Source organism: Tachyglossus aculeatus, chromosome 21 (genome assembly GCF_015852505.1).
Source record: "Tachyglossus aculeatus isolate mTacAcu1 chromosome 21, mTacAcu1.pri, whole genome shotgun sequence".
In the NCBI taxonomy this organism is placed as follows: domain Eukaryota; kingdom Metazoa; phylum Chordata; class Mammalia; order Monotremata; family Tachyglossidae; genus Tachyglossus; species Tachyglossus aculeatus.
The window spans coordinates 2,688,824-2,931,045 of record NC_052086.1 but is presented as its reverse complement, the minus strand read 5'-3'; the positions used below and the strand labels follow the sequence as shown (position 1 = coordinate 2,931,045).

Below are 242,222 nucleotides of genomic sequence, written 5' to 3'. Positions count from 1 at the left end.
AATAACTGTGGTACTTGCATGAGAAGCACTGTGGCTCAGTGGAAAGAGCCGGGCTTTGGAGTCAGAGGTCATGGGTTCAAATTCCAGCTCTGCCACTTGTCAGCTGTGCGACTTTGGGCAAGTCACTTAACTCCTCTGTGCCTCAGTTCCCTCACCTGTAAAATGGGGATGAAGACTGTGAGCCCCCCGTGGGACAACCTGATCACCTTGTAACCTGCCCAGTGCTTAGAACAGTGTTTTGCACATAGTAAGCACTTAATAAATGCTATGAATATTATTATTATTTGTTTGCTAGGCACTTACCAAATGCCAGGCACCATTCTAAGAGCTGGGGTGGAAACCAGCAAATTGGGTTGGACCCGCTCCCTATCGCCCACGGGGCTCACAGTCTCCATCCCCATTTTACAGATGAGGGAACTGAGGCACAGAGGAGTTAAGTGACATGCCCAAGGTCATGCAGCAGACAAATGGCAGCAAATCTTGTGACTCCCAGGCCCATGTCCTATCCCTATGCAGCAGACAAATGGCAGCAAATCTTCTGACATCTCTGCCCCTGCTCTCTCCCCCTCCCTCCAGGCTCGCATCTCCTCCTGCCTTCGGGACATCTCCATCTGGATGTCCGCCCGCCACCTAAAGCTCAACATGTTGAAGACTGAGCTCCTTGTCTTCCCTCCCAAACCTTGTCCTCTCCCTGACTTTCCCATCTCTGTTGACGGCACTACCATCCTTCCCGTCTCACAAGCCCGCAACCTTGGTGTCATCCTCGACTCCGCTCTCTCATTCACCCCTCACATCCAAGCCGTCACCAAAACCTGCCGGTCTCAGCTCCGCAACATTGCCAAGATCCGCCCTTTCCTCTCCATCCAAACCGCTACCCTGCTAATTCAAGCTCTCATCCTATCCCGTCTGGACTACTGCACTAGCCTTCTCTCTGATCTCCCGTCCTCGTGTCTCTCTCCACTTCAATCCATACTTCATGCTGCTGCCCGGATTATCTTTGTCCAGAAACGCTCTGGACATATTACTCCCCTCCTCAAAAACCTCCAATGGCTACCAATCAATCTGCGCATCAGGCAGAAACTCCTCACCCTGGGCTTCAAGGCTCTCCATCACCTCGCCCCCTCCTACCTCACCTCCCTTCTCTCCTTCTACTGCCCAGCCCGCACCCTCCGCTCCTCCACCACTAATCTCCTCACTGTACCTCGCTCTCGCCTGTCCCGCCATCGACCCCCGGCCCACGTCATCCCCCGGGCCTGGAATGCCCTCCCTCTGCCCATCCGCCAAGCTAGCTCTCTTCCTCCCTTCAAGGCCCTGCTGAGAGCTCACCTCCTCCAGGAGGCCTTCCCAGACTGAGCCCCTTCTTTCCTCTCCCCCCTCGTCCCCCTCTCCATCCCCCCGTCTTACCTCCTTCCCTTCCCCACAGCACCTGTATATATGTATATATGGTTGTACATATTTATTACTCTATTTATTTATTTATTTTACTTGTACATTTCTATCCTACTTATTTTATTTTGTTGGTATGTTTGGTTCTGTTCTCTGTCTCCCCCTTTTAGACTGTGAGCCCACTGTTGGGTAGGGACTGTCTCTATGTGATGCCAATTTGTACTTCCCAAGCGCTTAGTACAGTGCTCTGCACATAGTAAGCGCTCAATAAATACGATTGATTTATTGATTGATTGATTCTGACTCCCAGGCCCGTGGCCTATCCCTATGCAGCAGACAAATGGCAGCGCTAACCTTGTGACTCCCAGTCCCGTGCTCTATCCCTATGCAGCAGACAAATGGAAGCAAACCTTCTGACTCCCAGGCCCGTGCCCTTTCCCTATGCAGCAGACAAATGGTAGCAAACCACGTAACTCCCAGGCCCGTACCCTATCCCTATGCAGCAGACAAATGGAAGCAAACCTTCTGACTCCCAGGCCTGTGCCCTATCCCTATGCAGCAGACAAATGGCAGCAAATCTTCTGACTCCCAGGCCCGTGGCCTATCCCTATGCAGCAGGCAAATGGCAGCAAACCTTGTGACTCCCAGGCCCGTGCCCTAACCCTATGCAGCAGACAAATGGCAGCAAACCTTGTGACTCCCAGGCCCGTGCCTTATCCCTATACAGCAGACAAATGGCAGCAAACCTTGTGACTCCCAGGCCCGTGCCCTATCCCTATGCAGCAGACAAATGGCAGCAAACCTTCTGACTCCCAGTCCTGTGCCCTATCCGCATGCAGCAGACAAATGGCAGCAAACCTTGTGACTCCCAGGCCCATGCTCTATCCCTATGCAGCAGACAAATGGCAGCAAACCTTGTGACTCCCAGGCCCATGCCCTATCATCATCAATCGTATTTATTGAGCGCTTACTATGTGCAGAGCACTGTACTAAGCGCTTGGGAAGTACAAATTGGCAACATATAGAGACAGTCCCTACCCAACAGTGGGCTCACAGTCTAAAAGGGGGAGACAGAGAGCAAAACCAAACATACTAACAAAATAAAATAGAATAGATATGTACAAGTAAAATAAATAAATAAATAGAGTAATAAATATGTACAAACATATATACAGGTGCTGTGGGGAAGGGAAGGAGGTAAGGTGGGGGATGAAGAGGGGGACGAGGGGGAGAGGAAGGAAGGGGCTCAGCCTGGGAAGGCCTCCTGGAGGAGGTGAGCTCTCAGCAGGGCCTTGAAGGGAGGAAGAGAGCTAGCTTGGCGGATGGGCAGAGGGAGGGCATTCCAGGCCCGGGGGATGACGTGGGCCGGGGGATGACGTGGGCCGGGGGTTGATGGTGGGACAGGCGAGAACGAGGTACGGTGAGGAGATTAGCAGCGGAGGAGAGGAGGGTGCGGGCTGGGCTGTAGAAGGAGAGAAGGGAGGTGAGGTAGGAGGGGGCGAGGTGTTGGAGAGCCTTGAAGCCCAGGGTGAGGAGTTTCTGCCTGATGCGCAGACTGATTGGTAGCCACTGGAGATTTTTGAGGAGGGGAGTAATATGCCCAGAGCGTTTCTGGACAAAGATAATCCAGGCAGCAGCATGAAGTATGGATGCAGCAGACAAATGGCAGCAAACCTTGTGACTCCCAGGCCCGTGCCCTATCCCTATGCAGCAGACAAATGGCAGCAAACCTTCTGACTCCGAGGCTCGTGCTCTATCCCTATGCAGCAGACAAATGGCAGCAAACCTCGTGACTCCCAGGCCCGTGCTCTATGCCCATGCAGCAGACAAATGGCAGCAAACCTTCTGACTCCCAGGCCCGTGCCCTATACCTATGCAGCAGACAAATGGCAGCAAATCTTCTGACTCCCAGGCTTGTGCCCTATACCTATGCAGCAGACAAATGGCAGCAAACCTTGTAACTCCCAGGACAGTGCCCTATCCCTAGCTAGCAGACAAATGGCATCAAACCTTCTGACTCCCAGGCCCGTGCCCTATCCCTATGCAACAGACAAATGGCAGCAAACCTTGTGACTCCCAGGCCCGTGCCCTATCCCCATGCAGCAGACAAATGGGAGCAAACCTTGTGACTCCCAGGCCCGTGCCCTATCCCTATGCAGCAGACAAATGGCAGCAAACTTTCTGACTCCCAGGCCCGTGCCCTATCCCTATGCAGCAGACAAATGGCAGCAAACCATGTGACTCCCAGGCCCTTACCCTATCCCTATGCAGCAGACAAATGGCAGCAAACCTTGTGACTCCCAGGCCCATGCCCTATCCCTATTGTGTGGGATAGCGGCTCCCTCTACCCACTAAATCAGAGTCCGGGTCAGGATCAGAAAGAGTCTTTATTCTTTCTCATGAGAAAGGGCACTACCCCCGTCGCTCAAACAGCATCAGCCGGGGAGTGCGCTTGTTGATTGTACAAAGCCGATTTTTATAGCCCTAATGCATCCTCTTCCTCCCACCGACTATCCCCTTTCTCCATTGTCTGGATACTTAGGGCGTACAATTTAATCGCGGCAGCTAGCACCCAACACGGGCTCACGTACAAGGCTGACAGTGGCCTTGCAGTTTAACCTGCATCCTGTTTTTCGGTTAGCTGTGTCCTGTTTTTTTGTAAACAGGTCCTGCAATGTGGCTGTTTTATTTTCCCATTATCTCCTTCCGGTTTGTCGTATCTGGTGTAACCCTGCCTGGCCCTGGGAGATAACTTCTGCCTTCCCTCCTGGGGTCTCATGAGGAAACTTCACTGGGTTCCATCCCTCACACTATGCAGCAGACAAATGGCAGCAAACCTTGTGACTCCCAGGCCCGTGCCCTATCCCTATGCAGCAGACAAATGGCAGCAAATCTTCTGACTCCCAGGCCCGTGCCCTATCCCTATGCAGCAGACAAATGGCAGAAAACCTCGTGACTCCCAGGCCCGTGCCCTATCCCTATGCAGCAGACAAATGGCAGAAAACCTCGTGACTCCCAGGCCCGTGCCCTATCCCTATGCAGCAGACAATTGGCAGCAAACCTTGTAACTCCCAGGCCCATGCCCTAACCCTATGCAGCTGACAAATGGCAGCAAACACTGTGACTCCCCGGCCCGTACCCTATCCCTATGCAGCAGACAAATGGCAGCAAACCTTGTGACTTCCAGTCCTGTGCTCTATCCCTATGCAGCAGACAAATGGCAGCAAACCTTCTGACTCCCAGGCCCGTGCCCTATCCCAATTCACAGACAAATGGCAGCAAACCTTGTGACTCCCAGGCCTGTGTACTATCCCTATGCAGCAAACAAATGGCAGCAAACCTTGTGACTCCCAGGCCCATGCTCTATCCCTATGCAGCAGACAAATGGCAGCAAACCTTCTGACTCCGAGGCCCATGCCCTATACCTATGCTGCAAACAAATGGCAGCAAACCTTCTGACTCCCAGGCCCGTGCCCTATCCCTATGCAGCAGACAAATGGCAGCAAACCTTCTGACTCCCTGGCCCGTGCCCTAACCCCATGCAGCAGACAAATGGCAGCAAACCTTGTGACTCCCAGGCCTGTACACTATCCCAATGCAGCAGACTAATGGAAGCAAACCTTGTGACTTCCAGGCCGGTGCTCTATCCCTATGCAGCAGACAAATGGCAGCAAACCTTCTGAATACCAGGACCGTGCCCAATCCCCATGCAGCAGACAAATGGCAGCAAACCACCTGACTCCCAGGCCCGTGCCCAATCCCCATGCAGCAGACAAATGGCAGCAAACCACCTGACTCCCAGTCCCGTGCTCTATCCCTATTCGGCAGACCAATGGCAGCAAACCTTGTGACTCCCAGGCCCATGCCCTATCCCTATGCGGCAGACAAATGGCAGTAAACCTTGTGACTCCCAGACCCGTACCCTATCCCTATGCAGCAGACAAATGGCAGCAAACCTTGTGACTCCCAGACCCATGCCCTAGCCCCATGCCATACTGCTTATCTATCCATGGTTATCTATTGATCTCTGGTATGTACTGAGCGCTCGCTTGCTTTGTGGAGAGCCCCGTACAAAACGCTCGGGAGGGTACACTACAACAGAGTCGGTAGATGGGACCCCTGCCCACAAGGAGTTTAGAGGAGGAGTGGGGCGTTAAAAACAGATTATTGGATTGGTTTTATCACACCCCACAGACAAACGTTTTAAGTAAATGCCTGCTGATGACAAAGGAAGAAATCATCTTTAGGAGGTGTGAAGATGGAGCCATCTAGTCTCAGCTTGCTACCGCTTCAGCAGAACCCTTTAATTTTTGCCTCATGATGGCTTCTGCTTAGTTACTCGGTTTTATGAAGAAAAATTGGATCGCGCACCTGCAGTATTGGGGAACATCCAGCTCCTCAATTTTCCTCGCTTTTGGCCCGCTACACATCCGCCATACACCCCCTGGCCTGGAATGACCCCCACTCCCCACATCCGCCAAGCTAGCTCTCTTCCTCCCTTCAAGGCCCTACTGAGAGCTCACCTCCTCCAGGAGGCCTTCCCAGACTGAGTCCCCTCCTTCCTCTCCCCCTCCTCCCCCTCTCCATCCCTCCCGCCTTACCTCCTTCCCTTCCCCACAGCACCTGTATATATGTATATATGTTTGTACATATTTATTACTCTATTTATTCATTTTACTTGTACATATCTATTCTATTTATTTTATTTTGTTAATATGTTTGGTTCTGTTCTCTGTCACCCCCCTTCTAGACTGTGAGCCCACTGTTGGGTAGGGACCGTCTCTATGTGTTGCCAACTTGTACTTCCCAAGCGCTTAGTACAGTGCTCTGCACACAGTAAGTGCTCAATAAATACGACTGATTGATTGATTGATATATGTTTGTACATATTTATTACTCCATTTTACTTGTCCATATTTATTCTATTTATTTTATTTTGTTAACATGTTTTGTTTTGTTGTCTGTCTCTCCCTTCTAGACTGTGAGCCCGCTGTTGGGTAGGGACCGTCTCTATATGCTCCCAACTTGTACTTCCCAAGCGCTTAGTACAATGCTCTGCACACAGTAAGCGCTCAATAAATACGACTGAATGAATGAATGAATCAGGGCAGCCCCAGAGAAGGATCGGTGGACAGTCGTGTCCTGAAGTGCTCCTGGGGGTGACCCCAACCCCTAGGGAAGATTTCACACACACACACACACACACACACACACACACACACACACACACACGTGTATCAGGGCAGGCCACAGAAAGGGGGTGAGGGACAGTAGGGTCCTGAAGTTATGCTAGGGGTGACTCCCTCTCCTAGGGAAGATCCCCCCAGATATCAGGACAGCTCCAGAAGGGGGTGGGGGGGACTGTAGTGTCCTGAAATGCTCCTGGGGGTGATCCCAACCCTTAAGATTCCCCACACACACACACCAAACACACACACGAATCAGGGCAGGCCACAGAAAGGGGGTGAGGGGACAGTCGGGTCCTGAAGTGCTGTTGGGGGTGACCCCCTTCCCTAGGGAAGATCCCCCCATGTATCAGGGCAGCCCCGAGAAGGGGAGGGGGAGAAATGGGGGGACAGTCCTGTATTAAAGTGCACCTAGGTGTGATCCCAAACCCTAGGGAAGATTCCCCCGCCCCCCAACACACAGGTATCAGGGCAGGCCACAGAAAGGGGATGGGGGGACAGTCCTGTATTGAAGTGCTGATTGGGGATGACCCCCACCCCTAGAGAAGATCCCCACGGGTATCAGGACACCCCCTAGAAGGGAGGGTGGGGGACAGCTCGTAGGGGAGACTGCAGGGTCTCAGGAGCCCCTAACCCTTCGTCCCAGCAGCAGACCCCCTCCCCCGACCCACCAGGGAGGATGGGGGGGCGGGGAAGGGGGATGGGAGGCGGTGGTCGGAGCCCCCTAGAGCCCCCTAGATGGTCCTAGAGCCATGTCTTTGTGAAAGGTTATCAAACAATCAGTGGTATTTATTGAACCCTTATTGTATGCAGAATGCTATACTAAGCACTTGGGAGGATGCAATACAATAGAGTTGGTAGAAACATTCCCTGGTCCTAGAGCCATGTCTTTGTGAAAGGTTATCAAACAATCAGTGGTATTTATTGAACCCTTATGGTATGCAGAATGCTATACTAAGCACTTGGGAGTATGCAATACAATAGAGTTGGTAGAAACATTCCCTGCCTATTACGAATTTACAGTCTTGGTTTATGACAAAAACCAACTGACAGGAAGACCTTAAATTAAAACATCAGTTCAAAATAAAAAAAAAAATCAATGGCATTTATTGTGCAGTCTATGGACAGAGCACTGTACTAGGCCCTTGGGAGAGTACAATACAACAGAATTAGCACAAATGTTCCCTTCCCATAACGAGCTTACAGTCCGGAGGGAAAGTCAGACATTAATATGAAAAAATAAGTAATTTAATATAATTTAAAGATAAGTGCATAAGTGCTGAGGGGTTGGGGCAAATATCAAATGTCCAAGGGTCACAGATCCAAGCCCCAAAAGTTCCCAGACTGGGGCAAGATTGGAGAAGTCATTTAATAAAGAGAGCTCGCAAAGAGATTCCCTCAGGATATTTTGCCCTTGGCTGAAATGCCTCTAGACCCATATTTCCACAACTTGAAAAATACTGTACAGATTTCAGTCAAAACAGAACGATCCTCCCCTTCATTCTAAGGAAAGATAGTAAAGTGTGATAGACAAGGTTGCCCGAGAAAAACAAGCCAAATTTTCAGGTTCCTGTCCGTTGGTTCCTAAGGCCCCATCTTTCTGGGGGTCACCTGCCTTGGGGGTTTAGGGATGGAATGGGGGTTTGGATACAACAAACTGTGTGACAGGCTTAGACAGACAGACAGACAGAAGGTAGGTCTGCTGGCTTACCTTAATGCCTGGTTGGGGGCTTTCAGAAAAAGCAGTGAATTCCACTTGCTGGGCACACAGTCGGCCAGCTGAGAGCAATGCAAGTCACCTAGTCGGCGGAGCCTCAGAATGAGGCACCTGTGAGACACGCCATCCACTTAACCCTTGCCTGGAAGCCACAGGTCTGCCCTTGAAGGCCCTCTCTACACCCTGGCATGGGCTTAACACCTCAATCCCCCTTCTGAGTACTCTGAGTTTATCTTAGAAGGAAGGTCTTCCTCAATCAATTGTATTTATTGAGTGCTTACTTTCATTCAAGCATTTATTCACTGTCACATTTATCGTGCACTCACTGTGTGCAAAACACTGTACTAAGCACTTGGGAGAGTACAATATCAATAAAGAGACACGTTCCCCACCCAAAACGATTTTACAGTCTAGCTTCTAGCCAGAAACCCCAAGCTGGAGAGATTCTTTGCATTTTTGCTGCCGCCTGGTTTCCCCGATCAGACTGGTGACTGGGAAGGGGCACTGGGGGAAATGGGACAGCAGGCTCCATCCACCTTGGGGACCACTAGGATAAATAATAGTCATGATGATGGTGTTTGTTAAGTGCTTATTATATGCCAGGCACTGTACTAAGTGCTGGGGTGGTTACAAAGCAAATTGGGTTGGACGCAGTCCCTTTGCTACGTGGGGCTCACAGTGTCAGTCCCCATTTTACAGATGAGGTAACTGAGGCTCAGAGAAGTGAGGTGATTTGCCCAAGTTCACACAGCAGGCAAGTGGTAGAGTTAGGATTAGAACCCATGATCTTCTGATTCCCAGGTCCGTGCTCTAGCCACTCCAGATCCTCTCCAGAAATGAAGCCTGCTAGGAAAAGAAGGTCTGAAGCCTGGTTCGGTGGCCCCAGGGCTCTTTGCCCAAGGTCACACTACAGACAAGTCAGGGACTGTGGCCGACCTGATTATTCCGTCTCTTCCCCGGAGCTCAGGTCAGTGCTTGGCTCATAATAAGTACTTCAGTAGTGCAGTGATTGATTATGATTCAAGGTAGGAAATGTCACCACACTGTCATACAGGAGACACGAAGGACTCAACAAGAGGAGGCACTGAAGGAAGTAGCAAGTAATGGCCAGTGAGTAAATGAGCAGTACAAGTAGACTTTCATAGTCTGCCAATTATTATATCAGTATATAACTAGGTGCAGGAGTTAGGGCAACAGACTTAAATGCTAATAGAGCTACTGGGAATGCTACAATTTAGGGTGCTGGGAATTAATCAAACAAGAGGGGGTTTCTGGAGGCACTGAGGATGGGAGAAGATGTGGTAATGTGTTTGTTGTGTGGCAAGCAATGTAACAATAATTAATAATAATAATGGTATTTGTTAATAATAATGACATTTATTAAGTGCTTACTATGTGCAAAGCACTGTTCTAAGTGCTGGAAAGCACTTACTATGTGCCAGGCTCTGTATTAAGCACTGCTGGGGTAGATACAAGATACGTTCCACACGAGGGATACAAGTTAGGTCCCCATTTTACAGTTGAAGAGACTGAGACCCAAAGAAGTGATTTGCCCATGGTCACATAGCAGAAAGGTGGAGGAGCAGGGATTAGAAATAACTGTGCTATTAGTCAAGCACCTATTTCTATTCATATCCGTCTCCCCCTCTAGACTGTGAGCTCGTTATGGGCAGGGAATGTGTCCGTTGTTCTCTTGTCCTCTCCCAAGTACTTAGCACAGTGCTCTGCACACAGTAAGTGCTTAATAAACACGATTGAATAAATGAATTAGATCCCATGTCCTCTGAATCCCAGGCCAGGGCACTTTCCACTAGGCAACTCTGCTTCTAGATCCTCTTTAGATGGGAGGTCACAATAGAAGGCAATGGGAAGCAGCTTGCATTATTGGAAAGAGTACATGCCTAGGAGTCAGAGAACCTGGGTTCTAATCCCAGATCTGCTACTTGCCTGCTGTATGACTTCAGGCAATTCACTTAACTTCTCTGGGCCTCATTTTCCTCATCTACAAAAAAGGGATTCAATCCCTGTTCTCCTTTCCCCTTAGACTGTGAGCCCCCGTGTGGGACAGGGACTGGCTCTGAACTGGTGATCTTCTATCTAGCCCAGCGCTTACTACAGTACTGGGCACATAATAAGTGCTTAACAAATAGCACAGTTACTATCAATGAATAGAAGACAAAACATTTGTGAGCATTTCTAGACTTGTAAGCTCCTTGAGAAGCAGTGTGGATCAGTGGAAAGAGCACGGGCAGGGGAGTCAGAGGTCATGGGTTCAAATTCCAGCTCCACCCACTGTCAGCTGTGTGACTTTGGGCAAGTCACTTAACTTCTCTGTGCCTCAGTTACCTCATCTGTAAAATGGGGGTTAAGACTGTGAGCTCCACGTGGGACAACCTGATCAGCTTGTATCTACCCCAGCGCTTAGAACAGTGCTTTGCACATAGCACTTAGCAAATGCCATCATCATTATTATCATTATTATTATTATTGTGGTCAGGGAACGTGACTCCCAAACGCTTAGTACAGTGCTCTGCACACAGTAATCCCCATTTCAGAGAAGAGGTAACTGGCACAGAAGAGTGAAGTGACCTGTTTCTTTAAAAAAAAAACTAAAAAAACAGGTGGCAAGAGAAGTGAGAAAAGCACCTGCACTGATCAATCTCCCACAGAATGGCCAAATCAGACTTCCCAGATAATAATAATTGTTAGAATTGAGAGATAGGATCCCTGCCCTCTTTGAGCTTACAGTTTTCTTCCTCCCCTACTCTCCTTCTCCTCTCCTCCTTCAAAGCCTCTCTTTTCCCCCTCCCACTTTCCCCATCCTTCGCCCCCCTCCCTCCCTTTCCCCTGCTTCTCTTGGCAAGGAAAAAGGTAAGAAGCAGACATTTGGAGATAACTTAAGGCCAGAGAATACATCAATCAATCAGTGGTATTTATTCAGTACACACTACCTGTACTAAGTGCTTGGGGAGCACAAAATGATAGAGTTACTACCCTGCTCCCTATCTAGTAAATGCTTAACAAACCCCCGGAGACAACTGAGAGGAAATGCTGGTGGGTTTTTCAGGCTCATTCCAAGCAATGAGGGTCCACAGTGACTCTTGTTTTATGGTTTCAGTGTAAACAGGCTGGAAGCGCCATTGCTTCCTTCAAACAGCTGGACCCTTATGATGTGTATGTGACATTATCTGCTGGGGAAAATAAAGGGCCACACATGACTTCTGGGATAAAGTTCATGCTGTCTTCTTAACCTTAATCGTTTTTTTTTTTCAGCAACAGAATGTTTTCAAGGTCTTCGAGCCTTAATTTGGGGGTGGAGGGGGGCAAGTGTGCTTGCAACAAGTCAAGTGAGCTAAAAGGGAAACAGAAAAGCGGCAAAAGCAGAATAATTGGTTTCTGGTCATATACATGGAGACTGATCAGAAAATGGGGCAGGGAGACCCCACAACTTTTTTTTTATAGTATTTGTTAAGCACTTACTATGTGCCAGGCACTGTACTAAGCACTGGGGTAGATAAAAGCTAATAGGATTAGATATAGGCCCTGTCCCATATGGGGCTCACAGTCTTAATCTCCATTTCATGAAAGAGGTAACAGGCACAGAGAAGTGAAGTGACTTGCCCAGGGTCATACAGCAGACAAGTTGCAAAGCTGGGATTAGAACCCAGACCCTCTGACTTCCAGGGCCAAGCTCCTTCCCCAAGCCATGCTGCTTCTCTGCATCTTTTATCCACCCCAGAGCTTAATAGACTGCTTAGCACATAGTAAGTTATTAAATACTATAGTTAATACAGTGCTCTGCACAGATACTCAATAAAAAGCACTGATCAATTGATTGAGTAATCTAGCAATCTGGCTGGGATCTGTTTTCGCTAGCGACCGCACTGCTTGAAGGCAATTAATATATAAACAGCGTGCCCTACCACAAAGAGCCAAGACCTAATACAATTAAAATAGTTAAAATAAAATAAAAAAAACAGGTGGCAAGAGAAATGAAAACAGCACCTATGCTGACCAATCTCCCACAGATGACTAAATCGGACTTCCAAGATAGAAATAATAATAATTGTGGTATTTGTTAAGCACTAATTATTACGTGCAAGGCACTATACTAACTGCAGGGGTAGATACAAGATAAACAGGTTGGACACAGTCCCTGTCCCATATTGAGCTCATTTTACAAATGAGGAAACTGAGGCACAGATATTGATGGAGAAGGGAGAGTCAGGGGTGTTGGATGGTCCATGCTGGGTCACTAGTGGAGAGTCAGGGATGGAGAGGGAAGAGTCAGGGGAGTTGGGTGGTTACACAGTAGACAAGTTGTGGGGCCGGGAGGAGAACGCCCCAAGGTCCTCTGACTCCCAGGCCATGCTGCTCCTCAGAAACTCCGAATGGTTTGGGGTTACTGGTCAAGATTTTGCCTGGACCTCTACCAGTCTCCCCCAACCCCACCAACAGGGCAAAGCCCCTGGCCGAGCATAGTCAGTCAGTCCTATTCATTGAGATTTTACTGTGTGCAGAGCTCTATACTAAACACTCAGGAGAGTACGATCTAACAAACGCACTCCCTGACCCAAGTGAGTTTACAGTCTAAAGGGGGAAACAGACATGAATAAACATAAATACATTACAGATGCGGACGTAAGTGTTGTGGGGCTGGGAGTGGGGATGAATACAGACAGCAAGCCAGGGAGATGCAGAAGGAAAGTGAAGAAAAGGAAAAGAGGGCTTAGTCAGGGAGCCTCTTGGAAATGTACCTTCAATAAGACTTTGAAGAGGGGGAGAATAATTGTCTGTCAGATATGAGATGGTAGGGTGTTCTGGGCCAGAGGCAGGATGTGGGCAAGAGGTCAGTGGCGAGATAGACAAGAATCAAGGTAGTGTGAGAAGGTTAGCATTAGAGGAGCAAAGTGTGCAGGCTGGGTTGGGGAGTGAGAGCAGTGAGGTGAGGTAGGAGGAGGCAAGGGGATTGAAGGCTCTCAAGCCAATGTTAGTTTGGCCCTGGGAGGGTCAGTCTCCTTCAGCTTTCCCCACCAGGCCAAACGGCCAACAGACCATCCTCCCCGCTCCCTGCCATCTCTGACACACGGCACCTCCTTCCCCTCTCTCTCCTCCTCCTCTCTGGATCACCCCTCCAATCCCCACGGAACAGTTCAGCTTGAGGAAAAGTGACTCTACAGGGTTCTGAAAACCCCCCAAATTTTCTAGTAATTCCCAAAACCCCAAATCTCTTGGAAACAGGGCAAGCAGCAGCTGGGTGCAATCACTCCTAAGAGAAACTGAGAGATGGTTATTGACAGATCACCAACCACCCAGCTAATGAATTATGCCACCTAATTTCCCACTGAACTGAACAGGTCCCTGGGTAATTCGATTTTGCTGCTTCAGATGCTCCTGCTGACAGCAGGGGTGAAGAAACCTCAGACTTATAAAGCCATACAGGCCCCAACTGTGCAGAGAACAAGTCGTGACCATCAGGAAAAGCCCGTCGGCATCAGGTTCACAGGGCAGGCTATCGGGTGATGATGCCTAGGCTCTTCACGTGAATTAATCAGGGCTATAAGTGATGAGCTCCATGTCGGGACTCCCATGTCTCACCATTTCCTCAGGCTTTAACCAATTAATCAATTTGATGGTTTTTATTGAGCTCTTACTGTGTGCAAAGCACTGGACTAAGCGCTGGGGAGAGCACAATAGAACGGAGTTTGTAGACCTGTTCCCTGCCCACAACAAGCTTACAGTCCAGAGGGAGAGTCTAGAGTCAATGATATTTATTGAGTGCTTACTGGGTGCAGAGCACTGTACTGAGTGCTTGGGAAAGGACAACACAACAGAGTTGGTAGACACGTTCCTGCTCACAACGAGCTTACCCAGATGTTTGTAGTGGAAAACAGATGAGCTGGAAGTTCTCTTCACTGAGAAGTAATACTCTCGTACTACCTTTCTGAATGCTCCTTTTTTAAAAAATGGTATTTGTTAAGCCCTTTCCAATGTGCCAGGCACTGTGCTAAGCGCCAGGGCCGATGCCAGCTGATCAGGTTGGACACAGTCCATGTCCCAAATGGGACTCACAGTCTTAATCCCCATTTTAAACTCACTGTGGGCAGGGAATATGCATCTGGATTAACTTGTGTCTACCGCAGCACTTAGTACTGTGGTTGTAATGGTATTTGTTAAGCGCTTACCATGTGCCTGGAACTGTTCTAAGCGCTGAAGTAGATAGGAGCTAATCAGGTTGCACACAGTCCTTATCACACATGGGGATCACAGTCTTTATGTTCATTTTACAGATGAGGTTACTGAGGTATAGAGAAGTGAAGTGACTACCCAAGGTCACACAGCACACAAATGGCATAGACGGAACTAAAACCCAGGTCCTTCTGACTTGAAGGCCCGGGCTCTATTCACCACACCACACTGCTCAACATATACCATGATAATACTAATAATAATAACAATGATAATGATATGGCTTAAACTATCACATCAATATAAATGACTCCCAAATTCAACTCTCCAACAGCCTGCCATGCAAGAATGAGAAAATATTTTTCTTTCTGGACAGTATCATCAAGTCATCCATTATGCTTCTCCTCTACTGTTTCCCTTCTCTGTAACTTATATTAATGTCTGTCTCCCCTACTAGACTGTAAGCTGATTGTGGGCAGGGAATGTGTCTCCCAACTTGGTAGCATTGGACTCTCTGAAGCGCTTTATACAGCGCTCTGAATACAGTAAGTGTTCAAAAAATACCTCTGATTGACTAATGAACTTATCATTATTATATAATTATCACAATTCCACAAAGATTTGGCTAGACTCACCATAGCATCCACAAATACCTGCATCCAAAAAAGTGATTATAATAGGAAGATTATACCATTCAGACTTGTTAAAAAAAAAAAAATCGAACTCATGTAATTAGCCCCACGTGGGACAGGGACTGTGTCCAACTCGATTTACTTGTGTCCACTGCAGCTCTTAGAACCGTATACTTACGCATACTAAGTGCTTAACAAACGATGTTATTATTACTATTATTAATAAGATGAAGATGATAGGAATTCATTACCTGTTCCACCTCCTCCTCATCCGCAAGTTCCACATGGGACAGGGACTGAGTCTGACTTGATAATCTTGAATCTACCCAGTGCTTTGTACAGTGCTTGACACATAATGGACATTTAACAAATGCCACTATTGATTATTATTATTATGCAGGACAGCATGGGAGTCAGCTGGTTTCTCATCATATTTCTGTTCTCTCCTTCTGCTGACTTATTAACTAGAGGAGGGTGGTTTGGCTCAGGAGGCTGGGCACTGCTGGAGAGGCTACATGGGAGATTAATCAATGGGGCTTATTTTACATAGAGCACTTTACCAAGCACTTAGGAGAGTTCAAACAAGCTGGTAAAAACAATCCCTGCCTTCAAGCATCTTACATTGTACTGGGAGAGATGGACACTGTGTGCGTGTACCTGCCCAAAACTACCTGTACATGGGGGTGTACAATACAAGCAGTGTGGCTTAGTGGAATGAGCCACCAAGAAGTGGTTTGGGATTCAGAGGTCATGGGTTCTAATCCCAGCTCCGCCCCTTGTCCACTGTATGACTTTGGGCAAGTCACTTCACTTCTCTGTGACTTAGTTAACTCATCTGTAAAATGGGAATTAAGACAGTGAGCCCCACCTGAGAATCTGAACATCTTGTTTCTACCTCACCGCTTACCTAAGCTCTTACTATGGGCCAAGCACTGAACAAATATTATTAGTAGTATTTTGAGTTGTGAGTTTGGGTGTGCTTGGACATGCCCACCTATGGTCTTTGTGCTGTGCTTGTGTGTGATTCTGCCACCTTGCCCCCTCCTACCTCACCCATCCACTCCTCTCGTGTTCACTGTGCCTCCATCTCACCCTTGAGCTCTAGCATCTGTCCTGCCTCTGGCCTGGCACACCCTCCCTCCTCACATCCAACACCCAACTACTCTACCCCCTTCAAACCCTTATGGATAGCACATCTCCTCTAAGAGGCCTTCCCAGAGTAAGCCCTTCCTTTTCTCATCCACCACTGGCACAGGCCTCGGAGTGAGGTGGTCACGGGCTCTAATCCTAGCTCCACCATTTATCTGCTGTGTGAACTCAACCAAGTCATTTGTCTTTTTGTGCTTTAGTTACCTTAATCTGTAAAAGACTCCAACCCCCTTACCCTGCCTGAGAGTGAAGGAATGAGACCTGGGAGTTGGGAGGGAAGAGAGAGGGTGCTACGTACTCTATCCCCTGCAAACCCTTAATGATAGTACATCTCCTCCAAGAGGCCTTCCCAGACTAAGCCCTTCCTTTCCTCATCCACCACTGGCAGGGGCCTGGGAGGGAGGTGGTCATGGGTTCTAATCCTGACTCCACCACTTATTTGCTGTGTGAGCTCAAGTCATTTGTTTTCTTGTGCTTCAGTTACCTCAGCTGCAAAAGACTCCCGGCCTCCTTACCCTGCCTGGCTGACTGTGAAGGAATGAGAGCGGGGGGCTGGGGGGAGAAGAGTGAGAGAGAGTGCTAGGTTGTCAACCTACAACTTAAAGGCTGATGACATCACTCCTGCTTTGATTACAGAGCTGGTATCCCAACATTATAACCCTTCTGGGGAGCAGGGCCAGCTGCCAAGGGCTCAAGAGACTCAGGAGTGACCATGAACATATACATTTTATTACATACAGATGCATTTGGGCTTACAGAGCCGAGGCAGCCAAGGGGACAGAGCAGGGAGGAGAAGAGGAGGGGGCCAGACCATGCCACTTCTGTTGGTAGGGTGGGGGGAAAGCCACTTTGCATCTTCCCACTCTAGGATTTGCTGTTAATCCTCTCCACCCCTCATTCTGCTCATCCAGGAGTGATATAGGGTAGTCTCACACACACATACATGCACACCCCTGACTCCTGTCCCTGTACCCCACTCCCCCAGGAGCACCCCCCTTGGGCAGGAAAAGGGAGTCTGTACTCTTGAAGCCAGAGCTGGCCCCGTAACTCCCAATGGACCGGGGCAGGAGGAAGTCACACTGTCTATAGAATTAAGGGCCCCAGGGTGACTTCACACCTGCCCAAGGTCCACGGAGCACCTGTCCAGAACTCTAGACCCCTGTTTCCAGAACCCTTTCCCCGTCCAAAGAGGGGCAGCTCCTCTCACCCTGCTCTGGGCCCGGCCCTTACTCTATCACATGAGACACACCCCTCCATCGGCTCCTGGAGTCGCAAGAGACTGGTTTGGCACCCATGATGCGGTGGTTGACCCTTGAACCCCCAAAGCAAATGGCATTGTCTGGAAGGAGGGAATACAGTTGCAGGCTGGGGGGAAGGAGGGAAGGTGGCCAGGGGGCAGCAAGCTGGTGCAAACCAATTTCCTCACGCTGGGGCTGGCGCAATCAATCTATGAGTGTCCATGGCATCTGGTGAGTAGCTGGTCAGTCTTCCACTGTCCACGGGGGCCGTTGGTCCAGTCTGGGGCTTTACTACAGCTTCCTGGCAACAGATGTGACCATTGGTTGGCTGAGGAGGTGTACCATGGCCCACCCCTGGGGAGAGTGCCAGCCCATCACAGTTGGGGGTGGAGGGTGCAGAAGGTTGGGATGGGTCTCCAGTGGGGAGCCCACAGCTCCAGCCAGGGAGCAGGAAGTTAGATGTTGAAAGGAGCCTGCTTAGGGGGCACTACTGGGTCAGGTTGAAGTCAGTCACTGCTCTGGTTTGTGGACTATAAGGATGCAGTGGATTGTGTTTATGTCTAATGGAAAAAAAGGTCTCTTCCCTATACTTTCAAGAGTATAGCCTAGTCCCCTAGACCTAAGTGCTCAATAAATGTCATTCTTTGATTCCTCCCACTTTCTCGGAACAAAGCTCCAACAGGCCCAAGGTTAGGGAGTGACACTAACCGTCCTGTCCCCACCAACATGTCCTTCGGGAGGCGGGGATGGACCAGGGGGCCGGGTCTCCCAGGCTGCATCCGGGGCTCAGGCTCCTTCCTTGGCCCTAAGGAAACACTTGGTGAGGGGTCAGGGCAACCTCCCACTGCCCCCCTGCTGGGGCCCGGGGGTGCTGGCACCTGTGCCCAGACCCACCCCACAGCTGGACTGTCTCCTGCAGACTCACACCAGGAGAGAGAGAGAGCACAAGACAGAGATAGACAGAGACAAGACAGAGCAGCTGCCACTCACACACCCTGCAGGAGAGGCCCTGGCTGGCTTTATCACCCCAAGCAGTCGGGGTAGCCCCTGCCGACCCCCTCCCCAACACACCCCCAATTCCCCAGCATCTTACCTCGCAGAAGGATTGTCTGGGAGACTTCTCCAGGGGCCAGAAAGAAGCTGGGCTTCTGTCTTCTCTCCTCACACAGCAGAGGCCCCGACTACTTACCCAGTGCCAGGCTGGTCCTCCACCCCTGCTCCTCCTCCCACAACAGAGCCTGATGGAGGCATCTGACCCCTAGTTTGGTCTGACTTGGGTCAGATCCAACCTCATTAAGCACCCTCTTTGCCAAGTGGGTGTAGGAGACACAGCTCCTGCCCCCTGGGAGTGTACAATCTAAGACAGTCAGTCCATCATATTTGAGCTCTTATGATGTGCAGAGAACAGTACTAAACCTTCGAGTATAATAGAACAATACCATCAAAGCACGCCCTGCCCCCAGTAAGCTGACCATCTAGAGGGGGAGACATGGACTTGCAAAGAGTTAAACACTGTATAGCACACATGGCCCCTGCTCTCATGAAGTTTCCAGTCTACATGACAAACATTAAAATTGAGGCGCACACAGGTGGAATGGTACATACAAGGTCGGTACAGGAAGTTGCACACACTGAAGCCAAGGTAAGCTTGAATCGGCAGTACGAGTAGAAATAAACAGTAAATCAGTAAATACAGTGAAGGGTGGCAGTATTGCATTAAGACAGCAGTAATGTTTATCAAATGCTATTTGTCAGAGCACTGTACTAAGAGCAGGATGGAGGTGAGACGCCTCAGTTGCCAAAGACACCCATTTCAATCCGTCAATTGTATTTCTTCAGCCCGTATCAGACAGATTCCCTGCTTACTCGGAGCTTACAGTCTCAAGGGGGAGACAGACATTTAACATAAATAAATGTCATCCATTTAAATAGGAGCCACGATGAGTCAGGAAGGAAATCAACTGAAAATATTTTTCAGGCTAGGTTCCAACTCAAGAAGACATTTGCACTTTGTAACTCATGTTCCCCCGAGCTCAGTAGGGTACTCCGCATCCCAGTACTGAATGAGTACTGTTGGTGACAGCTTCTGTTGCTACAACCTCGGTTGTGTTTGTGGTGTTCTGGGTCAGTCTGGCATATTTATTGAGCACAGAGTACGGTATTAAGTACGTGGGAGAGTATAACAGAACAGACACATTCCCCACCCATAACCAGCTTACAGTCTACTCCACACAGGTTCAGCCACTGAACCCCAAGTCACTACTGGGCTTTTGGAGGGCTGTAATGGAGTCCCACGGGGGAGAAGGAACAACATGTATCTTGGGGTACAGGGAAGCCCAAAAAGAAAGTCAGACAGCGAGCTGCAGTTGGCGCAATCCTGCCCGCGAGGGGGACAGTACCATCACCCCCCCTTCCCCATCGGCGCGTCTCGGTTCCTGCCCATGGAGGCTCACAGTCTGACGCTCCGATACGGATGCTTCCGCAACCTGCCCACGGCGCTGAATCCACTGAGGACGGTGGAAGTTTCCTGGGGCTGGATGTGCATCGCCCTTGTGGATGATGGGGGGTTGGTGGGGAGGCGGTCCGAGCCTTGAAAAAGCAGCCCCTCACCTCCTACCAAAGTCCTGGTGCAGGGTCCCATGTTGAGTTAGTGCAAGGTCACTGGCCTTAGTGACCTTTTGGTTGAGTGAGAAATGCTCGCTGACTTGGGTTTGGCAAGAGCACAGGACGAGGACACAATGACTGACACACAAAAACAGGCACACAGAAACAATGAGCATGCACCCCATGCACCCCATGGTTTTTGCCCCATCCTCTTTCCCCCACACTAAAACCTTCATCACTGAATCCAAAGCACCAGTTACCTCCCCTGAAGACAGACTGCATAGCATCATAACCCCTCAACTTGCTCTGCTCCAGAGACATTTTCTTGTCCCAAGTGGAACACTTCTCTTCCTGAATCCCAGACTCATCTCCAAGTCAGCAAAAACCAAAACCTGTGCAGCCCTTAGCTTTCCCTGGCCCTCTAGGACATGAATACTGGAATCAAATCAGAGGCTGGGCCACAAACACTGTCAACCACACACAGTGTCCAGCTTTCTACCTGCCCATCACTTCAAACAATGCTTGACATAGTAAGAACTTAGCCAAAACCACCATCATCATCACCACGTCAGCCTTAAGGACAAGTCATTGGTATCAAACATTCCCCATACCACCCTCAGCCCTCTCCATAGCCAGCACATTAATAATGCAGTTGACATTGACTAGTGAGCCCCGGCAATTCCCCCCACACATCCCCATCACAGATGTGTGTGCAAACACACACACACACACACACACACACACACACACACCCTCCAGCTTTATCCACCACCTCCTGGATAAATTAGTACAGTAGATATCAGTTATCCAAATATTAGATTATCAACCCAAATCATTGATATGAATAAACACCCCCCCAAAAAAACCACAATCATATTTATGGAGTACTTACTGTGGACTGATCACTGGACAAGAGAAGCAGCATGGTATAGTGGGCAGAGTACAGGCCTGAGTGGCATAAGGTTATGCCACTTATCTGCTGTGAGACCTTGGGTAAGTCACATGACCAGGCCTCAGTTCATTCATCTGTAAAATAGGGATTGAGTGTGAGCCCCGTGTGGGATAGAGACTGTATCCAATCCAATTTGCTTCTATCCTTTCCAGTGCTTAGTACAGTGCCTAGCACATAAATACCACAATTCTTAAGAGTCTTAAGCATTTGTGTGAAGATGCTATAACCAGCACTTAGAACAGTGCTTTGTACACAGTAAGCACTTAAATACTATCATTATTATTAACTCCCAGTTGCAGCCCCCTCCCCCACCTCCAAGGTGTCACTTTTACCCTTTCAGTCAGTTAACCCAGATTTAGGTCTCCCCTCCCCATCACTAAACTTCAAATCCTAGATCCCAGCCCATTCCTCGACCCCCCTCAAACACCCTAATCAATAAAGTCTCAAAGTAGCCTTACCTTAAGCACCCAAGTCATGTCTGAGTCATCCATATAAAGCCAACTCTGCCCACAAGCCACCCCAATCTAGTCAATTAGTCCAGTCTTAAGTTGTCCCCTAAAAGCATCAACCCAAATCCCTCCTGAGCCATCAGAAACTAACCCATCTCCCCCACACATCAGCACCGCCAATTCAATAGGTACCAACTATCAAAGGTAAACAAAAAAGACAACCAAGGGGACATCCCAGGCTTTGCTTACCAAAACTTCCATTTCTTCTCCACAGCCTAAAAGTAGTGGTGCCCACGGACCTTACATGGGGTAGGGAGAGTTCCAGAAGCTTCTGGGACTTTAAAGGGGCTGTGCCACTTGTGCCACTGAAGCACATCTAGTGAAAAGATTGGGTTTCCGGGGATTGGGGGTGTAGGATCAGGGAAAAAGGCAGAAGGTTAAGGAGAAGGATTGCGACTGCCCATTGTTAAAAGGATCTGGAAAAACATCCTTAATTATAGACCCCTGCAACCCAATCACAGACTCCTTAAGGATTGGGTCTAGTTCTCAACCAGTACTTTCCCAGCACTTAATATAGTGCTTTGCACCCAGGAAAGTATTGAATAAATAAGAATTGAGCAGCATGATATAGTTGATAGAACATGGGCTTGGGGAACAGGGACCGTGTCAACCCAATTTGCACAGGCACTAGAAATTAGTACAGTGCCTGGTGCATAGTAAGCACTTAAATACCACAACTATTATTACTACTAAGCACTTTGGGGGAGTACACAAGCTTTGGAGTCAGAGGTCAGGGGTTCAAATCTCAGCTCCACCAATTGTCACCTGTGTGACTTTGGACAAGTCACTTAACTTCTCTGGGCCTCTGTTACCTCATCTGTAAAATGGGGATTAGGACTGAACCCCCCGTGGGACAACCTGATCATCTTGTAACCTCCCCAGCACTTAGAAGAGTGCTTTGCACATAGTAAGTGCTTAATAAATGCCATTATTATTATTACAGTATCCCCCACCCCCAAGGAGTCACCACCACTGAGTCAATTAACCCAGACTTGGGTCTCCCCACCACACTCAACTTCAAACCCTTGAACCCACCCCATTTCTCAACCCCTTCACTCCCACCCCCCCCCAAAAAAAGTCAATAAAATCAGCAAGTCACAGCTGAACAGAAGGTAAACTAATCAAGGGGGCATCCACAGACCCTGGGCACCAAACCCCCAGAGAGGCCTACTCTATCTTCTCTCCACAACCTACAGGAAGTAGCACCCATGGAAGAGACCCAGACACCTCTAAGGTTTTATAGGAGCAATGCCACTTGTCCCTTTGAAGGGCACCTAGGACAAAAACTCGGTTTCTGAGACTGGGGCTGTAGGATCAAGGAAGGAAAAGGCAGAAGATCATTAAGTAGCAGGATTTGCAGCTGCCTCTCCAGCACTTAAAACAGTGTTTGGCACATAGTAAGAACATAATACTATAATTATTCTTATCAAAAGGATCTGGAAAAAACATCCTTAACTATAGGCACCTACAACCCCTTCACATATTCCTTGAAGATTAGGTCTAATTCTAATCTAATGATAGATAAATGATGGCATTTGTTAAGCACTTCCTATGTACTAAGCACCATTCTAAGTGCTGGGCGGGGGGGATAACAGTGTCATCAGGTTGTCCCACATGGGGCTCACAATCTTCATCCCCCTTTTACAGATGAGGTAACTGAGGCAGAGAAGTTAAGTGACTTGTCCAAAGTCACACAGCTAACAAGTGGCAGAGCCAGGATTCAAACCCATGCCCTCTGACTCCCAAGCCCATGTTCTTTCCACAAGCCCATGTTCTTTCCACTGAGCCAAGTACTTAGTACTGTGCTTTGCACCTAAGAGAATATTCAATAAATAAAAATTGAGTAGCATGATGCAGTGGATAGAACATGGGCCTGGGATTTCAAAGATCATGGATTTTAACCCCTGATCCAACCCTTCTCTGCTGTTTGACCTTGGGCAAGGTATTTCAGTGGGCCTCAGTTACCTCACTTATAAAATGGGAATTAACCCCAATTTACTTATACCCTCTCCAGCACTTAATACAGTGCCTGGCACATACTAAGCACTTAAATACCACAATTATTATTATTTCTAAGCACTTGAGTGAGTACAATCTAACTCCAACCTACAGTCCACTCCCCAGCCACCAAGGTGTCACTACCACTATTTCAGTCAATTATCCCCAACTTAGGGCTCCCTTCCTCAACACTAAACCCTTGAGCCCAGTCTATTCCTTCACCCACTCAGTCACTATATCACAGCTAAACAGAAAAAAAGCTAATCAAGAGAGCATCCACAAACCCTACTCACCAAACCCCCAAAGAAACACAGCCTCTCTCCACTCCATGGGCCCTACAGAGAACAGAAAAAGACCCACCAGCCTCTGGGATTTTAAAGGAATAGTGCTACTTGCCCCATTGAAAGCACCTATTGGAGAGACTTTATTTGTGAGGGTGGGGCTGTAGGATCAGGGAAGGAAGGGGCAGAAGGCTATTAAGGAGAAGGGGTTTTGCAGCTGCCCATCATTAAAAGGATCTGGAAAAACCATCCTTAATTATAGACACCTGCAAACCATTTATTTACTCCTTGAGAATGGGGTCTAATCCTCATCCAGTGTTTTCCCAAAGCTTAGGACAATACTTTGCACCCAGGATGATAGTCACTAAATAAGAATTGAGGAACATGACATTGTGGATAGCACACAGGAGTCAGAAGGTCATGGGTTCTAACCCCTGCTCCACCACGGGTCTGCTGTTTGATCTTGGGAAAGTCACTTCACCTCTCTGGGCCTTCTGTAAAGGGGGATCGGGATTGTGAGCCCCATGTGGAACAGGGACTGTGTCCAACCCGATTCGCTTGTAACCACCGCAGCGCTTAGTACAGTGCCTGCCATTATTAAGAATGAATGAATCAATCAATCAGTGAGTGAACTCAAGCTCTTCCCTGGGGCCTCTCCAGTCCCCATGACCCACTGTCCCCTCCACTCTGTCTCTCTTTTTTTGTTTTTTGTTTCCTTTTTAATGGTATTTGTTGAGCGCTTACTATTTGCTGTGGGGAATACCAGGCCCGGGCCCTTTCCACTAGACCGTGCTGCTTCTCTCCTTCCTGCTTCTGTCCCATTCAGCTTTCCGGGGAAGGACTGTTGGCGTACCAAGTAGGTAGAGGAGGACAAGTTTGGGAGTGAGAGGACCTGCATTCTGCCCACCTTGAGCGGCTCTCTGCCAGCTAAGGAATTTAAACTGAATGGGCCCAGAGTGATGGATCAGAGGAGAAATTCAGCCTCACAATGGGGTGGGCGGGGGTCTTTCATTTCCACACTGCCAAGGGTATCAATCCCTAAGTCCTATTTATTGAGTGCTTACTGAGTGCAGAGCACTGTATTAAATGCTTGGGAGAGGACAATATAACATTATTAACAAGAACATTCCCTGTTCACAGCCAGCTTACCTTCTAAAGGGGGAGACACACGATTATATGAATAAATAAATTACAGATAAGGACATAAGTGCTGTGGGGCTGGGCGGGAAGATGAATAAACAGAGCAAGTCAGAAGGGAGTGGAAGAAGAGAAAAGGAGGATTTAGGGAAGGCCTCTTGGAGGAGGTGTGCCTTTACTAAGGCTTTAAAGTAGGGGTGAGTAACTGTCTGTCGATATGAAGTGGGAGGGGATTCCAGGCCAGTTCAGGACATGGGCAAGAAGTCATCGGCAAGATAGATGAGCTCGAGGTACAGTGCGATGGTTGGCTTGGCGTTAGAGGAGCGAAGGGTGTATATTGGGTTGGAGTAGGAAAGTAGAGAGGTGAGGTAGGAGCGGAGAGGGGATTAAGTGATTTGAAACTGAAGATGAGGAGCTTTTGTTTGATGTGGAGGTGGACAGGCAGCCACTGGAGGTTCTGAAGAGCTGGGTGACATGTCCAGAATGGTTTTAATAATGATAATAATAATAATAATGGTATTTGGTTAAGTGCTTACTATGTGCCAAGCACTGTTCTAAGCGCTGGGGGGGATACAAGGTCATCGAGGTTGTCCCACGTGGGGCTCACAGTCTTCATCCCCATTTTACAGATGAGGGAACTGGGGCCCAGAGAATTGAAGTGACTTGCCCAAAGTCACACAGCTGACAAGTGGCAGAGTCGGTACTAGAACCCATGACCTCTGACTCCCAAGCCCGTGCTCTTTCCGCTGAGCCACCCTGCTTCTTGTGGTTTTGTAGAAAAATGATCAGGGCAGCAGAGTTTAGTGTGGACTGGAGTGGGGGAGAGAGAGGAGGCAGGGAGGTCAGCAAGGAGGCTGATGCTACAATCAAGGTGGGAGAGGATGAGTGCTTGGATTAATATGGTAGCACAGATGATGCAGAGTGGAGGGCATATAGGGAAAAAGGGTTTCCTTCAGTCTTTCAAAACTGTAAGATCAATAGGGGCAGGGAACATGTCTGTTAATTCTGTTACATTGTCCTCTTCCAAGTGCTTAGTACAGTGCTCTTCACAGAGCAAGCGCTCCATAAATACTATTGATTGATTTCAAGCCACTAAAACAATTTCATCAAAGTGTTCCCTGAGAAGAGGTTGGAGAAACACACAACGTACCAGTAGTTTCTTGGTTGGGGAGGTGGTGGCCTCTGAATAATAATAAAAATAATTGTGGGATTTATTAAGCACTTATTATGTGCCAGGCACTGTAGTAAGCACAGGGGTGGGTACGAGCAAATTGTGTTGGGTACAGTTAAATTGTGTTGGGTACAGTTCCTGTGCCACGTGGGGCTCACAGTCTTCATCCCTATTTTATAGATGAGGGAACTGAAGGCCAGAGAAGTGAAGTGACTTGCCCCACACAGCAGACAAGTGGCAGAGCCAAGATTAGAACTTAAATTCCTTCTAATTACCAGGTCCAGGCTCTAGCCACTAGGCCATGCAGCTTCTCAACACCTCACTGGCTCCTGGATCCACTCTTACTCACAGCCCTAATGAAGATCCCAGGGTTGGCAAAACATGGAAGATTGACTTTTTTGAACCTCACAATGTAGATCCTTTTCTTTCCACTCATTCTTCAGTGTGCCGTTACTTTATCCAAATTTGCCCTTCACCTGTGCTCCTCATTTTAGGGAAGTGGAATTGAGGGGAAATGGGGGGATTTTATGGCTCTTTAAAGGCACATCTCCTCCAAAAGGACTTCTCTGATTAAGCTCTCATTGAACCTGGGGAAATGGGGGAATTTTATGGCTCTTTTAAGGCACATCTCCTCCAAGAGGCCTTCCCTGACTAAATCCTCATTTCCTCTTCTTCCAATCCCTTCTCTGTAGCCCTGCCTTGCTCCCTTTATTCACCCGCTCCCTCAGCCCCACAGCACTTTTGTCCATATCTGTAATTTATTTATTTATATTAATATTGGCCTCCCCCTCTAGACCGTAACTCAATGTGGGAAGGGAATGTGTCAACCAATCCTGTGGTTTTGTACTCTCCCAAGCAGTTAATATAGTGCTCTGCACACAGTAGGCACTAAATAAATATCATTGATTGATTGACTGGCTCTTAGATGGAAAGTCCGGGGACTGTACAAGGTCCTGTGATGCTTTCTCATGCTGCCAACAAACAGCCCAGTGGTGGGGAATAGATTCTGGAGCCCCAGGTGGGGACAGAAACTTTGTCTGAGGTGATTGTCTTTAATCAATCGATCCATAATATTTACTGTGCGCTTCCTGAGTGCAGAATCCTGCACTGAGCACTTGGGAGAGAACAATAGTACAGAATTGGTAGACACAGTTCAATCAATGGTATTTATTGAGTGCTTACAGTGAGCATAGCACCGTACTAAGCATTGGGAGAGGACAATAGAACAGAGTTGCTAGACACGTTCCCTGGCCACAAGGAGTTTACAGTGGTGGGCGGGGGGGACAGATATTAATATAAATTAAAGTATTACGGATCTGTGCATAAGTGCTGTGGGACTGAGAGAGGAGTGAATAAAAGGTCTACTTGTTTAGTTTTGTTGGCTGTCTTCCCCCCTTCAAGACTGTGAGCCCGTTGTTGGGTAGGGATTGTCTCTACCTATTGCCAAACTGCACTTTCCAAGCACTTAGTAGAGTGCCCTGCACACAGTAATCGCTCAATAAACACGATTGGATGAATAAATGAAAAGGTGCAAACTGAAGTGTGAATTCAAGGCAGAAGAAAATCTATCTTATCCAGTGCTTGGTGCGGTTTTTAGGCACAAAGAAAGTGCTGAATAATTACTATCACTCTTGGTGCGGTTTTTTGGCACAAAGAAAGTGCTGAATAATTACTATCATTATTGCACACAACTTGCTTCTGCTGCAAGCACACAGGACAGTTGTGGAGAGTGGGAAAACACACACACACCCTCCCCCCACTCCCACCCCTTTCCAAGAAGCACTTCATTCATTCATTCAATTGTATTTACTGAGCACTTACTGTGTGCAGAGCACTGTACTAAGCGCTTGGGAAGTACAATTCAGCAATAAAGAGAGACAATCCCTGCCCACATCGGGCTCACAGTCTTTAAATCCCATTTCTTCCTTCTGCTCATAAGGTATTTTAGTGTCTAAATTTCCAACTAGATTGTGTGCTCCATATAGGCAGGGATTGTGTCTGCTAATTTTATTGTTCTCTCTCAATCAGTCAGTGGTATTTATTGAGCACTTCCTATGTGCAGAGCATCATACTAAGCACTTAAAAGAGAACAATACAACAGAATTAGGAGGCACATACCCTGCCCATAACAAACTCCCAAGCACTTGGTATTGTGTTGGGTATGTCCTATTCTAGAATGCAATTCTACTGTTCTCTCCCAAGTGCCTAGTACAGCACTCTGCACACAGAAAGTGCTCCATAAACACCATTGACTGATAGACTGATTAGTGACAGGCCAGGCATATTCATGGGCTTGAGCTGAGACCGATATCCCAGTGATTCATTATCAGTTTGGAAATTCCTGGATTGGTTTCAGTTTAGTGCCAAGAGCACTTAGGTCTTTCAGCTGGCTCCCTGATGTTTTCAAACCTTCCCAGCTGAACCAAAGCTACTTTCTACGGAATGAATTAAGTCGCTTATAGAGGTAGCGACTTAACCACAAATTGCAGATCCTAAGGCCCATAGTGAGGTAGAAGATAAATGGGGACTGTGGGGTGGTCTCTAATAATATGAGGATTTTAGATCAAGTTTACACTAGCAAATTCTACACACTGTTATGTGCCAAGCACTGTTCTAAGTGCTGGGGTAGATACAGTGTAATCAGATTGTCCCATGTGGGGCTCACAGTCTTAACCCCCGTTTTACAGATGAGGTAACTGAGGCACAGAAGTTTAGTGACTTACCCAAAGTCACACAGCTGACACGTGGTGGAGTCAGAATTAGAACTCACGACCTCTGACTCCCAAGCCGGGGTTCTTGCCACTAAGCCACGCTGCTTCTGGCACTGTACTTCCCAAGCGCTTAGTACAGTGCTCTGCACACAGTAGCGCTCAATAAATACAATTGAATGAATGGACTGAGCAGAGCACTGTACTATGCCCTTGGGAGAGGAAAATATACCAGAGTGGCAGGCATGTTCCCTGCCCATCGGGCTCACGGTCTAAGTAGGAGGGTGTTGTCCACTAGCGGACTTGACATGACTGACTCCATTTTGTGTATGCTGACAGTAACCCTCCATTTTGTGCAGGCCGAGAGAACAACTCCTTTTTTTGTATTTTATGCAAGGCTCAGCAACAGATGTCTTCAAGGCCAGCATCAAGTATCTATGCGAGGCCATAGGGCAGATAACAACAACCTGCACAGGGCAGTGAGAACAGAGAATAACGAGAATTTAGAACATCCTGTTGGTCCTAATTGGCTTTCTGAAATTCCCAATTGCTCCACTCCCATGTTGCTGTAACTCAATAAAAGAAACAGTGAGAATGGGTTCGGGGCTGCTTGCCACTCGTACCTCTCCCGGGAGGTGAACGGGCAGGTGGCCACTTTTCTTCTTTACTGCTCTATCTGAACTCATGTCTCAGAGTCGTTCTTCCTACACGAACCCTGCGGCCGATTTACACCGATTAACCTGTTTTGCACCCTACTTGTCGGTAACAGAGGGAGCACTGTTAATTCCCATTTAACAGAAAAGGAAACTGAGGCCCAGAGGTGCAACGACTTGGTCCAAGGCCAAGCAGCACAGCCAGAATCAAAACCCAGCCCTTCTGACCCCTCAGCCCGCCCTCAATTAGGCCCCACTGCCTAGGAAAGATGGTCCTGTTATCGACAAGTAGGGTGCAAAATAGGTTAATCGGTGTAAATCGGCCGCAGGGTTCGTGTACCCAAGGTGGTGACACAGATAGGAAAAATGATGCGGAGAAGAGAAGCAGCATGGCTCAGTGGAAAGAGCCCGGGCTTTGGAGTCAGAGGTCATGGGTTCGAATCCCGGCTCTGCCACTTGTCAGCTGTGTGCCTTTGGGCAAGTCACTTCACTTCTCTGGGCCTCAGTTCCCTCATCTGGAAAATGGGGATTAAGTCTGTGAGCCCCACGTGGGACAACTTGATTACCTTGTATCTACCCCAGCGCTTAGAACAGTGCTTTGCACATAGTAAGTGCTTAATAAATGCCATTATTATTATTATTATTATAGAGCAGTAAAGAAGGAAAGTGGCTACCTACCCGTTCACCTCCCGGGAGCGGTAGCAGCCCCGATCCCAGCCGCTTCTTCCTCTTTTATTGGGTTTCAAATCCAAGCTACACAAAGGATTCCCGAGAGTAGTGCCCAGCGTGAGGCCTTGGCATTCCTAGATCCCAAGTTAAAGTACAACCGTTTGTTTGTCATGGTTTGGTGAGTGTTAAAATCCCTGTTTACAAGATGTTAGCAGGAGATAAAGGTCAACACAGGACGGGGACATTCCAGATGGAGAGGGGCCACTCTGGTTAATGTTACTTTACAAACGCTGGAGTGCTTTCGGTCTGCACAAAATAAAGGGTTACTGTTGGTATGCACAAGATGGAGTCAGTCATGCCAAGTTTGCTGGTAGACAACAGTCCAAGTCCTCCCATCCTGGATCCACAGGTGGGATGAAGAGCCTTCCTTGAGAGACCCTCGCCCCCCAACTCCAAGCCTGCCAGGCTCACTTTCTCAGGATGCTCGTGGCCTAGGAAGCGGAGGGACAGGCCAAGAGGGGAGCCTGGGATCACCTCTTCCTCTTTTCTATTGTCATATTGTACTCTCCCAAGCCCTCAGTAAAGTGCTCTGCGCACAGTAATCGTTCAATAAACACGACCGCCTGACTCTTTCCAGATGCCACCTGGGTGACGGACGCGTAAAGAGGGCACTACTGGTGGTAGGGCTTTATGGAAGATGGGTGCTGCCCCCACCTTCGGGAGAGCAGGGGTCGAAGGAGAGCCTGGATGGTCATCGTGGAAAGAGCCCGGGCTTTGGAGTCAGAGGTCATGGGTTCGAATCCCGGCTCCGCCGACTGTCAGCTGGGTGACTTTGGGCGAGTCGCTTCACTTCTCTGGGCCTCAGTGACCTCATCTGGAAAATGGGGATGAAGACTGTGAGCCCCCCGTGGGACAACCTCATCACCATGTATCCTCCCCAGAGATTAGAACAGTGCTTGGCACATAGTAAGCGCTTAATAAATGCCATTATTATTATTATTATTATTATTATTATTATTATTATTATTATTCTCTGGGCCTCAGTGACCTCATCTGGAAAATGGGGATTAAGACTGAGCCCCACGTGGGACAACCTGATATCCTTGTTACCTCCCCAGCGCTTAGAACAGTGCATAGCACATAGTAAGTGCTTAATAAATGCCATTTTTATTATTATTATTATCAGGGTGGGCCTTCGGTTGAGGTGGCTGAGCCTTGTACATATTTATTCTATTTATTTTATTCTGTTAATTCATTCATTCATTCACTCGTATTTATTGAGCACTTACTGTGTGCAGAGCACTGTACTAAGCGCTTGAGAAGTACAAGCTGGCAACATATAGAGACAATCCCTACCCAATGGGCTCACATGTATTTATTTTACTTGTACATATTTATTCTATTTATTTTATTTTGTTAATATGTTTTGTTTTGTTCTCCGTCTCCCCCTTCTAGACTGTGAGCCCACTGTTGGGTAGGGACCGTCTCTATATGTTGCCAACTTGTACTTCCCAAGCGCTTAGTACAGTGCTCTGCAACACAGTAAGTGCTCAATAAATACGATTGAATGAATGAATGAATGAGCCTCCTTCTCCCTCTTCTGGGTGGATTCTGGCTGAGTCAGGCCTGCTGGAAATACTGGAGGGATTTCTCCCTCTCCCGCCCCAGTATCTCCAGGCCTGCATCCCTTTCCAGAGTGAATTCCTGGGAAATGCTGCTCTGCCCTCAAACAACTATCAGCCTTCATCTGCCTCAGTTTCTGAAGGAGCCACTTTATATTCCTTCATTCATTCAATCGTATTTATTGAGCGCTTACTGTGTGCAGAGCACTGTACTAAGCGCTTGGGAAGTACAAGTTGGCAACATCTAGAGACGGTCCCTACCCAACAGTGGGCTCACAGCCTAGAAGGGGGAGACGGAGAACAAAACAAAACATATTAACAAAATAAAATAAATAGAATAAATATGTACAAGTAAAATAAATACATGTGAGCCCATTGGGTAGGGACCGTCTCTATATGTTGCCAGCTTGTACTTCTCAAGCGCTTAGTACAGTACTCTACCCAACAGCGGGCTCAACATATTTAAATATAGTGATTTTAAAATATTTAAACATTATGATATCTGTTAAGCCCTTACTGCGTGTCAAGCACTGTTCTAAGGATTGGGGTAGATACAAAACAGAAAAACAGTGTAGCTTAGGGATACACAGTCTTCTAGACTGTGAGCCCACTGTTGGGCAGGGACCGTCTCTATATGTTGCCAGCTTGTACTTCCCAAGCGCTTAGTACAGTGCTCTGCACACAGTAAGTGCTCAATAAATACAATTGAATGAATGAATGAATAGAAAGGATGATAATAATAATAGATAGATTCCAGGGCCAGAGAGTCAGAAGGACCTGGGTTCCAATCCCAATTTCGCCACTCCTCTACAGTGACTATGGGCCTGGACCGTCTCTATGTGTTGCCAACTTGTACTTCCCAAGCGCTTAGTACAGTGCTCTGCACATAGTAAGCGCTCAATAAATACGATTGAATGAATGAATGACTGGAGGAGCAAAGTGCCACCAGGTGGCGGTAGAGAGGCGCGGTCGCCCAGAATCACGATTTGGGAGAGAAGCAGCGCCACCTGGTGGATAGAGCACGGGCCTGCGGGACAGAAAGCCGGGGCTTCTAACCCACTCTCGGCCACAATAGTAATAATAATAATAATAATAATAATAATAATAATAATAATAATAAAGGCACTTATTAAGCGCTTACTATGTGCAAAGCACTGTTCTAAGCGCTGGGGAGATTACAAGGTGATCAGGTTGTCCCACGGGGGGCTCACACCCCCGTCTTACCTCCTTCCCTTCCCCACAGCACCTGTATAATAATAATAATAATAATGATAATAATAATAATATTGGTATTTGTTAAGCGCTTACTATGTGCAAAGCACTGTTCTAAGCGCTGGGGGGAATACAAGGAGATGAGGTTGTCCCATGTGGGGCTCACAGTCTTAATCTCCATTTTACAGATGAGGGAACTGAGGCACAGAGAAGTGAAGTGACTTGCCCAAGGTCACACAGCAGACATGTGGGGGAGGCGGAACTCGAACACACATATATATATATATATATATATATATACATATATATGTATATATGTTTGTACATATTTATTACTCTATTTATTTTACTTGTACATATCTATTCTATTTATTTTATTTTGTTAGTATGTTTTGTTTTGTTCTCTGTCTCCCCCTTCTAGACTGTGAGCCTGCTGTTGGGTAGGGACTGTCTCTATGTGTTGCCAACTTGTACTTCCCAAGCGCTTAGTCCAGTGCTCTGCACACAGTAAGTGCTCAATAAATATGATTGATTGATTGATTGATTAATCCCCATTTTACAGATGAGGGAACTGAGGCCTAGAGAAGTGAAGTGACTCGCCCAAGGTCACCCAGCTGACAACTGGCGGAGCCAGGATTTGAACCCATGACCTCTGACTCCAAAGCCCGGGCTCTTTCCACTGAGCCATGCTGCTTCTCTGCTGCGTGACCTTGGGCAAATCACTTCACTTCTCTGAGCCTCAGTTATCTCACCTCGAAAATGGGGATTCAGACTGTGAGCCCCATGCGGGACATGGACTGTGACCAACCTGATGAGTTTAGTACAGTGCCTGGCACATAGTGTCCCCCTTTTATCATCATCAATCGTATTTATTGAGCGCTTACTATGTGCACAGCACTGTACTAAGAGCTTAGACTGTGAGCCCGTTGTTGGGTAGGGACCGTCTCTATGTGTTGCCGACTTGTACTTCCCAAGCGCTTACTACAGTGCTCTGCACTCAGTAAGCACTCAATAAATACAATAGAATGAATGGATTGTAACTATCCCGGTGCTTGCAACAGTGCTTGGCGCATAGTAAGCGCTTAACAAATACCCAAATCATTATTCTTCCATCTCTGTACATTGCCAACCTGTACTTCCCGAGCGCTTAGTACAGTGCCCTGCACACAGTAAGCGCTCAATAAATACGATTGAATGAATGAATGAATTGTATCTATCCCAGCGCTTGGAACAGTACTTGGCGCATAGTAAGCGCTTAACAAATACCCAAATTATTATTCTTCCTTCTCTATATTTTGCCGACTTGTACTTCCCAAGCGCTTAGTACAGTGCTCTGCACACAGTAAGCGCTCAATAAATACGATTGAATGAATGAATTCTATCTATCCCCGCGCTTGGCGCGTAGTTAGCGCTTAACAAATATCCAAATTATTATTCTTCCGTCTCTATATGTTGCCGACTTGTACTATCCGAGCGCTTAGTACAGTGCTCTGCACACAGTAAGCGCTCAATAAATACGATTGAATGAATTGTATCTATGCCAGCGCCTGGAACAGCCTTGGCGCTTAGTAGGCGCTTAACAAATACCCAAATCATTATTCTTCCGTCTTTGTTGCTGACTGGTACTTCCCAAGCGCTTAGTACAGTGCTCTGCACACAGTAAGCGCCCAATAAATACGATTGAATGAATGAATTGTATGTATCCCAGCGCTTGGAACAGCCTTGGCGCTTAGTAGGTGCTTAACAAATACCCAAATCATTATTCTTCCGTCTTTGTTGCCAACTGGTACTTCGCAAGCGCTTAGTACAGTGCTCTGCGCACAGTAAGGGCCCAATAAATACGATTGAATGAATGAATTGTATCCATGCCAGCGCCTGGAACAGCCTTGGTGCTTAGTAGGCGCTTAACAAATCCCCAAATCATTATTCTTCCGTCTTTGTTGCCGACTTGTACTACGCAAGCGCTTAGTACAGTGCTCTGCACACAGTAAGCACTCAATAAATACGATTGAATGAATTGTATCCATCCCAGCGCTTGGAACAGTCTTGGCACATAGTAGGCGCTTAACAAATACCCAAATGATCATTCTTCAGTCTTTGTTGCCGACTTGTGCTTCGCAAGCGCTTAGTACAGTGCTCTGCACACAGTAAGCGCTCAATAAATACGATTGAATGAATGAATTGTATGTATCCCAGCGCTTGGAACAGTGCTTGGTGCATAGTAGGCGCTTAACAAATCCCCAAATCATTATTCTTCCGTCTTTGTTGTCGACTGGTACTTCGCAAGCGCTTAGTACAGTGCTCTGCACACAGTAAGCGCTCAATAAATACGATTGAATGAATTGTATCTATCCCAGGGCTTGGAACAGTCTTGGCACATAGTAGGCGCTTAACAAATACCCAAATGATCATTCTTCAGTCTTTGTTGCCGACTTGTGCTTCGCAAGCGCTTAGTACAGTGCTCTGCACACAGTAAGCGCTCAATAAATACGATTGAATGAATGAATTGTATGTATCCCAGCGCTTGGAACAGTGCTTGGTGCATAGTAGGCGCTTAACAAATCCCCAAATCATTATTCTTCCGTCTTTGTGGCCTACTGGTACTTCGCAAGCGCTTAGTACAGTGCTCTGCACACAGTAAGCGCTCAATAAATACGATTGAATGAATTGTATCTATCCCAGCGCTTGGAACAGTCTTGGCACATAGTAGGCGCTTAACAAATACCCCAATGATCATTCTTCAGTCTTTGTTGCCGACTTGTGCTTCGCAATCGCTTAGTACAGTGCTCTGCACACAGTAAGCGCTCAATAAATACGATTGAATGAATTGTATGTATCTCAGCGCTTGGAACAGCCTTGGCGCATAGTAAGCGCTTAACAAATACCCAAATCATTATTCTTCCGTCTTTGTGGCCGACCTCTACTTCGCAAGCGCTTAGTACAGTGCTCTACACACAGTAAGCGCTCAATAAATATGATTGAATGAACTGTATGCATCCCAGCGCTTGGAACAGTCTTGGAGCATAGTAAGCGCTTAACAAATACCCAAATGACTATTCTTCCGTCTTTGTGGCCGACTGGTACTTCGCAAGCGCTTAGTACAGTGCTCTGCACACAGTAAGCGCTCAATAAATACGATTGAATGAACTGTATGTATCCCAGCGCTTGGAACAGTCTTGGCACATAGTAGGCGCTTAACAAATACCCCAAAGATCATTCTTCAGTCTTTGTTGACGACTTGCGCTTCTCAAGCGCTTAGTACAGTGCTCTGCACACGGTAAGCGCCCAATAAATAGGATTGAATGAATAAATTCAAGAGAAGCAGCGTGGCTCAGTGGGAAGAGCCCGGGCTTTGGAGTCAGAGGTCATGGGTTCGAATCCCGACTCCGCCACAAGTCTGCTGTGTGACCTTGGTTAAATCACTTAACTTCTCTGAGCCTCAGTTACCTCATCTGTAAAAATGGGGATTAAGACTGTGAGCCCCACGTGGGACAACTTGATCACATTGTATCCCCCCGAGCGCTTAGAACAGTGCTTTGCACATAGTAAGCGCTTAACAAATGCCATCATTATTACTATTATTATTATTATTATAAATTGCATGTATCCCAGCGCTTGGAACAGTGCTTGGCGCATAGTAAGCGCTTAACAAATCCCCAAATGATTAGTCTTCCGTCTTTGTGGCCGACTGGTGCTTCGCAAGCGCTTAGTACAGTGCTCTGCGCACAGTAAGCGCCCAATAAATAGGACTGAATGAATGAATGAAGCTCTGAGGGGAGGCCCACGAGGCGGTGAGGGGAGGACTACGAGTCCCAGCAGGCAGTGCGGGAGGGGGAGGCACGTGACCCCCGAGGGGAGCGGCGCGTGACGTCTGAGGGCAGAGGCACGTGACTGAGGAGCGCGGCACGTGACTAAGGAGAGCGGCACGTGACTGAGGAGTGCGGCACGTGTCTGAGGGGAGCGGCACGTGACTGAGGGGAGCGGCACGTGACCCCCGAGGAGAGCGGCACGTGACGTGTGAGGCCCAGGAGCAGCGCGAGGCTCACAAAAGGGCGACCACTGTAAGTGTCCCAACAAACCGCCTCCTAATTTGCATAAAAACAATAATAATAACAATAGTAATGGCATTTATTAAGCGCTTACTAGGTGCAAAGCACTGTTCTAAGCGCTGGGCTTTCAGTCCAGAGAGGGGGATCTAATAGTAGTAATACTAATGATGACATTTATTAAGGACTTACTATGTGCAAAGCACTGTTGTAAGCGCTGGGGAGGTTACAAGGGGATCAGGTTGGCCCACGGGGGGCTCACAGTCTTCATCCCCATTTTAATAATAATGATGGCATTTGTTAAGCGCTTAAGAGCGCTTAGAACAGTGCACATAGTAAGCGCTTAACAAATACCATCATTACTACTATGCGCAAAGCACTGTTGTAAGCGCTGGGTAGGTTACAAGTTACAAGGTGATCAGGCTGTGCCTCAGGGGGCTCACGGTCTGCATCCCCATTTTAATAATTATAATAATGAGGGCATTTGTTAAGCGCTTACTAGGTGCAAAGCACTGTTCTAAGCGCTGGGGAGGTTATAAGGGGATCAGGTTGTCCCACGGGGGGGCTCACAGTCTTCATCCCCATTTTAATAATAATGATGGTATTTGTTAAGCGTTTATTAGCGCTTAGAACAGTCCTTTGCACATAGTAAGTGCTTAACAAATACCATCATTATTATTATTACTAAGGGCAAAGCACTGTTGTAGGCGCTGGGGAGGTTACAAGGTGATCGGGTTGTCCCACGCTGGGGCTCACAGTCTTCATCCCCATTTTAATAATAATGATGACATTTATTAAGCGCCTAGAACAGTGCTTTGCACATAGTAAGCGCTTAACAAATACCATCATCATTATTATTATTACTAAGTGGAAAGCACTGTTGTAGGCGCTGGGGAGGTTACAAGGGGATCAGGTTGTCCCCCTGGGGGTTCACAGTCTTCATTTCCATGTGAATAATAATAATGATGAAGGCATTCATTAAGCGCTTGTTATGTGCAAAGCACTGTTGTAAGCGTTTGGGAGGTTACAAGGTGATCAGGTTGTGCCACGGGGGGGCTCACAGTCTTAATCCCCATGTTAATAATAATGATGGCATTTATAAAGCGCTTAGAACAGTGCTTTGCACATAGTAAGCGCTTAACAAATACCATCATTATTATTATTACTATGTGCAAAGCACTGTTGTAGGCGCTGGGGAAGTTACAAGGGGATCAGGTTGTCCCACAGGGGGCTCACAGTCTTCATCCCCATTTTAATAATAATAATGGCATTTATTAAGCGCTTACTATGTGCAAAGCACTGTTCTAAGCACTGGGGAGGTTACAAGGTGATCAGGTTGTCCCACGGGGGGCTCACAGTCTTCATCCCCATTTTACAGATGAGGGAACTGAGGCCCAGAGAAGTTAAGTGACTTGCCCAAAGTCACACAGCTGACAAGTGGTGGGGTCGGGATTTGAACCCACGACCTCTGACTCCAAAAGCCTGTGCTCTTTCCACTAAACCGTGCTACTTAATGATGTGCATATAGTTATAATTCTATTTATTTTGATGGTATTGACACCTGTCCACTTGTTCTGTTTTGTTGTCTGCCTCCCCCTTCTAGATCGTGAGCCCGCTGTTGGGTAGGGCCCGTCTCTATCTGTTGCCGAATTGTACTTTCCAAGTGCTTAGCCCAGTGCTCTGCACGCAGTAAGCGCTCAATAAACAGGCTTAATCCCCATTTTACAGGTGAGGTAACTGAGGCACAGGGAAGTTAAGTCACTTGCCCCAAATCGCACAGCGGACAAGTGGCAGAGCCGGGATTAGAACCCAGGACCTCTGACTCCCAAGCCCCTGCTCTTTCCACTGAGCCACACCCAGAGAGTGTGAAATTTCCCTTGTTCACACTGACTTTATCAGTGAATTCTCACCTGGAGCATGGGAGGGGATCAAATTGGGTCAGGCTATAAAAGGGAAGAGGAAACCACCCCTCAAAACGCAGGATTACTCAGCCAGGAGGGTAAATCCCTTTTCTTTTCTCCTCCAGGGAGCCTTCCCTGATTATCGTAGTCCCTCAAGCCCTTAGTTCAATGCTCTGCACGTAGTAAGTGCTCAATAAATAATAATAATGGTGGGATTTGTTAAGTGCTAACTAGGTGTCAGGCACTCCATTCAGTGGTGGGATTGATACAGCTTGGCCTCATGGATAGATCCCGGGTTTAGGAGTCAGAAGGACCTGGGTTCTAATCCCTGCTTCACTATTTGTCTGCTGTGTGACCTGTGGCAAGTCACTTCACTTCTCTGGGCCTCAATTCCCTCGCCTGTGTTGTAGTGTAGTGTTCCCCCTCGTCCCCCTCTCCATCCCCCCCCCTTACCTCCTTCCCTTCCCCACAGCACCTGTATATATGTATATATGTTTGTACATATTTATTACTCTATTTTACTCGTACATATCTATTCTATTTATTTTATTTTGTTAGTATGTTTGGTGTTGTTCTCTGTCTCCCCCTTTTAGACTGTGAGCCCACTGTTGGGTAGGGACCGTCTCTATACGTTGCCAACTTGTACTTCCCAAGCGCTTAGTACAGTGCTCTGCACACAGTAAGCGCTCAATAAATACGATTGATGATGATGATGATGATCAGGTTGTCCCACGTGGGGCTCACAGTCTTAATCCCCATTTTACAGATGAGGTCACCGAGGCACAGAGAATTTAAGTGATTTGCCCAAGGTCACACAGCAGACGTGGCAGAGCTGGGATTAGAACCCATGACCTCTGGCTCCCGAGCCGGCCGAGCCCGAATTTTTGGCTTTCATGTTTTATGATTTCGATTCAGTTCCCGTTAATTTATTGGCAAGACATCCCCTCTTAGCGATGCCGGATTTCATCTGTCAGTGGTCCTTGTCTCGGGGCGGGCAGGTCTGAGGAGGACCGCCGAGCCTGCGATTTGAAGACCCTCTGCCGTCTCTTTCTGAATCCATCCGTCCATCAATCAATCGATCGCTGTACTAGGCCCTTGGGAGATTTAGCGGATAGAGGCCGGGCCTGGGAATCAGAAGGTCCCGGGTTCTAATTCCGCTCACGTCGCTGGACTGCTCTGGACTCCTCAGTTATCTCATCTGGAAAAGGGGGATTGAGTCCGTGAGCCCCACGTGGGACGGGGACTGTGTACAACCCGCTTGGCTTGTATTCACCCCAGTTCGTAGTATAGTTCTGGCATATAGTAAATGCTTAACAAATACCATGATTATTGTCATTATTATTATCACTTAAACCCAATTTGCCCGTATCCATCCCAACGCTTAGTACAGTTTTTGGCCCATAGTAAATGCTTGACAAATGCCATGATTATTTTCATTATTATTATTATCACTGAAACCCGATTTGCTTCTCTCCACCCCAGTGCTTAGTACAGTGCCTGGCACGAAGTAAGTGCTTGACCAATACCATAATTATTATCATAATTATCGTCATTAACAAATGCCAGTTATTAGGTAGGGACCGTCTCTGTATGTTGCCAACTTGTACTTCCCAAGCGCTTAGTACGGTCTCTGCACACAGTAAGCGCTCAGTAAATACGATTGAATGAATGAATTAACCCGTAAAGGGCGGGGAGAGGTCGAGAGGGTGCGAGGCCCAACCTTGGCTAGCAGGGCGAGCCACACGTGACAGGACTTTGGGTTGGTCAGGGATTCATTCATTCTTTCAGTCATATTTTTTAATTGTATTTATTAATTATTAATACATAAGTATTAATTATGTAATTATTAATTTTATTAATTGTATTTATTGAGCGCTTACTGTGTGCAGAGCACTGTCCTAAGCGCTTGGGAAGCACAAGTTGGCAACATATAGAGACGGTCCCCACCCAACAACACGCTCACAGTCTCGAAGGGGGAGACAGATGACAAAACGAAACATGGAGACAGGTGTCAAAGTCGTCAGAACAAATAGAATTAAAGCTAAATGCACATCATTAACAAAATAAATAGAATGGTAAACATGTACAAGTAAAATAGAGTAATAAATCTGTACAAATCTATATGCAAGTGCTGTGGGGAGGGGAAGGAGGTAGGGCGGGGGAATGGGGAGGAGGAGAGGGAAAAGGGGGCTCAGTCAGGGAAGGCCTCTTGGAGGATGTGAGCTCATTTATTCAGTCAGTCAATCAATCAGTTGTATTTATTGAGCGCTTACTGTGTGCAGAGCACTGTACTAAGCGCTTGGAAAGTCCAAGTTGGCAACATATAGAGACGGTCCCTAGGCAACAGTGGGCTCAAAGTCTAAAAGGGGGAGACAGAGAACAAAACCAAACATATTAACAAAATAAATTAGAGTAGATATGTACAAGTAAAATAAATAGAGTAATAAATATGTACAAACATATATACAGGTATATATAATAAATATGTGCAAACATATATGCATATATATATATATACAGTTATGACGACAACGGTAGGCCTTGATTCGCCTCAGTGTTTGACGCATAGTAAGCGCTTAAAAAAACACCCCGGCTATCAGGAAAACAGCAGTAGTCCTGCTTCCATTACCACAGTTTCTACATCCCCCAACAGATTGACAAGAAATTCTCTTCCTCTAGACAGGAGGGGCCTTACTTACACGGAACATGTCCACCAGTCAGTTGTATTTATTGAGTGCTTACTGTGTGCAGAACACTGTACTTGGACAGTACAATTTGGCAACAAATAGAGACAGTCCCTCTCTATTTGTCTAGAAGGGGGAGACAGATTGATTGCCGGGGGGTCCTAACCCCTCTCCCTCCCTCTCCTTTGTTCGTCAGGCTGTGTCCGGTGTTGGAGCGTGGAGCGGGGTGCCAGCGCCATGGGGAAGAGATATTTCTGCGACTACTGCGACCGCTCCTTCCAAGACAACCTCCACAACCGCAAGAAGCACCTGAACGGCGTGCAGCACCTCAGAGCCAAGAAAGGCTGGTTCGACCGCTTCCGAGGTGGGTCCCTGGGCTCTTAGGGGCCTGCCGACGCTCCTCTGCTCTCCCAAGCGCTTCGCACGGCGCTCGGTCGCTAAGTAGGGGGGCCAGTCCGGAAAACAGACCATTTCAATCAATCAATCGTATTTATTGAGCGCTTACTGTGTGCAGAGCACTGTACTAAGCGCTTGGGAAGTACAAGTTCCCCCTTTTAGACTGTGAGCCCACTGTTGGGTAGGGACTGTATTTATTACTCTATTTATTTTACTTGTACATATCCTACTTTTATTTTGTTAGCATGTTTGGTTTTGTTCTCTGTCTCCCCCTTTTAGACTGTGAGCCCACTATTGGGTAGGGACCGTCTCTATATGTTGCCAACTTGGACTTCCCAAGCGCTTAGTACGGTGCTCTGCACACAGTAAGCGCTCAATAAGTACGATTGATGATGATGATGAAGTTGGCAACATATCCTGTTTCCCTAACAAGGCGCTAGACCGGAGACTCCTCGAGGGCTACTCTGCCAAGCAGTTCGCACAGTCCTCTGCGCTCATCAAATAGTAATCAGTCAGTAGTATGTATTGAGCACTTTCGTGTGTGCAGCAAACGGGAGGGAAGCCGACCTCACAGCCCGCGGTTGTATGTTGCCAATTTGTACTTCCCAAGCGCTTAGTACAGTGCTCTGCACACAGTAAGCGCTCAATAAATACGATTGATGATGATGATGAGGGGATGGTGTTACCGTGAGCCTCTCTGCCGCCGCCCTCCACCAAACATCTCCCCATTCCCCTGCCGCCCGGGCAAGGGGCGCCTCCGTCCCTGGCATCTTTTAGACAACTTGTACTTCCCAAGCGCTTAGTACAGTGCTCTGCACACAGTAAGCACTCAATAAATACGATTGAATGAGTGAATGAATGCGAGCCCACTGTTGGGTAGGGACAGTCTCTATATGTTGCCAACTTGTACTTCCCAAGCGCTTAGTACAGTGTTCTTCACACAGTAAGCGCTCAATAAATTCGATTGATTGATTGATCTGCTGGTGCTCGTATTTATTAAGTGCTTACTGTGTGCGACAAGGCAGGCTCCCCCCGCAAGGGTGGCAGACGGAATCCGTCCCCCTCCGCCCACCGTTCCTCTAACACGCCACCGGAATGGGATGCGCCGAAAACTTTCCCTGCCCACGCAGCGGCCTGCTGGGTGACCATAGTCGAGTCACTGAGCTTCTCTGGGTCTCAGTTTCCTCATCTGTAAAATGGGGATCGCCTTCCCGTTCTCCGTCCCCCTTAGGATGGTGGGACAGGCCCTTTGTCTCAGGGGAAAGATGCCCTCCCGTCCCCCAATCTTTTTCCCTCCATCTGGCCCTGCCCTTGGCCACCTCTGCCTCCTCCCTTGTCCCACAGATGCCGCTGCCATCTTGGTGGAAGAGCAGAACAAGAGGCCTTGCCGGAAGTTTCTCCAAACAGGTGAGGAGCCGGGGCCCTGGGATTTGGGATCGGATCGTCACCCACCCTTGTACGATTCGATTCTCCAAATCCACCCCCCTCACCGGGAACGTTTTCAGCTCCGCCTCTCCCAGTTAGGATCAATCAATCATATTTATTGAGCGCTTACTACGTGCAGAGCACTGTACTAAGTGCTTGGGAAGTACAAATTGGCAACATATAGAGACAGTCCCTACCCAACAGTGGGCTCACAGTCTAAAAGGGGGAGACAGAGGACAAAACCAAACATACTAACAAAATAAAATAAATAGAATAGATATGTACAAGTAAAATAAATAAATAAATAGAGTAATAAATATGTACAAACATATATACAGGTGCTGTGGGGAAGGGAAGGAGGTAAGATGGGGGGGATGGAGGGGGGATGAGTGGGAGAGGAAGGAAGGGGCTCAGTCTGGGAAGGCCTCCTGGAGGAGGTGAGCTCTCAGCAGGGCCTTGAAGGGAGGAAGAGAGCTAGCTTGGCGGATGGGCAGAGGGAGGGCATTCCAGGCCCGGGGGAGGACGGGTAAGTTAGTAAGTTAGTAAGTTAGAACATTATTATTAATGTTATTATTATTACATATTATAATATGTCATTATTAAGTAAGTTAGAACATTATTATTACTTCCTCCGTCCAGTCCTCACTACCGCTTAGATTGTGAGCCCTTTGTGGCACAGGCCCCAGGCCCGCCCTGCTTCTGTGGCCTGTGGCATCGTCCCCAGCGCTCAGCACAGGGCCGGGCACGGGACGGGCGCGGGCCGGGGCCGGCTGACCGCCAACGCCAACTTTACCACCACGCTTTCATTCCAGGCCAGTGCGACTTCGGTTCCAACTGCAGATTCTCCCACCTGACAGAGCGCGATTTGGAGAGGCTGAGCGCCCAAGTGCATGGTACGCTGGGCACCTCCCGCTGCGGGGAACCATCTTTCAGTCGACCCATCTTATCATGGGGGCGCTTACTCTGTGCGGTCTGTCTGGGGGTCTACCTGAAGCCGTGCGGGGGGCGGGCTGGGGGGCGGCGGGGCTACCGTCATCCGCTCTCCCGATGCTCATAGAAGAGAGACGTTCCCGGGAGCAGCAGCTGCAGCAGCTGGATGGCACGGACGGGCCCGAGGCCGGGATCGAGGAGTGGCTGGAGAGGCGGGCCTTGCGGCTCAACGCGGCACAGAGCAGCGGGTACGGCCGACCGGCGGGGGTGGGGAGGGTGACGGCCACACCACCTCAGGACGAGGGTGGACCAGATCCGCCGTCTCATCGACTGACTCACTCTCCCCCTTCCCTGCCAGGGCTCTGTCGGCGAAATCCAGCGTGTTCCAGTACCCGCCGGGGTGGCCCCCCATCCAGGATTTGCCCCCCTCCTTGCGGGCTCCTCCCCCGGGGGGCTGGGCTCTACAATCCAGCGCCCAGTGGGGCTGACGCGGGCCGCCGGACCCCACTTCCTAATAAAGAATTGAGCATCCTGCAGTGAAGTCACTTCATTCACTTCCCCGGACCTCAGTTCTCTCCTCTGTAAAATGGGGATGGGCCCCTGGTAGGACAGGAACTGAGTATCTCCCTCGGCACTTAGAACAGTGCTCGGCACATAGTAAGTGCTTATCGAATACTACAGTTATTAGGTGGAGGGTGGGGGAGAGGGCATGCCCCAGTCAAACCGTGTCCACTTCATTGAAATCATGGTTCCCCGTTGAAGCCGGCTCCTTCCCGTCCCTTCCCCGTCTTCTTCCCCTTTTCCCAGCTCCGGCTTCTGCTCCGGCCCCCGAATTCCTCTGGAAAACCTCCCTCCTCTTCAGCTTGGGCCCCCACTCCCCGCCAGGGGATCAGTATCCACCCAACTGCGTTGGCACTAGAGGCACAGCCGGGATTTCCTGACTGCAGGTGAGATGAGGCGCTGGGATTCCTGCCCGCTCTGCCCAAGCCGGAGGGAGAGGAAGAAAAGCAAACATCCTGGGGGTTCCCCGGGGGAAAGGCGGCCTCCTCAGGGTCTCCCTACAACTCATAACCCGCCCACCCCCCTCTCAGGGATTTTTCATTCATTCAGTCGTATTTATTGAGTGTTTACCGTACGCACTATACTAAGCTCTTGGGAGAGGACAATATAACAATAAACAGACACATTCTGGCAGACAGTGAAGGGGAATTGAACTCCCCTGTCCCCCATCAGGGGCAGCCCACCCAACTTGAATCATCTCAGGCGTATTGTCCTCTCTGAAGTGCTTAGTCCAGTGTTCTGCACCCAGTAAAGCTCAGAAAGTACAGTTGATTGATAGGTGGGCCCTTCCGCGGCATCCTCCCATCCTCCTCCCTCCTCTACTCCCACACTGGGCCGAGCCTGGGACTCAGTCTCCCCACCACCGCCACCTCGACCCTCACCGGGCTGAGCGGTCAGACAGTAGCCGGGCTGAGGTCCGAGGAGCAGATAGAAGCTGCCGAGAGGAGGCCGGAGGGAGGGGAAATCCCGGTCCATCCCCTCCCCTCACCCCCAGCTGTAGCTTCTCCCCCACCCCACCCCCCCATCCTTTTCCCCTTTTCCCGGCTCCGGCTTCTGCTCCGTCTGGGTCGTCCCAAGCTCCAAAAAGGGTGGAACTTCTCGCTAATGACAGTATCGCCCCGTTTGAAGGAGCGAAGCTGGGTCGGGAGCCCCCCACCTCCCCCCGTGCGGCCCCTCCGGGGGCTCCTCTTGCCTGCTTGATGGATGCCCTCCCTCTGCCCCACGAGATGCATTTTTAATGCAGGGGAGATTAAAATAATAAATACAAACGCGGAGACTTGGGTCTCCCCTGTGGTTATCAGCCCCGTCCTCCTTGTCTCCCATCCCCACATGGCGGGGCTCAAGGTTAGAGAGGCAGGGCCGTGAGGGGGATGGGGAGGGGATGCCTCTTATCCCCTTGCCCCCCACAAATGGTCGATTTCTCCCCAGGAAGTCTCGGGGGGGCACAGCTGGCGACCTTCCTTCCTGCCCGTGAGGATCCTCCCAAGTTCACCTCATCACTGTGACCCTCCCAACTTCGTGTCCCCTCTTCCCCGACTCGTGTAATCACAGTCAATCATTCTGTGGTATTCCCACATCTTGGAACTCCCCAAGTCAGTGAATCAATCGACGGCCTTACCGTGTGCGGAGCACTGTACCGAGCGCTTGGGAGAGTTTAGTACAATAGAGTTGGTAGGCCTTATACTTCTCAAGCGCTTAGTACAGTGCTCTGCACACAGTAAGTGCTCAATAAATATGATTGATGATGATGATGATGATCCCTTTCCTCCAGGAGCTTACCACAACTTTCTCCCAGGAAGCGCTCCCCCCGCCAATTACCTCCCCACACCCCAAATCCACACTTACCACCCCCACTTTTCCTCCCACCCCCTTCACTGAGGCTCGTGTGGATCTAAGGAGGAGTGGGGTTCAGTACATAACCTTATCCATGTTTTTACTCATTCAAGAAAAGCAGTGCGGCTTAGCAGAACGAGCAGGGGCCTGAAGGTCAGAGGACCTGGCTTCTCACCCCAGCTCTGCTGCTTGTCCGCTCCGTGATCTTGGGCAAGTCACTTGGCTTCTCTGTGCCTCAGTCTCGTCATCAGTAAAGTGGGTATTCAGTACCTTATCTCCCTCTCCTTTAAGCTGTGAGCCCCGTGCGGCACAGGAACTGGATCCGATCGCTTCGAATCCACCCCAGCGTTTAGCGGAGTGCTTGGCTCCTAGCACTTAACAAGTACCACGATTATTAATTCGCCTTTCCCCCGTTCCATATTTTTGCAGTTTACCACATAAACCCCCACTTTTTGCCACCAGATGCTTCCAGTCTAATGATCAGTTGACCTTTTGATTGCAATATTTGCATACCTATCTCACATACTCTCTCGCCTCCTCCTATCTGTAATTAAATTTAGCATCTTGCAACTCCCTGAAGGCAGGGGCTCTGTAAATGCAACTGATGGGTTTCAACAGTGCTTGGCACATAGTAAGCTCTTAATAAATACCATAAAAGAAAAAAAGAAGAGTTTGTAGACGTGATACCTGACCTTAAGCTGCGTTCAATCTAGTGGCACAGGTAGACACTAAAGCGGTTTGCAGAATCTGTCGAATTGCGGTTGCAGTCGGACGGCCGTAGCTCCGGGAGACTATGGCTTCTGGACACCGCGGGAGGGCTGGTTTCCATTTATAAATTCCACCTTTATTTAGATTGAAAAACCAAAACGACGGTAACAAGTTGATGCTACATACAGGCTCAAGGACCAGTGACCACAACTGGAAAGAGAACGGTTGGGGAGGTTGGGGGTGCAGGCCGGGAGATAGGATCGGGGTGAGGCGGGGAAGGGTAGGTGAGAGGACCCCCATCTCCCCACGCCCCCCCAAATTTACCTTACCAGCTCCATCCCTTCCTCCCTCCCCACCCAGAGGTGGGCGGGGGTCACCACTGAAGGTCAAGGGGGGAGGGATTTGGGTTAAGCAGCAGGGAGGAGGGGTGACCCGGTGGACAGGGGGGCTCAGAGGTCACCCCAAAAGGAAAGCAGAAACCCCAGGGGCAGAGACGAGCCCCGGGAGCTCTGAGTCGCTTTCGTGGAACAGCCAAGGGTCAGTTTGTCTCCCCCTCCATCCCATGTCCTGCCTGGGGGTCCCGGGCCTCTGCTCCCCCCACCGCCCCCTCCATCCAGCCGATCCGGGGTTCCCGACCCCCCGTCGGTCCTGGCACAAGAAGGAGGACTCGGGGGTGAGGGAGGGCGAGCCGTTGACAGGGCCGGTCCATGCAATGCCCACAACTTGGATAGAAAACTTGCCCCGGGGCCGGGCCCAGCTAGGCCGGGGTCGGGAGTGGGGAGGGGGTGTATTGCTTCACAAGATGGTTTTGGTTTGTCGTAAATAGAGTGTGAGAGAGAGTATTATCGCCGCCATCTCGGTCGCCGTCGTCATCCATCATCGTCGTGGTGGTCTCTGGGAGCGGTGGGGTCCCCGGCCCGGCCCTACCAGGGGCCCGCGGCGCTCGGGGTTTGCCTCAGAGGGTCTCCATGCGTCGACCCTCCCCGGCGCGATTGCTCTGCGGGCACAGCCATGCCATGCGTGGCCGAGAGGCCGGGCCCTGTCCCGCCCGCCCTCACCGGGCCATCCCCCCTCACGAAGGACGGCGGCCGGCTGGTCACCCCGCGGCGGCCCGTCCGTCCACGGTCCGGGTTCTGGGAGACGGGCCGGGCCGCAGCCCGGAGAAGGCGGGGGTCAGAGAGAGTGTGTGTGTGTCTATTTGCTGTACTGTGTGTTCTCTGAGCTGTGTATTTGAGTATGTGTGGTGTGTCTGTTTTGTGTGTGTGTGTGTGTTGGGGGTGTCTGGGCTATCGGGCGGTCCAATGTGGCCTGTGCCCTCGCCCACACATCACTTGGGCCTGGTTGGTGACCATAAGTCTGTATGTGTGTGTTAGGAAAGTCCTAGGGTCAAGGGATCTGGTCAGCCGGTCCCCTCGGCCCTCGCGTTATTTCATGCTGCTGCTTCACAGGCCCTGGTTGATGGTCATCGGTGTGTGTATTTGTGTGTGTGTTTGTGTGTGTGTAGGGAGTCCGAGGGTCCCGGGGTCCGGTCGGTCAGCCCCTCCGGCCCTCCTGTCACTTCATGCCACTGCAAAGACCTGATTGGCGTCGATCAGCGTGCGTGCGTGTGTGTGTGTGTGTGTGTGCGCATTGGGGGAGTCCGAGGGTCCCAGGGGTCCGGGGGTCTGGTCAGTGAGCGGCCCCCGGCCCTCGCATCACTTCATGCCGCTGCGCAGGACCTGGTTGGCGGCGATCAGCATGACGCTGATGATGAAGGCGATGGCGAAGGCGCAGATGAGGCTCTTCCGGACACAGGTCTGCCGGATCTGCTGGTTGGAGCAGGCTGACGGGGAGGGTCCCCGGGCGGGCACAGGGGGCAGCCGCCGGGGAGGGGAAGGTGGGGTGAGGAGAAGAAAGTAGAGGGGCAGAGAGAGTCAAAGGAAAAAGTCAGCACTCATTATTATCGTTAATAATATAGGATATTACTGCTTCTAAAATGGCAACCTCCGTCAGGCGTGGCGACTGTGTCCGTTCGGATTACGTTGTCCCCACTGCAGCACTTTTCACGGTGCTTGGCACCTAGGAAGTGCCTGGCACATAAGAAGTGCTTAACAAGTGCCATTAAAAAAAAACTGTGATAATAATAGCAGTATTCGTTGAGCACTGTATATTAAGCGCTGGGGTAGACAGAAGTTGACGAGGTCAGACGCGGACTCTGTCCCACTTGGGGCTCACGGCTTAAGGGGGAGGCAGAAGAGGGATTGATTAGAGAAGCAGCGTGGCTCAGTGGAAAGAGCCCGGGCTTTGGAGGCAGGGATCGTGGGTTCAAATCCCAGCTCTGCCACTTGTCAGCTGTGTGACTTTGGGCAAGTCACTTCACTTCTCTGCCTCAGTTCCCTCATCTAAAATGGGGACTACGACTATGAGCCCCATGCGGGACATCCTGCTCGCCTTGTATCCCCCCAGCACTTAGAACAGTGCTTTGCACATAGTAAGCGCTTAACAAATACCAAAATTATTATTATTATTATTATCTCCATTTTACGATGGGGAAATGGGGGCACAGAGAAGTGACTTGCCCAGGGTCACTCAGCAGACAGGTGGCGGAGCCAGGAGGGAGCAGAGGCCTTGGGGGGATGGCGGGGAGGGTCTGTGGAACTGGGGACGGGGTGTTGGAGGGGGGTTCGAGACTGGGGGGCGCGGGGGGAGGGGGGTCCCGGACTCACTGTCCACATCCACGGGTCGCTCCTCGGCCGAGCCCAGGTGGCCGAGGCTCGGGGGGGCCGGGGCGAGCGGGGGCGGGGGTCCCGGACTCACTGTCCACGTCCACGGGGCACTCCTCCGCCGTGCCCAGGTGGCTCTCCTCCTCCATGGTGATGATGCTCTCGATGTCCTTCATGGACAGGTGTGCGCAGAACGTGTCGTACAGCAGCTGCTTCAGCTCATCCACCGTCAGCTTCTGCATGTCGCACTGCGGACGGGGAGGGACGGGGGGAGCGAGGGGCTGAGGTGCGGCCACCCCCAACACACGGACGCGTGTTTCGTTGGTCGCGCAAAGCTGCTTTGGGGAAATCCACAGAGCCGAGGGCTCGTCTCAGGCGAGACCCCAGAGCCCTCCCCTGCCTTCCGAATTTTGCTCCAGGTCGCTTCCGGATCCTTCCGGGAACGGGCACCACGTCCGAGCCACGGCACTCGACGGCAGGAGTCACAGCGGAGGCCGACCAGTTGCCGGAATTGGAAACCGCAGATGGAAGGGCATCGGGTGCTCTATCCATAGCGGCCAGGGACCGGTCTGGCTGGTCACCGAGGCGTCATTTATTTGATCATTTGATCGTATTTAATGAGCACTTTGTGCAAAGCACTATACTAAGCGCTTGGGGTAGTAAAATATAAAACAGACATATTCCCTGCCCAAAACAAGCTCACACGTCCTTGTTTCCTGGCCGTGGAAACAAGTGTCCAGACCACCGTTTCCTCAGGGAACTAGTAGATCATCGTGCTAATTTAGGTTGGGGACCACTCTGGAACAACCCTCCCGCTACTCCCTGACCCCTGACCCCTGACCCTGGGGTTCTCTTTTGTAGAGTACTGAAGTCAGGGGTGGATTTCCCAAAGAGTCCCTGCCTAGACAGTAAATATGTTGGGGGAGGAAAGGAAGAGCAAGTTTTCAGGAAAAAATCATGTTTCACACAATTAACACAGCGCACATCTATTCTATTTATTTTATTTTCTTAGTATGTTTGGTTTTGTTCTCTGTCTCCCCCTTTTAGACTGTGAGCCCACTGTTGGGTAGGGACTGTCTCTATATGTTGCCAACTTGTACTTCCCAAGCACTTAGTACGGTGCTCTGCACACAGTAAGCGCTAAATAAATATGATTGATGATGATGATGATGATGCTTGGCACACAGAAAATACCCAGCGCACAATGGGCGCTCAGCGCGCAGTCAGTACTTAGCTCAAAGCAGGTACTGGGTAAACGCCATTGGCTCAGTAGTGTTTATGGGTGTGTCGGGTGTGAGCTTTTTAAATTTTTTTTATGGTACTTGTTAAGCGCTTACTATGTGTCAAACACTGTTCTAAGGCCTGGGGTAGATACAAGTTACCTAGGTTGGACACAGTCTCTGTCCTGCATGGGGCTCACAGTCTAAATAGGAGGGAGAACTGAGGCCTGAAGAAGTGAAGTGCCCAAGGTCACACAGCAACCAGTCGACAGAGTCAGACTTAGAACCCAGCTCCTCTGACTCCGGGTCCGTGCTCTTTCCACGAGGCCTCGCTGCTTCTCATCTCTAGCCTGTAAGCTTGTTGTGGGCAGGGAATAATAATTGTGGTATTTGTTAAGCGCTTATTGTGTGCCGGAATGTGTCCTCCCCCAAGCGCTTAGTACAGTGCTCTGCACACAGTAAGCGCTCTGATAAATATGATTGAATGAATGAGTGGTTATCAGTGTATAATCACGTAATAAATACGATTGATTATCAGTGGCAATAGGGCCTACAAGCTGCCTGGACCTACTGTAGGGGAGCCAAGCCAGGGGGTGTCTTTGGGTGGCGGCAGGGATGTGGGGGTGGTCTTTTGAGTCAGATGCCTGCAGGGCTGCCTAGCTAGAATCTGCACCCAGAGCTTTGGGGGGCTTTTGTGAGGAACAAAACCCCCACCCTCATCTCCTCCAGGAAGTCTTGCCTAAGTCCTCCTTTCCTCTTTTCCCACCCCCTTCTGCGTCACCCCGACTCGCTCCCTTTATCCATCCCCCCTCCAGCCCCACAGTCCTTATGTCCATATCTGTCACGGCTTTATGTCTATTAATGCCCCCCTCTAGACGGGAAGCTTGTTGTAGGCAGGGAATGGGTGTGTTGATTGTTCTATTCTCTCCCAAGCGCGTGGTACTGTGCTGTGCGCACGGTAAGTGCTCAATAAATACAAGGGAATGAATGAACCCCCATTCTCACGCAACTCCCGCCTCCGCGGCCCCCGGCCACACTCCCCCTTCCCGACCCCCCGGGTGGTGGGGGTTAGGGGCCGGGGGGAGTGAGTGAGGCCCCTCACCTTCCAGAACACGGTATCAAAATCGGTGCCGTGAAACTTCTCCGGGATTCCGGACGTGGACAGCTTCGGCCCAAGTAACGTGACGAACTCTTCGAAGTCCACCTGGCCATCCCCTGCCAACAGAAACCGGTGGATCCCGCTCTTCCTGGCTTCCCTTCCCCGGACCCCAGCTCCCTTTTCCTGCCCCCTCTCCCCCCTTCCCTTCCTTCCTCTTCTCAAGCCATCAAGCATTCGTATTTATTGAGCACTTATTGCGTGCAGAGCACTGTATTAAACACTTGGGAGAGGGCAATAGAACAGTGTAACAGAGTTCTCCCATGATCAATCATTCCACTGGTTATATTGAGCACCTACTGAGGGAGGAGTACCTAATAATAATTACTATTATTAGGTGTCTAGACTCAGAGCTTGTTGTCGGCAGGGGATGTGTCTGGTGTTACATTGTACTCTCCCAAGCACTTAGTACAGTGCTTTGCACACAGTAAGCACTCAATAAATATGATTATGAATAATATTGTGAATAGGAATAATTATGATATAATTATATAGTATAATTTGAATACTTATGATATCATAAACTGATTGTGATATAACGTGAATACTAATGATAGTGCTTCGGTTACCTATTCTGTAAAATGGGGATTAAGACTGTGAGTCCCACATCCCGTTGTTGGGTAGGGACCGTCTCTATATGTTGCCAACTTGGACTTCCCAAGCGCTTAGTACAGTGCTGTGCACACAGTAAGCGCTCAATAAATACGATTGAATGAATGAATGACATGGACTGTGTCCAATCTGATTATCTTGTAACCTCCCCAGCATTTAGAATAGTTCCTGCCACATAGTAAGCAGTAATATATACCATAAAAGAATAATAATAATGCTAATTCTGGTTTACTTTATTCCAAACACTGTAATTAGTGCTGGGATAGATACAAGATAATCAGGTCCCATGAGAAGCAGCATGGCATGGTGGATAGAGCCTGAGTCTGGGAATCAGAAGGTCATGGGTTCTAATTCCAGCTTTGCCACCTTTCTGCCGTGCGACCTGGGGCGAGTCATTTCATTTCTCTGGGCTCAGTTACCTCATCTGTAAAATAGGGATTGAGATTGTGAGCCCCATGTGGGACAGGGGCTGTGTCCAAAATGAGGTGGGAGAGAGACGAGAGAGAATGTGGAGAGCGGAGGGCGACGGGAGGAATTTCTAGACCGTAAGCTGTTTATGGGCAGGGAATGTGTCCCTAATTCTGTCTTATTGGACTCTTCCGAGTGCTTAGTACAGTGCTGTGCACATAGTAAGTGCTCAATAAATACCATTAATCGATTGCTTGATTGAAGAGAGGTCAGGGTGGGAGAAGGGCCCGGGGTCAGGAGGTCCGGGTTCAATTCTCCCCTCTGCCACCAGCCCACTGAATAACTTGTGGTCGTTCACTCATTCAATCGTATTTATTGAGCGCTCAGTCTCTTCGCCTCAAAATCGAAAGAAAGGGAGAAAAACCGGAGGGAAGGGAGGCCGAATGGGACTAAAGCACACCCAGAAGTGAAAACACAAGTCGATGGAGAGACTAAGTATTCAGAGACCGAGAGAGGGGCAGCACCTGGTTAGGCCTGGGGTTCCAGAGATCGACCGACCGATCCGTCGATCGATAGTATATACTGAGCGCCTACTGAGGGCTGGGTGCTGTATTCGGGTCTTGGAAAGGTACAACAGAAGCAAGATGCCTGTTGCCTGCCCTCAGGGAGCTCTCCATCTAACAGGGGAGACCGACAGACCTAAAACATGGAGAATTCCCAGAGCAGAGGTACTGTGGACATGTGTATCCCTCCAAGAGCTTAGTACAGTGCTCTGCACACAGTAAGCACTTCATAAATACCAGGGATGGATTAATGGATGGATGGATTGAAGTCTAAGAGAGATTCTGACTCGTTGATAGAGACGAACGGCTCTCCCATTCAGAAAAATAATATTCCCTTTGCTGAGTGACAGTGGATCTGTAATGGCTTTGAAAATGCCAGCAACCCGGAGCCATCAAAAAAAGGGAGACAGTGCCTATTTTGAGCCCTGGGTGGGGAGATGGGAGCTGAAGGGGATCTACTACTACAGAGAAGCGGCTTGGCTTAGTGGAAAGAGCCCGGGCTTGGGAGTCAGAGGACCTGAGTTCTAATCCGGACTCTGCCCACTTGTCTGCTGTGTAACCTAGGACAAGTCACTTCACAGCTCTGGGCCTCAGTTCCCTCATCTGTAAAATGAGGATTAAGACTGTGAGCCCCACGTGGCACAACCTGAATACCTTGTATCTACCCCGGCGCTTAGAACAGGGCTTGACACATAGTAAGCGCTTAACAAATACCATTATTATTATTATTACTACTACTACTACTTTTACTATTACTTCTATGACTTCTACTACAAATAATAATAGTAGGGATTGCTGGGGAGGAGGAGAATGGAGAAGCTAGTGGGAACAGCGAGACCCAGTTTCTCATTCCACCTCTGTCCCCTGCTGGGTGACCTTGGGCAAGGCACTTCACCTCTCTGGGCCTCAGTTTTCCCATCTGTAAAATGGAGTAGGAGATCTCTGCCCTCCCTCCCTCATAGACCGTGAGCCCCCTGTGAGGCAGGGGCTGTGTCCGACCCGATCATCTCTCTCGACCCCAGGGCTTAGACAGGTGCTTGGCAGTTGGCATTTAAAGGCAAAATTAAACAGGTTAAAAGAGGGAACTGGGGAAGAGAAATGAGGGAAACCGAGATGAAAAGGGGGCACGGAGGGGGAGAGGCTACACAGGCTGAGCAGGAGGAAAGAAGGGCGGAGAGTGGGAGAGGGGAAGGAGCGCAGTCAGGTGGGGAAGAGGAGAGGGGGACCAGGAGCAGGGAGGAGGAAGCAGCGGGCAGCGTTACCGTCCATGTCCAGCCTCTGGATGATGACCTCCAGCTCCACCTCGTTGGGCATGTAGCCCAGGGAGCGCATGGCCGTGCCCAGCTCCTGCTTGGAGATGAAGCCATTGCCGTCCCGGTCAAACACCTTGAAGGCCTCCCGGATCTCTGTGGGCAGGAGCGGAGTCAGCCGGGTCAGGGCCGGGGCAGCCGGCTCGCCCCACGCGCCCTGCCCCTCCCCGGGCTGGCTCCCGCCCCTGGCAGCGAGCGGGCAGGAGAGTGGAGGGTCACTCGGGGTGGGACGGAAGACTGGCCAGAGGGGAGCGGCGACCCCTCGCCGCTTCAGGGGACCGGCGGGTGCCCCGACAAGTGCCCACTTTGAGCCGGAGGCCCTGAAAGTTGGATGGGGGCAGGTGGGATGGGCAAGGGTCACGGCACGGCTCCACTGGCACCGGATCGCTCGGACCCCCATCCTCCTCTCCGTCCGACTCCCCCACCAGCCGAGGAGGCCGGGGGCCTGCAGGCCGGCGGGGAAGATGGCACTGGGGAGGTGAGTCGCGGCCTGCGGTGCGACCTTGGACAAGCCGCTCGATTTCCCTGGACCTCGGTTTCCTCGGCTGCCAAATGGGGATAATAGTAATAATCATTCTGGTGTTCGTTAAGCGCTTGCTGTGTTCCAGGCACTGTACTAAGCACTGAAGAAATTATGGTATTTGTTAGGCGCTTACTCTGTGCCAGGCACTGAACTAAGCTCTGGGGAGGATGCAAGCATATCGGGTTGGACACAGTCCCTGTCCCACATAGGGCTCACAGTCTTAATTCCCACTTTTCAGATGAGGGAACTGAGGCATGAAGTGAAGTGACTTGCCCAAGGCCATACAGCAGACGAGTGGCGGAGCCAGGATTAGAACCCATGACCTTCTGACTTGCAGGCCCTGCTGCCCTCCCTCCCACTTAGTCCTGGAGCTGTGGCCCCAGTTGCTGCGTCCCACCTGATTATCTTGTATCCGAACCAGAGCATAGCAAAGAGGAAGCGCTTAATAAATACCATAACAATTATCATGATTATTGCTATTCAATGTCCTCACCGTTTTACTAGCTCTCCAGGGCCCTCTAAACAAGATCCTGATTCTCTCTCTCTCCATTCCTTTCTCTCATCCTCTTTTCTCTCGCTTCGGGCCTCTATCATCCTCTTCCACGATGTTTATGTCTCTGCCTCTCTCTCCATCACACCTCTAAGCTGTCGGTAGTGAGCCGAAAAAACCTTCTACTGGATGTTCCTGACTTGTTGGCGGAAGGGAAGATTTTTCTCCTGATATTTCAGATCTCTTTCCCTCTCCATCTGCACCCACTCAGCCTCTCTGTCACTCTGTCTCTCTCTCTGTTTCTGTCTCTTTCCCCCTTTCCCTCAGTCTTCTCTCCTTACTCTTGGGCCACTCTCTCCCCTCATCCCCTCCTTCCTTGCATCTCTTCTCTTCCTCCCAATACCTCTTTCCTCCTCTTCTTTCCCTCCCGGGATTTAACTCATTAACTCTAACGAACAACTAATTAATAGCGGTAAAGCACTTGGAAAATCCCCAGCTCTCCAGAGCCGCTAAAGAGCCAGGAGGAAAGAGCCGGTTTCATTAGCAAAGAGGCCATTTCTTTCCACAGCCACTTTCCGCCCACTCCTCTCATGGGCGCCCGGGTGCCCTTGGGACCCCGATCCCCTCCAGGCTCGGGCCGTCCACCAAGTGACCCGAGGTGGCCAAGACAACGTCTTCCCCCTAGCCTTAAGAATCGGGCCTCAGGCTGACCCTTGGATCCCTCTTTCCCCTTTCCTCTCTGCCCCAGACCTTACTGAGAGGTCTGAGATTGGAAGTCAGGAGACCCAGGAGTCACGTCGGCCCCGGTCCCCGGGCCACTCTAAGAGGGAGGGAGAGCTGGGATCTTAACCCCATTTTATAGACCGTGAGCCCACTGTTGGGTAGGGACTGTCTCTCTATGTTGCCAACTTGTACTTCCCAAGCGCTTAGTACAGTGCTCTGCACACAGCAAGCTGTCTATAAACACGATTGATTGATTTTACGGATGAGGAAACAGAGGCCCAGAGAGGTAGAGTGACTCTCCCAAGGTCGCCCTGCGGACCGGCGGCAGAGCTGGGAGTGGAACCCGGGTTTCCTGAGTCCCAGTCCCGGCGTCATGCCATCAGGCCGCGTTGCCTTTCCACATCCCACTTGGCAGGGAAGGAGAGATGGGAAAGGTGAGGGGCGGAGGGAGGGGTGTGAGGCCGGTCTCTGCGGTCCGGGATTCTGGCCCAGAGAGCCTGTCCCCTCTCCCAGCCTCCCGACCACGTGGGCTGGGCTGGCAGGCCCGAGCTATAACTCCCCTCAATTACTGTCTCCGGAACAATAAATGTCGCCGAGCGGAACGGTCCGGGGGATTCTGGGAAGGAGGTTCGCCATTGACTTCCACGGCAAGGTCTTTGCCGTAACCCTTTCGCCCCCACGGGGAGAGCCATACCTGAGAAGCCCCTTCCTCAGCCGGCGGCTGGGAAGGAGGGGAACCCCCTGGGGTTCGGTCATGGAGCCGGCTCCAAAAAGGACCCTGGGACCACTGATGGGAGACACTCCACCCTCACAATCAATCAATCAATCAATCGTATTTATTGAGCGCTTACTATGTGCAGAGCACTGTACTAAGCACTTGGGAAGTACAAATTGGCATCACATAGAGACAGTCCCTACCCAACAGTGGGCTCACAGTCTAAAAGGGGGAGACAGAGAACAGAACCAAACATACCAACAAAATAAAATAAGTAGGATAGAAATGTACAAGTAAAATAAATAAATAAATAAATAAATAGAGTAATAAATATGTACAACCATATATACATATATACAGGTGCTGTGGGGAAGGGAAGGAGGTAAGACGGGGGGATGGAGAGGGGGACGAGGGGGAGAGGAAAGAAGGGGCTCAGTCTGGGAAGGCGTCCTGGAGGAGGTGAGCTCTCAGCAGGGCCTTGAAGGGAGGAAGAGAGCTAGCTTGGCGGAGGGGCAGAGGGAGGGCATTCGTATTTATTGAGCGTTTACCGTGTGCAGAGCACTGTACTAAGCGCTTGGGAAGTACAAGTTGGCAACATATAGAGACAGTCCCTACCCAATAGTGGGCTCACAGTCTAAAAGGGTCATCATTTGTCATCTGCAAAATGGGTAGAAGACACCTGGCCCCCTCCCTCTCTCAGGCCGTGAGCGTCACGAGGGACGGGAACTGAGTCTGAACCACTCAGAATACAGAGCATAGCACAGAGTAGAGGGCATAGTGCTTAACAGGTGCCACAATTATATTAATAATAATAATAATTGTGGTACTTGTTAAGCGTTTACTCTGTGCCAGGCACTGAACTAAGCGCTGGGGTGGATACAGACAAATTGGATTGGACAGTCTCTGTCCCACATGGGGTTCACATTCTCAATCCCCGTTTTCCAGATGAGGGAACTGAGGCCCAGAAAAGGGACTTGGCCAAGGTCACGCAGCAGATAAGTGCAGAGCCAGAAATACTACAGCACGCTACATCTCTAATTATTATTATCACTGAGCGTCTCCATTGCAGCGGCTCCGTCCGAGGCTGGCAGCTCCCTCGGGGTGTTCTGATTGACACCCAGATGTGATCATCATCAATCGTATTTATTGAGCGCTTACTATGTGCAGAGCACTGTACTAAGCGCTTACGATACCCAGTTACTGGAACAGGGGCCTTCTTCAGCCCAGCCCTGACAGAGACGGACAGAGAGATCAGTCTCACGGGAGATCCCGGGCCAAGGACCTAAATCAGAAGCTGATTTCTGAAAACGGGATAAGTTCGGGTGTGTGTGAGGTAGATACAAGTCAACAGGTTGGACACAGTCCCCGTCCCCCACTGGGCTCACAGTCTTCATCTCCATTTTTTTTACAGATGAAGAAACTGAGGTCCAGAGAAGATCAAGCGATGGAGCCAGGATTAGAACCCATGACCTTCTGATTCCCAGGCTCCTGCTCTACCCATTTAGCCAGGCTGCACCCTCCTTAGGTTGGCTACTGGTACGGACTGGTGTTTGCATGTGTGTGTTTGTGTGTAGTTTCGGCGTTAGACGTTAAAAGATTGTGTGGGTTTTTGTCATGCGATGTCCTTATTTCATTCGACGGGCCAACGTGTGTGCGCGCAGTGCTTTCATCTGTGGCGAAACAGGAATGCTGGGAATAAAAGCCTGTAGATGCATTAAGACCCTAATCTTAATTAGTATTATTATTGCATTTGTCAAGCGCTTGCTATGTTTCCAGTACTGTTCTAAGGGCTGGGGTAGATATGAGTTAAATCAGGTCAGACACAGCCCCCGTCCCACATGGGGCTCACAGTCAAAGTAATCTCATCTGGCGTTTGTGGGTTCCAACTCAGGGCAGGGGTGTTTGCCTGGAGCGTGTATATTCGCATGTTGTCGGACGTGTGTGTGTATAACTCTCTCTAAGCATGGCTTTAAAAGTTGCAATGAATCAACTGTATTTATGGAGCACCAACTCAGCAAGTCCTGTACTAAACCATCGGGAGAGGACAATAAATTTAAGAGATAGACTCCCTGCCATCTAAGAGCCTGTAGTCTAAATGGGACGCAGAGTAATTTACAGATAGGAGGGAGAAGAGAATGGAAAAATGGGTAAGGGAATGAATGATTGTCTTTTGGGAGGTGCATTTACGAAGCACTTTGTGCTAAAAGCTAGGTTAGGTAGGAGGGTATCAGATAGGGCACAGTCTGCGTCCCGCATGGGGCATCACGGCCATTATCCAGATGAGGCCCAGAGGGGTAACTGACGTGCCTGAGATCACACAGCAGCCTGGAGGCAGAGTTCGGATTAGAACTCGGATCTCCCGGTTCCTTTCCCCTTTCTCCCGCGCTCTTTCCCCTGGAACTCGCTGCTTCCCCGTTACCTCGTCATGGGCCGGGAATGTGTCCGCTAACTCTATTCTATTGTCCTCCCCCAAACGCTCAGTCCAGTGCTCTGCACACAGTCACAATAAGCGCCACTGACCACGAAGAGTAGAACAAATGAATCCACAACCACCAAAGCGCTTAAGGGGGCGGGGGTGTGTGTGTGTGTGTGTTTGTGTGACAAATGCGTAGCTCTCCCCTTTGTCATCGTAGAGTTTGTGTGTCCTTAGGCCCGTGTGCGAGTCACGGTGTGAGGCGCGGTGGTTTCTGGGCTGCCTTGTGGAGTCATGGCTTGTCGTTCCCCAGGACCAGGGATCGTTGGGGGACGGTGAAGCTCCGGTGACCGTGGTTCGGTTTGCAAACATCCTGGTTTCTACAGTTGCCCGGGACTTCAACTGCCGAGGGGCCGGGCTTCTCCTCGGGAGAACCCCGGCTTGCACAGCGGTCCAGCTCTGGTGCGAGGGGAATCATCGGTCAATCAATCAGTGGTGTTTTTCCAATGCTTTCTGGGCGCCTGAAACTTTGCTAATGTCCTAAATGTACTACGCTCATTGTGGGCAGGGAATGCATCTGTTTATTGTTGTATTGTCCTCTCCCAAGCGCTTAGAGTAGTGCTGTGCACACAGTAAGCGCTCGATAAATACGACTGAATCATGGTGATCGGATGGGGGGTGGAGGGCGCAGAGCCTTGCTGAGAGCCAACCAGAGCCGGGAGAAATGGGAAAAAAGACCTTTTTGTCCGTCAGGGATCCTGGGGCCGAGGAGAGGGACACCAGAAAAGATGGGAAGCTTTCCGACCCATTCCGGCCCTGGCCTTGATGACAGCAGAGAAGCCTTGTGGCTTAATGGATAGGGCTCAGGGCCTGGGATTCAGAAGGACCTGGGTTCTAATCCCAGCTCCGCCTCATGTCTGCTGTGTGACCACTTCCTGCTGCCCAGACTCCTCCTAACAATAATAATGATTATGGTGATGGTATTTGTTAAGCACTTACTATGTGCCAGGCACTGTAATAAGCGCTGGGGTAGAGAAGCAGCGTGGCTCAGTGGAAAGAGCCCGGGCTTTGGAGTCAGAGGTCATGGGTTCAAATGCCGACTCTGCCGATTGTCAGTTGTGTGACTTTGGGCAAGTCACTTCACTTCTCTGTGCCTCAGTTACCTAATCTGTAAAATGGGGATGAAGATTGTGAGCCCCCCGTGGGGCAACCTGATCACCTTGTAACTGCTCCAGCGCTTAGAATAGTGCTTCGCACATAGTAAGCGCTTAATAAGTGTCATCATTATTATCATTATTACAAGCAAATCGGGTTGGGCTCGGTCCCTATCCCGCGCAGGGCTCACAGTCTTCATCCCCATTTTACAGAGGAGGTGACTGAGGCCCAGAGAAGTGAAGTGATTTGCCCAAGGCCACATGGAAGGCAAGGGGCGGAGCCAGAATTAGAACCCAGGACCTTCTGATTCCCAGGCTGGGGCCTTATTTACTACACCACACTGCTGCTGTTTCAAGTCCAAGAGGAGCAGACGGGGGACGGGAATTTCCTGAATTTCCTTCAGGCCTGAAGAAGAACAGTTAATCAGTACAGCGCAGTGTGACTGGCCACTCTCTCGGCCTTCTGGGATCCAGGGCCAGAGGGAAACTGAGGACTCAGGGGTCCTTGGAAACTAGTGGCAGAGCTGGGGGATGGAAACTGAGGCACCCAGAGAGTCTCTGAAAAGTCTCTCTTGGTGCAGAGGGGAGAGTGCATTGGGAAATTCAGGTTTCATCACTAACAGCGCCGAGTTTTCTCACTCGGGCCTTTCCCCGGACCCGGCAGCCCCCAAGTACGCGGGACCGCAGCTCTCCCCATCTCCAAAGCCCTCCTGAAATCCCTCCTCCTCCGGGAAGCCTTCCCCGATTCTTTCCCCACAAAGCATCCATCCAACAGCCCCTCCCTGCCCCTTAGCATATATGTATTTATTCCCAGGCTGGTGGATGCATGTAAAGTCAATGGTACGCACTCAATTATTTATTTAGCTACTTCAATGCAATATATGTCTCTGATCTTCCTCCTAGTTCCACAGTAAGTAAAATAATTTCCATCTTCCTGTCTCCCCGTTTGGTTGCAAGCTCCTTGAGGCTGTCAGCTCGTTGTGGACAGGGAATGTGTCTGTTATATGGTCCTCTGCCAAGTGCTTAGTACAGCGCTCTGCACACGGTAAGTGCCCAGTAAAAAAAATTGATTGACTGAGGGCAGGGACCGCATCTTTTGAAAACGTTGTAGTCTCCCAAACAGAATGAAGCAGTGTGGCCTAATGGAAAGAACTCAGGCCTGAGAGTCAGATGACCTGGATTCTTATTCCAGCTCTGCCACTTCAATCAGTGGTATTCATTGAGCGCTTACTGTGTACAGAACACTGTACTAAACGTTTGGGAGAGGATAATATAACAGACACATTCCCTGCCCTTGGTACCTAACAAATGCCGCAATTATTATTATTAGAGAGAGGCCTCCAGCCTGCACACAGTAGATAATAATGATGGCATTTGTTAAGTGCTTACTATGTGCCAGGCACTCTACAAATGCCGAGGTAGAACTAAGCTAATTAAGTTGGACACAGTCCCTGTCCCGAGACACCAACTCATCCTCAGGTCCGGCTCCCTCTCCCCTCCTCATCACTGGTCTTAAAGCAACCCTCAACTGAATTGCTTCCTTGCTGAGTTTCCCACAGTCCCGGGGTTGTGAAGGAGCCAGAGATTGTCATTTTGACCCCTCGGGATCCTGTCTCACCATCAGCCAGGTCTCTGAACCAAAACACAACACCACCTGCTTACACACACACACCCCCACAGTCGCCAGAAGACCCGGAGTCCACATCGATTTATGCCCTCCGCTATTTTCGCTCTCGCTTCTCCTCCCATCCATCTTCCCCGCACCCTTTCCCTCCTATCTATTAAACGATTTGGAGCCTGTCTTCTTCGTAGGTTTACGAACCTTCAAGGACAGAGGCTGTGTCCTTTACCTGTCGTGTCTCGTCCCGAGCGCTTAGTACAGTGTGCTGCACCCAGGGAGCCTTCAATATGTCATCATCGTCATCATCAATCGTATTTATTGAGCGCTTACTGTGTGCAGAGCACTGTACTAAGCTCTTGGGAAGTACAAGTTGGCAACATATAGAGACAGTCCCTACCCAACAGTGGGCTCACAGTCTAAAAGGGGGAGACAGAGAACAAAATCAAACATACTAATAAAATAAATAGAATAGATATGTACAAGTAAGATAAATAAATAAATAGAGTAATAAATATGTACAAACATATATGCATATATACAGTTGCTGTAGGGAAGGGAAGGAGGTAAGATGGGGGGGATGGAGGGGGGGACGCTATCGCTATTGCTACTGCTGATTGATTTATCCTGCTTCCCACTGCAGATTAGGAATAAAAACCAGGAGTCCCGGCTCACAGGTTAATGCAACATCCCCTAGGGCTGTCTCGGTGAAATAATAATAATAATTATGATAATGATTGTATCTGTTAAGCGCTTACTATGTGCTGATAATGATTGTATTTGTTAAGCGCTTACTATGTGCTGAGCACTGTTCTAAGCCCTGGGGTTAATATAAAATAATCGGGTTGGACGCAGTCCCCGTCCCATATGGGGATCCCAGTCTTCTTCCCCATTTTACATATGAGGTAACTGAGGCACAGAGAAGTGAAGTGGCTTGTTCAAAGTCACGTAACAGACAAATGGCGGAGCTAGGATCAGAACCCGCACACACGCATCTTCAAACACCACACAGAGACCTTCGAACAACATACAGAGACCTTCAAGAAACACACAGAGACCTTCAAACACCACACAGAGACTTTCAAACACCACACAGAGACCTTCAAACACCACATAGAGACCTTCAAAAAATACACAGAGACCTTCAAACACTACACGGGGACCTTCAACCGCCCCCTCCCAACACACACACACAGAATTAATCACAGTTATGTGGTCACACACTCCAGCAGTTAAACACTGTCACCCCGGCATAGAGATAAACAGACAATTACCCCTACAGCCCTCAGCAGATTAAGAAATACACCCACGGTCCCGCAAACCGATAAGTCCCACAAACAGATAAACCCTGACATCCACAGATATATAAGGCCACAGAAACAGAGCTATGAGCAGGCTGAGGCCTCCCACTCCCTGTCTCTCCCCCTCCTGCTGAGCGAGGCCAATCTCTGAAGGCGGCACTATCATCACGCCGACATTTAATAGACGCCAACTATGAGTCAAGCGCTGGGGTCGATAGAAGATAATCCGATGGGCCAGAGTCCCTGCCCCATCCGGGGCTCGCGTCTAAGAGATGGGGTAAGCGGGAATCTTCTCCCCCTTTTGCCGACTTGTGGAGGGAGGGGGGGCCTAGAAGGTGAACAATAATTACCATAATAATAATAATAATGATGATGATGGTATTTGTTAAGCGCTATGTGTTCTGATCGCTGGGGTAGATACAAGGTAATCAGGTTGCCCCGCGCGGAGGTCACAGTCTTAAGCCCCATTTTACAGATGAGGTAATTGAGGCCTAGAGAAGCGAAGTGACTTGCCCAAGGTCAGCCAGCAGACGCGCGGTGGAGCCGGAATTAGAACCCACGTCCTCGGACTCTCAGGCCCGGGCTCTTCCCACTGGGCCGTGCTGCTTCTCGTGCCTTGCCCTGCTTCGGAGGCACAGAGAAGTGAAGTGCCCAAGGTGGCCCATTCATCCATTCAGTCGTATTTATTGAGCACTTTACTTTGTGCAGAGCTTTGGCAGAGCAGGGGTGAGGGCCCAGCTCTCCCGCCTCCCACCCCATGTTCTGCCCCCACGGTAAGAGAAGGGCAAAGACCAAATTCTTCCTCAGGCCCTGCAGGGCTGGGGGCTTGGACAGAACCTACTCACAGGCCCTGTGACTCCCCAGTTTTTCCTGAGGTCTGGACCAGTTTCCCCGGGAAGGGGGCTTCTGTTCCTTATGCCCCATCCCCGGCTCACCCTCATTCCCTGCCTCCAGACCCTCTCATCCCTCTGCCTCCTTTGGGCAGCCCCTGCTCTCTCTCTTTCTCTCTCCCTGCTGACTTCATACCCACCCTCAGACTGGCTTCTCCCTTCTCCTTAACCCCCTTTCTCTGGTCATTTCCTCCCCTCTTCCCGGGTCGGTCTCTCTTAATCTGCTTGTTGCTCTCTCTGTCAGTGTCTGTCTCTATCTGACTCTTTCTCTGAGTGTCTCTGGGTGTCCATCTCTTTCTCTGCCTGCCTGTCTGTCTCTTTCTCAGTGTCTCTATTTACCTCTCTGTCTCCCTGTTGTCTCTGTCTTCTTCTCTGACTCCCTGTTACCTCTGCCTCTCTCTTTTTCTCTGTCTGCTTCTCTGTCTCCCTGTGTGTCTCTGCCTCTTTCTATGTCTCCCTGTGTCTATTTCCCTCTGTCTCTATCTGCCTCTCTTCCTCTCTGTGTGTCTCTGTCTACCTCTGTGTCTCTGCCTCTCTGTCTGCTTTTCCGTCTCCTTGTGTGTCTCCGTCTGCCTCTCTCTGTCTCCCTGTGCCTGTCTTTGTGGTGTCTTTTTTGTGTATCTGTCTCTCCGTCTATGTCTCTGTCTGTCTCTGTCTCCTGTCCCTGCTGTCCCCTCTGTGCATTCCTTCCCTTGCTTCCTCCAGCCCTTCCCAGCCTGTCTGTGTGTCTGTCCCCTGCTTTGCCACCAAGCTGCAGGGTGACCCTGGGCAAGGTGCTTCAACCTCTCTGGGCCCCATGTCTCCACACGTTGGCAAATGACAGATGAGATTCCTACTCACCCCATCTCTTGGCACATAGTAAGTTCGAAACAAATACCAATATTATGATTATTACCATTATTATCTTCTAGACTGAAAGCTCGTTGTGGGTAGGGAATGTGCTGATTGTTGTACTCTCCCAAGAGCTTAGAACGGTGCTTTGCGCAAAGTAAGTGCTTGATAAATATAATTGAAGGGATGAATGAATAATCTGTGCATCTGTCTGTCTTTCTCTGCTCTGGGTCTTTGTCCTTCCCGTCCTCCTCTCCCCTTCCCAGGCCTGGGCCTCCAGCCTCTCTCTGCTGCCGATCCAATGATGTGCCAGTGTGACTACTTCCCGGATAACCTTCCCGAAGGTCCGGAGGGGAGACTTGGGGGGTGGATCAGCGAGAACCAGGAGAGCCAGGAATGGGGGGTGGGTCGGGCCAGGGGAGAAGGGGAGGCGGAAGGGGTGCTCAGACTAGAGGGGAAGCAGAGTTGGGCCTCCTCGGCGTGTCACGACGCGCTCTGTTGTCCTTGGAAGAATCCCGGCCCCTCTGGAAAACCGGGCCGAATGGTGCACCCAGCTGGCTCTCGGGGGATGGGGGGCGGGGAGCGGGGGAGGGGGCTGCGCAGATGGTTCGATTCTTGGCAGCCAGCGAGTAGCCCAGCCATAGCTGTCTGTGCCGAGCCGGCGAACCCGGCTCCGGCGGAGAACAAATGTTGGGATAATTCCCCGGGGGAGGGGGGTTCAAGCCTGAAAAGAGGGATCAGGCCCAAGCCAGGCCTGGTGATGGAGGAGGCTTATTATTATTATTTTTTTGATGGTATTTGTTGAGCACTATGTGCCAGGCACTGTACCAACCCCTGTGGTAGATGCAAGCTTATCACCTTGCCCCTTCCTATCTCACCTCGCTACTTTACTACTACAACCTAGCCCGCCCAGCTCTCTCTAATGCCAACCTACTCCTCATCTATCTCGCCACCAACCTCTCACCCACATCCTCCTTCTGGCCGGAAGCGCCCTCCTTCCTCAAATCTGACAGACAATGACTCTTCCTTGCTTCAGAGCCTCCAAGAGGTCTTCCTGGACTAAACCCTCATTTCTTTTTGCCCCACTCCCTTCTGCGTCGCCCTGACTTGCTCCCTTTCTTCATCCCCCCTCTCCAGCCCCACACCGCTTATGTCCGTATCCATCATTTATTGATTGGTATTAATGACTGTCTCCAAATCTGGACTGTAGGTTCGCTGTGGGCAGGGAGGTTGTAGTGAAGTGTGCAAACAGTTGGGATAAAAGCAGTCTGCAAACGTGCAGTTTTCTGTGGTGGGGGTGGTTATGGTATGTATTAAGCGCTTACTAAGTACCGGGCACCGTACTAAGCGCTAGGGTAAATACAAGCTAAGCATGTTGGACACAGTCCCTGTCCCACCTGGGGCTCACAGTCTTAATCCCCATTTTACAGATGAGATCACTGCGTCACAGAGAAGTGAAGTGACTGGTCCAAGGTTACACAGTGGACAAGTGGCAAAGTCAGGATTGGAACCCAGGTCCTTCTGACTCCCGGGCCTGGGCTCTACCCATTAGGCCATGCTGCTTCTTTAGACTTAATTCACTATTCTATAGACTCAGCTCATTGACGGGGTCAGAAGGCAGCCCCCTGCCACCGCGCATCCATCCATCCATCCATCCATCCATCCATCCATCCATCCATCCATCCATCCTTCCTTCTCATAATAATAATGATGGTATTTGTTAAGCGCTTACTATGTACAAAACACTGATCTGAGCGCTGGGGAGATTACAAGGTGATCAGGTTGTCCCACGTTGGGCTCACAGTTTTAATCCCCATTTTCCAGGTGAGGCAGCTGAGGCCCAGAGAAGTGAAGTGACTTGCCCAAAGTCACACAGCTGACAGTTGGCGGAGCCGGGATTTGAACCCATGACCTCTGACTCCAAAGACCGTGCTCTTTCCACTGAGCCACATTGCTTCTCTTTTTCCTCTCTTCCCTATGGCCCGGCTGGAAAAGTTTCTGCAGGAACTTCCTTTGGCATGGACACAGGCGAGACTCATCCTCCCGTCTCAGCTCCACAGCACTTATGTCCCTTTCTGTCATTTATTTATTTCTCTTCATCTCTGTCTCCCCTCCAGACTGTAAGCTCAGTGTTGGTTGCGGGGAATGTGCCTGCTATATTGTTATATTGCCCTCTCCCAAGTGCTTAGTGCAGTGCTCTGCACACGGTAAGCGCTCAGTAGATAGGACTGAATGAACGAATGAGACTCCAGCCTGCTTCCCAGAGGCTGGAGAGATCCCAAGGGATAGAGGAATCATCATCATCATCATCAATCGTATTTATTGAGCGCTTACTGTGTGCAGAGCACGAGGCCCTAGTGGAAAGACCTGGGTTCTAATCCTGTTTCTGCCACACGTCTCCCGTGTGGACTTGGGCAAGTCGCTCAACCTCTCTGGGCCTCAGTTCCCTCATCTGTAAAATGAGAATGAATGACTCCCCACAGCACCTATGTATCTATCTGTAATTTATTGTTTTATCTATTTGTATTAACGTCTGTCTCCCCCTCTAGACCGTGAGCTTGTTGTTGGGTAGGGACCGTCTCTATATGCTTCCAACTTGTACTTCCCAAGTGCTCAGTACAGTGCTCTGCACACAGTAAGCGCTCAATAAATACGATTGAATGAATGAATGAATGATTGAGTCCACGTGGGACGGGGACTGTGTCCGACCCGATTAGCTTGTATTTACCCCAGCCCTTAGAACGGTGCTTGGCACATAGTAAGCGCTTAAATACCACAATCAGCATTGCGGCATTATAACAATAATGATATTTTCGTTATGACTGTGAATTATATTATGAATTATAACTCATAATAATTCATTACTATGAATCCCCCAGGCATCTGTCCAGAGCAGATGCAGGGGTGGGGGTTGCTCCTTGCCTCTCCATTCTCCCCTTGGCATTGTCCTCCTTCAGCCAGGAAGCCAGTGTGACCTGGGGGAAAGAGCACAGGCTGAGAGCCCGGGTTCTAGTGTCAGCTCTGCTGTGTGACTCTGGGAAAATCACTTAACCTCTCAGGGCCTCTGTTTCCTCATCCCTAAAATGGGGATGACATAGTGGCTTCTTCCACCCTCTTAGATCCCTGATGAGCCTCACGTAGGACTGGGACTGTGGCTGAGCTCATCATCCTGAATACCCCAGCACTGAGCCCACTGTTGGGTAGGGACTGTCTCTATATGTTGCCAACTTGTACTTCCCAAGCGCTTAGTACAGTGCTCTGCACACAGTAAGCGCTCAATAAATACGATTGATTGATTGGCCCATAGTGAGCGCTTAATAAAGAGCACACCCGTGCTTGATCCTCTTCCCCTTCCGACGCTTTCAACTGATGTTTCTGGACGCTTCTCCTCTCCCTTCTCTTGCTTCCCCAGCTCTGTTGTATTGTCCTCTCCCAAGCGCTCAGTCCAGTGCTCTGCACACAGTAAGCGCTCAGTAAATACGATTGATGGGTCGATTCCCCCAGATCCCGAGCGAGACTCGCCATCTGCCTCCCCGAGGGGGTCTGTGGCTGCCTCCCGGCTGGCATTGGATCCCGGCCCCCAGCCTCCTCGCCACTTAGCCAGGAGACCTGGATCCCCCTCCGATAATTGACTCTCATCATTCACCGACCCCTGCCCCTGCTTCTAATCCTGCTATTCATTCATTCAATCGTATTTATTGAGCGCTTACTAATCCTGACCCCACCACTTGTCTGCTGTGTAACCTTGGGCCGCTCACTTCATTCATTCATTCAATCGTATTTATTGATGGCTTATTGTGTGCAGAGCACTGTACTAAGCGCTTGAGAAGTACACTTCACTTCTTTGGGCCTCAGTTATCTCATCTGTAAAATGGGGATGAAGACTGAGCCCCAAATGGGAAAGGGACTGCATCCAACCTGATTATCTTTTATCTACCCCAGTGCTTAGAACAGTGCTTGGCACATACTATGTGCTTAACAAATACCATTATTATTTTATTATTATTATTCCCTTCCCTGCTGCCATTCCCCCACCATTCCCGTCATTCCCCCACCCCACTTTCTTCTTTATCCCATTCCTCCCCACTCCACTTTCTTCTTCCCCCTCCTCCCCACCCCACTTTTTCCTTCCCCCTTCCCCCTCCCATTTTCATCCTCCCCCCTTTCCTCCCCACCCCACTTTCTTCTTCCCTCTCCTCCCCACACACTTTTTTCTTCCCCCATTCCCCCACCCCACTTTCTTCTTCCCCCGCCTCCCCACCTCACTTTTTTCTTCCCCCATCCCCCCACCCCACTTTCTTCTTCCCCCTCTCCTCCCCACCCTGCAGTTTTCTGCCTCCATTCCCCCACCTCCCTTTCTTCTTCCCCCTCTCCTTCCCACCCAGCTTTTTTCTTCCCCCATTCCCCCACCCCACATTCTTCTTCCTCCTCTCTTCCCCACCCCGCTTTTTCCTGCTCCCATTCCCCCACCCCACTTTCTTCTTCCCCCTCTCTTCCCCACCCTGCTTTTTTCTTTCCCCATTCCCTCACCCCACTTTCTTCTTCCCTCTCTCCTCCCCACCCCGCTTTTTCTTCCCCCATTCCCCCACCCCACTTTCTTCTTTCCCCCTCCTCCCCACCCCACTTTTTTCTTCCCCATTCCCCCACCCCACTTTCTTCTTTCCCCCTCCTCCCCACCCCACCTTTTTCTTCCCCCATTCCTCCACCCGTTTCTTCTTCCCCCTCTCCTCCCCACCCCGCTTTTTTCTTCCCCCATTCCCCCACCCCACTTTTTCTTCCCTCTCTCCTCCCCACCCTGCTTTTTTCTTCCACCATTCCCCCACCCCACTTTTTCTTCCCTCTCTCCTCCCCACCCTGCTTTTTTCTTCCCCCATTCCCTCACCCCACTTTCTTCTTCCCTCTCTCCTCCCCACCCCGATTTTTTCTTCCACCATTCCCCCACCCCACTTTCTTCTTTCTCCCTCCTCCCCACACAGCTTTTTTCTTCCTGCATTCCCCCACCCCACTTTCTTCTTTCCCCCTCCTCCCCACCCCACTTTTTTCTTCCCCCATTCCCCCACCCCACTTTCTTCTTTCCCCCTCCTCCCCACCCCACTTTTTTCTTCCCCATTCCCCCACCCCACTTTCTTCTTTCCCCCTCCTCCCCACCCCACTTTTTTCTTCCCCATTCCCCCACCCCACTTTCTTCTTTCCCCCTCCTCCCCACCCCGCTTTTTTCTTCCCCCATTCCTCCACCCGTTTCTTCTTCCCCCTTTCCTCCCCACCCCACTTTTTTCTTCCCCCATTCCCCCACCCCACTTTCTTCTTCCCTCTCTCCTCCCCACCCTGCTTTTTTCTTCTCCCATTCCCTCACTCCACTTTCTTCTTCTCTCTCTCCTCCCCACCCCACTTTCTTCTTCCCCCATTCCCCCTCTCATTTTCATCCTTTCCCCTTTCTCTCCACCCCACTTTCTTTTTTCCCCTCTCCTCTCCACCCCATGTTTTTCTTACCCCATTCCCCACCCCACTTTCTTCTTTCCCCCTCCTCCTCACCCCGCTTTTTTCTTCCCCCATTCCCTCACCCCACTTTCTTCTTCCCTCTCTCCTTCCCACCCCACTTTCTTCTTCCCCCATTCCCCTTCTCATTTCATCCTTCCCCCTTTCTCTCCACCCCACTTTCTTCTTCCCCCTCTCCTCCCCATCCCACTTTCTTCTTCCCCCATTCCCCCACCCCACTTTCTTCTTCCCTCTCACCTCCCCACCCCACCCCACTTTTTTCTTCCCCCATTCCCCCACTCCACTTTCTTCTTTCCCCCTCCTCCTCACCCGCTTTTTTCTTCCCCCATTCCCCCTCCCCACTTTCTTCTTCCCTCTCTCCTCCCCACCCCACTTTTTTCTTCCCCCATTCCCCCTCCCATTTTCATCCTTCCCCCTTTCCTCCCCACCCCACTTTCTTCTTTCCCTCTCCTCCCCACCCCGGTTTTTTCTTCCACCATTCCCCCACCCCTCTGTCTTCTTTCCCCCTCCTCCTCACCCCACTTTTTTCTTCCCCATTCCCCCACCCCACTTTCTTCTCCCTCCCTCCTCCCCACCCCACTTTTTTCTTCACCCATTCCCCCACCCCCTCCTTCGATCCCACTCCCATCATCGACACTCATCGATCACCCCCAATCCCTGCTGCTCTCTGCCAAGGGGATCCAGCCCAGGCCTGGAATAATAATAATAATAGTATTTGTTATGCATTTACTATGTGCCAAGCACTGTTCTAAGTGCTGGAAGTCAAAAGGTCCTGGGTTCTAATCCTCACCCCACCACTTGCCTGCTGGGTGACCTTGGACCGGACACATCACTTTTCTGGGCCTCAGTGACCTCATCTGTAAAATGGGGATGGAGAGAGTGAGCCCCACATGGGACAATCTGATCACCTTGTATCTGTCCCAGTGCTTAGAACAGTGCTTGGCACATGGTAAACGCTTAGCAAATACCACCGTTATTATTATTATTATTGATCCAAAACAATCCGCCATTGGCAGCATCAGTTAGACCAGAAAGTCCTTGAGGACACACTGGTTGTGCCTTCTACTACAGTCTCCAAAGTGTGTGCTACAGTGCTCTGCCCAAAGGACGCCTTCGGGACAGTGCTCTACACATAGTGGCATTCACTTTAGTGCACATAGGTATTCAGTGAATATGCCTGATGGATTGACTGATTGCATTGTACTTTCCCAAGCACTTAGTATAGTGCTCTGCACACAGTAAGTCTAGATAAATACGATTAACTGAGCATCTTCAGGGCCACTGAAAAACCACCCTGACCTACCTCAGACTGCAAATTTGTTGTGGGCCGGGAAAGCCTCCGTTACAGGAGTCAGAAGGACGTGAGTTCTGGTCCCGGGCTCTGCCACTTGTCTGCTGTATGACCTCGGGCAAGTCACTTCACTTTTCTGGGCTTCGGTTCCCTCATCTGCCAAATAGGAATTCAATCCCTGTTCTCCCTCCTATTTAGACCGTGAGTCCCCTGTAGGACCTGCTGATCTTGTATCTATCCCAGCACTTAGAACAGTGTTTATCACATAGTAAGCACTTAACAAACACCACGATTGCAATTACCGAGAAACCGCACAGCCTAGTAGAAAGAGCCCAGCCCTGGGAGTCAGAAGCCCTGAGTTCTAATGCTGGCTCCACCGCTTACCCGCCCCGTGACCTTGGGCGAGTCCCTTCCCTTCTCAGTGCCTCAGTTCCCTCATCTGCAAAAATGGGGTTTCAGTCCGGTTCTACTTTCTGTTTAGACTGTGAGCCCTGTGTGGGACCTGATTATCAGGTATAATAATAACGTACAGAGCAATTACTGCATAGTAAGCTTGTAATAATTATTATTATTATAACCAAGGCTTAAGTCCCAGAGTCCCAGCCCCACCAGCGGGTTCCGTAAGCTGGCTGCCCGCCTTTTCCTTCAGATTCTCCCTCTCCAGTTAGCCTCCAGTTCTTTGGGAACCCAAGAAGGCAAAACAGAGTAAATAAATTTGATTTCACTAGTGACTGACCCACCTTGGTGTCCCTCCTGGGACTATCCCCAGCCCCTGTCCCTGCATCTTGGTTAGGGGCTTTCTCCCCACTCCCAGCTGCAGCTTCTCTCCCTCCCCTGAGGGACCCAAAGCTGAGGGAAGGGGGATGGTTCGGGGGCTGAATATCACCGCCTGTTGTCATATTGTACTTTCCCAGGCACTTAGTACAGTGCCCTGCATAAAGCAAGCGCTCAATAAATATGACTGAATGAATGAAAAGGGGAGGAGAGGGGAGATGCAGAGTGGCCTAGTGGATAGAGCCCAGGGGACCTGGGTTCTAACCCCACCTCTGTCAGTTGGTTGCTGCGTGACCTTGGGCAAGTGACTTGGCTTCTCCGTGCCTCAGTTTCCTCAATTGTAAAATGGGGAGGCCTGTTCTCCCTCCTGCTTAGACTGTGAGCCCCATGCCAGGCATGGGCTGTGCCCGACCTAATTAACTTGTACCTATGAGAGCGTTTAGAGCAGTGCTTGACACATAGTAAGTGGTTAACAAATACTGTAAAAAAGAGGGGAGCTCAGAGTTCCAACTTGTACTTCCCAAGCGCTTAGTACAGTGCTCTGCACAGAGTAATTGCTCAATAAATATGATTGATTGATTGATTGATTGATTGAGTTGGAGGCCTTGCCCAGAGCCCTCACCAGTTGAGAGCTGGGGGAAGGAGAGGGGGAGGAATAGGGAAAAGGATCCAGGGTTGGAGGGGTGTCCCTGGATGAGGAAGAGAAGAACCAAGGGGGTCCCAACCACAGACAGGAGGCATTGAGGTGCAGGAGGAGGGTAAAGTCCTGTCTTTCCCAGGGCATGGGGTAAACCGCAGGGATCCTTAATCAAATGCTGCTTCTGGGAGAAGGTGTTGGGATGGGGCAGGGAAGGGCGGGACTGGGAACCGGGAAAGAAGGGAGAGGGGGAAGTGAGCAGGAGAGGACTGGGGGGGAGGGAGGGAAGGAAGTGAGCAGAGGAGAGGCAGTCGGTACCCAAATTTGGCCTCCCTTGGTCCATCCAGTGGTCCTCCTGGGCCGTCCTGGGCCCAGAGGATGCTGGCACAGCTGGAGAGTTTATTGCTTTCCCCGGAAATCCCAGCGGAAGGCAGGCTGACATAGTTACTTCATCATCATCATCAATCGTATTTATTAAGCGCTTACCATGTGCAGAGCACTGTACTAAGCGCTTGGGAAGTACAAATTGGCAACATATAGAGACAGTCCCTACCCAACAGTGGGCTCACAGTCTAAAAGGGGGAGACAGAGAACAAAACCAAACATACTAACAAAATAAAATAAATAGAATAGATATGTACAAGTAAAATAAATAGAGTAATAAATATGTACAAACAAATATACAGGTGCTGTGGGGAAGGGAAGGAGGGAAGATGGGGGGATGGAGAGGGGGACGAGAGGAAGGAAGGGGCTCAGTCTGGGAAGGCCTCCTGGAGGAGGTGAGCTCTCAGCAGGGCCTTGAAGACTTGTCCAAAGTCACACAGCTGCCAAGTGGCGGAGGGGGAATTAGAACCCACGACCTCCGCCTCCCAAGCCCAGGCTCTTGACACTACAGCACGCTGTGTCGTGGCAGGCATTAGAACCCAGGTCCTTGCCTCCCTGCCCCGAAGTGGCTTAGGCCAAGCACTTCTCCTAGGCCAAGTTGCCCGTCGTTGCCCGTAGTTACTTCCTACAGAAGGGGCCCTGAAAATCCAGGGGCCCCCATCTCTGGCCCCCGAAGGCCGCCAAGCCCTCCCCCCGACCCAGACCGCCTAGCCAAGCAGACCATCTCCCAACCAGTCCATTCGTCAATCGGAACTATTGACTGAAACCCTAATCGGGGTACAGGATGATGGATTTAGCATCTAGGCAGCGCAACGATTAATGCCCTCCAAGACTTTCAGTCTACTGGGGGACACAGATGCTGAATTTACAGACACGAGGGAGGGAGAAGGACTAAGGGAGTGATTATTTAAGCAACAGCAGGTATACAAAGTGCTACACAACAACACAAGGGCCTGGTTGCCACAAAGGGCTGGGCAGGGGGATAGTGATCGGGGGTATAGAATTGATGATGATGGCATTTGTTAAGCGCTTACTATGTGCAAAGCACTGTTCTAAGCGCTGGAAGGGACAAAAGGTGATTAGGTTGTCCCGTGTGGGGCTCACAGTCATCATCCCCATTTTACAGGTGAGGTAACTGAGGCTCCGAGAAGTTAAGTGACTTGCCCAAGGTCACACAGCAGACATGTGGAGGAGTCGGGATTCGAACCCATGACCTCTGATTCCAAAGCCCGGGCTCTTTCCACTGAGCCACGCTGCTTGGGGCTTGGGACTGGGGTGCGGGTGGGGGGAATTTGTGTTACGTTGGTCTCAAAGAGAAAGGAGAAGAAACAGAAGCAGCGGCTCTGTGGGGGTTAGAAGCAGTGCGGCCCCGTGGGAGAGCACTGGTCTGGGAGCCAGGAGACCTGGGTTCTAATCCTGCCTTTTCGGCCCTTGCCCGCTGTGAGACCTTGGGCAAATCACTTAAATTCTCTTTGTTTCAGTCTCCTCATCAACAAAAATAATACCTTTTCTCCCTTCCCCTTTGTCTCTGTGAGGGACAGGGATGGCCTCTGATCTGCCCATCTTGTATCTACCCCAGTGCTTACTACAGTGCTGGGCACAAAGCACCTGGCACATAGTACTAATAATGATAATGATGGTATTTGTTAAGCGCTTACTATGTGCAAAGCACTGTTCTAAGCGCTGGAGAGGTTACAAGGTGATCAGGTTGTCCCACGGGAGGCTCACAGTTTTAATCCCCATTTTACAGATGAGGTATCTGAGGCACAGAGAAGTTAAGTGATTTGCCCAAAGTCACACAGCTGACAGTTGGCAGAGCTGGGATTTGAACCCATGACCTCTGACTCCAAAGCCCGTGCTCTTTCCACTGAGCCACGCTGCACTTAACAAATACCGTTGTTATTATTATTATTATTACTACTGAACAAAAACCGTAAGTATTATCAGTGCTGTTAGAATAATAACAATAGCGGTGTGTTAAGTGCTGACTACGTGCCAGGCACTGTGCTAAGCACTGGGGTAGGTACAAGATCATCAGGGTCAACACAATCGCTGGCCCACACCGGGTTCACGGTCCAAGGGGGAGGGAGATCAGGGATTGAATCTCCTTTTAGCAATGAGAAAACTGAGGGCCAGAGGCCCAGCGACTTGCCCAAGGTCTCGCAACAGACAAGCGGAGGAGCCGGGATTCGAATCCAGCATGTCTTCTGGCTCCCAAGCCTCTGCTTTTTCATCAAGACCACCCCAAACGCTAACCCAAACTGCAACTCTAACTGTATCCTATCCCAAATCCCAGCCCACTCCTTCTCCCTAATCCTAACCCAACCCTATCCTTATCCCCAACCCTCCCTCAGTCTGTCCCGCCGAGTCCCTCCACATCCCTCTGCACTTTTCTAGATTTTAGTCTAGTCTAAGCCTTGCATTTAACTCCTCTTCTTCATCTGCAGGCTCTTCTCCCCCTCGTCCCCCTCTCCATCCCCCCGTCTTACCTCCTTCCCTTCCCCAGAGCACCTGTATATATGTATGTATGTTTGTACATATTTTTTACTCTATTGATTTTACTTGTACATATTTATTCTATTTATGTTATTTTGTTAATGTGTTTGGTTTTGTTGTCTGTCTCCCCGTTCTAGACTGTGAGCCCTCTGTTGGGTAGGGACCGTCTCTATATGTTGCCAACTTGTACTTCCCAAGTGCTTAGTACAGTGCTCTGCACACAGTGAGCGCTCAATAAATACGATTGATTGGTTGATTGATTGATTGTCCCCTCCATTCCCTTCAATCAGTGGTAGTTGTTGAGCATTGACGCTTAACGTAATTTCTATTTGTAATAGAAATAATTACAATATCCTATTAGCATTATAATTATAATATCCTAATTATTAGCATTATTTACTGTGCACAGAGCACTGTACCAAGCACAGTTCAGCATAACAGAGTTGGTAGATAAGTTCCGTGTCCGCACCGAGCTTTCAGTCTAGAGGACTTTCATCTCTGAGCCCACTATTGGGTAGGGACCGTCTATATGTTACCAACTTGTACTTCCCAAGTGCTTAGTACAGTACTCTGCACACAGTAAGCGCTCAATAAATACGATTGAGTGAATGAATCTCTTGGAGTCAGCGTATCTGCTCGCCCTGACCGCACTCAATTCCCGTGATCCCTTTGGTTTCACGTCTGCCACTGCCTCCGCTTTCTTTCTCCCTTGGGAAATCCAGACTCCTATCACCCTGTCCACCACCGCTACCCCTCTATCCCCTTTCTTAAAATAATAATAATAATGATGGTATTTTTTAAGTGCTTACTATATGCAAAGCACTGTTCTAAGCACTGGGGGGATACAAGGCAATCAGGTTGTCCCACGTGGGGCTCACAGTCTTCATCCCCATTTTACAGATGAGGTAACTGAGGCCCAGAGAAGTGAAGTGACTTGCCCAAAGTCACACAGCTGACAATTGGTGGAGCCGGTATTTGAACCCATGACCTCTGACTCCAAAGCCCATGCTCTTTCCACAGAGTCCCGCTGCTCCTCTAGTATTTGTATACTAGAGAAATAGTATTTGTTAGGCGCTTACAATGTGCCAGGCACTGTACTAAGTGCAGGATTCAAGTTAGTCAGGTCAGACACGGTCTCTGGCCCACATGGGGCTCACAGTCTTCATCCCCATTTTACAGATGAAGTCACTGAGGCCCAGAGAGATGAAGTGACTTGCCCAGAGTCACAAAGCAGACAAGTGTCAGAGCGGGGATTAGAACCCAGGTCCTCTGACTCCCAGCCCCAGGCTCTTTCCACTAGATCACTCTGCCTCTCTGCTCTTTCCCCAGATCCAACAAGAAGGGCTGGGCGGTGATTTTCCTGGCCGCAAAAACGCGCTTCAAATAATGACAGTAATTATGGACTTTATTAAACACTAAGTGCTAAGCTCTTGGGTAGACTCAAGGTACTCAGCCCAGCCCCGGTGCTTCTCACGGCTCGCAGTCTACGAGGGAGAGAAAACAGGTAACTTAGCCCCATTTTACAGGTGAGGAAAGAGGCCCGGACAGTTGAAGCGACTTGAGCGAGGTCACCCATCTGGCTAGCGGTCCCTTGACTCCTACCTACTCTACTGAGCACCGTGGCTCAGTGGTAAGAGCACGGGCTTTGGAGTCAGAGGTCATGGGTTCGAATCCCGGTGCCACCACATATCTGCTGTGTGACCTTGGGCAAGCCACTTAACTTTTCTGAGCCTCAGTTCCCTCATCTGTAAAATTGGGATTAAGACTCTGAGCCCCACGTGGGACAACCTGATCACCTTGTAGCCCCCCCAGCACTTAGAACAGTGCTTTGCACATAGCACTTAATAAATGCCATCATTATTATTATTATTATTACCCCCAACTCCATCCCCTAGGCCACACTGCCTGTAGAAAGAGAGGGGAGACCTTAGGCTCTGACTCGGTCCTGACCTCTGACCCTTCCTACTTCAAATGTTAGTCATCATCATCATCATCATCAATCGTATTTATTGAGCACTTACTATATGCAGAGCACTGTACTAAGCGCTTGGGAAGTACAAATTGGCAACATATAGAGACAGTCCCTACCCAACAGTGGGCTCACAGTCTAAAAGGGGGAGAGAGTCCCTCCGGCCCCAGGCCTGTATGCTTCTTTTTTTCCTGTGGTATTTTTTAAGCACTTACTATGTTCTAAGCGCTGGGGTAGCTATCACGTAATCAGGTTGGACACAGTCCCTGTCCCACGTGGGGCTCACAGTCTCGATCCCATTTTTACCCGAGGAGGTTCCTGAGAATAGAGGAAGTGACTTGCCCAAGGTCACCCAGCAGACAAGTGGTGGAACCGGAATTAGAACCCAGGTCCAGGCCAGTGCTCTATCCGCTAGGCCAAGCTGCTTCTCGCCATTCAGTCTGACAGTGCCACCACCCTCTCTTCCTGAGAATTTGAGGGTGGCTTCCCATTGCATCCCCATTTGACAGATGAGGTCACTGAGGCCCAGAGAAGTAAAGTGACTTGCCCAGAGTCACACAGCTGACAATTGGTGGAGCCTGGATTTGAACCCATGACCTCTGACTCCATAGCCCGGGCTCTTTCGACCTTTGACTCCCAAGCCCGGGCTCTGGCCACTGAGCCACGCTTGGAGGGAGGGCATTCCAGGCCGAGGCAGGATGTCTCCATGTTTTGTTTTGTTCTCTGTCTCCCCCTTCTAGCCTGTGAGCCCGTTGTTGGGTAGGGACCGTCTCTATATGTTGCCGACTTGGACTTCCCAAGCGCTTAGTACAGTGCTCTGCACACAGTAAGCGCTCAATAAATACGATTGAATGAATGAATGAATGAATGAATCTCTCCCCTTCCCTCCCCACCTGCAGGAAAGAGCACGGGGCTGGGACTCGGGAGACCCAGCTTCTAATCCCAGCTCCGCCACTGGCCCTTCTGGGTGACCTTGGGCGAGTCACTTCACTTCTCTGTGCCTCAGTCTCCTCGGGAGAGTGGGGATACCAGGAAGGGTAGCCCCGGGGGGAAAGGGCCCAGCGCATCGCCGCCTTCCTCCGCGGACGTCTAGGCATCCTTCCAAACTCATCGGGGCCACTGGACTGACTCCAGAGATGACCAGGAGGGCCCGCAGCGTGGGACCGGGAAGGTTGCGGAGGTCCTGACTCCCGGCCCCCTAGCATCCCTTCTTCCCACCTAAACTCACCTTAGTTTCCTCCGCTCTAATCAATCAATGGGATTTATTGAGCGCTTACTGTGTGCAGAGCACTGTACTTAAGCACTTGGGAGAACACAAGAGAACAACAGAACAGACACATTCTCTGCCCACAGGGTGCTCTAGACTCCCTCCCCAATCCTTTCCAACCCTGAGTCTCCCGTTGCTCCTCTCTTCTCCACCTGCAACTCCTCAAGGGTTGATTTAATCCTGGCTTCCCCTCTGACCCCCATCTCCCTGACCCTGGGGGCTTTGGCCCTGGGTCACTCTGGACTCAATCTGGCTGGTCCTGGTCTCTGACCCCGGTGTCTCTCACCTTGAGCATCCCTGACCGTGATGTCTCTTGCCCTAGAGTCTCCGGTCCTGAGTGTCTCTGGCCCTGGGTGTTTCTGGTCCCAGGGTCTCTTGCCCTGGTGTCTCTGGTCCTGGGGTCTTTGGCTGATCCTCGTGGCTTTGGCCCTGGTCTCTCTGACTCCTCTGGCATCTCCTCGGCCTGGGGGTCCCGGGCCCCCTTGTCCCTGGCCTTGATGTTTCTTGCCCTGGGTGTCTCTGACCCTGGGTGTCCTTGGCCCCCGCCGTCTCTGGCCTTGGCGTCTCTGGCCCCGGTCATCTCCAGCCGCGGTGTCTCTGGCCAGGGTCACCCCCCAACCTGGTGTCCCTGTCATTCCCGGCCCTGAGCCTGGAGACCCAGGTTCTAATCCCAGCCCCACTTCTGGCCCTTCTGGGTGACCTTGGGCGAGTCACTTCACCTCTCTGTGCCTCAGTCTCCCCCCTCGGGAGAGTGGGGATACCAGGAAGGGTAGCCCCGGGGGGAAAGGGCCCAGCGCATCGCCGCCTTCCTCCACGGACGTCTAGGCATCCTTCCAAACTCATCGGGGTCACTGGACTGGGTGCAGAGCCCCCCGGTAATTCTGTTCCCCAGAAAGCGGAGTGGAGGCGGCAGTTGTTGTCCTACTACGTGAGACCCCAACCTTTGAGGAGGGGGCTCTGGGGGAGACTCTGTGCACCGTGGCGGGGGAAGGAGGGCTCAGCGAGCAGTGTGGGGTGGGCTCTGTGGGCAGGGGGGCTCAGCAGGTTGGGGAGGGTGGAGGATCTAGGGAGCTCTACAGGTGGTGGGGTCACTATCTGTGAGTGTCGGGGGTGGGTGGGTGAGGGCTTTGCAGAGGTCACTGGGGTCCCTGGGAGGCGAGAACTCCAAGGGGGCTGAACAACCCGGCGCTTAGAACAGTGCTTGACACATAGTAAGCGCGTAGTACCGGAATAATAATAATGATAAGGAAAACCACAAAAAAACCCCTCGGGGAGGCAGTATAGGGACAACTGGGGATGGGGGTCTCTGGCAGGGGCCACTGCGGGGGTCTGTGCTGTGGTTTGGTGGAAGGGGCTTTTCCGTTGGGGGAGGGGGAAAGCAGAGTCTCCGACCCCCCTCTGGGTCCCTGGAGAAGACCCTGGGGAGGGCGGAGAGGGGCTGCCCGTGGGGCGGGAGGGGAGGGGGCGTCCGGAGGGAGGAAGCCCCCCCCTCCCGCCCCCCAAACCCGATGCGGGGCCCAGCGGGCCTTAACCCACTTGTTGCCGCGCAAAAAGGTGTGAGTCCCCGGAGCCCCCGGGGAGGGGGTGGGGGGCGTGGGGCTGCAGGCACCGGGGCGGGGGTGGTCCTGGGTGGTCCTCCCCGCAGCCGCCCCCCTCCCCCGGCCCCCAGCGATGGGCTTGTGGCGGAGACGCGGGCGGAATGATGGCGAGGCGCGCCTCCCCCCCCCCCCCCTCCCCCGGACACAGGACGCCTGGACCACTCGGACCCCGGACCCTCCCCCCTCCAACAGACCCCAGACCCCCGGAGATCGAGGAGGGGGCGTCTGCCGCAGCGGGTGGGAGCCGAGCCCGGGCCGGGGGGATGGAGGGGACGCCGGGGTCCCCTCCTCTTGCAACCCAGCCCGGCTCTGTCCATCCTCACCCCCCTCCCCACCCTCACACACACACACACACAGACCCACACAGACACACACACACACCCCCAGGCCCTGGCTGGCCGCAGCCCCCTCCCCCGGGCCCGGTGGCTTCGTTTAGGGGGAGTCCTCCAACTCGCAGCGCATCCTCCCTGTGCTGGGGGGGTCCCGGGGGTCCCGGGGGCGGGCACTGACCCTCCAGCTCGTCCTCCGGGATGTCGACGGGCCGCTGGTCGGAGAGGATGCTGGGCACGGTGTAGATGCCCCTGTACATCAGCGCCGCGGTGACCGGGTGGAACGGCATCTTGGAGCCCCCCGTGCCCGCCCCCAAACTTTAAGCCCCGGGTGCCCGGGGTGCCCCGGGGTGCCCTGTCCGTCCGTCCGTCCGTCCGGGCCGGGGGCGCCGGGGGCCCGCGCCGTCGGGGGAGGGGGCGGCCGGCCGTTGGCTAGTGTCCGGCCCGAGCCCCGGCCCGCGCCCCGGCGCCCCTGGCCATGGGTTCGAGGAGAGGCGCCTTCCCGGGGCTCCGGGGGGCGGGGGGGCTCCCCTCCCTGCCCAGGCCCGAAGTTTCCCCGAAGCGGCTCAGCCTTGGCTCCCTCCACTCCGAGTGCCCGCCGGGTGCGCCTGCCTCTCTGCCCTCCTTCCTCCTCCCCCTTTCTCCCTCCCTCCTTTCCTTCTTCCCTCCCTCCCTCCATCACTGGACACACACACAAGCCCACCCCCTCCCGCCCCTGTGCCAAAGAAATCAACGTCTGAGCAGGGAAATGTGGGAAGCGCCGACATGCCCTGGCAGTGGCAGTGGCAGTGGTCAGGGGTTGGGGGGCTTCGGGAAGGTCCCCCCTAAAAGGACAGGCTGGAGGGACCAGGCCGGAGTCGGGAGGAGGGGAGTGGGCAGGATGGAGTGGGTGGCCCGAGCCAGCAGATTGGGGTCTCGAGCGGACAGGCCCTCAACCGCACCCCCAGTCTGCCCCAGGTTGGGAAGAGATGATAATAATAATAATGGTATTTGTTAAGCGCTTACTACATGCAAAGCACTGTTCTAAGCACTGGGGAGGTAACAAGGTAGTCAGGTTGCCCCCCGGGGTGTTCACAGTCTTAATCCCCATTTTACAGATGAGGTCACTGGGGCCCAGAGAAGCTAAGTGACTTGCTCAAAGTCACACAGCTGACAATTGGTGGAGCTGGGATTTGGTCCAAAGCCCGGGCTCTTTCCACTGAGCCACGCTGCTTCAGCCTCTGCCCCGCGGAGGGTCGTGCCCTCGTGGCCTCAGCGACCGGAGGCCCCCGAGGCCCGGAATGGGCAGCAGGCGGGCCCAAGGTCACGCCGGGAATCAGTGGCAGGGCTGAGGCCTTGGAAAGCTCAGCCCCTGCTCCGTCTAATAATAATCATTCTGGCTTTCGTTAAGCGCTTACTACATGCCGGGTACTAAGTGCCGGGGTGGATACAAGCAAATCGGGTTGGATACAGTCCCTTGTCCTACGTGGGGCTCGCAGTCGCGATCCCCATTTTGCAGATGAGGTCGCCGAGGCCCGGAGGAGTGAAGTGACTCACCCAAGGTCGCACGGCAGACAAATGGCGGAGCCAGGATTAGAACCCATGACCTTTTGGCTCCCAGCCCGGGCTCTACCCATTACGCCGTGCGGCTTCTCATCCCATTGCTCCCGGGGCTCCCTTCTCTTCCCCAGCCAGGCGGCCCTCACCCCCCAACCCCCTGCCTCAGTCCTGGACCCCTTGGGGAGCAGGAAAACCTGGGGAAGGGGTCTGTTTTCTGAGCTGACTCACCCATTTACTCTGGTCTACCATGCGGACATACTCGTGCTCTGACCCGTTACACATCCAACTTCCTCCATCTGCTTCCAGGCTGGATCCACCGTGAGTAGCCGTCTGTCTCCCGCGATGGACCGCCAACTGTTGGAGAGCACAGAAGGGCCGTCTTGCTACGATTCTGTTCTCCCAAGTGTCTAGCACAGTGTTCCGCACTCAGCAGACGCTCGACAAATACCACTGACCAGTGGGTAGGTGGATTCAGGATTCACTGATTGATTCGTCGCAGGAGAAACGGCCGGTCTGACCCCCGTTTACTTCGACCAGTCGTCGCCCCACACGTCGAAGGGTGGATCTGGGTGAGTTGGGTACGTGGGCAACTGCGTACGCAGGGATTTCGCGGAGCCACCTGGCTAGCTGGGTACACGGAGATTTCATGGGAGCCTTCCGGCTGTCTGTGTAGGCAGGGATTTCATGGGAGCCTCTGGGCTATCTGTGTACGCAGAGATTTCATGGGAGCCTCTAAACTATCTATGTAGGCAGAAATTTCATGGAAGCGTCTGGACTATCCGTGCACACAGGGATTTCAAGGGAGCCTCTGGCCTATCTGTGTACCCAAGGATCTCAAGGGAATCTCTGGGCTATCTGTGTACACAGTGACTTCATGGGAAACTCTAGGCTATCTGTATATTCAGAGGTCTCATGGGCGCTTCGGGGTTGTCCATATACGTAGGAGTTTTGTATATATGTATATATGTTTGTACATATTTATTACTCTATTTATTTTACTTGTACATATCTAGTCTATTTATTTTATTTTGTTAGTATGTTTGGTTTTGTTCTCTGTCTCCCCCTTTTAGACTGTGAGCCCACTGTTGGGTAGGGACCGTCTCTATATGTTGCCAACTTGGACTTCCCAAGCGCTTAGTACAGTGCTCTGCACACAGTAAGCACTCAATAAATATGATTGATTGATTGATTGAGTCTCATGGGAGCCTCTGGGCTATCTGTCTATGCAGGGATTTTTTTGAAATCAATCAATTAATTGTATTCTTTGAGTGCTTTCTGTGCACAGAGCACTGTACTGAATTGGTAGACCCATTCCCTGCCCACAAGGAGCTCGCCGTCATTCATTCAACTGATTGTATTTATTGAGTGCTTGCTGCGGGCAGAGCACTGCACTAAGCGCTTGGGAGAGGACAATAGAACAACTTCCTGCCCATGACAAGATTACAGTCTAGAGAACGAGCTTAGAGTCCTGGGAGCCTTGTGACTATCCAGACCATTTTTCTACAAAACCGTTCAGTCCACGTTTCCCCCCTCCTCCAGAACCTCAAGCCCATCCCATCCCATCCCATCCCATCCCATTCATCTCTGGGACAAACAAACTCCTTGCCGTCGGCTTTCAAGCGCTCACTCACCTAGCCTCCTCTTACCTAATCTCGCCACCCTCTTACTCCCGCCCACTCCGCTCCTCTGGTGCCGACCTATCCACTGGACTGCCATCTCATCTAACTCGCCGCCGACCCCTCGCCCACATCCCGACTCTGGGCTGGAATCATCATCATCAATCGTATCTATTGAGCGCTTACTGTGTGCAGAGCACTGTACTAAGAGCTTGGGAAGTCCAAGTTGGCAACATATAGAGACGGTCCCTACCCAACAGTGGGCTCACATTCTAAAAGGGGGAGACAAAATTATATAACAAAATATGTATATATGTGTGCATATATATATATATATATAATATACATATATATACATATATATATATATTATATATGCTCAGGGATGATAGGATCTGAGGTGGTGGGAATTAATTGGGGAATGAATGCCTTGAGGGGAATCTAAGGTCCTTGGAGAACTTCTGGCATGGAAGACTTCGTTTTGAGTATGGGGGGGGAGGGGGTGAAAGGGGAGGTGTCGCTTTGAGGGAACGGGCAGGAAGAGGAAGGAGAGGGAAAGGAAGCACAAAGGAGGCACACCTCCTCCACTGCCTCATCTCTGGGCCTCTCGGGGCAACTGGGTGGGACTCAAGCGGGCCCTGTGGCCCCCAAATGCCTACCCGTTTGCCTTGCCTGCCTCTGCAGGACCCCACAAATCTCTGGGCTGCGGTGGGCACGATGCTGTCCCAGCTTCAGAGTTCCTACGCCCTGCCCAACCTCCGCCACATCCCACGGACCCCGGCTCTGATTGATGCTGCAAGGGCCCCAGCCTCTTCATAGCCCCCCGAGGGTCACTCTCCCCACCTTCGAAGTCATATGAAAAGCCCATCTCTTCCAAGAGGCCTTCCCCGACTAAACCCTCATTTCCTCTTCTCCTACTCCCTTTCTGCATTGCTCTGGCACTGAGATTTTCACCCTTTATTTGCCTCTCTCTCAGCCCCATGGCACTTGGATCCATTTCGGTAATTTATTTATATTCATGTCTGTCTCCCCCTCTTGACTGTAAGCTCATTGAGGCCAGGGAACTGCCAACTCTGTTGTATTGTAATAATAATTATTATTATTATGGCATTTGTTAAGCGCTTACTATGTGCCGAGCACTGTTCTAAGCACTAGCGGGGATACAAGGTAATCAGGTTGTCCCATGTGGGGCTCACAGTCTTAATCCCCATTTTACAGATGAGGTAACTGAGGCCCAGAGAAGTGAAGTGACTTGCCCAAAGTCACACAGCTGACAAGTGGTAGAGCCGGGATTAGAACCCACGACCTCTGACTCCCAAGCCCGGGCTCTTTCCACTGAGCCACGCTGCTCTCCCAAGCGCTTAGTACAATGCTCAGTAAATGTGATCGGTCGATCGTACTCTGCACACAGGGATTTTTGGGGAGCCATCTGGCTATTGGTTTATGCGGAGAGTTTTCCGGAGCAGCCTCGCTGTCCGTGTACCCAGGGATGTGGCCAAAGAGGCCTTGATATTTGTTTTCCCGGGGATTTTATGGGAGTGGCCTGGCTACTACACAGGGATCCGGGAGGGCGGAAGTGTAAGAGTCAGAGATTTATCTCTGAATCCAGAAGGGAGCGTGCCGGAGATGTGCGAAACACCATCTCTGGACTCAGTGGCGTGTGGGCTGTGTGTACCCAGCGGCATATGGGTGACAGGGAATCGTCCTATAGACAAGAGTCTGGAGCCAGGGGAGCCCGTACTCTGTGAGCTGGTCAGCTCCGACCCCCTTCCCCTGTCCGCCCGGCACCCTGAGGCCTCGGTGAGAACCGGCCGGGTTGTGCCCATCTTCCGGCGGGGCATGGAAATGGGCAGCGGCGGAAGGCATGGCGTCTGGCCTTGACTTCAGGCTTCCTGCTGTTGAGCCCCAGTGATCGTAGACTGTCTCCAGCGAGAGTGGTTGCCCACGCTCCTCCGTATCAAACAAAAACCCCTCACCGTTGGCTTTAAAGCCAACTCCCACCGTGCCCCTTCTTACCTCACTTCCCTTCTCTCCTTCTCCATCCCAGCCCGCACACTCCACTCCTCTGGTGCAGCTAACTTTCCTCTCACTGGGCCTCCATCTCGCCCGTCTCGCCTCCAACCCCTGGTCCATGTCCTGCCTCTGGCTCGGAACACCCTCCCTCCCTAAAATCCCACCGACATACTTCATGCTGCTGCCCGGATTATCTTTGTCCAGAAACGCTCTGGACATATTACTCCCCTCCTCAAAAACCTCCAATGGCTACCAATCAATCTGCGCATCAGGCAGAAACTCCTCACCCTGGGCTTCAAGGCTGTCCATCCATCCCCTCGCCCCCTCCTACCTCACCTCCCTTCTCTCCTTCTACTGCCCAGCCCGCACCCTCCGCTCCTCCACCACTAATCTCCTCACTGTACCTCGCTCTCGCCTGTCCCGCCATCGACCCCCGACCCACGTCATCCCCCGGGCCTGGAATGCCCTCCCTCTGCCCATCCGCCAAGCTAGCTCTCTTCCTCCCTTCAAGGCCCTGCTGAGAGCTCACCTCCTCCAGGAGGCCTTCCCAGACTGAGCCCCTTCTTTCCTCTCCCCCTCGTCCCCCTCTCCATCCCCCCATCTTACCTCCTTCCCTTCCCCACAGCACCTGTATATATGTATATATGGTTGTACATATTTATTACTCTATTTATTTATTTATTTATTTATTTTACTTGTACATTTCTATCCTACTTATTTTATTTTGTTGGTATGTTTGGTTCTGTTCTCTGTCTCCCCCTTTTAGACTGTGAGCCCACTGTTGGGTAGGGACTGTCTCTATGTGATGCCAATTTGTACTTCCCAAGCGCTTAGTACAGTGCTCTGCACATAGTAAGCGCTCAATAAATACGATTGATTGATTGATTGACGATGACTCTCCCCCCTTCAAAGCCTTACCAAAGGCCCATCTCCTCCAGGAGGCCTTCCCAGTCTAAGCCCCACTTTTCCTCATCTCCCCCTCCCTTCCGCAGTCACCCTGACTCACTCCCTTGTCTCTTCCCCCTGCTCAGCCCCGCAGCACTTAGGCATAGATGTCATCTTATTTATTTGCTGTAGACTCTGAGCTCACTGTGGGCAGGGAATGTCCCCGTTTATTGTTGTATTGTACTTTCCCCGGCACTTAGTACAGTGCTCTGCACGCAGTTAGCGCTTAATAAATAGATTTAATGAGTGAATGAATAACTAGAATCCATGACCTCTGATTCCCAGGCCCGTGCTCTACTAGACTACACAGCTTTCTTGACTTTCTTTCGATTTCCCAGGAAATGTTACCTGGAGAAGGCCATCAGTCAATCGATCCATGGTATCTACCGAGCACCGTATTTGCAGAGCGCTGCACTTAGCACCTGGGAGAGTAAAACGGAAACAAGGCGTCCCCTCCCCTCACGCGGCTTGCTATTTAATAGGTGAGGGGGAAAGATTTTTAAATAGTGGAAGCAGGAAGAATAAGGGGAGGCCCGGGCAGGGCAGATTGAATGTAAAGGGAGGTCCAGGCTGGGGGCAACAGGGGTCATTGGAGCTCAGGGTGGGGAGGGGGCTGGTTCTTGCCCCCGGGCCTGTCCCCAACATCTTTGCTTCAAAGCCCCTGCCCCATGAAGCTGCTAGAAGAAAGCAGTTACTACTTGGCCAGACTCAAGCCGGCCTCTTGGAGAACCTGGTAGTTTAGCAGGGGCGGGAAGATTCCCACCCCTCCACAAATTGATACATATTGGGAAAGAGGAGGGGGCTTGCAGCAAGGTGAAAGAGAAACCCCCATGGAGTTTTCCACTTAGCAGCAGCCGTACCATCACCTGATTCTTCGATCCGTCCCTCCCCCCTGCAGCCTTGGCTTCTCTCTGGGCAGAGACCCCCATCCTAATTCAATTCAATCCCTTCACAGCCCTACTGTGAGAGCTCACCTCCTCCAGGAGGCCTTCCCAGACTGAGCTCCCTCCTTCCTCTCCCCCTCCTCGCCCTCCCCATAGCACCTGTATATATGTATATATGTTTGTACATATTAATTACTCTATTTATTTTACTTGTACATATTTATTCTATTCATTTTATTTTGTTAATATGTCTTGTTTTGTTGTCTGTCTCCCCCTTCTCCCCATCCTAATTCAATTCAATCCCTTCACAGCCCTACTGTGAGAGCTCACCTCCTCCAGGAGGCCTTCCCAGACTGAGCTCCCTCCTTCCTCTCCCCCTCCTCGCCCTTCCCATAGCACCTGTATATATGTATATATGTTTGTATGTATTAATTACTCTATTTATTTTACTTGTACGTATTTATTCTATTCATTTTATTTTGTTAATATGTCTTGTTTTGTTGTCTGCCTCCTCCTTCTCCCCATCCTAATTCAATTCAATCCCTTCACAGCCCTACTGTGAGAGCTCACCTTCTCCAGGAGGCCTTCCCAGACTGAGCTCCCTCCTTCCTCTCCCCCTCCTCGCCCTCCCCATAGCACCTGTATATATGTATATATGTTTGTACATATTAATTACTCTATTTATTTTACTTGTACATATTTATTCTATTCATTTTATTTTGTTAATATGTCTTGTTTTGTTGTCTGTCTCCCCCTTCTCCCCATCCTAATTCAATTCAATCCCTTCACAGCCCTACTGTGAGAGCTCACCTCCTCCAGGAGGCCTTCCCAGACTGAGCTCCCTCCTTCCTCTCCCCCTCCTCGCCCTCCCCATAGCACCTGTATATATGTATATATGTTTGTACGTATTAATTACTCTATTTATTTTACTTGTACATATTTATTCTATTCATTTTATTTTGTTAATATGTCTTGTTTTGTTGTCTGCCTCCCCCTTCTCCCCATCCTAATTCAATTCAATCCCTTCACAGCCCTACTGTGAGAGCTCACCTCCTCCAGGAGGCCTTCCCAGACTGAGCTCCCTCCTTACTCTCCCCCTCCTCGCCCTCCCCATAGCACCTGTATATATGTATATATGTTTGTACGTATTAATTACTCTATTTATTTTACTTGTACGTATTTATTCTATGCATTTTATTTTGTTAATATGTCTTGTTTTGTTGTCTGCCTCCCCCTTCTCCCCATCCTAATTCAATTCAATCCCTTCACAGCCCTACTGTGAGAGCTCACCTTCTCCAGGAGGCCTTCCCAGACTGAGCTCCCTCCTTCCTCTCCCCCTCCTCGCCCTCCCCATAGCACCTGTATATATGTATATATGTTTGTACATATTAATTACTCTATTTATTTTACTTGTACGTATTTATTCTATGCATTTTATTTTGTTAATATGTCTTGTTTTGTTGTCTGTCTCCCCCTTCTCCCCACCCTAATTCAATTCAATCCCTTCACAGCCCTACTGTGAGAGCTCACCTCCTCCAGGAGGCCTTCCCAGACTGAGCTCCCTCCTTCCTCTCCCCCTCCTCGCCCTCCCCATAGCACCTGTATATATGTATATATGTTTGTATGTATTAATTACTCTATTTATTTTACTTGTACGTATTTATTCTATTCATTTTATTTTGTTAATATGTCTTGTTTTGTTGTCTGTCTCCCCCTTCTCCCCATCCTAATTCAATTCAATCCCTTCGCAGCCCTACTGTGAGAGCTCACCTCCTCCAGGAGGCCTTCCCAGACTGAGCTCCCTCCTTCCTCTCCCCCTCCTCGCCCTCCCCCTCCCCCTCCCCACTGTATATATGTTTGTACATATTAATTACTCTACTTATTTTACTTGTACGTATTTATTCTATTTATTTTATTTTGTTAATACGTTTTGTTTTGTTGTCCGTCTCCCCCTTCTAGACTGTGAGCCCGCTGTTGGGTAGGGACCGTCTCTATACGTTGCCAACTTGTACTTCCCAAGCGCTTAGTCCAGTGTTCTGCACACAGTAAGCGCTCAATAAATACGATTGAATGAATGAATGAATTCAGTCGTATTTATTGGGCGCTTACTGTGTGGACAGCACTGTAGTAAGCGCTCGGGAGATTACACCAGAGCAATAAACAGACTCATTCCCTGCCCACAAAGGAGCGGGCCCCAGCCCCAGCCCCCTGAACCTTTCCTCTCCAGCCGCCTCCTCCCCCTGGAGGTCTTCCTGGCTCTCAGCTTCTCGATGACCCCTCCAGTCTCCCCTCCTTGAAGCCCCAGAAACCCGGGAACACGGGGACTCTGAGAAGCCTGAGGAGCACGGAGAACGGGAGGATCAGCGGCCTCCTCCCTGCCCGCGCCCCAAATCCTGGAGCGCCGGGAATGGGGCATCCCGTTTCCCCGTTCCCTGCAGAGCCGCAGGGCAGCACCCTCTCCCCTTCCTCTGGAAAGGTGGTCTAGTGGAAAGAGTGTGGACGTGGGAATCGGAGGACCTGGCTTCTAATCCCAACCCTGTCACTCGTATGTTGTGTGACCCTGGGTGAGTCACTTCCCTTCTCTGCGCCTCAGTTTCCTCAACTGGAAACTTTATTTTGTTTTGTTAGTATGTTTGGTTTTGTTCTCTGTCTCCCCCTTTTAGACTGTGAGCCCACTGTTGGGTAGGGACTGTCTCTAGATGTTGCCAATTTGTACTTCCCAAGCGCTTAGTGCAGTGCTCTGCACATAGTAAGCGCTCAATAAATACGATTGATGATTGATGATGATGTAAACTGGGGATTAAATTCGTCCTCCCTCCGACTTGGACCGTGAGCCCCATGCGGGGCAGGGACTGTTTCTGACCAATTTAACATGGACTTACCCCGGTGCTTAGAACAGTGTTTGACACACAATAAGCGCTTAACAAATACCTTTTTAAAGGGAGCCCAGGGAATCAATCAATCAATCATATTTATTGAGCACTTACTGTGTGCAGAGCACTGTACTAAGCGCTTGGGAAGTACAAGTTGGCAACATATAGAGACAGTCCCTACCCAATCAATCAATCAATCAATCGTATTTATTGAGCGCTTACTGTGTGCAGAGCACTGTACTAAGCGCTTGGGAAGTCCAAGTTGGCAACATATAGAGACAGTCCCTACCCAATCAATCAATCAATCGTATTTATTGAGCGCTTACTGTGTGCAGAGCACTGTACTAACCGCTTGGGAAGTACAAGTTGGCAACATATAGAGACAGCCCCTACCCAACAGTGGGCTCACAGTCTAGAAGAGTGGGCTCACAGTCTAGAAGAGAAAGAGCCCGGGCTTTGGAGTCAGAGGTCATGGGTTCAAATCCCGGCTCCACCAATTGTCAGCTGGGTGACCTTGGGCAAGTCACTTCACTTCTCCGGCAGTTCCCTCATCTGTAAAATGGGGATGAAGCCTGCGAGCCCCCCGTGGGACAACCTGATTACCTTGTACACCCCCCCCCCCCGCAGCACTTAGAACAGTGCTTTGCACAGTAAGCACTTAATGAATGCCATTATTATTATTATTATTATTATTATTATTATTCCAATTCTCCCAAATGCTTCGCACAGCTAAGCGCTCACTAAGTGCGCCTGATTGATGGATTGGGAGGCGCCGGTGGCTACTTACGAGGGCTCTGGGAAGCCTGAGGAGCTGAGGGTCCCGTGGCCCAGTGGCTAGTGCCCAGTCCTGGGAGTCAGAAGGAACTTCTTTCTAATCCCGGTTCTACCGCTTATCTGCTGTTTGACCTTGGGCAAGCTACTTCACTTCTCGGTTCCCTCATCTGTAAAATTCATTCATTCATTCATTCATTCAATCGTATTTATTGAGCGCTAATGGAGATGAAGACTGTGAGCCCCATGTGGGACAGGGACTGTGTCCAACCTTATTTGTTTGTATTTACCCTGGTGCTTAGTACTATGCTTAGCACATAGTGAGCCCTTACTACCACAGTTATTAATTATTATTATCAGTGGAAAGCGCCCGGGCTTTGGAGTCAGAGGTCATGGGTTCAAATCCTGGCTCCGCCAATTGCCTGCTGTGTGACCTTGGGCGAGTCACTTAACGTCTCTGTGCCTCAGTTCCTTCATCTGTTAAATGGGGGTTAAGACTGTGAGCCCCCCGTGGGATAACCTGCACCTTGTAACCTCCCAGCGGTTAGAACAGTGCTTTACACATAGTAAGCGCTTAATAAATGCCATTATTATTATTATTATTGTTATTATTATTATTATTATTATTATTATTATTATTATTATTATTATTATTATTATTATTATTATTATTATTATTGGAACACAAGGCACCAGGGAGCATGTGAAGCACAGACTCTGGGGAGAACAGGAAACAGCTCTAGTGGGTAGAGCCCGGCCCTGGGAATCAGAAGGCCATGGGTTCTAATCCCGGCTCCGCCACTTTTCTGCTGTGTGACCTTGGGCAAGTCACTTCGCTTCTCTGGGCCTCAGTTATCTCGTCTGGAAAAGGGGGATTGAGACGGCGAGCCCCACCTGGGACAGGGACTGTGTCTAACTTGATCTGCTCGAAGCCACTCCAGCACTTAGTACAGCGCCTGGCGCATAGTAAGCGCTTAACAAATAGCTGAGCATGGGGAAGCTGGGGGAGCGGAGGATGCTCGGGGATTCCTCTGGGGAGCAGGAGGAGCACTGAAGAGGCGGCTGGGCGAGCAGCGGATGGCGAGGTCGGGTCCACCAGAAGATGGTGGGATTCCTTGGCTCCATCCTTCTCTCCCCTCGCAGCCTCCCCGGGCCCCCAGCCCCAAATAATAATCCTAATGATGATGATGATGGCATTTATTAAGCACTGTTCTAAGTGCTGGGGGGATACAAGGTGATCAGGTTGTCCCACGGGGGGCTCACCGTCTTAATCCCCATTTTACAGATGAGGTCACTGAGGCACAGAGAAGTTAAGTGACTTGCCCAAAGTCACACAGCTGACAAGTGGCAGAGCCGGGATCGTTCTAAGCGCTGGGGTAGATATGAGGTGATCAGGTTGTCCCACGGTGGGCTCACAGTCTTAATCCCCGTTTTACAGCTGAGGTCACTGAGGCCCAGAGAAGTGAAGTGACTTGCCCAAAGTCACACAGCTGACAATTGGCGGAGCCGGGATTTGAACCCATGACCCCTGACTCCAAAGCCCGCGCTCTTTCCACTGAGCCACACTGCTTCTCATAAATCTTCATAATTTCATAATCTTCCCCCCACTGCCCCATGGCTCAGTGATCTCATCTGTAATAATAATAATGATGGTATTTGTTAAGTGCTTACTATGTGCCAAGCACTGTCCTAAGCACTGGGGTCATAATAATAATAATAATAATAATAATGATGATGGTATTTGTTAAGTGCTTACTATGTGCCAAGCACTGTCCTAAGCACTGGGGTCATAATAATAATAATAATAATAATAATAATAATAATAATGATGGTATTTGTTAAGTGCTTACTATGTGCCAAGCACTGTCCTAAGCACTGGGGTCATAATAATAATAACAGTAATAATAATAATAATGATAGTATTTGTTAGGTGCTTACTATGTGCCCAGCACTGTCCTAAGCACTGGGGTCATAATAATAATAATAATAATGATGATGATGGCATTTGTTAAGCACTTACTATGTGCCAAGCACTGTCCTAAGCACTGGGGTCATAATAATAATAATAATAATGATGATGATGGCATTTGTTAAGCGCTTACTATGTGCCAAGCACTGTCCTAAGCACTGGGGTCATAATTATAATAATAATAATGATGATGGTATTTGTTAAGTGTTTACTATGTGCCAAGCACTGTCCTAAGCACTGGGGTCATAATAATAATAATAATGATGATGATGATGGCATTTGTTAAGCGCTTACTATGTGCCAAGCACTGTCCTAAGCACTGGGGTCATAATAATAATAATAATGATGGTATTTGTTAAGTGCTTACTATGTGCCAAGCACTGTCCTAAGCACTGGGGTCATAATAATAATAATAATGATGATGGCATTTGTTAAGCACTTACTATGTGCCAAGCACTGTTCTAAGCACTGGGGTAGATACAAGGTAATCAGGTTGTCCCACGTGGGGCTCACAGTCTTAATCCCCATTTTACAGATGAGGTAATTGAGGCCCGGAGAAATTAAGCGACTTGCCCAAAGTCACACAGCTTATAAGTGGCAGAGTCAGGATTAGAACCCACAACCGCTGACCCCCCAAGCCCGGGCTGCTTTGTACCTAATAAGCACTTAATAAATGCCATTATAAAAAAAAACTAAGTGACGCTGCTTGGGAATTGAGACTGTCAGCCCCATTTGGGACAGGGACCATGCCCAGGCCGATTTGCTTGTATCTTTCTCTAGCGCTTAGTACAGTGCCAGGCATTTAGTGAGTGCTTAACAAAGCACCATAATTATTATTATGACCACAGAGCCCAGTCAGGGAGAGGGGCGGGCCTGGGGGCAGGTGAGGCAGACACCCCCAGAGGTCTGACTACCCACCGGGCCTGGCTTGGCCACGGAGAACGGTGGATGCCGGGTCTTAGGGGCTTTGAGATCCTGGGAGAAAAGCCGGGGGAGGCCTGGTCCTCCCGCCATGCCGACAGAAACAGGAAGGGCTCCAGCCCCCACTCATCCCAATCCCAGTCCTCGTTGGCTACGAACAGCCGGAGCAGCAGGCTGGCCTCCCTGGCTCCGGGCCAGCCGGCTAATTCCTCTGTCCCCGCTTGGAATCTCATTAAATTGGGTCCCTAAAACATTCCTCGTCCTGCTGACCTGTTGAGGGCTGTCGCCGTCTGGATGCTCCTACCCGGGAAGAGCTGCACAGCGGGGCCGGGTTAAAGGATTTGGGCCGAGTCGAGAAGTGGGTGAGGGGCTGGGGGGGGGGGGGCGGTCTGAGGAGGGGTGGCTACTTGCGACTGTACTAGACTCCATCTCCTCCCCGACCCGCCCGGTCGCCACATCTGGGCCAGCCCTGGAGGGTCCTCGTGGATTCGGAATTCAGGTTTGGGTTTCCACTTGGATTTTCACCCTTTATCCCTCAGCCCCCCAGCACTTCTGTCCATAGCCGCCATTTCCATTACCGCCTCCTCCTCTCGACTGTACGCCCCTTAATAATCATTCTGATAATTGCGGTATTTGTTAAGCGCTTCTTACGCGCCAGGCACCGTCCTCAGCCCTGGGGTAGATATAAGCCGGTCAGGTGGGACACAGTCTTAACCCTCATTTTCCAGATGAGGTCACTGAGGCCCGTGGAAATGAAGGGGTCACCCGGCAGGCAAGTGGAGGAGGCAGGATTAGAACCCAGGCCCTTGCTCTATCCCCAAGGCAATGGGGGACTTGTCTTTCAACCCCGTCGCGTTGTCCTCTCCCAAGTGTTTAGTGCAGTGCTAAGCGCTTAGTACAGTGCTCTGCACATAGTAAGCGCTCAATAAATACGATTGATGATGATGTGCGCACGGAAAGCACTCAGTAAATACGATTGATTGATTGAGTGACCGGGCCGGAAGCTTCTGGGACACGCTTTGGTCTCTCTGGCTTTGTGGCGGTGGGGATGGAGGGGTGATTTCGGGTCAGGCTGGACATGGGCAGAGCAATCTCTCACCCTCACACCCTCGGCCCGGCCCCTCACCACGGGTGACTCGGTCTCCCCTCCCCACCAACCCGTCTTTCCTCTCCTCCTTCCCTCCCTCCCTTCCTCCCTCCCCCTATTTCCGAGAACACCGCACTGATTCATGCGCCTCAACGTCGGTGCCAAGACACGGCCAGGGGAGACCGAGGCTGCGGGCCCTGGAGCTGGGGGGTGGCGGTGGGTCGGAGGAACGGCCCTCTGAGGGTCTCCCCATCCCCCTGACCTCGGCTCCAGCTGCTCATAAGGCGAAGCCTTCCTCTAATAATAACGACGGCATCTGTTAAGCGCTTACTACGTGCAAAGCACTGTTCTAAGCGCTGGGGAGGATACAAGGTGATCACGTTGTCCCACTTGGGGCGCACAGTCTTCATCCCCATTTTACAGATGAGGTCACTGCGGCCCGGAGAAGTGAAGCGACGTGCCCAAAGTCACACAGCTGACAATTGGCGGAGCCAGGATTTGAACCCATGACCTCTGACTCCTGCGCTCTTCCCTTCACTGCCTCGGCTGGACTGCTCAGGCCAGATGGACCTCTCCTCACTCCCCCTTGTAACTGAAGACTTCAAAGGACTTATTAATAATAATAATAATAATGATTATGGTATTTGTTAAGCACGTACTATGTGCCAAGCACTGTTCTAAGTGCCGGGGTAGATACAAGGTGATCGGGTTGTCCCACGTGGGGCTCACAGTCTTCACCCGCATTTTACAGATGAGGAAACTGAGGCACAGAGAAGTTACGTGGCTTGCCCGAGATCACACAGCTGACAAGTGGTGGAGCTGGGATTAGAACTCAGATCTTCTGAGGAGGTACCCAGCATGGCGGGGACCCAGGTAAGGACGCCGGAGTCCTCACTCCCAGCCCCCAGGGGTTCCTCCCTCCCTGAAGGCCACCCACAAGGTTCCTGGAAGGGGTGGAGGAGGGACGATATCATTCGAGAAGAGGTGGGGGGGAAGATTAAATACTTATGGTATTTGTTAAGCTCCTCCTTTAAGAATAATACTAATAATGGCATTTATTAAGCGCTTACTATGTGCAAAGCACTGTTCTAAGCGCTGGGGAGGTTACAAGGTGATCAGGTTGTCCCACGGGGGGCTCACAGTCTTAATCCCCATTTTACAGATGAGGTCACTGAGGCACAGAGAAGTTGAGTGACTTGCCCAAAGTCATACAGCTGATCCGTGGCGGAGCCGGGATTTGAACCCATGACCTCTGGCTCCAAAGCCCGGGTTCTTTCCGCTGAGCCACGCTGCTTCTCTAAGCACTGTAAGCCAAGCACTGTACTAAGCTGCGGGTTAGAGTGAAGATAATCAGGTCGGACACAGTCCCTGCCTCACACGGGGCTTACAGTCTAATTAGGTGGGAGAACGGGGATTGAATCCCCTGCCTCCTAAGCCCCCATCCTTTCCACGCCTTCACTGCTATCATTTCATCCTTTCCACCGCTTCACAAAGACCTCACGATAGAGGTCTCCTCACCCTCGGCTTCAAGGCCGTCCATCACCTCACCCCCTCCTACCTCACCTCCCTTCTGTCCTTCTCCAGCCCAGCCCGCACCCTCCGCTCCTCTGCCATCCCTAATCTCCTCACCGTTAGGCCTCGTTCTCGCCCGTCCCGCCATCGACCCCCGGCCCACGTCCTCCCCCAGGCCCGGAATGCCCTCCCTCCACACATCCGCCAAGCTAGCTCTCTTCCTCCCTTCAAGGCCCTACTGAGCCCACTGTTGGGTAGGGACCGTCTCTATGTGTTGCCAACTTGTACTTCCCAAGCGCTTAGTACAGTGCTCTGCACACAGTAAGCACTCCATATGATTGATTGATTGAGAGCTCACCTCCTCCAGGAGGCCTTCCCACACTGAGCCCCCTCCTTCCTCTCCCCCTCCATCCCCCCCACGTTACCTCCTTCCCTTCCCCAGAGCACCTGTATATATGTATATATGTTTGTACGGATTTATTACTCTATTTATTTTACTTGTACTTATCTACTCTATTTTATTTTGTTAATATGTTTTGTTCTCTGTCTCTATTTATTTATTTTACTTGTACAGATCTATTCTATTTATTTTATTCTGTTAATATGTTTGGTTTTGTTCTCTGTCTCCCCTTTCTAGACTGTGAGCCCACTGTTGGGTAGGGACCATCTCCATATGCTGCCAACTTGTACTTCCCAAGCGCTTAGTACAGTGCTCTGCACACAGTAAGCGCTCAATAAATACTCTCCCCCTCCTCCCCCCATCCCCCCGCCTTACCTCCTTCCCCTCCCCACCGCACCTGTATATATGTATGTATGTTTGTACAGATTTATTACTCTATTTATTTTACTTGTACATGTTTATTCTATTTATTTTATTTCGTTAATATGTCTTGTTTTGTTGTCTGTCCCCCCCTTCTAGACTGTGAGCCCGCTGTTGGGTAGGGACCGTCTCTATATGTAACCAACTTGGACTTCCCAAGCACTTAGTACAGTGCTCTGCACACAGTAAGCGCTCAATAAATACGATTGATTGATTGATTGATAAAGGCTGCGAGTTCCACGAGGCCTGGCTCCCACAGAACCGGCCTGCGGCAGATGGGGCGTCCTGTGGGGAGGGAATCTGGACCCGGCACGGTGGAACCCAGGAGTCCCGGCATTCCTAAAAGCTCCCATTCCTCCTGACACCCTCCCCCCAGCCACTTGCGGCTCTGCCGCAGGTCTACTGAGGGACCTTGGGGAAGTCACTTCACTTCTCTGTGCCTCAGTGAACTCATCTGGAAAATGGGGATCAAGACCGTGAGGCCCATGTGAGACAGGGTCTGTGTCCGACCTGACGACCTCGTATCTCCCCCAGTGCTTGGAACTGTGCTTGGCCCATATCAGCGCTTTACAGATCCCATTATTATTTATTATTATTATTATTAGGGGTCATGTTTGATCTGATTAAACTGCATCCACCCCTCGGTACAGTGAACACTTTAAACGAGTGAAGAGTGTATGTGTGGGTGAGCGGGGGGTGGGACGGGGACAAGGGTGGGTCCGCAGTGCGGTGCTTGCGGTGACATTTGTCTGCGCGCTGACTTTTAGGCCGCACACCCTGAATACTAAGCGGAGACTCGAAGTTCCCTGAGTGACGACTCCGCCTACGCCGATGCCCACAGAATCGAGCCCGGCTTTCGGGGCGGCGACACGGGAGAAGCGGGCACTGCCCCGGCCCCCGTCCACCCCCAGTTTCCCCGTTTCCCCCCTTACGGACTCGACCTCCAAGGACGAGACGGGACAGGCTCCGGGATGCGGTCCGTCTCCCGGCTCGGAAGGTCTTCCCACCTTGGAGGAGCGACGTTGGGCGGGACGAGGGAGGAGAAGGAGCCATCGCCGAGGGCCCGAACCGCAGCCTGTGCCCACAGCTGAGATCGGGAAAACCGGGAAAGCAGGGAGGGCTTTAAGGATGCGGTGAGGCCCAGCCTCAGACCACGCTTTGTCCCACCTGAAAATCGGGAGTCTGCGGCCGAAGACGGACCGACATGGCGCGCTGCCATCCAGGATGGCGCAGTTCTCTTTGAGCAAAAGCTCTGTGAGGAACCAGAGACGAGGAGGCGAAAGAGAAAACGGCGGTGGGCACCGCAAACTTTAAGCACAACCTCGCAACAAGGGGACGGCCTTTTTGTTCAGTACGCTTATTACAGCGGTTTGCACACAGTAAGCGCTCTGTAAATATGATTGAATCGTGCATCCAGCGCGGCCGGGACTGTGATTTCATCATCATCATCATCATCAATCGTATTTATTGAGCGCTATGTGCAGAGCACTGTACTAAGCGCTTGGGAAGTACAAATTGGCAACATACAGAGACAGTCCCTACCCAACAGTGGGGCCTTTACAGTGACAGGCCCACTCTTAGGTGAACCTCCCCACCTCTGGACTGTGAGCTCGTCGTGGGCAGGGAATGGTGCATCGTACTTTCCCAAGCGCTTAGTACAGTGCTCTGCACACAGTAAGCGCTCAGTAGACAGGATTGAATGAATGAATTTCACCGCCAGCGGCCTCTTCTCCGAATACGAGGGTATATTCCGTCATTCACACAGCTCTTTCATCCTGACCAGCTGTGCTCCGACCAGTCGAATCCCTGTTCCTCCTCCTGCTCCCATCACTGGCCAATAATTTGTGCCTGCCCGTCTTCCCCTTCGGTCTGGAACCTTCTCGAGAGCAGGAATCACATCGTTTGCTCCTGTTTTACTCACCCGGGCTCTTGGTTCGGTGCTCTGTGCTCACTGGGTGCTCTGATGGATTGATAGATGGATGGATTGGTTGATCGATGGATTGAGAGGGTGATAGGAGAGAGACGGGAGAGGCGGGGAAGGACTCTGGGTGGAGGAAAGGGTTGGTCCCCTTTCCTGTGGCGGTCCATTTTCCTGCCCCCCTCCCTCATCCCCGGTCTCCTGCTCTTCTGGGGCTGGGTGGGGCCTGGAGTTTTGACCTGGGTCCAGCCCCCTGAGGATGGTGGTCAATTGTCATGGGCCTGCTGACATATACCCACACACGCTCCATGCTTGTGTTGGGCATAAAGCGATGATAAAATCAACAGCAGTTTAATTGGCCATTTTAATCTTGGACAGGGAGATAATTGGATCGCTGAGCTCTTCAGTTCTGTGGCCAGGAAATCAGAGGCGGCGAGGCGAGGAGGGGAGGGCTGGCATCCGATCCCCAGCGGGGAGAAGCTGGGCTGGGGGGACGTGCCTTCTCCCACCGGAGGGTCCCAGGGGGGCCACTCGGGGCTTACCCCTCGACGGCCGGACCTGGGGACCCGAGGAGGGAAGCGCTAGCTCGGCATCCAGCTTCCCAAAATCCCAGACGTCCCCGAGCTGTAGCTCCCAGCTCCCTTAGGGAGTGGAGCCAAGCAGACTGGAAAGAAACCACCACATGATGGAGGCAGGCAGCATCCCCCAGTGGGAAGAGCCCAGGGCTGGGATTTGGGAAACCTGGGTTCTAACCTCTGCTCCGCCACTGACCTGCCGGGGGATGCGGGCCGAGGTGGCGGCCTTCCTTCTTGCCCCCTGCCCCTCCTGGTCTGGGGGTGAGAAGAGGAGAGAAAGAGGGGAGGAAGGAAGAGGGAGGCAGAAGGGGAGGAGCAAGGAGGGGAGGGAAAAGGAGGAGGGAGAGGGGATGGTGGAGGGAGGGGGGATGTGAGGAGTGACTGTCTCGCAGACACAGATGCCAGACACCTCCTAGTGCCACGCCGTCTCTCTCCAAGGTGCCCACGGGCGTCCGGGGCACTGCCTTCGTCCTTCCCTGGCTCCGGAGGAGCTGGTGCAGGCAAGAGGGGACTTGTGAGGGGAAGATTGGGCCCGGCGGGGGTCCCTGAGGTCTCAGCCCACCCTAGGGAGGGGCCACAACAGGAGCCCATCTGAGCCCTAGCTCCAGAAGAACCATCCTTGAATTTCCCCTTATATACTTATATATATATATATATATATGGATAAGCGCTTGCTATGTGCTAAGCGCCGTACTAAGCACTGGGATAGATACAAGGCAACCAGGCCGGAGACCGTTCCCATCCCATATGAAGGTCACGGTCTAAGTAGGAGGGACAATGGGTATCGAATCATCATCATCACCATCAATCGTATTTATTGAGCGCTTAGTACTGAACTAAGCGCTTGGGAAGTACAAGTTGGCAACATATAGAGACAGTCCCTACCCAATAGTGGGCTCACAGTCTAATCCCAATTTGCAGTTGAGGAAACTGAGGCCCAGTGAACTGACTTGCCCAAGGTCACATAGCAAGCAAGTGGCAGAGCCGGGATTAGAATCTGGGTCCTCCAACTCCCAGGTCTGGGCTCTTTCCACTATCCCACACTGCTTCTCACGTTGTTTCTGGGGAAGAAGAAGAGCAACTTGTTTCTAACGCAGTGCTTAGAACAGTGCCTGGCACATAGTAAGCGCTTAACAAATCCCCCCCAAAAAATGGGGAGGATACACTAGAGTTGGAAAACCTGACCCCTGTCTCAAGGAGCTTACAATCTATCGGTCAGGGGAGGCATACAAAATAATAAACAGGTAGAAGAGAAAGTAAAGATGGACAGGTGGATGACTGAGCTCTTAATTAACAGGTTTTGTGAGTCAGTCTGCCCAGAAAGGCTACAAGGGGGGATGAATCCGTAAGTGTGCGGCTCTGGGGGATTTGAGCTGCGGAGAGGAAAAACGGATCTGGGAAGATGGATTTTCGGAGGGGCTTTGGAGCTGGGGAGAGCTGGGGTCTGGGGGACGTGAAGGGGGTGGGGAGGATGGGGGGAGGAGGATGCTATTCTGCTTACTCTTTTCTAATAATAATAATAATGGCATTTATTAAGCGTGTACTATGTGCAAAGCACTGTTCTAAGTGCTGGGGAGGCTACAAGGTGATCAGGTTGTCCCACGGGGGGCTCACAATCTTATTCCCCATTTTACAGATGAGGTAACTGAGGCACAGAGAAGTTAAGTGACTAGCCCAAAGTCACACAGCTGACAACTGGCGGAGCCGGGATTGGAACCCATGACCTCTGACTCCTCTGTACTCTCTGCCAGGGTCAGCCTGGCCCCTCGCCTCTCTCCCTAAGGAGGATGGAGCCTAATTTGGGCTGGCGGGACTGTGCTGGTTGTCACCCCGTCCTGGGGGCTGGTGCCTCTTGGGGCTTCGGAAGGAGACAAATGGAGATGAAGGGAAAGGGAGGGGGAGGAACGGAGGTGGAGCGGGAGGGATGGACACAGAGAGAGAGAGAGAGAAAGGGAAAAGAGAGAGAAGGATGGAGAGGAATGGATAGGAATGCCTCCAGGAGGCCTTCCCAGGCTGAGCCTTTTCCTTCTCCATCCCCCCCCATCTTACCTCCTTCCCTTCCCCACAGCACCTGTATATATGTATATATGTTTGTACATATTTATTACTCTATTTATTTATTTATTTTACTTGTACATATCTATTCTATTTATTTTATTTTGTTAGTATGTTTGGTTTTGTTCTCCGTCTCCCCCTTTTAGACTGTGAGCCCACTGTTGGGTAGGGACTGTCTCTATATGGTGCCAACTCGGACTTCCCAAGCGCTTAGTCCAGTGCTCTGCACAGAGTAAGCGCTCAATAAATACGATTGATTGATTGATTGAAGGGAGAGGGATGGAGAGGGACAGAGAAGGACAGAAGAGGGATCAAGAAGAAGGGAGAGGGACGGAGAGGGAGGGAGGTTGAAGAAGGGCCAGGGAGGGAGGGAGAGAGAAGAGGGGGGAGCGGGAGGTTGGAGATCCATCATTTTGTCGGCGGCATCTGGGCTGCTCCAGACCCAAATGAGCCTCATCCGTCAGGATGGAGAAGCCGGGGCTGAGGAGCCTCTGACCACCATTCCTCAGGACTGGTCATCCTGGGGCCGGGCCAGAGCAGGGCCTGGCAACCAACTTGTTGGGCCGGGCACCAAGGCACAGAGAATGGCCAGGGTGGGCACAGCTCAGGGACCCTCTGGCGGGGGCGAGTTCTCCGAAGGCACCAGAGCGAGGAGGTAGAAAGCGTGGAACCCCAAGTCCCGGCCCCTGCCCCCCCTCCGTCAACCCCAGATCATAATAATAATAATAACTGCGGTGTTTGTTAACTGCTAATTACGTGCCTGGCACTGCACTAAGCTCTGGGGTGGATCCAGGCAAATCGGGCTGGACACAGTCCCTGTCCTAAATAGGGCTCACAGTCTTACACTTGAGGAAACGGAGGCTCAGAGAAGTGAAGGGACTCGCCGAAGGACACGAGTGGCGGAGCTGGGACTAGAACCCAGATCCTTCTGACTCCTGGGCCTGGGTTCTAGCCACTATAATAACAATGATGATGGCAGTTGTTAAGCGCTTACGATATGCAAAGCACTGTTCTAAGCGCTGGGGGATACAAGGTGATTAAGTTGTCCCATGTGGGGCTCACAGTCTTAATCCCCATTTTACAGATGAGGTAACTGAGGCTCAGAGAAGCGAAGTGGCTTGCCCAAGGTCACACAGCAGACATGTGGCAGAGCCGGGATTCGAACCCATGACCTCTGACTCCAAAGCCCGGGCTCTTTCCACTGAGCCACGCTGCTTCTTAAAGCCACGCTGCTTCTTACTAGGCCACGGGTGTGTCTGGTGCCCTGAAGTTAGTTCTCCTAGGCTGCTTTTTGAAGTGATCTGGCCAAGTCTGGGCCTCAGATTACCCCTCTGTAAAATGGGGACAGCGGCAAGTGCCTAGTTTGAGAAATCCCTCGGAGGGAAGGTGTTGGAAAAACTGCTGACCGGCCGGCAGAAGGGCTCACTGGCCATCCGAGTGACCACGGCCCGACGCCGCCTCGCCCATCAGAGGCCCGGCCGTTCTCAGCAGCGTTGCTGACCAGCCGGAACAGTGCTTTGCACATAGTAAGCGCTTAATAAATGCCATTATTATTATTATTATTATTATTAAGGGCCCGGTGCCCCCGTATCTCAGCAGGTGGGGCTTCCCGCTGGGCCTGCCCGCCTCGTGGAAGACCCCAGGCGGTTCTCGGGCCAGAGACCTTCCCCCAGCGGGCCAAGCAGAGACTGAGACCAGAGGGTTCTGCCTCCCGGAGCCAGGCTCCGGCCACCGGCCCCAAAGCCGCGGACCACGAGCCGAGAGTGCGAGGCCATCAGTATTCCAGCCACGGCTGCAGCCCTCTTCCTTCCCCGTGGCCCACGAGCCATGGACTGAGGGGCCGGAGGTGCGGACACACGACCGCCCATCCGCTCTCTCTCCCCTGACATTTACTGGCTCTGGAAGTGGCTACCGAGACGTGAAATAGCTCCACGCCCGGGGCCCCTCCGCTTCCTTAACAATTGCCTCTCTGACAGCTAAGACCTTAACGGGTGGGCTGAGCTGAGGGAGGGAGCCAGAGGGAAACTGAGGCCCGAGGGTCCCTCTCTGGTCTCCTCCGCTGCCAGAACGGGGAAACCTTCTGCATCCCTCTCCCTCCAAATATGTGAGACCCCTATCCTCCCCACCTTCAGAGTCTTATTAAGGTCACATCTCTTTCAAAAGGCCTTCCCTGATTAAGCCTTCTTTCCCCCCAGCTCCCTCTCTCTTTTGCGTCGTCTACGCACTTAAGTCTGTGACATTTGGACGTTTAATATTCGCCTCACTCTCAACCCCACAGCAGACAGCAGTTATGTACGCCGATCGATGGGTCAGATTTATTGAGTGCTCACTGTAGGCAATACAGTGAGAGTACAATATGATAGAGTTGATAGACACATGCCCTGCCTATAATGATCTTATAGTCTAGAGGGGGAGACAGAAAATAATATAAATAAATGAATTACGTATGTGCCTATCTCTAAATTACACGTTATGAATTACTTATTTGTATTAATGTCTGTCACTCCCTCTAGAATTTAAGCTCATTGTGGGCAGGGAACGTGCCTAATTCTGTTGTGTACTTTCCCAAGCGTTTAGTAGAGTGCTCTGCACATTATATAAGAGATCAATAAATACTACTGATTGATTGCCAGAGGGGTTGCAGCAAGAAAATGTTACAGAGGAAGGGAACGTGCCTGCTAATTCTTTTGCATGTATTCTCTCTAGCGCTTAGTACAGTGCTCTGCACATAGGAAGAGCTCAGTAAATAACATCAATCAATCGATTGCTTGATTGCCTCAGATGGGGAGGTGCAGCAGGAAAATGTTACGGAGGAAGAACAAGCAGGATTTGGCAACGGCCCGAGCATTGCGGGAAGGGGTCGAAGGAGGGTGAGGAATCGTGGAGAATGCCAAGGTTGAGGACGTCAGAGACTGGAAAGATGGTGAAGGTTAAGTGACTTGCCCAAGGCCAGTAGAAGGTAGGACTCCCCACGTCCAGGCTCCTGCTCTCCCCATCGGGCCGCACTGCCTCCCTGGAGGTGAAATCAATCAATCAATCAATCAATCAATCAATCGTATTTATTGAGTGCTTACTGTGTGCACAGCACTGTACTAAGCGCTTCGGAAGTCCAAGTTGGCAACGTATAGAGACAGTCCCTACCCAACAGTGGGCTCACAGTCTAAAAGGGGGAGACAGAGAACAAAACCAAACATACTAACAAAATAAAAGTGAAAGTGAAAGCCACTGGGGGAGACTCCCCCGAGGTTGTCAACAGCCTGGGTTGTCAAAGTGAACAAGTGACAAAAATAATTAATGTTAATTGTGGTATTTAAGGGCTTACTATGTGTCAAGCACCAGTACTATGCTCTAAGCAGGTAAGACGTAGTCCCACAGGGGGTTCACGGTCTAAGTAGTTGGCCCGGTATTCAACACCCATTTTACAGATAAAGAAACTGAGGCACATAGTTTTTTAAGCGATTTGCCAATCTCTTGCCTAACTCTCCCAGGTCTCAGTTGAGGAGGGGGAGGCTGTTTGGTCCAGTAGGAAGGGCCCAATTGAAAGATCGCGGCATTGAGAGTCAGGAAGGGGCATGACGCAGTCACTAGAGCCCGGGCCTGGGTGTCAGAAGGTCGTGAGTTCAAATCCCGGCTCTGCCACTTGCCTGCTCCGTGACCTCGGGCAAGTCACTTCACTTCTCTGGGCCTCAGTTCCCTCATCTGCGAAATGGGGATGAAGACTGGGAGCCCCACGTGGGACAGGGATTGCGTCCAACCTGGTTTCTTTGAATCTGCTCCGGTGCTTGGCACAAAGTAAGTGCCTAACAAATGCCGCAATGATTACTACACAATATAATATATATAATAATCTAATATATCTAATAATCACTGTGGTATTTGTTAAGCGCTTACTATGTGCCAAGCATTGTACTAACTGCCGGGGTGGATAGAAGCAAATTGGGTTAGACACAGTCCCTGTATTATTATTCTAGTCCCTGCACTGCCACTTGCCAGCTGCGTGACTTTGAGCAAGTCACGTAACCTCTCTGGGCCTCGGTCTCCTCAGCTGAAAAACGGGGCTTTGATAACCGTTCTCCCCCTTATTTTGACCGCGGGCCCGGGTCCACGTCCGATCTGACGTTCTCGTCTCTGATCCGGCTCTTTCCTCCCTCCCCAAACTTCCCAGGAGGCAACCCGGATTGACGCGGTTGCCGGTGGCGGGGTGGGTTTCCACGGGAAAAGAGGAGAAGAAAGAACCGGAGTCACAAAAGAGGAGGCTGCGACTTCCACAGAGCGCTCCTCGGAGCTCCGCTCGGCATAGTAATGGATCTTCTCAGAGCCAGGAGAACTCCCCAGGTGTCAAGGACAATTCACCAGTGAAGATAAGAGGGATTTTTTTCTTTGCCCTCTAAAAGAACGCTTTAATAGATTACCTGAGCAGGCTGCTCAAGGTTGGAAGGTGGTGGCGGGCCGGGGGAGCCTGGCAGCGAGGGGGCACAGAAGCGGAGAATCTAAGGACAGACTGCTGCCACCCCCCTTTAGCTCATTCATTCATTCATTCAATCGTATCTATTGAGCGCTTACTATGTGCAGAGCCCTGTACTAAGTGCTTGGAAGGGTACAGTAATAATAATAATGGCATTTATTAAGCGCTGACTATGTGTTCTAAGCACTGGGGAGGTTACAAGGTGGTCAAGTTGTCCCCAAGAGGGCTCACAGTCTCAGCCCCCATTTTACAGATGAGGTCACTGAGGCCCAGAGAAGTGAAGTGACTGGCCCCAAGTCACACAGCTGACAACTGGAGGAGCTGGGATTTGAACCCGTGACCTCTGACTCCAAAGCCCGGGCTCTTTCCACTTAGCCACGCTGCTTCCCGGTACAGTACAGCGACAGGCCCCGCCCGGCTGAGAGAGAAATCCACACGGAAAGAATAATGGTATTTGTCAAGCGCTTTCATTCGTTCGTGCGTTCAGTCGTATTTATTGAGCAAACAGAATCGTCATTCTAGGGCAACCCCGGTTGGAGATGATCCATCACCCCTGAGCTTCCCTTCCTCCTCCGTGCAAACAGACATGACCAACATGCCCGACGCGGAAACCGTCCTACACCTGGAGGCCGGAGTACCCTGCTCTCGGAAACCCGAGGAGGCGGCGTGGTCCGGGAGAAGGGCCGGGATCCGGAACACCCCAGGGTCGAATCCCAGCTCGGCCCCGGGCCCGCTGGGCAGCTTGAGACAATAATAATAATGATGATGGCATTTATTAAGCGCTTACTGCGTGCAAAGCACGGATCTAAACGCTGGGGAGGTTACAAGGTGATCTGGTTGTCCCACGGGGGGGCTCACAGTCATAATCCCCATTTTCCAGATGAGGGAACTGAGGCCCAGAGAAGTGAAGTGACTTGCCCAAAGTCACACAGCTGACAATCGGTGGAGCCGGGATTTGAACCCCTGACCTCTGACTCCAAAGCCTGGGCTCTTTCCACTGAGCCACGCTGCTTCTCTAATTAAGACCGCGAGCCCCATGTGGGACGGGGACCGCGTCCGACCCCATCAGCTTGTATTGACCCCGGGACCTTGACCCAAAGTAAGCGCTTAACAAAGACTGTTATTATTGTGATCACGATTTTGAAACTATAAGCTCCCGGAGGGTAAAGCCTCCTCTTGTCCCTGAAGTGGTGACCGTTGGGTGACAAAGAGGCAGCCCTGGCTGTGGTTTTCCCCCGGCGCTGCCCCTCCTCCAGCCCTGAGAAATCCTCCCCGAAACACTCTAGACGCATCTGTCATCGGCAAAGGGTTTTCTCCCTCTCCGCTCCAAGCGAGCAATCAGCTCTCCCTGCATGTGGCCAAGTTGGTTTGGGCTGAATTGCGCCCTAATGCAGTAATAACCGACTGTCAGGGATGCCTGCCATGGTTTGCAAGAGGAAAGGAACAAGGTCTCTCTAGTCTGGAGGAGATGTGATCTGGGATGTTGGCGATGGAAGCTGATAGCATTATTATCGCTGTATTTGCCGCTCCGGATGGGTTTGCCGAGGGGATGGATTAAGCGCCGTTGCAGCGGTTTTCGGTTTTGTCAAAAAACTCTGCTTTCGGACTAAAGGATCCCCACCCACCCCCGCCCCGAGCACTCTTCAGCCACAAAGCAACCGCTTCCCCGTCAATCATATCTATCGAGCCCTTTCTGTGTGCAGAGCATTGTAATAAGCGCTTGGGAGAGTACAGGAAGGGAGGCTGTGCTTCCCGGCCTTCTGGCCATCTTCTTCGGGTAAAGAAGAAGCTGGAACTTATGACGCTGTTCCATCTTTACCCAGAACATCGGCTGGGACCTCACCAACACTGGCCTCCCCCAGAGCACTTTCCCTTTGAGGTGGGGAGACAGAAACTTGGCTGCCTCGTGGAAGGAGCACAGGACTGGGGGCGGTCAGGAGATCTGGGTTCAAATCCCAGCTCTGCTACTGACTGGGCAAGGCACTTGACCGTCCTGGGCCCCAGTATCCTCTGCTGTAAAGTCGGTACCTGCCGCCTTCCAAAGGTGGGTGTTTTTGTGGGGAAGGTACTGATTATCCCGTATCAACCCTGGCGCTAGGTACGGTGCTGGGCTTATAGTAGGTGCTTAATAAATACCCCACACATCCCCGCCTCCTCTTCCACTCTACGGCACCCCCAAAGTGGGGCACAGTGGGGGAGGAGGGGCACCTGCCTATGCCCCTTTTCCTAACTGTGAGCAAGGAAGGTGCCCTCCTGGGCCCAACCTAACTCCATCCCAAGTTGGTGGTGTGAACCACCTGGGCCAACGCGACCCCAGACAGGCAGGGTGGAAGGGCCCGCGGCTGTTTTGGGGTACAGGGACCTCGCCACTCCCGAGATCACGGAGCCCGGTGGGGCTCGGGGTGGGGGGAAGGAGCTCGGTATAGAGTCGGGTCTTGGGTTCCAGCGGCAGGTCCACAGAACAGACGGGCACGTTAAAAGCAAGACAGCAGGCCAAGTTCACCGCAGCCTTTTAACGGCTTTGGATTTTTATTAAAACAATGAAGTATAACAATCCCCCACGATAGAAAACGACCTTTTGGGATCTGCCGGGGATGGGGACGGATTCACCGCCGAGAAAGCCCTAAGCCGTGCTGTGCAAATCCGAGTCTTGCACGCAGGCTGTGCAGACAGAGGGAGGGGCCGGGGCGCCCACTACTCCTTCAGGGGGGTGCTCGGACTGGCAGTGGGGATGGGGAGGATGGCAGGAGGAGGTGGGGCTAGAAAGCAGACGGGAAGGCGAGAGTTGGGATGGGGTGAGGTGGGGAGAGGGTCTCGGCCTCTTCTGTGACCACTGATTCTCAGCACCCCCTGAGATTTGGGCTTGTGGTTAGGGATGAGAGATGGAAGCGGAGGAAGAGAGAGACAGGGGTGGGGTGAAGAGGGGAGTGAACCCCGACCCCGTGTGATAAAGGAGCGTTGCCGAGTGCCCGTGGGCTGGAGCCCGGAAATTGTTCGGTGGTCTTGATCACAGGCTGGGGGAGGGAGGGGCAGACTGAGCCACATATTACGGTCGGCCAGCCCCAAGCTTGTGGTGTGCACTTGGAATTCCCATTTCCCAGGTCTTTCCTGACGGAAGCTGCCAGGTCCCCGTCTGAGCTCGCTGCCTCTACATGGCCTAAAACGATCGAGATCTCCTGTTGCTGGGAAATGAGGAGGACCAGGCAAGTGACCCCTCCTCGCCCCCGGCTCTGGGCCTTTCACTTTCCGATCCAACACTCCCCTTCTCCCTGGGTTGGCGGTTGACACCTGAGACCACAGTTGTTCAGAGCCTGGCCACCTTTAACAACCTCTGGGAGATTTGGGGGCGGGGGGCTGGGGTTAAGAAAATATGGCCACCCCAGAGCCCACCCACCTCCCAATTCCTTAGAATAGTGAGATGTACTTGAAGGGTCCCATTGCTTGGGTCCCCGGTTCTTAAACGTTTTGGGGAGCCACGGGCCGGTGGCCGAAACGCACGTCGCCGAGCAAGCTGGGGTTGTGAAGAGCCACTGGGAGCTGCTTGGGGTAGGGGGTTTGGGAGTTTGTGTCTTATCAAATGTGCTTCCAGGAGTGAGCAGAGGCTGGCCACCGGACCACCCAAACCTGCCCACGGAGAGGGGCCGCTCAGGGCAGGCGAGGGGGTTGTAGGATCCACGGTGGGGGTGGGTGCAGAGAGCACCACGGCCTCGCCTCGAGGAAGCCAAGTCTCCTCACGATCGTGTCGGCCCCTCGGCCGACATCTCCGGGGATGGCGGGGTCCCCTAGCCCTCCCTCCAGCCTGGAGGAGCCCCAGGGGGGACCGTCCACCGCGTGGTCAGGCCGCCGGCTCGATCCGCCGTGGTGACCCCCAACTCTGCCCTCGGGAAAAGGCTCCCGGTCAGCCAGAAGACCCCTGTGCCCGCCCCACCCGTCGGGTAGTGAAAGCAGGCAGTGGCACGTGATGGGGGGATGGCAAGTGGCATTGGGCAACTCCCCTTCTCTGGACCTCAGCTCCCTCATCTGCAAAACGGGGATTAAGACTGTGAGCCCTTTGTAGGACAGGGACTGCGTCCAACCCGATCGTAATCCACCCCAGGGCTTAGAACAGTGCCGGGCACATAGGAAGCGTAACAAGTAACAAATACCATTATCATTATTTCGTGAGACATCGTAGCATGGAGAGGGTTAGCAGGGCAAAGAGGAAGCATCCCACCCCCCAAAAAACCCCCCAGGAAACACAGCGGAGAGGGGCTTGGCGTTAACCCTCGCAGTGGTGGGATGGGGGGCAAGGGAGAGGGGAAGAGAGGGTGTCTGGGAAGCGCAGGGTGGCTTCCTCGGGATGGCAGCCCTTCCAGGCTGCGAAGGCAGGTCCAGGCCCCGGGCCCCGCCATGGGCCGGAAGCCCAGTGGCGGAGGGAACCGAATCCAGGAGGGTGGGCGGCTGCAAGCTAGACCACCCGGCTCCCTCCTCCCCCTCTCCTGAGCAGCAGGGCTGCAGCACCTGTACACAGAACACTGTCTCCCACCAATTAACTGGGGGCATTTTCTGAGCGCCCGCAGAGTGCGAGGCGCCGACCTCGTCGATGAGCCTGGGAACGAACGTACAGCGGAAGGAGGAGGGAGTTCGGATGGCCTCAGCCGCCACCCCGCTTTGCCCACGGACCTCACCCTCGGCCCCCCTCTGGATCCGGTCGTCGCCCGAGACCCCGACCCAGAGAGGCGGAAGACGGAGGACGCGGTGGCGGAGCGCCGTTCCGGAAGCCCCGGGTCCAAACTCTGCCACTGACTCGCTGGGTGACTGAGGGCAGGCCATTTGACCTCTCTGCACCTTACTTTCTTCACCTGCAAAACGGGGACCGAAATACCTGCCTTTCACTCTGCCTCACATGGTTGTGGTGAAGGCCGAAGCTAAACTGGCACCATGGCCAGAGCAGCGCTTTACTAAAACCTAGGTTCGCTCTTACCAGACGGGGACACCTGCTTTCCCTGGGCTCGAGTGTGGGGCCGGGGTCCTCCCGCTGCCCGGAGAGGCCCGCCACCTGCTCACTTTCCTCTGGGCAGGGACTGCAAACCCGCCCGCCTCCGCCTGTCCCCCTCCACCTCCAGCCTCTCAGGCCTGCTCAGGCAAGCAGGGGGTGCCCAGTCTGGTGGACAAAATGACACCGCGGCAGGGGGCAGAGACCGACACGGATTAAAACCGGACGGCCGCCCGGGGTCACCGCCGGACGAGGTATCCAGCGGCGTCAGACTGCACACCAGGTTGGAGACGGCGGGGTGGGAGAACCAGGCCTCTCCGCGTGGGCCTTCTCCGGGGAGCACCGAGGACGACTGCGCGTGATTGGGAAGGAGGTCCCCAAGTCCGGTGGGGAGGGGCCGGGCGGAGGGGGAGGAGTTCAGGGGCTCCCGGAGGCCCCAACGGCCCGTGTCCGGGTGCCGATCTGTCGTGCTGCTGGCAGGGGTTGGCTCCTTGGGCGGCCGGTCTCCCCCCTCTTACAGCTCTTCAAAGAAGGCCACTCGGGATGTGGTGCTTTGCAGTGTGAGCTACAAGAAAGCAGAGGCCGAGAGGCTGAACAGAAGGCTGGGGGGAGAAGAGGAAGGGGGGATCCCCCAAGCCCTCGGAGGGAGCACCGTAGGGTCGAGGCCCACGGGCCCTGCCCTCGAGGAACTCACAGGCCAACCCGGGAGATGGACACAGACAATCTCTGAACGGCGGGGGATGGAGGGCGGAGACGAGGACGGAACAGGTAGACGCTGGAGCATGGCAGGAAGGGCCAACTGACCGGATGACGAGCGACATTTTTACGTTGGTGCTGAGGAAACACACGCGCAGGCGTTTGGGGGGGAGTTGGGTTGATGCCATTTGGGGATGGTTGGGGGAAGGCTTCCTGGAGGAGGTGGGGGGGTGTTTTGAAGATGGGGCGAGTGGGGAAGGGAATCATCCGGCTGGGGGAACAGGGTGAGCGAGGGGTCGGAGGCGGGAGAGTCAAGAGTGTGATACTGGGCCAGGGGCTGGTGTCCTGCAGTCAGGAGCGGGCCGGAACGGAGTACCCGTCCACACCAGGGTCCTGGCACCTGAAGGGGCATCAAGGCTAATTTTCGGCAAGCCCCCTGCCATCTGACCCGATCCACCCTGAGTACCAGAGTCCGGTATTCACCCACCCTTCACCTGAGACTAACTCATTCATTGAGTCGTATTTATTGAGCGCTTACGGTGTGCAGAGCACTGGACTAACTCCTGCTCACTTCAACAGCTCCAATAAGGCCCTGGGTTCATGCTCCAGCTCTAAGACCACGGGCAAGCCCCTCAACTTCTCTGGGCCTGTTTCCTCAGCTGCAAAATGGGAATGTGAGCCCTGCTCTCCACCCCACCTTGGACCAGGAGCCCCGAGGGGGTCAGAGACTGGGCCCGATCTGATTCTCTATTTATCCCGGTGCTTACCACAGTGTTTGGCATTTGGTAAGCACTGAGTACTGCCAAAATAACCCTCCTCACGATAATGGCGATGACGATTAAAGGGCCGGAGGCCCAGGGGACTGAGATTGCTATATGGACCAGACAGCAGCCTTGAGAAGGGGGATGAAATAAGATTCCCAGGGTCCTCCTGTGATCTGCTCCCCTCCCTACAACTCTGTGCCTCCCAATTCCCCCAGCCCCCCAAGCAGTAGCTCCTGGCCCGAAGCTCCACCCCAACCCCTCCGTCCGAGTCCAATTCCATTAAGGAACCCTGTGGTTCAGAGGCAATTACTGCACCGCCTTAATGCCTTCTGCTGGACCCCAGCCAATCGACGCTGTGACCTCCGTTTGCTTAAAAATCAGCAGTCCTTTAATCTCCACCATCACAGCGTCCTCCCTTTATCTGGATGGAAATCCTACCCACCTAACGGGGCTTTCCCACTCTCCCTCCTCCTCCTCTCCACTTTGGCTGGCAGAGGTGCAGGTGAGGGGGAACAGGTGCCTCTCTCCCTCCAGTTCCTCGGCCAACAGGTGGGCACAGTCCCTTGCGGGGAGGGAGGAGAGGGTTGCGTGACCTGTCTTGGGCGCTGCTGGGCTATTCCCACTGCCTCTGCTCCTTTAGCTGCCAGCAGTTCCATCAGTGACCATTTTAGCGAGCCCCTCACTGTCAGGAAATATAGATTACAATCCCAGCCGGGGGCCAATCAGGGAAAGAAAAATGACTGAGCAGGAGAGGGGAGAGAGGGAGTATAAAACTTAACTCTTTACAGGATGTTCGGCTTTAAAAACCACCACCGTCCCGCTGTGTCCCCTCCGGTGCTGGCAGGGTGGGATGGGGAAGGTGCAGCACGTGGGAGAAGCTGCCCGGGCCAACCCACCGGGGACGGGGGCGACCGTGTCATGCCCGCTATCCTGCCTTGTGACCTCGGCCAAGTCACGTAACCCCTCCGGGCCCCATTGTCCTCCTCTGTCGAATAGGGAGGCGACAGATCGTGAACCCCGTGGGGACACAGGGAATGGGTCCCACTGGGCAATCATGTCTCATCCTCAGCACTTGGCAGGTGGTACGTGCTGAACCAACGCCATAAGAAAAGGGGGCCGCTCACGCTCTCCGGTCCCTGCCCGTCAACGCTGCCCCGCGTGGGTCTGGACCTAGGTGAGTAGCCTTACGCCGTGGAGTCAGTCAGTCAATCGTACTTATTGAGCGCTTACTGTGAGCAGAGCACTATACTAAGCGCTTAGAAGACAACATAATGTAACAGACACATTCCCTGCCGACAGTGAGTTTACAGTCTAGCAACTGGAGGGCTGGGACGTCCTCCCAGAGGTCTCTAGTTGGGGTGGGGCAGGGCCGCCTCTTGAGTTTTCTCCTGCTGGGGTAGGGTGGGGGTTGCTGGGCTCTGCCCCTCAGCCATCAGCGTCCACTGAGCGGGCACGGCCCTTGCCAACCCGGCAGCTCCAGGGGAACAGCCCGCTGCAGAGACTGCCGTTGGGTCGCCCCGTCACCCGACCCCCGGGAGTTCGGTTCTCTCCCTCCTGCCCTGGCCTCTAGTCCGGCCCCGTCCACCCCATGGTCCGCAGCCTCGCTTCTCCACGGCGGAATTCGCAATGGCACAGCTGGGCAGGGGGTTTCTCTGGATCGGCCTCAGCAGAGGCTTCTCATCCTACTACCCGCTGAGCCGACCGAGCCGTCTATTGCTCCTGATGCCCACTGGGCCGCGAGGCTTCTCCAGAGGGAAGGATCAAAGGAAGGAGGCATGACAAAACCCGACACGTCCAACCCAGTTAAGAAGGTCAGACCCAGCCAACGCATCGCTCCCCTCCTCGCGAAAGGGAGACCGACGGGCGATGGCTCTGACTTGTCCCAAATGTGGCTCGGTGGCCGGAGACGCTTACGTTCGGGGGCCCGTGATCGGGTCACCGGGCACAGTCAGTGGTTTGGACCCTCCCGGAGAAGGAGAAACTGGTGGGAACGTCCAAACCCGGTTGCCTAGGTTTGGCGTCTCCGGAGACCCGGGGGGCCAGCAAGGTGGGGGTCTCCAGGTCCACTCCGGCCGCAGGGAACACGACCCGCCCCAACTGTCTGGCGGCTTGGGCCAGGGATGTCCGCATTTCTAACTATGCCAAAATGCAGCTAATTCTCGCGTACAGTCTCCCAGAGCCGACCAGGGCACGCGCCTCCTCAAACAGTCAGTGGTATTTATTGAATGCTTACTGCAGGCAGAGCATTAAGTGCGGCCTCCCCACAAAACCCCCTCCATCTGCCCCCTGTACCCGCAATCCCAACCCTGGATGTCTTGAGGAGGGGGACTCCCAGCAAGTCGCCCCCGAGACCCCGCGCTCTCCTCGGGCTCCAACAGCGCCCTTGACGGGGGAAGCCTAGCGCCAGGCCGTTTGCTCGGCCCCCCGCCGATCCTCCTCTAGGAACTTTTGGGGACGGTCTCCCCGCCGTGGGAGGAACTAAAAGGGTGAATGGGAAGCGTTACGGATGCGGCAGAAGGATGAATTATGTCCTCGTCGGCATCGAGAGAAAATGGATTTTCAGGGCTGCATTGTGACCGCCCCCTTCTCCCCAAGAGGGAGGGTGGGAGGGAGGGCGGCACGAGCTTTTGGTTCTCAATGGAGAGGAGGGGGGAGGCGTGGACACTTTCCCAAGAGAGACGGAGCTAATCGGGGAGCAGGAAGCCGCTGGAGGCTGCCCAGGATGAAAGGGGCGGGCGGTAGAGGCAGGGGGAAGCAGGAAAAAGGAGGAACAGGGGGAGAAGCCGGGGTGGGGGGAGCCGTTTCTGTCCTTTTCCGCGGTATCCCGGTGGCGTCTCTCTGGAACACCGGGGTGATCCGGTCCGACTGGAGCCGGCCCGCGTTGAGGAAAAACGGGGCGGGGAAAAGTCCAGACCTTTCCAGCACCTCAGAGCTCCCTCCCAACCGGAAGGCTCACTGCATCCGCTGTCAATCACTCGCCTGCTGACTTCAGCTGGCGCGCGGCCAACGGCAGGGGAGGACTGGCGCAAAGGAGGGGGGCGCCGCCAGGGATGGCCAAGAAGTTCCGGGCCCATGAGGCTCACTGTAGCCACACCGAGAACCGTGCTATCTGTTGAGCGCTTACCGTGAAGCGAGAAAATTGCTAGGCGCCGGGAAAGACGGATAATAATCAGACCACCGCCTTGGGGTTCCAGAGGGAAGGGATCCGGGAGCAGGGGAGGTGGGGGGCTTCGGCGTAAGGTCCGCTGGAAACGGATTTACGAAGGCGGGTTTCACCCGAAGGGTTGGGGTCAATCCACTAGTCTGTAAGCTCCTCGAGGGGAGGGATAGTGTCTACTAAATACTGTCCTCTCCCGAGCCCTTAGGAAATGGCTCCGCACACAGAAACCACTCGATCGATACCACTGATTGATTGATGGAAGAATGAACGGCCCAGGGAGACCGGTACACGTGGAGGCACAAGAAACACGGTTTACGAAGCGCTATCCGCTAGTCACCCGAAGATGTGATGCTCACGTTAGTTGTGCAACGGATCTGAAATCCACTCCCGAGGAAACCCTTTCGAAAGCGAACTACTGATCGAGCCCAGTCAAAAGTCACCGGGTGTCTCTTTAAGAACTCCCCCACGGTCGCCCACAGTTGGCCCGAGGGCCCCCACACCAACCTTTCTAGCCACACACCTTACGAGACGATTGAATCGGGAGTGCACTAGATAGCCCTTAATACCCTGCAAAACATAAAGAAACACCAGAGAAGCAGTGCGACCTGATGGTAAGAGCCCCGGACCGGGAGCCAGGAGGCCTGGGTTCTGATCCTGCTTTTGCTCCCTGCCCTGCTGGGAGACTGTGGGCATGTCACTTGCCTCCTCAATGCCTCAGTTTCTTCATCTGCCAAATAATAATGATAATGGCATTTATTAAGCGCTTACTATGTGCAAAGCACTGTTCTAAGCGCTGGGGAGGTTACAAGGTGATCAGGTTGCCCCACGGGGGGCTCACAGTCTTAACCCCCATTTTACAGATGAAGGAACTGAGGCACAGAGAAGTGAAGTGACTTGCCCAAGGTCACACAGCTGACAATTGGCAGAGCCAGGATTTGAACCCGTGACCTGACTCCAAAACCCGTGCTCTTTCCACTGAGCCATCCTGCTTCCATATGAGGATTCCATACCGTTCCCCCTCTCCCTTATATTGCGAACCCCTTGTGAGATGCGGGACAGGGCCTCCGATCCGATTATCTTGTATCCACCCCAGCCCTTAAGATGACACTCGGTACAGAGTCAGCTCTTAACGGGCAACACGATAGACCCTATCATCGCCAGTTTCCATTCAAAAGGACACGGCTTGATAAAGGGGGGGGAGGCCTGAGGACCCCAGAACGAGTGAACCTCCCACCTCACCTCCTTTGCTGGGGCAGGAATAAATCGCTGGGGCTATCGCTCCACCCAGCTGAAAGCGAGACACCCAATTATAATAATGATGATGATGGTACTTGTTGAGAGCTTAGTATGCGTCAAGCACTGTTCTGAACGCTGGGGTAGAAACAAAATCATCAGGCTGGACACAGTCCCTGTCCCACGTGGGGCTCACAGCCTTCACCCCCATTTTACAGATGAGGTAAGTGAGACTCAGAGAAGCCAAATGACTTGCCCAAGGTCACACAACAGACAAGTGCCGGAGGTGGGATTAGAACCCAGGTCCTTCTAACTCCCAAACCTGCGTTCTATCCTCTAGGCAACTAACTGCCCCCGGGAAGGGACCTTTAACCCATCCCATGGGATTCCAAGGTACGGCTTTCCGGCAGAGGTAAGTCTCGAGCTCCGCTGTAATTCACGAGAACCAGTTAGTCCGACGGGCCGCCAGCCAAGGCGCAGGGCCTGGGCAGACGCCAGCCGGAGCCTGGCAGGAGTAGGTGCCTTCACCGGCCGAGATCGGTGTTTTTAAAAAAAAATTAAAAAATTAAGAACTTACTATGTGTCGAACACTGTTCTAAGCACTGGGGTAGATAAAAGTGAATTAGGTTCGACACAGTCCCTGTCCCGCATGGGGCTCATGGTCTAAGGCGGGAGAACAGGAAAAGTGAGGCACAGAGAAGGTGACTTGCCCAAGGTCACCAAGCAAGCAACTGGCAGAGCTGGGATTAGAACCCAGGTCCTCCGATTCCCAGGTTCGTGCTTGTTCCGCTACACTGCGCGGCTTGAGGTGTTGAGGCATAAACCTTGGAGCCTTCACCCAGAACGGCATGGCTCAGTGGAAAGAGCACGGACTTTGGAGTCAGACGTCATGGGTTCAAATCCCGGCTCCACCACCTGTCAGCTGTGTGACTTTGGGCAAGTCACTTAACTTCTCCGGGCCTCAGTTACCTCATCTGTAAAATGAGGATTAAGACTGTAAGCCCCCTGTGGGACAACCTGATCACCTTGTAGCCTCCCCAGTGCTTAGAACAGTGCTTTGCACATGGTAAGCGCTTAATAAATACCACTTAAAAAAAAACAAACCAGTCTGGTGGCCCCTGGACTAGCAAGGATGCTGCCCGCCCAGTGCCCCATCAGGGGGTCTGGGTAGAAAGCCTAGCCCGTGGCCAGTATGAGCCACCTCTCTAAGTGCGGTTGGGGTCCGGAGGCACGAAGGGACGGGCTCCTTACCCCCCAGGAGGCCCACGCCCCCTTTCCCAGTGCAGAAGGGAAGAACCCAAGCTCTAACTCCGTACCACCTGCCGACCCCACCCCAGTCCCCCACAGGAATATCCAAATGCGGGAATTTATAATCACGGGAAGGAGCAAGACACCACCCCACCCGAACCCGAATTAAAACTCTAGGAAAGCCGCGGGTTTCGGCGACGTGGCGAAAATCGACTTTACGCCCAGAGTCGCCGTCACAGCCAGAAGGCAATCCACAGAGAGGTCAAACGTCCTTTCTCCAGACTGTAGCTGGACGGTGGACATCAATCCAGGGGGCTTCCGACCAGGCCCCCGGCCTCACCCAGCTCTCAGGAAGGACCCCGAAAGGGTTTCTCGCCTAGACCCGCCGGGGGGGGTCGCGGCGAGCGGACTCATCGTGAACCCATTAACCAGCTGCGGCGTCTGGGATCTACAAAGCCGCCGTCGAGCAGGCTTCCCACAAGCTGACCACCGCGAGAGGGAGGAACGTAAGGAGACACGGGGAGCAGGAAGCAAGAGCGCGACGGGAGAAAGGCTGCTCGGTCACGGCTTTGGCGGCGGAACCCCCTCCGGGGCCGATTTCAATTCTGGCCACCGGACCCCAGAATGCCCGGAGATTTGCCGGTGGCAGGCTGGGTAACCAATCTCTTTCATTTCCCTACCCCACTTGCCCCGGGATCACGGCCAGACAGACCCGATCACCCACACAGAGGCCGAGCCACCACCGGGCAACTACCACCAGCTAGACCGCGGGCTCCCTGAAGCCCTTGCAGGGAGCAGTCCGGACCCATGGTTACATCAGGTCTCCCGCCGGGCCAGACCTCTGAGCCAAGACCCCGTAGCCTGAAAAGGGAACATCAAGCTCTTCGGGTGTTTCCCTGGAGTCTCTGCCATCCCGTTCGTGCCACCGAAAGGATCTCGGGATCCGTTGTCTATGTAGCGGCAGAGTCTTCGCTCCGCCCGGTCACAGCTACCCGCTGCCCCCTCCGTACCCACCCGCCACGTGCCTCTGGGGTCCCCGATAAAGTGCCTGAGTCTGATGGCCGAGGGAGAGGCTCAGAGGTCCGTTTCCCTGTCCATCCTTCCTGGGCTAATATCTACTCCATCGATGAGAACAGTCTGGCCCTCAGGCCAGCCCGAGATTCTTGGGGGCGAGGGGGAAGGAGAGGGGTGACGGGATTGCGTGCCTAATTGCCGTTCAAGGGGTTGTGGGGCAAGTGGCTAGGTTTTAAGGGCCGTGAGCTCCTATGAAAAGGCCATTCAATAATCACCGCCGTTATTCACAACCCGAGTCCCCAGACTATGAACCAGCTTCCAAACAAGGAAGCACTGGAAAGCTTTGTTGAGGAAAACAGAGATGCGGGACAATGTAGGGTTTGTTTGCTTTCAGGCGTTTGGCAGGAACAGAGCGGGGGGGACGGGAGGGCGGAGAGAGTCGAGTGGGGGGACGGAAGGGTGGCCAGGAGGGCTAGAGGAAGAAAGGGAGGGAATGAGGAGAAGCGAGAGACAGAAAGGTAGCCAGGGAGAGCAAGTAGTCTCCTCTTTCCTCCGCCTAGGCCCGCCCAGCCCACAAACAACTCCTTCTCTGGTCTTTGCTTCTGCCTCCGCGGAAGCTCAAAGTCGAGACTCAGTGCGACACCCGCCTCACCAATGCCGCTCCCTCCGAAGGGGAGGCCGCCGGACCCCGGACCAGCCCGACTGGACCAGACACAACTGAGCGGACAGACGGTGATGGCCTGGGAGGGGTGGGGGGCGAGCGGGGAGGGGTCGCTCCTTCTGCCCGGCCTGCGCTTTCCGGTTCGAGGAAGCCCCCCGGGCCGCCCCCTGGCAGAACCGCCCAGGCTGGGTGCGGGAATAGCTCGGGAACGGGTGGCTGGGGCGTCCTCGAGCCCCGCCGGCGCACCGTGACGGGCAAGCGCATGCACGGGTTAGTGCTACCACGGGCCACCGCGTCACCACCGACAAAGTACCTTGGAATAACCTACTTTGCAGGCTCAAATGCAGATAGGTCTTCGGCCCTGGGCTTGAGGCTAAACCGGCAACAGAAAACGAACAAAGACAAGAACACACCTCTGTGATAAGAGCAAGGGCCACTTGGGCCATTTGTTCCCGGCCCTCAACAACCGAGCTTGACGTCGTTAGCCCACTGCCACGTCGGCCCTTTGAACTTTCAGGCTCGGCTTCGCGGGCTCGGGAGAGAGCGGGACGGCCCTCCCTACTCCGGCCTCGTGCGCCGGCTGATCGCGCTGACCGAATCTCGGGTCAGGGCCCGGGTGGACTGGAGGTAGGTGCAGCACCCGGATCAGTGGGGAGGATTGGCTTCGTACTTTCTCATTCATTGGCTGAGGTGCGGCAAAGCTCATTTGGGGAACCGTTTCTTGTTTGGGTTTTCAAAGGGAGCCCCGGGGAGCAGCAGAAGCCTGTCGTAGAAAGGGCCTTGACTGTGGCCCTCCCTCCCAGACGGCTCCCCAAGAGCCAAAAGAAGGACTTCCTCCGAGACTCCCCTCCAGCCTCTGAGGGTCCCTCGGCTCCGACTTCCTCCGCCGCAAACCACGAGCACCGGGTTGCGAGGGAAGTGGAGAGAGTTGCCTGGAGGAGGGCTCATTTTCACCACCCCACTGCTGAAATCCCAGTTTGAATCACTGCCTCGTCTTACCGGACAGACACCGATCGCTCGGGAGTTCAATCGACTCCGGACGGGATCCGATTTTCATCTGCCTCCCCGGAGGCCAAGAAAATCGAAGATACTCTTCCTCAGGCGGGACGACGGCGACGGAGGAGAGAGGCCAAGGCCCTGCCCGGACCGGAGACCCCGGGCCCGGGCCCGGGCCACAGCGAACCTGAACCCCAAGTGGAGGGGGCCAGCGGCTGCCCCTGGGTGTTTGAGCCTGCAGGCTACTGGGTGATGTAGTGTGAGCAGCCGCGTGATCAGCCTCAATGGGGTGTAGCCACCGAACCTGGAGGGGAGGCCCAGACCGCTTCTAGGTCAGCCCTGGGTTGCTTTCGGCCTAGCCACACTTGGTCGGGGTGCCGCTGGCCCCCCGGGCTCTTGGCGAGGGGACCCGAGATTGGCCTGAAACCGAAGGGACAGGGTGGGCTGGCAGACCCCGGGTCTGACGTGGCCAGGTTTTTTGGGCCGGGGAAGGGAGGGAGGGAGGGAGAAAAATTATCATAGCATTAGGGCCTCTGGACAGGTGAGAGGGAGAGGCAGTTAGTTTGGAAGTGAGCAACTTCCTTCACGGGTGGAAATCCAAACCGCCCGGCCCACGCCTGGGGACCTCAGTTTCCAAAATGCTACGGACCCATCGGCCCGAGGGACAGGGCTTGCTGAAAGACGTTGGAACGGATTTGGAAACTGGAACAGATTGAGCGACTGGCCCCCGAGCCTGCCCTGCCTGGCCTTCCAAGATCCCCTTTCTTCTCGAAAGCTCCTCTTCGGGCCAAATAAACGGAGGATGGAAAACCAAACCACAGTCGAGGGCCTCCCAGAGCCACACTCGTTTACACAGTGGCCGCTTCCTGACTCAGGGATCCCCACACAAGGGAGGGTGAGCCCACTGTTGGGTAGGGACTGTCTCTGTATGTTGCCAACTTGTACTTCCCAAGCGCTTAGTACAGTGCTTTGCACACAGTAAGCGCTCAATAAATACGATTGATTGATTGATTGATTGCCCCGGAGGCCAAAGTGCACGGGGGTCCACCCTCGACAGCCTCACATTCGGCCTGCTTTCTCATTAGCTCTTTGCTCTCATCTTGGGGAGGCCAGTGAGGGGGGGACCAATCCAAAGGTGGATTCCGGGGGCGCCACGCGGATCCAGGAGGGGAGTCGGGGTACCTTTTTGATGGTGTTGTGCTTGCTGCTGCCTCGGTCGGCATTCTCGTTGTGCAGGATGTCCAGGGCGGTCTCCCTCTCCTTCAGTTTCAGGGCCTCGATCTCCGTCTTCAGCTCGTTCAGCTGCTCCTGCAGGTGTTTGCTCTTCTCCATGTACTCCACCCTGGCGGGATCAAGAGACCGATAGGACGCCGCGGCCGAACCACGCTCTCGCTGGCGCTCGGGAGGCGGCGGGACTCCCGGGATCCGACCGGATTTTAAACGGCCAATCAGGAGGGTTGTCTAAGGTGCCCCGGGGCCCCGAAGGAGGGAGGAAGAACGGGATTCACGGCCCCCCACACTGGAATGCGTGGACCTGCCCGTCCCAAGTCTCTGACGATACCTGAGAGTTTCCCACCGCGACTGAAAAGACAGCCACCTCCCTCTGGCACTTGTTAAGGGTTTACTGTGTGCCAAACACTGGGTCAGACACTGGACAATCAGGTCGGATTAATCAATCAAGCTCTTAGTAAGTGCTTCCTACGGTGCTCTGCTCACAGAGTGTGCTCAATAATTACCACAGAGTGATGAATTGATTGTCAGATAAATAAAAATAAATGATGGCATTTTGTTAGGCGCTTACTGTGTGCAAAGCACTGTTCTAAGCGCTGCGGGGGGATACAAGGTGATCAGGTTGTCCCAAGTGGGGCTCACAGTCTTCATTCCTATTTTACAGATGAGGTAACTGAGACTCAGAGAAGTGACTTGCCCAAGGTCACACAGCAGACAAGTGGCAGAGCCGGGATTCAAACCCATGACCTCTGACTCCCAAGCCTGGGCTCTTTCCACTGAGCCACGCTGCTTCTCTGTCCCACACAGGGCTTGCAGTTTAAGGGGGAGGGAGAAACAGGTACTCCGCCCCTATTTTATAGATGAGGAAACTGAGGCACAGCAAGGTTAAGTAGATTCACCCAAGGGCCCAGAGCAGGCGAGGAGTAGAGCTGGGATTAGAACACCGGTCCCTGGCTCCCCGCAGACCCAAGCTCTGCTGATATTTCTTTAGAAATATCAAAGCTTTCAACGTTTTCCAGCTAGGTTCCTAATTGCGATAGGCTCCTCCAGTCCGTCGGGACCTCAGACCGCTTTCACTTGCAGGCACAGAGATCCGTCGACAGAGAATCCCGGATTCCTTCCAACTCATCACCCTGGGGTCAAAGGACGCTCCCAGAATGGTGAGGGTCAGGCGAACCAAAGCCAGCGGGGCTTGGGGAGGCCGAAGGGCTGAACCCAAATGAGGGGCCCAAACCGTGGAAAACGGCCAAGGCTACTGGGGAATGTCTCCTACAGCGTTCCTTACGAGTGCAGGTTTACCCACAGGGAGAGTTTTGGGTTTCTGGGGAGGTCTCGCGCCAGACTATAGGAACTGGGGAAGTCTCCTGTCCACCGTGGCCTCAGCCCCCGCCTCGGTTTCCCTCTCTGAGAGAATATGGGGACAACCGTTCGGAAAACCTTTTGGAAATTCTCAGTGGTTCTGGGCAGGCAGCAAGGATTAGTTGTGGGATCGAAGTCTCCCTTGGCATTTCACCCGACTGGCCAGGCCTGGACCGACACCCCTGGGTTTCCAGGTTTCCGGCCTCGGGCCTGCGAACATTGCCCTGCTATTCAGCGCTTCCTAGAGGGATCACTACCCCTCCGCCTCTTATGGATTTCTGGCCAGGAAAAACCGGCCCTAGTTCCGCCAACAGACGCCGGAGTTCCCGGCCAGTCCAGATCAAGGTTGTTTCAGCAGTGAGGCCCAGCTCCCTCGGCCTCCTCTTGACAGGAGGGAAGCTAACCGTCACCGTTAACTTTCTACGTTGGGAAACGCTCTCTTCCGGGACGAGGGGGGAAACTTAGTTCCGGGCCGGATTCCTAATGCCTTTCAATTTGCCATCCACCCCTCTCGCCAGCCCCCCACCTCTGGGTGCCTTTGACGCGGGGGCCCGGGGGTCACCGTACTTCTCTTTCTCGATCTCCATGGAGAGCCTCTTCATGTCCGTGTCCTTGAAGTCGAACGACAGACTCTCGCTGATGAGGTTGAAGCCGGGCCCGTCCGCCGGCAACGTCGTCGCGCTCGAGTTGATGGGCTGCTGGGGAGAGATCGCCAGTCAGGTGACGGGGATGGAGCGGGTTCCGCGGAGTCGCATGATCGGGGGTGGGCGGGAAGGGAGGAGGGGGAGGCCTCCCCCCATCCAGAACCTGCCCCTCACAAGGCGACATCGGAGAGGAGTGGGGATTTAGAGATTTGCTTGGTCCCACGCAACTTCCACAGAGGATCAGAACTGGGGAACGCCCGGTGGCTCCCACAACGCATGCCTTGACTTTGAAGGGAAAAGCGGGAAGGGGCCTGCCGGGGCTCCATGTTGCTTTACAAAGCAACTGCGCGGGTTGCAATCGAGCCGAGGAAGGTTCGAGAGCGAGGGGAGTACTTTCCAAGCGCTTAAGTACAGTGCTCTGCACACAGTCAGTGCTCAACAAATACAACTGAACGAATGAATGAGGGGAGGGTCTCTCACAGACCGTGCCCAGGAACTGCCACGCTGTTTGTTTCCTTCCCAGACTACAGGGGCTGAGGAGGTTGGGAAACGGAGGGGGGAAGTGACTAGAATGGCACCGATTCTCCATCCTGTCCCAAAGAGGAACCCCAAGGAACATCCGATGTTTGAAGCGGTCTCCAAATCCCTGCCTGCCAAGAGCCTCCGGCCGTGATAACTGGTCTGTGTGACTCCACATTGCAGGGCCAGTGTGTCAGCCCCCGCCGGGAGCAAGGGGAGCGAGAAATGCCTGCTAAAAATCACCCCACTCCTCTGGGATCTCTGGGGACGGTCAGTCCTCCACTCCGCTGCCATGGCCAAGACCCCCACGGATATATCAAGGCTGGGGAATCTGCCCCTGCGGGGCCGAAGCGGCCACACCGAGGGCGGAACGAAGGAGAGGGCTTCTCCCCTCCTTCACCGACCAGACGGCCGTGGCCCCTTCCCGCTTCTTACCGGGTAGGACGACTTGCTGGTGATCTCCAGGAGCTTCTGCTTGGCTCGGCGCTCAGACTCTCGGGCCTCCTGGAGGTCCTGCTTCAGCTGATCTGCCTCCTTGGCTCTGCGGGCCCCCAGAGCAGACCGAACCAGCCGTTAGTAAGCGCTGGGCCGTCTCAGGGGGAGGGAAGGGGGTTAGGGAGCGCCTAATGAGCCCCATTATCAAGAGAAGGAAACTAGGGTGCGGGGCCAGGAAATGGACCAGCAAGGGAAGAGGCCGGAGTTGTCTCCGATAAAGGCCACGCTTTTAAGGGATCCATCTGGAGGGGCAAGACCTGAAGGGAATGGGGGGTGAGGGCACCCCAGAGAAAGCTCGGGGCAGAAAGACATGATCCACCCAAAGCGGGAGGAGGAAATAATAATAAAAATAATATTTATGGTATTTGTTAAGCACTTCATTCATTCACTCGATCGTATTTATTGAGCGCTGTGTGCAGAGCACTGTGCTAAGCGCTTGGGAAGTACAAGTCGGCAACATATAGAGACGGTCCCTAACCAACAGCGGGCTCACAGTCTAGAAGACTGTGTGTCAGGAACCGTCCTAAACGCCGGGGTGGGTACCAGCAAATCGGGTTGGACGCCGCCCTCATCCCACGTGGGGCTCACAGTCTCAATCCCCATTTTCCAGATGAGGTCACTGAGGCCCAGAGAAGCAAAGTGACTTGCCCAGAGTCACACAGGAGACGAGTGGGGGAATCGGGATTAGAACCCATGACCGGGCTCTATTCACAAGGCTTCTCTAGAGGAAAGCGTTCTGACAATAAAGCTACCAGCCGTAATTCGGGTGAGACCATCCCAACACGCTTCCTCAGCACTCCCATCCTGACCGCTTATGGCTCCGCTCCTTTTTCAGACCCCATTTCTTCACTCGTTCATTTACTCAACTTCCCGTCGCCCCTGCTGGGCGGGAAGTTCCCCGAGGGCAGGGAGCCGGTTAGCACATAGTCCAGTGCTCTGCACACAGCGAGCGCTCAATAAATACCATCGACGGATCGACTGAGTAGGTCTTCCGACCGTCATATGCACCCAAGCGCAGTGCTCCTCTTTTCTCTTGGATCCTGAGCCCTGGGGGGGCCAGGGACTGTGTCCAATCGGATTCTCTGCTGTCTTACCCCAGCGCTTAGCACAGTGTTAGACACAGAGCGGTCCCTGAACAAAAACAATATTACTATTATTGCTACTATTAAGACTGTAAGCCAGTAAGCTCGTCTCTAGATTGTAAGCTCATCGTGGACGTTTTGTGGACGCTTAGTACGGTACTCCGCACACGGTACGCGGTCGATAAATATGACTGACTGACTAGTAAGAATAGGGTGTATGCTATTGATGCCTGTCTCCTTGTTTTGTTTTGTCGCCTGTCTCCCCTTTCTAGACTGTAGGGATTGTCTCTACCTGTTGCCGAACTGTACTTTCCAAGCGCTTAGTACAGTGCTCTGCACACAGTGATCGCTCAATAAATGCGACTGAATGACTGAAATGGGCTGATCTGAGTAGGGAGCCTGCATTTCTGGTAGTGGGACCTGATGGGAAGGGTATCGGCGCGGGGAGTTGGGAGATGTAGGTTCTAGTCCCAGCTTACAGCGGGACCTTGGGCAAGTCGCTTCACTTCTCCGGGCCTCACCTTTCCTCACTGGCAAATGGGGATAAGAGCGACTGTGGGCCTTATTAGGGTGAAGGGCCGACTTGTGAGCCCACTGTTGGGTAGGGACTGTCTCTATATGTTGCCAATTTGTACTTCCCAAGCGCTTAGTACAGTGCTCTGCACACAGTAAGCGCTCAATAAATACGATTGATGATGATGATGATGATAATCTTGCATCCACCCAGTTGCTGACCACACAGTAAGCGATATGTACCGTCGCCACAAGTTACCTGCAGTTCTCTCTCACAACTTCAGATACTAACATTCCCATTTTTCAGATGAAGAAACTAAGGCCCAGAAAAGCCAAATGACTTGCCCAAGCTAGGACGAGGCTCCTCTTCACCACTAAACTGTGTGGTTTCCAATCCACCGGGGCAGGTGGTTTGACACTAACTGGGGTGGGGTTTTTTTTGGTTTTCTTTCGTTTTTTAACGGTGTCTGTTAAGCGCTGGCCGCGGTCCCCGTCCCACGCGGGGCTCACGGTCTTCATCCCCATTGGACGGATGAGGGAACTGAGGCTCAGAGGAGGTCAAGTGACCGGCCAAAAGTCACACGGCTGACGGGCGGTCTGGCCGAGCTGAGCAACTGGGGGGGTGACGGGGGCTTGTGGGGAAGCGGCGGTGGAGGGGCCGGGGGTGGGTGGGGGCAGCCGCCCGCCGCCTCACCTCCTCTCCGACTCCTCGGCCATTTTCAGGGCCAGCATCTCCGCCTCCAGCACCTTCTGCTCCATCAGCCTCTTCTCCTCCTCCGTCCGAATGGCCGTGGCCTTGACTCGCTGCATCTCCTGCTCCGCCTCGGCCGCTTTCTGGGCCAGCAGCTTGGCCTCTTCCTCCGTGATCTGAGCCTTCTCCGCCAGCAGGTCAGCGGTCTCCTCGGACCTCATCTGCAGGGGAAACAGCCGCGCCGTCTGGCAGGAGCCCCCCCCGTCCCCACCGCCTCTGGGGAACCAGTTCAGGATGATGTACAAACCCTGGAGCCCACTGTTGGGTAAGGACCGTCCCTATATGTTGCCAACTTGTACTTCCCAAGCGCTTGGTACAGTGCTGTGCACACAGTAAGCGCTCAATAAATACGACTGATTGATTGATTGATTGAACACTGGAATTTACTGAGCGCCTACTGGGTGTGAACCACTGACTGAGAAGCAGCGTGGCTCAGTGGAAAGAGCCCGGGCTTGGGAGTCAGACGTCATGGGTTCTAATCCTGGCTCCGCCACATTTTACCTTCTTCCCTTTCCCACAGCACCTGTATATATGTATATACATATTTATTACTCTATTTATCTTACTTGTACATATCCATTCTATTTATTTTATTTTGTTAGTATGTTTGGTTTTGTTCTCTGTCTCCCCCTTCTAGACTGTGAGCCCGCTGTTGGGTAGGGACTGTCTCTATGTGTTGCCGACTTGTACTCCCCAAGCGCTTAGTACAGTGCTCTGCACACAGTAAGCGCTCAATAAATACCATTGATTGATTGATTGATTGTCTGCTGTGTGACTTTGGGCAAGTCACCTAACTTCTCTGTGCCTCAGTTACCTCATCTGGAAAATGGGGATTAATGATAATAATAATAAAAATAACGGCATTTATTAAGTGTTTACTATGTGCAAAGCAGTGTTCTAAGCACTGGGGAGGTTACAAGGTGATCAGGTTGTCCCCTGGGGGGCTCACGGTCTTCATCCCCATTTTACAGATGAGGTAACTGAGGCCCAGAGAAGTGAAGTGACTTGCCCAAAGTCACACAGCTGACAACTGGCGGAGCTGGGATCTGAACCCATGACCTCTGATTCCAAATCCCGGGCTCTTTCCACTGAGCCACGCTGCTTCTCTAATGGTATTTAAGACCGTGAGCCGCACGTGGGACAACCTGATTACCTTATACCTCCCTCAGCGCTTAGAACAGTGCTTGGCACAGCGTAATAAATGATAATCAGGTTGGATGCAGGCCCTGTCCCACTGACTAACAGCGAGGGGGACCGTGAAAAAGATGAGGAAGATGATGCCACCCCCAAGAAGTGAAATCACTTGCCCAAGGTCACCTAGCAGGCAAATGGGAGAGCTGGGATTAGAACCCAGTCCTCTGATTCCCAGCCCCTTGCTTTTTCTATCAGGCCACGCTGCTTCTTGTGGCTACTGCCATACTCTCTCAAAAGTCCGGGAAAAGAGAAGACAGCCCGGGAGGCCAAAGAGCAGAGCTGCCAGGGGGTTTAATTCCCCTTGGGCCTCTGCATTCAGCACACCTTGGGCAGGATATCAAGAGGCGAATGCTCTTCTCCTCCTCCTCCTCCTCCTCCTCCGAAGAAGATGAAGAAGAAGAAGAAGAAGAAGAATGGTATCTGTTAAGCGCATACTACGTGCCAGGCACCGTACTAAGTGCTGGGTTGGACCCAGTCCCTGACCGATGAGGGGCATCACCTAGCCGGCTCCAGGGGGATACCCAGGTCGCGGGCAACAGGAACGCTGGACAATCATCCCCCCGCCCCACCTCCATCCCCAAGGACTTACCAGGGCTTCGTTGGCCATCGTGGCCTCCTCCTTCAACTGCAAGAGCCTCCTCTCCAGCTCATCCCGGGTTCGCTCAGCCTCCTCTCGCATTTGCTTCTCGCGGGCCAGGCGCTGCCTCTCCATCTAGGGCCCAGAGGCCAAGGGGGCTTCAGAGAGCCATGCCGCTTCGGCATGCGAGCGGCCAACCACGCACCCACATGGCCTTACACCCCCCTCCTCTCCTCGTTGAGCACTTACACGTCCATTTTCCCCTCCTCTTTTATCTCCAAATAACTTGGGGTCAGTCACCCCGTGAGGGCACGCCCTGGGGCCTATCAACTCCTGCTCTCTCCGGAGCATTCCGTACGGTCCCCTGCACTCTGGGGGTGACCAACCGATGCTATCGATCGGTCGATGCTGGGACTTCATTTTCCAGACTCCCAAGGCGGGGGTCTGATCGTGGTACCGGCCTCAGGTGCCGGACTCCACCCTGCTCTCACTGCCTCTTGGGAGACCAGATGGGGAAGGGGGGGGTCTCGACCCGTAACGCCCCCACGATGAGAAGCCCGCTCCGCTCGCCAGGAGCAGCGGGGGAGGGTCAGCGTGACCGGCTTCGGTATTGAGGGAACGCCAATGCTCCCCCATCATTGTCATCAGCAAGAATCCCCCTCCTATCCATCCCTCTGCAGGAGGACGTGTCAGGTGGGGGCCCCGGCTGAGCGAAGCTCCAGGCCTGCAGCCGCCCCGCCACATCCACTCTGGCTCCCACGCAGGTCTCCCGTACGCCAGCCCAGCGAGAGCCGGGGGTCGGGCAGGGAAGACGGGCCGGCCATCAGCACTCGAGGCCACTCGGCGCCAAACCCCCCGCCTCTCCGAGCCGACTTCCCGTCGGCCGCGCTGATTAGACCGCCTGCTGGGCTTAATAAGGAGGGGGGAGGGAATTATGGGGAGAGGCCCGACGGTGGAAGGTTGGCCGCGTCTCTCCTCAATTAACGGTCTCTTGTTTGAACCGACTCCCCGGCTGCAAACTCAGGATTCCCGAGGGCTCCGGGCTCCTCCCAGCTCACGGCCCGCAGAAGGATCCCAACCCAAAGGAGAGGAGAGGAAGGAGACCGAGATCCCGGAATGCCCTTCCAAGCGCCCCCGCGGAAACGAAGGCAAGGTCGTCCCATCTGACTCAGTTTCCTGCTGCCTTCACGTTGCCGGAATGGGGGAGAGGGACTTCCAGGATTTTCGACGGTAAGGATCAGAATCCAAAACCTTTATTCTACCCGTCCCATCCTACTGACCCCGCGGTGACTGCCCTCCCCGACATGCGGAGCCATCTCTGAAATATCCCTGGTTTCCCAACTCGGCCCTTGGGCCTGAGGGAAGCCCTCTGGGATCATGGGAATAAACCAAAGACATCTAGAAGATCCCAACCACTTCCAGACCCACAGCTCTTGACAGGGAAGCAGGAGGGCCTAGTCGGAAGAGCCTGGGCCTGGGATCCAGAGGATCTGGGTTCTAATCCCAGCTCTTCCAGTTATCTACTGTATTGGGCAAGTTGCTTCACTTCCCTATGCCTCAGTCCCCTCCTCTGTAAAATGGGGATGCAATACCTGTTCTCCTGCCTAGTTAGAATGCGAGCCCCATGTGGAACCCGAGTAGCTTGTTTCCACCCCATCACTTAGTACAGTGCTCGGTACATAGCAAGTGCTTAACAAATACCATTATTATTATTGTTATCAATTATTATATAATGGACTGAAAAGAAACCTTTCTTCAGGTAGGCCAGGGAGATTCCCAAGCTACATGCGATGCCGGTCAGTCAGAGTGTTTCTGTTTGTGTCTCTCTCTGTAGAGAAGCAGCGCGGGCTAGTGTGCTCTGCACACAGTAAGCGCTCAATAAATACGACTGAATGAATGAATGAAAGAGCCTGGGCCTGGGTGTCGGAGGACCTGGCTCCTAATCCCGGCTCTGCCACTTATCTGCTGTGTGCCCCTGGGCAAATTGCTTCACTTCTCTGTGCCTGTTACCTTATTGTAAAACGGGGATTCAATCTTCCTCCCTCCTACTTAGATTGTGAGCCTCATGTGGGACAGGGACAGTGCCCAACCTACCTGTATCTACCCCAGCGCTTAGAACAAGTGCTCGGTACATAGTGAGCGCTCATCAAATACCATTATTACTAGTGTGTGAGACATGCCGTGGTTCTGTGCCAATTCAGGCAACGGAAAGAAAGGGAAAAGATCCTATCCCTCCTGACTGGCAATGCTCCACATCGGCCGTCACCCTGGGTAAGCCCTTAGGAATAGAAAAGTAAGATCAGAAATGGTAATTTTTGAGCCCCTGTCGAGTCCAATGTGCTGGAATAATAAGAATGACGGTACTTCGTAGGTGCTTACTACCCGCCAAGCACTGTACCGGGCTTGGGGGTCGATACAAGACGATCGCTATGGACACAGCCCAGTCCTCCTGGGCTCTCCGTCTAAGAGGGAGGACGCCTGGCGAGCTTATTCCCATTTTACAGATGAGGAAACTGAAGCCTAGTCAAGCCAAATGACTCGTCCATCAACGCCCGGCAGGCAGGGACGAGAAGCCGGGTCTCCTTTCTTTCTCTGTCCTTTCCCATAGCTGCCTCTTGGGAGAGTCCAAAAGGACCTCAAGACCTGCTCCCTGCCCTCAGGGAGCTTATGCCCTAGTGGGAGAGGGGAAACGGACACAAAAACATTTACAAATAATGGACTCAGACAGCTGAGTGTCCATACGGACACCAGTGCTGAGGGTGGGTAGCCATAAAAATCGATATGCAAGAGATGACCCCAGGCACGACCTGCCTCAATGTGCCCACCGTGCCAGGCTCACCCCCGGCTCAATCTGCCTAAGCCTTGGGGTGGCTACTGCTACCTCCCTAGAGCTTGCCCCCCAGATGCCACTGCTATTCCGAGCAGAGTGGCTGTGTTAAGCCGCGTGGGTTTCACGAGTAGCGAAGGTCCTTGAGCAGAAAGCCATGATTTAAAGCACCGAATCTGCCCACTCCGAGCCCACCGGCTCCACCTCGTTGCTTGCCAGGGGCAGGAACGTTGCCCGCCCAGGCTGACCTGCGCGGGATGATGAAAGCCCGGGAGTCAGACTGCCGGTCTGGAAGCAGGCCCGGAGGCGCTGACGGGCATTCCGTCACTCGCTAATCGGAACAACGGACCCCCACCTCATTTATCTCGCCGCTGACTCCTTGCCCAAGTCCCCCTTCTGGTCTGGAACTCACCTCCCCCTTTCAAATCCAACAGCCCACCGCCCTCCCCGGCTTCAGAGCCCTTCTCAAATCACATCTCCTCCCAGACGTCTTCCCTTCCCCAAACACCCTCCCTTCTGGGTCCCCTATACATATGGATCTGAATACCCTGCAAGCGCTTGATATTCATCCCACCCTCAGCCCCACATTCTGCCATTTCCCCTTTCGGCAACTTATTTTATTGCCCGCCTCCCCCTCTAGACCGCAAGCTTCCTGTGGGCGGGGAATGCGTCTGTTATACTGTACTCTTCCAAGGGCTCAGTACAGTGCTCTTAGTGCTCCAAAAATGCCACTGATTGAAAAGGAAAGATATGGGGTACAAGGAAAGAGCTCAGTTCTTTCTTCCTAGCCCTATGACAAAGGACACACCCACCCACCCCCTTTCTTATGGTGGCAGCTACTCCTGAAGTCAGGGGAGAGGGGTGCAGACACACTGGTCTGACAGGTTTTTGATACACTACTTGGTGTTTTTTGCCAGATGCCACCTCCGGGTACCAGCCCACAGCCCTCGGCGTCAGGGGAAAAAAGGGCGAGCAACTGCCCGCTAGGAGATGACCCCCTCGCGTTGGTTCTGGCGGCCGACGCATCCCCCCCAAACGCCGCGCCCCGAGGCTCAGTGATCCGGCCACTGTCGCGCGGCCTGCCTGGGATACCTGCTTCCTGGCCTTCTCCTCCCTGGCCTGGGCTTTCATCTGCTGGACTTCCAGCGAGTCCGCCTTCCTCCGCCTCATGAAGAGGTCGTGGTTCCCGATGCACAGCTGCAGAATCTACAAGGTGAAGGGAGAGGGAGAACAGTCACCCCACCGTCCCCCCAGCTCCATCTGCGGATCACACCTCAACGGCTCGCCGACGACAGTCTTCCGCCGGGAGGAGAGGCAGCCGATTTACAGGTAATAATAATAATGATGGCATTTGTTAAGCGCTTACTATGTGCCGAGCACTGTTCTAAGCGCTGGGGAAGTTACAAGGTGATCAGGTTGACCCACGCGGGGCTCAGTCTTAATCCCCATTTTCCAGATGAGGTCACTGAGGCCCAGAGAAGTTAAGTGACTCGCCCGAAGTCACACAGCTGGCAATTGGCGGAGCCGGGATTTGAACCCGTGACCTCGGACTCCAAAGCCCGGGCTCTTTCCACTGAGACACGCTGATGACGGAGACTGACAGGCAAAGAGGGACTTGGGGAATGGTGACACGGGAAATGACTTCCATGGGCTTCATACTGCGGGGAACTGGAAAACCGTCCCAGAGGCCTCAGTTTTCCCAGTCCCAGGGAATGCACTGGCAGTGCAGGGACTGCCGTTGCGTTATGGGAAAGAACGACAGCCCAAATATTCCCCACACCCCCCCGCCCTTCTTGTTTTGCCCAATGCCTTCCCCAGAAGTTATAAATCTCTGGCTCCTCTGGAATCCCTAAATTTGGGGGTTCAGGGAAGACTAACGGAGCCCACTGGGGCACCCTGGATCTCAACTAGGGACGCTGCTTCAGCCCTTCGAATGCTGCCGTTTCGGACCACGAGAGCCGCCGGCTCTTAACTCACCAGCTTATTCACCCGGAGTTTGGAGGAGTTAAATTTGAAGACGTCGATCTTTTTGTCCAGCGGCTTGATGGTGAACTGAGGAGGGTCGGGGAGCGGTGGAGAGAAGTGAGAACCGTAAGTGTGGCAACCCGGGAGGAAGCAGGTGAGCCCGCGTGCCATCTTCGCGGCTCAGCTTCGCCACCGTACCCTAGCCGGCCCTCATCGGTAGCGAGGGAGAGATGCCGGGCGCCCGGCTCGGACACCCCCACGGGCCTGGAAGGAGGGATGAACTTGGGGGTGGGAGAGGGGGCGCGAGGCTGCCTGTGCCCAAAATGCCCTGGGGGCCCATGGTCTACTAGCATATGTTGCCCTGGTCGGCTTGGCCGGCGGCTGGGCTGGGGTGGGAGGGGATGCTAACAGAAGGGAAGAGTGGGGGAGGATGGAGGAGTGCGGTAATGGTGGTGATAGGGTCCTTGAGGTTCAAAAAAAAAGGGGGGAAGGCACTAGAAGACCCCATCTGGATAGGTCACCAGGTCACCGGATGGGCTGAAAAGTAAATGGGAGCATCAGGTCATACAGTCCCAGGGATATCAAGATCTATGGGCTAGCTCACCCCCCCACCTGCCTTGGTGTTAAAGTTCAGGCCTAGAAACACCAGGGAGAAGAGAGTAAGTGGGAGAATCAAGATGGCATACTACAGGAACATCGAGATCTATGATCTATCCATTGCGAGCACACATGCACGCACACACACACACACGCTCTCTCTCTCTCCCTCGCCTGCCCCTTGGTTGAAAAATTCAGGCCTAGAAACACCAGAGAGAAGAGAGTAAGTGGGAGAATCAGGATCCCACACTCAGAGAAACATCAAGATCTATCACTATCTCTCTCTCTCTTACACAATACACACACTCTTTCTCTCTCTCTCTCCCTCCCTCCCCCCCTCAGAAAAAGGTCAGGCCTAGAAGCACCAGAGAGAAGAGGGTATTGCGGGAGAATCAATATCACACTCACATCAAGATCTAACGAACACACACACACACACACACACCCATACACACACCCGCCCCTTGATGATAAATCTGCCCCAGAGGCCCCATTCTCGGGAGTTACAAGGATACTTCCTTTGCTTGGCCAGAGATCAGAAGAACTCAGATTCGACGTGCACCAGCCCCTGCCTTTGTCAGGTTTATTTACAGTCCTGATAGAAGACCTGGGAAGTTGGGACTGCTTTTTGCTTTTCTCCCTCTCTAAAGCTGGCCGGGAATTGACTAGAAGCAGCGGAGGTGGGGGAAAACTCCAGCTGCCTTGCCAAGGAGCCCTAAGGCAACCAGTGGAGTCCTTACCACAGATAGATCCGTTCCCACGGCCCAGTTCTGGTGCAGAACCGCTACGACTGCTTACTGCTACTTCCTGCCTGTCTTATTAATCAATCAATCAATCAATCGTATTTATTGAGCGCTTACTATGTGCAGAGCACTGTACTACGCCCTTGGGAAGTACAAATTGGCAACACATAGAGACAGTCCCTACCCAACAGTGGGCTCACAGTCTAAAAGAATTATTACCCGGATTACTGCTAGGATGGAGTCAGAGGGCTTCTTCTTTCTCCCAGGGGGTGGGCCATCAGAGCTTTAGTGGGTCGGGTCTCCCCGAGGAAGACTTCCTCCTCCCTTGGGTTCTTTGGGCGATGGAGCGGTTAGGGAGCCTTGAGCACAAGGACCTGCGGAGGGGCCTGACATTGCCGAACAAAGGCTGGTGGTCAGGCGGTGGCCTGCTGCCAGCTTCCTTCCCGTCGACCTTCTCCCCGAAGGACTTTCTAAATGGAATATCTGAGTCCAGATCGCGGCCCCGGCGCTCCCACGTTCTCCAAAACAAAGCTTTTTCGATGAAGACGTTCAGTCGGTCTGAAGGAAGCGCGGGGGCTGACTGGAGGTTGGGGGGGGTTCGCGCTCAGCTCCTCACAGGGGTTTAAGAGAAGAGACGGGAAATCCAACCGAGGGTGCGGGGAGGGGTCCCCTGTCTATACTTTCCCACGGGAGGAGAGGACGGGAAGGAGTTACCCTCCTGGGACGGTGGGAATGGTTCTGCCTGTATAAAGCCTGACATCCCGGGCGTCAGAGCCCGCTTAGGGTGGCTCGGGCCTCGGCTGCCACAGGGGTTGCATTTTGAGTAGGCCCGCGCTTGAAATGCAGTCAGGGCTTCTCCCCAGAAGCAGGCTGCTGTCACGCCAAGAGAAGCTTTCCTTTGTACTGCCTGTCAGAGTCTGGCCCCGAGGCGGCTCTGAAGCCGGCCTCTCCGGGGCTCGGTGAGAGACGGCCGATCCGCTCTTCCGGAAAAGAATCGATAGCACCGACGGCTCCCCGCCGGGGAACGCCCCCGTGCATGCCGACGGAAGGGTCCCACGAGCTCAAGGATGTTTCTGTCAGAACACGACGGAGCCGCACCCGCTGACCGGCCCCGGGGATGCCACACGCGGGACCCATCCGCCCCCCCAGTCGCCAAACTGGACGGTCCCTCACCTCCTTGTCGCTGTAAGAGATGTTCCGGATCTCATTCCAAGGGAAGGAGATTTTGGGGGTCAGTCGGTTCTCGGGGTCGTAGATGTGGAGTCCCAGAGCATCCACCCCAAGGAGCAGCTCCGTGCCCTTCTTATTCTGAAAAGTCCGACGGGGAAGACGGGCCCGTCATCTCTGCCTGATTGGGAGAGGGGCCGACCCCAGATGCCCGGGGTGACGAGATGGGATCGGGCCCGACAGAAGATGCCCGGCGGAGCCGTTTCGGAGAGGATTCTGGGCCGCGGGGCCTGGGGGGCCTGGGCTGGGGGCTTGCTTAGGACCAGAGCGGTGGCGACAAAACCTTATTTGTTACTATTATCTTGATGGTAATAATAATAATGATGATGATGGTATCTGTTAAGCGCTTACTACGTACAAAGCACTGTTCTAAGCACTGGGGAGGTTACAAGGTGATCAGGTTGTCCCATGGGGGGGCTCACAGTTTTAATCCCCATTTCACAGAGGAAGGAACTGAGGCCCAGAGAAGTGAAGTGACCTGCCCAAAGTCACACAGCTGACAGTTGGCGGAGCCGGGATTTGAACCCATGACCTCTGGCTCCAAAGCCCGGGCTCTTTCCACAGAGTCATGCTGCGCTCTTTCTGGGCAGGGACGGTATCTCCCAACTCGGTTGGATTTGTTCTTTCCCACGCGTTTAGTATAGTGCTTTACACATAGTAAGTGTTCAATAAATACTACCGATTACGAGTACTTAATAATAATAGTACCATAATTAATAACAGTAGTATAATAGTATTATAATAGGTATAATAATAATAATAATGTTGGCATTTGTTAAGCACTTACTATGTGCAAAGCACTGTTCTAAGCGCTGGGGGGACACAAAATGATCAGGCTATCCCACGTGGGGCTCACAGTCTTAATCCCATTTTACAGATGAGATAACTGAAGCTCAGAGAAGTTAAGTGACTTGCCCAAGGTCACACAGCAGACATGTGGTGGAGCTGGGATTCGAACCCATGACCTCTGACTCCAAAGCCTGGGCTCTTTCCACTGAGCCACGCTGCTTCTCTAATAATTATAATATTATTATATAATATTATAATATATCATGTTATAATATATTATTATATCACATATAATATAACATATAATAATTAATATATTGTTATACTAATTATAATATTATAATTAGCATAACAGTATAATAATAGTATTTGTTAAACACTTAATATATGAACAACCATGATTCTAAGCGCTGGGGTAGATACAAGTATCAAGCTGGGCACAGTCCCTGTCCCCCATGGGTCTTACACCCTTCATCCCCATTTTACAGATGAGGTCACGGAGGCCCAGAGAAGTGAAGTGACTTGCCCAGGGTCACACAGCACCCAGGTGCTTAGGGAAGCAGCGTGGCTCAGTGGAAAGAGCATGGGCTTTGGAGTCAGAGGCCGTGGGTTCAAATCCCGCCCCTGCCACTTGTCAGCTGTGTGACTTTGGGCGAGTCACTTCACTGGGCCTCAGTTCCCTCATCTGGAAAATGGGGATGAAGAGTGTGAGCCCCTCGTGGGACCACCTTGTATCTACCCCAGCGCTTAGAACAGTGCTTTGCACATAGTAAGCGCTTAACAAATACCAACATTACTATTATTATTAGGGGGCGGAGCCGGGATTAGAACCCAGGTCCTTATGACTCCCAGGACTGTGCTCTAACTGCTAAGCCACACTGCTTCCCCAGGCTCTTCCCCCTGGGCCGCCCCTCCGCTTCTCTCCTGGAAGGTTGCGAGCGGCCCGCTGAGGTCGGCTCAACCCGGCGGAGTCCCAGAGGATGGTTTATCTGGGCGGAAGAGCAATCGGCTCCCCGATAACGGACTAATCCTCCGCCCCAAACAAACCGAGAATTTATAAAAGAGCAGGCTTCCCGGCCTCTGGGGCAAACGCATCTCGGGGATGGGGGGGAGAGGAGAGGGGGGGTGTTCCCCTGTGGACCGAGATCTCAGAGATCAAGAAATAATCACTCGTTCCACTCCAAACACTCTAGCCGGGCGCCGGTCCGCCAAGTCGCAGCCCGACACTTAATTACCTCCCGTCTAATTGGAGTCCAGAAATAGAGACTCAGGCTGGGAGGACGGCCCCCTCGTCACCTCCCGCTTTTATTCATCGGCCCGCCGCCGGTTCCCCCGCCCGCCCGCCTGCGCCCGGCTCATCCGCCCCCTGACCCAACCGGACGGGTAGGGGCCGGGCGGCCCTGGGGGGAGCGCGCTCACCCGGATCGCGAAGTAATTCACGCCGTACATCTCCAGGTCCTGGGCTATCTTCAGATACTCCATCTCGGCTTCGTCTCTGTCAGGGGAAAGGAGGCGGATTGCACGGCCGCTTGTGGGGAGAGATAAAGGGCCCACTGGATGGGGGAGGGAGGCCCTCCAGCTGGCAGTGCCCGCGGATACCCAGGGGGTCTCTTCACTAGATGGGGGCAGGCCTCAGGACCCTCGGTCGCTCGCTGCCACTCCGAAACGGCTCCGGCGCCTCCCACCGCACCCTCCCAAGTGAAGGGGTTCCCCCAACTTCAAAATCCCTCTTCTTCACCCCGTGGGCCGCCCCCAACCCCAACTTGGGGGGCTGCAGGAGGCCCGGGAGCCAGGCGGCCCTCCACTGAGCCACCAAGTCCCGGGAAGCGGCGCTTCGCCTCCGTTTTCTACCAAGGCGCTTCGGACCCCCTCGGCCGCCCACTTCCCAAATTCACCCCCGGCCCCACGTCGGGCAATGGGCGAGCGGAGCCGAGTAGGCCAGTACGCTCTTTCCACTAAGGGGGACTCACCTTGCTCTGCCTCGATGTTCTGCGTACCAGGCAGTTATTCTCTCCTCCCACATCTCTGGGGTCATCTGGTACAGGTTGATTACCTGCAAAACACCCAACCTACAACCATTGGCTTCTGCAGATCGGCTACTCACCCTTCCAAAGCACCCTCCATCAACAAGTCGATCGGCGAGAAGGTAGATTCTTGCTCTCAGACCCACAGTTCCCTGGTCCCTACCCGCCCGGTCTTACTGCACGTGCTTGAAATCCCCAACCCGCCTGGCTGCTCTCAAATACGGACGGATTTATGCCCTCTGCCAAGAAATGAATGATGTGAGACCGCGGAGCCGCTAATTAACCACCGCTTGCTTCATCACCGGAGGCCTAGAGCCGTCTCGCCGTCCCTAAACTGACGTCGGGAACCGGCGGAGGGAAACAGCTGCTCTCCTGTCAAGCGAGGGTGAACTATCTGCGCGGCCCACTCCGGAGTCTCGCTTAGGGAGACGGAAAAACAATCAATCAATCGTATTTATTGAGCGCTTACTGTGTGCAGAGCACTGTACTAAGCGCTTGGGAAGTACAAGTTGGCAACATATAGAGACGGTCCCTACCCAACAGTGGCTCACAGTCTAAAAGGGGGAGACAGAGAACAAAACCAAACATACTAACAAAATAAAATGAATAGAATAGATATGTACAAGTAAAATAAACAAATAGAGTAATAAATATGTACAGACATATATACATATATACAGGTGCTGTGGGGAAGGGAAGGAGGTAAGGTGAGGGGGATGGAGAGGGGGACGAGGGGGAGAGGAAGGAAGGGGCTCAGTGTGGAAAGGCCTCCTGGAGGAGGTGAGCTCTCAGTAGGGCCTTGAAGGGAGGAAGAGAGCGAGCTTGGCAGATGGGCAGAGGGATTGGGGGCATTCCAGGCCTGGGGGAGGACGTGGGCCGGGGGTCGATGGCGGGACGGGCGAGAACGAGGCCTAACGGTGAGGAGATTAGCGGTGGCAGAGGAGTGGAGGGTGCGGGCTGGGCTGGAGAAGGAGAGAAGGGAGGTGAGGTAGGAGGGGGCGAGGGGATGGATGGACAGCCTTGAAGCCCAGGGTGAGGAGTTTCTGCCTGATGTGCAGATTGACTGGTAGCCACTGGAGATTTTTGAGGAGGGGAGTAACATGCCCAGAGCGTTTCTGGACAAAGACAATCCGGGCAGCAGCATGAAGTCTGGATTGAAGTGGGGAGAGACACGAGGATGGGAGATCACAGAGAAGGCTGATACAGTAGTCCAGATGGGAAAGGATGAGAGCTATCATCCTAAAAACTAAAAACAGCTAAAAACAGAACACACAGTATTTCCAAGTGTTTCCCTGGGCGTTAGATGCTCCAGGAGGGGCATTTGTCCCCTAACTGTGTCTTTGGCGACCGTGTCTCTGGCCTCTACGAAATGCCCCCATGCGCCCCAGACAGTGCTCGGCACAGAGCGGGAGTTCTCCGGATCACTGGGGAACCTTTCCCGCCAACCACGGTAAGCGCTATGAGGGCAGGGCTCATGCCTACCAACTCTTAATGTCTCCTTCCGGGCACTCAAAGCAGTCCTCTGCACGCAGCGGGCACCCAGTAATGGACGCCCTTTTGGGCGGGGAACGTGTCTACTGACTGTCCTCTTCATTCATTCATTCATTCAATCGTAGTTATTGAGCGCTTACTGTGTGCAGAGCACTGTACTAAGCACTTGGGAAGTACAAAGTGCTTAGTACCGTGCTCTGCCCCCAGTAAGTGCTCAATAAATACTATGGATTGATGGGTTACACCCCCTCAGGGAGGGCACGTCTATGAAGGTGGCCACAAAGAGTCCCTCTTAAGGTAGTCAACTTTTTACCAGAGGGCAACATTAAGCACTGTGTTTGGGGAGGGGGTTGGGCTCGTTAAATCCCCCCGTCCCGCGGAATCTCCAGGGTCCCCCTCAAGTTTCGCAACTCATCCCCTGATCCCAAAGAGCGGGTCTCCACTCCGACTTGCGTGGCTCGCCTCCCCCTTCCGAAGAGCGGGTCTCCGGGGGGCGAGGGGAGCCCCGTCCCAATCTCCCTTTGCCCCCATCCCGGCCCCCAGAGGAGATCCTTGTCTCCACCCGGCAGCCCCTTACCCTTTTCGGGAGCAGCTCCTCTTGGGCCAAGAACCCTCGCTTGTGGACGGAGGGATCGTAATCGCCGTACTGGGGAAGAGAGGAAGGGGCGGGAGGGGGAGAACAAACACCGTGAGCTTCGGCTGACACCAGCCTCGCCCCTTCTAGCACATATGTATAGACCTGCAATTTATTTCTTTATTTCCTCATCTATTTAGAGAAGCAGTGTGGCTCAGTGGAAAGAGCCCGGGCTTTGGAGTCAGAGGTCATGGGTTCGAATCCGGGCTCCGCCACTTGTCGGCTGGGTGACTTTGGGCAAGTCACTTCACTTCTCTGGGCCTCAGTGACCTCATCTGTCAAATGGGGACGAAGACTGTGAGCCCCCCGTGGGACAACCTGATCACCTTGTAACCTCCCCAGCGCTTAGAACAGTTCTTTGCACATAGTAAGAGCTTAATAAATGCCATTATCATTATTATTATTATTTTTAGACTGTGAGCCCACTGTTGGGTAGGGACTGTCTCTATATGTTGCCAATTTGTACTTCCCAAGTGCTTAGTCCAGTGCTCTGCACATAGTAAGCACTCAATAAATATGATTGATGATGATTATGATGATATTATTATTATTATTATTTATATTCATTTCTGCCTCCTCAAGACTGTGAGCTCGCTGTGAGGAATGTGTCTGTTTGTTGTTACACGGTACTCTCCCAGGCGCTTAGTATAGTCCTTTACACACAGAGAGCACTCAAGAAATACGACTGAATGAATGTATTGAATGAAGATGCTGCTGCTCTGCCTCGCCCTGTTCCGGCGTGTACTGTGCGCCAAGTACTGTACTAGACGCTCGGGAGAGTACAACGTAGCTGAGTTGGTAGACGCATCCTCTGCCCACAGTCAGTCAATCGATCGTATTTATTTATTTATCTTTTAGACTGTGAGCCCACTGTTGGGTAGGGACTGTCCCTATATGTTGTCAACTTGTACTTCCCAATACTGTGTGCAGAGCACTGTAATAATCATCATAATGATATTTGTTAAGCACTTACTATGTGCCAAGCACTGTTCTAAGCACTGGGGAGGATACAAGGTAATCAGATTGTCCCACGTGGGGCTCACAGTCTTAATCCCCATTTTACGGATGAGCTACCTGAGGCACAGAGAAGTTAAACGACTTGCCCAAAGTCTCACATTATTTATTTATTTATTTATTTTGCTTGTACATATCTATTCTATTTATTTTATTTTGTTAGTATGTTTGGTTTTGTTCTCTGCCTCCCCCTTTTAGACTGCGAGCCACTGTTGGGTAGGGACCGTCTCTATATGTTGCCAACTTGTACTTCCCAAGCGCTCAGTACAGTGCTCTGCACACAGTAAGCGCTCAATAAATACGATTGATTGATTGATTGATTGATAAGTGGCAGAGCCGGGATTAGAACCCACGTCCTCTGACTCCCAAGTCCGCGATCTGACGGATTGCCAGGCAAGGCGTGACTACGACCAGTCCGCCGTCCGTGCCTGGGAACACGAGGCCGATCGTCGCGTCTCCGAACTGACGGGCTAATAAGAATGACCGAATTTCCCACAGAAACGCTGAGCAGATGATCGAGGAAGGCAGACAGCAGCTGCCAAAACACTAGCTTCGGAATCAAAAGAAAGTGACGAAAACAGTCGGCAGCAATGCGGAGAACGATTTTGACCTCGATCCCCGGGAGGCCGACACTGGAATTAAGAGGGTAGTTTGACGTGCCGTTGCGTGGTGGTGGCGGGGATGGGGGTGTGTGTAGAAGCCCCCCGCCTTTGGGCTTTAATACCGTTTGGGATTATCATCAGCCTGCCCGTGTTCTGGGAGAACTGGTTTTAGTAGCCATGTGGCTAGCGGCTTTCTCGCGAGCATCTGGAAAGCCCCAACACAAGTGCTGACGTGATCAGAATCTCCTTTCTGCGACCAAATAACCCAGGAGGGGCGGGCTGATTTTCCGGGCGTTTTCGCCGGCCCGGGCGGGGGTGGGCAACATCTTCTGTTCATTCCCTCATGGAAATTTACTTCGCAGTCAAAACATCCGGCTTTTCGCCCAGGGAATTACACTTTGATCGGAAAGGAAACCAGGGCGGGCGGTATTGACGAATGAGGCAAATGGGCAAACACGCGGCACAGCCCTAAGACTGTGACGGTCTCTCGATAACGGGGGCTCCGTGAAGATGGAAAAGGCCTCTGCTTCCCTAAGGAGACTCCTCCAGACCGTAAGCCCTCGGCCCGGGAACGTGGAACCGAGATAACGGCTCCGGGAACGGCCGCGTTAATAAGCACTGGGCACAGCGCTCTGCACACAGTAAGCACGCAATAAATACGACTGAATAAATGCATGAAGCCAGCTGATCAACCGAGACCGAATTCAGTCAGTCAATCATATTTATTGAGCGCTTACTCTGCGTGCACAGCACCGTTAGAGAAGCAGCGTGGCTCGGTGGAAAGAGCAGGGGCTTGGGAGTCAGAGGTCACGGGATCCAATCCCGACTCCGCCGCTTGTCAGCTGCGTGACTTTGGGCAAGTCACTTAACTTCTCTGTGCCTCAGTTCCCTCATCTGTAAAATGGGGATTAGATTGTGAGCCCCACATGGGACAACCTGATCACTTTGAATCCTCCCTGGCGCTTAGAACAGTGCTTTGCAAATAGTAAGCGCTTAACAGATACCAAAATTATTATTATTAAGCACTTGCAAGGGTACAAGAGAACAAGAAACGGACACATTCCCTGCCCACAACGAGCTTGCAGTCTAGAGAGGGGGGAATCACGGAGGGATCCCCGTCCATCCCATCCCCCTCCTTTCTATTCCCACCCCGCCCCCCAACTTGGTTTCCAAACTGCAGCCCAGACCTTTCCCCAGCCCTCTGGCGATTTGCCCCCACCTAAAATAAGAATTATTAACAATTGTGGCATTTGTTCAGCGCTTACTACGTGCCACGCACTGTACTGAGGGCTGGGGCGGATACAAGCAAATCGGGTCGGACTCGGTCCCCGTCCCACACGGGGCTCAGTCTTAATTCCCATTTGACAGACGAGGTCCCTGAGACACAGGGAAGTGGCGTGAATTGCCCAAGGTCACACAGCAGACGAATGGCAGTGCCAGGACTAAAACCCAGGTCCTTCTTACTCCTAGGCCCGGGCTCTAGCCACCAGACCAAGCTGCTTTTCCCTTACGGTTTTCCCAGCCCTGCCCGCACCAGGCTTGGGAAATTTTTCCTAAGGGCATCAGGGAGCACAGAGGGGAGTCCCAGAATGCTCCGTTTGCCCAGTCTTCTAGCCTGTGAGCCCGCTGTCGGGTAGGGACCGTCTCTATAGGTCGCCAACTTGTACTTCCCAAGCGCTTAGTACAGTGCTCTGCAAACAGTATGCGCTCAATAAATACGACAATGAATGAATGAGGCAAGTTCGAGGGGCGGCGCACACTCCTGGAGAGGACCGCCTACATCATCACCCAAGCAGCAGGGCCTGGTGGAAAGAGCCGGGGCCTGGGAATTAGAGGACCTGGGTTCCAATCCCGGCTCTGCCACGTGTCTGCTGTGTGACCTCGGGCAAGTCACTTCACTTCTCTGGGCCTCAGTGACCTCATCTGTAAAATGAGGATTAAGACTGGGAGCCCCATGTGGGACAGGGACTGTGCCCAACCCGCTTACTTTGTATCTACCCCAGCGCTTAGAACAGTGCCTGGGACATAGTAAGCGCTTAACGCATACCATATTAAAGATTAATAAATAAAAGTGGCCTACTTCTCAAATGCGGATGGTGCCAGGCCGCAGGGAGTTACGGTATTAAGTAAGCTGAGGCTTTTAGGTGGCAAGAAGAAAGGGGAGGCATTTTTTGTAAAGAAGGTACAAGGGAGGGGGAAATGATAATAATTACAGCCCCCTAGACTGGAAACTCAATGTGGGCAGGGAACGTGTCTGTTATACGGTACTCTCCCAAGCGCTCAGTACAGTGCTCTGACCACAGTAAGCGCTTAATAAATTCGACTGATTGACTGAATAATTCTGGTACTTTATTAGTGCTTACTCCGTGCCCTGGAGAGCTGGGGTAGATAAAAGTTAATCAGTTCGGACAGCGTCCCTATCCCACCTGGGGCTCAAAGTCTAAGTACGAGGGACAGCAGGGATTGAATCCCCATTCTGCAGATGAGGCAACTGAGGCAGAAGTGAAGTGACTTGGCCAAAGTCACCCGGCAGTCGGTGGGGGGAGCAGAGATTGGAACCCAGGTCCTCCGATTCCCAGGCGCCTGTTCTTTCCACCAGGCCACGCCGCTTCTCGGCTCGAAGGAGAAATGGTGGGAAAGTCGAAGAGGAATCCCCAGCGGCGGGGCCCGCGGAAGCTTTGCGCATCTCCAGGGATTCAAACGGCAACCAGCTGCAGGCACACACAAAGATTCTCACCGCAAGGACCGCGGTACCTGAGGGGGAAAATCAATATTGGAAAAGCCAACGAATGAATGTGCATGAGCGTTAGCAAGGGTGGATTTGTCTACAACGTGTGGGGCTTTTTAAAATAGCCAAGCCCTGAAGAAGTAGTCTCCCTTATTAAGGAACGCTCATCTATAATACATGAAAAGCCTCTCGGTTCGAGAAAGGCTGGAATTTTTCTTGTCAGAAAATCTGCTCTGGCCCTCCCAACCCCCACTGGCTTAGGAATAGCTCACCTAGTTTTCCCTCAAATTCTTCAAGGTATTTATTTTCGGGGAGTGGGATATCGAAAGACTGGATCCAGAAGGAAAACGTCTGGCCGTTGCACCTAAATAAATTACGCGACTCCCTCCGCCCAAGAAAGTCGTTAGCCAGGGAAACAGCCTGGCCTAGGCGAGAGAGCCCAGGCCTGAGAGCCAGAGGCTCTGGGTTCTAATTCCAGATCTGCCACCTCCCTGCTGTGCGACCTTGAGCAAGGTACTTCACTTTTCTGGACACTTAATAATAATAATTATGGCATTTATTAAGCGCTTACTATGTGCAAAGCACTGTTCTAAGCGCTGGGGAGGTTACAAGGTGATCAGGCTCACAGTCTTAATCCTCATTTTCCAGATGAGGTACCTGAGGCCCAGAGAAGTGAAGTGACTTGCCCGAAGTCACACAGCTGACAATTGGCACGGCCGGGATTTGAACCCATGACCTCTGACTCCAAAGCCCGGGCTCTTTCCACTGAGCCACGCCGCTTCTCTAAAGCATTCGCTTGTTTCCTCATCTGTAAAATGGGGATTGAATAGCTGCTCTCCCTCCCTCTTAGACCGGGAGAGCTGTCTGGGATAGGGACTGTGTCAGACCTGATTATCTTCCATCTGTTATTATTACTATGGAATTTGGAAGCGCCTACTATATGTCAAGCACTGTTCCAAAGAGCTGGGGTAGACTAGACTGTGAGTCCCCCTTCTAGACTGTGAGCCCACTGTTGGGACCGTCTTTATATGTTGCCAACTTGGACTTCCCAAGCGCTTACTACAGTGCTCTGCACACAGTAAGCGCTCAATAAATACGACTGAATGAATGAATGAATACAGAGTAATCGGGTTGGGTACCGTCCCTGTCCCACACAGGGCTCACAGTCCAAAATACTTAATCCCCATTTTACAGTTGAGGAAACTGAGGGCCAGAGAAGTTAAGTGACTTGCCCCAGGTCCCACAGCAAGCAATTGGCAGACTCTATGGTGGCTGGCACAAAGTGCTTAAGAGCACCACAATTACTATTATTATCATTAGTAGTAGTAGTAGTCGTATTAGTATTACAGCTCTCCCCCATCCTCAAAGCTCTTCTGAAGTCCAACCTCCTCTGGAAAGCCCAGAGATTAATTCCAAGATTAACTGATTAACCCAATTAATTAATCCAAGATCAATTCCCCCCTCCCCCTCTCACGATGATCATATTCCCGCTACGGACATCCTCGGCACTCAGACCCACCCAGACACTTCTGAACATATCAACTGACGCACTCTACTAGCTATGTGACCTTGGGCAAGTCACTTCTCTGGGCCTCAGTTACCTCATCTGTAAAATGGGGATAAAGACTGTGAGCCCCACGTGGGACAACCTGATTACCTCGTATCTACCCCTGCGCTTAGAACAGTGCTGGGCACATCGTAAGCGCTTAACAAATACCAACGTTATTTAAGGCCTTCTTTGTCCTCTGTAAATTATTTTTCCTTCACGCCCCACGATAGACTGTAAGCACCTACACGCCGGGGACTGTGTCTTCTACGTCCACCGAACCTTCCCGAGCGTTTACATCAGTGCCCTGGCACTCAGCACATACTCTCGACGGCCCGAATTGACGGCAGATTGCCACGGAACGTGGGCTGCGGATCTAACCTCACGAATAAGAGTTCCTGCCGCTTCGGAAAGCCGATCGGAGGGCGGGGAGGGAAAAGCGGGCGAGAGGGATGGGGAAGGAAGAATGAAGAAGAAAAGAACCGAAACGTATCTGCTCAGTCAAGATAAAAGAGAAGTCCTCCTTGGAGGAAAGGAGCTGCCGGAATTAATGTGTGATTTCAGGCAATGGCCTAGATCTGGGTATCTGAGAATGCCGGGGAATTAAGCCCGGCAGAGAGAGACTCTGGGTCGTCCCGGTGAAATGCTGGGGGGCACCTCTCCCGTCTGATCACTCCAGGGCCCCTTGGGCTTTGAGAGCGCGCAATACCAACAAGACCCAGAACTAAGACGCAAGATATAGCCCTACTTCTTAGTGTACGCCCCCGAAACGGAATATCCCCGCACTGCAGTGATGCTCTGCCTTTCCACTTCCTTCCCTCTCCACCTTCCCTGTTCTGAAACCCCCCAGGGCAGCAATGTCGCTCCTACTCCAACCCAGCCCGACTGTGAGCCCACTCTTTTAGACTGTGAGCCACTGTTGGGTAGGGACTGTCACTATATGTTGCCAATTTGTACTTCCCAAGCGCTTAGTACAGTGCTCTGCACATAGTAAGCGCTCAATAAATATGATTGATGATGCATCGCTCCTCTAATGTCAATCTACTCACTGGACCTCGACCTCGTCTGTCTCGCCGCCGACCCCTTGGCCACGTCCTGCCTCTGGCCCGGAACGCCCTCTCTCCTCGTATCCGACAGACGATCGCTCTCCCCCACTTCCAAGCCTTACTGAAGGCCCACCTCCTCCAAGAGGCCTTCCCTGACTGAGCCCTCCTCTCCTCTTCTCCCACACCCTTCTGCGTCACCCTGACTTGCTCCCTTTATTCACTCCCCCTCCCAGCCCGGCAGCACTTCATCGTCATAACAGTAATGACGGTATTTGTTAAGCGCTTCCTATGTGCCGATCACTGTTCTAAGCGCTGGGGTAGTTATGAGGTAGTCAGGTTGTCCCACGTGGGGCTCACAGTCTTAATCCCCATTTTACAGATGAGGTAACTGAGGATCAGAGAAGTTAAGTGACTTGTCCAAGGTCACAAAGGCAGTCAAGTGGTGGAGCCGGGATTAGAACCCACATCTTCTGACTCCCAAGCCCAGGCTCTTTCCACTAAGCCACACTGCTTCTGGAGTACAGGGCAAGCACTGTACTAAGCGCTTGGGAAAGGACGGCAGAGCCATACAACAGACCCGTTCCCTGCCTACAGTGAGCTTCCAGTCTAGAGGCCCGCCCACTTGGCCTTTACTATTCATCTACATTTACTATTTACTACATTTACTATTCATCTACATTTACTCTATTTATTTACTCTATTTATTTATTTTACTCTATTTATTTATTTATTTATTTATTTGTACATACCTATTCTATTTATTTTATTTTGTTAGTATGTTTGGTTTTGTTCTCTGTCTCCCCCTTTTAGACTGTGAGCCCACTGTTGGGTAGGGACTGTCTCTATATGTTGCCAATTTGGACTTCCCAAGCGCTTAGTACAGTGCTCTGCACATAGTAAGCGCTCAATAAATACGATTGATGATGATGATGATGATCTACAGTTTCCATCTCCTTCAACCATGTGGTCAGGTACAACGATGGAGAGATGCATTCCCTGCCCACAACGAGCACAGACCTTTAGTTCATCAGCAGAGCGTCGGGCGCCCAGAAAGCGTTCAATAAATACCGTCGACTGACTGACGGATGACTCCCATCACCCCAGAGCCGGGCCACTGTGCATGCCGGACTCCCCCTGGGACCCCCCGAGGAGAAACCCGGCAACTTAGCAGTCGGGGTTCGAGAAAGCAGGACGTTTGCCCGCTGAACGGCGGTCACGGGGGCTGGGCCACCATCACCACAACACAGCCACTGGCTAAAATAATTCTTTTTCCCTCTGGTTGGCACACTTCTTCACCCCCCAAAAAAAATCAATCCAGAAAAGCATGCCGCTGTCTAAATGCCATCTCTTTTTTTCCCTCCCTTTATGACATTCCTTTTTTTTTTTACGGCATTTGTTAAGCACTCGCTGTGTGCCAGAAACTGTACTCAGCAAATCGGGTTGGACTCAGTCCCTGTCCCACAAGGGATTCAGTCTCCGTCTCCATTCTGCAGACGAGGGAACCGAGGCCCGGAGAAGTGAAGTGCCGTGCCGAAGGTCACGCGGCAGAAGAGTGGCGGAACCGGGGTGAGAACCCAGGTGCTTCTAACTCCCAGTCGGTCGATGGTATTAACTGAGCACTTACAGTGTGCAGAGCACTGAAGTAAACGTCGGGAAAGGACAACGTTACAATATGACAGACCCATTCCCTGCCCACACTGAGCTTCTGGTTTAGAGGCCGGTGGTCTACACACGAGGCCACGCAGATTTCTTCATAGGGGGTGGCTTGGCCCACGCCGCCCCGGCTGGCTCCTCTCAAGGTCACCCGCTGGGTTATCAGCGTCCGTCTCCCGGCGCAAACCTCGGGACGCCCGGCCCAAACGTGGCCACTCCGAGACCGTAGACAATATCGAATGACTGACGGGGCTGGGCCGGCCCTGCTGACAGCCTCATTTTTCCCACCCGTCCCCGGGCTGAGTCGCCGTCCAGCCTCGGCCGCTGCGTTTCAGAAGCTGGCCCCTGCAGTCGGCTGCACGGCCTAAGCTTGCGCGACCACCCACGCGTTCATTTCACGCCCCGCCGCGCCGCGGAGGAGGTCTCAGGACTCAAGGTACAGAGCCTGGAAGACCAAGGGCCGGAAGGGATCGTCTTGACCTTCCGGGACACCATCTCTGGTTCTGTGGCATTCAGGGAATAATAATAATAATAATAATAATGATGATGGCATTTGTTAAGCGCTTACTATGTGCAAAGCACTGTTCTAAGCGCTGGGGGGATACAAGGTGATCAGGTTGTCCCCATCTCTGGTTCTGTGGGATTCGGGGAATAATAATAATAATAATAATAATAATAATGATGGCATTTATTAAGCGCTTACTATGTGCAAAGCACTGTTCTAAGCGCTGGGGGGATACAAGGTGATCAGGTTGTCCCACGTGGGGGGGAGGAGGAGGAGGAGCAGAGAGAAGCAGGGTGGTTTGTAGTGGCTGCAGCCCGAGGCTGGGAGGCAGAAGGACCCGGGTTCTAATTCCAGCTCTGCCGCAAGTTGGCCGGGTGACCTTGGGCAAGTCACTTTATTGGGCCTCAGCTCCCTCCTCTGTAAAATGGGGATAAAGAGCGTGAGCCCCATGTGGGACAGGGAATGGGTCCAACCTGATTAGCTTGTATCTACACTGGTGTTTAAGATGGTGCTTGGCACATAGTAAGCACTTAAATACCGGCATGGCGTCGGGGCAGAGGAGTGCCTCGGGACATCCAGACTAGACTACTTGGCCTCACTTCATCTCACCGCGGTCAAGAATCTCAGGGCAGGGGGTTCGGGGCTGGGGGCTCCCGGCAACTCCGTGGGTCCCTTCCGGACGGCCCATCCCGCCCCGTCGCCGGGACGACGGGCGAGGGTGCCCTCGGGATCCACGTCGGCCTCGGTTCTTCTTCGGCCGGGCCCGGCGGGAAGGGGTCGCCGACCGCCCCCTCTGAGCCTACCTTGGCCTGGACGGCGTACGAAGCCAGCAGCACCGACGCTTCGGGAGGGCAGTAGATCTTCTCCTCTAAAATCTGTTTCTTCACCTGAAAGGAGCGGCGAGAGAGACATAAGCGGGACCCTCCGCGCGAGGCACCACGGGCGTGCCAGATGGCTGCGGCTTGTTCAGACGAGGGCTGCCAAAGCCGCCAGCTCGTGCTTTTCTGGGGACAAAGGGTACGGTTCTTACTGACGCACGCTCCGTCCGTCCGCCGAGAGGGCCCCCCGCTCTCGGAAGGGGCTGCTGGCATGGAAGATCTGCGCAAGAGATCGCAGCGAGCCCAAAAAAAACAAAAAGTCCGGTGTCACGGAGGAACCGACGGCTACGGAACAAGAGCCGTTACGGTGGGATCGGCTCCGATCCCAGAGGACCCTACCGTTCACCTAGAAGCCCCCTCCCCATCCTCTCCGGGGAAACACGGGCTTGAAATCTCCGTCCGGGAGAGAGCCGCATATGGCACCCGGCTGAGTTATGCCTTCCGAACGAATCATCATTTTCAATTTGTCCGCTCCGAGAAAAAGGCAGGCCATAAAGCTCCATCAATTCAACTTTTAAATACACCTGAATCGCGGGGAGATGTAATTCGCCCGGCTTCAGACCCTGCTACCACTTAATTTCCTGGAGTCTATCGCGGGGGGTGGCACAGACGCCCACAAAGGCAAGGACACTCCACCTTTGCCTCCTGAAATGACGGCACCCTGGTGCCAGCACACACTATTTACAAAGCATTACGGGAGAGGCAATTATCTTTTCCCGTTCATGTGTCAACAGGTAGTCAGACGTGAACCGGGGCCGTTTTTCATGCACCGAACCATCGGATTTTCCCCAGGGGGCTCCTGAGTGGGAAAGAAATAATAATAATAATAATAAACCAGCGGAAGAACACTTGTTGGAGCATGCCAACTCTAAATGCGAAGTCATTTCTCCAAGCTGGAATGCAGAGCTGGCCCAGACTGAACTGGAATGGGCAACTATGGCTAACGTTTCCCATTCGGAAGCCCGAGTGCCATCTGGCACTGTAGGGAGAGAAAGCCAATCCGAGAAAGGTGCGACTCTCACCTAACCCCCGCCGTGTCTTTGAAAACCCTTCGGCGGGTTAACGATAAATGTCCAGCTGCCGAAAGTCAGAATCAATAAAAATAAAATGTACCCTGAGGACAACGGAAAGAACCTAGTGCCCAACTGTTTCTTAATTTTGGGGTGGTTTTTGGTTGCTTTTTTTTTTAATTTAGAGAAAAATCTTGGTTACAAGTCGGCTGAACATAACGCTTCCGGAGAACGGCAATCCGCTGAGAGGACTGTTCAGTTTTGCTCTAAGCACACGACAAGAAAAATGACACGTTCCCATCTGGGAGACGCCGTACCCCCTCCCCCCCCCCCCCCCACCAAAGCTTGCGCTCTCTCTGTCTTTCTCTCTCTTTGTCTTCCTCCCCCCACCCCCAACTCCAGACAGCTGGCACCTTTGGGCATAGGAGACGAGGCAGTCCCTATGCAAATCACTGGTAACTAACCATGAAATCGGGCAAGGACTACGCCAAGGAGGAAATCAAACTCCAGGCCTCTTTTCCCCAGCCACTCCGCCTCGCCCCCCGGCAGCAGGTGGGCTTCACGGCCAACCGCGGAGAAACCTAAAACTTCGGTGACCGGGGATTCTTCCCCTTCCCTTACGTCTTCTATCACCCTCCAGAGACGTCACGTTCTCTCCGCAGTCCCTGCCTTTACAGAGCCAAAGGCAGACTTCTCTGGAGCCAGGAGTTTTTGCCAGGGGTTATGGTTTGGGAGCTACTGAAGAGGTTTTGCGCCTTACGAAGGGCAGAAGCCTGTGCCTGTGCCGGGGGAGATTGGGATCCCGAGGGAGTTTGGCTTCTGGCCGCGGTCCCGGGGCCAGGTCGTTAACGGTCGGGCGTATTGGGGGTTGAGGGGAAACAGACTCCGGCAGGTGGGGAGAGAGGGGGCGTCTAGCGCGGCTGAGCGTACCTGCAAGAAGAAGAGGTGTTGGGTGATCTCCTGAACTAACTCCTCCTCGGCGTTCTCGGGATAAAATTTGGCCAGGAACTGAAAGGTGACGGGTTCCTCCTTTGACACGTCGTGATCCAGAACCTTTGGGGACGACGAGCGAAAGAGGAGAAGGTCAACCGCCCCCCGGGGCTGACGCCTTCCCTCCTTCCCCTTGAGGACCGCGGGGATTCCTCAAAAATCTCCAGTGGCTACCAATCAATCTGCGCATCAGGCAGAAACTCCTCACCCTGGGCTTCAAGGCTGTCCATCCATCCCCTCGCCCCCTTCTACCTCACCTCCCTTCTCTCCTTCTCCAGCCCAGCCCGCACCCTCCGCTCCTCCACCGCTAATCTCCTCACCGTACCTCGCTCTCGCCTGTCCCGCCGTCGACCCCCGGCCCACGTCCTCCCCCGGCCCTGGGATGCCCCCAATCCCTCTGCCCATCCGCCAAAGCTCTCTTCCTCCCTTCAAGGCCCTACTGAGAGCTCACCTCCTCCAGGAGGCCTTCCCACACTGAGCCCCTTCCTTCCTCTCCCCCTCGTCCCCCTCTCCATCCCCCCATCTTACCTCCTTCCCTTCCCCACAGCACCTGTATATATGTATATATGTTTGTACAGATTTATTACTCTATTTATTTATTTATTAATTTTACTTGTACATATCTATCCTATTTATTTTATTTTGTTAGTATGTTTGGTTTTGTTCTCTGTCTCCCCCTTTCAGACTGTGAGTCCACTGTTGGGTAGGGACTGTCTCTATATGTTGCCAATTTGTACTTCCCAAGCACTTAGTACAGTGCTCTGCACATAGTAAGCGCTCAATAAATACGATAAATACAATTGATGATGATTCCTCCGCCCCAGGGTGGTCCCGCCCCGGCGTGCTGTCCCCTACGGTTGGGCTGCTGGTGGAAGCGACTCCTCAGGGCTGAAGTTCCTCCTGTGTTGTTTCGGCTCCACCAAGACCACTCTTCCTGTGGGAGCCCGCTCCCCGACCCAGGCCCGTGGATGTGCAGAGCACTGCGTCGGGCGCGGTGGAGGGGACCCCGGGAGAAAACAGGGGTGCTGGGGGAGCCCCCTGACTGCCTGACGGGACAGCGGGGTCTCCAGTGGACGCCCCAGGAAGCCAATTCGGCCAAGATGGCCGGAATGAGGACACCTGCCCAAAGAAGATGGCCCCAGCCTAGGCCTCCTGCCCTCCCAAAGTCAGTAGCCCACCCTTACCCTGCTCGCCACCCCCACCCCCCAAGAGTCAGCAGCCCTATCTCTTCACCTCGGAGCAGTGTGGCCGACTGGCTAGAGCCCAGGCCTTGGAGTCAGAAGGACCCGGGTTCTCTCTCTGGCTCTGCCATCTGTCTGCTGCTAGGTGACCTTGGGCAAGTCACTTCACTTCTCTATCCCTCAGGTCCCTCATCAGTAAAATGGGGATGAAGACTGTGAGCCCCACGTGGGACGGGGGCTGTGTCCAACCTGATTACCTTGTATCTACTCCAGAACTTAGGACAGTGCCTGGCACATATTAAGCGCTTAACAAAGACCATAAAAAATTGGAGTTTACATTCTGGAGCTATACAAGCTCAAATTCTTTCTGAAAGTATGTGAGCTTGTACAGGGTCTTTTAAACCACACATTGCTAAAAACCTCCATGAGGAAGAAGAGAAACGTTTGATACTACTACTACTACTACTACTACTACTACCACCACTACCACTACCACTACCACTACCACGACTACGACTACTACTACTATTACCACTACTACTACTACCACTACCACTACTACTAAAAATAATAAAGGTATTTGTTAAGCACTTCCTACGTGTCAAGGACTCTACTAAGCGCTCGGCTATTTACAAGGAAAAGGGGGTCCTACAGTCTAAGTAGGAGGGAGAACAGGTATTGAATCCCCATTTTACAGATGAGGGAACTGAGACCCCGAGAAGTGAAGTGACTGGCCCTGAGTCACTTAGCGGGTAAGTGATGGAGCTGAGATTAGAACCCGGATCCTCCGACCCTCAGGCCCGGGTTGTATCCACCCTGGGAGAGGGGCAGGGAGAGCTGAAACCCAGGGCCGGGGAGAATCAATCAATCAATCAATCGTACTTATTGAGCGCTTACTGTGTGCAGAGCACTGTACTAAGCGCTTGGGAAGTCCAAGTTGGTAACATATAGAGACGGTCCCTACCCAACAGTGGGCTCACAGTCGAGAAAGACAGCACCCAGTGTGGCATTCAACCGGAGGCTCACTGCCTTCTTTTCCCGGTGAGCGTCTCCATTTGGGAGCCCACCCTCGTAAGGCTCGGGTCCCCCCGGCTGGCCCGCCGGCCCCCATCGGGAGCCCACCTTCTTGTCCATCTTCAGCCAGGCCACGGTGTCCTTGATGGTGTACTGCAGGCCGAAGAACCAGGTCTCCCGCAGGCCCAGGGTCCGGCACACCAGGTCGAACAGGTCCTTTCCCTTCCACTTCATCTGCGGCGGACGGAACCGAGAGCAGGGGACGTCAGCACGAGAGCCGGCTGGGGGCGCGGCCCTGGGCTGACCCCCCCCCTCTAGACTGGAAGCTCTTTGTGGGCAGGGGATGGGTCTGTTTATGGTTCTAGTGTCCTCTTCCAAGAGCTTAGCCCAGTGCTCTGCATACAGTAAGCGCTCAATAAATACGACGGAATGAATAAGCACTTGGGAGAGGGGGAGATAGTGAAGTTGGTAGGCATGATCCCTGCCCACAAGGAACTTACGGCGACGCTGGGGGAGATGCAGCAGCAGAACACGGAGCCCTTCCCACTGTGTCCCGCCCCGCTCCAACTGGGAAAGACGGACATCCGATTCGGACAGCTTTTAGCTCCGAACTCCCAACGGATATTGGGTTTCCATCCCCGATGCTTTACGTCTCTGAGGGGAAGGCACCAGCTCCGATACGAGAGTCAACGGCAACCGGTTAGGATCTCCCCCTCTGAAGCGGGGGGAAAGCTAGACGCCAGATTCACAGGGCACAAGTCCAAGCGCCAGGACTTCCAACGAGTCCTTTGCCCAGGTTCTCATTCTTTTTTTTTTTTTTAATGGTACTTGTTAAGGGCTTTCTTTGTGCTAGGCACTGTACTAAACACCAGGGTACATCCGACCTAATCAGGTTAGACACAGTCCTTGTTATTCATTCATTCGTGTATATTGAGCACTCACTATTTGCAGAGCACTGTACTAATAATAATTATGGTATTTGTTAAGCGCTTACTATGTTCTGTTCTAAGCACTAGGGTAGATACAAGGTAATCAGGTTGCCCCACGTGGGGCTCCCAGTCTTAACCCCCATTTTGCAGATGAGGTAACTGAGGCATAGAAAACTTAGGTGATTTGGCCAAAGTCACCCAGCTGATAAGTGGCGGAGCCGGGACTCCGGAGCCCGTTCTCTTTCCACTAAGCCACGCTGCTTCTCAGCGCTTGGAAAGTAAAATTCACCGAGAGAGACACTCCCTGCCCACAACGGGCTCACAGTCTAGAAGCGGGGGGGACGGACATCGAAACAAGCAAACTGGCATCAACACTATCGATATAAATAAATAGAATTATAGCTACATACATATCAAAACGAGTTAACAGGCATTAATATAAGTGGAATTATAGATATGTGTATATATATATATATATACACAAGTGCTGTGGGGCAGGGAAGGGGGGTAGATCAAAGGGAGTGAGTCGGGGTGATGGGGGGAGGATGGGGAGCTGAGGAGCTATCCCACGTGGGGCTCGCGGTCTTCATCCCCATTTTACAGATGAGGGGACCGAGGCTCAGAGGAGCCAAGTGACTCGCCCAAGCAGACAAGCGGCGGGGCCAGGGTCGGAACCCCGGTCCCCTCACTCCCAGACTGGGGCTCTTCCCACTAGGCCGCACTGCTTCTCTGCGGCCTCGGATCGCCCGGCGGGAGGCTCCTTTCCCTGCCAGAGTGGCACTTTCCGGAGAGCTGCCAACTGCAGGGTCTAACCCGTTCAATTAACCTTATGAGCTATGCCTCATTTCCAGCCACATTAGTTGATTGCTGGGGGGGGGAAAAAAAAGAAAAAAGTCACAGATCTGCCCTCGGACAAGGAAGGCGCTCTAACGAAACGAGTACCGTTTTGAAATGGGAATGCTGGCTTTCCAGATGGATCCCGGGATAACGTCACGCTTGCCCCAAGAGTTCCTTTTCTAATTATCACCGCAGTCGGGCCAGGATGAGGGGGAGGGGAGTTGTTAAATTTCAGAATCAGAGTAAATTACTGGTTGGACACCTACATCAATGCAGGCTTTTATTTTTCTTTCCCTTCCTCCCGCAAGGCCGGCAGTAATGAAACCCGATCACTGTTGTCCCTGCTCTCCTCTTCAATCTTATTTCCACCTGCAAAGCCCGTAATAAAATCTTATCATGCCAAAACTCAAGCCCAGCTTTGGCTCCGCAGTTTGGCTATAATTTCCAAGCCCTTAGTACAGTGCTCTGCACACGGTAAGTGCTCAATAAATATGATTGAATGAATGAATGGACTTCCATGATGCCAGCCAATGTCAAGGTTGATCATTTTTTCAATGGTATTCGATCAGTCCTTCGATCGTATTTATTATTGAGTGCTTACTGCGTGCAGAGCACTGTACTAAGTGCTCGGGAAAGTACAATGCAGCAATAAACAGTGACATCCCCTGCCCACAACGGGCTCACAGTCTGGAGTGCGGGAGACAGGTATTGGGACAAATAAATAAAATTGCAGATAAAATGCTTACTACGGGCCAGGCACTGTACTAAGCACTGGGGGAGATGCGAGCTAATCATCATCATCATCAATCGTATTTATTGAGCGCTTACTATGTGCAGAGCACTGTACTAAGCGCTTGGGAAGTACAAATTGGCAACATATAGAGACAGTCCCTACCCAACAGTGGGCTCACAGTCTAAAAGGGGGAGACAGAGAACAAAACCAAACATACTAACAAAATAAAAGAAATAGAATAGATATGTACAAATAAAATAAATAAACAAATAAATAAATAGAGTAAAAAATATGTACAAACATATATGTATATATATACATATATACATAATCAGGTTGGGGACGGTACATGTCCCCCATGGGGCTAGATCTTAATACCCATTTTGACAAGATGAGGTAACTGAGGGTAGGGGGAAGGGAAGTGACTTGCCTAGGGTCACGCAGCAGACGAGTGGCAGAGCCGGGATTTGAACCCGTGACTTTCCGACTCCCAAGCCCGTGTTCTGTCCACTACGCTGCGCGATTCCTTTGCTGCCTGCCCCAGGGGTCTGTCGATCAAAAGTGTTGCTGAAGGGCCTGCTGTCCCTCTAGACTGTAAGCTCCTTAGTAATAATAATAATGATGGTATTTGTTAAGCGCTTACTATGTGCCAAGCACTGTCCTAAGCGCTTTTCCTTGTGGGCAGGGAATCTGGCTACCCACTCTGTCCTTGTGTACTCTCCCAAGCGCTTAGCCCGGTGCTCTGCACACAGTAAGCACTCAACAAATACGACCGATGGACTGACTGACTGTCTGGGCACCGTACTAAGCCTGGGACGGTATAACAGACAGCATACAACATGATCCCTGCCTCAGAGGAGGTAGTCATCCAACAAGGGAAGCAAGGACACAAAATCAATTACGGATGGAAGAGGAGAAGGGCAAGACGGATACGTGATCGGTAATTGTAATTGTGATGTTTAAGCGCTTATAATGTATCTCGTATTTATCCTTGTCTTGTCTTCTGCCGTCGAGTCGTTTCCGACCCATAGGGATGTCAAGGACGCATCTCTCCCGGAAGGCCCCGCTCTCCATCTGCAACCGTTCTGGGAGCGGATCCACAGGGATTTCTTGGTAAAAATCTGGAAGTGGTTGACCTTCCGCGCGGTAAACCTGAGTCTCCGCCCTTGACTCTCTCCCCTGCCGCTGCTGCCCAGCACGGTCGCCTTCCTCTCGCTAGCCACGGGCCAAGCTAGCCCCGTAGTCGAGACTGGTAGAGGACTGGAAACTCTCCAGGTGCCACCCTGAGAGGTGGGTATTTAGTAATCAGGGCCGACGGCCCAATGCGGGGCCCGTGGGCTAAGGGAGAAGGAGGACACGTATTGATTCCCCACTTTACAGACGAAGTAACTGAGGCACAGACAAATGAAGGGACTTGCTTAAGGCCACACAGCAGGCGAGCGGTGCAGAAGGGCTAGGAACCCAGGTCTTCGGCCTCCCATTCTATTTGTACTTCCCAAGCGCTTAGTACAGTGCTCTGCACATAGTAAGCGCTCAATAAATACGATTGATTGATTGATTGATTGATTGATTGATTGATTAAGAAATAATGCTAACAGCAATCAACATAATGGTATTTTTTTTTAAATAACATTTATTAAGTGCTTACTATGTGCAAAGCACTGTTCTAAGCGCTGGGGAGGTTACAAGGTGATCAGGTTGTCCCACGGGGGGCTCACAGTCTTAATCCCCATTTTACAGATGAGGGAACTGAGGCCCAGAGACGTGAAGTGACTTGCCCAGAGTCACACAGCTGGCTATTGGCAGAGCTGGGATTCGAACCCACGACCTCTGACTCCAAAGCCCGGGCTCTTTCCACTGTGGTATTTGTGAAGCATTTACTATATGCCGGACACTTTGCTAAGCACAGGGGTAGATGCAAATTTAACAGGTTGGACACAGTCCCTGCCCCACATGGGGCTCACAGTCTCAATCCCCATTTTCCAGATGAGGTCACTGAGGCCCAGAGAAGCAAAGTGACTTGCCCACAGTCACACAGCGGACAAGCGGCGGAGCTGGGATTAGAACCATATATCCAGAATTCTATTTATATCTAATTCTATTCTATTAGAGAAGCAGCGTGGCTCAATGGAAAGGGCACAGGCTCGGGAGTTAGAGGTCATGGCTTCAAATCCCGGCTCTGCCGCTTGTCAGCTGTGTGACTTTGGGCAAGTCACTTCACTTCTCTGGGCCTCAGTTACCTCATCTGTAAAACGGGGATGAAGACTGTGAGCCCCACGTGGGACAATCTGATCACCCTGTATCCTCCCCTGCGCTTAGAACAGTGCTTTGCACACTGTAAGTGCTTAACAAATGCCATCGTCATTATTATTATTATTATTTCTTTATACTGATGCTATTGATGCCTGCCTATTTGTTTTTGTTTTGTTTTGTTGTCTGTCTCCCCAATTCGAGACTGTGAGCCCGTTGCTGGGTAGGGATTGTCTCTATCTGTTGCCGAACTGTACTTTCCAAGCGCTTAGGACAGTGCTCTGCACACAGTAAGCGCTCGATAAATACGACTTAATGAATGAATGAATGAACCCATGACCGTCTCTGTCCCAGGCCCATGCTCTATCCACTAGGCCACACTGCTTCTCTACCCACTTAGGCCACACTGCTTCTCCGAAGGGGAAAAGCGTTCAATCGGTAGAGGATGTAAATCGATACGGACCAAAATGCTTCAGGAGGCTGTGAGTACCTAAGTGCTGAGAGGATAATTGGGCGGCTTGGCTCTGGGGAGAAGAAAAACTCAGAAGACAAAGCCTCAATCAATCAGAGCCCTGAAATGGGTGATTGGGAGAGTACAATGCAATTAGCAGATTTGATCCCTGCTACTAACGGATTTCCAATCTCATGGCGGGATGCGGGGGGTGAGGGGGGGAACAGACCAAAAATGGGGAATTACGGACAGGAAGAAGTCAGAATGTGTAAAGCCTTTGGGTGGGCACTTCTGCCCGGTGCAGAGGGCCTGGGTTCTAATCCCGGCTCCGCCACTGTCTCTGTGTGGCCCTGGGCCACTCATTTCACTTCTCTGGGCCTCCGTTACCTCATCTTGTACTCGCCAACTTGTACTCCCAAGCGCTTAGTACAGTGCTCTGCACACAGTAAGCGCTCAATAAATACAATTGATTGATCGATTGATCTGGAAAGTGGATAATAAGACTGTGAGCTCCACGTGGGACACGAACTGTGCCCACACTTATTAGCTTGCACCTACCCCAGCGCTTAGTACAGCGGCTGGTACTTTGTAAGCGCTTCATAAATACCAATTTACAAAAAAAACGCAGAGAGGGGTGGGTCACTCTTGGAGGACTTGGAGGGGAAGGTTTTTAGAAAATAATAATTGGGTTATTCGTTAAGTGCCTACTCTGGGCCAGGGACTGTACTAAGCTCCGGCAAATCAGGTTGGACACAACCCTATCCCACATGGGGTTCACAGTCTTAATCCCGATTTTACAGATGAGGGAACTGAGGCTCAGAGAAGAGAAGTGACTTGCCCAAGGTCACAGAGCTGGGATTAGGCCCTTTTGACTCGGAGACTGACGTTGGAAAAAGCGTCAGGATTTAGCGCTAGATCATAAACACGGGTTGAAATTCCAAAGTGCGGAACGACGGCTTTAAATTCCTTGTTTTGCTGTTTGTTTTGGTATTTGTTGAGCACTTACTATGTGCCAAACACCGTACTAAGCACTGCCGCAGATCCCGGATCATCAGGTTGGACATAGGCTGGGAGCCCCATGTGGGGCAGAGCCTAAGTAGGGTTTAATCCCCAGTTTTCAGATCAGGAAACTGAGGCAGGGACAATAAAATGACATGCCCAAGGTTGCAAAGAAAACAAGTGGCAGGGCCAGGATTAAAACCCAGGTCTTCGGCCGACCCAGGCCCAAACTCTTTCCACAAGAAGCAGCATGGCATGGCAGATAGAGCACAGGCCTGAGAGTCAGAAGGTCATGGGTTCTAATCCTGACTCCGCCACTTGTCTGCTTGGAAACGTCACTTCACTTCTCCGGGCCTCAGTTCCCTTATCTGTAAAATGAGGATTGAGACTGTGAGCCCCATGTGGGACAGGAACTGTGTCCAACTCACCACCCATCACCATCAATCGTATTTATTGAGCGCTTACTATGTGCAGAGCACTGTATTAAGCTCTTAGTACAGTGCCTGGCACATAGTAAGCACTCAACGAATGCCACAATTATTATAATTATTATGATTAGGCCGGGCTGATTCTTCTCGTGGGCAGGAAATAGGACTACCAACTCTCTCAAGCGCTTAATACAGTGAATACCCCCGCCTGATGTAATTTATTTATTTCCATTAATGTCCGTCTCTCCCTCTAGACTGTAAGCTCGTTGTGGGCTGGGAATGTGTCTGCTTATTGTTCTACTTATTGTTCTACTGCTTATTGTTCTACTGCACTCTCCGAACCGCTTAACACAGGGCTCTGCACGCAGTGAACGCTCAATAAATACGACTGAATGCCCGGATGGATTGATGAGGCCATGGTGGTGGGGTTCAGAGCCAGGGAAGGGCTTGACTGGGATGAGGAAGGGATGGGGAAGAGAGGATTGGGAAGGGGAAATGATGGGAGAGACCTGGAAGACCAGACAGATGTGGCCCTGGCAGAAAAACATGTCACGTGACAAAGCATTCCCTAGCTGAACCACTTGTTCCTTTTAATGTCCTCAATCACAAGGCTCCAACGTAGAGGCTTAGTAAATTGGAATTGCAATTCCGTGCGCCCCATTGTTGCCGGGAGAAACGCCTTAGGAAAATGCTGCTGCTCCTGATGATGATAATGATGTAGGGGAGGGGGATTAAAAAAAAAAAAAGCCACAAGCGAGCAGGAAGGTGTCGCCCGCATTCGTGGGCAAGGAGGAAATATCAGGCAACCTCAGATGTCTCGACTGCCGTCACAAAAAACTGACTTCTTTCCGTGGGATTTTTGGGGACCCCAGCTGCTACTTGTAATACGACGAAGGGCACGGTGTTCTTCGATCTGTCTAAGACAATCAATCAATCAATCATTCGTATTTATTGAGCGCTTACTATGTGCAGAGCACTGTACTAAGCGCTTGGGAAGTACAAATTGGCAACACATAGAGACAGTCCCTACCCAAAAGTGGGCTCACAGTCTAAAAGGGGGAGACAGAGAACAGAACCAAACATACCAACAAAATAAAATAAATAGGATAGAAATGTACAAGCAAAATAAATAAATAAATAAATAAATAGAGTAATAAATATGTACAACCATATATACATATATACAGGTGCTGTGGGGAAGGGAAGGAGGTAAGATGGGGGGATGGAGAGGGGGATGAGGGGGAGAGGAGGGAAGGGACTCAGTCTGGGAAGGCCTCCTGGAGGAGGTGAGCTCTCAGCAGGGCCTTGAAGGGAGGAAGAGAGCTAGTTTGGCGGAGGGGGAGAGGGAGGGCATTCCAGGCCCGGGGGATGACGTGGGCCGGGGGTCGATGGCGGGACAGGCGAGAACGAGGAACAGTGAGGAGATTAGCAGTGGAGGAGCAGCGGTTGCAGGCTGGGCAGTAGAAGGAGAGAAGGGGACAGTGGAGCCCGGACCTTGGCTCAGAGAGTTTAAGACGCGGGCTGGGTAAACATGACCGAAACCGGGCCAAACTGGCACATTAATAATAATGGTATTTGTTAAGCCCTTACTATGTGTCAAGCACAGGTCTAAGCCCCGGGGTAGATACAAGCTAATCAGGTTGGACACGGTCCCTGTCCCACATGGGGCTCACAGTCTTCATCTCCATTTCACACTTGAGGGAACCGCGACACAGAAGTGATGTGACTTGCCCAAGGTCACACGGCGGACAAGAGGCAGAGCCGCGATGAGAGCAATAACAATAATAATGGTACTTGTTAAGTGCTTACTATGTGTAAAGCACAGCTCTGAGCGCTGGGGTAGATAGAAGCTAATCGGGTTGGACACAGTCCCTGTCCCACACGGGGCTCATAGGCTTCGTCCCCATTTGACAGATGAGGGAACTGAGGCCCAGAGAAGAGAAGCGACTTGCCTAAGGTCACACAGCGGATGCTGTGCATTAGAATCCGGGTCCTTCTGACTCCCAGGCGTGTGCTCTATCTACGAAGCCATGCTGCTTCCAAGAGGCTTGGGCTTCATTTATTCAATCGTTATTTGAGCGTTTCCTGTGTGCAGAGCACTGTACTGAGCGCTCGGGAAAGGATAATATAACACCGAGCAGATACATTCCCTGCCCCAAGTGAGGTGGCAGTCCTGAGGACGCCGGACTGGAGTGATTTTCCGGCCTGTGGTCAATCCCGGCCCTGCCATCTACTCTGCCGCCGGAGCGGGGGAATTTGACAAGGGATCTCTGCCTCAAACCGAGTTTTAACGCGGACTCGGAACAACGGAGAGCAGCAGCTTCTAGAGTCGTTTTTTCAAGGTGGTTTTGTGTGCGCCTGTTTGTCCTGTGAACAGGCGGCTCTGAATACATCTGTCACGATGGGAGGCCGGCCCTCGGGAGCAGATGGTGGCCTGCGAGGGCTGTTTTGGAAGAAACCGGAGTTTTTTCCAAAGACGGTCCCTATTTCGAGACGGCCCGGGCCGATGAATTTAAGATGCTGTAAAAGGCCGCATTACCTTTGAGACGTTCAGCCCCCCTTACCCCGAACGCATCACAATAGCTTCCTGTAACTTCTCGGCCGGTGCTTTGTTGCAATGCGACTGAGTCGAGGTTGCTGGGGGAACCACATCCACTTGGATGTTCAGATTTTCGACCCGATTATTCTGTGACGACAACCGGGTCTTTTGCTTTTTTGCAAAAAGCCAAAAAAAAAAAAAAAAGGAGGATCAAATGCCCAAGTACGTGTTGACATGAGTAACCCTCCCGCCGAGAGGCTGGCTACTGAGGGGCGCTTCTAATAATAATCAATGGCAAGCACGATCGTCGCATTTGTTAAGTGTTCATTCATTCATTCAATCGTATTTATTGAGCGCTTACTGTGTGCAGAGCACTCTACTAAGCGCTTGGGAAGTACAAGTTGGCAACACATAGAGATGGTCCCTACCCAACAGTGGGCTCACAGTCTAGAAGTCTATGCCATAGTCACAGTCTATGCCAGGCCAAGCATTATACTGGAGCATCAGTGTGGCCTAGTGGAGACAGCATCTCTGTATGTTGCCAACTTGTACTTCCCAAGCGCTTAGTACAGTGCTCTGCACACAGTAAGCGCTCAATAATAATAATAATAATAATAATAATAATAGCATTTGTTAAGCGCTTACTATGTGCAAAGCACTGTTCTAAGCGCTGGGGGGATACAAGGTGATCGGGTTGTCCCACATGGGGCTCACAGTCTTAATCCTCATTTACCTCTATAAATACGATTGAATGAATGAGAGTACGGGCCTAGGACTCAGAAGGACCTGGGGTCTAATCCCAGCCCTGCCAATTGCTCGCTGTGTGACCTTGGGGCAGTCACTTGGGAGAGGATGGTACAACAATAAACAGACACATTCCCTGCCCACAACGAGTTTACAGTCTAGAGGGGGAGAAAGACATTAATAGAAATCCATAAATGACAGATATGGACATAAGGGATGTGGGGTTGGAGGGGCGGGGAGAGCAAAGGTGGCAGGCCAGAGTGACGCGGAAGGGAGTGGGAGAAAAGGAAAGGTGGCGGGCTTAGTCAGGGAAGGCATCCTGGAGGAGATATGCCATCAATAATGCTTTGAACGGAGGGGAGAGTGACTGTCTGGCGGACTTGAAGAGGGAGGACATTCCAAGCCAGAGGCAGGACGTGGGCAAGGGGGTAAGATAGGCGAAATCGAGGCACAGCTGGCATTAGAGGAGCGGGCTGGGTTGGAATAATAATAATAATAATGCTGGTATTTGTTAAGCGCTTACTATGTGCCAAGCACTTCTAAGCACTGGGGAAGAATCAAGGTAATCAAGTTTTCCCACGTGGGGCTCACAGTCTTCATCCCCATTTGACAGGTGAGGGAACTGAGGCCCAGGGAAGTTAAGTGACTTGCCCAAGGTCACCCAGATGACAAGTGGCGGAGCCGGGATTAGAACCCACGACCTCTGGCTCCCAGCCGGTGCTCTTTCCCTTGAGCCAGGGATAGGTGAGAAACGAGGTGAGGGAGGAGGGGGCAAGGGGAAGGTTTGCCTCCCTCTCGCCGCCCTGTAAACTATACCGCTCCAGTACGTCGTCACGATACAGCTCGACTGTTCCCTTTCGCTGGGCATCCTCCTCCTCCTGCATTTATTTCCCCACGCGGCATTTTATGCACACCCGCATATAAAGTATGCAGCTCACACACACGGAGCCCGTAATTTTTCCTAGCTCCTCATTTCGTCCTGAAGCCGTCCACCGCAGTGGTCAGCGGGCGGGGGTGCGCCGCAGGAAAGGCGCCTGTTTGAGAAGCAGCGTGGCCGCGTGGAGAGAGCACGGGCCTGGGAATCGGGGGCACCAGCCTTCCAAATCCCGGCTCCGCTGCTTGTCGGCCGTGTGACCTTGGTAAAGTCACTACTCAGGCCTCAGTTCCCTCACCTGTAAAATGGGGATTAAGAGCGGGTGCCTCATGTGGGACAGGGGCTGTGTCCAGCCTGATTAGCTTGAGTAGTAATAATAATAATGATGGCATTTATTAAGCGCCTACTATGTGCAAAGCACTGTTCTAAGCGCTGGGGAGCTTACCAGGTGATCGTGTTGTCCCACGGGGGGCTCACAGTCTTAATCCCCGTTGTACAGATGAGGTAACTGAGGTCCAGAGAAGTGAAGTGACTTGCCCAAAGTCACACAGAAAAGTGAAGTGACTTGCACAGTGAAAAGGCTGGCATTAGAGGTGCGGGCTGGGTTGGAATAATAATAATAATGTTGGTATTTGTTAAGCGCTTACTATGTGCCAAGCACTTTTCTAAGCGCTGGGGAAGATACAAGGTAATCAGGTTGTCCCACGGGGGGGCTCACCGTCTTCATCCCCATTTTACAGGTGAGGGAACTGAGGCCCAGGGAAGTTAAGTGACTTGCCCAAGGTCACACAGCTGACAAGTGGCGAAGCCGGGATTTGAACCCATGACCTCTGACTCCCAAGCCCGGGCTCTTTCCACCAAGCCACGCTGCTTAATAAAAGTGGTACCTGTTAAGCATTTGCTATGTACCAAGTATTGTACAAGCAAGTTGGGTTGGACACAATCCCCGTCCCACACGGGAGCTCACCGTCTTAATCCCCATTTTACAGACGAGGAAACCGAGGCACGGAGAAGTCGGGTGACTTGCCCGAGGTCACGGGGCGGGGAATGTGCCTATTTATTGTTACACTGCACTCTCCCAAGCACTCTCCCAAGCACTTAGTGGGACAGCTCTGCACACACGGTCGGCGCCCAGTAAATACGACCGATTGACTGACTGACCAGGATTAGAACCCAGGTCCTTCTGACTCCGAGGCCCGGGCAGTATCCATTAGGCCATGCCCAGTGTATAGTAAGTGCTTAACACCGGGAAAAAAAAGCCTCGTGAGGTGCGGGGGGGGGGTGAGAGAGAGAGAGGCGCTGAGGGAGGTGGACGAAGTCATCACCAGAAGCGCGCTGTCGACCTTTTTGATGGCGCTGAAAATTGATGAGCTCGACTAAGGGTGAAAGAGCCCGTGATTTACGGACACGCGGAGGCAGTTTAAACAAACAGCGCTAAGCGGTCCAAATCATCGCAGGTGCGAGGCCCTTCCTCTCCCTTCTGTCCTCCTCCCTTCCCGTCAGCCGAGGGAAGCTTTCCCAGCTTCTGCGGTCGCCGGATTTCAGACTTATTAACGGGGAGGGGGTCATTTCAAGGCCCTGCTGAGAGCTCACCTCCTCCAGGAGGCCTTCCCAGACTGAGCCCCTTCTTTCCTCTCCCCCTCGTCCCCCTCTCCACCCCCCCGTCCTACCTCCTTCCCTTCCCCACAGCACCTGTATATATGTATATATGGTTGTACATATTTATTACTCTATTTATTTATTTATTTATTTTACTTGTACATTTCTATCCTACTTATTTTATTTTGTTGGTATGTTTGGTTCTGTTCTCTGTCTCCCCCTTTTAGACTGTGAGCCCACTGTTGGGTAGGGACTGTCTCTATGTGATGCCAATTTGTACTTCCCAAGAGCTTAGTACAGTGCTCTGCACATAGTAAGCGCTCAATAAATACGATTGATTGATTGATTGATTGATTGAGTGATTAGTAGCCTGCGCCGAGTTGGGGCCCTGAAGGAGCCTGCTTTTCCCTCCTCCCCCTTGGACCCCCTGGACGGGAGCCAGGAGGCACCCAATCGTGTTTATTGAGCGCTTACTGCGCGAGCACTGTACTAGGCGCTTGGAAAGTACAATTCAGCAGTGGAGACGATCCCGGCCCACATCATCAATCGTATTTATTGAGCGCTTACTATGCGCAGAGCACTGTACTAAGCGCTTGGGAAGTACAAATTGGCAACATATAGAGACAGTCCCTACCCAACAGTGGGCTCACAGTCTAAAAGGGGGAGACAGAGAACAAAACCAAACCTACTAACAAAGTAAAATAAATAGAATAGATGTGTACAAATAAAATAGAGTGAAAAAATATGTACAAACATATATACATATATACAGGTGCTGTGGGGAAGGGAAGGAGGTAAGATGGGGGATGGAGAGGGGGACAAGGGGGAAAGGAAGGAAGGGGATCAGTCTGGGAAGGCCTCCTGGAGGAGGTGAGCTCTCAGCAGGGCCTTGAAGGACCTTGAAGCACATGGGGCTTACAGTCTAGAGGACAGACATCAAAGCAAGTAAACAGGCATCAATACAAATAGACAGAATTATAGATATATGCACGTTGAAACAAGTAAACAGGCATTTATATACGTAAATAGAATTATAGATATGTACGTATATACACAAGTGCTACGGGGGGATGGAACAAAGGGAGCAAGTTGGGGCAACTTGGAGGTGAGGCGGAGCTGAGGAAAAGGGGGGCTCAGTGTGGGAAGGCCTCTTGGGGGAGGTGAGCCTTCAATAGGGCTTTGAAGGGGGGAGTGTGATCGTTTGGTGGATTTGGTGGGTTTCCCGCCCCCCAGGGTAATGGACCAGGCTCTTCCCAGGTGGGAAAGGATTTCGAGCGAGCGACATCATCCTCATCAATCGTATTTATTGAGCGCTTACTGTGTGCGACAGTGAGGCAACAGAAACAATGCAGCCTCGTGGCTAGAGCCCGGGCCTGGGACTCAACGGATCTGGGTTCTCATCCCGGCTCCGTCCCGTCTCTGCCGTGTGAACTTGGGCGAGTCACTTCACTTCAATTGGGCCTCAATAATGACCTCACCTGTAAAATGGGGATTAAGACTGTGAGCCCCAAGTGCTTAGTACAGTGCTTTGCGCACAGTAAGCACTCAATAGGTACAACTGAATGAATGAATGAATGAATGAATGAATGACAAGGACCGTGTCCACCCTGATTAACTAGTATACTCCAGTGCTTAGTACACTGCCTGGCAAGCAATAAAGAAGCAGCGTGGCTTAGTGGGAGTCACAGGATGTGGGTTCTAATCTCGCTCCGCCACTTGTCTGCTGTGAGACCTTGGGAAAGCCACTTAACTTCTCTGTACCTCATTTGTAAAATAAGGATTAAGACTGTGAGCCCCATGTGGGACAACCTGATTACCTTGTTTCTACGTGCTTAGAACAATGCTAGGCACAGAGTAAGTGCTTAAGAAATCTCGGTTCTGCCACTCGTCAGCTGTGTGACCTTGGGCAAGTCCCTTAACTTCTCTGTGCCTCAGTTCCCTCATCTATCAACTCTGCTCCTCTCCCAGGTGCTTAGTGCATAGTGCTTGGCACGCACCTGATACTCAAATCACACTGCTGATGGATCGGCGGACAGACCTGCCTTTTGATTTTAAAAGCTTTCTGTGACAGAGTCCAAAACGCAACTTTAATTTGATCGCGTTTTCAGTGGATGCCAAATTGGGTTAGGAAAGGGTCATCCAAAGGATTCTCTTAGTTAATCCATAGGATTCTGGGGAAGGAACATTAAGATAAATTCCATTAAAAGCCTTCTCCAATTAGCCAGGAGCAGTGTGGCCCCGTGTTGAGAGCCCGGGCCTGGGATCCAGAGGACCTGGGTTCTAGTCCTGGCTTCACCACTTGTCAGCTGTGGGATCTTGGGCAAGTCACTTCACTTCTCTGGGCCTCAGTTCCACCCTCTGTAAAATGGGGGTTAAGACTGGGGGCCCCATGTGGGACGGGGACTGTGTCCAACCTCACTGGCTTGTATCTACCCCAGCGCTTAGTACAGTGCTGGCACAACGGGGGAGCAGCACGGCCTACTGGATAGAGCTGCAGCCTAGGAGTCAAAAAGATCTGGGTTCTAATCCTGGCCCTGCCATTCATCTGCTGGGTGACCTTGGGCAAGTCATTTTACTTCTCTGAATCTCAGTTACCTCATCTGTAAAATGGGGATTGAGACTGGGAGTCCCTGTAGGACAAGGACTGTGCCCAACCTGAGTAGCTTCTACCTACTCCAACACTTGGAACAGTGCTTGACACTTAGTAACTGCTTAACAAGCATTATTATTTATGATAATGATGGCATTTATTAAGCACTTACTATGTGCAAAGCACTGTTCTAAGCACTAGGGAGGTTACAAGGTGACCAGGTTGTCCCACGGAGGGCTCACAGTCTTAATCCCCATTTTCCAGATGAGGTAACTGAGGCCCAGAGAAGTTAAGTGACTTGCCCAAAGTCACACAGCTGACAATTGGCAGAGCCGGAATTTGAACCCATGACCTCTGACTCCAAAGCCTGTGCTCTTTCCACTGAGCCATGCTGCTTCTCTAATTATTAATATAATTATTATTATTATAGTAAGCACTTAATACCATTAAAAAAGAGTACTCATTAAGTATTTACAATGTGCGAAGCACTGCGCTAAGAGCTGGGGTAGCTACAAGCTACTGGGGTCGGGCATAGCCCCTGCTCCACACAGGGCTTCCCATCTAATACTTGTGTTTGGCCAAGGATCAGTGAGCTTTCAAAGCGTCGGAAGCAATTGCTATATTTATTTATTTTATTTATTTTATTAATGATGTGTACGTAGCTATAATTCTATTTATTCTGACGGTATTGACTCCTGTCTACTTGTTTTGTTTTGCTGTCTGTCTCCCCCTTCTAGACTGTGAGCCCGTTGTTGGGTAGGGACCATCTCTATAGGCTGCCGATTTGTACTTCCCAAGCGCTTAGTACAGTGCACTCAGAAAGCGCTCAATAAATATGACTGAATGAATTAATGAATAAGGTGGTTTAACAGTACCACCCTGTTGACTGGAATTCTACCGGTCAATTTAAACCTTGATATTTATCCCCTCCCCAACTCAACCTGCCCTTTCAAGAGTTGTGAGCCCACCGTTGGGTAGGGATTGTCTCTGTATGTTGCCAACTTGTACTTCCCAAGCGCTTAGTACAGTGCTCTGCACACAGTAAGCGCTCAATAAATACGATTGATGATGATGATGATGATGACGAGTTCTCACATAGTTCACGCCACCACTTTGCTGTGTGACCCTGGGCAAGTCAGTTCACTTCTCTGTGCCACTGCTACCTCATCTGGAAAATGGGGATTGAGACTGTGAGCCCCATGGGGGACAGGTACTGTGTCCAACCTGATTTGCTTGAATCCACCCCAGCGCTTAGAACAGTGCCTGGCACATGGTAAGCCCTAGCAAATACCATCATTTTTATTATTAAATTGAAGACACCATAAATCTCACAGAGAACAGAGGAAATCCAGGTTGTTAGGGAGCCTCAGACATTAGGCAGCCTGGAAGCTTTCCTATCGAGCCACGATTTGGCCTTTTTTCATCTTTGTCGGGGTTGCTCCTTTTAGCAGAACCCCAAAAGGAAAGTGTCCCTCAAAATCGCCATGGCGAGAGTCAAGACCCAACCCTGAGCAGCGCAGCTTCGTGCTGAGGGCCTGGGTTCTAATCCCGTTGTGTGACCCCCTTCCTTCCTCTCCCCCTCGTCCCCCTCTCCATCCCCCCATCTTACCTCCTTCCCTTCCCCACAGCACCTGTATATATGTATATATGGCTGTACATATTTATTACTCTATTTATTTATTTATTTATTTATTTTGCTTGTACATTTCTATCCTATTTATTTTATTTTGTTGGTATGTTTGGTTCTGTTCTCTGTCTCCCCCTTTTAGACTGTGAGCCCACTGTTGGGTAGGGACTGTCTCTATGTGTTGCCAATTTGTACTTCCCAAGCGCTTAATACAGTGCTCTGCACATAGTAAGCGCTCAATAAATACGATTGATTGATTGACCTTAGGTGAGTCACTTCACTTCTCTGGGCCTCAGTTCTTGTCTGTAAAATGGGGATTCAATACCCGTTGTCCTTCCTACTTAGACTGTGAGAACTGTGGGGCACAGGGACTGAGTCACACACCTGATTATCTTCTACCTTTCCCAGTGCTTAAAACAGTGCTTGGCACACAATAAGTGCTCAACAAATACTATTTTTATCGTGTTATTTTTACTCTATAATAATGATAATTGTGATGAGCCCACAGCAAGCTGCCTTATTAGTGACCGTTTGTGTGATCCACAAAGAACAACCGGGAAAGAGACACCTGATTCAGGTGATTGCTGGCCTCTGGGGGGGTGGGGGGGGGCCGCATGGAGGGAGGCGTGACTTTCTCTCCCTCAGTAACAGGCCTGGACCAATCAATGACTGCTTTGTAGGGCCACAGCTGCTGCGCCTAAAGCTGATAAAAGGCAGTAGTTGTGAGTTTGGAAGGGAGGTGTATACAGAGGAGAGCAGCAGGTGCAAGAGGAGGGAGAGGAATACAAAAAAGAAGCAGGAGAAGCGGAAAGACTTGGCAGCAGAGAGGAAGCATCAGCAGAAAGGGCTCCTTTGACCAGCAGACTGGTACTGGACCCTTGGTGGCGGAGTGTGTGTATGTGTCACTCCCTTGCATGTTGGGGAAAACTAAGTAAAAAACTTTCCACGGTAACCTTTGTGGTGTGATTGAGGCTCCCCTTGGATCAGGAAAGTCCTGGTTGGTACAAGTTAAGGCGGGGGGGGCTTGTGACAATAATAATAATAAGAGTCGAAGGCAATGGGCTAGAATCCTAGTGCTGCAGTTTGTCAGGCCTGGAGAAGTAATCCTGTTGACTAGGAAAATAAACACGAACAAAGCCATTCCTTTGAGCAGCCCTAGAATCCCAATGTCCTTTTGCTTTAATGAGCAGGGTGTTTCAACCCCAGGAAGGGGTGGGGGGGAAAATCAGGCCATTATCTGCTGAAACACATTGGCTCATTAAGAAACTGCTCCCTGCAAGGCAAAAGACAAAACTCTTTCTTCCTGCATATAGTAAGTCCCTTTGTTTACAATCTGTGAGTGTTTGATGTTTAAGGGTCATTTGAGTATGATACAATAAAAATGAGTCGATTAAATGTTTATTGGTAGTAAGTCAGGATGAACTGATAAGCTGGAAAGGAAAAGAGCGTGGAGAGTTGGGTGGCAAGACTGCGAATCAATCGATGGCATATGAGTGCAACTATTTACTGGGCAAGTGCTTCACTTGTCTCATCTGTAAAATGGGGATTAAGACTGTGAGCGCCATGTGGGACAGGGACTGTGTCCAAGCAGATTAACTTGTGTCTACCCCAGTGCTTAGAAGTGTTTGTGGCACATAGGAAGCGCTTAACAAGTATCATAATTATTACTGTGTGGAGGCAGTTGGGAGAACATAATGTGACAGAGCTACTGGCTGCATCGCTGCTCACAAGCTCACCTGCTAAAGGAGGAGGCAGATGGGATAAATCAACCCAGTTACAGAGAAGTACAAGAGCCTTGGGGTTCTAGCTCAGCCTCTGCCATTGGGCCTGCTTCGTGGCCTCAGGCCGTCAAACTCTCTGAGCCTCGGTTTTCTCATCTGTTAAATGGGGGTAATATCCCTGTCTCTCCTCCCCTCTTAGTTGGTGAGCCTCTTGTGGGATGGGGACTGGATCCGAACTGATGACTTTGTATCTACCCTGGTGCTCAGCCTGAATAGTAGCTTCAAACGGTGTCAGGCATATAGTAAGTGCTTACCATAAACCACAATTATTATGATGATTATTATGCTGCGGTGGATGGGGAGCTTTTAATACCATCATCATCAATCGTATTTATTGAGTGCTTACTGTGTGCAGGGCACTGTACTAAGCGCTTGGGAAGGACAAGTTGGCAACATATAGAGACAGTCCCTACACTACAAAGCCCTCTTTTCTCCTATCTGCCCCCCTTGCACTCAAATTTGTACCCCCTAAGGACTTGGTATTTACTCCACCATGTCCTCATCCTCTTCTCTTCCCCATCAGTAATTTATTTTCTAAGTCTGCCTCCCCGCTTTAGACTGTGAGCTCCTTAAGGGCAGGGACTGGGTCTACCAACACTACTGTATCATCTCTCTATTCATTCAATCATATTTACTGAGCGCTTACTGTGTGCACAGCACTGTACTAAACGCTTGGAAAGTACAATTCAGCAACAGAGACAATCCCTGCCCGCAATGGGCTCCTAGTCTAGAAGCGCTTAGTACAGTGTTGGGCACACAGAAAGTGCTTGATAAATACCAATGGATTTATCATCAATAGGACTAAAAAGTGAAAGATTTGATTCACGTAATCTTAGTTTACACCAGCTAAGGATTCACTAGAGAAGCAGCGTGGCTCAGTGGAAGGAGATAGGGTTTTGGAGTCAGAGGTCATGGGTTCAAATCTCAGCTCCACCAATTGTCAGCTGTGTGACTTTGGGTAAGTCACTTAACTTCTCTGGGCCTCACTTACCTCATCTGTAAAATGGGGATGAAGACTGTAAGCCCACCAAGGGACAACCTGATCACCTTGTAACCTCCCCAGCGCTTAGAACAGTGCTTTGACATAGTAAGCACTTAATAAATGGTATCATCATCATCGTTATTATTATTAGACAGTCCCTTTAAAAAAATTTTGGTTCTTTTTATCTTTAAACCCTTTGGAGATTATTCTATATTTTAAGTTCACCGCTAAGGGAAATAGTTCAAATTCAAATCCCGTAATGAACCTTGGGCATTTTCGAACAAAATGTTTTCAATTAACCAAGGCTGTCTAACCTTGTAAATCAGTCAACTGTATTTGAGTGCTTACTGTGTGCTAAGCACTATTCTAAGTGATTGGGAGAAGGCAATGTAACAGACACATTCGCAGCCCACAGCGAGCTTACAGTCTAGAGGGGAAGAGAGGTTAATATAAATAAATTAAAATTCCAGATACAGACACAAGTGCTGTGGGGCTGGGAGGGGGCGATGAATAAAGGGAGCAAGTCAAGGAGACGCAGATGGGAGTGGGAGAAGAGGAAAGGAGAGCTTAGTCAGGGGAGGCCTCGTGGAGGAGATGAGCCTTCAATAAGGCTTTGCAGGACGGGAGGGTAATTGTCTGTTGGATTTGAGGAGGGAAGGAGTCTCAGGCCAGAGGTTCTTTAGTCCATCACTGGAAGGAACCAAGAACTGACAGAAAACAAGCATATGTACTTCAGGTTGACAAATGAGTCATTAAACTCCCCTTAGTCAGAACAAGTTTTTTTTTTCTTTGAGCCCCTTCCTCACCAGTGACTTTCAGTGACTATCAATGGCTTCCATGGCTTCAGTTACCACATATAAGCAGATGATTCCCAATTCTATACCTCCAGCCCTAATTTCTCTCCCTCTCTGCAGTCTCGCTTTTCCTCCTGCCGTCAAGATATCTCTACTTGGCTGTCCCGCGGACCCCCCCAAACTTCACATGCCCAAAAGGAAACTCCTTATCTTCCCACCCTAATTCCGTCGTCCACCACCATGATCTTCCCCTCACTGTGTGCACAGCACCACTCTATTCCCTGTCTCACAAACCAGGAAACTTGGGGTTCTCCATGACTCATCTCTCATTCAACCACACATTCTCCATCCAAACTGCTACCATGTTAATCCAAGCAATCATCCTCTCCCATCTTGATTACTTTATCAGTCTCCTTGCTGACCTCCCTGCTTTCTGCTCCTCCCCAATCCGGTCCATATTTCTACTCTGCCACCCATACTTTTCTACAAAAATGTTCAGTCCATGTTTCCACATCCCTCAAGGACCTCCCATGGTTGCCCGACTACCTCCACATCCAACAGAAACCCCTCACTATCAGCTTTAAAGCACTCCACCACCTTTGGTGCCCCCTCCGACCTCACTTTGCTGCTCTTCTACTCCACCCCAGCCTGAACACTTCACTCCTCTACTGCCAATCTTCTCACTGTGCCTCAGTCTTGCTTATCCCTTCGCCAAACTCTCACCCACACCCTGCCTCTGGCCTGGAATGCCCTCCCTCTTTGTTCAAAAAGACCACCACTCTCTCCATCTCCAGAAATCTCACTGAGAGCCCATCTGCTCCAAGAGGCCTTCTCTAACTAAGCCCCCATTTTCTCTTTTCCCATTTCCTACAGCATCACCCTGATTTACTCCCTTTATACACCCCTTTCTCAGCTCCACGCCCTTCAGTTACTGTTTGTCTTCCCCTCTAGACTGTAAATGTGTTGCAGCCTGGCGTAGTGGATAGAACATGGGCCTAAGAGTCAGAAGGTCATGGGTTCTTATTCCGGTTCCACAACTTGTCTGCTGAGTTGCCTTGGGTGGGTCACTTACCTGGGTCTTAGTTACTTCATCTGTAAAATGGAGATTAAGACTGTGAGCCCCATGCGGGACACAGGGACTGTGTCCAACCTGATTTGCTTGTATCCACCCCAGATAGATACACATACTAAGCTGGCACGTAGTAAGCCTTCACAAATACCAGTATTATTATTATTTTTTCAGTCGTATTTATTGAGTGCTTACTATGTGCACAGCACTGTACTAAGCACTTGGGAAGTACAAGTTGGTATTATTCCCACTCTGCTATAGTATACTCTCACTTAATACAGTGCTCTGCACAACAGTAAGCACTCAAACATGATTGACAGATGGATGTGGCAGATTACCAAGGCTCTATCTGTTTTTGAAAGTACTCTGTATTTTAAAAGCACCTTTCTTCTCAAAGTTCTAAGCACTCTTCCGATACACAGATGTAGTGCAGTGCTTTGCACACAGTAAGCGCTTAATAAACACTATCACCATTACTACACGCTAAGCCCTTCAGTCACGTACATCAGCAACTGCTCGGAGGCTTAGAAGAAATTTAATATGCTACGCTCCCTCTTTCTATTAGGTTTTAATTTGATTTTTCTGGTCGTTTATGTACTTGAAAGTGATGGAACGGCACAATCATACCGGGTGCAAAAGAAAAAAAAATTTGGAGGAATGCGTGGGCAGGAAGATTTCAGAACAGATGCAGGAGGGTGATCTGCTCCCTGAGGCTAGAGAAGGATGACTGGAAGTGGATTCCATTGTCCAAGAGATGATCATGGCCAACGGCGTCTATCGAATGCCTTCGGCGTGCAGGTCACTGCCCGGGAGGCTTGGCGGACACGGAGAAGGGTGGGCTGCGATGCCTGCCCGCAGGGAGCTCACCGTCCAAAGGGGAAGATGGGCAGAAATATGGGCATTACAGTGTGAGAATAATGAATCGCTGGGATTATAGCTTATTGTTGCACTCTCCCAAGGGCTTAGTGCAGTGCTCTGCACACAGTAAGTGCTCAAACAATATGAATAAAAGAGCCCAAGCTTGGGAGTCAGAGGACTGGAGTTCTAATCTTGGCTCCACCACTTGTCTGCTGGGTGGCCATGGGCAAGGCACTTGACTGCTCTGGGCCTCAGTTCCCTCATGAGTAAAATAAGGGTGAAGACCGTGAACCCCAGGTGGGTCAGGGACTATGTCCAATTTGATTAGCTTGTATCTACCTCCTGAGGGCTTAGTGCAGTACCTAACACATAGTAAGTGCTTAACAAATACCATTAATAGAAAAAAAAAAAGAGGAATGGCTGTGGCTAATTAAACCCACACCACACCTGTGGCATTCTCTGTCCAGTCGCTACCCATGTTGGTGATGGATGTTCCTGGTAGATGGCCACTGGGGAAAGTTGTCCAACAATAATAATTACAGTACCGGCTGACTGCTATTTGAGCGCTTACTAGGCACAGAGCAATAAGAGTACAATCTAACAATAAGCAGACACATTCCTGCCCACAATGAGCCCAGTCTAGAGAGTATTAGAATTATTATTCATTCATTCAACTGTATTTATTGAGTGCTTACTGTGTGCAGAGCACGGTAGAAAGCGCTTGGGAAGTTCAAGTCGGCAACATAGAGAGACGGTCCCTACCCAACAACGGGCTCACAGTCTAGAAGGAGGAGACATATCAGAAAAGTTCTCTGCCCCTAATGAGCTTAAGTGCTTCCTTTGTGCCAAGCACCGTTCTAGGCGCTGGGGTAGATACAACCTAATTCGGTTGGACACATTCCCTATCCCACAAGGGGCTCCCAGTCTTAATCCCCATTTCACAGATATGGGAACTGAGGCCCGGAGAAATGATGTGACTTGCCCAAGGTCACCCAGTAGAGGTGGTGGAGGTAGGATTAGAACCCAGGTCCTTTTGACTCCCAAGCCTGGGCTCTAGCCACTAAGCCTCGGTGCCTTCCAGGATCCACAAGCCATGGCGGGTGGCAGAAGGAACTTGTATAAGTGAGTGAAGTGGGACACGAGGAGTACACAACTCCCCATCCCCGCTGATTTTCCATAACACGGGATTTAGGAAGGAGCCGGAGAGGGAGGAAGATGTAAAAGAGAGCAGCAAAGAAGGGGAGAGGACAGAAAAGGCAACTGTTTCTGGGAAGCGAGGAAGGATACAACCAAAATCCTGGAAAGAGAGGCCAGCTTCCTTAAGAAGGCAAGAAATTCCCCCTCCTGGGAGATGCCGGGGAAAGAGCAAGAAGGGAAGAGAACCTAAAACCAAGTCAGCTCAAGTTATTTATTTAGATTGTCTGTCTCCCCATGTAGACTGTAAGCTCATTATGGGTAGGGACTGTCCGTCTGTTGTTGTACTGTTCTCTCTCAAGTGCTTACTACAGTGCTTACCCTGTAACCTCCCCAGCGCTTAGAATAGTGCTTTGCACATAGTAAGTGCTTAATAAATGCCATTATTATTATTATTCAGTGCTTTGTATGCAATATACGCTCAATAAATATGACTGAACACTCTGATGCTTCAAGTCCAAGCCCGCTATTTTACGGGTGAGAGAAAACCCCAGGGTTTTTGAAACCTAAGTGCGTAGCCTACTTATTTGGTAGGAACATAAACGCATTGTACTTTGGACATTAGCCTCTCTGCCCTTATATTTGTTCAGCGCTAAGAAGGCTACTTTCAAAGTAAATGGTGTTTTGATTAACACCCTGGAGGCCCGAGATTAGCAGGTTACAAGGAATGGCGTGAGGGGCTTTTTTACAAATCCTGATTCTTGCGAGCTGGGTTGAGGCGGTTTCACTGGACAGTAATACAGCAAGGATGCTGGTGCATTAACACTAACCTCTGAATCCAATCGCCGCCTGACCCTCCCCTTCTTGGCAATCATATTTATTGAGCGCTTACCGGGTGCAGAGCACTGTACTAAGCGTTTGGGAGAGTACAACCCAACAACAGACACTTTCCCTACCCACGGTGAGCTTACACTCTAGAGGTCAGCTTGTTGTGAATGGGGAATATGTCTACCAACTCTGATATATTGAACTTTCCCACACAGGTAATAAAGGGAAGCAACATGTTGTAGTGGAGAGAGCCCCCTTCTAGACTGTGAGCCCACTGTTGGGTAGGGACTGTCTCTATATGTTGCCAATTTGTACTTCCCAAGCGCTTAGTACAGTGCTCTGCACACAGTAAGCGCTCAATAAATACGATTGATGATGACTGGCACTTGCCTGCTGTGTGACCTTGGGCAAATCACATTGCTTCTCTGGGCCTCAGTGTCCTCATCTGTAAAATGGGGAGTGAGACTGTGAGCCCCACGTGGGACAGGGACTGTGTTAAACCCAATTTGCTTATATCCACCCCACTGCTTAGTACAGGGCCTGGCGCGTAGAAAGGGCTTAACAAATAACAGAATTATTATTAAGTGCTTGCGAGAGTCCAAGACTATTGACCGGCAGGCATCATCCCTGTCCGCAAGAGACTTTTAGTCTAGACAGTGTGGACCGTGGGCTAGTCTTTGTCCCTCAGAGCCTGGACTCCACACTCTGCACATGGTGGGCAGTAAATACGCTGGCTCAAAGGGCGAGCAGCAGCGTGGCCAAGTGGAAAGAGCCCAGGCCTGGGAGTTGGACAACCTGACTTGTCTGCTGTGTGACCTTGGACAAGGTACTTAACTGCCCTGAGCCTCGGTTTCTTCATTTGTAAAGTGGGGATTAAGACTGTGAGCCTCATGTGGGATGCAGACTGTGTCCAGCCTGATTAGCTTGTATCTACCCCAGTGCTTAGAACAGTGCCCGGAACATTGTAAGCACTTAATAAATACCGTTAAAAAGAAAAAAAGTTACCTCATCTGCAGAATGAGTATTAAGGGACTGTGTCCAACCCAATTATCTTGTGTCTACCTCAGTGCAATGCCTGGCTCAGAGTAAGCACTTGGCCAATACGGGAGAGAAGGAGACAGACACTTGCAGAGACTTCTAGACTGTGAGCCCACTGTGGACAGGGATTGTCTCTATTTGTTGCTGAATTGTACTTCCCAAGCGCTTAGTACAGTGCTCTGCACGCAGTAAGCGTTCAGTAGATACAACTGAATGATGATGATATTTTTTAAGCACTTACTATGTGCCAAGCACTGTTCTAAGCACTGGGGGGGATACAAGCTAATCAGGTTGTCCCACATGGGGCTCACAGTCTTCATCCCCATTTTACAGGTGAGGTACCGGAGGCACAGAGAAGTGAAGCGGCTTGGTCACAGGGCTGACAAGTGGCAGAGTCAGGATTAGAACCCATGACCTCTGAGTCCCAAGCCCGGGTTTCTTCCACTAAGCCATGCTGCTTAATGAAGGGAGAGAGAGAGAGGGACAAACACAGAACATACAGAGAGAGAGACAGAGAGGGAGACAGAGACACACACACTCAGAGAGAGACACAGAGCCATAGAGAGAGAGAGGGAGAGACAAAGCAAAAGACATAGAGACACAGAGAGACAAAGCGCGAAAGAGACACAGAGAGACAAAGCGCGAAAGAGACACAGAGAGACAAAGCGCGAAAGAGACACAGAGAGACAAAGCGCGAGACTGAGAGACAAAGTGCGAAAGAGACTCAGAGACAAAGTGCGAAAGAGACTCAGAGAGACAAAGTGCGAAAGAGACTCAGAGAGACAAAGCGCGAAAGAGACACAGAGAGACAAAGCGCGAAAGAGACACAGAGAGACAGAGCAAAAGAGACACAGAGAGACAAAGAGCCACAGAGAGAGACAGAGTGAGAGAGTGACAGAGAGAGGGAGAGAGATGGGGATACCAAGGGAAATAGAGAAGCAGTGTGGCTCAGTGGAAAAGAGCATGGCTTTGGAGTCAGAGGTCATGGGTTCAAATCCTGACTCTGCCACTTAGCTGTGTGACTTTGGGCAAGCATGTCACTTCTCTGGGCCTCAGTTACCCTCTCTCCCCCTCTCCCCCCTCTCCATCCCCCCATCTTACCTCCTTCTCTTCCCCACAGCACCTATATATATGTATATATGTTTGTACATATTTATTACTCTATTTATTTTACTTGTACATATCTATTCTATTTTATTTTGTTAGTATGTTTGGTTTTGTTCTCTGTCTCCCCCCTTTTAGACTGTGAGCCCACTGTTGGGTAGGGACTGTATATGTTGCCAGCTTGTACTTCCCAAGCGCTTAGTACAGTGCTCTGCACACAGTAAGCGCTCAATAAATACGATCGATTGATTGATTACCTCATCTGTCAAATGGGGATGAAGCCCGTGAGCCCCCCGTGGGACAACCTGATCACCTTGTAACCTCCCCAGCGCCTGGAACGATGCTTTGCACATAGTAAGCGCTTAATAAATGCCATCATTATTATTATTATTATTAAATAGGAAAGCATCCTTATCCCTCATCCCTCCTTGAGGCTAACTGGTGCTGTGGTGCCATCTCGTGGTGCTGCAGCCCGGTGACCGCGGAGGCTCCGGCCTTGGTCCAGGAGGAGGGATTCAGATGATGATGATGATGGTATTTGTTAAACCTTCCTCCCGATCTCCTGCCACCACATCTCTGGCCTCGGCCAGTCTGTAGCCCCGACAGGCTACAGGACGTCCCTCGGACTCTAAATGACCCAAGACGGACGGGACCCATCTTCCCCCAGAACCCAAAACCTGACTGGCCTGGTCAACGTAGAGAAGCAGCGGGGCTCAGTGGAAAGAGCCTGGGCTTGGGAGTCGGGGGTGGTGGGTTCTGATTCTGACTCCGTCACTTATCAGCTGGGTGACTTTGGGCCAGTCCCTTCTTCTCTGTGCCTCAGTTACCTCATCTGTAAAGTGGGTATGAGGACTGTGAGCCCCAGGGGGGACAACCTGATGGCCCTGTTTCTACCCCGGTGCTCAGAACAGTGCTTGGCACAGAGTAAGCACTTAAGAAATCCTGGCTCTGCCACTTGTCATTGCCACTTGCCACTTGTCAATGATGCCCCTTCCTTTCTCTCCCCCTCATCCCCCTCTCCATCCCCCGCATCTTACCTCCTTCCCTTCCCCACAGCACCTGTATATATGTATATGTTTGTACATATTTATTACTCTATTTATTTTACTTGTACCTATCTATTCTATTTATTTTATTTTGTTAGTATGCTTGGTTTTGTTCTCTGTCTCCCCATTCTAGACTGTGAGCCCACTGTTGGGTAGGGACTGTCTCTATTTGTTGCCAGCTTGTACTTCCCAAGCACTTAGTACAGTGCTCTGCACACAGTAAATGCTCAATAAATATGACTGATTGATTGTCAGCTGTGTGACTTTGGGCAAGTCCCTTCACTTCTCTGTGCCTCAGGTACCTCATCTGTAAAATGGGGATGAAGACTGTGAGCCCCCACGGGGGACAACCTGATGACCTTGTTTCTACCCTGGTGCTTAGAACAGTGCTTGGCACAGAGTAAGCGCTTAAGAAATCCCGGCTCCGCCACTTCTCAGCTATGTGACTTTGAGCTAGTCCCTTCACTTCTCTGTGCCTCGGTTACCTCATCTGTAAAATGGGGGTGAAGACTGTGAGCCCCATTTGGGACAACCTGATAACCTTGGATCTCCCCCAGCACATCAAACAGTGCTTGGCACATAGTGCTTAACAAATACTGTTATCATTATTATTATTACTGTTATTATTTTTCATAATAATAATAATGCCTAGCTAAAAGACCAGCCCTTACTTTTTTTGCTATTTAAGTGCTTACTATGTGCCTGGCACTATAATAAGCGCTGAGGTGGATATTAGCATATGGGGTTGGACAGAGTCACTGTCCCACATGGGGCTCACAGTCTTCATCCCCATTTTCCAGATGAGGTAAGTGAGGCCCAGAGAAGTGAATGACTTGCCTAAGGTCTCACAGCCACCAAGGACTGAGTGGGGATTAGAACCCGGGTCCTTCTAGACCTTTTAGACTGTGAGCCCACTGTTGGGTAGGGACTGTCTATATGTTGCCAACTTGTACTTCCCAAGCGCTTAGTACAGGGCCCTGCACATAGTAAGCGCTCAATAAATACGATTGATTCTAACTCCCGGGCCCTGGCTCTGTCCAAGCTGCGTCTCACGATTTAGACCAGGTAGAGGGATGGGCCTCAAATATAACTCATCTGCTTGCTGGTGCTGGGCTACTGGAAAATAACAGCCGGCATCTTGCTCCAAGTGGAAAAAAACCTTAAAAACGCCAAGCCAAGGAGACTGGGGGTGGGGGGGGAAGGTTCATCCCAATCCCTTACAGCAACAAGAAAGAAGTGATTTTTTTTTTCCATGATAATAAGTGACCACAGTTTCTAAAAACCATCTGGTCCCTCATAGAGAGCAGCAAAAACGTCACCTTAAAGCTGAGCACTCCTCCATCAGTGATATTTACTTTATTCATTCAGTCAATCATTTATTGAGCACTGTACTAAGCACCTGGAAAATACAATACAGCAATAAAGAGAGATAATCCCTGGCCACAACGGGTTTACAGTCTGGGTTGGGGGGAGACACACCTCAGAACAAGTAAACCAGGCATCAATATAAATAAGTAGAATTACAGATATATACATATGTGCTGTGGGGAAGGGCTTACTATATGTAAAGCACTGTAATAATAATTATGGCACTTGTTAAGTATTTACTATATGCCCAGCACTGTTTGAAATGCTGGGGTAGGTACAAGGTTGGACACAGTCCCTGTCCCACATGGGGCTCACACTCTTATCCCCATTTTACAGATGAGGGAACTGAGGTCCAGAAAAGTACAACAAATTGTTCATCGTCATACAAACGGCATGTGACGGAGCACGGATTAGAACTCAGGTCCTTTGTACTCCCAAGCCTGTGCTTTAACCACTAGGCCACACTGCATCTCTGTATTATTTCTTTTGGTTGGTTTGAAACCCTCCTGCCGCTTACCATTCATTCAATCGCATTTATTGCGCACTTACTGTGTGCAGAGCACTGTACTGAGTGCTTGGGAAGTACAATTCAGCAACAGAGAGAGACCATCCCTGCCCACAACGGGCTCACAGTCTAGAAGGGGGGGAGACAGACATCAAGACAAGTAATGGGGTATCAATTACCTCGTTGTTCTTAATAGTAATGGGGGGCTGACTGGGAGTCCACTAGTGTGATGAGTTACGCTAACGCCTGTTAGAAGGGAAGTTCCTTGCGGGCAAAGCATGCGTGTACACTTCTCTGTGTGCAGAACACGGTACTACGCGCTTGGGAAAGTACAGTACAACAGAGCTGGGACACATGTGTTCCCTGCCCACAAGGAGCTTATTGTCCTTAGGACTTAGTGCACTGTGTTGCTCTCAGTAATTCCATTACCACTACTACATGACTGTGGGACCAGGGCAACTCACCTCACTTCTCTGGGCCTCAGTGACCTCATCTGTAAAACGGGGATCAAGACTGTGAGTCCTAGAGGGACAGGGATTAGGTCCAACCTGATTATCTTATATCTATCCCAGTGCTTAGTACAGTGCCTGGCACAGAGTGAGCACTTAACAAATACCATAAAAAGAAAGAGAATTGGGCAGCAGAGTGAGCACTTAACAAATACCATAAAAAGAAAGAGAATTGGGCAGCAAAGTAGGACTACTTTCCCCACCACTCTCACTCAAATTATCCTTACGCCTTTCCACTGAAGTCAATCGATGGTAGGTACTAAGCACTTACTGTGTGCTTAGCACTTGGGAAAGTATAATACCATAGAGTTCGTAGACACTAACTTCAAGGAGCTTATGGCCAGAATCTTCCACTTGTCTGCTATGTGACCTTGGACAAGTCACTTCACCTCCGTGTGCCTAAATCACCTCTTTTGGAAAATGAGGATTAAGTCAGTCTGTTATATTTGAGCGCTTAGTGTGTGCAGGATACTCTACTAAGCACTTGAGGGAGGACAACAATATAACAGACATTTCCTGCTAACAATGAGCTTACAGTCTGGAGGGGAAGGCAGGCATTAATGTAAACAAATACAATTTCAGATATGTGCACAAGTGTTCTGGAGCTGGGAGAAGGGGGGGAAGAACAGACTGAGCCGCATATGGAGGGAGACTGTGTCCAATCCGATTACCCCAGCGCTTAGTACAGTGCCTGGCACATAGTAAACGTTTAATAAATACTATGAAAATGCAAATATTTCCAAAGGAAAGCTGAAGTAGAGAGAAGCGATTTGTCAAGTTGAACAAGTCGGCGGGTAAGCCAGAGGATCCCACAATCAGAATGCCCAGGCCAGTTCCAGTCACTTGTTTGGAATTGGTCCCAAACCACTGAAAAGCCATTTTTATCCATCTCTAGGTTTGGCAGAAAACAAGGGTGGTGGCAGAAATTTGGTCAAAAGGCTAAGTCACTGGCAAATACCAGTCCGCTAACTATCGTTTAAGAAAATGCCTCTTGGCGCTTTGATTCAGTTGAATGCTGAAGAGCCGTGTGGCCTAGTGGAAAGAACACAGGCCTGGAGCCACACGACGTGGGTTTTAATACACCTGGGCAAGTTACTTCACTTCTCTGTGCCTCAGTTTCTTCATCTATAAAATGGACAATCAATACCTGTTCTCCCCACCATGTAGGATAGGGACTTTTGGGCAACCTGATGAGCTTGCAACCTCAGTGCTTAGAAAGGTGCTTGGCATATAGGAAGCACTTTTTTAAAAAATAGTGTTTGTGGAGTGATTACTCTGTACCAAGCACCATTCTAAGCGCTGGGGTAGATACAAGCTAATCGGGGTTGGACACAGTCCGTGTCCCACGTGGGGTTCGGTCTCAATCCCCATTTTCCAGAGGAGGGAACGGAGGCACAGAGAAGTGAAGTGACTTGCCCAAGGTCACACAGATAAATGTCCTGAATCCCAGACCCTTGCTCTAGCCAGTAGGCCGCTATGCCTCTCACTTAATACCATAATAATAGTAATAAAAATTCAGTTCGGTCTTCGTCATCAACCATACGGTCAGGTCATCTGGACCTCTCGGGGGCACGAGAGGTTGCCAACTTGTACTTCCCAAGCGCTTAGTACAGTGCTCTGCACACAGTAAGTGCTCAATAAATACGACTGATGATTGATGAAGGGGGTGTGGATGGCTCAGGACAACATCTCCTCTACTGCAAAACCGACCCCGGCAGTCAGCACAGCACACCATTCCCCACCTAACCATCTGGATTCATTCGCTGGTATTTATAGAGTGCTTACGGTGTGCAGAGCACTGTACTAAGCGCCTGGAAGAGTACATTAAAACCGACACATTCCCGGCCCACAACGAGCTTACGGTCGAGAGCGGTTGGAGCAGCGCTTAGCCCGACCGGCAAGGGACCAGAAAAGAGGAACCGCTGTAGTCTCAGGGATAATGTCTGTTAACTACTGTTCGGTCCCTAACGCTCAGTACAGGGCCCTGCAGAGTAATCACCCAAAAAATACTATTAATGGACTATGCCACAAGGGATTTTCCTCAGAATCAGCCACCCATAGATGCTGCCACGCTGTCAGCGACGGTCTTCAATCCAGCAGTACTATTTATTGAGCGCTTACTACAGTGCCCAGCATTAGAAGAGTTCTGAAGAACCTAATATCATTCACAACCCCCTCAGGATATAACTGGGTTGGGGGTATTGCCAGCCCCACAGCACTTTTGTTTTTATTTATGAATAATAATGATGGCATTTATTAAGCGCTTACTATGTGCAAAGCACTGTTCTAAGCGCTGCGGTGGTTACGAGGACATCAGGTTGTCCCACAGGGGGCTCACAGTCTTCATCCCCATTTTAGATATGAGGGAACTGAGGCCCAGAGAAGTTAAGTGACTTGCCCAAGGTCACACAGCTGACAAGTGGCGGAGTTGGGATTCAAACCCCTGACTCCAAAGCCCGCGCTCTTTCCACTGAGCCACGCTGCTTCTCCCTCTCTAGATGGTGAGGTCATTGTGGGGGTGGGAATGTGTCTGTTTTATATTGTACTCTCCCAAGCGCTTAGTACAGTGCTTTGCACACAAAGTGCTCAATAAATATGACAATGAATAACTGGATTACAAATGTCAATGAAAACTCGTTTGAGCACACTTTTCTAGGATTCCCATGTATGGATGGCTTGATAGCCGGAGAGGCGGGCTTTTAAAAGACCCGCCAAAGAGGAAAACAAAGATCGCTAGAACGACTGAACTGACAGAATGCCATAAAAGCTTGAATTCATTAATTCAATCGTATTGAGCGCTTACTGTGTGCAGAGCACTGTACTAAGCACTTGGAAAGTACAATTCAGCAATAGAGAGAGACATTCCCTGCCCACACCTGGCTTAATGATCCTTCACAGTAGAATTTCAGAGTTCTAAAATGTTGAGATTCAATGAAAGTATATATTTTATTTATATATATATATATATTTACACATTCCACACATTTACACATTATATATTACATATATATGAATGTTTTGTGTGTGTATATATATATATATGTATATATATATATATACAACATTTTGATATACATGGGAAAACATTTCAAGGGTCTCTGGGTCAGGAGTATCATGAGAAAGCACTGAATTGAAACATGATAGTTTCAGGACAATAATAATAATAATATTGGCATTTGTTAAGCGCTTACTATGTGCAAAGCACTGTTCTAAGCGCTGGGGGGGGGGGGGATACAAGGTATACAATAGGGATACAATAGGGTTTGACACCCGGAGACTTGGACAGAGAAGCAGCTTGGCTTAGTGGAAAGAGTCCGGGCTTGGGAGTCAGAGGTCATGAGTTCTAATCCCAGCTCCACCACTTAGCAGCTATGTGACTTTGGGTAAGTCATTTAGCTTCTCTGTGCCTCATTTCCCTCATCTGTAAAACGGGGATTAAGACTGTGAGCCCCACGTGGGACAACCTGATTACCTCGTATCTACCTCGGTGCTTAAAACAGTGCTTCTTCTAGAGTCTTCTACACTGTGAACCCACTGTTGGGTAGGAACCGTCTCTATATGTTGCCAACTTGTACTTCCCAAGCGCTTAGTACAGTGCTCTGCACACAGTAAGCGCTCAATAAATACAATTGAATGAATGAATGCTTGGCACAAGTGCTTAACAAATACCATCATTATTATTATGGGTTCCTTTGAGTTTAGGGCCTTCTAGACCACCAGAAGATAGGGATTCACTACCTGTTCTTCCTCCTACTTAGATTGTGAGCCACATGATGTGGGGACAAGCTGCCTTATTAGTGACTGTTTGTCATCCCAGGAATAACATGGAACCCTGTTGCTGAATTGTCCTTTCCAAGAGCTTAGTACACTGCCCTGCACACAGTAAGTGCTGAATAAATACATCTGAATGAATGAAAGGAAGAGAACGGTGAAAGTGCTGATGGGTTCAACCTGCGACAGGTGATTCTTTTAGACTGTGAGCCCACTGTTGGGTAGGGACTGTCTCTATATGTTGCCGACTTGTACTTTCCAAGTGCTTAGTACAGTGCTCTGCACACAGTAAGTGCTCAATAAATATGATTGATTGATTGATTACAGCCAGTGGGAGTGGGGTGGGGAGGGGTGCATGGAGGGAGGTGTGGCCTCTTCTCCCTGTTCTACCCAGTAATGGGCCTGGACCGATCAATGACTGCCACGTAGATCCCCCAGCTGCAACCCCTAAGGCAGATAAAAAGCAGTGAGGATTTGACTCCTGCGCGGAAGCAGCAGCATGCAATAAAAGCATGTGGTGCAAAAATCACTTGGGGCAGAAGTATTCACAAGTAAGCATTAGGGAGAGCAGCAGAAGGATGCAGTGCTTAGCAGCAGAATGAAGAAGTGTCTGCAGAAGGGGCTCCCTTGACCAGCAGACTGGTATTGGATATACCTGTATATATGTTTGTACATATTTATTACTCTATTTTACTGGTACATATCTATTCCTTTTATTTTATTTTGTTAGTATGTTTGGTTTTGTTCTCTGTCTCCCCCTTTTAGACTGTGAGCCCACTGTTGGGTAGGGACTGTCTCTATATGTTGCCAATTTGTACTTCCCAAGCGCTTAGTACAGTGCTCTGCACATAGTAAGCGCTCAATAAATACGATTGATGATGATGATGATGGACCCTTGGTGGTGGAGTGAGTGTGTGTCTGTGTCACTGCCTTGCACGTTGGGAAAACTAAGTAAAAAACTTGTCACAGTAACCTTGGTGGTCGGTGGTGTGGCTTCAGTATGTGTCACCAGCCCAGGAATGTCCTGGTTTGTACGAGCCAGGGGGCTCGTGACACCGAGGGGTCAGAGCCTGTTGCTGACTTTAACTTGTATCTATTCCAGTGCTTATAACACATAATAAGCGCTTAAAAAATACCTCTATCCTCTAGACTATAAAATCATTGAGGGAAGGGAATGTGCCTACCAATTCTGTTGCAGTGTACTCTCCCAAGCGCTTAGTTCAGTGCTCTGCACACAGTAAGAGCTCAATGAATACCACTGGCTGGATACAACACAGATGATTGATTGGATAGGACACAGTTGGGAGACCTTGGTTCTAACCCCAGCTCTGCCACATAATAATAATAGTATTTGTTAAAAGCTTACAAATACTAAAAGCAGTTTGTTTTAAAGACTGTTAACAGTCCAGGCACTGTTGGAAGCACTTGGGATAGGTACAAGGAAATCAGGTTGGGCACAGTCCCTGTCCCACGTGGGGCTCACAGTCTTAGTCCCCCTATTACAGAGGAGGGAACTGAGGCACAGAGAAGTGAAGTGAATTGCCCAAGGTCACACAGCAGACATGTGGCAGGGCAGGAATTAGAAGACGGGTCCTCTGACGACTCCCAGGCCTGGGCTTGTTTCACTAGGCCACGGGGCTTCCCACCTGCCTGCTGTGTAATTTTGGGCAAGTCACTTATCCACTCTGCCATTTGTCTGTTGTGTGGCCTTGGGCAAGTCACTTTACCTCCCTGTGCCTCAGTTACCTCATCTGTAAAATGGGGATTAAGACTGTGAGCCCCACATGGGACAGGGACTGTATCCAACCCAATTTGCTTGTATCCACCCCAGCACTTAGAACAGTGTCTGGCACAAAGTAAGCACTTAAATACCACAATTATTATTATTAGCTCCGCTGGGCCTTGGTTTCCTCCTCTATAAAATGGGGATTAAACCTGAGTACCTTGTATTTACTCCAGTGCTTAGAACAGTGCTTGGCACATAGTAAATGCTTAACAAATATTCTTATTATTATTACTTGTTGTCCCCCTCCACTTTGAGCCGGGAGACCTAGGGTTGTGCCTGATCTAGTAGAAGGAGCCTGGGTTTGGGAATCAGAGGCCATAGGTTCTAATCCCGGCTCCGCCACTTATCAGCTGTGACTTTGGGCAAGTCACTTAACTTCTCTGTGCCTCAGCTCACCTGTAAAATGGGGATTAAGACCATGAACCCCAGGTAGGACAACCTGATTACTTTGTATCTACCCCAGGGCTTAGGACAGTGCTTGGCATATAGTAAGCGCTTAACAAATACCCTTATTATTATCCACCACGATGCCTGACATCCAGTAAACACTCTACACATACCACAAGGACTTTTTTCCACATCAGGTGGGTCGGCTCACTCATCACGAAGTGTCAGTACAGGTAAAACTATTCCACCACAAAGCCCCAACACAATTCCAAAGAGAGGCAGAAAATATCCTTCATCCCCCAGGATTCCCAACTGTCTGGGGAGTGGTGTCCTCAATAAATCGTATTATTATGCACTCACTGTGCGCAGAGCACTGGACTTTGCACTTGGGAGAGCATAATATGACACAGTTGTTAGTCACGTTACCTGCCCGCAACAGGCTTAGAGTCTAGAGACTGGGGAAGGGAATGCTATTTGGGGGAGATATGATTGTAGAAGAGATTATTCAATCCACCAATAGTATTAATCAATTTTAGTAGAGATTATTCAATCTATCAATAATATTGATCAAACGGTGCTTATTTCCTCTCCTCGCATTTCCTTCTTCTGTTGCTCTTAGACCCTTTCTTCGCCTCTCCAGTAGCCCCCCCAGCATTTGCGTACCTATCCGTAATGTATTTATATAAATGTCTGTCTCCCCTTCTAGGCTGCAAGCTCCTGGTGGGCAGGAAACGTGCCTACCAACTCTGTTATTTTGTATTCTCCCGAGTGCTTAGTACATTGCTCTGCACACGATAAGTGCTCAGTAAATAAAAGCGATTGATGGACTGCAGAGCACTGTTCTAAGCACTTGGGAGAGTACAATACAACAGAATTAGCAGACACTCCCTGCCCATAACAAACTAAATAGTACTTACTGAGCACTTATGTGCAGAGCACTGTACTGATTGAGGGAGTGCTATGCCATTTGCAGACACATTCTCCCCCCTCAAGGAGCTTACAGTCTATTCCTACTTTCATTCATTCATTCAATTGCATTTATTGAACGCTTTCTGTGTGCAGAGCACTGTACTAAGTGCTTGGAAAGTACAATTCAGCAATAAAGAGACACAATCCCTGCCCACACCGGGTTTACATTATAGAGGGGGGGAGACAGACATTAAAACAAATAGGCATTGATATAAATGAACAGAATTATAGATATGTACATAAGTGCTATTCAGTCAGTCACATTTATTGAGCGCTAACTGTGCAGAGCACTGTACTAAGCTCTTGGGAAGTACAAGTTGGCAACATATAGAGACGGTCCCTACCCAACAATGGGCTCACAGTCTAAAAGTTTTCAACAGGAAGCACTGTGGCTTACTGGAAAGACTATGGGGCGAGAAGCAGCGTGGCTCAGTGGAAAGAGCCCGGGCTTTGGAGTCAGAGGTCATGGGTTCGAATCCTGACTCCACCACATGTCTGCTGTGTGACCTTGGGCAAGTCACTTGACTCCTCTGAGCCTCAGTTACCTCATCTGTAAAATGGGGATTAAGACTGCGAGCCCCAAGTGGGACAACTTGATCACCCTGTATCCTTAGAACAGTGCTCCGCACACAATAAGTGCTTAACAAATGCCATCATTATTATTATTATTATTATTAGTCAGATGCCTTAGTTTTGTGGCTTTAAAAAATAATAATAATAATAATGGCATTTATTATGCACTTACACTCCAGACATATGCCCTGGGATATAACTTAGTCAGGTTGGATACAATCCTAGTCCCTAGTTATGGCGCTCATAATCTTAATCCCCCACTTCACAGATGAGGGTACTAAGGCACAGAAAAGTGAAGTGACTGGCACAAGAGTCACACAGCACGCAGGTGGCAGAATTTAGATTTGAACCCAGGTCCTTATGACACCCAGGCCTGTGCTCTATCCATTATGCCAAGCTGCTTTGGTTCCAATTGTCACTCCACCATTTATCTTTCAATCATGTTTATTAAATATTTACTGTGCGCAGAACCCTGTTCTAAGCGCTTGGGAGAGTACAGAATAACAATAACCTGCCGCGCGACGGCCACTCGAGGTGTCCAGTTGGCCCTGCCTCAAGTCAGAAGGTTGTGGGTTCTAATTCTAGCTCTGCCACACATCTGCTGTGTGAGCTTGGGCAAGTCACTTCACTGCTCTGGGCCTCAGTTTCCTCATCTGTAAAATGAGGGTTAAGAGTGTGAGCCCCAAGTGGGACAGGGACTGAGTCCAACCTAACTTGGGTTCTAATCCCGGCTCCGTAACTTGTCAGCTGTGTGACTTTGGGCAAGTCACTTAACTTCTCTGTGCCTCAGTTGCCTCATCTGTAAAATGGGGTTAAGACTGTGAGGCCCGTTTGAAACAACCTGATTACCTTGTATCTCCCCCAGCGCTTAGAACAGTGATTGGCACATTAGTAAGCGCTTAACAAATAACTTTGTTGTTAGTATTACTACCCCAGTGCTTCTAACAGTGCTTTGCACAAAGTAAGCGCATAACAAGTACCATAATTATAGGAGGCACCGGGGGAATTTTAGTTGGTTGTGGGCAGTGAATGTGTCACTTCTAGACTGTGAGCCCGCTGTTGGGTAGGGACCGGCTCTATAGGTTGCCAACTTGTACTTCCCAAGCGCTTAGTACAGTGCTCTGCACACAGTAAGAGCTCAATAAATACGATTGAATGAATGAATTATTATTGTATTCTGCTTTCCCAAGCGCTTGGTACAGTGCTCAGCACATAGTAAGGGCTCCATAATTACGACTAAATGAATGGAACACAGCCTGGGGGTCGAAGGTCATGGGTTCTAATCCCAGGTCCGCCACCTGTCTGCTGGGTGACCTTGGGCATGTCACTTCTCTGTGCCTCAGTTCCCTCATCTGTCAAATTGAGAGGCAGCATGGCTCAGTGGGAAGAGCCCGGGCTTTGGAGTCACAGGTGGTGGGTTCAAATCCTGACTCCGCCAATTGTCAGCTGGGTGACTTCGGGTGAGTCACTTTACTACTCTGTGCCTCAGTTCCCTCATCTGTAAAATGGGGCTTAAGACTGTGAGCCCCACGTGGGACAACCTGATCACCTTGTAACTTCCCCTGCGCTTAGAACAGTGCGTTGCACATAGTAAGCACTTAATAAATGCCATCATTATCATTACTATTAAATTCATTCAATCAATTGTACTTATTGAGCGCATACTGTGTGCAGAGCACTGGACTAAGCACTTGGGAAGTACAAGTTGGCAACCTATAGAGACAGTCCCTACCCAACAGTGGGCTCAGTCTAGAATATATGTATATATGTTTGTACATATTTCTTATTCTATTTGTTTTACTTGTACATATCTATTCTATTTATTTTATTTTGTTAATACGTTTGGTTTGGTTCTCTTTCTCCCCCTTCTAGACTGTGAGCCCACTGTTGGGTAGGGACCGTCTCTATATGTTGCCAACTTGTACTTCCCAAGCGCTTAGTACAGTGCTCTGCACACAGTAAGCGCTCAATAAATACGATTGATTGATTGGAAGGGGGACACACACAACAAGACAAAACATATTAATAAAATAAATGGAATAAATATGTACAAGTGGGGATGGAGGCCTAGGTGGGACAGGGACTGTGTCCAACCTGACTTGCTCATATCCACCCTGGCGCTTAGGACAGTGGCTGGCACATAGTAAGTGCTTCACAGATAGATCAATCAATCAATCAATCGTATTTATTGAGCACTTACTGCACAGAGCACTGTACTAAGCGCTTGGGAAGTACAAGTTGGCAACATAAATACCACATATACCATGTGTATGTATATATACCATATACCGTGTGTATATATACCATGTGTGTATACATACCATATACCGTGTGTGTGTGTATATATAGCATATACCATGTGTGTGAATAGATACCATATACTGTGTGTGTGTATATACACCATATACCGTGTGTGTATATATATACACCATATACCGTGTGTGTGTGTGTGTGTATATATATATATATACACCATATACCGTGTGTGTGTGTATATATATATATACACCATATACCGTGTGTGTGTGTATATATATATACACCATATACCGTGTGTGTGTGTGTATATATATATATACACACACACACACACCATATACCGTGTGTGTGCGTGTGTGTATATATATATATATATACACACACCATATACTGTGTGTGTGTGTATGTATATATATACACACACACCATATACCGTGTGTGTGTGTGTGTGCATATATATATATATATATACACACACCATATACCGTGTGTGTATATATATATATACACACCATATACCGTGTGTGTGTGTGTGTATATATATATACATCATATACCATGTGCATATATATACCATATACCGTGTGCGTGTATATATCATATATTGTGTGTATATGTACCATACATACATGTGTGTATGTACCATACATACATGTGTATGTACCATACATGTGTGTATGTGTACCAGGTATACATGTGTGTATGTATGCCATGTATGCGTGTGTGTATGTATGCCATGTATGCGTGTGTGCCATATATACGTGTGTGTGTGCCATATATACACGTGTGTGTGTGTGTGTGTGTGTGTATATAGCATATAACCACAGATAGCACGATGATGATGTTTAATGCCGGTCCACGAGGCGGATGACCCCTGGGCAGCGATATGGCGGGGTGGGTCGGGCCTGTTACCTCGCAGTTGAACTCCATCTCCGCGTCCATGGTGACCATCCTCACGGTGAAGGTCTTGGGCTGCTTCCTCTTCAGGGAGCTGAAGCTCATGCGGGAAGCGATGGCCCCGGCCATGGCGAGGCCTTGGAGGCGACCCCCCGGCCCAGCCCACCCCCTCAGTCGCCCCTCTTTCTTGCCCCCCAACCCCGATGGCGCCTCAGCCCCCCTGCAGGAGCCGCAAAGGCCTCTGGGTCCCCATGGTGGCCAACAGGGGCCTGCGAGGCCTAGCTTCCTCTGAGGAGAATCAAGGGGGCTGAGGCGGGGGGCTCGGGGGCCTGGGGCGACTGGACGGCCACTGACCCCTCAGGGAGACGGAGGAGGAGGGAAAGGTGGGCGAATAGGGAGGGAAAATGGGCGAGGAGGGAGGAAAAAAAGGGCGCGCGCCTCGCCTCAGGGCCCACTCACGCTAAGGCCCCGTCCTCGCCCCCCCCCCATCACCTCAGCCCTCACCACAAACACACGCCACAACCTAACCCGATCCCTGTCGCCCGCCCGTTGTGATTGGGCGGGACTCCCGGAGAGGCGGGGCCTCCGCCGCCGCCCCACCCTCCCCTCGGCCAATTCGAAGTTCCGCGCCCTCGGGGCTCGACGCTGATTGGCCGAAGGGGACGTCAATCTGAGCGCGCTTTTTTTTTGTTCTCCCGACCCCGCCCCCCGGGAGAGGTTGGTTGAGGGAGCGGGGGCGGGGAAAGGGGCGGCTCCCAAGGGCACCTGCCAGGGCCACGTAGTAGCCGCCGGCTGGGGGAGTCCCCTTTTTTTATTATTATTTTTTCCTCGTATTTGTTAAGCGTTTACTGTACTGTACTAAGCGCTGAGGTGGGGACAAGATCAGCAGGTTGGACCCAGTTGGTGTCCCCATTTGGTTAATCCCCATTTTACAGACGAGGTAATTGAGGCCTGGAGAAGTGATTAATAATTCACCATGATAATGGTTTTTTGTTAAGCGCTTACTATGTGTCAGGCACTGTACTAAGCGCTGAGGTGGGGACAAGATCAGCAGGTTGGACCCAGTTGGTGTCCCCATTTTACAGACGAGGTAATTGAGGCCTGGAGAAGTGAATAATAATTCACCAGGGTAATGGTTTTTTGTTAAGTGGTTACTATGTGTCAGGCACTGTACTAAGCGCTGGGGTGGGGACAATATCATCAGGTTGGACCCAGTTGGTGTTCCTATTTAGTTAATCCCCATTTTACAGACAAGGGAACTGAGGCCTCAAGAAGTGAATAATAATTCACCATGATAATGTTTTTTTGTTAAGGGCTTACTATGTGTCAGGCACTGTAGTAAGCGCTGGGGTGCAGACAAGATCGGCAGGTTGGACCCAGTTGGTATCCCCATTTTACAGACGAGGTAATTGAGGCCTGGAGAAGTGAACAATAATTCACCATGATAATGGTTTTTTGTTAAGTGCTTACTATGGGTCAAGCACTGTACTAAGCGCTGGGGTGGGGACAAGATCAGCAGGTTGGACCCAGTTGGTGTCCCCATTTGGTTAATCCCCATTTTACAGGCGAGGGAACTGAGGCCTGGAGAAGTGAATAATAATTCACCATGATAATGGTTTTTTGTTAAGCGCTTACTATGTGTCAGGCACTGTACTAAGCGCTGAGGTGGGGACAAGATCAGCAGGTTGGACCCAGTTGGTGTCCCCATTTGGTTAATCCCCATTTTACAGGCAAGGGAACTGAGGCCTGGAGAAGTGAATAATAATTCACCAGGATAATGGTATTTTGTTAAGCGCTTACTATGTGTCAGGCACTGTACTAAGTGCCGGGGTGGGGACAAGATCAGCAGGTTGGAACCAGTTGGTGTTCCTATTTAGTTAATCCCCATTTTACAGACGAGGGAACTGAGGCATGGAGATGTGAGTAATAATTCATCATGATAACGGTATTTCTTAAGCACTTACTATGTGTCAGTCACTGTACTAAGTGCTGGGATGGGGACAAGATCAGCAGGTTGGTCCCAGTTGGTGTTCCTATTTAGTTAATCCCCATTTTACAGACGAGGGAACTGAGGCCTGGAGAAGTGAATAATAATTCACGATGATAATGGTATTTTGTTAAGCGCTTACTATGTGTCAGGCACTGTACTAAGCGCCGGGGTGGGGACAAGATCAGCAGGTTGGAACCAGTTGGTGTTCCTATTTAGTTAATCCCCATTTTACAGACGAGGGAACTGAGGCATGGAGATGTGAGTAATAATTCATCATGATAACGGTATTTGTTAAGCACTTACTATGTGTCAGACACTGTACTAAGCGCTGGGGTGGGGACAAGATCAGCAGGTTGGACTCAGTTGGTGTCCCCATTTGGTTAATCCCCATTTTACAGACGAGGGAACTGAGGCCTGGAGAAGTGAATAATAATTCACGATGATAATGGTATTTTGTTAAGCACTTACTATGTGTCAGGCACTGTACTAAGCGTTGGGGTGGGGACAAGATCAGCAGGTTGGACCCAGTTGGTATCTCCGTTTGGTTAATCCCCATTTTACAGACGAGGGAACTGAGGCCCGGAGATGTGAGTAAAAATTAATCATGATAATGGTATTTAAGTGCTTATTATGTGTCAGGCACTGTACTAAGTGCTGGGGTGGGGATAAGATCATCAGGTTGGACCCAGTTGGTGTCCCCATTTGGTTAATCCCCATTTTACAGATGAGGGAACTGAGGCCCGTAGAAGTGAATAATAATTCATCATGGTAGTGGTATTTGTTAAGCGCTCACTGTGTCAGGCACTGTACTAAGCGCTGAGGTAGGTACAAGATCATCAGGTTGGACACAGTTAATGCCCCACGTGGGATTCACAGTCTAAATACCCTTTTTACAGATGAGGGAACTGAGGCCTGGAGCAGTGAAGTGACTTGTCCATGGTCACAACAATAATAATAATAATACTAGTAATAATGTTAAGTGCTTACTATGTGCCAGGCACTGTACTAAGTGCCGGGGTGGATACAAGCAAATGAGGTTGGACACTGTCCCTGTCCCACATTCATTCAATCGTATTTATTGAGCGCTTACTGTGTGCAGAGCACTGTACTAAGCGCTTGGGAAGTACAAGTTGGCAACATGTAGAGACGGTCCCTACCCAACAGCAGGCTCACAGTCTAGAAGGGGGAGACAGATAACAAAATAAAACATATAAACCAAATAAAATAAATAGAATAAATATGTACGAGATAGTGTAATAAATATGTTCAACATATATACAGGTGCTGTGGGGAGGGGAAGGAGGTAAGGCAGCGGGGAGGGGGAAAATGGGGATTCTTAATCCCCATTTTCCAGATGAGGTCAGTGAGGCACAGAGAACTTTAGCGACTTAATCAATCAATTAATCATATTTATTGAGCGCTTACTCTGTGCAGACCACTGTACTAAGCGCTTGGGAAGTACAAGTTGGCAACATATAGAGATGGTCCCTACCCAACAGTGGGCTCACAGTCTAGAAGACTAGAATACCATAATACCACAGTCTAGTATACCATAATAATTATGGTATTTCATTAATTCATTCAATCGTATTGAGTGCTTACTGTGTGCAGAGCACTGTACTAACCACTTGGAAAGTACAATTTGGCAACAGAGAGAGACAATTTAAGCGCTTACTATGTGCCAAGTACTGTTCTAAGTGCAGAGGTAGATAGGAGGTTATCAGGTTGGACACAGCCCCTGTCCCACGTGGGGCTCCCAGTCTCAATCCCCATTTTACAGATGAGGTAACTGAGGCCGAGAAAAGTGAAGTGACTTGCTCAAAGTCACACAGCAGACACGTGGCAGAGCGGGGATTAGAACCCATGACCTTCTGACTCCCTGGCAGGCCTGTGCTCTGTCCTCTATGCCATGCTACTTTTCCCATGAATGTAATTCATTGCATCCTTAAATGTGAATGTTGAATATTGCGCTCCCACCTAATTGTGATTTTGTTAATGTTTTGTTGTCTGTCTCCCCCTTCTAGACTGTGAGCCCACTGTTGGGTAGGGACCGTCTCTATATGTTGCCAACTTGTACTTCCCAAGCGCTTAGTACAGTGCTCTGCACACAGTAAGCGCTAAATAAATACGATTGAATGAATGAACAAATACCATCATTATTATTATTAATAATGTCATTTATTAAGCGCTTACTATGTGCAAAGCACTGTTCTAAGTGCTGGGAAGGCTACAAGGTGAACAGGTTGTCCCACAGGGGGCTCACAGTCTTAATCCCCATTTTACAGATGAGGTAACTGAGGCCCAGAGAAGTTAAGCGACTTGCCCAAAGTCACACAGCTGACAATTGGTGGAGCTGGGATTCGAACCCATGACCTCTGACTCCAAACCCCGGGCTCTTTCCACTGAGCCACGCTGCTTCTCATTATTAAGTCACTTAACTCATCTGGGCCTCAGTTCCCTCATCTGTCCAATGGGGATTAAGGCTGTGAGCCCCCCGTGGGACAACCTGATCACCTTGTAACCTCCCCGGTGCTTAGAACAGTGCTTTGGTACATAGTAAGCGCTTAAATGCCATCATTATTATTATTATTATCATCACGTCACTGGGCCTCAGTTACCTCATCTGTAAAATGGGGGTTAAGACTAGGAGCCTTAAGTGGGACATTTATTCAGTCCTATTTATTGAGCGCTTATGGTGTGCAGAGCACTGTACTAAGCGCTTGGGAAAGTACAATACAACAATAAACAGTGATGATCCCTGCCCACACTGAGCTCAGAGACTGTGTGGAACCTGATTACTTTCTATCTACTGCAGCTCTCAAAATAGTGCTTGGCACATAGTAAGAACTTAAGTACCATTAAGAGAAGCAGCGTGGCTCAGTGGAAAGAGCACGGGCTTTGGAGTCAGAGGTCATGGGTTCAAGTCCCGGCTCCGTCAGCTGTGTGACTTCGGGCAAGTCACTTCACTTCTCTTGGCCTCAATTCCCTCATCTGTAAAATGGGGATTAAGACTGTGAGCCCCCCGTGGGACAACCTGATCACCTTGTAACCTTCTCAGCGCTTAGAACAGTGCTTTGCACATAGTAAGCTTTTAATAAATGCCATTATTATTATTATTTTTTTTTTTAAAAAGTGAGCCGGGATTAGAACCCAGGTCCTCTGGCTCCCAGGCTTGCAGTCATCCCGTAGACGATGCGGCTTCGTGATGGTTGGCACGGATAAATTTCCATTTCAGGCCCCTAGACCTTTAGGGTGAATATTGTCCAGACTTGAATAGTCAAGAGAGGAAAGTTATGTCCTCCGTCATTTTTAGGGGACTCAGTTTAATTTGGTGGAGAGGGTAGGGGGAGGTGGGGATTGAGGCGAAGTACCTGGGAAATTAATCTGGAGTCCTTAGTCTCCGGAAATTTCGACTGCTTTCCTATATCCCAGACATCCCTTCCTTCCTCTCCCCCTCGTCTCCCTCTCCATCCCCCCCATCTTACCTCCTTCCCTTCCCCACAGCACCTGTATATATGTATATATGGTTGTACATATTTATTACTCTATTTATTTATTTATTTATTTATTTTACTTGTACATTTCTATCCTATTTATTTTATTTTGTTGGTATGTTTGGTTCTGTTCTCTGTCTCCCCCTTTTAGACTGTGTGCCCACTGTTGGGTAGGGACTGTCTCTGTGTTGCCAATTTGTACTTCCCAAGCGCTTAGTACAGTGCTCTGCACATAGTAAGCGCTCAATAAATACGATTGATTGATTGATTGATCCCTAGCTGGCAATTTCCAAGGCAATTTCCTTGACAATGCTTACGAGGCAATCTTGGTTTAATGGTGATTAGGGGCTAGAAAAAGGAGAGGCTGGTGAGAGGAAACCTCGCTTTTCATCAATCCCTTAAAATCTCGTAAACTTCTATTTCTAAAAATAGAAGTATTTTCAATGTTTCCGTTTTATTTAACTTTGAAGATCAATCAGGCCTGGCTGCAGATATTCGACCACCCTGACCTGGATCTAAAACAGCCCCCCTACATTCCAATCAATCAATCAATCGTATTTATTGAGCGCTTACTGTGTGCAGAGCACTGTACTAAGCGCTTGGGAAGTCCAAGTTGGCAACATATAGAGACGGTCCCTACCCAACAGTGGGCTCACACATGACTCTTCACTCATCACGTTGAGCTAGCATCATCATCATCAATCGTATTTATTGAGCGCTTACTATGTGCAGAGCACTGTACTAAGCGCTTGGGAAGTACAAATTGGCAAGCATGTCACACTGCACACGCAAAACAATGTGCCAGTGTCGTTACCTCATGTTACACACACAGCTCTTAACACGCAGTAAGTGTGGAACACACACCACTATATATAATAATGACGGCATTTGTTAAACACTTACTATGTGCCAAGCACTGTTCTAAGCGCTGGGGGAGATACAAGGTGATCAGGTTGTCCCACGTGGGGCTCACAGTCTTACTCCCCACTTTACAGATGAGTTAACTGAGGCCCAGAGAAGTGAAGTGACTTGCCCAAAGTCACCCAGCTGATAAGTGACAGAGCTGTGATTAGAACCCACGACCTCTGACTCCCAACTCCGGGCTCTTTCCACCGAGCCACGTGGCTTCTCCCTATCTTTAGGATTGATAGTTGTCACTTGGTTCTGTTTAACCCACTTGTAAATATTTCAAAGTTTGTCTCCCTCATTACAGTGTAAAATCCGTCTGAGCTAGAAACTTCATTCAATTGTATTTACTGAGCGCCTACTCTGTGCAAACCACTGTACTAAACACTTGGGAGAAGTACAATACAACAATGAACAGACACATTGCTGCCCACAGAGAGCTTCAAAGTCTAGAGGGGGAGGCAGACATTAATATAAATAAATAGATATAAATAAAGGAAGAAATGAGACTCCTGCTTCTGTTGTAGTTTCTCAAGTGCTTTGTCGATGAATGGTATTTTTTGAGCAGCAGTGCACTAAAATAGAAAGAAGCAGCGTGGCTCAGTGGAAAGAGCCCGGGCTTTGGAGTCAGAGGTCATGGGTTCAAATTCCCGCTCCGCCACTTGTCAGCTGTGTGACTTTGGGCAAGTCACTTCACTTCTCTGTGCCTCAGTTCCCTCATCTGGCAAATGGGGATTAAGACTGTGAGCCCCCCGTGGGACATCCTCATCTGTAAAATGGGGTTGACTGTGAGCCCCACGTGGGACAACCTGATCACCTTGTAACCTCCCCAGCGCTTAGAACAGTGATTTGCACATAGTAAGCGCTTAATAAATGCCATTATTATTATTATTATTATTATCAATTTGCAATTCAGATGGTGATGTTCTAAAGAAAGGAGAAAAGATTTCAGAGCAGGTCAGGGCTGGAGCTGTAGATTTGGGAATCATTCATTCATTCAATAGTATTTATTGAGCACTTACTGTGTGCAGAGCACTGTACTAAGCGTTTGGGAAGTACAAGTTGGCAACATATAGTCCCTACCCAATAACGGGCTCACAATCTAGAAGGGGGAGACAGACAACAAAAAAAACATGTAGACAGGTGTCAAAATCGTCAGAACAAATAGAATTATGGCTGTATGCACATCATTAACAAAATAAACGGTAAATATGTACAAGTAAAATAAATAGAGGAATAAATCTGTACAAATATATACAAGTGCTGTGGGGAATCATCTCCTGAGACTATACCCGGAACACTCAGGACACCAAACAGGAAAATTGCAGCCTTTCTGCCATGAGGTGCTCCTAGTTTGAGGGGAGTTTAATTCATCGATCAGTCAATCAGTCCAATTTATTGAGTACCAAGGGCTGTACAGCACTGTACTAAGCACTTGGGAGAGAACAATAATGACATACGGGGGTGGTGGCAGGTTCACCGGAGCGATACTGGCTAGATCAATCATCCAGTGCTATTTATTGATCCCTTACTGTCTGCAGAGCGCTGTACTAAGCACTTGGGAGACAATAATAGATGGGCATCATTCCCATTCTCAATCCGGGGGGATGGGGCGGGGGGGGAAAACAGATTTTAGGTGTAAGATCGTTGTCTCTCTACTGTCAGCTCATTGTGGGCAGGGAATGTGTCTATTGTATTGTAATAATAATAATATTAATGGCATTTGTTAAGCGCTTACTATGTTCAAAACGCTGTTCTAAGCTCTGGAAATAATGGTGGCATTTGTTAAGTGCTTACTATGTGGAAAGCGCTGTTCAAAGCGCTGGGGAGGATACACGGTGATCAGGTTGTCCCACGTGGGACTGACAGTCTTAATCCGCATTTTACAGATGAGGGAACTGAGGCCCAGAGAAATTGCGCCTTGCCCAAAGTCACACAGCTGACAAGTGGCGGAGCCGGGACTGTACTCTCCCAAGTGCTTAATACAGTGCTCAGCGCACAGTAAGTGCTCAATAAATGCAACTGAATGAATGGAAGATGCTTAAGTTCTGTGGGGCCAGGGACAGGGTGAGTATTCTAGGGTTTAAGGGGTATGGACTTAAGTGCATAGATGCTGATAATAATTATGTTATTGGTTAAGCGCTTACTAAGTGCCAGGCACTGTTCTAAGCACTGGGGTAGCGACAAGATAGTTGGGTTGGACAAAGGCCCTGTCCCACGTGGGGCTCACACTCTTAATTCCCATTTTACCCATAAGGGAACTGAAGCCCAGAGAAGACAAGTGACTCGCCCAAGGTCACGCAGCAAAGAAGTGGCGGAGCTGGGATTAGAACCCTTGACCTTCAGACTTCCCAGGCCTGGGCGCTGTCCACTTCGCCCTGCTACTTAGGTGATGCCGAAGGGATGGAGAATAGGTAGAGAGATGAGATTTTAGTCGGGAAGGCTTCCTGGAGGAGATATGATTTTAGTAGGACTTTGAAGATGAGGAGAAGGGTCTGTCAGGTACGAAAGGGGAGGGAGTGACGAGCAAGGGGTCGACAGCAAAAGAGACGAGATCGAGGCTCCGTAATTAAGTTGGTAAGAGCGGGGCCGTGTGTAGGCCAGATTGTAGTGGGCGAAGAGCAAGGATACATTTATTTATTTATTTATTTTACTTGTGCTTATCTATTCTATTTATTTTATTTTGTTAGTATGTTTGGTTTTGTTCTCTGTCTCCCCCTTTTAGACTGTGAGCCCACTATTGGGTAGGGCCTGTCTCTATATGTTGCCAACTTGTACTTCCCAAGTGCTTAGTCCAGTGCTCTGCACACAGTAAGCGCTCAATAAATACGATTGATGATGATGATGATTATGGAGGACAGAACTCATTGAGTGGTTTTAAGGCAGATAGTGAGGAATTTCTGTTGGGTGTGGAGATGGAAGGGCAGACATTTGCCTTTTTGGAGGAGTCGGGGGCTGTGAATAGAAGGATTTCTGAGAAAAATGATCTGGGTAGTAGAGTGAATTGGCTGGGCTGGGGGAATCTTGGGTTGGGAAGAGGAAGAGGAAGGGGTGGCAACGGTATTTTTTAAGCGCTGATTAGGTGTCAAGCACTGTCTGAGTGCAGGTGAAAGCTAAAAAGGAACAAGGTAAGATATGGAGCAACCTGCCTGTTGTCTTGCCACTCGTTTGCTTTTTGACCTTGGCAAAGCCTAGTGGAGAGAGCCCAGGCTTGGGAGTCAGGGGTCATGAGCCGCTTCTTTCCTCACCTCCTTTCTTTCATCATCATCAATTGTATTTATTGAGCGCTTACTGTGTGCAGAGCACTGTACTGTACTTTCTTTCCTTCTCCATCCCAGCTCACACCCTCCGCTCCTCTGTTGCTGCTCACCTCCTCACTGGGCCTCGTTCTCACCTGTCCCACCGTCGACCCCCAGCCCGCGTCCTACCTCTGGCCGGGAATGCCCTCCCTCCACGCATTCGTTCATTCAGTCGTATTTACTGAGCATTTACCGTGTGCAGAACACTGTACTAAGCGCTTGGGAAGTACAAGTTGGCAACATATAGAGGTGGTCCCTACCCAAAACGGGCTCACAGTCTAGAAACACATCCGCCAAACAATCACTCGTCGTCCCCTTTTTAAAGTCCTACTGAAGGCTCACCTCCTCCAGGAGGCCTTCCCAGACTGAGTTCCCCTCCCCTCCCTCTGCCCTATCCCCTTCCCCTCCCTACAGCACTTGTGTCTATACATATTTATTACTCTATTAATGATAATCGTAATGATGGCATTTGTTAAGCACTTACTATGTGCAAAGCACTGTTCTAAGCACTGAGGAGGATACAAGGTGAACAGGTTGTCCCACGTGGGGCTCACAGTCTTCACAGTCCCATTTTACAGATGAGGTCATTGAGGCCCAGAGAAGTGAAATGACTTGCCCAAGGTCACACAGCTGACAAGCAGCAGAGCAGGGATTAGAACCCATGACCTCTGACTCCCAAGCCCGGGTTCTTCCCAATGAGCCACGCTGCTTCTCTAAAGATGTGTATATAGCTATAATTCAACTTATAGAATTATAAATTATGTAATTTATAACTATAGACAAGCAGCATGGCTAGAGAAGCAGCGTGACTCAGTGGAAAGAGCCCGGGCTTTGGAGTCGGAGGTCATGGGTTCAAATCCCGCGCCGCCAACTGTCAGCTGTGTGACTTTGGGCAAGTCACTTCACTTCTCTGGGACTCAGTTCCCTCATCTGGAAAATGGGGATTAAGACTGTGAGCCCCCCGGGGGACAACCCGATCACCTTGTAACCTCCCCAGCACTTAGAACAGTGCTTTCCACATAGTAAGTGCTTAATAAAAATGCCATCATTATCTATTCTGATGGTCTTGACACCTGTCTACTTGTTCCGTTGAACAAGACTGTGAACCCTTTGGGCGGGGACTGTCTCTATCTGTTGCCGAATTGTACTTTCCGAGCGCTTATTCCAGTGCTCTGCACACAGTAAGCCGACAGCCAACGGGGCAGCAAAGGTGGCTGAAGATGGAGGCCGGAAGTGGCCGTTGAGGCGCTGGTCCTTGGGACCCCTCAGCGATCTGCTCCCCCTGACGACCCCCCTGACCCCCGATGCCCGTCAAGATGGTGCCCCCCAACGAGGCAGCACAGCATCCCCAGGCTGCTCCGGGCCCGGACCCTCGAAGAGAAGAGCCGGACCTTGCTGGCGGTACTGGCTGAGAGGAGCCAGGCCGTGGCACCCGTTGGGGCTTGGGTGGAGAGTGCCCCGCGAGGGGGTAACCCCGAGGAAACCCCGGCGTTTGTTTCTGCATTTCTGATAGAAAAGAAGCTAAAGGAGCAAGAGCAGACAAAACAGGAGACTCTGAAACGCTTCCAGGGACAGGTGAAACGCAGAGTAAATCAGAGGATCAAGCTGAGATTAAAACAGCAGCTCCAAAGGGCCTGTGAAGCGGGATTCCCTTCTCGACAAATCCCACATAAAGGAAAAGACACGTGATGGGTATTCCCTGTATATATGTATATATGGTTGTACATATTTATTACTCTATTTATTTTACTTGTACATTTCTATCCTACTTATTTTATTTTGTTGGTATGTTTGGTTCTGTTCTCTGTCTCCCCCTTTTAGACTGTGAGCCCACTGTTGGGTAGGGACTGTCTCTATGTGATGCCAATTTGTACTTCCCAAGCGCTTAGTACAGTGCTCTGCACATAGTAAGCGCTCAATAAATACGATTGATTGATTGATTGATGGGTCACATCCGTTGCCAGCGTACCTGCGCAGAACTGTTTCTTCCAGTGATGCCGTGTGTTCTAGCCAGACAGACACGCAGTATCTCAAAACCGTTCACAAATTCCCCAACAGCATCCTCTCCAAAACTGATAGAATGGCCCCTGAGGGAGCACCTGTATATATGTATCACCTGTATATATGTATATATGTTTGTACATATTTATTACTCTATTTTACTTGTACATGTCTATTCTATTTATTTTATTTTGTTAGTATGTTTGGTTTTGTTCTCTGTCTCCCCCTTTTAGACTGTGAGCCCACTGTTGGGTAGGGACTGTCTCTCTATGTTGCCAATTTGTACTTCCCAAGCGCTTAGTACAGTTCTCTGCACAGAGTAAGCGCTCAATAAATACGATTGATGATGATGAAGTAAGCGCTCAATAAATACGACTGAGTGAATGAATGAATGAATGAATGTTATTGTCCAGCTCCTCTCCTCCTCCCCTGCCAGCCCCGCCCCCTCGCCTCTGAAAGCCCCGCCCCTTTCCTTCTCGTCCAATCCCGCTCCTTCTCCTCCTCTAGCCCCGCCCCCATCTCACGCAAGCCCCGCCCCTCGCTTCTGCTAGCCCCGCCCCGTTCCTTCTCGTCCAATCCCGGCCCTTCTCTTCCGCTAGTCCCGCCTCCTTTCTTTCTCGCCCAATCCCCGCCCCGTAGCCCCTGCTAACCTCTCCCCCTTCATTCAGTCGTATTTATTGAGCGCTTACTGTGTGCAGAGCGCTGTACTAAGCGCTTGGGAAGTACAAACTGGCAACATCTAGAGACGGTCCCTACCCAGCAGCGGGCTCACAGTCTAGGAGACTGTGTCCCCTTTCTCACACAGGCCCCGCCCCTTCTCATAGAAGCTACGCCCCCCTCCTCTGCTAGCCCCGCCCCTTTCCTTCTCGTCCAATCCCCGCCTCTGAGCCCCGGCTACCCCGCCCCTTCTCCTCCTCTCGCCCCGCCCCCTTTCCTTCTCGTCCAATCTCTGCCCCTTAGCCCCTGCTAACCTCCCCCTTCTCACACAGGCCCCGCCCCCTCTCATAGAAGCCCCGCCCCCTCTCCTCTGCTAGCCCCTCCCCTTTCCTTCTCGTCCAATCTTCGCCCCTCAGCCCCTGCTAACCCCGCCCCTTTCCCGCACAGGCCCCGCCCCTTCTCCTTTAGCCCCGCCCCTTTCCTTCTCGTCCCGCCCTCAGCCCCTGCTATCCCCGCCCCTTCTCCTCCGTTAGCCCCGCCCCTTGCCTTCTCGGCCAATCCTCAGCCCCCACGGGCCCCGCCCCACCTCGCACAAGCCCCGCCCCCTCTCCTGCGCTAGCCCCACCCCTTTCTTCTCGTCCAATCCCCGCCCCTCGGGCCCCTGCTAGCCCCGCCCCTTTCTCGCCCCGGCCCCTCCCCTTTCCCGTCTCGCCCAATCCCCGCCCCTCGGGCCCCTGCTGGCCCCGCCCCGCCGTGGTGCAATCCCCGCCCCCTCGCCTCGGCCGCTCACTCCGCCCCTCTTCCTTCCAAGCTCCGCCCCTTCCCGCTGATCGGCCCGGCCCGGCCCGTCCGTGGGTCCGCCCGCCCGTCCGCCCGCCCGTCCGCGGGTGTCGGGGGCTGCCGGGGGTCCGCCCCGCCCGGCCCGGCCCGTCCCGGCCCGGCCCGCTCCGCCCCAGCGCCGCCCCAACATGGCGCTGCGAATCTGCCGCCGCCGCCGCCTCCTCCTCCTCCCCGGGCCGCCAACGCCGCCGCCGCCACTGCTCGGGGACCGGACCGGGGCCCCGACCGCCGCCAGGTGAGGGCGGAGAGACACCCCCGGGCCCCGTCACCCCCGGGAGATGGGGGGACGGGGGAAGAGAGGGGGGAATGGGGAGATGAGAGGGAGGAGGAAGGGGGGGAATGGGGAGGTGGGGGGAAGGAGGGGGAGTGGGAGGGATGGGGAGATGGGGGAAGGAGGAGGAGTGGGAGGAATGGGGAGATGGGGGGAAGGAGGGGGAGGGGGAGGAATGGGGAGATGGGGGAAGGAGGAGGAGTGGGAGGAATGGGGAGATGGGGGAAGGAGGGGGAGGGGGAGGAATGGGGAGATGGGGGAAGGAGGAGGAGTGGGAGGAATGGGGAGATGGGGGGAAGGAGGGGGAGGGGGAGGAATGGGGAGATGGGGGGACGGAGGAGGAGTGGGAGGAATGGGGAGGTGGGGGAAGGAGGAGGAGTGGGAGGAATGGGGAGGTGGGGGAAGGAGGAGGAGTGGGAGGAATGGGGAGATGGGGGAAGGAGGAGGAGTGGGAGGAATGGGGAGATGGGGAAGGAGGAGGAGGGGGAGGAATGGGGAGATGGGGAAGGAGGAGGAGTGGGAGGAATGGGGAGATGGGGGAAGGAGGAGGAGGGGGAATGGGGAGATGGGGAAGGAGGAGGAGTGGGAGAGATGGGGGAAGGAGGAGGAGTGGGAGAGGTGGGGGGAAGGAGGAGGAGTGGGAGGAATGGGGAGGAGGGGGGAGGAGGAAAAGGGGGAATAAGGGAGGTGGGGGGAGGAGGAAGAGAGGGGGGAATAGGGGAGGAGAGGGGGACTGGGGGAGGTGGGGGTTGGTGGAGGGAGGAGGAGGGGGAATGGGGAAGGTGGTGGGGGAGGGAGGGGGAAGGTGGGGGGGGAGGGAGGAGGTGGGCGAATGGGGAACATGGGGGGAGGGAGGAGGAGGGGGATGGGGGAGGTTGGGGGCCAAGGAGGAGGAAAGAGGGGAGGGGGATGGGGGGGGATGGGGGAGGTTGGGGGCAAGGAGGAGGAAAGAGGGAAGGCGGAGGTGGAGAGGGAGGGGACCCCGAGGGGCTAGCCCCGGACCACAGTAGGCGGAGTCCCCCCCCAGTCAGTCAGTGGTATTTCCTGAGCCCTTACAGTTTGCAGAGCCCTGTGCTAAGCGCTCGGGAGAGCACACTACAACAGAGCCGGTACACACATTCCCAGCCCACAACGACCTCACAGAACCGGAGCGACCCTGGCTCTGCCTTCCCTTTTCTGAGCATTTGTTTCATGGTATTTAAGCACTTACTAGGTGCCAGGCGCTGTAGTAAGCACCGGGGTCACTACAAGCTAACCGGGTGGGACCCAGGCCCTGTCCCACAAACGGCTTATAGCCTTAACCCCTATTTTTACAGATGAGGTAGGTCACTGAGGCCCAGAGAAGTGAAGTGACTCGGCCAAGGTCACACAGCAGACAAGGGGCGGGAGGGGATTAGGAACCAGGTCCTCTGGGTCTCAGGCCTGGGCTCTTTCCACTCGGCCGCGCGGCTAACATTGATATTTATTTGATTTTGTTAGTATGTTTGGTTTTGTTCTCTGTCTCCCCCTTTTAGACTGTGAGCCCACTGTTGGGTAGGGACTGTCTCCATATGTTGCCAACTTGGACTTCCCAAGCGCTTAGTCCAGTGCTCTGCACACAGTAAGCGCTCAATAAATACGATTGATGATGATTTGTGCTTAAACTTTTCCGCCACAGGAGGTTGGCTTGGGTCTCTGGGTTCGGGCCTGAAACAGACCTGAGTTTCTTCAGTGGCCCTGCAGATTAGGGACAAATGGCACCTCACCCTCCTTCACGTGTGGAAGTGTGTGCTGTGACATGATGATGGCATTTATTAAGGGCTTACTATGTGCAAAGCACTGTTCTAAGCGCTGGGGAGGTTACCAGGTGATCAGGTTGTCCCACTGGGGGGCTCGCAGTCTTCATCCCCATTTTACAGATGAGGGAACTGAGGCACAGAGAAGTTGAGTGACTTTGCCCAAGGTGACACAGCAGACAAGTAGAGAAGCTGGGATTAGAACCCAAGACTTCTGACTCCCAAACCCGGGCTCTTTCCAAGAGTAAGCCGATGGGCCAAACGGGAACTCGAACCCGGGTCCCCGGCCTTCCCGTCCGCTGCTGTTTCCACTGGGCCGCTCTGCCTCCCACCAATGGCACCGCACTGAGCCCAGCATGGGCCTTTCAACTTGGGAGTGTCCTCCCAATCAATCCATCAGGGGTATTTATTGGGTGCCGACCGCGGGCTTCGGAGACTACAGTCCAGTAGAATCGGGAGGCACGATGCCTGCCTGCAAGGAGCTGTCAGTCTAGAGGGGGAGACCGAGGGAATCGAACCCGTGAAGGTCAGGGAAGAAGTCCCGGTGACTGGAAATTGGGAAATCCGGATTCCACTCTTGGCTCCATCACTGACCTTCTCCTGTGGCCAGGGTGACTATTTACTATTTATTTTGTTAATGATGTGCATCTAGCTTTAATTCTATTTATTCTGACGATTTTGACACCTGTCTACATGTTTTCTTCTGTTGTCTGTCACCCCACCTCCATACTGTGAGCCCGTTGTGGGGTAGGGACCGTCTCTCTATGTTGCCGACTTGGACTTCCAAGCGCTTAGTCCAGTGCTCTGCACACAGTAAGCGCCGTCTGTCTCCCCTTTCTAGACTGTGAGCCCGTTGTGGGGTAGGGACTGTCTCTCTATGTTGCCAACTTGGACTTCCCAAGCGCTTAGTACAGTGCTCAGCACACAGTAAGCGCTCAATAAATACGATTGATTGATTGATTGATAGAGGGGGAGACGGAGGGAATTGAACCCATGAAGTTCAGGCAAGATGTCCCGGTGACTGGAAATTGGGAAATCCGGATTCCACTCTTGGCTCCATCACTGACCTTCTCCTGTGGCCAGGGTGACTATTTACTATTTATTTTGTTAATGATGTGCATCTAGCTTTAATTCTATTTATTCTGACGATTTTGACACCTGTCTACATGTTTTGTTCTGTTGTCTGTCTCCCCACCTCCAGACTGTGAGCCCGTTGTGGGGTAGGGACCGTCTCTCAATGTTGCCGACTTGGACTTCCCAAGCGCTTAGTCCAGTGCTCTGCACACAGTTAGTGCCGTCTGTCTCCCCCTTCTAGACCGTGAGCCCGTTGTTGGGTAGGGACCATCTCTAGATGTTGCCAACTTGGACTTCCCAAGCGCTTAGTACAGTGCTCTGCACACAGTAAGCGCTCAATAAATACGATTGATTGATTGATAGAGGGGGAGACGGAGGGACTTGAACCCGTGAAGTTCAGGCAAGATGTCCCGGTGACTGGAAATTGGGAAATCCGGATTCCACTCTTGGCTCCATCACTGACCTTCTCCTGTGGCCAGGGTGACTATTTACTATTTATTTTGTTAATGATGTGCATCTAGCTTCAATTCTGTTTATTCTGATGATTTTGACACCTGTCTACATGTTTTCTTCTGTTATCTGTCTCCCCACCTCTAGTCGGGTAGGGACCGTCTCTATATGTTACCGACTTGTACTTCCCAAGCGCTTAGTACAGTGCTCTGCACACAGTAAGCGCTGTCTGTCTCCCCCTTCTTGACTGTGAGCCCGTTGTTGGGAAGGGACCGTCTCTATATGTTGCCGACTTGGACTTCCCAAGCGCTTAGTACAGTGCTCTGCACACTGTAAACGCTGTCTGTCTCCCCCTTCTAGACCGTGAGCCCGTTGTTGGGTAGGGACCGTCTCTATATGTTGCCGACTTGGACTTCCCAAGCGCTTAGTCCAGTGCTCTGCACACAGTAAGCGCTCAATAAATACGATTGGATGAATGACTAGTTGAAATTCTCTGGCCGAAATGGGATGGGCAAATCCTGCTGTGCTTCCCACCGGGCATCTTGGTTCTCCACCGTCAATCAATCAATCGTATTTATTGAGCGCTTACTGTGTGCAGAGCACTGTACTAAGCGTCCGGTGAGTTGCTCTAACTATTGTCCATTTTTCCCAGCCTGGAAGCCAGGGGTGTAAGGAGAGGTTTGAGCAGGTGGTGGTAATGGGAAGAATCCCCCATTCAACCATATTTATTGAGCGCTTACTGTGTGCAAAGCAGGTGGTGGTAATGGGAAGAATCCCCCATTCAACCATATTTATTGAGCACTTACTGTGTGCAAAGCACTGTACTAAACGCTTGGGAGAATACAACAGAACAAGAAAGACACGTCTTCTGCCCACAGCGAGCTGTGGCCTCAGGGATAGAGCCCGGGCCTAGGAGTCCGAAGGACCTGCTTTCTAACCCTAGCCCTGCCCCTCATCAGCTGGGTGACCTTGGGCAAGTCATTTCACTTCTGTGGGCCTCACTTACCTCATCTGTAAAATGGGGATTAAGACTGTGAGCCCCATGCGGGACAGGGGCTGTGTCCAACCCGCTTTGCTTGTAACCACCCCAGCGCTTAGTACGGTGCCTGACACACAGTAAACGTTTAAAAATTAACATTAAAAAAATTAGAGCTTTCAATCTAACGGGGGTGGAGGGTGTCAATCAATCAGTGGTATTTATTGAGGGCTTACTATGTGCAGAGCACTGTATTAAGTGATTGGGAGAGTACAATCAATCAGTCGTATTGAGCGCTTACTGTGTGCAGAGCACTGTATTAAGTGATTGGGAGAGTTCAATCAATCGTATTGAGAGCTTACTGTGTGCAGAGCACTGTATTAAGTGATTGGGAGAGCACAATCAATCAATCATATTGAGCGCTTACTGTGTGCAGAGCACTGTATTAAGTGATTGGAAGAGTACAATCAATCGTATTGAGCACTTACTGTGTGCAGAGCACTGTATTAAGTGATTGGGAGAGTACAATCAATCAATCATATTGAGCGCTTACTGTGTGCAGAGCACTGTATTAAGTGATTGGGAGAGCACAATCAATCATATTGAGCTCTTACTGTGTGCAGAGCACTGTATTAAGTGATTGGGAGAGTACAATCAATCAATCGTATTGAGCGCTTACTGTGTGCAGAGCACTGTATTAAGTGATTGGGAGAGTACAATCAATCAATCATATTGAGCGCTTACTGTGTGCAGAGCACTGTATTAAGTGATTGGGAGAGTACAATCAATCAATCGTATTGAGCGCTTACTGTGTGCAGAGCACTGTATTAAGTGATTGGGAGAGTACAATCAATCAATCGTATTGAGCGCTTATTGTGTGCAGAGCACTGTATTAAGTGATTGGGAGAGTACAATCAATCAATCGTATTGAGTGCATACTGTGTGCAGAGCACTGTATTAAGTGATTGGGAGAGCACAATCAATCAATCATATTGAGCACTTACTGTGTGCAGAGCACTGTATTAAGTGATTGGGAGAGTACAATCAATCAATCGTATTGAGAGCTTACTGTGTGCAGAGCACTGTATTAAGTGATTGGGAGAGCACAATCAATCAATCATATTGAGCGCTTACTGTGTGCAGAGCACTGTATTAAGTGATTGGGAGAGTACAATCAATCAGTCAATCGTATTGAGAGCTTACTGTGTGCAGAGCACTGTATTAAGTGATTGGGAGAGCACAATCAATCAATCGTATTGAGCGCTTACTGTGTGCAGAGCATGTATTAAGTGATTGGGAGAGTACAATCAATCAATCGTATTGAGCGCTTACTGTGTGCAGAGCACTGTACTAAGCGCTTGGGAGAGTTGGACACATTCCCTGCCCACAAGGCGCTTAGTCGCAAGTGGCACACATTAAAGATGGTTGAAAGGGGGGAAGCCTAGAGGATATAAGGTATGGGAGGGTATAATAATAATAATAATAATAATGATGGCATTTATTAAGCGCTTACTATGTGCAAAGCACTGTTCGAAGCACTGAGGAGGTTACAAGGTGATGAGGTTGTCCCACGGGGGGCTCCCAATCTTAATCCCCATTTTCCAGATGAGGGAACTGAGGCGCAGAGAAGTGAAGTGACTTTCCCACAGTCACACAGCTGAAAAGCCCGGGCTCTTTCCACTGAGCCACCCTGCTTCTCCATAAAGGATATAAGGCATGGCATAGAGAAGCATCATGGCGTAGTGGATAGAGCACGGACCTGGGAATCGAAAGCTCACGGGTTCTAATCCTGCCTTCTCCACTTGTCTGCTGTGTGACCCTGGGCAAGCGACTTCACTTCTCTGGGCCTCAGTTATCTCATCTATAAAATGGGGATTGAGACCGTGAGCTCACACGGGACGGGGACTGTGGCCAATCCTATTTGCTTGTATCCACCCCAGTGCTCAATACAGTGCCTGGCGCATAGTAAGTGCTTAACAGATACCATAATAATAATTATTATTATTATTATTACATTATATATTATATATGTTATATATTATATATTAAATATATTATATAATAATAATAATAATAATAATAATAATAATTATGCTATACATAGGTGTTACATGGCAAAGAGTATCGTCCTTGCCCACCCACCCTTCTCCAAATGCAGACATCTAACCGTTGTTGGGTAGGGACCGTCGCAATATGTCGCCAACTTGTACTTCCCAAGCGTTTAGTACAGTGCTCTGCACACAGTAAGCGCTCAAATACGATTGAATGAATGAATTTATTCATATTTATTGAACACCTTACTGTGTGCAGAGTACTAAATTAAGCACTTGAGAGAGGACTACACAAAAATAGACACGTTCCCTGCCCACAGGGAGCTCACAGTCTAGAGAGTCACCCCTACTGTCCCTCCACCACCACGATTTAGGGTTGGTATTTTAATCCCTGTTTATCTGGGGTGTCGGACGTTAATAAATGACTCGATGGCAGAAGTGCAGAACAAAGGTCTTTTTGGAGACAAACAGCGGACCCCGTCCTGAAATCTAAAAACAACCCCCTCCCTGCGCCGCCCGCCAAGGCCACGTGGCCTCATTCATTCATTCAATCATATTTATTGAGCACTTACTGTGTGCAGAGCACTGCATTAAGCGCTTGGGAGAGGACAATACAACAATAAATGGAAACAGTCCCTGCCCACAATGAGGTTACAGTCCCCAACCCTGTTAACGGCAAGGGGAAGTTTCTTTGGTGCAAAAAGCTGGGTCAGTAATCAATCAATCAATCGTATTTATTGAGCGCTTACTATGTGCAGAGCACTGTACTAAGCGCTTGGGAAGTGCAAATTGGCAACACATAGAGACAGTCCCTACCCAACAGTGGGCTCACAGTCTAAAAGGGGGAGAGTAATAATAATAATGGCATTTGTTGAGCGCTTACTATGTGCAAGGCACTGTTCTAAGCGCTGGGGAGGATACGAGTGATCAGGTTGTCCCACGTGGGGCTCACAGTCTTCATCCCCATTTTACAGATGAGGGAACTGAGGCACAGAAAAGTGAAGTGACTTGCCTAAGGTCACACAGCAGAAAAGCGGCAGAGCCGGGATTAGAACCCACGACCTCTGACTCCCAAGCCCGGGCTCTTTCCACTGAGCCACGCTGCTTCAAATGCTATCATTAAGCGCTCAATAAATATGATTGAATGAATGAGTGGTATCTGTTGAGTGTTTGCTGTGTACTAAGCGCTTGGGAGAGTACAGTTCAATACAGTCCTTAGACTCCATCCCAGCGAGTTTACGGACAAGACCGGGGACAGATGGGGACAGAGAAGCAGCGTGGCTCAGTGGAAAGAGCCCGGGCTTGAGAATCAGAGGTCATGGGTTTGAATCCCGACTCCACCACCTGTCTGCTGTGTGACCTTGGGCAAGTCACTTCACTTCTCTGAGCCTCAGTTACCTCATCTGTAAAATGGGGATGAAGATTGTGAGCCCCATGTGGGACAACTTGATCACCTTGTATCCCCCCCCCCCCAGCGCTTAGAACAGTGCTTGCACCTCATAAGCGCTTAATAAATGCCATCGTTATTATTTAGAGAAGCAGCATGGCTCAGTGGAAAGAGGCCAGGCTTGGGAGTCAGAGGTCATGGGTTCTAATTCTGGCTCCGCCACTTAGCTGTGTGACTTTGGGCAAGTCACTTAACTTCTCTGTGCCTCAGTTCCCTCATCTGTAAAATGGGGATTAAGATTGTGAGCCCCATGTGGGACACCTTGGTCACCTTGTATCCCCTCCCCCAGTGCTTAGAACAGTTCTTTGCACATAGTAAGCGCTTAACAAATGCCATCATTATTACTACCTGGGACAACCTGATCTTGTATCCCCCCAGTGCTTAGAACAGTGCTTTGCACATAGTAAGCGCTTAACAAATGCCATTATTATTATTATTATTATTATTATTATTATTATTATTATGTAATGTCATGCAAGGAAATCCTTTCACCCAGCACATCCTTTTCTATTTCATTAATAATAGTAATGGCATTTATTAAGCACTTACTATGTGCAAAGCACTGTTCGAAGCATCGGGGAGGTTACAGGGTGATCAGGTTGTCCTCCGTGGGGCTCACAGTCTTCATCCCCATTTTACAGATGAGGGAACTGAGGCCCAGAGAAGTGAAGTGACTTGCCCAGAGTCACCCAGCTGACAAGTGGCGGAGCTGGGATTTGAACCCGTGACCTCGGACTCCCAAGCCCGGGCTCTTTCCACTGAGCCACGCTGCTTCAAATGCTATCATTATTATTATTATTATGTAATGTCATGCAAGGAAATCCTTTCACCCAGCACATCCTTTTCTGTTTATTTCATTAATAATAGTAATGGCATTTATTAAGCACTTACTATGTGCAAAGCACTGTTCGAAGCATCGGGGAGGTTACAGGGTGATCAGGTTGTCCTCCGTGGGGCTCACAGTCTTCATCCCCATTTTACAGATGAGGGACCTGAGGCCCAGAGAAGTGAAGTGACTTGCCCAGAGTCACCCAGCTGACAAGTGGCGGAGCTGGGATTTGAACCCGTGACCTCGGACTCCCAAGCCCGGGCTCTTTCCACTGAGCCACGCTGCTTCAAATGCTATCATTATTATTATCATTATTATTATTATGTAATGCAAGGAAATCCCTTCACCCAGCACATCCTTTTCTGTTTGTTAATAATACTAATGGCATTTATTAATCACTTACTATGTGCAAAGCACTATTCTAAGCATCGGGGAGGTTACAAGGTGATCAGGTTGTCCTCCGTGGGGCTCACAGTCTTCATCCCCATTTTCCAGATGAGGTCACTGAGGCCCAGAGAAGTGAAGTGACTTGCCCCGACTCACCCAGCTGACAAGTGGCGGAGCTGGGATTTGAACCCGTGACCTCGGACTCCCAAGCCCGGGCTCTTTCCACTGAGCCACGCTGCTTCAAATGCTATCATTATTATTATTATTATTATGTAATGTCATGCAAGGAAATCCTTTCACCCAGCACATCCTTTTCTGTTTATTTCATTAATAATAGTAATGGCATTTATTAAGCACTTACTATGTGCAAAGCACTGTTTGAAGCATCGGGGAGGTTACAGCGTGATCAGGTTGTCCTCCGTGGGGCTCACAGTCTTCATCCCCATTTTCCAGATGAGGGAACTGAGGCCCAGAGAAGTGAAGTGACTTGCCCAGAGTCACACAGCTGACAAGTGGCGGAGCCGGGATTTGAACCCGGCCCTGTGGTCAGTGGGAGGCCCACGTCCTCCCTCTGCCTTGGAACGCCCTCCCTTTCATTCGATCGTATTTACTGAGCGCTTACTGTGTGCAGAGCACTGTACTAAGCGCTTGGAAAATACAATTCGGCAACAGATAGAGACGGTCCCTACCCAACAACGGGCTCACAGTCTAGAAGGGGGAGACAGACGACAAAACCAAACAAGTAGACAGGCATCAATACCATCAAAATAGAATTAGAGCTATATACCGATATATCAATCGTATTTATTGAGCGCTTACTGTGTGCAGAGCACTGTACTGAGCGCTTGGGAAGTACAAGTTGGAAGCAGCGTGGCTCAGTGGAAAGAGCCCGGGCTTTGGAGTCAGAGGTCAGAGGTTCAAATCCCGGCTCTGCCAATTGTCAGCTGTGTGACTTTGGGCAAGTCACTTCACTTCTCTGGGCCTCAGTGTTACCTCATCTGTAAAATGGGGATTAAGACTGCGAGCCCCCTGTGGGACAACCTGATGACCTTGTATCCCTCCAGCGCTTAGAACAGTGCTTTGCACATAGTAAGCGCTTAATAAATACCATTATTATTATTATTTATTATTATTATTATTATTATTATCTCTCCTTTCCTCATCTCCCACTTCCTTCAGCGTCACCCTGCCTCGCTCCCTTTATCCATCTCCCCTCCCAGCCCCACACCACCATATCTGCAATATATTTCTTAATTTTAATGTCTGTCTCCCCCTCTAGACTTTAAGCTTGTTGCGGGCAGGGACTGTGTCTGTTTATTGCATTGGACTCTCCCAAGCGCTTAGTACAGTACTCTGCACGCAATAAGTGCTCAGTAAATATGATTGTATGAATAAATGGAGTATTCCAGATTCCTCTCTCCTGGCTCTTCCGGAGTGGCGGCGCCAAAAAGTCCTCCGTTTCTGGAATTCTCCAGATTCCTTTCTACTGGTTCTTCCAGTGGAGCCCAAAAGCCACTCATTTCTGGACTTCTCCAATCAATCATTTCTAGAGCGTTTACTGTATACACAGCACTGTACTAAGTGCTTTTTCCTTATGATATTTATTAAGCGCTTACTATGTGCCAGGCACTGTACTAAGCCCTGGGGTCGTCATCATCATCATCATCAATCGTATTTATTGAGCGCTTACTGTGTGCAGAGCACTGTACTAAGCGCTTGGGAAGTCCAAGTTGGCAACATCTAGAGACAGTCCCTACCCAACAGTGGGCTCACAGTCTAAAAGGGGGAGACAGAGAACAAAACCAAACATACTAACAAAATCAAATAAATAGAATACATATGTACAAGTAAAATAAATAAATAGTATGATATTTATTAAGCACTTACTATGTGCCAGGCACTCTGCTAAGCGCTTGGGAAGTCCAAGTTGGCAACATACAGAGACAGTCCCTACCCAACAGTGGGCTCACAGTCTAAAAGGGGGAGACAGAGAACAAAACCAAACATACTAACAAAATCAAATAAATAGAATAGATATGTACAAATAAAATAAATAAATAATATGATATTTATTAAGCACTTATTATGTGCCAGGCACTGTGCTAAGCACTTGGGAAGTACAAGTTGGCAACATATAGAGACAGTCCCTACCCAACACTGGGCTCACAGTCTAAAAGGGGGAGACAAAACCAAACATACTAACAAAATAAAATAAATAGAATAGATATGTACAAGTAAAATAAATAAATAATATGATATTTATTAAGCGCTTATTATGTGCCAGGCACTGTGCTAAGCGCTTGGAAGTACAAGTTGGCAACATCTAGAGACAGTCCCTACCCAACAGTGGGCTCACGGTCTAAAAGAGGTTATATTGAGAAGCAGTGTGGCTCAGTGGAAAGAGCCCGGGCTTTGGAGTCGGAGGTCATGGGTTCGAATCCCGGCTCTGCCAACTGTCAGCTGGGTGACTTTGTACCCAGAGCCGGGATTTGAACCCATGACCTCTGACTCCAAAGCCCGGGCTCTTTCCACTGAGCCATGCTGCTTCCCCATTTAGTTGTTTATTGAGCGCTTACTGTGTGCGGAGCACTGTACTAAGCGCTTGGGAAGTCCAACTCGGCAACATCTAGAGACGGTCCCTACCCAACAGTGGGCTCACAGGCTAGAAGACTCAGTGGAAAAGAGCCCGGGCTTTGGAGTCGGAGGTCATGGGTTCGAATCCCGGCTCCGCCACTTGTCAGCCGGGTGACTTTGGGCAAGTCGCTTCACTTCTCTGGGCCTCAGTGACCTCATCTGGAAAATGGGGATGAAGACTGTGAGCCCCCCCCCCGTGGGACAACCTGATCACCTTGTAACCTCCCCAGTGCTTAGAACAGTGCTTTGCACATAGTAAGCGCTTAATAAATGCCATCATTATTATTATTATCATTTCAGGGGGTACGCCAAGGATGGAGAAGGCAGCTGGTTCCGCTCGCTCTTCGTTCACAAAGTGGACCCCCGCAAGGACGCCCACTCCACCCTCCTGTCCAAGAAGGAGACCAGCAACTTGTATAAGATCCAGTGTGAGTCACCGGCCCGGAGGGGGAGGATGGGGAAGCACGAGAAGCAGCGTGGCTCAGTGGAAAGAGCCCGGGCTTTGGAATCACAGGTCATGGGTTCGAATCCCGGCTCCGCCACATGTCTGCTGTGCGACCTTGGGCAAGTCGCTTCACTTCTCTGAGCCTCAGTTACCTCATCTGGAAAACGGGGATGAAAACCGTGAGCCCCACGTGGGACAACCTGATCACCTTGTATCCCCCCCCCAGCGCTTAGAACAGTGCTTTCTCGGTTACCTCATCTGTAAAATGGGGTTGAAGGGATGTGAACCCCATGTGGGACAGGGACTGTGCCCAACCTGCTTGTTATGGTTTTTGTTAAGCACTTACTATGTGCCAGGCACCGTACTAAATGCTGAGGTAGATACAAGCTAATCAGATTGGACCAAGTCCAGGTTCACAGGTCTTGATCCCCATTTTACAGATGAGGAAACTGAGGCCCAGAGAAGCGACGTGACGTTATTTTGTTAGTATGTTTGGCTTTGTCTCCCCCTTTTAGACTGTGAGCCCACTGTTGGGTCGGGACCGTCACTGTATGTTGCCAATTGGTACTTCCCAAGCGCTTAGTACGGTGCTCTGCACATAGTAAGCGCTCAATAAATACGATTGATGATGATGATGTTGCTTTGCACATAGTAAGCGCTTAAATGCTATTATTATTATTATTATTATTATTATTATTATTATTATTATGGGGATGGGGGGGAGGTCCAGCCGGGGGGCCCGACCCCTTGGAGTCACCCGCCCCGGCCCTGTTGGTTTGTTGCAGTTCACAACGTGAAGCCGGAAGCCTTGGACGCCTACAACGGGCTGACGTGAGTGTCCTCTCCCCAGATCCCGTCGGGTCAGCCCACTGTCGGGTAGGGACCGTCTCTATATGTTGCCAACTTGGACTTCCCAAGCGCTCAGTACAGCGCTCTGCACACAGTAAGCGCTCGATAAATACGATTGATTGATTGATCCCCCCGGCCTTGGGGATGAGACAGCCCTTTAAGACTGTGAGCCCACTGCTGGGTAGGGACCGTCTCTATATGTTGCCAACTTGGACTTCCCAAGCGCTTAGTACAGTGCTCTGCACACAGTAAGCGCTCAATAAATACGATTGATGATGATGATGATGGGGCGAGCGCCAGTAGGTTCCAGTCGAACGCAGCAAGGCATCGCGGGTAGAGCCCGGGCCTGGAATAATGATAATAATAATTTTGGCATTTGTTAAGTGCTTACTATGTGCCAAGCACCGCTCTAAGCGCCGGGGAGGATACAAGGTGATCAGGTTGTCCCATGTAGGACTCACAATCTTAATCCCCATTTTCCAGATGAGGGAAGTGAGGCCCAGAGAAGTGAAGTGACTGGCCCAAAGTCACACAGCTGACAAGCGGCGGAGCCGGGATTTGAACCCATCAATCAATCAATCAATCGTATTTATTGAGCGCTTACTGTGTGCAGAGCACTGTACTAAGCGCTTGGGAAGTCCAAGTTGGCAACATATAGAGACAGTCCGTACCCAACAGTGGGCTCACAGTCTAGAAGGGGAAGACAGAGAACAAAACAAAACATATTAACAAAATGAAATAGAATAGATATGTACAAGTAAAATAAATAGAGTAATAAATATGTACAACCCATGATCTCTGCCTCCCAAGCAACTCTTTCCACTGAGCCACGCTGCTTCTCTGGAAGCCTAAAGGTCGTGGGTTCTAATCCCGGCTCCGCCACTCACCTGCCGTGTGACCTTGGGCGAGTCGCTTCACTTTTCCGTGCCTCAGTTACCTCATTTAGAAAAAGGGGATGGAGCCCCACGTGGGAGTGGGACTGTGTCCATACCGATTTGCTTGGACCTGCTCCAGTGGTGGTTAACAAGTGCCATAATTACGATTATTATTTGGGGGCCCCCCCCATGGCATGGTGAGGAGTCTTAGCCATGAGGGCGAAGCAGCGATATCCCGGGAACGGGGACCCTCCCGGAGATTCCTCGGGGCGGAAGGGTGGGCAGGCGGGAACTGGGCTGGTGGGGGGGGGCGTCCAGGACCCCCACCAGTATTCCTGCCCTCTCTGCAGGGAGGAGGTGCTACCCAAGCTGCACTTAGACCCGGATTATCCCTGCGCTCTGGTGGGCAACTGGAACACGTGGTACGGAGAACAGGACCAAGCTGGTGAGTCACACGGGGCCGGGCTTTGGCCCTCACGGGGGGCGTCACGCGGTACGGGGAGCGGGACCCGGTGGGCAAATCGTCACATGGTAATCAATCAATCAATCGTATTTATTGAGCGCTTACTGTGTGCAGAGCACTGGACTAAGCGCTTGGGAAGTCCAAGTTGGCAACATATAGAGACAGTCCCTACCCAACAGTGGGCTCACAGTCTAAAAGGGGGAGACAGAGAACAAAACCAAACCTACTAACAAAATAAAATAGATATGTACAAGTAAAATAGAGTAATAAATATGTACAAACGTATATACATATATACAGATGCTGTGGGGAAGGGAAGAAGGTAAGATGGGGGGATGGAGAGGGGGACGAGGGGGAGAGGAAGGAAGGGGCTGAGTGTGGGAAGGCCTCCTGGAGGAGGTGAGCTCTCAGTAGGGCCTTGAAGGGAGGAAGAGAGCGAGCTTGGCGGATGGGCAATCAATCAATCAATCGTATTTATTGAGCGCTTACTATGTGCAGAGCACTGTACTAAGCGCTTGGGAAGTACAAATTGGCATCACATAGAGACAGTCCCTACCCAACAGTGGGCTTACAGTCTAAAAGGGGGAGACAGAGAACAGAACCAAACATACCAACAAAATAAAATAAGTAGGATAGAAATGTACAAGTAAAATAAATAAATAAATAAATAGAGTAATAAATATGTACAACCATATATACATATATACAGGTTCTGTGGGGAAGGGAAGGAGGTAAGACGGGGGGATGGAGAGGGGGTCGAGGGGGAGAGGAAGGAGGGGGCTCAGTGTGGGAAGGCCTCCTGGAGGAGGTGAGCTCTCAGTAGGGCCTTGAAGGGAGGAAGAGAGCTAGCTTGGCGAATGGGCAGAGGGATTGGGGGCATTCCAGGCCCGGGGGAGGACGGGGGCCGGGGGTCGATGGCAGGACAGGCGAGAACGAGGTACGGTAATAATGATGATAGCATTTATTAAGCGCTTACTATGTGCAAAGCACCGTTCTAAGCGCTGGGGAGGTCACAGGGTGATCAGATTGTCCCACGGGGGGCTCACAGTCTTCATCCCCATTTGACAGAAGAGGTCACTGAGGCCCAGAGAAGTGAAGTGACTTGCCCCAAGTCACCCAGCTGACAGTTGGTGGAGCCGGGATTTGAACCCATGACCTCGGACTCCAAAGCCCGGGCTCTTTCCACTGAGCCACGCTGCTTCTCTACTCCCGGTACTCACTCATGGTACTCACCCTGCTGCTCGCCATGCTGAGAAGCAGCACGGCGGAGCGGATAGAGAAGCAGCGTGGCTCAGTGGAAGGAGCCCAGGCTTGGGAGTCAGAGGTCATGGGTTCAAATCCCGGCTCTGCCACTTGTCAGCTGTGTGACTTTGGGCAAGTCACTTCACTTCTCTGGGTCTCAGTTCCCTCATCTGTAAAATGGGGATGAAGCCTGTGAGCCCCACTTGGGACAACCTGATCACCTTGTATCCTCCCCAGCACTTAGAACAGTACTTTGCACATAGTAAGTGCTTAACAAATGCCATTATCATTATTATTATTATTATTATTATTATTACTATGCCCGGGCGTCAGTAGGTCGTGGCTTCTAATCCCGGCTCCTCCACCCGTCTGCTGTGTTGGCCCTGGGGAAGTCGCTTCACTTTTCCGGGCCTCAGTTCCCTCATCTGGAAAATGGGGATGGGGACTGTGAGCCCCACGTGGGACAGCAACCGCGCAGCCCGATTTGCCGGTATCCATCCCGGCGCTTAGTATAGTCCCTGGCATATAGTAAGCTCTTAACTATTACCATCATTATTATGGTTCTGGGTTCTGGATCGTACGGGTGTTAGGGGGAACAAAATCAATCAAAGGTATTTATTGAGTGCTTAGTGAGTGCAGACCAGTGGACTGAGCGCCTAGGAGAGCGCAGTGTAGAACGCCGCTTCCATCCCACAGGGAGTTTACAGTCTCGAGGGGGAGACAAGACTCTAAAATAAATGACAGAAAGGAAAACAGTGGAGTATAAGGACGTGAACATAAGTGCTCTGGGACCGGGATGTGTAGCAAAGTGCTTAAGGGGTACAGGCCTAAATTTTCAGGTGACATAGGAGAGAGGGACAATAAGGTAAAGAAATGAAGGTAAATATATGATACAAATACTCTGGGCATGTTACTCCCCTCCTCAAAAATCTCCAGTGGCTGCCTGTCAACCTACGAATCAAGCAAAAACTCCTCACCCTGGGCCCCCTCGTCCCCCTCTCCATCCCCCCATCTTACCTCCTTCCCTTCCCCACAGCACCCGTATATATGTATATATGGTTGTACATATTTATTACTCTATTTATTTATTTATTTATTTATTTCACTTGTACATTTCTATCCTATTGATTTTATTTTGTTGGTATGTTTGGTTCTGTTCTCTGTCTCCCCCTTTTAGACTGTGAGCCCACTGCTGGGTAGGGACTGTCTCTATGTGTTGCCAATTTGTACTTCCCAAGCGCTTAGTACAGTGCTCTGCACATAGTAAGCGCTCAATAAATACGATTGATTGATTGATTGATTCAAGGCTGTCCATCCCCTCGCCCCCTCTTACCGCACCTTCCTTCTCTCCTTCTCCAGCCCATCCCGCACCCTCCGCTCCTCCGCCGCTAATCTCCTCACGGTGCCTCGTTCTCGCCCGTCCCACCGTCGACCCCCGGCCCACGTCCTCCCCCTGGCCCGGAATGCCCTCCCTCCCCACACCCGCCAAGCTCGCTCTCTTCCTCCCTTCAAAGCCCTCCTGAGAGCTCACCTCCTCCAGGAGGCCTTCCCAGACTGAGCCCCTCCTTTCTCTCCCCCTCATCCCCCCTCCATCCCCCCATCTTACCTCCTTCCCTTCTCCACAGCACCTGTATATGTGTATATTTGTTTGTACAGATTTATTACTCTATTTATTTTACTTGTACATATTTACTCTTCTATTTATTTTGTTAATGATGCGCATATAGCTATCATTCTATTTGTTCTGACGATTTTGACACCTGTCTACATGTTCTGTTTTGCTGCCCGTCTCCCCCTTCTAGACCATGAGCCCGCTGTTGGGTAGGGACCGTCTCTATATGTTGCCGACTTGGACTTCCCAAGCGCTTAGTACAGTGCTCCGCACACTAAATAAATACGCTCAGTAAATACGATTGATTGATAGGTGAAGAGCCCAGGGCCTGGTGATGGGATTCATGGCAGGGACGGACAGACACAGAGTCTCTCTCTCTGTCTCTCTCATCATCCCCAACCCCCAGTCCCGCTGAAGGGAGGGTCAGGGAGCTCTAACAGCCCGGGAAAAATTCCTTGTGGGTAGGGATCATTCCTAACGAGTCTATCATATTGTGCCCTCCCAAGCGTTTAATACGGCGTTCTGCGGAGAATAATCCCTCAGTAAATACCCCTGATTGATTGGACGATACTGCATTGTCCCCCCGCCGGGTGCTCAGTACTGTGTTCCGCATCCAGTAAGCGCTCACTAAATACCACCGATCGATCGACTGATTGATCGAGGATAAAGTGAAGGGGAAAAGTCAGGGAATCCCCCTTGGACCCCCACCCAATCCTCTCATTGCAGTGCACTTGTGGCGTTTCTCGGGGGGCTACCCTGCCCTCATGGACTGCATGAACAAGCTAAAAAGGAACAAGGTAAGATATGGAACTCACTGGCTGTTCTCTTGCCACGCGTGTGCCGTGTGACCTTGGCATGACCTAGTGGCAAGAGCCCGGGCTTACGAGTCAGAGGTCGTGGGTTCTCTAATCTAGAGAAGCAGCCTGGCTCAGTGGAAAAAGCCCGGGCTTTGGAGTCAGAGGTCATGGGTTCAAATCCCGGCCCCGCCACTTGTCAACTGTGTGACTTTGGGCAAGTCACTTCACTGGGCCTCAGTTCCCTCATCTGTAAAATGGGGATGAAGACTGTGAGCCCCACGTGGGACAACCTGATCACCTTGTAAATTCCCCAGCGCTTAGAATAGTGCTCTGCACATAGTAAGCACTTAGTAAATGCCATAATTATTATTATTATTGTTATTATAATCCCGACTCCGCCACTCGTCTTCTGTGTGACCTCAGGCAAGTCACTTCACTTCTCTGGGTCTCCGTAACCTCATCTGGAAGATGGGGATTGAGACTGTGAGCCCCTTGTGGGACAGGGTCCCACCCGATTGCCTCGTATCTACCCCAGCGCTTAGAACAGTGCTTGGCACATACTAGGCACTTAACAAGTACCATAATTAAGTCGCTTAAGTTCTCTGTGCCTCAGTTACCTCATCTGGGAAATGGGGATTAAGACTGTGAGCCCCATATGGGACAGGGACCGTGTCCAACCCCTCATTTGCTTGTATCCACCCCAGTGCTTAGTATAGTGCCTGGCTCATAGTAAGCGCTTAACAAATACCACAGGTATTTTTTTGGCATCTTGGTGGGGTGGCAGGGGACTGACTCCCCTACTGCTCGACTGGTCCCCCCATACAGCGGTGCCCTCCCCTCCCCACTGAATTCCCGTGGCCGCCCGACTTTCTGTGGGCTGGGCTCCCTCCCCTCCCCCAGCCCGCCCCGTGGCCCTCGGAGGCACGATGTCAGTCGGTCCAGTGTATTTATTGAGCGCTTACTGTATACAGAGCACTGCACTAAGCGCTTGGCAGAGTACAGTCGCAGACTAAGCCCCCATTTTCCTCTGCTCCTCCTCCCCTCCCCATCGCCCCAACTCCCTCCCTCTCCCCCCTTCCCCGCCCCACAGCACTTGTGCATATATGTACATATTTATTATTCTATTTATTAATGATATATATATAATTCTATTTATTAATGATATGTATATATAATAATTCTATTTATTTATATCGCTGCTATGGATGCCTATTTACTTGTTTTGATGTCTGTCCCCCCCCCCCCTTCTAGACTACGAGCCCGTTGTTGTGTAAGGATTGTGTCTCTTTGTTGCCGAACTGTACTTTCAGTCCAGCGCTCTGCACACAGTAAGCGCTCAATCAATACAGCCGAAGGAGCGAATACGACATAACCGTACACAGACGCATTCCCTGCCCACAGTGAGCTTACGGTCTAGACAGGGACCCAGACGTTAATAGAAATGACCAGTAACCGGGAGCCAAAGCGGTGTCAGAACAATCCGAGCTTACGGTCTAGACAGGGACCCAGACGTTAATAGAAATGAACAGTAATTGGGAGTCAAAGCGGTGTCAGAACAATCCGAGCTTACGGTCTAGACAGGGACCCAGACGTTAATAGAAATGAACAGTAATTGGGAGTCAAAGCGGTGTCAGAACAATCCGAGCTTACGGTCTAGACAGGGACCCAGATGTTAATAGAAATGAATAGTCACTAGGAGCCAAAGCGGTGTCAGAACAATCTGAGCTTACGGTCTAGACAGGGACCTAGACGTTAATAGAAATGAACAGTAATTGGGAGTCAAAGCGGTGTCAGAACAATCCGAGCTTACGGTCTAGACAGGGACCGAGACGTTAATAGAAATGAATAGTCACTGGAACCCAAAGTGGTGTCAGACAATCTGAGCTTACGGTCTAGACGGGGACCCAGACGTTAATAGAAATGAACAGTAATTGGGAGCCAAAGCGGTGTCAGAACAATCCGAGCTTACGGTCTAGACAGGGACCCAGACGTTAATAGAAATGAACAGTAATTGGGAGTCAAAGCGGTGTCAGAACAATCCGAGCTTACGGTCTAGACAGGGACCCAGACGTTAATAGAAATGAATAGTCACCGGGAGCCAAAGCGGTGTCAGAACAATCATTCCGGTCGCCCTCAGGAGTACCTGGAGTTCCGGAAGGAGAGGAGTCAGATGCTGCTGTCCCGCAGGAACCAACTGCTCCTTGAGTTCAGCTTCTGGAACGAGCCCCAGCCCCGGACGGGCCCCAACATTTATGAGCTGAGGACCTACAAGCTGAAGGTGGTGGCCCCAGATGCCGTCGGCGGGGTGGGGAACGCGGCCCCGGGCTAGCTAAGCCCCGACTCCCGGTCCCACTCGGACCGCGGGAGACCTGAGGAACAGGAAGCCTTCCCAGATTAAGCCCCCTCCTTCCTCTCCCCATCCCCCCAGCCTTACCTCCTTCCCCTCCCCACAGCACCTGTATATACGTTTGTACGGATTTACTACTCTATTTGTCCGTATTTATTTTATTTCGTTAATATGTTTTGTTCTCTGTCTCCCCCTTCTCGACTGTGAGCCCGCTGTTGGGTAGGGACCGTCTCTACATGTTGCCAACTTGGACTTCCCAAGCACTTGGTACGGTGCTCTGCACACAGTAAGCGCTCAATAAATACGATTGAATGAATGAATGAATGAACAGGTGGGTGGGTTTCTCCCCCACCAGAGAATGAAGCAGCACGGCCCCGTGGCTAGACCCCGGACCTGAGAGTCCGAAGGTCGTGCGTTCTCATCCCGGCTCCGCCACTTGTCCGTTGTGCGGCCCATCACTTCGCCTCTCTGGGCCTCAGCTCCCTCATCTGGAAAATGGGGATTGCAACTGTGAGCGGCACGTGGGATAGAGACCGTGTCCAGCCCGATTTTCTTGTATCTACCCCAGCGCTTAGAACAGTGCCTGGCACATAGTAGAAGCAGCGCGGCTCAGTGAAAAGACCCCGGGCTTGGGAGTCAGAGGTCATGGGTCCTAATCCCAGCTCCGCTGCTTGTCAGCTGTGTGACTTTGGGCACACTTTGGGCAAGTCTGGGCCTCAGTTCCCTCACCTGTGAAAGGGGGATTGACTGTGAGCCTCACGTGGGACAACCTGATCACCTTGTATCCCCCCCAGCACTTAGAACAGTGCTCTGCACGTAGTAAGTGCTTAACAAATGCCATTATTATTATTATTATTGCGTGTCATCCTGCGCAAGGATGACACGCAAATTTGTGAAGCGTTCCATATTTTTCAAGGCCCTACTGAGATCTCACCTCCTCCAGGAGGCCTTTCCAGACTGAGCCCCTTCCTTCCTCTCCCCCTCGTCCCCCTCTCCATCTCCCCCATCTTTCCTCCTTCCCTTCACCACAGCACCTGTATATATGTATATATGTTTGTACATATTTATTACTCCATTTATTTATCTTACTTGTACATATCTATTCTATTTATTTTGTTAGTATGTTTGGTTTTGTTGTCTGTCTCCCCCCTCTAGACTGTGAGCCCGCTGTTGGGTAGGGACCGTCTCTATATGTTGCCAACTTGGACTTCCCAAGCGCTTAGTCCAGTGCTGTGCACACAGTAAGCGCTCAATAATATGATTGATTATTATTATTACATAGCGAGCACTTAACAAATACCACCATTATTATTATTATTACGTGGGAACAGCTGGTCGGGGCCCAACCAGCTCCTTGTGTGTCTTTTTCAGCCGGGGACCATGATTGAGTGGGGGAACAACTGGTGAGTAGTGTTTCCCCATCCTGGGGGCCTCTCCCCACTCCTTGTCTCCCTCAGATCCCCGGGTGCCCCCTCCATCCCCGTGACCCCCTGACCGGTTCGCATCGGCCGGCTGATTGAGGGCCGGGACAGCCCCTTTCGGCCGCTGAGGCCTGCCGGGCCGGGCCCCCCAGAGCCCCAGGCGGGGCGCCCCGGCCTCCCCACCTCCGCCTCACCTCCATTCTGCTTTCCACTAGGGCTCGAGCCATCAAGTATCGCCAGGAGAATCAGGAGGCCGTGGGCGGCTTCTTCTCGCAGATTGGGGAACTCTATGTGGTTCACCACCTCTGGGGTAAGCTACTCTCTCCTCTTATCTCCTCTTCTCTCAACTCTTCTCCTCTCCTCGTCTCCTCTCTTCTTCTCACCACTTGTGTTCTCTTCTTTCCTTTCCTCTCCTCCCCTCATCTCCTCTCTCCTCTTCTCTCCTTTCCTCTTCTTTCATTTCCTCTCCTCTCCTCCCCTCCTCTCCTTCCATCTCCTCTCTCCTTTTCTTGCCTTTCCTCTCTTCTTTCCTTTCCTCACATCTCATCTCCTGTCCTTTCCACATCTCCTCTCTTCTCTCCTCCCCTCATCTCCCCTCCTCATCTCTTCTCTCTTCTTTCCTTTTCTTTCCTCTCCTCCTCTCCTCTCCTCTTCTTTCCTCTCCTCTCCTCTTCTTTCCTCTCCTCTCCTCTTCTTTCCTCTCCTCTCCTTTCCTCTCCTCTCCTCTTCTTTCCTCTCCTCTCCTCTTCTTTCCTCTCCTCTCCTCTTCTTTCCTCTCCCCTCTCTCACTCCTCTTCCTATTTCTCTCCTCTTCCTCTCCCCATATCTCTCCTCTTTCACTCTCTCGTTCTCTCCTCTTTCTCCCTCCTCTTTCCACATCCACCCTCTCTTTCCAGTTCGTCTCTTTTCACTCCCTCCCTTTCTTTCTCTGCTCTCAACGCTTTCTCTTTATTTCTTCTCTTTCCCTGGTCTCCTCCTGCCTCTCGTCTCTCTCTTTGCTCTCCTCTCTCCCCCACTCTCTCTCTTCCCTTTACCCCCACTCTACTCAGCTGGGGCCATTAGTGGCCATTTTTCTGGGCTGGTTGATAAAGTGCTAAGCCCTTAGTACAGTGCTCTGCACAGGCATATACTCTATGGATATCACCGATCAATGTGCCAACCGATACCTGGAAAAATTTCATCCTTAGTGGCAGTAATGGTTTTTAATATGCACATACCATGTGCCAGGCACTGTGCTAAGCACTGGAGCGAATACAAGACTAACAATGCAGATACAGTCCCTGCCCAACATCCTCCCAAATACCTCCTCGCAGCCCCAGGTAGCGCTTTTGTGCCCATCAGTTGTGAAGCAGCGTGGCTTAGTGGAAAGAGCACAGGCTTGGGAGTCAGAGGTCGTGGGTTCTAATCCTGACTGTGCCACTGGTCAGATGTTTGGCTCTGGGCAAATCACTTAACTTCTCTGTGCCTCAGTTACCTCATCTGTAAAATGGGGATTAAGGTTGTGAGCCCCACGTGGGACAACCTGATCACCTTGTATCTACTCCAGTGCTTAGAACAGTGCTTGGCACAGAGTAAGTGCTTAAGAAATACCATCATTATTATTACTATCCTCCACCATTTAAGCACTTCCTTATCTACAGATCCATCTTTCCATCTGCTTTTTCTTCCAACCGGTAATTTCTTCTGCGTCTGCCTCCCTCATTAGAACGTAAGCCCCGTGAGAGCAGGCATCGTGTCGTTTTACTGCGTCCATTAAAGCCGTGAGCCCCATATGAGAGACAGGGACTGTGTCCCAACTGATTTGCTTGTATCTACCCCAGTGTTTAGGAACAGTGCTTGACAGGTAGTAAGCACTTAACAAATGCCATCATTATTATGATTACTTTTTGAGCCCACCTTTTAGACTGTGAGCCCACTGTTGGGTAGGGACTGTCTCTATATGTTGCCAACTTGTACTTCCCAAGTGCTTAGTACAGTGCTCTGCACACAGTAAGCGCTCAATAAATACGATTGATTGATTGATTTACCTCTGCTGTACACCACTGAGTGCTTTAGTATAGCGCCCTGCAAATACTCGGGCCTTAATAAATGCTGTGGATTGATGTATATATGTATATATGTTTGTACATATTTGTTACTCTATTTATTTTACTTGTACATATCTATTCTATTTATTTTATTTTGTTAGTATGTTTGGTTTTGTTCTCTGTCTCCCCCTTTTAGACTGTGAGCCCACTGTTGGGTAGGGACTGTTTCTACATGTTGCCAACTTGGACTTCCCAAGCGCTTAGTACAGTGCTCTGCACACAGTAAGTGCTCAATAAATACGATTGATCATGATGATGATGATGATGATGCAAGGAATTCACTGTCTAGGTGGGGAAAAAAGATGGATAAAGAAAAATAAAACAGGAATAAGCAACCAATTTAAAGACCATAGGTTTGATTTAAAAAACACTAGAATCAAATGCTAAGGGTATAGATGGGGGCAAGCATTGACCAGGGGATCCCAGCTGGGCAGGCCCATGCCAGCCCTGGTCACCTGGTGAGCCGGATGGCCGTGTTAGGGCAGATCCCCGTGACCTAGGCTTGGGACACGGAGAACCCGGGTTCATCATCATCAATCGTATTTATTGAGCGCTTACTGTGTGCAGAGCACTGTACTAAGCGCTTGGGAAGTACAAGTTGGCAACATATAGAGACCGTCCCTACCCAACAGTGGGCTCACAGTCTAAAAGGGGGAGACAGAGAACAAAACCAAACATACTAACAAAATAAAATAAATAGAATAGATATGTACAAGTAAAATAAATAGAGTAATAAATATGTACAAACATATATACAGGTGCTGTGGGGAAGGGAAGGAGGTAAGATGGGGGGGATGGAGAGGGGGACGAGGGGGAGAGGAAGGAAGGGGCTCAGTGTGGGAAGGCCTCCTGGAGGAGGTGAGCTCTCAGTAGGGCCTTGAAGGGAGGAAGAGAGCGAGCTTGGCGGAGGGGCAGAGGGATTGGGGGCATTCCAGGCCCGGGGGAGGACGGGGGCCGGGGGTCGATGGCGGGACGGGCGAGAACGAGGCACGGTGAGGAGATTAGAGGCAGAGGAGCGGAGGGTGCGGGCTGGGCTGGAGAAGGAGAGAAGGGAGGTGAGGTAGGAGGGGGCGAGGGGATGGACGGCCTTGAAGCCCAGGGTGAGGAGTTCAATCCCTGCTCGGCCACTTGTCTGCTGGGTGACCCTGGGCAAGTCGCTTCGCTTCTCTGTGCCTCGGTTATCCCATCTGTAAATTGGGGATAAAGACTGTGAGCCTTAGGGGGGATAGGGACTAGATCCAACCTGATTAGCTTGCATCTGCCCAGCGCTTGGTATGGTGTCCGGCACATAGTAAGCGCTTAATAAATACCATGAGAAGAAATCCTCAGGGGCTGTGGGTAGTTACCGCCCTGTGGCTGATTGGAAAGGAATGGGATGGCGGGGAGGGGTCTGTACGCACCCTTTTCCTGGTCGTTGCTTTGAATTTAGAGACTTTAACCCCAAAACCAGAAGCTTCCCAGCCAGAGTCCCTGGGGGTAGGGTGATTGCTTCCCAGACTGAGCCCCTTCCTCCCCATCCCCATCCTCCTTCCCCTCCCCACAGCACCTGTATATATGTTTGTACGTATTTATTACTCTATTTTATTTGTACATATTTATTTTATTTTGTTAACATGTTTGGTTTTGTTCTCTGTCTCCCCCTTCTAGACTGTGAGCCCGCTGTTGGGTAAGGACCGTCTCTATATGTTGCCAACTTGGACTTCCCAAGTGCTTAGTACAGTGCTCTGCACACAGTAAGCGCTCAATAAATACGATTGAATGAATGAATGAATGTCTGTCTCCCCCTCTAGACTGTAAGCTCGCAGTGGGCAGGGAATGTGTCTATTCTGTTGTCCTCTGCCAAGTGCTTAGGACGGTGCTCAGCACACACAGTAAGCGCTCAGTAAATATGATTGACTGACTGGGAAACCCTGTCCCTATCGTGAAATGTGGCCCCCAAACCCTCCCATTCATTCATTCAGTTGTATTTATTGAGCGCTTACTGTGTGCAGAGCACTGGACTGAGCGCTTGGGAAGTACAGTTCAGCAGCATATAGAGACAATCCCTGCCCAAGACGGGCTCACAGTCTAGAAGGGAGGAGACGGGCATCATCATCATCATCAATTGTATTTATTGAGCGCTTACTGTGTGCAGAGCACTGTACTAAGCGCTTGGGAAGTCCAAGTTGGCAACATATAGAGACAGTCCCTACCCAACAGTGGGCTCACAGTCTAGAAGACTGTAGCATCCATCACTGATGTGTCCCAAGGGCCTTAAATAATAATAATAATAATAATAATAATAATAATAATAATGTTGGTATTTGTTAAGCACTTACTATGTGCCAAGAACTGTTCTAAGCGCTGGGGAAGATACAAGGTAATCAAGTTGTCCCTTAAATCCTGCTGCTGGCAAGAAGGCACATTTATTCTATTTATTTTATTTTGTTAGTATGTTTGGTTTTGTTCTCTGTCTCCCCCTTCTAGACTGTGAGCCCACTGTTGGGTAGGGACTGTCTCTATATGTTGCCAACTTGGACTTCCCAAGCGCTTAGTACAGTGCTCTGCACACCGTAAGCGCTCAATAAATACGATTGATTGATTGATTAAATGAGAAGTACCGTGGCCTAGTGGAAAGAGCCAGGCCTGGGAGTCGGAGGACCTGGGTTCCAGTCCCGGCTCTGCCACTTGTTTGCCGTGCGACCTTGGGCAAGTCGCTTCGTGTCTCTGGAGCCTCAGTTCCCTCATCTGTAAAATGGGGATTGGGATTAGGAACGCCATGTGGGGCAGGGACTGTGGCCAACCCCATTTGCCCGTATCCACCCCAGCGCTTAGTACAGTGCCTGGCACCTCGTAAGAGCTTAACAAATACCACAGTTATTATGATGATGGTGATTAAATACCACAATTATAATTATGAGACTGTTTTTCTCCTCCCAGCCTACAAGGATCTTCAGTCCCGGGAGGAGACCCGCAACGCGGCCTGGCGGAAACGGGGATGGGACGAGAACGTGTATTACACAGGTGAGTTCCCCGCTCTCCCCAGGCTCAGCGGACAGCCCGGACGCCCCAACGGAGCCGGGACCCGAGAGTCTGCCTGTCCACGCCCCACCAAGTGGGCCAGGGGAGCGGGGATTGGCGGGTATCCTTGACAACTACTGAGAAAAGAGTCCATCGCATTTATTGAGCACTTACTGAGTGCTCGGAAGAGTAGAATATAACCATTCATTCATTCATTCATTCAGTGGCATTTATTGAGCGCTTACTGTGTGCAGAGCACTGCACGAAGCGCTTGGAAAGTACAATTCAGCAACAAGGTGAGACAACAGCACAATTCAGCAACAGAGACAATCCCTACCCAACAACGGACTCACAGTCTAGAAGGGGGAGAGCATTGCACTTGGGAGAGTACAATATAACAATTTTCATTCATTCAATGGCATTTATTGAGCGCTTACTGTGTGCAGAGCACTGTACGAAGCGCTTGGAAAGTACAGTTCAGCAACAAGGTGAGACAACAGCACAATTCGGCAACAGAGACAATCCCTACCCAACAACGGACTCACAGTCTAGAAGGGGGACAGCGTTGCACTTGGGAGAGTACAATATAACAATTTTCATTCATTCAGTGGCATTTATTGAGCGCTTACTGTGTGCAGAGCACTGTACGAAGCGCTTGGAAAGTACAATTCAGCAACAAAGTGAGACAACAGCACAATTCGGCAACAGAGACAATCCCTACCCAACAACGGACTCACAGTCTAGAAGGGGGAGAGTACTGCACTTGGGAGATACAATATAACTATTTTCATACATTCAATGGCATTTATTGAACGCTTACTGTGTGCAGAGCACTGCACTAAGCGCTTGGAAAGTACAATTCAGCAACAAAGTGAGACAACAGCACAATTGGGCAACAGAGACAATCCCTACCCAACAACGGACTCACAGTCTAGAAGGGGGAGAGTACTGCACTTGGGAGATACAATATAACTATTTTCATACATTCAATGGCATTTATTGAACGCTTACTGTGTGCAGAGCACTGCACTAAGCGCTTGAAAGTACAATTCAGCAACAAAGTGAGACAATAGCACAATTGGGCAACAGATAGAGACAATCCCTACCCAACAGCGGACTCACAGTCTAGAAGGGGGAGAGCATTGAACTTGGGAGAGTACAATATAACAATTTTCATTCATTCAATGGCATTTATTGAGCGCTTACTGTGTGCAGAGCACTGCACTAAGCGCTTGGAAAGTACAATTCAGCAACAAAGTGAGACAACAGCACAATTCGGCAACAGAGACAATCCCTACCCAACAACGGACTCACAGTCTAGAAGGGGGAGGGTGTTGCACTTGGGAGATACAATCTAACAATTTTCATTCATTCAATGGCATTTATTGAGCGCTTACTGTGTGCAGAGCACTGTACTAAGCACCTGGGACGTCATCACCTCATTTTCCAGATGAGGTAGCTGAGGCCCAGAGAAGTGAAGCGACTTGCCCAAAGTCACACAGCTGGGATTTGAACCCATGGCCTCTGACTCCAAAGCCGGTGCTCTTCAAATTGAGCCCCGCTGGGGGAGGGCGGGAGGGTGAGTTTGGGGTCGTCATCATCATCAATCGTATTTATTGAGCGCTTACTGTGTGCAGAGGACTGTACTAAGCGCTTGGGAAGTACAAGTTGGCAACATATAGAGACAGTCCCTACCCAACAAGTCTAAAACCGGGGACCCCCGGGGACCCCCGGCCTTTCCCTAATAAGCGATATAACAAACAGCAGCTCTCCCGTGCCCAATCCATCCTGCTTCAGAGCCATATTTATGCCCCCCTAAAGCCCAGAGGAAACATCTCAAGGAAAATGAACTTGCTTTACAGTAAATTGTCCAGAATAACACACTTCTCCCACTCCCACAGCCTAGCTAGACGGTGGGCTACAAATCCGTCAATCGAGATTATTTAGTGAGCACCTACTGTGTGCAGAGCCCTGTACTAAGCACCTGGGAGAATTCACAGACCCGATTCTAGACCGCAAACCCGGTGTGGGCAGGGATTATCTCTCTCTTTATTGCCGAATTGTACTTTCCAGGCGCTTAGTACAGTGCTCTGCACACAGAAAGCGCTCTATAAATACAACCGAATGAATGACTGAATCTGCCCCCGCCCAAACTACACGCTGTGTCCCAGTGCCTTCATTTGGGCAGGGACTGTGTCCAACCCAATTTGCTCGTCTCCACCCCAGCGCTTAGCACAGTGCCCGGCACATAGTAAACGCTTAACAAATACCACATTTATTACTCTTCACTGCTCCCGACAGTCGTTCCTGGGGAAAGAGGGAAATTTCAGGGTCTGGAACGCCTTTAAACCCGCTCTCCTTCGGCGGACGACTTTGCTCAGGTGACCTGACATTCCGATTTCGGAAGAACAGGTCCGCGAGGGGCTGGGGCAGAGCCCCCCTCTTGAGGGTCTTCAGGCCACACGTATGACCGGAAAAGCCCCCCGGCTTTCCCGAATCCGAACCAATTCCGTCCTTTTCCTTTGCAGTCCCGCTGGTCCGGAACATGGAGTGTCGGATTATGATTCCCCTGAAGATCTCTCCCCTCCAGTGACCGCAAGACCCGCCTTGACTCTGGCCGGGGGGACGACGAACCCTAACCCCTCCCCGCCCCCCCATGATTTCGTGATCCGTCCCCTCGCCCTGCTCCCCCCGTTACCTCAGTTGGGGAGGAACTAAATAAAAATCCAGCGAGGTGGTGGTCAGTTTACAGTTTAGCCTCCTCACCTCATTTCCTCCCTCCCCGCCACCAAACCCCCCCATTTTGGCCGCTGTCCGAGAGGCGCCTCCAAGGCCGGTGGAATGGGATCAAGAGGAGCCATTCCTCATCAACTTCCAGGGATCCTGCCCTTTTCCCCAGCTTCGTCCCCCTTCCCCGGAATACCCAGACCAAACTGTGCGTGCACAGAGGCAGAGTGTCCAGTGGTTAGAGCTGGCTCCCCACACCTCCCTGCTGTCACCTAAGTTAAAATGTTTCCACTTTGCTTTCCCTTTCTCTCTCTTTCTTCTGCTTAGTGACCTCTGGGCAGCAGAGATGGGGCGGGGGACAGAGGACTGTTCAAAATAGGGGGAAAGTCAGGAAAAGGGGGGCTCACCCGCCACGCCCCAGCCCCAAGATTCAGCCGCCGAAGCTTCCCCAAGACCATCCGATGAGATGCATCTCTGTTCTCGGCCGGGCGGGAAAATTCCCTACTGACCGATGGGGCTGTATTTCGGTAGATTCCCGTCCTTAAAGAGTGGGATGATTCCCTCCCCATATCTCTGTCCCAAGTCCAAGGCTCCCTTCCCCGCAGAACTACTGTCATTGTCACCCTTTGCAAGGCTCTGAGATGCGAGAAGGGTGATTTGGGTCCATTCCCCTCGGGGCGAACGTGTAATTAAATATTTAATATCATAATATTTCCTGTCGTCTCTTCTTGCCCTCCATGGAGGGCGTGGGGCGGAGGCGGGAGGGGAACGGGGATGAAGCCACTGGGGATGAAAGTCGGGGGCTCGTTCTCCCTGCTTGCCTCCGGAAACCGAGGGCGGATGAAATATCTGGGGAGAAGCAATTCAGGGGAACGGTAGCCACTGCTGAGGAAAGGGTGTCCATCCTCAATTCCTTGAATTTGAAGAGCGCTTTTATTTTCCCTTTCTCATCAGTGAGCCATTTTATCCTAATGCCAGTTCCCAGAGAGGAGGAGAGGCGGTTGTTATAACCCCAAAGGAGGTATACACTGCCCAAGAGGAGGCCTCGTCCCTCAGACTGTGAGCCCTGTGTGGGACAGGTCAGTCAATCGTTTTTATTGAGCACTTACTGTG

The 242,222-nt window shown here is 51.0% G+C and overlaps 4 protein-coding genes and 1 long non-coding RNA gene across 10 annotated transcripts; 3 read left to right on the top strand and 2 right to left on the bottom strand.

The window, feature by feature from the left end:
- Positions 1-36,992: 36,992 nt before the first annotated feature.
- On the top strand, positions 36,993-44,926 carry ZMAT5 (zinc finger matrin-type 5). Of its 2 annotated transcripts, XM_038763520.1 has the most exons (6): positions 36,993-37,074; positions 41,841-42,008; positions 43,385-43,447; positions 44,278-44,358; positions 44,523-44,643; positions 44,754-44,926. In XM_038763520.1, the coding sequence occupies exons 2-6, from the start codon at positions 41,882-41,884 to the stop codon at positions 44,881-44,883; spliced, it is 522 nt and encodes a 173-aa protein (XP_038619448.1). In that variant the 5' UTR covers positions 36,993-37,074; positions 41,841-41,881; the 3' UTR covers positions 44,884-44,926. The 2 variants fall into 2 exon arrangements, with proteins under 2 accessions (XP_038619448.1, XP_038619449.1); XM_038763521.1 differs by lacking the exon at positions 43,385-43,447.
- Positions 44,927-48,749: 3,823 nt separating this feature from the next.
- CABP7 (calcium binding protein 7) lies at positions 48,750-82,727 on the bottom strand. Its single transcript, XM_038763322.1, has 5 exons — positions 82,549-82,727; positions 55,421-55,564; positions 52,522-52,634; positions 50,294-50,447; positions 48,750-49,319 (listed from the first exon to the last, which is right to left on the bottom strand). Exons 1-5 carry the CDS (start codon positions 82,655-82,657, stop codon positions 49,192-49,194), a joined length of 648 nt encoding a protein of 215 aa, XP_038619250.1. The 5' UTR covers positions 82,658-82,727; the 3' UTR covers positions 48,750-49,191.
- A 31,054-nt stretch (positions 82,728-113,781) lies between these two features.
- Positions 113,782-198,315, bottom strand: NF2 (neurofibromin 2). 5 transcript variants are annotated; one of them, XM_038763924.1, is made up of 17 exons: positions 198,179-198,292; positions 158,014-158,139; positions 155,651-155,773; positions 153,636-153,719; positions 143,682-143,750; positions 141,560-141,642; positions 141,009-141,084; positions 138,747-138,881; positions 136,246-136,320; positions 135,361-135,474; positions 131,454-131,576; positions 129,614-129,831; positions 127,265-127,370; positions 126,234-126,364; positions 124,260-124,419; positions 122,410-122,454; positions 113,782-113,870 (listed from the first exon to the last, which is right to left on the bottom strand). In XM_038763924.1, exons 1-16 carry the CDS (start codon positions 198,290-198,292, stop codon positions 122,419-122,421), a joined length of 1,773 nt encoding a protein of 590 aa, XP_038619852.1. In that variant the 3' UTR covers positions 113,782-113,870; positions 122,410-122,418. The 5 variants fall into 5 exon arrangements, with proteins under 5 accessions (XP_038619852.1, XP_038619855.1, XP_038619853.1 ...); XM_038763927.1 differs by having other exon boundaries at positions 126,234-126,361; XM_038763925.1 differs by having other exon boundaries at positions 113,786-113,870; positions 122,395-122,454.
- LOC119942888 lies at positions 121,929-123,503 on the top strand. Its single transcript, XR_005455409.1, has 3 exons — positions 121,929-122,152; positions 122,417-122,708; positions 122,821-123,503. It is a non-coding gene; the product is annotated as an uncharacterized LOC119942888 (long non-coding RNA).
- A 13,138-nt stretch (positions 198,316-211,453) lies between the features above and the next one.
- Positions 211,454-241,818, top strand: NIPSNAP1 (nipsnap homolog 1). Its single transcript, XM_038763371.1, has 10 exons — positions 211,454-211,585; positions 223,545-223,672; positions 224,475-224,520; positions 225,764-225,858; positions 229,457-229,527; positions 231,665-231,805; positions 233,246-233,277; positions 233,511-233,605; positions 238,302-238,385; positions 240,911-241,818. Exons 1-10 carry the CDS (start codon positions 211,479-211,481, stop codon positions 240,973-240,975), a joined length of 864 nt encoding a protein of 287 aa, XP_038619299.1. The 5' UTR covers positions 211,454-211,478; the 3' UTR covers positions 240,976-241,818.
- The last annotated feature ends 404 nt before the right edge of the window (positions 241,819-242,222 follow it).

What these genes read in the sequence shown, in the direction of transcription:
- ZMAT5 (XM_038763520.1), top strand. Translation starts at nt 41,882, where the DNA reads ATGGGGAAGAGATATTTCTGCGACTACTGCGACCGCTCCTTCCAAGAC. An exon ending in CTGGTTCGACCGCTTCCGAG is followed by an intron (nt 42,009 to 43,384) that starts GTGGGTCCCTGG and finishes CTTGTCCCACAG; the next exon opens with ATGCCGCTGCCATCTTGGTG. An exon ending in AACGCGGCACAGAGCAGCGG is followed by an intron (nt 44,644 to 44,753) that starts GTACGGCCGACC and finishes CTTCCCTGCCAG; the next exon opens with GGCTCTGTCGGCGAAATCCA.
- CABP7 (XM_038763322.1), bottom strand. Translation starts at nt 82,657, where the DNA reads ATGCCGTTCCACCCGGTCACCGCGGCGCTGATGTACAGGGGCATCTAC. An exon ending in CCCGGAGGACGAGCTGGAGG is followed by an intron (nt 55,565 to 82,548) that starts GTCAGTGCCCGC and finishes TCCTGCCCACAG; the next exon opens with AGATCCGGGAGGCCTTCAAG. An exon ending in CCAGAGGCTGGACATGGACG is followed by an intron (nt 52,635 to 55,420) that starts GTAACGCTGCCC and finishes TTCTGTTGGCAG; the next exon opens with GGGATGGCCAGGTGGACTTC.
- NF2 (XM_038763922.1), bottom strand. Translation starts at nt 198,292, where the DNA reads ATGGCCGGGGCCATCGCTTCCCGCATGAGCTTCAGCTCCCTGAAGAGG. An exon ending in AGATGGAGTTCAACTGCGAG is followed by an intron (nt 158,140 to 198,178) that starts GTAACAGGCCCG and finishes CGTCCGCCGCAG; the next exon opens with ATGAAGTGGAAGGGAAAGGA. An exon ending in AGCACAACACCATCAAAAAG is followed by an intron (nt 113,871 to 124,259) that starts GTACCCCGACTC and finishes GCTTTCTTGTAG; the next exon opens with CTCACACTGCAAAGCACCAC.
- NIPSNAP1 (XM_038763371.1), top strand. Translation starts at nt 211,479, where the DNA reads ATGGCGCTGCGAATCTGCCGCCGCCGCCGCCTCCTCCTCCTCCCCGGG. An exon ending in ACAAGCTAAAAAGGAACAAG is followed by an intron (nt 229,528 to 231,664) that starts GTAAGATATGGA and finishes GGTCGCCCTCAG; the next exon opens with GAGTACCTGGAGTTCCGGAA. An exon ending in CGAGAACGTGTATTACACAG is followed by an intron (nt 238,386 to 240,910) that starts GTGAGTTCCCCG and finishes TTTCCTTTGCAG; the next exon opens with TCCCGCTGGTCCGGAACATG.